Here is a 225,902-nt window from a genome sequence, read left to right as displayed (position 1 = left end):
CCCTGTTCCAGGATCAATAGTAGCCCCACGGTCTCAGTGTCACCCTCATCCTGCCTTCCATACTCACCCCAACCGCACACCACACCACAGAACCACGAACCCAGGAACCTCTCCTTGCAACAAAGCCCGTTGCCAACTGTGCCCACATATCTATTCAGGGGACACCGTCACAGGGCCTAATCACATCAGCCACATTATCAGAGGCTCGTTCACCTGCACATCCACCAATGTGATAGATGCCATCATGTGCCAGCAATGCCCCTCTGCCATGGACGTTGGTCAAACTGGACAGTCTCTACGTAAAAGAATAAATGGACACAAATCAGACGTCAAGAATTATAACATTCACAAACCAGTCGGAGAACACTTCAATCTCTTTGGTCACTTGATCTCTGACCTAAAAGTCGCTTTATTACAACAAAAAGACTTCAAAAACAGACTCCAACGAGAGACTGCTGAATTGGAATTAATTTGCACACTGGATACAATTAACTCAGGCTTGAATAGAGATTAGGAGTGGATGTGTCATTACACAAAGTAAAACTATTTCCCCATGTTTTCTCCCCCCCACTGTTCCTCGGACATTCTTGTTAACTGCTGGAAATGGCCCACCTTAATTATCACTACAAAAGGTTTTCTTCCCCCTACCCTCTCCCCCCTCCCCCCCCCCAGCTCTCCTGCTGGTAATAGCTCATCTTAAGTGATCACTCTCCTTACAGTGTGTATGATAACACCCATTTTCTCATGTTCTGTGTGTATATAAATCTCCTCACTGTATTTTCCACTGAATGCATCCAATGAAGTGAGCTGTAGCTTGTGAAAACTTATGCTCAAATAAATTGAATAGTCTCTAAGGTGCCACAAGTACTCCTTTTCTTTTTGCGAATACAGACTAACACGGCTGCTACTCTGAAACCTGTCATTATGCAAGGAGTACTTGCGGCACCTTAGAGACTAAAAAATTTATTAGAGCATAAGCTTTCGTGAGCTACAGCTCACTTCATCGGATGGATAGAATGGAACATATAGTAAGAGATAGATAGATAGATAGATACAGATAAGTTGAAAGTTACCATACAAACTGTGAGAGGCTAATTAGTTACCAGCAGGAGAAAAAAACTTTTGTAGTGATAATCAAGATGTCCCATTTAGACAGTTGACAAGAAGGTGTGAGGATACTTAACTTAAGGAAATAGATTCAATATGTGTAATGACCCAGCCACTCCCAGTCTCTTTTCAAACCCAAGTTAATGGTATCTAGTTTGCATATTAATTCAAGCTCAGCAGTTTCTCACTGGAGACTGTTTTTGAAGCTTTCCTGTTGCAAAATTGCCACCCTTAAATCTTTTACTGAGTGGCCACAGAGGTTGAAGTGTTCTCCTACCGGTTTTTGAATGTTATGATTCCTGATGTCAGATTTGTGTCCATTTATTCTTTTGCGTAGAGACTGTCCGGTTTGGCCAATGTACATGGCAGAGGGGCATTGCTGGCACATGATGGCATCTATCACATTGGTAGATGTGCAGGTGAACAAGCCCTTGATGGCCTGGCTAATGTGATTAGGTCCTATGATGGTGTCACTTGAATAAATATGTGGACAGAGTTGGCATCGGGCTTTGTTGCAAGGATAGAAACTTAGCTTGTATGGATTTGTCTTGGACAAAGGTCTGAAGACGTTTCTGCCTGTGGTTGCAGGCCCAGGGTACACTACGTACAGGGAAATCGCCTTCCAGTGTAGAACTGATCAATGAAATTTTTTTTAATTGTTCACTTTATTAATATAACTTCATAAGTAAAGTTTTATGAATGAAACTACATTCATTCATAAAATCAGGTACCCCAATAACTGGCTATTTGAGTTTCACTTTCAATCCAATTGCTGCTTAAATCACTGAAACTTGCACTGTTTCAACATTGTAACTTCTGTTCACTGTTTGCCATTCCTTACACTTGTCCATGTTGTAAAACTCCATTTTAACTTGTCCCAAACTCCATTTTAAAATGCTCACTTCATTTTTGCAAAATCCTGCTGTAATCTGATTAGTGTAGTTTCGATGTGTGAATGAGGTATGTATGGATGATAGAATCAACCTCCAGCCCCAGCCTGTCCTGATGAAATAAAGTGTAAACACCAACCGCTGAAGATGCAGACAACAGCCCGGACAAAGCAAGAAGAGTCCACCCTCAAAAGAAAAGAACAAAGGTACAATTGAAGAAACATCAAAGCCATGTCCTAGGCTGAAAGTCATGTCTGCAATTGACGGGTGATCAATCACACCGGACCCAGAGGCAGCCTGACACAGCAAGACCGATAGACTCTGGATTCAAACTAAAGCCTACAAAAAGGATGGGTGAGATGGAAGACTTTGGAGGGTAACATTCTGCTGCCAACATGGAAGGGCTGGTAACTGTCTAGGAGCTGCAGAACATTTGATGTCTGTCTGTCTGTGTGTGTGTATAGGTATTAGATATTAGTTTTTGGTCTTAAATCAAATTGTGTTATTATAATAAATGTGACATCTTGTCTTGTCCCCTGAAATGATCCTGTGCAGTTTTGTCTGTATAACACCTCAACCAGATGAAAAAACAGGCATCTGATTTGGGGGGAATGGTTGGTCACAAAGAACTCTGCTTGATTCCACAGAGCCATCGCCCCAGTTGATGCCTACCCAAGAAAGGATGTTAATGTTTCCAGGTTGTCACATTGTGTACTCTGCTTTTATGGTCTACCTTTTTATCCTACCCTTTGTCTGTTCTGTCTATTTAGACTAAGTTCTTCAGGGCAGGAGCTATCTACATAGTGCCCAGCACAATGGGTCTCCGTTCTTGGTTGCTCCCTGTCATAAATTTCAAGGCAGAGCAGTCAAAAATATTTTAAAAATTACCTGCATTAAGAAGATATACCTGCCCTTGTGACGTATCTCTTAATTGCTCTTTGTCGTTCATATTCCTGTCACTCTTCTGCCTAACCTCCAGGCTCATAACATTCCTTGTTTGCTGCTTCATCTCTGCCTCCCTTCCCCACCCCATATTCACATTTCTCATTTTCGTCTCCTCCTTGCCCATCAACTCTCATTTTCTCACTCTACTTCCCCACTCCTCTTATGCTCTATCTTCCCACAGGCCTATCCCCACCTCCTCATCCTTCTCAGTCACTTCTCTCTCCTTTGATGATGTTTCCTCCATCCCAGGTTCTCCCTTTATCCTTCCCCTTCTCCCACCAACATGCATGACCTCTTCACTGTTCTTTTTGCTCCCATTGCAACCTGTATTTCCTCTACCATCACTGCCTGCACTGCTGCTCTATCCTGTGGTGGCCTCTCTTTCTCCCACACTTCCCCACACCCATCATCCTCAAAGCTTCTCTCCCAGTCCTGTTGCTTCCAACACCCCGTCCCCACTCTCTGTCTTTTCTTCCCTCAAAAGAAACTGCCTTCTTCTATCTCCTTCTCCTTGTTGTTATTTACTGTTTCCATTCTCCTCAAATCTTCCCCATCCTACTTCCTCTTCAATTCAAACTCCCCACTTGTCTCCTCTCATTACAATTTCCCACCTTTGGGAACCTGCTGTCCCTTCCAACCTCATAGCCTCTGACTAACAATGCTGAGCCATGGATCAACACCCATACTAACCAAAACAGCCGCTCACTCAACTTCACCTTCCCTCTCTGCTCTCTCCATCAAATTCCCCCTCTCCAATCTCCACCTCAACTCCTTTAACAATGTTTATGTATCTCCTTCACCCCATCCTGGCATTTGCTCCTTCTGTGATTTCCAATTCATTGACATTCAAGACTTCTCAACCCCTCTTCTCAACTCTGCTGACAACTCCCTCTACTTAGCACTCTCCCACCATGTGTTTCATCACTCCAACCCCAATCCTGGCCCACCCCAACAGCTGCTTCCTCCACTCCCTCCCATGCTGCTGAGCATTTCTGGTGCAAGTCCCATGATCCTGTTAAGCTCCTACACTGCACATTTGTCACCTCATTTGATTCTACCGACTTGCTGGCCAAGCAGCACTTCTTCTTCACTCTGACTCCCAAGCCCATACCAAAAAACTTTCATCATTTGGACTCCCTCCTTAAACTCCTATGAATCACACTTGACTTTTCTGGAAAAGATTGACAAGATGAGTCAGGGCCCCCCACCAAATCACTTAAACTGAGGCACTCTCATCTGCTTTCTTCGTCTACTCTCTCCACCAATCCCATGCTACCCTTCATATTGATTTCCCTTCTCCTGTTTTCACCACTTCCTCTGTCTCACTCTCACTCTCTTCAGGTTCATTTCCCTCCCAGTATAAGCACTTCTTGACTGTTCAGTCTCCTGCCAGCTGAGTGTGCTATGCAAAAGCCACTGCTTCCAGGAATTATTCCAGGATTATCTTGGAATGAGCAGAGGCCACCTTGAGAAATTCTGAATTTCTCTATTAGTGGTTGAACTCTCAACCTCAGGGTCACATTCAATTTCCCTTTTTAAAAACACACCAGTGAGTCTGTTTCAACATAATTTAAATTAAGTTCCATGTTGCCCACAGAGGTACAGCTAACTGCAGTTACCACCTCTCCTCACAGTATGTTAGAACAGTAAATTAAGGAATGCGTTTGTGTGAACATAGCAATACAGTACATGAAAGTAGAATTTAAAGTAAGGAGTGAGTGAGTCCTCGCAGCAGGTACGATGCCTGTGGTCTGGCTCTGATTGGTGGCAATCTCTCCATGCTCCACAGTGTGCATGTCTTTGCCCTTGTGTCACATACTGGCACCACATGGCAGAAGTTTTTACCACTTTGCAAGGGTGAGGAACTGTAGCGGGGTCGTATTGGAAAATGCTGGAGGTGGGCAGGCACAAGCCCACTCACTTTTAAAGGCCCTTCCCCCAGCCTAGCTGGAGGGACCACTGAACCCAGGGACCAACTGATTGCAGGGGACAACTCCTGAAAAACAGGGGTCGGAGTGAAGGTCAGAGGTTCAAAACAAGGATACCGGATGAGGACACCGAGCAGAGAACCCCGGACAGCGCCCACTGCTCCTCAAAGCTGTCAAGGGAGCCAGCGGACACTGCCCATTGGAACTCTGCCCGGATGCGTGAAACCAGGGAGGAACGGAAATAGGCCCCACAGTTGCAGATCACCCCCTCATCCAACATCCTCCTCCTGGTATTATAGATGGAAACTTTGGCCATGGCCAGGAGGAGGTTGACGAGGAGGTCTTGCGACTTCGTGGGGCCACAGATACAGAGTGCAAAGAGGAACAAGTGTGGGAAGAAGTGCAGCCAGAACCTCAACAAGAGGTTCTGGAGGAGCCGGAATAGGGGCTGCTACCTCGTGCATTCGATATAGGCATGCACCAAGTTCTCCCTCATGCCGTAGGCCTCGGGTATAGGGTGAACCGTGCCAGGTGCATGCCCTTGCTCACGGCTCCTTGAAGGAGCCGCCAACCGATGTCCCTGGTAGGCCGTGGGACCAACGTGGAATAAAGGCTGGCCCACCGGGGCTCCTCACCCTCTTTAGGTGGAAGATAGTCCTGCCATTTGGTGTCGGGGTGGGATGCGAGGGTGAGGAAGTGCAGTGTATGGAGCACAAGCGCATACAGATGGTTTCTGGTTGTGGTTCGACAGGGGCGGGCCAGATGGCTACAGAAAAGTAATAGAAGGCAGATATATTAGCCCCAGGCTAAGCAGGCTCCTTTTCCCTGGGTAAGGTAACAGGGAAGGTTCCAGAACAATCAGGAACCTTCTGGAGACAATTAAGACAGACAGGCTGATTAGAACACCTGCAGCCAATCAAGAAGCTGTTAGAATCAATTAAGGCAAGCTAATCAGGACACCTGGGTTTAAAAAGGAGCTCACTTCAGTTTGTGGTGCACGGAGCTGGGAGCAAAGTGGCGCTAGGAGCTGAGAGTGAGAACGCGGACTGTTGGAGGACTGAGGAGTACAAGCATTATCAGACACCAGGAGGAAGGTCCTATGGTGAGGATAAAGAAGGTGTTGGGAGGAGGCCATGGGGAAGTAGCCCAGGGAGTTGTAGCTGTCGCACAGCTGTTCCAGGAGGCACTCTAGATAGCTGCATTCCACAGGGCCCTGGGCTGGAACCCGTAGTAGAGGGCAGGCCTGGGTTCCCCCCAAACCTCCCAACTCCTGGTCAGACACAGGAGGAGTTGACCTGGACTGTGGGTTCATGAAAATGGCCAAACTGAGTTCTGCCGTGAAGCTCCAAGGCGAGCAAATCTGCCAATAAGTGCAAGACCCACCAAGGTAGAGGAGGAACTTTGTCACAGTATACATAGGCATTAGATATTAGTTATTGGTCTTAAATCAAATTGTGTCATTATAAGAAACGTGACATCTTGTCTTGTCCCCCGAAACGATCCTGTGTAGTTTTATCTGTGTAACATTAATGGTGGAGAATGCAGTGTGGGGAGCAAGCATAGAATCCACGATTATTATAAATAATGGTGTGCACACCGCCAGCTTTAGTAAGCCTGGCACTATAGGAAAAAGATTGGAAACTTTCAGTTAATTAACCAGAAACTCTGAAGGAAATAGGAGTTTTGGTTTGAATCTTAGTTGAATAGTAAAATTGCTATGCATTGAGAATTGTTATGATTAAAAGGTATACACACCCTCGGTCACAGCAGGGCTGAGAAAAAGGGGACAGGTTTAGCATCCTTCTCTCCACCCCGGACTGCTGGGGGGGAATAATTGGAGGTGGGTATACCCCCGGTCGTAGTATGGTCGGGCAATATGAGGAGGACTTAGAGATTCTCGCTCCAAACCGAAAAATCCAAGGTACATACACTCTCAACTGTAGTGAAACTGAGCTTAAGAGTAGAACTTGATGTTTCTCTCTCTCTGATCCTGGGAAGGATTTTTATATTTAGTGAATGAACCCTCAGTGGTAGCAGGCCGAGTGATACAGAGGGAGGCTTAGCCTCCCTTCCTCTGGCCCAGGGAGGGTTAAGTTGTAAGGTGCTCTTCCAGGAGTTAAAAAGGGAAAATTGCTCTTTCAGGAGTTGTAAGTTGCTCTTCAAGGAGTTAAAAAGGGAAATTGCTCTTTCAGGAGCAAGGAGGTTATAGTGTATGAGTTTGGTTTTGCATTGTGGTTTGTTGTTGTCCACAATTGTTGAGGAAAATGTTTAAGAAAACACAATCTAAAGATCTCCTTAAAGAAAAACAGGAAACATTGACTTTTGTACAAGGACCCACACCTTTTGAACTAATCTTGCAACAATTCAGACACAGCCCTTGGTCTGATCAAGTGTTAGCTGATGTCCATACAATTTCAGACCTAGAAGACAAATTGGCTAGGTACTTATTGATATGTAAACCCTCAACTCCAATGAAAAAGGAAGCAGCCGCAGTTTGGCTTCTATGGAAAACCTGTAATGAGGTATTTCTTCAATTGGCTGACTGTAAAAATGAAAACAAGAAACTGCACCAAGATTTACAAGCCTCTGCTCCAGAAGCAGAGAAATGGAAATGTATGTCCATTAGTTCCCAAACCCAGTTAGATGCCCTTAAGGATGGGTACAGAGAGTTAAAACAGCACTCTCAAATCTTACAGGAACATACAAAAGAAAAGGAGAAAAGAAAAAGAAAAAGAAAATCAGGAATCACAGGGAATGGTCAAAAAGTTACCTTTAGAACAGGGGAGAGCCCCCGCTGACCATAACCACTGTAAATCACTCATTAAATAACTGGAACAAAAATTGGGATTTGCAAATAGACAAATTGCAGCAGTAACTTCAGGAGAAGGGACATTCAAGACCCCAGAAGAGGCAGACTTTTGGGACCCCTCTGGAGATTGGGAAGGGGATATTTGGGTAGATTCCTCCTCCCAGGGCCAAAATGCCATTGCAACAGTAACAAAGAAAACCACCACAACCATGAGAGAGGGTGGTGAAAGTGAAATAGTAACAACAGTGCCTGTTTCTGCCTCAGATCTCCAGGCCATGGCAAAGCGGCTGGGGATTTTAAAACAGGAAAATTTTTCTAGATGGAGTGTTAATGCCCTTTTACTGGGAGAAAGGGACGATTTAAACTCACAAGAAATTCACCGCTTGATGAGCATTTGTGCAGCCCCAAATACAGGGCACACTGTGGCAGAGACCAAGCAGGGTCTGCCATGGTGGGAGCACTGTGCTAATTTGTTTCTAAGCTTCTATCTTTCAGCCTCTGAACAAGAACATCACTGGTACCAGCTGAAGAGTTATAAAACACCATGGTTATAGTGTCATGTCAAAGTCTGTGTTCAGTGTTCTGTGTTCCATGTCCTGTGTCTGTCTTTGGTGGGTGTCCTGTGCTAGCATAGAGTCCAGAGAGAGAGGGGATACTATACGAGGTAAAAGGTAAATGTCTTTTCCTCTCTCTACTTTCCCCATCTCCAACCAAATTATCAATCACTTACACCTCTGTCCAAAAGACTTTGATCCCCAATGCATCAGGTTTATTTTTTGTTAGGTTCTCTAATAATCATTTTGTTGTTTTGTTTTTTTGTTATTCATATATTTGTATTGTTAGTTACATTTGCTTGTATTGTTAATTCCACACTTTCCTCTCTGCACCCTGGTTCTACTTCCCCAAGCCCTGAAGGGTAGTTCATGGGCCCCCATAACCTGTAAGACCTTGGCCCGTGATTGTAGGGCCCCATCTTTCAGGTCCCCAGAGCCCTCTTGAGAACAACTGTTAGGAATAGGGGATTCTGCAACATTTTAGCAACTTAATGTTAGTTTAAGTCCAAATCAGCTCAACCTTGTATGACAACTGTGGTACTCGTACAAAATCTTATTTGTTTTGTGTACTGAAGGGTTAGGGTTCACTTTTATTGTTTGATGGCTATTGCAGCATCAAACTTGGGCCTCATTTTGTTTGTCAATGTACCCAATTATTGTAATGATGATGGTTTTATTGTATTCCCAATTATTATAGTTATAATTGTGTGCATCTGTGTTTATGTTATATCTGGTGTTTAGTCAATTATAATGGTTTGAGTTATATTCACCTGGTTATGATTGTTTGGTTTGTTTGCAACAGATCACCTGTGCCCTACGGCGACAACAACTACTGCAATGATCCTAGCTCAAGGGGCAGAGTGTGGTAGGAGCAGCCCACCTGGTCAGCAGTTCTAGATAGAATTTTTCATCCCGTCATTGTTCTCTTAGTAACCCTGACTGTTATGTTGGTTCTAATGCTCTGCATGTGCTGCTGGATAAAACAGATGTATTTTAAGCTGAAACCACATTTATAGCCTTCAAACAATTACATGAAATGTGACCCATTCAGTACCCCTGGATTGAAGGGTCAAAAGGGGGACAATGTAGAACTGAACAATGAAATTGTTTTTAATTGTTCACTTTATTAAGATGTAAGCAGAGTCAGGATGAGCTCCACCCTGACATCTGGTGGTGAGGTGTGGCAAGTTGTGGAAAAGAACTTCAGGGGCCAATCTCATTTGCATAGGCACACCCACCCCGCCTAGAATGAGGCCATAGCTGCCCAAATGGTCACTTTGGCTGCTGTGGGATCCCCAGTGTCTCTGTTATTGGGACAGGAAGAATAAATTGTTATTACCCTGATTATGGGAACTGTGCTTGGAACTGTACTTGGCCTTTTGTTATGATGGAGGGACTCACCATCACTATAAGGTATGTCTACACTACGGAATTAGGTCAAATTTATAGAAGTTGGTTGTTTAGAAATCGGTTTTATATATTCGAGTGTGTGTGTCCCCGCAGAAAATGCTCTAAGTGCATTAAGTGCATTAACTCGGCGGAGTGCTTCCACAGTACCGAGGCAAGCGTCGACTTCCGGAGTGTTGCACTGTGGGTAGCTATCCCACCGTTCCCGCAGTCTCCGCTGCCCATTGGAATTCGGGGTTGAGATCCCAATGCCTGATGGGGCTAAAACATTGTCGCGGGTGGTTCTGGGTACATATCATCAGGCCCCCGTTCCCTCCCTCCCTCCGTGAAAGCAGCAGCAGACAATCGTTTCGCACCTTTTTTCTTGAGTTACCTGTGCAGACGCCATACCACGGCAAGCATGGAGCCCGCTCAGGTAACCATCACCGTATGTCTCCTGGGTGCTGGCAGACGTGGTACTGCATTGCTACACAGCAGCATCAACCCCTTGCCTTGTGGCAGCAGATGGTACAGTAGGACTGGTAGCCATCATCGTCATGTCCGAGGTGCTCCTGGCCACATCAGCCAGAAGCGCCTGGGCAGACATGGGCGCAGGACTAAATTTGGAGTGACTTAACCAGGTCATTCTCTTTAGTCCTTCAGTCAGTCCTATTGAACCATCTTATGGTGAGCAGGCAGGCGATATGGATTGCTAGCAGTCCTACTGTACCATTTTCTGCCAGGCAGGTAAGAGATGAGGATGGATAGCAGTCATATTGCACCATCTTCTGCCGGGCAAACAAGAGATGAGGATGGCTAGGAGTCATATTGCACCATCTTCTGCCGAGCAGCCGTGAGATGTGGATGGCATGCAGTCCTTCTGCACTGTCTGCTGCCAGCCAAAGATGTAAAAGATAGATGGAGTGGATCAAAACAAGAAATAGACCAGATTTGTTTTGTACTCATTTGCTTCCCTGCCCCCCCCCCCCCCCGGTCTAGGCTACTCATTCCTCTAGGTCACACTGCAGTCACTCACAGAGAAGGTGCAGCGAGGTAAATCTAGCCATGTATCAATCAGAGGCCAGACTAACCTCCTTGTTCCAATAAGAACAATAACTTAGGTGCACCATTTCTTATTGGAACCCTCCGTGAAGTCCTGCCTGAAATATTCCTTGATGTAAAGCCACCCCCTTTGTTGATTTTAGCTCCCTGAAGCCAACCCTGTAAGTCATGTCATCAGTCGCCCCTCCCTCCGTCAGAGCAACGGCAGACAATCGTTCCGTGCCTTTTTTCTGTGCGGACGCCATACCAAGGCAAGCATGGAGGCCGCTCAGCTCACTTTGGCAATTAGGATCACATTAAACACCACACACATTATCCAGCAGTATATGCAGCACCAGAACCTGGCAGAGCGATACCGGGCGAGGAGGCGACGTCAGCGCGGTCACGTGAGTGATCAGGACATGGACACAGATTTCTCTCAAAGCATGGGCCCTGCCAATGCATGCATGCATTATCATGGTGATAATGGGGCAGGTTCATGCTGTGGAGCGCTGATTCTGGGCTCGGGAAACAAGCACAGACTGGTGGGACCGCATAGTGTTGCAGGTCTGGGACAATTCCCAGTGGCTGCGAAACTTTTGCATGCATAAGGGCACTTTCATGGAACTTTGTGACTTGCTTTCCCCTGCCCTGAAGAGCAAGAATACCAAGATGAGAGCAGCCCTCACAGTTGAGAAGCAAGTGGCGATAGCCCTGTGGAAGCTTGCAACGCCTGACAGCTACCGGTCAGTCAGAATCAATTTGGAGTGGGCAAATCTACTGTGGGGGCTGCTGTGATGCAAGTAGCCAACGCTATCACTGAGCTGCTGATATCAAGGGTAGTGACTCTGGGAAATGTGCAGATCATAGTGGATGGCTTTGCTGCAATGGGATTCCCTAACTGTGGTGGGGCCATAGACGGAACCCATATCCCTATCTTGGCACCGGAGCACCAAGGCAGCGAGTACATAAACCGCAAGGGGTACTTTTCAATAGTGCTGCAAGCACTGGTGGATCACAAGGGACGTTTCACCAACATCAACGTGGGATGGCCGGGAAAGGTTCATGACGCTCGCATCTTCAGGAACTCTGGTCTGTTTCAAAAGCTGCAGCAAGGGACTTACTTTCCAGACCAGAAAATAACTGTTGGGGATGTTGAAATGCCTATAGTTATCCTTGGGGACCCAGCCTACCCCTTAATGCCATGGCTCATGAAGCCATACACAGGCAGCCTGGACAGTAGTCAGGAGCTGTTCAACTACAGGCTGAGCAAGTGCAGAATGGTGGTAGAATGTGCATTTGGACGTTTAAAGGGTCACTGACGCAGTTTACTGACTCGCTTAGACCTCAGCGAAACCAGTATTCCCACTGTTATTACTGCTTGCTGTGCGCTCCACAATATCTGTGAGAGCAAGGGGGAGACGTTTATGGCAGGGTGGGAGGTTGAGGCAAATCGCCTGGCTGCTGGTTATGCGCAGCCAGACACCAGGGCGGTTAGAAGAGCACAGGAGGGCACGGTACGCATCAGAGAAGCTTTGAAAACCAGTTTCATGACTGGCCAGGCTACGGTGTGAAAGTTCTCTTTAATGAAACCCCCCGCCCCTTGGTTCACTCTACTTCCCTGCAAGCTAACCACCCTCCCCTCCTCCCTTTAATCATTACTTGCAGAGGCAATAAAGTCATTGTTGCTTCACATTCATGCATTCTTTATTCATTCATCACACAAATAGGGGGACGACTACCAAGGTAGCCCAGGAGGGGTGGTGGAAGAGGGAAGGAAAATGCCACACAGCACTTTAAAAGTTTACAACTTTAAAATTTATTGAATGCCAGCCTTCTTTTTTTTGGGCAATCCTCTGTGGCGGAGTGGCTGGTTGGCCGATGGCCCCCCCACTGCGTTCTTGGGCGTCTGGGTGTGGAGGCTGTGGAACTTGGGGAGGAGGGCGGTTGGTTACACAGGGGCTGTAGTGGCAGTCTGTGCTCCAGCTGCCTTTGCTGCAGCTCAGCTATACACTGGAGCATACTGGTTTGATCCTCCAGCAGCCTCAGCATTGAATCCTGCCTCCTCTCATCACGCTGCAGCCACATTTGAGCTTCAGCCCTGTCTTCAGCCCGCCACTTACTCTCTTCAGCCCACCACCTCTCCTCCTGGTCATTTTGTGCTTTCCTGCACTTTGACATTATTTGCCTCCACGCATTCATCTGTGCTCTGTCAGTGTGGGAGGACAGCATGAGCTCGGAGAACATTTCATCTCGAGTGCGTTTTTTTTTCTTTCTAATCTTCTCTAGCCTCTGGGAAGGAGAAGATCCTGTGATCATTGAAACACATGCAGCTGGTGGAGAAAAAAAAAGGGACAGCGGTATTTAAAAAGACACATTTTATAAAACACTGGCTACACTCTTTCAGGGTAAACCTTGCTGTTAACATTACATACATAGCACATGTGCTTTCGTTACAACGTCGCATTTTGCCTCCCCCCACCGCGTGGCTACCCCCTCAACCCTACCCCCTCCCCGTGGCTAACAGCGGGGAACATTTCTGTTCAGCCGCAGGCAAACAGCTCAGCAGGAACGGGCTCCTCTGAATGTCCCCTGAAGAAAAGCACCCTATTTCAACCAGGTGACCATGAATGATATCTCACTCTCCTGAGGATAACACAGAGAGATAAAGAACGGATGTTGTTTGAACACCAGCAAACATACACTGCAATGCTTTGTTGTACAATGATTCCCGAGTACGTGTTACTGGCCTGGAGTGGTAAAGTGTCCTACCATGGAGGACGCAATAAGGCTGCCCTCCCCAGAAACCTTTTGCAAAGGCTTTGGGAGTACATCCAGGAGAGCCACAAATGCCAGGGCAAATTAATCATTAAACATGCTTGCTTTTAAACCATGTATAGTATTTTAAAAGGTACACTCACCGGAGGTCCCTTCTCCACCTGCCGGGTCCAGGAGGCAGCCTTGGGTGGGTTCGGGGGGTACTGGCTCCAGGTCCAGGGTGAGAAACAGTTCCTGGCTGTCGGGAAAACCGGTTTCTCCGCTTGCTTGCTGTGAGCTATCTACAACCTCATCATCATCATCATTATCTTCTTCGTCCCCAAAACCTGCTTCCATGTTGCCTCCATCTCCATTGAAGGAGTCAAACAACAAGGCTGGGGTAGTGGTGGCTGAACCCCCTAAAATGGCATGCAGCTCATCATAGAAGCGGCATGTTTGGGGCTCTGACCCAGAGCGGCTGTTCGCCTCTCTGGTTTTCTGGTAGGCTTGCCTCAGCTCCTTAAGTTTCACGCGGCACTGCTTCGGATCCCTGTTATGGCCTCTGTCCTTCGTGCCCTGGGAGATTTTGACAAAGGTTTTGACATTTCGAAAACTGGAACGGAGTTCTGATAGCACGGATTCCTCTCCCCATACAGCGATCAGATCCCGTACCTCCCGTTCAGTCCATGCTGGAGCTCTTTTGCGATTCTGGGACTCCATCATGGTCACCTCTGCTGATGAGCTCTGCATGGTCACCTGCAGCTTGCCACGCTGGCCAAACAGGAAATGAGATTCAAAAGTTCGCAGTTCTTTTCCTGTCTACCTGGCCAGTGCATCTGAGTTGAGAGTGCTGTCCAGAGCGGTCACAATGGAGCACTCTGGGATAGCTCCCGGAGGCCAATACCGTCGAATTGTGTCCACAGTACCCCAACTTCGACCCAGCAAGGCCGATTTAAGCGCTAGTCCACTTGTCAGGGGTGGAGTACGGAAATCGATTTTAAGAGCCCTTTAAGTCGAAATAAAGGACTTCATCGTGTGGACGGGTGCAGGTTTACATCGATTTAATGCTGCTAAATTCAACCTAAAGTCCTAGTGTAGACCAGGGCTTTATAGCACTCGCTAGGCAAGGGTCATGGGTTCCAAAACTCTGTGAATTGAGAGAGATTGGGGATAAGTATTAATACTTGGTGGCATGGGCCCCTTGGTGAGGGCCTTACATGCTAATTGCACTTCCTCCTCTCTCCACTGTGGAATATCAGAGCTAATTTTGATTCCAGTAGGAGTCTAGTTACAGGCTGCTGAGCTCACTTTGGGCTAATGGTGCACCAGCACTGAGGCTCCCCTACTACAAGCTGAATTCACCAAAGAGCTGAAATCACTGGGCGTTGTGTTAAGTAGTGGGGGAGCCTGAAGATATATTGTGGAGCAGTTTGTGGGACGGCTGGAGTGCCTTGTGGACAGGCTGGTGGAGCAGTTCATAGGATGGTGGGAGCTGCTTGTGGGCCGCAGAGCGGAGCCGAGTGAAGCAGTTCGTGGGGTGGCTGGCGGAGCAGAGCGAAGGCCTATGGGGCTGTGGGGCGGTCAGCTTCAGATCATGTAGGGTGCCCCTTACCTCTCTCTCTCTCTCCCCCCAGCCCCCCACCTCCACCCAGGTTGGGAGGTAAAGCTCTGCAGATAAACTTTCGAACTCTGGGGCGGCCCTGACCAGGGACAGAGACTTTTGGGTCATTGGACTTTTGGGACTTTGGGTGATTTGGGGTTGCTGGACTCAAGAACCAAAGGGAAAGGGCATGCCCCAATTTGCTAGGGGTGGGTTTTTTGCTCATGGGTTGTGTTATGAATCCTGTTGGTGGTGTTTCCCCAACATAATGCCACATGGTTTCTCTCTGTTGTTAAAAGGCTTTTTGCTACACTCAGACTCTGTGCTTGCGAGAGGGGAAGTATTGCCTCTTGGAGGCGCCCAGCGGGGGTGGTATATATTTGTTCCAGGTCACTGGGTGGGGGCTCGAGCCGGTTTGCATTGTGTTATTGGAATGGATCCCCTAGATATTGAACCCGGCCCTTGTTGCTGCCAACTCTGACGGGCAGAAGGGTTACAAATATAACTTCATAAGTAAAGTTTTATGAATGAAACTACATTCATTCATAAAACCAGGTACCCCGATAACTGGCTAACTGAGTTTCACTTTCAATCCAATTGCTGCTTAAATCCCTGAAACTTGCACTGCTTCAACATTGTAACTTCTGTTCACTGTTTGCCATTCCTTACACTTGTCCATGGTGTAACCCAAACTCCATTTTAACTTGTCCCAAACTCCATTTTAAAATGCTCACTTCATTTTTGCAAAACCCTGCTGTAATCTGATTAGTGTAGTTTAGATGTGGGAATGAGGTATGGATGGATGATGGAATCAACCTCCAGCCCCAGCCTGTCCTGATGAAATAAAGTGTGAACACCAACCGCTGAAGATTCAGACAACAACCGTGACAAAGCAAGAAGAGTCCACCCTCAAAAGAAAAGAACAAAGGTACAATTGAAGAAACATCAAAGCCAGGTCCCAGGCTGAAAGTCATGTCTGCGATTGACGGGTGATCAATCACACCGAACCCAGAGGCAGCCTGACACAGCAAGACAGATAGCCTCTGGATTCAAACTAAAGCCTACAAAAAGGATGAGTGAGATGGAAGACTTTGGAGGGTAACATTCTGCTGCCAACATGGAAGGGCATCGGTGCGCGCCCAACAGAGACTCAGCCCTTCCCTGTGCACGGCTTTCCTGGCCAGTTCGCAGCCACAGGCTACAAACCCAAGCCACGAACTCAAGCTACATTCAGATTGGTAACTATCTAGCAGCTGCAGAACATTTGATGTGTGTGTGTGTGTATACGTGTGTGTGTGTATACATAGGTATTATATATTAGTTATTGGTCTTAAATCAAATTGTGTTATTATAATAAATGTGACATCTTGTATTGTCCCCTGAAACAATCCTGTGTAGTTTTATCTGCGTAACAGCATCCCAGCACGACCGCTGCTACCCCCAGCACCTTGGGCCGTAGCTCAGGGGAGAACAGGGTGGCCACCCCAGCGGAACGGGCGCCGAGGTGGCTAAAGTAAACCTCGTCCCCCCACTCCAGCCGCCAGCTAGCCTCGATGGCTGGAGCCGTGTGGGTCTCCTGCAGGAAGATCACAGAGTACCCCCCCTCCCGAAGGAAGGAGAGCACCTGGCTCCTGTGGAGACCCACACTACAGCCCCTGGTGTTCAGCGTAGCAAAGATCATATCCTTCAAAGGGAGGGCTGGAGCAAATCCTCACGGACAGGGGGGTCGACAACCTCCAGTGGGCCCCGCAACAACCCATGTTCGACCTCAAACATCGTCAGGGAGTCGCGGAACTTACGGGCCCACCGGTAGGCCACGAGGTCCTGCCTCCCGGTCTCTCTCACCTCCCCCAAAAGGCCCTTCACGGCCCGGAGGACGTGATGGAAGTCCCCCCAGCGCTGAAAGGCGAGCTGCACCTTGCCCTTTGAGCCACGGGTGTCCTGCAGGAAACAGTGCAGCTCTTCCCTCAGCACGGAGGGGGACGCAGCAGCCAACCTGCTGCCGTCCTCCGGTGAGGCCCCTAAAAGATCTTCGCGGCCTGCAGAGACGGGCAGGAATGGAGCAGAACCCCAGCTCGGTTGTGCCGGGCAGCCCGTCTCCATCCCCTGCACAGGAGGGGGCAGCGGAGGGAATAGTGCAGCCCCCATGATGTTAGGAAAAGGGGACACGAAAACCGCCCCCTGAGAATTGTCCGTAGACAGAGGACATGAGACAACCTCGGGGGCGGCAATAACATGGGCGGTGGCGGGGAAGGGGCGAGCGACTTATTGGGGACGGAAATAGGATCACGGGGCGGGGCGGGGACTGGGCCAGGGGCAAGGACAGAAGAAGGGGAGGGAGCAGGGAGAAGGGCTAATATTGGGACTGGGGCAGGAGAGGGGCCAGGAACAGGGGTAGTAACAGGAGCGGGGACCCTGATGGGTTCACGGTCCCCGGCAGCCGGGCTATCTGGGTGCGGCTCCTCTCAGCCGGGATTGGGGTACAAAGGGACCGGGGTTAGAGAGGTGCCTTCACTGAAGCCGGGCATGGGAGCTGTGAGAAACACGTCACCCGCAGTCACGGCGTCAGGCATTACGGAGACTTCAGTGGGACCCCCTCTCCGGAGGGGAAACCAACCGCTCCGTCTGGGTGGTAGAGGGCATGCCCACAGGCCCGGGGCCTGACTGCTCGGCATTGGCCGTCACCTCTGGGGGGTGGGCAGCCTCAGGTGATCCGGGGCGCTCCGAGGACCAGAATAGGGGCTACAGCTGGGAGTAAGGAGCAGGGAGAAGAAGGAGGGGGTGGTGGAACTGAGCCACAGCCCAGATCAAGGCCCGGTGGCGGGAGGGGGTCGTCCTCCCCCTGGGTGACCGGGGTCACACCCAGGGCCTCGATCTCCTCAAATATGGAAGTAAATTCAGTCCCCGCAGCCCCGAAGTCCTCCCCGCCAGTAACCGGGGCAGTAATAGCCCCGGTATTGATGGCAACAGGGGGCACAGGTGGCAAGGGGGCCAGGGAAACTCCCACAGAGGCCTCCTCAGCGGGGGACTGAACAAGGGGGGCCGTGGTGTCTCCGTCCGCTGCCATGGGTCCCGTGGCTAGTATCTCCTGCCAGCGTCCTTCCAGGTGTGCTCTATACATTGCATTTCCTCACCCTCGTGTCCCGCCCTGACACCAAATGGCGGGACTATCTTCCACCTAAAGAGGGTGAGGAGCCCCGGTGGGCCAGCCTTTATTCCACCTTGGTCCCACGGCCCACCAGGGACATTAGTTGGCGGCTCCTTCATGGAGCCATGAGCACGGGTGTGTACCTGGCACGGTTCACCCCTATACCTGAGGCCGCATGAGGGAGAACCTGGCGCACGCCTATCTCGAATGCGCCAGGTTGCAGCTCCTATTCCGGCTCCTCCAAAACCTCTTGTTGAGGTTCTGGCTGCACTTCTTCCCACACTTGTTCCTCTTTGTACTCTGTATCTGTGGCCCCACGAAGTCATGAGACCTCCTCGTCAACCTCCTCCTGGCTCTGGCCAAAGTCTCCATCTATAATACCAGGAGAAGGATGTTGGACGAGGGGGTGCTCTGAGACTGCGGGGCCTATTTCCGATACAGTCCATTCTGCCCCCTTAACATCCGAAGCCCCTGCGAGCCCCGAAGCGAGCGTCACTCCGAGAGCTGGTGGGGAGGGCCCTGGAGTGGTGGGAGGTGATCTCCCCTCCTTCTATGAGGAGATAGAGGCCCTGGGTCTGACCCCAGTCACCCAGGGGGAGGACAACCCTCTGCCAGCGGGCCTCGACCTAAGCCACCTCACCTCGGCCCCCCTTTCCCCGTGCCCCCTCCCCATGACCACTGCTTCTGCTCCTGCCTCGGAGGGTCCCCTGGACTCTTTGACCTACCTGGCCACAGGTAGCGCTCTGCTGACGGCTGCCGAGCCAGTTGAGGCGACGGCCAGTGCCTCGTGGCCGGGACCCGAGTTACCAGGGGTACCCCCCGTTGGCGTGGGGCAACCGACTTCCTTCCCAGGCGGAGTCCCCACTGAAAATTGCACACCTCCTGATGCCATGGCTGTCACATCTGCCGTTGAGCCTGAGCCCGGCATCACTGGGGACCCCCTCCCCGTCCCTCAGATCCCTGAGCCAGACCGAGGGGAGTCACCTTCCGGCAGCCCAGTTACTGGGGCCCAGGATCCTGCCTCTGCCCCTCTCCCTGATCCTACTCCTGACCCCTGCCCAGCCCCTACTTCTGACCCCGTCCCTATCCTCTCCACCTCCCACGATGCCATTGCCGCCCCTGGGGCTGTCTCCTTCCCTTCCCGGAGGGTGACCCTCAGGGAGCGGCCTTTGTGTTTCCCTGTCCTGACCCATTAGGGGCTGCTATTTCCCTCCACTGCCCCCCACTGAGCCGGGGTCTGAGGCGGGCCACGTGGCGCCGGCCCATCGGGTATCACGTCGAGGGTCCGTCCCTTGCCTGCCCGTCTCGGTGGGCCACGGGGCTGTGCCAGGGGCCCCACTGGAGGACGACCGGGAGCCAATGACCCTGCTCACCCATCGGCTGCGAGAGGAGCTGCGGAAGTTTCTAGAAGACGTCCATGGCTCCCTCAATAAGGTGCAGCTCACTCTGCAGCAATGGGGGGATTTTCATCAAGTCCTCTGGGCCGTGAGGGCCCTCATGGGGGAGGGTAAGAGGACTGGCAGGGCACCATGGCCTACCATTGAGCCCGTGGCTTCCATGACTCCTTGTTCACCTTCGGGGTAGGTCACGGTTTGCTGCGTGGACCACTGGGGGCCGTTAGTGTCCCTGCCGGCGAGGATCCCCCCTAGCCCTCCTCATGGCACCTATCACCTTTGCAACACTGAACACCCGGGGCTGTAGGATGGGTCTCCGCAGGTGCCAGGTGCTCTACTTCCTTTGGGAGGGGGGGTACTCTGTGGTTTTTCTGCAGGAGACCCATACGGATCCGGCCACCGAAGACAGCTGGCAGCTGGAGTGCGGGGGACAGGGTCTATTTCAGCCATCTCTCAGTTCGTACAGCTGGAGTGGCGACCCTGTTCTCCCCCAACCTATGGCCCGAGGTGCTGGGGGTTGCCGAGGTTGTGCTGGGCTGCCTGCTGCACCGCCGAGTCCGCATGAAGGGTCTTGTAGTCAATCTCGTTAACATCTATGCCCCGACATTGGGTCTGGAGCGGCTGCGTCTTTATCAGCAGGTGTCCGCCTTCCTCGGCTCCTTGGATCCTCGTGAGTGCCTGGTCCTGGGCGGGGACTTCAACGCCACCCTCGAGGAGCAGGACCGCTCAGGGACTGAGCAGAGCTTGGCCGCTGCAGACGTCCTCTGGGATATGGTCGAACAGTTGGCAGCCAGTATCAAGTGGAGTGCCCCAAGGGTCGGTCCTTGGGCCGGTTTTGTTCAATATCTTCATAAATGATCTGGAGGATGGTGTGGATTGCACCCTCAGCAAGTTTGCAGATGACACTAAACTGGGAGGAGAGGTAGATACGCTGGAGGGTAGGGATAGGATACAGAGGGACCTAGACAAATTAGAGGATTGGGCCAAAAGAAATCTGATGAGGTTCAACAAGGACAAGTGCAGAGTCCTGCACTTAGGACGGAAGAATCCCATGCACCGCTACAGACTAGGGACCGAATGGCTCGGCAGCAGTTCTGCAGAAAAGGACCGAGGGGTTACAGTGGACGAGAAGCTGGATATGAGTCAACAGTGTGCCCTTGTGGCCAAGAAGGCCAATGGCATTTTGGGATGTATATGTAGGGGCATTGCCATCCGATTGAGGGACGTGATCGTCCCCCTCTATTCGACATTGGTGAGGCCTCATCTGGAGTACTGTGTCCAGTTTTGGGCCCCACACTACAAGAAGGATGTGGATAAATTGGAGAGAGTCCAGCCGAGGGCAACAAAAATTATTAGGGGACTGGAACACATGACTTATGAGGAGAGGCTGAGGGAACTGGGGATGTTTAGTCTTCAGAAGAGAAGAATGAGGGGGGATTTGATAGCTGCTTTCAACTACCTGAAAGGGGGTTCCAAAGAGGATGGAGCTAGACTGTTCTCAGTGGTAGCAGATGATGGAACAAGGAGTAATGGTCTCAAGTTGCAGTGGGGGAGATTTAGGTTGGATATTAGGAAAAACTTTTTCACTAGGAGGGTGGTGAAACACTGGAATGCGTTACCTAGGGAGGTGGTGGAATCTCCTTCCTTAGATATTTTTAAGGTCAGGCTTGACAAAGCCCTGGCTGGGATGATTTAGTTGGGGATTGGTCCTGCTTTGAGCAGGAGGTTGGACTAGATGACCTCCTGAGGTCCCTTCCAACCCTGATATTCTATGATTCTATGATCACTCCCTGGTGGACGTCTGGCGGGACCATCACCTGGACGATGTCTCGATGTTTACCTATTTCCGGGTGGAGGCCCATCGGTCATGCCACTCCTGGTTGGACTGCATCTATTTGTCACACTTCCATTTTTCATGGGCCCACTCCTCCACCATTCGGCCGGCCCCTTTTTCGGATCACCATCTCACCACCATGACGGCATCTCTCCGTGCGGAGAGGCCGGCGCCAGCCTATTGGCATTTTAACAACAGCTTGCTGGAGGATGTGGGCTTCGTGGCGTCCTTCTGGGAGTTCTGGCTGGCCTGGCAAGGGCAGCAGCGTGCCTTTCCCTCGGCTCAGTGGTGGTGGGATCTGGGGAAGGTGCACGCCCGGCTCTTCTACCGTAACTGCACCTGGGGCGCCAGCCGATGGAGGGATGATGCGATAGAGCAGTTGGAACGGCAGGTCTTAGAGCTAGAGAGGTGTCTGGACGCCAGCCCTGAGGATCCATCCCTTTGTGGAGCGTGCCAGAAGAAGCGGGAGGATCTCCGGGTCCTCGACGACCATTGGGCCCGGGGTGCTTTTGATCGATCCTGCATCCGCCTCCTACAGGAGATGGATCGCGGCTCCCGCTTCATCTACGCCCTGGAGAAAAAGAGGGGGGCCAAGAAGCACGTCACCTGGCTTCTAGTGTAGGACGGCACCTCCCTCACGGATCTGGTGGAGATGTGCGAGAGGACCCGGACCTTCTATGCACACCTTTTCTCCCCGGATCCGACCGAGCCTAACGTTTGCAGAGAGCTCTGGGATGGACTCCCGACGGTCAGCGTGGGCGACCGGGACCGGCTAGAGCTGCCTCTCTGGCCAAGTTCTTGGAAGCCCTCCGCTGCATGCCCACCAACAAATCTCTGGGCATGGGCGGGCTGACCATGGAGTTTTACCGCGTGTTCTGGGACGTCCTCGGCCCAGACCTGGTCACCGTCTGGGCCGAGTCATTACAAAACAGGGTCCTCCCTCTCTCGTGCAGTGATCCGTGCTCGCCTTATTGCTGAAGACTGGGGACCTCCGCGACTTACGGAATTGGCATCCCGTCTCGCTCCTCAACACGGACTACAAAATCGTAGCAAAGGCCATCTCGCTGCGGCTGGGGTCCATGCTGGAGGACATGATCCACCCAGACCAGACCTACACCGTCCCGGGCTGTACCATCTTTGTTAACCTGTATCTGGTCTGGGATCTCTTGGAGCTTGGGTGTAGGGATGGTCTGTCGTTCACCCTCCTGTCCTTGGATCAGGAGAAGGCGTTCTACAGGGTGGACCACGGGTATCTCCTGGGCACTCTGCGAGCGTTAGGTTTCGGACCCCAGTTTGTGGGTTTTCTCCAGGTGCTGTACGCCTCCGCAGAGTGTCTGGTCAGGCTCAACTGGACCCTGACTGAGCCGGTCAGCTTCGGGTGAGAAGTATGGCAGGGGTGCCCCCTCTCGGGCCAGCTGTACACTCTGGCGATTGAGCCCTTCTTCTGTCTCCTCCGCAAGAGGTTGATAGGGTTGGTGCTTCGAGAGCCGGAGCTGCAGCTGGTCCTGTCGGTGTACGCTGACAATGTGCTCCTCATGGTCCAGGACCTGGGCGACTTGGCGCATGTGGAGGCTTGCCAGACCATGTACTAGGCGGCCTCCTCCGCCCGGGTCAATGGGGTCAAGAGCTCTGGCCTGGTGGTCGGAGATGGGTGGCAGGCGAGCTCCCTCCCACCCGCGCTTCAGGCCATCCGGTGGAGCATGGGTCCGCTGCTCTATCTCGGCCTTTACCCTTCTGCCATGCATCTGTCTCCGCTGGAGAACTGGAACAGTTTGCAGGGCACGGTGACGGAGCGGCTCCAGAGCTGGACAGGACTACTCCGGTGCCTCTGCTTTCGAGGGACGGCGCTGGTACTCAAACAACTAGTCCTGTCTGTGCTCTGGTACCGGCTCAACACCCTTGTCCCGGCCCCAGGCTTCCTGGCCGACTTCCAGATGGCGATTCTGGAGTTCTTTTGGCCAGGACTGCACTGGGTCTCTGCAGGGGTTCTCCATCTACCCCTGGAGGAGGGAGGGCAGGGTCTGAAGTGTCTACGCACTCAGGTCCATGTCTTCTGCCAACAGGCCCTGCAGAGGCTCCTTTATGGTGCAGGTAGTCCGGCGTGGAGCATACTGGTGCACGCCTTCCTGCGCCGCCTCCGAGGGGTCCGAGGGCTCCGCTATGACCGGCAGCTCCTTTATCTCCATCCGAGAGGTCTTTCGCGAGACCTCTCCCGGCTGCCGGTCTTCTACCAGGACCTCCTCCGGACCTGGAAACTGTTCTTGGCGACCAGGTCCGTGGCGGCCACCGAGGGGGCAGATCTCCTCGCGGACCCCTGCTACACAATCCCCAGCTCCGTGTGCAGGTGGCGGAGTCCCCCTCGGTGCACCAGAGGTTGGTCCTGGCAGAAGTCAACAGAGTTGGAGACCTCCAGGTTTACTACTGGGGAGACTGGCTGGATCCCCTGATGCTCGCTCAGCGCATGGGACTCTCCAGGCCTTGTACTCCCTGTCGCGTACTTCAGGAGGTGGGGGCCACTTTGCCGCCCGCTGCTCGGGTTTACCTTGACCAGGTCCTGCTCGAGGGCACGCCCCGCCCACCCTCCACCCCAGGCCCACCGGACCTTTTCATCAGACCCCTGCCTCATGGACCCAACCGGTCCCCCTGCCCCTTCTTTGTGAGCCGGCTGCACAACTTGCAGACGGTTCGATTCCAGACCGCACCAAGGACACATCTATACATGCTCGTGCTCCACACCCTTCATGCCGTCACCCTGGTGTCCCGCCCTGATACAAAATGGCGGGACCTCTTGCCACCTTCAGAGGGTGAGGAGCCCCGGTGGGCCAGCCTCTATTCCACTTTGGTCCCGAGGCCCGCTGGGGATATCAGCTGGTGGCTCCTTCATGGGGCTGTGAGCATGGGCGTGTTCTTGGCGCAGTTCACCCCTATCCCGGACACCTGCCCCTTTTGCAGCGTGAGGGAAACCCTGGCACACATATATTTGGAGTGTGCCAGGCTGCAGCCCCTATTCCGGTTCCTCATGAATATTTTATTATGTTTTTGGTTGCACTCTTCCCCTCACCTTCTTATTTATGCACTCTCTATCTGCGGCCCCACAAAGTCATGGGATCTCCTGGTCAACCTCCTCCTGGCTCTAAATAAAATGGCCATCTATAAAACCAGAGTGAGGAGGTTGGCCAGTGGAGTCTCCTGTGACTGTGGGGCCTATTTCCAATCCTCCGTCTGTTCACGTATCTGGGCAGAGTTCCTCTGGGCGGCGTCCAGTGGCTCTCTTGGTGCCTTTGAGGAGCAGTGGGCGCTGTCCGGGGTTCTCTGCTCAGTGTGCCCATCAGGCTCCCTTCATTTGACCCTTTGACCTCACTCCCGTCCCTGTTATTTCATTAGTTGTCCCCCAGAATTATTTGGTTTCCAGGTCCTGTAGATCCACCCCTTAGGCTGGGGCAGGGTCCTTAATTAGTGGGCGGGATCCTGTCTGCCCACTTCCCGGAACCCAATAGGTGTACGAGGGAGGGTCAGTCTGCTCAGGCTGCCCTGCTGGCTAGAGCTCTCTCCCTTATTGGGCTGCTGCTGCTTTTGCTGGCTGGAGTCTCCCTCCCTGCACTACTACGACTGCTGCTGAGTGTGGGGGGGGCCTTGCTGCCCTCCCCCCCACGGCCTCTGGAGGGAGAAGTCAGGACCCCACCACCATCTCTGGGTCCCTCCTGCCTGGCTGGCTGCTCGCTGCTGCTGTGTCGGGACTGCTGCTGCTGTCGAGGAGGACTCCTGGAGAGGGACATTGTGGAGGGGGTTTGTTTATAAACTGTGTGACTTTTGACATCTCTGCTCCTGGGGTGGTGGTGACCTTTATTGCTGCTGTGGGGAGCATGGGGCATAGCTGTGGAGCCCTCCCCCTTGTCCATCTTCTCCCCCCCCCACCACCCCCACCATCATCGCTGCCCCCTCCACCACCCCACATACCAACTGGACCTGCTCTTCGCCCCTCCACATGGCTGATTGTTTCCCCTCCCTTCACCACCTGGGACCGTTTGCAGCAGTGAGCAGCACTGGACTGAGCTACACAGGCGGACGTGGGTGCACGTGTCTCCCTACCTTGGACTTTCCCTCCCCGCAGCTGCCTTTTCCTGGTGGGGTCCCCTCCCTGCTGTGCCCCCCAGCCTCCTGTGCTAGTTTGCTCCCCCGCCCGCTACTTGCTTTGTTCCCCTGGAAGTTCCACTTTTGTTAGTTTTGCCTCTCCCACCCCGACCCTTCTGCCTTTGCTACATGCCCCGCCCCAGACTTTGAGATTTGGTTTGGTTGCCTGCCCCGCCCTTAGACCTGAAGCTCCTTCCTGTGCTTTGCCTGGTCCCCTTTTTCCCTTGTCCTTTTTTGCCCACCCCAAGCTCAGTCCCTCTTACCTAAGCACCCATGCCCCCTCCATAAGCGCTTGTGCCCCCTTTTCAGTTGACCCTCATCACTGTTCACAGACTCCCCAATGATATTGTAGCTCCCCCCCATCCCAGTGCAGCTGGAGGAGCCGTATCCCTACCCGGTACCTGTGCCTCCCCTTTTACTCCCCCATCCCCCACTGCTAATGCCCTCCTCCCCTGCCTGCATTCTAGTGGGGAGGAGTGTGTGCTTCCCCACCCCAGGGGCACCCTCCTTCCCTGCCTACAGCTTAACAGGGTGGAATGGTTAGCCCCCTCCCGCACATTCCCCTGCCCCTCCCACTGGAGCCTCCTCCCCTGCGCAGTGCTTAAGCAGGGAGGAACAGCTGCCCATCACGCCCCCACCCCCGTATGGAGGAGGACCCCATTCCTGCCCCTGCTCCTGCTCCTGCCCCTGCTGACCCCATGGTTCCTCCCTTGCCACCACCCCTGCCCACCCCAATGGCCTCTCGGCCACCACTAGCCCAGACTCCGCCGCTTCCATGGCCACCCCTTCCACCGGCAAAAAGGGCCAGGGGAATAAAAAGGGCAAAGGCCCTGCCCGGAAAACAAAACCTCCTGTTGGCGGGGCTGCCCTCCCTGCCATGGCCCCGACATCTGCTGTGGCCCCTTCCTCCCCAGTCGTTCCCTCCACCAGCTCTGGGGGCGCTCCATCTCTAGCCCCAGAGTGGCCGCCCCCCCGTGCCACCATGCCATCTGCCCTGACTTCTGCCTCCGGTACCATTCCTGGCAGACGGGGCCCCTTGCCCTCACTGACCAGGAGGCACGGTGTTCTGAAACGTACGTGCGGGCGTTGGCGAGGGTGGGAGGGCCCACGGCCATCGTGGCGGCCTCCAAGATGTATGGTAAGGTTGCGTTCTTCCTAGTGTCGGAGGCCGCCGCTCAGGAGGCGGTAGAGAAGGGCATGGCAGTAGGAGGTATGTTCGTTGCCCTAGAACCCCTGGAGGACTTGGGCGTATGGGTGGTATTGACCTCTGTCCTGCCCTTCCTGCCCAGCGTTGCCCTGTTGCCTGCCCTCTCCACCCTAGGGAAACCCATCTCCATCATCAGCCCTCTCCAGCTGGGCTGCAAGGACCCCGCCCTCCGCCACGTTCTGTCCTTCCGCCGGCAGGTGCAGATTCAAGTGCCGCCAGCGACGCGTGGCAGGGTGGCGCTTCAGGGGTCCTTCTTGGTGCCCTATCAGGGGGCCCATTACCGGGTCCATTATTTGACAGGGGAGGCCCGGTGCTTTCTCTGCCGGGCGACGGGCCACGTCCGGAGGGACTGCCCCCTGGCCTGGCCCGGAGGAGCGTCCAGGACCCTCGAGACGCAGGAGGGCCCCGGCCCTGCCTCTGCCAGCAACTCTGGCAGCCCGGCTGCCACTGCCCCTCCCCCCATGGAGAGGGTGGCAAGACCTTTGGTGGCTGAGGGAGAGGGCCCGCCCCAGGGGGAGGTTTCCCTTCCTCCTGTTGTCCCACCCTTGCCGCCCCAAGCCCTGAAATGATCGCCCTTGCCCCCTGACCCTGCCCCTGCTGACCGGCCCTCCACCTCCACTTCGGAGGGCTGGGTGCTCGTCCGAGGGAAAGGTAGAGCCTGTAAATCGCGGGCTCGATCCCTCCCTTCTGACGAAGAGGGAGAGGAGGCCCCCCGAAAGATGCTGCGGGGAGCTGACACTGTTCCATCTTCCGCCGCACCCCTGGATGGAGCCCAGCAGGAGACGCCGGCCATGGTAGCCATGGCAGCAGACGGAGATGCCACCGCCCCCCCTTGCCCGAGGAGGCTTCTGTAGGAGTTCCCCCGGCCGCTTTGCCATCTATGCCCCCTGCCGCTGTCGATACCGTGCTCCTGGTCAGCAAGGGGAAGGGGCCCAGTCCGCCAGGAATGGTACCAGAGGCAGCAGTCGGGGCAGATGGCGTGGCGGCATGCAGGGGGGCGGCGGCCACCTGGGTGTACGCTCTGGGGGTTAGGGATGGAGCGCCCAAAGAGCCAGTGGAGGGAACGGCTGGGGAGGAAGAGGCCACGGCCGATGTTGGGGCTGTGGCAGGGAGGGCAGCCCTGCCAACGGGAGGTTTTGTTTTCTGGGCGGGGTCTTTGCCCTTTTTATTCCCCTGGCCCTTTTTGGTGGTGGAAGGGGCAGCTATGGCAGCAGTGGAGTCTGGGCTAATGGTGGCCGAGAGGGTAGCCACTGGGATGAGCAAGGGCGGTGGCAAGGGGGAAACTATGGGAACAGTGGGGGCAGGGGCAGGGGCAGGGTCCTCCTCCATAGTGGGAAGAGGCAGGAGGAGCCCCTGAATTGGGGGTGGGACAACGGACAACTGCTCCTCCCTGCAAGACGGCACACAGAGGAGAAGGGTCCAGCAGACAGGGCAATGGGAATAGGGGAGATGGGACAGGGCCAACCACTCCTCCCTGCTAAGCTGTATGCAGGAAGGAGGGTACCAGTTTTTTTTGTGTGTGTGGGGAAATTGTAGGGGGGCACCAGGGGAAGGGAAGAAGCAACCACTCCTCCCCGCTAGGCTGCAGGCAGCGGAGGAGGGGGCTAACAACAGGAGGACACGGGGAGAACAAAGGAGAGGGGGACAGTCATGGGCGCAGGGTGGGGCGCCGGCTCCTGTGGCTGCACTCGGACGAGGAAGGACTACAATTGCATGAGGGGAGGTGCAGTGATCGGGGTAAACAACTTAAAAAGCGGGGGGGGGGACACACCAAATTGTGAGTTGGGCGGGGCAGGGGTTAGCAGGAGTCAGGGGGAACAGCAAACAACTGAGGGTGGGGTTAGTAGAGCACAAGGGAGGGGAACCAAACTCCTGGGGAAGGGCAGGGCAGGCAAAGCAACAAACTTGCAGGGGGTGGGGGGGGCACACTAACAAAGCCAGGAACCTAGGATAGGGCCAGGGTGGGACAGGCAAACAATCAGGGGAAATTCTTCCGGGGAGCTACGGGAGGAAGAGAGGAAAAAAGTGGGCTGGGGAGTAACGGGGAGGCCCCCTACCCAAATGCAACTGAGGGAGGGGGGTCAAGTCCAGAAAAAAAGAGGGGGGTGAGTGCACCCACGAGCGCTTGTGGGGCTCACTCCAGTCCTTGCTTGCTGCTGGAAACAGTCCCGGATGGTAGTGGGCAAAGAAAGAAGCAGCCCCGCCGATGGGCAAGCAGCAGGTGGTGATGGTCAGCTGGGTTGGTGGAAGGGGTGGCGGCAAAAGGGGGTGGTGGTGGTGGTGAAGGAAGATGTGGCGGGGGGGCAGCAGAACTGGGGGAGGGCTCCACGCCTCTCCCCCAGACCCCACAGCAGCAAAAGGCTACCACCACCCCAGGAGCACAGATATTAAAGTCACTCAGTCCAACAACCGACCCCCTCCACAATTCCTCGCAGCGGTCTTCCTCCTCCTCGACGGGGCAGCCAGCTCAGGAGCAGAAGCAAGCAGGTGGCGGCCAGCCAGATGAGGACCAAGACAGAAGGGGTGACAACGATGGTGGTGGGGTCCTCACTTCTCCCTCCAGAGGCGTGGGGATGGGGGGACAGGCCAGCAAGGCCCCCCTTCCCCACAGCAGCAGCAACAGCAGTGGCTCCCAAAAGGGGTCCCAGCCAGCAGCGGCCCTCCAGGGAGGGAGGCAGAGAGCTCCAGCCAGCAGTAACAGCCCAGGGATGGAGGGAGCTCCAAACAGTAACAGCAGTAGCAGCCCAGGAAGGGAGAGAGCTCCAGCCAGCAGGGCAGCCTGAACAGACTGATCTCTCCTTCCTGTAGCAGGGTCTTATTGGAAAAAAACCGGGAAGTGGGTCGGCGCAAGCCCACCCACTGCTAAAGGCCCCTCCCCCAGCCTAGCGGGAGGGACCACTGGACCCAGGGACCAACTGATTACAGGGGACAACTAATGAAAAACAGGGACCAGAGTGAGGGTCAAAGGTTCAAAATGAGGATACTGGATGAGGATACCGAGCAGAGAACCCCGGACAGTGCCCACTGCTCCTCAAAGCTGTTGAGAGAGCCAGCGGACTCTGCCCAGTGAACTCTGCCCGGATGCATGAAACTAGGGAGGAACGGAAACAGGCCCCGCAGTCGCAGAGCGCCCCTCATCCAACATCCTCCTCCTGCTATTGTAGATGGAGACTTTGGCCAGAGCCAGGAGGAGGTTGACGAGGAGGTCTCATGACTTCGTGGGGCCACGGATAGGGTGTGCGAAGAGGAACAAGTGTGGGGGAAAGTGCAGCCAGAACCTCAACAAGAGGTTCTGGAGGAGCTGGAATAGAGGCGTGCACCAGGTTCTCCCTCACACTGCAAAAGAGGCAGGCCTCAGGTATAGGGATGAACTGCGCCAGGTGCACGCCCATGCTCACGGCTCCATGAAGGAGCCGCCAACCAATAGCCCCGGCAGACTGTGGGACCAAAGTGGAATAAAGGCTGGCCCACCGGGGCTCCTCACCCTCTTTAGGTGGAAGATAGTCCCACCATTTGGTGTTGGGGCGGGACATGAGGATGAGGAAATGTAACGTATGGAGCACAAGCATGTACAGATGGTTTCTGGGCGCGGTTCAAAACCGGACTGGCTGCAGGGTAAGCAGCCGGCTCGGAGTGTAGGAGCGGGGAGGCCGGGGGGCTTGCGGTACAGGGTCACAAGAAAAATGTGCGGAGGGACAGGGGTGAGGGGTGGGTGGGGAACGCCTTCTCACAGGGCTCGCTGCAGGAAAGCGAGAGAATCGGGTGACAAGGCGGCCTTCACCTCCCGGAGTACGCACCTAGGGGTTGGAAGGGTGGAAAGCCCCATACATCGTCCAAACGCATGGGGCTCCACCCAATCCCCCCTGTCGTAGTCCAGGAGGTCTCCGACTCTGGTGGTTTCTACCAGGACCAACCTCCGACACACAGAGGGAGACTGTGCCACCTGCACACGGAGGTCGAGGTTGTGTAGCAAGGGCTCCGTGAGGAGGTCCGCTCCCTTGGTGGCCACAAGTGACCTGGTCGCCAAAAAAAGCTTCCAGGTCCGGAGGAGGTCCTGGTAGAAGACTGGCAGCTCAGAGAGGTTTCGCGGAAGGCCTCTCAGATGGAGAAAAAAGAGCTGCTGGTCATATCGGAGGTGGCGGAGGAAGGCGTGCGCCAACGTGCTTCATGCCGGACTACATGCACTATAAAGGAGCCTCTGCAGGGCCTGGAGGCGGAAGACATGGACCTGGCTGCGCAAGCAAACCAGGCCCTGTCCTCCCTCCTCCAGGGGGAGACTCAGAGCCCCTGCAGAGACCCAGTGCAGCCCTGGCCAGAAAAACTCCAGAGCCATCCTCTGGAGCCTGGCCAGGATCCTCGGGGCTGGGCTCAGGGTGTTGAGTTGGTGCCAGAGCATGGACAGGACCAGTTGGTTAAGCACCAGCGCCCTCCATCGCAGGGAGAGACACCGGAACAGTCCTGTCCATCTCCGCAGCCGCTCACCCACCATGGCCTCTAAATCCTGCCAGTTCTCCGGCGGAGAAGGATGCTTGGTGGAGAGATAAACGCCAAGATAGAGCAGCGGACCCACTGTCTACCGGATGGCTTGAAGTGAGGGTGGGAGGGAGCTCGCCTGCTACCCATCCCCGACCACCAGGCCAGAGCTCTTGACCCAGTTGACCCGGGCAGAGGAGGCCGCCGAGTAAACAGCCTGGCAGGCCTCCACCCGACCAGGTTGTCTGGGTCCTGGACCACGAGGAGCACGTCGTCGGTGTACACCGACAGGACCAGCCACAGCTCCGGTTCCTGAAGCTCCAACCCCATCAACCTCTGGCGGAGGAGGCAGAGGAAGGGCTCAATCGCCAGAGCGTACAGCTGGCCCGAGAGGGGGCACCCCTGCCGTACTCCCCGCCCGAAGCTGACCTGCTCGGTCAGGGTCCAGTTGAGCCTGACCAGACACTCCGCGTCGGTGTACAGCACCTGGAGAAAGCCCACAAACTGGAGCCCAAAGCCGAACACCTGCAGGGTGCCCAGGAGATACCCGTGGTCCACCCTGTCGAACGCTTTCTCCTGGTCCAAGGACAGGAGGGCGAACGACAGACCATCCCTACGCCCCAGCTCCAAGAGGTCCCTGACCAAATACAAGTTGTCAAAGATTGTCCGGCCCGGGACGGTATAGGTCTGGTCGGGATGGACCATGTCCGCCAGCACGGACCCTAGCCGCAGAGAGATGGCCTTCACTATGACCTTCTAGTCTGTGCTGAGGAGCGAGACGGGACGCCAATTTCATAAGTCACGGAGGTCCCCCTTCTTCGTCAACAAGGCGAGCACAGCTCACCTGCACGAGAGAGGGAGGACCCCGCTTTGCAAGGACTTGGCCCAGACGATGACAAGGTCTGGGCCAAGGACGTCCCAGAACACACGGTAGAACTCCACGGTCAGCCCGTCCATGCCCGGAGATTTATTAGTGGGCATACGACAGAGGGCTTCCGAGAGCTCGGCCAGAGAGCGAGACAGCTCCAGCTGGTCTCGGTCGCCCGCACTGACCATTGGGAGTTCGATCCAGAGCACCCTGCAGGCATCGGCGTCAGTCGGATCCGGGGAGAAAAGATTAGCGTGGAAGGCCCTAGCCCTTCCACACATCTCCTCCGGATCCATGAGGGGGGGTCCCATCCTCCGCCAAGAGGCAGGTGACGTGCTTTTTGACCCCCCCTCCTTTTCTCCAGGGCGTAGACGAAGCGGGAGCCACGATCCATCTCCCGCATGAGGCGGATGCGGGATCAAACAAAAGCGCCCCAGGCTTGATGGTCCTCCAGTGCTCGGAGCTCCTCCCGCTTCTCCCAGTATGCTGCGCTGAGGGGTGGATCCTCAGGGCCAGAGGCGAGATGCCTCTCTAGCTCTAAAACCTCCTGCTCCAACTGCCCTATCACTGCATCCCTCCGCCGGCTGGCACCCTGGGTGTAATTGCAGCAGAAGAGCCGTACGTGCACCTTTCCCACATCCCACCACTGCCTCGTCAAGGGAAAGGCACGCCGCTGCCCCCGCCAGGCCAGCCAGAACTCCCAGAAGGATGCCACAAAGCCCACGTCCTCCAGCAAGCTGTTATCAAAGTGCCAATAGGCCGGCCCCGGCCTCTCCGGACAGAGAGAGGCTGTCACGGTCACCAAGTGGTGATCTGAGAATGGGGCCGGCTGGATGCTGGAGTTGTAGGCTTGTGCCAGATGGAAACGCGAGATATAAATGCAGTCCAACAGGGAGTGGCACGACCAATCCCCCTCCACCTGGACATAAGTTAAGGTAACATCATCGTCCGGGTGGTGGTTGCGCCAGATGTCCACCAGGGAGTGATGATCCACGATCACCCTGAGGACGCCCGCGGCTGCCTGGGATGTCTCGACTCCTGAGCGGTCCCGCTCCTCGAGGGTGGTGTTGAAGTCCCCGCCCAGGACCAGGCACTCGCGAGGATCCAGGGTGCCGAGGAAGACCAACGCCTGCTGATAGAAATGCACTCATTCCGGGCCCACATTTGGGGCGTAAACGTTGACCAGGTTTAATCTCAGCCCCTCCACGCAGGCCTGGACGTGCAGAAGGTGACCCGGCAAGACTTCGGCTACCCCCAGCACCTCGGGCTGTAGCTCGGGGGAGAACAGGGTGGCCACCCCAGCAGAGCGGAACCCCGGTGCAGTTGCGCGGGGCAGCCCATCCCCATCCCCGGCACAGGAGGGAGTGGCGGAGGGAGTAGTGCAGCCCCCATGATGTTAGGAAGAGGGGACACAAAAACTGCCCCCTGAGAATTGTCCGTAGACAGAGGAAATGAGACAACCTCGGAGGCGGCAACAACATGGGCGGTGGCGGGAAAGGGGGCGAGCGACTCATTGGGGACGGAAATAGGATCGGGGGCAGGGCGGGGCGGGACTGGGCCAGGGGCAAGGACAGAAGAAGGGGCGGGAGCAGGGACGAGGGCCAACATTGGGACCGGGGCAGGAGAGGGGCCGGGAACAGGGGTAGGAACAGGAGCGGGGACACTGATGGATTCACAGTCCCCGGCAACCAGGCTATCGGGGTGCAGCTCCTCTTGGCCAGGAGTTGGGGACAATGGAACTGGGGTCAGAGAGGGGCCTGCGCTGACGCCGGGCACGGGAGCTGTGAGAAACACGTCACCTGCAGCCACGGCGTCAGGCTCTACGGAAACTTCAGTGGGGCCCCCCTCCGGAGGGGAAGCCAACTGCTCCGTCCGGGCGCTAGAGGGCACGCCCACAGGCTCGGGGCCCGACTGCTCGGCCTTGGCCGTCACCTCTAGGGGCTCAGCGGTCTTAGGTGAGGTGCCATCCGCGGCCGGGCAAATAGGGCATCAAGAAGGACTCCTCGAGCGCCATCCCGCCACGCGTCGCTGGCGGCACTTGAATCTGCACCTGCCCGTGGAAGGACAGAACGTGGTGGAGGGCGGGGTCCTTGCAGCCCAGCGGGAGAGGGCTGATGATGGAGATGGGTTTCCCCAGGGTGGAGAGGGCAGGTAACAGGGCAACGTTGGGCAGGAAGAAGGTCAGTACCACCCGTATGCCCAAGTCCTCTAGTGGTTCTAGGGCAACGAACACGCCCCCCACCGCCATACCCTTCTCTACCGCCTCCTGAGTGGCGGCCTCCGACGCAAGGAAGAACACAACCTTACCATACATCTTGGAGGCCGCCACGATGGCTGTGGGCCCTACCACCCTCGCCAAGGCCCACACGTACGTTTCAACGTGGGGCGAGACAGACACCAGGAGGCAGCGGATGCCATGCCTCCTGGTCAGCGAGGGGAAGGGGCCCCGGCCACCAGGAATGGTACCAGAGGTGGCAGTCGGGGCAGCGGCATGCGGGTGGGCGGCGCCAACCTGTGCGTACGCTCTGGGGGCAAGGAATGGAGCATCCCCAGAGCTGGTGGAGGGAACGGCTGGGGAGGAAGGAGCTGTGGCAGATGTTGGGGCCGTGGCAGGGAGGGCAGCCCCGCCAGCAGGAGGTTTTGTTTTCTGGGCGGGGCCTTTGCCCTTTTTATTCCCCTGGCCCTTTTTGCCAGTGGAAGGGGCAGCCATGGCAGCAGCAGAGTCTAGGCTAGTAGTGGCCAAGAGGGTAGCTGCTGGGGTGGGCAAGGGAGGAACTATGGGAGCAGTGAGGTCAGGAGCAGGGGCAGGGTCCTCCTCCATAGTGTAAAAAGGCAGGAGACGGCCCTAAATCGGGGGTGGGACAATGGACAACTACTCCTCCTCACTAGATGGCAGGCAGGGGAGGAGGATCCAGCAAACAGAGTATTGGGAATAGGGAAGGTGGGACAGGGCCAACCACTTCTCCCTGCTCGACTGTATGCAGGAACGAGGGTACCAGCGTGGGCAGGGGGGAACTATAGGGGGGCACCGGGGGAAGGGAAGAAGCAACCACTCCTCCCTGCTAGGCTGCAGGCAGGGGAGGAGGGTGCTAATAACAGAAGGACATGGGGACAACAAAGGAGAGGGGGACAATCACGGGCACAGGGTGGGGATCCAGCTCCTCCGGCTGCACTCGGACAGGAAAGGACTACAATTGCATCAGGGGAGGTGCAGTGATCAAGGTAAACAACTTAAAAAATGGGGGGGGACACAAGCGCTCCGAAAGGGAACATGGGCACACCAAATTACGGGTTGGGCGGGGCAGGGGTAAGCGGGAATCAGGGGGAACAGCAAACAACTGAGGTCAGGGTGAGTAGAGCACAGGGGTGGGGAACGGCAGGGCAGGCACACGAACAAACGCAGGAACCTAGGATGGGGCCAGGGTGGGACAGGCAAACAATCAGGGAAAAATTTTCCAGGAAGCTACAGGAGGAAGGGAGGAAAAAACTGGGCTGGGGGGGGGGGTTACGGGGAGGCCCTCCACCCAAATGTAACTGAAGGAGGAGGGCCAAGTCCAAACAAAAGAAGGGGGGGCAGTGCACCCATGAGCGCTTGTGGGGCTCACTCCAGTCCTTGCTCGCTGCTGGAAACAGTCCCGGATGGTGGAGGGTGAAGAAGCAAGCAGCCCCGTCGAGGGGCGAGCAGCAGGTGTTGATGGTCAGCTGGGTTGGTGGAGGGGGCAGTGGCAAAAACGGGTGGTGGTGGTGGTGGTGAAGGAAGATATGGTGGGAGGGGTAACAGGACTGGGGGAGGGCTCCACACCTCTCCCCCGGCCCCCCACAGCAGCAAAAGGCTACCACCACCCCAGGAGCACAGATGTTAAAGTCACTCAGGCCAATAACTGACCCCCTCCACAATTCCTCGCAGCGGTCTTCCTCCTCCTCGATGGGGCAGCCAGCTCAGGAGCAGCAGCAGCAGCAAGCAGGCGGCAGCCAGCCAGATGAGGACCCAGGCAGAAGAGGTGACAACAGTGGTGGTGGTGGCGGCAGGGTCCTCGCTTCTCCTCTCTCCAGAGGGGTGGGTATAGGGGGGCAGGCCGGCAAGGCCGCCCTTCCCCACAGTAGCAGTGGCTCCCAGAAGGGGTCCCAGCCAGCAGCGGCCCTCCAGGGAGGGAGGCAAAGAGCTCCAGCCAGCAGCAACAGCTCAGGGAGGGAGGGAGCTCCAAACAGCAGCAGTAGCAGCAGCCCGGGAAGGGAGAGAGCTCCAGCCAGCAGGGCAGCCCAAGCACACTGATCCTCCCTCCTGTAGTGGGGTCGTATTGGAAAAACCCAGGAAGTGGGTGGGCGCAAGCCCACCCACTGCTAAAGGCCCCTCCCCCAGCCTAGCGGGAGGGACCACTGGACCCAGGGACCAACTGATTACAGGGGACAACTAATGAAAAACAGGGGCGGGAGTAAGGGTCAGAGGTTCAAAACAAGGATACCGGATGAGGACACCGAGCAGAGAACCCCGGACAGCGCCCACTGCTCCTCAAAGCTGTCGAGGGAGCCAGCGGATACTGCCCAGTGGAACTCTGCCCGGATGCGTGAAACTAGGGAGGAATGGAAATAGGCCCCGCAGTCGCAGAGCGCCCCCTCGTCCAACATCCTCCTCCTGGTATTGTAGATGGAGACTTTGGCCAGAGCCAGGAGGAGGTTGACGAGGAGGTCTCGCGACTCCGTGGGGCCACGGATAGGGTGTGCGAAAAGGAGCAAGTGTGGGGAAAACTACAGCTTGAACCTCAACAAGAGGTTCTGGAGGAGCCGGAATAGGGGCGTGCGCCAGGTTCCCCCTCACGCCGCAAAAGGGGCAGGCCTCAGGTGTAAGGGTGAACTGCGCCAGGTGCACGCCCGTGCTCATGGCTCCATGAAGGAGCCGCCAACTAATGTCCCCGGCGGGCCGTGGGACCAGGGTGGAATAAAATCTGGCCCACCGGAGCTCCTCACCCTCTTTAAGTGTAAAATGGTCCCGCCATTTGGTGTCGGGGCAGGACACAAAGGTGAGGAAGTGTAACGTATGGAGCACGAGTGTGTACAGATGGTGTCTGGGCGCGGTTCGGAACCGGACTGGCTGCAGGGTATGCAGCCGGCTCTGAGTTGTGGCAACGGGGAGGCCGGGGGGCTCGCGGAACAGGGGCCCAAGAAAAATGTCTGGAGGGCCGGGGTGAGCGGGGAACGCCCTCTCGCAGGGCTCGCTGCAGGAAAGTGAGAGAATCGGGTGACAAGGCGGCCTTCACCTCCTGCAGTACGTGCCTAGGGGTCGGAAAGGTGGAAAGGCCCATGCATCGTCTGAGCGTGTGGGGCTCCACCCAATCTCCCCTGTCGTAGTCTAGGAGGTCTCCGACTCTGGTGGTTTCTGCCAGGACCAACCTCCGACACACAGAGGGAGACTGTGCCACCTGCACACGGAGGTCGAGGTTGTGTAGCAGGAGCTCCGCGAGGAGGTCCACTCCCTTGGTGGCCACAAATGACCTGGTCGCCGAAAAAAGCTGCCAGGTCCGGAGGAGGTCCTGGTAGAAGACCGGCAGCTCAGAGAGGTCTCGTGGAAGGCCTCTCAGATGGAGAAAAAAAGCTGCCGGTCATATTGGAGCCCTCAGAAGCGGCGCAGGAAGGCGTGCGCCAACGTGCTCCATGCCGGACTACATGCACTATAAAGGAGCCTCTGCAGGGCCTGGAGGCGGAAGACACGGACCTGGCTGCGCAAGCAAACCAGGCCCTGTCCTCCCTCCTCCAGGGGAAAACTCAAAGCCCCTGCAGAGACCCAGTGCAGCGCCGGCCAGAAGAACTCCAGAGCCATCCTCTGCAGCCTGGCCAGGATCCTCAGGGCCTGGCAGGCCTCCACCCGCACCAGGTCTCTGGGTCCTGGACCACGAGGAGCACGTCATCAGCGTACGCTGACAGGACCAGCCGCAGCTCCGGCTCCCAAAGCACCAACCCCCTCAACCTCCGGCGGAGGAGACGGAAGAAGGGGTCGATCGCCAGAGCGTACAGCTGGCCCGAGAGGGGGAGAACAGGGTGGCCACCCCAGCGGAACGGGCGCCGAGGTGGCTAAAGTAAATCTCGTCCCCCCCACTCCAGCCACCAGCTAGCCTTGACGGCTGGAGCCATGTGGGTCTCCTGCAGGAAAATCACAGAGTACCACCCCGCCCCGAAGGAAGGAGAGCACCTAGCTCCTGCGGAGACCCACGCTACAGCCCCTGGTGTTCAATGTAGCAAAGATGGTATCCTTCATAGGGAGGGCTAGGGTGAATCCTCACAGGCAGGGGAATCGACGGCCTCCAGCGGGCCCCGCAACAACCCATGTTTGGCCCCAGAGGTCATCCCGGAGTCGTGGAACTTACGGGCCCGCCGGTAGGCCGCGAGGCCCTGCCTCCCGGTCCCTCTCCCCTCTCCCAAAAGGCCCTTCACGGCCCAGAAGATGTGATGGAAGTGCCCCCGGTGCTGGAGGGCGAGCTGCACCTTGCCCTTTGAGCCATGAGTGTCCTGCAGGAAACGGCGCAGCTCTTCCCTCAGCGCGGAGGGGGACGTGGCAGCCAACCCGCCGCCGCCCTCTGGTAAGGCCCCTGAAACATCTTTGCGGCCTGTAGAGATGGGCAAGCATGGAGCGGAACCCTGGCGCAGTTGCGCCGGGCAGCCCGTCCCCATCCCCTGCACAGGAGGGGGCGGCGGAGGGAATAGTGCAGCCCCCATGATGTTTGGAAGAGGGTACACGAAAACTGCCCCCTGAGAATTGTCCGTAGACGGAGGAAACGAGACAACCTCGGGGACGGCAATAATATGGGCGGTGGCAGGGAAAGGGGCGACTCACTGGGGGTGGAAACTGGATCAGGGACGGGGGTGGGGTCAGGGACGAGGACAGAAGAAGGGGCAGGATCAGGGACGAGGGCCAACATTGGGACCGGGGCAGAAAGAGGGCTGGGAGCAGGGATAGGAACAGGAGTGGGGACACTGACAGATTCATGGTCCCCGGTAGCCGGGTTATTGGGGTGCAGCTCCTCTCGGCCGGGATTGGGGGACAACGTGACAGGGGTTAGAGAGGGGCCTTCGCTGACGCCGGGCATGGGAGCTGTGGACAGTACGTCACCACAGCCACGGCATCAGGCACTACGGAAACTTCAGTGAGGTCCCCCTCCGGAGGGGAAGCCAACCGCTCCGTCAGGGCATGCCCACAGGCTCGGGGCCCGACCGCTCGGCCTCGGCCGTCACCTCTAGGGGCTCGGCGGCCTCAGGTGAGGTGCCATCCGCGGCCGGGCAAATAGGGAGAGCCAGGGGTGCCCCCAGGACCAGAACAGGGGCTACGGTTGGGAGTGAGAGGCAGGGAGAAGGAGGAGGGGTTGGTGGAACTGAGCCACCACGCAGATCGAGGCCCGCTGACTGGGGATCGTCCTCCCCCTGGGTGACCGGGGTCAGACCCAGGGCCTCGATCTCCTTGAATATACAGTAAATCCAGTCCCCGCGGCCCCAGAGTCCTCCCCGTCAGGAGCCAGGGCAGTAATAGCCCCGGTATCGACAACAGCACGGGGCGCAGATGGCAAAGGGGCTGGGGGAACTCCTACAGAGGCCTCCTCGGGAGGGGACTCAACAAGGGGGGCAGTGATGTCTCTGGCTGCTGCCATGGCTGCTGTAGCCGGCGTCCCCTGCTGAGCTCCATCCAGAGGCGCGGCAGAAGATGTAACAGCGTCAGCCCCCCGCAGCATTTTTCGGGGGACCTCCTCTCCGTCCTCGTCGAAGGGGAGGGATCGAGCCCATGATTTACGGGCGCCGCGCTTCCCCCGGACGAGCACCCAGCCCTCCGAGGTGGAGGTGGAGGGCCGGTCAGCAGGGGCAGGGCCAGGGATGATTGTTTCAGGGCTCAGGGCGGCAAGGGTGGGGCAACAGAAGGAAGGGAAACCTCCCCCTGGGGCAGGCCCTCTCCCTCAGCCGGCAGAGGTCTCGCCGCCCTCTCCTCCACGGGAGAAGGGGCAGCGGCAGTGGCAGCTGGGCTGCCAGGGTCGCCGGTGGTGACAGGGCCGGTGCCCTCCCGGGTCTCAGGGGTCCCGGACACTCCTCCGGGCAGGGCCAAGGGGCAGTCCCTCCGGACGTGCCCCGTCACCCGGCAGAGAAAGCACCGGGCCTCCCCTGTCAAATAATGGACCCGGTAATAGGCCCCCTGATAGAGCACCAAGAAGGACTCCTCGAGTGCCACCCCGCCACGCGTCGCTGGCGGCACTTGAATCTGTACCTGCCGGCGGAAGGACAGAACGTGGCGGAGGGCGGGGTCCTTGCAGCCCAGCTGGAGTGGGCTGATGATGGAGATGGGTTTCCCCAGGGTCTAGAGGGCGGATAACAGGGCAACATTGGGCAGGAAGGGCAGGACGGAGGTCAATACCACCCGTACGCCCAAGTCCTCCAGGGGTTCTAGGGCAACGAACACGCCTCCCACCGCCATGCCCTTCTCTACCGCCTCCTGAGCGGCGGCCTCCGACGCAAGGAAGAACACAACCTTATCATACATCTTGGAGGCCACCACGATGGCCTTGGGCCCTATCACCCTCACCAAGGCCCACACATACGTTTCAAGGTGGGGCGAGGCAGACACCAGGAGGCAGCGGACGCCATGCCTCCTGGTCAGTGAGGGGAAGGGGCCCCGCCACCAGGAATGGTACCAGAGGCGGCAGTCGGGGCAGATGGTGCAGCGGCATGCGGGTGGGTGGCGCCAACCTGCGCGTACGCTCTGGGGGTTAGGGATGGAGCGCCCCCAGAGCCAGTGGAGGGAACGACTGGGGAGGAAGGGGCCACGGCAGATGTCAGGGCCGCGGCTGGGAGGGCAGCCCCGCCAACGGGAGGTTTTGTTTTCTGGGAGGGGCCTTTGCCCTTTTTATTCCCCTGGCCCTTTTTGCCAGTGGAAGGGGCAGCCATGGCAGCAGCGGAGTCTAGCCTAGTGGTGGCCGAGAGGGTAGGCGCTGGGGCGGGCAAGGGTGATGGCAGGGGAGGAACAATGGGAGCAGTGGGGGCAGGAGCAGGGGCAGGGTCGGGCCCAGGGGCAGAGGCAGGGTCCTCCGCCATGGTGGAAAGAAGCAGGAGGAGGCCCTAAATTGGGGTAGGACAATGGACAACTACTCCTCCCCACTAGACGGCAGGCAGGGGAGGAGGGTCCAACAGACAGGGTATTGGGAGTAGGAAAGGTGGGACAGGGCCAATCACTCCCCCCTGCTAGACTGTATGCAGGAGGGAGGGTACCAGCATGGGCGGGGGGGGAACTGGAGGGGGGCACCGGGGGAAGGGAAGAAGCAACCACTCCTCCCCGCTAGGCTGCAGGCAGGGGAGGACGGTGCTAACCACAGGAGGACACAGGGACAACAAAGGAGAGGGGGACAATCACTGGCGCAGGGCGGGGCACCGGCTCCTCCCGCTGCACTCAGAAGGGGAAGGACTATAATTACATCAGGGAGGTGCAGTGATCAGGATAGACAACTTAAAAGGGGGGGGGGGGGAATGGGGCACAAGCGCTCTGAAAAGGGACATGGGAACACCAAACTGTGGGTTGGGCAGGGCAGGGGGGGTCAGGGGGAACAGCAAACAACTGAGGTGGGCAAGTAAAGCACAAAGGCAGGGGGGAACCAAACTCCAGGGAAGGGCGGGGCAGGCGGAGTGACAAACTTGGAAGGGTTAGGACGGGGTAGGCACACTAACAGACCCAGGATCCTAGGATGGAGTCAGGGTGGGACAGGCAAACAACCAAGGAAAATTCTCCCGGGGAGCTATGGGAGGAAAAAAAACCCTGGGCTGTAGGGTAATGGGGAGACCCCCCCTCCCTCAGTTGCATTTGGGTGGGGGCCAAGTCCAAACAAAAGAGGGAGGGAGTGCACCCATGAGCGCTTGTGGGGCTCACTCCAGTCCTTGCTTGCTGCTGGAAACAGTCCCAGATGGTGGTGGGCAAAGAAGCAAGCTGCCCCGTCGAGGGGCGAGCAGCAGGTGTTGATTGTCAGCTGGGTTGGTGGAAGGGGCAGTGGCAAAAAGGGGTGGTGATGGTGGTGAAGGAAGATATGGCGGGTGGGGGCAACAGGACTGGGGGAGGGCTCCATGCCTCTCCCCCAGCCCCCCACAGCAGCAAAAGGCTACCACCACCCCAAGAGCACAGCTGTTAAAGTCACTCAGTCCAATAACCGACCCCCTCCACAATTCCTTGCAGCGGTCTTCCTCCTCCTCGATGGGGCAGCCAGCTCAGGAGCAGCAGCAAGTGGGCGGCCAGCCAGGTGAGGACCCAGGCAGAAGGGGTGACAATGGTGGTGGTAGTGTGGTCCTCGCTTCTCCTTCCTCCAGAGGGGTGGGGATGGGGTGGCAGGCCGGCAAGGCCCCTCTTCCCCACAGCAGCGGCTCCCAGAAGGGGTCCCAGCCAGCAGCGGTCTTCCAGGGAGGGAGAGAGCTCCAGCCAGCAGCAACAGCCCAGGGAAGGAGGGAGCTCCAAACAGCAGCAGCAGTAGCTGCAGCCTAGGAAGGAAGAGAGCTACAGCCAGCAGGGCAGCCCAAGCACACTGACCTTTCCTTTCTGTAGCAGCATGGTCACCTGCTCTTGCCTTGATGGGCTTTAAATCAGCCCTGGGAGAGGGCTGTGATGGAGCAAGCAGTTCCCAGGCTGACTGGGGGAAGCAGGCTCAGCTGTGGCCAAGCCCCATTCAGGCCTCAGCTGGCCCTTATAAGAGGGCAGTAGGCTAGGAGCAGACAGTCTCCTCTAGGTGTGGAGTGAGATAGGCCTGGTGAGTATATCAGAGGTGGAGCACGGCTGGGGGAAAGCCAAGGAAGCTCTGGCCTGGAAACCCCCCAGCCTGCAGGCCTAGTTTAAGGTCAGACAGGTACTGGGGTTGCAGGGGGAGCCCAAAGGTAGGCAGAGGCAGTAGGTCCAAACTCCCCTTGCCTATGATGATTGGCTTATATACTGCAGTCTGCCCCAGTGTGCGGGGGCTTAACAGTGACTGACAGTAGCCAAAGACTGAGGCTAGGTGGGGATAGTGAGTGGGGGTTCCCTGGGGAGGGGAGATCCAGAGACTGTAAGGGTACTGGCAGGGGGCAGCACCCTGGGTAAAAGGGGCACTGGGGTCTGGGAAGGACATGGGGGGCCAGCGGCAAGTGGGACAACAGCCTGCAGAGGGTGCTCTGGAGGCTGGAATGCTAATTCCCTGGATGAGCAGCAGGAGGCTCTGCAGGGGTGAGTCTCGCACTGTGACAGGAACCCATTAGCCAGCTTTAATTCTCCCTTGGTCCCTTCGCCCACCAGGGACATTAGTTGGCAGCTGTGAGCACAGGCATGGTTCATAGATACCCCTGATGCCTGTCCCTTCTACTAAGAGGGAGACCTGGACACATGCCTACCTCCACTGTGCCAGGTAATAGCTCCTTTTCACATCCTCCAGAACCTTCTGATGCAGTTCTAGCTGCCCTTTACCCATCTACTCCTCTATGGACTTCCTACCTATGGCTCCATAAAGTCACAAGACCTTCACATCAGCCTCCTGTTACTGGCCAAAATGATCATTTACCACACCAGGAAGACGCAGCGTGACAGGGAGGTTCACTGCAATTGTAGGGACTGTCCAGTCACTGTCTCACATCCAGAAAGAGTTCCTCTGACTTCACCTCCTTCGTGGTGCTATGGGTACTGTTCAGGGTTCTCTGCTCAGTGTCCCTATATGGTTCCCGTTTTACATCTTTGACTGAACCTCCTCCCCCCACCACCTTCCTGTTTAATCATTTGTTGTCCCCTGTCTCTGTGACCATTCTCCCATTTGAAGAAGGGGGAATTTTGTTCTGGTGGGCTCTGCCCATCCTTCCAGGACTTCAAAATGGGCTGCTACATGGAGTTTTTGAAGAAGCAGAAACTGTAACATACACCCATCTATCCCTTGCTTCCCCACCCCCGCACAAGGAGAGGATTAGGGAAATATCCCTCTCTTCTCTACAAACTTGCACAATACCATCCTTAGGGGGAACGTTTTCATTTCAGTTTTTTTTTTTTAACATAAGCAGCAAATAACTTATGAAGTCATGTATGAGACAAACTATGGTGGATGTTCACACTTTTTACCTCATACACAATGCCTCAGATGGGGTCCCCCCCATTTACTGTAATAGAGAGTTCCTCCAGTTCCATACACACCCTCAAAGTTCAATTTGTTTCTGATAATTCAGAGCTAGAATAAGCTGGTCCTTTCCTTTCAGAGTGTTTATCTATAAATGCCGTGTGTCGAGACTGAAGATGGCTTACTATCTTCTCCTCTATTTCCACGCCTTGTACTATTTCTTCATTAGAAAGTGATAATTTAGTTTCAGAGTCTTTGGTTACAAGAAGAACAGATGTTCTCCGTGAATCAAGAACATTTGCTATCACCACCTGATGACGATATGTCTCCAGAGCCTTCCGTGATTTATCAATTAAGATAGAAGGATCAGTTTCCAATTTAAAGGAAATAACGAATGCTTCAGGGGCCCATTCTTTGACTAGAGGAGACAGCATTTTTGGCACCATCTTCATTGTGATCTGCATTGGGGGAAAAAAAATTTCAGTAGACACTAGAAGTTTCAGTACACGTTAGTATGACATTTAAATATGAGAGATAAAGACAGTGAATAGGCATGTGCCAGCTTCATGTTACATTATGCCTAAGAGTTCTGGGCTGAGTTTTACACTTTGGAATGATTTCCAAAATGCCATTTTGCTAACCCTTACTAGGGAGGATCAAAGGTGTCATTAATGTACCAGCACAGTGAAACTCATTTTGGGTACCAGTTTGGATAACAAAAATGAGGATCTACTTAGACGAATCAGCACAAAGTAATAGTATCAACATGCAAGTTCCTGCTATTGAGAAGCTAAATTCATCCCTAGTCTATTACTGGGGGAGAAGTAACCACAACGTTTATAACAATAATCCTGTTTGAAACTGAATTTTCAAACCTGTAAAATATACATACATAATCAGATGTACTTGAAAATTGGTATTGCAGTTCAGGAAGTGAGATACTATCTATGGTGCAAATTATGGTAGGTCATTTGGTGAAGGAGTTCCCAAGATACAGTCCTCCAAAAAATGCTGGAGCTTCAGAGGGGATGAGCTGGACTACAGAAGCCAGCCCACAGCCATGCCTTGTTTATTTCTCGTTTAAATACCAAGCTAAATTAACAACCCCAACTATATTAATATGAAGTTATGGTTCCAGATACTCCACAAGGTCCAATGATCCTCATGCCCAAAGGCTACATGAGATGCTGATTTTCACTGCAGCAAGTCTGAAAGAGGGCTCAATTTGGAGCTGAGAGCGAGGAAGTACCAAGATGGCAAGAGACAAAGGGTTTGTGTTAAGGCAAGCCCAAGACAGGGTTCAGTAAAGCATTGAGAGTTGGTATCTATTTGAGTGATCCACACTGAAGATCCCTGGAGCTGTGGATCTTAGTAACTGCCAGGAAGACGGACTAAAGAGACTCACCTTTGGGTACTGCTTTGTGTGGACTTAGCACTGGAGTATCCTGGAAGGTATGGGAACAAATGTGACCTGTCCAGAGGGCCAAAAGAAGCTGTGGACCACCACAGGACCGAGACAGCCATCACCAGAGGGTGTTATAGGAGGAAAGCTTGCTATGCCACACCCATCCAACAGGGGGCACACTTGCAGTGAGTCCCTTCTACAGTGAATAGCCTTTGTTCAGCTAAGATCGGATGAGAGTAAATAGTTGCAAAATGTATTTTAACTGATGAGATGGCAGCATCCAAGTATTCAGATGAAGTAAATATCCCAATATTGATTGAATAGGAGCTCAAACTGGGTTTATGTTAATGTTGGTTGCCCACAAGAACCTTTTCCACTAATGATCATAACACCACCACATTGATTGTTTACTGGAGATTAATAGTTTTTTTTTTTTTTTTAAACAGGACAGTCTTGTGAAGGAGTCAGTCTGTGGTCCAAATGGCAAATCTGACCATTCTGGGTCACCAGGCCTGGAACTGTGAAGAAAAGACCAAAATTTCTTCTAATAGTTGCAGTAGATCTGAGAACTACTGTTGCCTTGCCCAGGCCAGGCCAATCACAATAACCTTGGTTTTGTCTTGTTTGATTTTCTCGAATTCTCTGAATTAGAGGAAGGGGAGGGGGGAATGCATAGAGCAGACCTACTTCCCAGTCTAGATGAAATGCATCCAAGATGGACTGATTGTCTATTCCTACCCTGGAGCAAAACCTCAGGAATTTGGAGTTGTCTTGTTGCCAAGTTTTATGTCTGGATACCCCCACCTGGAGTAGATGTTGTTTGCAGTCAAGTCTTTGAGTGCCCACTCATAATTATGGTGTAAAAGTCTCTACTCAGCTGATTTGCTAATATGTTGTCCTTGCCTGTAAAAGTGAAGAGCTATGGGATACATTTGTTGTACCTTGCAACACTCCCACAAAGCCAGGGCCTTTTTGCAGTTGGCTGGATTTGCTCCCTTGCTTCTTCACATAAACACTGTCAGTAACTGCCTGAGCCACTCTGTCCTAAAAGTGGGGAAGAAATTCAGGAATACTGAAACGTAGTGACCTCCCCTGCCTACATTAGAAGCATCAGAAGAAATTGTGATCAACAGAGCTGGGGGGTTAACTCCTTTGAGTTCACTGCAACATTCAGACTACCACTTGAGGGATACCACATGACCTCCTTGGAGAGTGTTATTCTCATAAACATATTGTCTGTATTTGGTATGCAGCGCATTCTTAATCAATGCTGTCCAAGTCTCACCTTAGGTGAGCATAAGAAGTTACGTACGTCAACAAATCCATAAGGCCCCTCAGCTTGAAAAAACATCACTGAAGCTGTCTTGCAATACATCTATTGCTGTAAGGATTGTAAAATATCTTTCTTCTGGGCAAAAAGCTCTGCCTTTTTAAGAATCCAGAATTGACTCAATAAAAGATATGATCTGGATTGGAGTTTTTTGTGAGTCTTCCAGTTTAACTTGAGCTAAAGTGTTAGGAACTCATGTTTGTGACATAGCTATTGCTACATCTTCCTGTGAGGAAACACTAATGAGCCAATCATCTAAGTAAGGGTAGATCTGGAAACCTGATCTCTCTTGCAGTAAACCCAGCATCTTTTAGTTTCTCTGGAACCTCATCTGTTCTCGAGCTAAAGAGTCCTTCCCCATCAGATGGAAAGTCTTTTACTTGGGTTCTTGTCTCTGAAGGGAGTCTGGACAACTGCAGACTCCAATGGTGCCTCAAGGTAATCACAGATGCTAATGCTCTGGATGTCATATCTGAAGAACTGAAAGATGCTCTCAACCAAGTGAACTCTGGTAATCAGTGTGCTGTCTAGTTTTGTCTCCTCTTCCAGTAGTAACTAAGCAAACTATACTCCTGGGGGAATTCTGTGCCACTGCACATGCGCAGAATTTATGTCCCCAGCAGATTTCTTTGCTTTCCCACAGTAAAATAACTTTCCGACAGGGAAGCAAAGGGAAGCCACAAGAGTGGTCAGGCGACCCACACCAGCAGTATGTTTCGGGTGCCCAGGGCAGCTGGCAGAGAGGTAAATCACTGTGGGGCAAGGGGCGAACTAAGACGTGGCTGATAGCTCCTACCCTGCGCCAGGCTCAGCTACTAGTCTTGGCTGGGCTGGATGGCACTTACTCTTTCCCCTCATGACATCCTGGGCCATGTCAGACCCCCCCCCCCCCCGATTTCTCCCCCAGCTGTAGGAAGCTCTGCAAACTCTATCCCCCTGCACTTCCTCCACCCATCGTTCCTCTGCTGCAGGGGGAGGGATCACTGTACAGGAAACTGCTCCCCCATCCGCACAACCCCCATGTGTCCAGACCCTCTCATACCCAGACCTTCCCCCTGTGCCTGGACTACTCTGACAAGCCACCCACACCTGGATCCCCACCCTACTAAGTCCCAACCAGCTGCATCTGGACCCCCTGCTGAACCCCCAAACCCAGACCCTCCTACTGAGCACAAACCACCTGCGCCCCCCCCTTCAGAGTCTCATTACCATTGCACCCAGAACCCCCCCAACAAGCCCCTGATCCTCCATACACCCAGATCACTCACTGAGCCGCCTGCACCCAGATTGCCCCACACAGAACCCTCTCAACCCACACCCGGATCCCCCCACACCAAGACCCTCCACACTTGGATCCTGCCTTGCTGAGCCTGCCTGCCCACATCTGGTGCACCTGGCACGGAGGGGCAGGGCCCTGGGGTGTTTCTGGGGAAGGCCCTGTCCTTCCGCTGTGTCAGGGCTGAGTCTGTCTTGTGGGGACCTGCACAGTGATCGCCCACTTCTGTGAAGCCAGTGGACTGTGCTCCCCAATGCCATACTGGAGCCTCCACATATATTTGACAAATAAAACTTGTGGAATTTAAAAATATTGCCAAAAAATTAAAAATTCTGCACACACAGAATGCCCTCTGGAGTAAAACTATCTTCTCCCCTAAGTGATAGATAGCTTGGACTGGCTGATAACTGGCATGTGCCAGAATACCCTTCTACATAGAGCACCTAATTTCTTACCTTTTATTTGAAAGGGTACAGCAGACTTGACTGCCCTGAGGTCTTTGCAGGGCCACTATCGCCACCAATAAATCTGCACAGGGCTGGACTAACCAGAAGCTCTGAGGCAGCTGTGTGACGTTATTGACTTGAACTGGGACCACATAGAACATTGTTGCAATCAAGATCCTGTAGTGGCACCAAATTGTGTATAAAGGGGGGGTCAAATAAGGTGTCTAAGATGAGGTTATGGTTTGCTGGTTAGGATTATGCTATCTGTTTGCATGTACCATTTTTGTATTTAAAGATATAAGTATTGGCTCTATACTGTCTGTATATCAAACTTATGCTGTGCTTCTGGGTGACACCCCAGACAAGTTGGGGTCAGCTCTGCCTAGCCTGCTTGATGGCCCATTAAGGACCATCAGCTATACAAGTGACCCACTGAGAGAGGGCAAACACGCCTTGGGACTCAGCCAGGTAGGCAGGGACCTGCCTAGGGACAGAACTCTGAGGTGTTTCCAGGCCATGTGATGGACAGTTTGTCTTTGGGACAAAGAAAGACAGACCACATGGCAAGAGAATATAAAAAGCTGCTGCAGCTCCTCCATCTTGTCTTCAATCCTGCTTCCTGCCTCTGGAGGGACTTTGCTACACTGAAGCTTTGAACCAAGGACTGAAAGACCCCTCCCAGCTGGGGATGTACTCCAGAGACTTGATTTGAACCTGCAGTTTATTCTATCACTGCTGCAAGCCTGAACCAAGAACTTTGCCATTACTGTATGTCATTGATTCCATTTAACCAATTCTAGCTCTCATCTATATATTTTTTTTCCTTTTATGAATAAACCTTTAGATTTTAGATTCTAAAGGATTGGCAACAGCGTGATTTGTGGGTAAGATCTGATTTGTATATTGACCTGGGTCTGGGGCGTGGTTCTTTGGGATCGAGAGAACCTTTTTTCTTTTACTGGGGTATTGGTTTTCATAACCATTTATCCCCATAACGAGGGGCACTGGTGGAGACACTGGGAAATTGGAGTGTCTAAGGGAATTGCTTGTGTGACTTGTGGTTAGCCAGTGGGGTGAGACCAAAGTCTGCTCCGTTTGGCTGGTTTGGTTTGCCTTAGAGGTGGAAAAACCCCAGTCTTGGGCTGTAACTACCCTGCTTGAAGCAATTTGTCCTGAATTGGCACTCTCAGTTGAGTCCTGCCAGAACCAGCATTGTTACAAGCTAGTATAACTTGTCAGCTTTTTTGGAAATTGTTGGTCCAGATGCTGGATTTAATCTAGTTTTTTTTGCTGGCTGGAACAAACTATCTAGGACTGATTTTACACCTAGTGGGTGAATAGAGAATATCAAAAACTGGGTGTGTGACTTCCTCTAATACAACAGAAGGGATGTTCAGGGTTGTAGCCATCCTTTCTATAATGTTATGCTGTCTATAAATTTGTATCTTCTGGAAGAAGTTGCTCTCACATTGTGATCCAGTGATGTCTGAACCTCCATATCCATATCCACATGTTCAGCAGGACCTTCTATTTCTTCTTCAGGGAGTATCTAGGATTAATGGAGACCTTTCCTTTGCTGTTAGCAAGGGTGGTGGAATCTTTCCACTGAATCTTGTGCGAGCAGGCTCCTTTAACAGCTGTCTGGAGGAAGGCGAAACCAGCCCCACTACCTAAGGAGATCATAATCCATGGGTGAGGGAAGGTGAACTTGAGGGCTGAAAGATCAGAACTGGAAGACTTGAACTTCTTCTAGATTCCCTGATTTGTTCCCTGGATATCAAACTGGTTTGGAGGAACAAGGGGAGACGGGCATGTGAGCACTTCAGCAGGCACTGCTATTAGAAGGTTCCATCAGTCCAAGCTTCACTGTTTGCACATCCCAACAGTGTACATGGACAGAGGCTAATCAAAGAAGAATTAATAAATACAGAAGACAGTATCTGGAAGGAAAGAGCACCCTGCTTCATTCTTCAATGACCTCTTCAGACTACATACAGGAGACAGCTACCTCCGCAGCCTGCTACTATAAGTCTAGGTCTCAGATGTCAGAGCACTGGACTAGGAATCAGAAGAACTGGGTCCTATTGCCAGCTCTATCACTGACCTGTTGTGTGATCTTAAGCAAATCACTTCCCCTCTCTGCACTTCAGTTTGCCTTCTCACCTTTTGTCTAATTTGTCCAGCTAGGCCATAAGCTATTAAGAGCAGGGACTGTCTCCTTCCTCATGTTTACAAAGAGCCTGTCACAACTGGGACCCAATCTCAGCTGGGGCTTCCAAGTGCTACCAGAATACAAATAACTAATAATGGAGAATGAGTTGTTGCCATGGAGGAATTATCTGAGAAAGGATAATTAAAAAAGGAAACTGGAGATCCCAGTAGAATAGCTACCTATCAAAAAGGAAGCCTTTCATAAAGGGAACAATAGAGAACAAAACCAGAGGAAAAACAGACAGACCTAGGCTTTCATTACTGCCAATCTAATGAATAGGGATGGCTGGTTTGGTAGTGGCGCCATAGCATACTATTTTCAAAGTACTGAGCCTTCATAAGACCTTGTAGTCCCTGTGAGAGGAGTTAATACACCCCAGGTTTGTATATGAACTCTCAGACGAACAGGAGTAAGTGACTTGCCCAAGGTAACTTAAGTCAGTTTGAGACCAGGGAATGTGGCCCAGGAGTCCTGGCTCCCCACAGAGCGCTAGTAGCACACCGAATCAATAAGCCAGGTTTTGCCCCACATCACGCTTTTGCCAAGCAAGATCCAACAAGGGACACAGAGCAAGGCCCAGTGCCCAGGAGAAGCTGCATCACCTGCAGGGGGCCCTCAGAGGACTGGATCTTGTGCTCAGGCATCTCTGATGCTGGGATGTAGAAATCTGACACGGCTGCTGCCAGGTAGAACATCACACTGGAGCCTATGGGGGAAAGGAGCCAGAATCACCGATGGCCTCAAGGGGGGCTGACCCGGCCCCAGCAATGCCAGGACCCCCCAAAAAAGAGATGACCTCTCTCCCACCCAATGCCACAATCCCTCCCCACGCCAGGACCCCCCTCAAGCAGGGCTGACTCCCTCCCACCCACAGCCAGCCCAAGGGTCCATCTGCCCCAGCAGGCCCCAGCCTTCTGGCAGTGGCCAATGTGAGCTACTAGACAGGGCTGAGCCCCGCCCCCCCACGCCTGACCCCCGCAGTGCCACGCCCCCCGGCCAGGACACCCAGGGGGCGGTCGCCCCTTCTCCCCACCCACGCCCCATACCGAAGGGCGCCAGGGCCCGGGCGGCAGCCCGCAGCAGCGCCAAGTACTCGCTGAGGCTGGTGAACTCGAGCGGCAGCAGCGCGCCTGCCTCCTTGGCGCGCTGGTACCCGAGCAGCGCGGGCACGAGCCCCGGCAGCGCGGCTGGGTCGGCGGTGACGCGAGGCCCCGTGTGTACGCGCAAAGCGTCCAAGAGGGCGGGACCCGGCGGCGGGAGCGCGCGCGCCCACGGAAAGGCGGAGCGCGCGCGGTGCAGGAAGCAGACGCCGTATCCGGCGCACACGAGGCGCTCGGCCGAGGCCGCCCCGCGCCGCCCGCTGCTGAAGTTCTCCAGGAAGCGCACAGCCCGCGCCTCCAGCGGCACCTGGGTCCCACCCGACGTCACCAGCGCCACGCGCCGCCCGCGGGCTCTCTGCGCCTCTGCCCAGGCCCGCACGCGCTGCTCCGCCTCTAGCGCGGCCGGCCCGGGGCTGTCCGCGCTGCCCGCCGCCGCCATGCCGGCCGCTTCCGCACCGGAAGTTGCGACCCGGCCGCGCCCCGGAAGCGCCCCGCGTGCTGCCCCGCCCACGCCGGAAGCCCGTGGTTGCTCGGCAACGCGCCGCTTCCCGGCAGCGTCGGCCGGGCGGGAGCTGGAGGATGAACGTGCAGCAGCTGGTGCCCCTGGCTCTGCCCCGCGGGCGGCCGCTGCGCTGCGAGCTGTGCGGGGGGCCGGCCCAGCTGCGCTGCGGGGCCTGCCGCGTCACCTGCTACTGGTGAGCGCCGGGCGCTGCGCCTGCCCCCGGCCGGTGCCCCGTCCCCGCAGAGCGCCACAGCCACCCCCGCCCCAGTCTCCTCAGCTCCCGGCCCTCCTCCCCCCCCGCCCAGTGCCAGGCCCTGGCCTGAGTGGTTTCCATGATATACGCCACAGGGTTTCCAGTCTGGGTCGATGGCGCCCAGCAAGCCTGGCCCTGGGCTATCGCCCTTCTCGTTCCCTCTCCCTGCCCCCGACCCCAATGCCCTGTGACAGCGCCGGGTGCCAGGAGCCCGGCTGTCAGGGGGAAAGTCCAGTCAGATGTGCTGACCAGACACCGAAATCCGGATGCTGCCGGCAGGGGGCGGCACTGGGCCATCAATCCGTGTCAGCCGCTGCTCAGCTGGGGCCACCTCCTGCCTGCATCTCCTGTGCAGGCAGGCTCCTGTCCCGGCCCCAGAGCAGAGGGAGCCCAGCTTGGACGGAGGGGGAGGGGGAGAGCAGTGAGCAACAAGGGAAGGAGGGAAGAGGCGCAAGCAGGGTGTAGGGCTTGGTGAAAGAGGCCTTGGGAGCAGAGGCAGAGTGGGGGTGGGGAGACAGTGCTTTGCTTCTGCTGTCTCCATTCCCCTACCCCTGTGGCCTGCCCCAGATCCCTGGTCACCCTATTCCCTGCCCACCCCGACACCCCGCCCTAGACCCTGGGCTGCCCCCATTCTCCACCGGTGCCCTGCCCCAGACCCTGCCCACCCCAATTCTCCTCCCCCCACACAGACCCTGCCCAAGCCCCCTGGCCACCTGCATCCTCGTTTTCCCCCTCTCCCAGTGCCCTGCCCCTTATCTGCATTCTGGTTCCCCAAGTCTCGCACCCTCCCACCCCCGCCAATGCCTTGTGACAGCCCCTAGGCCATCTCCATCCTCATTCCCTTCCCCCTCAATGCCCTGCCCTAGCTCCCTGGGCCATCTCAGCCCTTTGTTCCCCTCCTCCCCCTTCCAAATGCCCTGCCCCAGCCCACAGGACCCCTCCATCCTCGTTCCCCAACCCCAATGCCCTTCCTCCATCGCCCCCAGACACCTCCATCCTCATTGCACTTTCCATTGTTCCCAGCCCCACAGTCACCCTGTCTTTCTCTGCATCTCCAGGAACCTACTCTTTCCTTGGGGACTTTTTCATCCCTGAATCCCCATCCCATTATCCTGGCACCCCTGTTCAACCCGACCCTTCAGGTACCCTGATCTCATCCGTTAGAACAGTCTTCAGCCCTTCTCATCTTGGAGATACCTATGTGTAATTGCACATCTCACCCTAGGAGTGCCCTTTTTTTACACTACTGAGGACAGTTCCAGCAAATCTCTGTCTCTCCCCGGAAAGCCAAGTTCGACACAGATACAGCATACCTGATTCCGTGGGTGCTCGGGTGCTTAGCACCCACCGGCAGCCAGCTCCCCCATCCCACTAGTGTTTACCCTTGCCGGCAGCCCTGCTGATCAATTTCTCCTCCTTCTTACCAGCGCCTCCTGCCCGCCACGGATCAGTTGTTCCATGGCATGCAGGAGGTGCTGGGAGGAGCAGGGATGGGACGCGTTCCAGGAAGGGTGTGGAAAGAAGCGGGGTAGGGACAGGAAGAGGTGGGGTGGTGGTGTGGCCGTGGAGGAAGGTGTAGAGTGGTGGGGTGGGGGGGCAGAGCAAGGGCGGGAAGAGGTAGGGGGAACTTGGGGGAAGTGGTAGAGTGGGGGTTGAGAACCCCCCTCCCCCCGGGTAGACTGGAAGTAGACCTGCCAATATCCAGTGGCTGGAAGCTGAAGTTAGATAAATTCAGACTATGGTGTAAATTTTTAGCCATGAGTGTAATTAATAGTTGGGACAATTTACCAAGGGTTGTGATGGATTCTCCATCACTGGAAATGTTTAAATCAAAATTGGATGTTTTTCTGAAAGATATGATCACTTCAAACAAGAGGTCAGACTAGTTAAGCATAATTGTTCTTTCTGGCCTTATAGTCTATGAATTAAAATTATAATTTAAAGTCCTGAGCTAGACCTACAAACTCCTTAATAGACTGTACTCAGGCTGCCTCAGTAACCATTTCTGTGACTTTTCAAGATGGCTGTACTACACAGGAGCGGTTCAGTAGGAGGAATGTCCATTGAAACTAGGGTCCCCAAACTTTTCTCGTCATGCTCCCCCTTACCCTTATCTGCCCTCCCCTTGGGAACTGGGGCCAGGAGTGGGGCTGGGGGGAGCACAGATGGGCAAGGGGGCCACAGATGGGGGCGGTGCTGGGGCCAGGAGTTGAGCCAGGGGCTGGGGCAGAGCGGGGCTGGGTGCCGCTCCCTCCCCACTCCCCCATGGGGGCTGACCTGGGCCCTGCCGTGCCCCCCTGAACATTCCACCATGTCGCCTAGGGGTGTGCCAGACTTGGTAGGCAGAGCATTCCTAGTGGCAAGACCACAGCTATGGAACTCTGCCAAAATGACACTTAAATTCACACACCTCTGTGTGGAGGTGTATGGCGCAGGGTGGATTGATTTAACTCACTGATTTTAATCATGATTTAAGGCAGCAATCAGGAAACTTTGATTTAAATAATTGAACATAATAGTGTACTGCATTTGTATTTTTTAGTTATTTTTCTAAAGAAAAGTTGTTTCTCATTGGTTGATAATCATTGCAACATGCTGATTTCTGATTAAATATTGCCTAGGATGATTTAGTTGGGGATTGGTCCTACTTTGAGCAGGGGGTTGGACTAGATGACCTCCTGAGGTCCCTTCCAACCCTGAGATTCTACGATTCTGTGCATTAACTGTGGTGTGCTTTTTGTTGTTGTTGTTGCTAATCACTGTATCTATACGCATTTATTTAATATTAACTTAAGATACTCAGATTTTTAATTTTTACATTTTTATTTTGTTTGAAAATGGTGACTGATCTATTTCTTATTTATTAGATGATTAATTTTTACTCGTGATTTATATAAAGCTCTATTTGAATAGAAATTCAATAAAAATACATAGCGTTGGTTTTTTTAGTCAAATAAAACTACTTAAAAGTGCTGGGGAAAATTATCAAAAAGTTTATCAAAAATGTTTTGCATTTAAAACTGATTTATCAAACAAAGGTACAGTTATGTGTAGATAATGAATTGACCTGATTTTAGAATTAGTAGATCCTCTTACACCTAGATTTTATTCATAGATTGAAAGAAGAAAAGTTTTTTCTGGTTTTTCAGCTCTCAATCACTGTCTCAACTTTTAATGAACTAGTCATTGAACTGAGCTAGCTGAGTAGACTGAAATGAAGCAGGTATTCTCTCTGCATCCTCAGAAGAGGTTACTGCTTTCAGAAGGTTTCAGAGTACCCTCTGCCCACCCCCACCGAGAGGCCCCAGGCTGCCCGCCCCTCAGACGTAGTTCTTGCTGGAGTAGTCGCTGCGGGGCTGGAAGGTGGCGGCCGTGTAATGGGTGCTGTAGTTGGTGTTCTTCTCGGGACAGGTGCAGCAGAGGAGGGGGCCCCCCAGAACTCTTTCAGAAGCTGGTTTAGCACTTCAACAAACTCTGGTTCCACATGCTTAGTGACTTCCACCAGTTCAGTGATTTGACTTTCTTTAAAACTTGGTAGTAAACATGTAGTGCTTAATACTATTGTTTACATTTAATTAAAATGATTTTCATTGACTATAATAAATTTAGGCTTATAATTTAAATTTAAAAATAAATATATTTAACTTAAAAAAAATCTGATTTGAATAAAAACTGGTTTTCAGTTTTTTTAAATCACTAATTTTTATCCGCCCCGATATGGTGAGAAAATACCATTTTTGTTGAACTCTGATACTTCAGAAAAAAAAAATCAGCACCAAGATCCTGATCCTACAAATACTTAAGTGCATGCTTGACTTCAAGCATCTGAAGTTTCATCGACTTCAGTAACGTACAAGTTAAAGGTAATCATATGAATAAGTATTTGAAGGCTTGGTGCCTTAATATAATAGAAATATACAAAAGAGGAGTAACTGTTGTTATGGCCATTTATTGGGTGGGATAATGTGCTCACAGAAAGTTGAAGCAATTTGCCTGAGGACAGTGTGACCTAATGGATAAGCCATGAATTTGTAAAACATTATACAAAATGGACCAGTAACATAATATGTTGATCTCTATATTAAAATAAAAGTTTAGAAGCTTATAGCCAAATGCAGATACCAAGCAGTGCTCTTGGCCAATGAGGCTAACTGGGTGTCCAGAAACAGTGGGGGTTTGAACAGAATTCTTAGTTTTTGAAGCTACATTACAAATGACGGGCAAACTGTCTTAATCAGAAGGATCTGAAGTTACCTCTGCCAATTCTTGTTGCTTACTCCAACCAATAAGCATCATCTTTGTCCAGTCCTCTCCCTTAGATGCTGAATAGGTCATTCCGCTTCACCAACTAATTTGGATGAGATGGAGTCTGTGGGTGGATGTCATTACATACTGGAAACGTCAGAGCCCCTATTTTTCCACTAATCCTAAAACATAAGAATGACTATACTGGGTCAGACCAAACATCCATCCAGCCCAGTATCCTGTCTACTGACCGTGGCGAATGCCAGGTGCCCCAGAGGGAGTGAACTTAACAGGTAATGATCAAGTTATCTCTCTCCTGTCATCCATCTCCACCCTCTGACAAACAGAGGCTAGGGACACCATTCCTTACCCATCCTGGCTAATAGCCATTAATGGACTTAACCTCCATGAATTTATCCAGTTCTCTTTTAAACCCTATTATAGTCCTAGCCTTCACAACCTCCTCAGGCAAGGAGTTCCACAGGTTGACAGTGCGCTGAGTGAAGAAGAACTTCCTTTTATTTGTTTTAAACCTGCTACCCATTAATTTAATTTGGTGGTCCCTAGTTCTTATATTATGGGAACTAGTAAATAACTTTTCCTTATTCCCTTTCTCCACACCACTCATGATTTTAGATACCTCTATCATATCCCCACTTAGTCTCCTCTTTTCCAAGATGAAAAGTCCTAGCCTCTTTAATATCTCCTCATATGGGACCCGTTCCAAACCCCTAAGCATTTTAGTTGCCCTTTTCTGAACCTTTTCTAATGCCAGTATATCTTTTCTGAGATGAGGGGACCACATCTGTATGCACTATTCAAGATGTGGGCGTACCATGGATTTATATAAGGGCAATAAGATATTCTCTATCCCCTTTTTAATGATTCCTAACATCCCGTTTGCTTTTTTGACTGCCGCTGCACACTGCGTGGATGACTTCAGAGAACTATTCACGATGACTCCAAGATCTTTCTCCTGATTAGTAGTAGCTAAATTGTTATACCAATAAAATAAAAACCAGCAGGATCTTATTAAAGGGGAAAAGGCAAAATGCCACATTTATTGTGAATACAGAAAGAATCCTAGTAAGCAGTTAGTTATAGCTATAACATTCCATTCAATTTCATATTTATTCACACATACATTCATTCATACACACACACAGGTTCTGCAAGGTTGTTATCATAGTTACCAGCCTTAGAGTTGCTCATGCCAAGCCACTGGCTAGGTGGCCTGGACATGAGGAGGGAGCAGGGCCTTGTCAGATGTTCATCTGATGCTCCTGGAAGTTGGTTTGCAGAATCAGACCCCAAAGTTCTCACTTTCTAGAGTCCATTTTTATAGGAATTTCTTCCTATGCCAGTCTATGGGAATTGCTTCATCATGCTGTTGCTGAATCAGTCAGCAGATGGCACATTCCTGACGGCTCTGTGCTGCCAGATGTTATCTTGTTCTTTGGTTCTCCCATCCTTGAGGCTGTTGGGTGGATTCCAGTCTGCCCTCTGGGGGTCCTCTGGTTATTTCCACTTGACGCCTTCTTCAGCCGATGGATACTGGATTCTTAGGCTGGCACCTCCCTGATCATTCAGTTATTATCCACACCAAGCACCCATCCACATTCATCCTCCATCTCTATTTTAATCACAGTTGTTAACAGAGCGAGATGAATACAAGAAAAGGGCGGGGAGTCTCTGGGTGCTGTTTCTGTTGTTACAGAGTATTGCTTTGAGTCTCTCTCTCTGTGAGTAGTTGTTGTTACAAAGAATTGCTTTGAGAACAGACTCTGTCTGAATGTACTAACACAATTAGCAGCTTGCAAGTTTCACACAGAGAGGGAGAGAAACAGTACCAAAACCCAAGAGACCTCTTAATTAGTAATACCCTGGAATTTAAACTATGGGGAATCAAACTCATTTGTGATTTTAATACAGAACTTCTTTAATATGATCCAACAAAATTACGCCCCATCATATTGTATGTATAGTTGGGGTTATTTTTTCCAATATGCATTACTTTACATTTATTCACATTAAATTTCATTTGCCATTTTGTTGCCCAATCTCTTAGTTTTGAGATATCTTTTTGAAGTTCTTCACAGTCTGCTTTGGTCTTAACCATCTTGAGCAGTTTAGTATCATCTGCAAACTTTGCCACCTCACTGTTTACCGCTTTCTCCAGATCATTTATGAATAGGTTGAATAGGATTGGTCCTAGGACTGACCCTTGGGGAATACAACTAGTTACCCCTCTCCATTCTGAAAATTTACCATTTATTCCTACCCTTTGTTCCCTGTCTTTTAACCAGTTCTCAATCCATAAAAGGACCTTCCCTCTTATCCCATGACAACTTAATTTACGTAAGAGCTTTTGGTGAGGGACCTTGTCAAAGGCTTTCTGGAAATCTAAGTACACTATGTCCACTGGATCCCCCTTGTCCACATGTTTGTTGACCTCCTCAAAGAATTCTAATAGATTAGTAAGACATGATCTCCCTTTACAGAAACGATGTTGACTTTTGCGCAACAATTTATGTTCTTCTATGTGTCTCACAATTTTATTCTTTACTATTGTTTCAACTAATTTGCCTGGTATTGACATTAGACTTACCGGTCTCTTATTGCCAGGATCACTTCTAGAGCCCTTCTTAAATATTGGCGTTACATTAGCTATCTTCCAGTCATTGGGTACAGCAGCTGATTTAAAGGACAGGTTACAAACCGTAGTTAATAGTTCCGCAATTTCACATTTGAGTTCTTTCAGAACTCTTAGAATCAGAATCATAGAATATAAGGGTTGGAAGGGACCTCAGGAGGTCATCTAGTCCAACCCCCTGCTCAAAGCAGGACCAATCCCCAACTAAATCATCCCAGCCAGGGCTTTGTCAAGCCTGACCTTAAAAACTTCTAAGGAAGGAGATTCCACCACCTTTTGGGTGAATGCCATCTGGTCCCGGTGACTTGTTACTGTTAAGTTTCTCAATTAATTCCAAAACCTCCTCTAGTGTCACTTCAATCTGTGACAATTCCTCAGATTTGACACCTACAGAAGATGGCTCAGGTTTGGGAATCTCCCTAACGTCCTCAGCCATGAAGACTGAAGCAAAGAATTCATTTAGTTTCACCACAATGACTTTATCGTCTTTAGGTGCTCCTTTTCTATCTCAATTGGCCCCACTGGTTGTTTATCAGGCTTCCTGCTTCTGATGTACTTAAAAACATTTTGTTATTACCTTTTGAGTTTTTGGCTAGCTGTTCTTCAAACTCCTTTTTGGCTTTTCTTATTACATTTTTACCTTTAATTTGGCAGTGTTTATGCTCCTTTCTATTTACTTCACTAGGATTTTACTTCCACTTTTTAAAAGATGCCTTTTTATCTCTCACTGCTTCTTTTACCTGGTTGTTAAGCCACAGTGGCTCTTTTTTAGTTCTTTTACTGTGTTTTTTAATTTGGGATGTACATTTAAGTTGAGCCTCTATTATGGTGTCTTTGAAAAGTGTCCATGCAGCTTGCAGGGATTTCACTCTAGTCACTGTACCTTTTAATTTCTGTTTAACTAACCTCGTCGTTTTTGCATAGTTCCCCTTTCTGAAATTAAATGCCACAGTGTTGGGCTGTTGAGGTGTTCTTCCCACCACAGGAATGTTAAATGTTATTATATTATGGTCACTATTTCCAAGCAGTCCTGTTATAGTTACCTCTTGGACCAGATCCTGCGCTCCACTCTGGACTAGATCGAGAGTTGCCTCTCCCCTTGTGGGTTCCTGTACCAGCTGCTCCAAGAAGCAGTCATTTAAAGTATCGAGAAATTTTGTCTCTGCATTTCGTCCTGAGGTGACATGTACCCAGGCAATATGGGGATAATTGAAATCCCCCACTGTTATTGAGTTTTTTATTTTGATAGACTCTCTAATCTCCCTTAGCATTTCATTGTCACTATCACTGTCCTGGGCAGGTGGTCGATAATAGATCCCTACTGTTACATTCTTATTAGAGCATGGAATTACTATCCATAGAGATTCTATGGAACATGTGGATTCATTTAAGATTTTTATTTCATTTGATTCTACAAATGAAATAAAAATTTCATTCAATTTCATTTCCTTCTAATGGCTTCCTTCTTCTGCCCCATGTTATCAATATGCCATGGTGAAGTGTGGGTTTGAAAGTGGGGAAGGAGGTACAAATTAGTCAATAAATCATAGTTATGAACAAGGAATGATAATATCTCACCCGGCCATATATAGCATGGTTAGTCTGCTGCACAGCATTCTTTCTCTATATTCTTCCACAGGTTCCAACTACTTCCAGAGGCAAACCAATAACACGTCTTTTTCCCTAATGAGAGAGGTGTTTCCTAACAATAAATCAAAGGAGGTAATGGGCAGTCCGTGACAAGTCTCTTTATTTCTAATTCCAGCCCAAAGACTCGATCTAGAATTCACTTACTCATTTTTTTTTGCTGAAGTGGAGTTAAGGTTGCTGCTGCATAACAGGGTCTTCTGCTCCCAATACCTTTCTGGACGTGGGATTTTAAAGCCCCAAACTCAAACATTAGAAAACAGTTAAGCTTTCCCCACATACTCCCAAAAAGAGCATTACTGTTAAAAATCAGGACATGCCCAGTTAAGAATTATAGAATAATAAGGTTAGAAGGAACTGCAAGAGTCATGTAATCTAACCTCCTGCCAATATGCTGGATTTGTTGTGTCTAAACCATCCAAGACAGACGGCTATTCAGCCTCCTTTTGAAAGCCTCCAGTGAAGGAGCTTCCACAATCTTCCGAGGAGTCTGTTCCATTGTCCTGCTGTTCTTACAGTTAGGAAGATTTTTCTGAGATTTAATCAAAACGTGCTCTGCTGGAGTTTGAACCCATTGCCTCTTATCTTGCCTTCTGAGGCAAAAGAGAAAAATTTTTCTACATCTCCTTTTGTGGCAGCCTTTCAAGTTTATGAAGATTGCTATAATATATTCTCTCCCCCCCCCCATCTCCTCTTTTTCAAACTAAACATACCCAGTTCCTTTAGCCTTTGCTTGTATGTTTTGCATTCCATCCATTTGATCATCTTTGTCACTTGCCTCTGGATCCTTTCCAGTTTCTCTACATCATTTCTATACATTTGGTGATCAAAACTGGACATAGAACTCCAGCTGAGGCCTAACCAGCGCTGAGTAGAGCGGTACTATCACCTCCCATTACTTGCATGCTATGCCTCTGTTAATGCAACCTACAATTGCATTTGCTTTTTTTGCAATAGCATTGCAATGCTGACTTATGTTGTGGTTGTGATGCACCACAACTCACAGATCTTTCTCACCAGTGGTGCTGCTGAGCTAGTTTTCTCCCATTCTATATGTGTCCATTTGGTTTTTCTTCCCTAAGTGTAGCACCTTACATTTGTCTTTGTTGAATTTCATTTTATAGTCTATTGCTCAGTTCTCCAATTTGTCAAGATCCCTCTGAATTTTAGCTCTATCCTCCAAAGTATTGGCAACCCCCTCTCGCTTTTCACACTTGATCAGTGTGCTCTGTATACCTACATCCAGGTCATTAATAAAAATGTTAAACAACACTGAACACAGAACAGATCCCTGTGAAACCCCACTTGAGGCTTCCCTCCAATCTGACTTGATTTCATTAATAGTTACTCTTTGTTTTCAGTTATTTGACCAATTGTGTATCCACTTAATGGTAGTTCTGTCAAGCTTGCATTTCTTCATACACGACATAACCTTTCTCTGCCCCTGTAGGGATGATAAAAACACATACATAAAACATGAATATACAGCATATGAAAAGATGGGAGTTGCCTTACCAAGTGGGGGGTCAGTGCTAACGAGGCCGATTCAATTAGGGTGGATGTGGCCCATTTCCAACAGTTAACAAGAAGGGGCTGAATATCAACAGAGGGAAAATTTCTTTTCATGTGCTGTATATTTATACCTGCCTACTGTATTTTCCACTCCATGCATCTGATGAAGTGGGTTATAGCCCATGAAAGCTTAGGCCCAAATCAATGTGTTAGTCTCTAAGGTGCCACAAGGACTCCTCGTTGTTTTTGCTGTTACAGACTAACACAACTACCCCTCTGAAACCTGTAGGGATGATCACAGAATCATAGAATATCAGGGATGGAAGGGACCTCAGGAGGTCAAAGCAGGACCAATCCCCAACTAAATCATCCCAGCCAGGGCTTTGTCAAGCCTGATCTTAAAAATATCTAAGGAAGAAGATTCCACCACCTCCCTAGGTAACGCATTCCAGTGTTTCACCACCCTCCTAGTGAAAAACTTTTTCCTAATATCCAACCTAAACCTCCCCCACTGCAACTTGAGACCATTACTCCTTGTTCTGTCATCAGCTACCACTGAGAACAGTCTAGATCCATCCTCTTTGGAACCCCCTTTCAGGTAGTTGAAAGCAGCTATCAAATCCCCCCTCATTCTTCTCTTCCGCAGACTAAACAATCCCAGTTCCCTCAGTCTCTCCTCATAAGTCATGTGTTCCAGTCCCCTAATCATTTTTGTTGCCCTCCGCTGGACTCTTTCCAATTTTTCCACATCCTTCTTGTAGTGTGGGGCCCAAAACTGGACACAGTACTCCAGATGAGGCCTCACCAATGTCGAATAGAGGGGAACGATCACGTCCCTCGATCTGCTGGCAATGCCCCTACATATACATCCCAAAATGCCATTGGCCTTCTTGGCCACAAGGGCACACTCTTAACTCATATCCAGCTTCTCGTCCACTGTAACCCCTCTGTCCTTTTCGGCAGAACTGCTGCCTAGCCATTCGGTCCCTAGTCTGTAGCGGTGCATGGGGTTCTTCCGTCCTAAGTGCAGGACTCTGCACTTGTCCTTGTTGAACCTCATCAGATTTCTTTTGGCCCAATCCTTCAATTTGTCTAGGTCCCTCTGTATCTTATCCCTACCCTCCAGCGTATCTACCTCGCCTCCCAGTTTAGTGTTATCTGCAAACTTGCTGAGGGTGCAATCCGCACCATCCTCCAGATCATTTATGAAGATATTGAACAAAACTGGCCCCAGGACCAACCCTTGGGGCACTCCACTTGATACCGGCTGCCAACTAGACATGGAGCCATTGATCACTACCCGTTGAGCCCGACAATCTAGCCAACATTCTATCCACCTTATAGTCCACGATGATAGGCACTAGGAACATCACAGTACCATATCTTTTCCTAACAAGAAATGACATTCTCTCTGCATCCACGAGAACTCCAGATCGGGACTCCTATTCATGCAGTGCAACAGAACCATCAGCGTGTTCGCTATAGTAATACTATTATGGGAATAATCACTGCTGATTGACAGAGATCACACTAGAGCTGTTGAGCTGCTTTTCCTTGTTCCCAATTGTATAATCACTATTAAGGATGCTAACAATGCAGTGAGGGGATTGCTTGCAGGTTTGGTGGTGAATATTTTCTGCTCACTTTACCGGGTGTTCACATGGAAAGCAGAGTAGAAACTGTGCCATGGGAATCAGCACCTTAGCTGTGTTTTTCCTACATTTCTTAAGTTGGGGTGTGTGGGGGAGGGTGTTCTCTCAAACTAATTTTTTTCTTTGGTGATATGCGGGGAGACTTTAACTTAGCAGTTCCCAGTTTTCCAACATTTGAGATTGGGGTTTTGAAGTTCCACGTTACAAAAGTGTACACAGATCATGAGGCCCTGTTGCAAGCAGCAGCTTTAACTCCACCTTAACAAAGGTTTTGTAAGTGATTTCTATGGAGGGTTCTAACATCTTATGTTAAGTTGATTTGGCAGAAGAGCACTGCCTTCCTATTTTGGAATCCTGCTGGGAAACTAGATCCTGCCACTGCTACAGACTATTTGTTATGAAAAAAGAAAAGGAGTACTTGTGGCACCTTAGAGACTAACAAATTTATTAGAGCATAAGCTTTCGTGAGCTACAGCTCACTTCATTCGATGCATTCAGTGGAAAATACAGTGGGGAGATTTATATACATAGAGAACATGAAACAATGGGTGTTACCATAAACACTGTAACCAGAGAGATCACTTAAGGTGAAGTATTACCAGCAGGAGAGCGGGGGGTGGAAAAAACGTTTTGTAGTGATAATCAAGGTGGGCCATTTCCAGCAGTTAACAAGAACGTCTGAGGAACAGTGGGGGGAGGGAGGGGGATAAACATGGGGAAATAGTTTTACTTTGTGTAATGAACCATCCACTCCCAGTCTCTATTCAAGCCTAAGTTAATTGTATCCATAGAATCATAGAATATCAGGGTTGGAAGGGACCTCAGGAGGTCATCTAGTCCAACCCCCTGCTCAAAGCAGGACTGATCCCCGACTAAATCATCCCAGCCAGGGCTTTGTCAAGCCTTACCTTAAAAACTTCTAGGGAAGGAGATTCCACCACCTCCCTAGGTAACGCATTCCAGTGTTTCACCACCCTCCTAGTGAAAATTTTTTTCCTAATATCCAACCTAAATCTCCCCCACTGCAACTTGAGACCATTACTCCTTGTTCTGTCATCTGCTACCACTGAGAACAGTCTAGATCCATCCTCTTTGGAACCCCCTTTCAGGTAGTTGAAAGCAGCTCTCAAATCCCCCCTCATTCTTCTCTTCCGAAGACTAAACATCCCCAGTTCCCTCAGTCTCTCCTCATAAGTCATGTGTTCCAGTCCCCTAATAATTTTTGTTGCCCTCCGCTGGACTCTTTCCAATTTTTCCACATCCTTCTTGTAGTGTGGGGCCCAAAACTGGACACAGTACTCCAGATGAGGCCTCATCAATGTCGAATAGAGGGGAACGATCACGTCCCTCGATCTGCTGGCAATGCCCCTCCTTATACATCCCAAAATGCCATTGGCCTTCTTGGCCACAAGGGCATGCTGTTGACTCATATCCAGCTTCTCGTCCACTGTAACCCCTCGGTCCTTTTCGGCAGAACTGCTGCCTAGCCATTCGGTCCCTAGTCTGTAGCGGTGCATTGGATTCTTCCGTCCTAAGTGCAGGACTCTGCACTTGTCCTTGTTGAACCTCATCAGATTTCTTTAGGCCCAATCCTCCAATTTGTCTAGGTCCCTCTGTATCCTATCCCTACCCTCCAGTGTATCTACCACTCCTCCCAGTTTAGTGTCATCTACAAACTTGCTGAGGGTGCAATCCACACCATCCTCCAGATCATTTATGAAGATATTGAACAAAACCGGCCCCAGAACCGACCCTTGGGGCACTCCACTTGATACCGGCTGCCAATTAGACATGGAGCCATTGATCACTACCCGTTGAGCCCGACAAGCTAGCCAGCTTTCTATCCACCTTATAGTCCATTCATCCAGCCCATACTTCTTTAACTTGCTGGTAAGAATACTGTGGGAGACCATGTCAAAAGCTTTGCTAAAGTCGAGGAACAACACGTCCACTGCTTTCCCTTCATCCACAGAGCCAGTTATCTCGTCATAGAAGGCAATTAGATTAGTCAGGCATGACTTGCCCTTGGTGAATCCATGCTGACTGTTCCTGATCGCTTTCCTCTCCTCTAAGTGCTTCAGAATTGATTCCTTGAGGACTTGCTCCATGATTTTTCCAGGGACTGAGGTGCAGCTGACTGGCCTGTAGTTCCCAGGGTCCTCCTCCTTCCCTTTTTTAAAGATGGGCACTACATTAGCCTTTTTCCAGTCATCTGGGACCTCCCCCGATCGCCATGAGTTTTCAAAGATAATGCCCAATGGCTCTGCAATCACATCCGCCAACTCCTTTAGCACTCTCAGATGCAACGCATCCGGCCCCATGGACTTGTGCAAGTCCAGCTTTTCTAAATAGTCCCGAACCACTTCTTTCTCCACAGAGGGCTGGTCACCTCCTCCCCATGCTGTGCTGCCCAGTGCAGCAGTCTCGGAGCTGACCTTGTTCGTGAAGACAGAGGCAAAAAAAGCATTGAGTACATTAGCTTTTTCCACATCCTCTGTCACGAGGTTGCCTCCCTCATTCAGTAAGGGTCCCACACTTTCCTTGACTTTCTTCTTGTTGCTAACATATCTGAAGAAACCCTTCTTGTTACTCTTAACATCTCTTGGTAGCTGCAACTCCAGGTGTGATTTGCCCTTCCTGATTTCACTCCTGCAAGCCCGAGCAATATTTTTATACTCATCCCTGGTCATTTGTCCAACCTTCCACTTCTTTTAAGCTTCTTTTTTGTGTTTAAGAGCAGCAAGGATTTCACTGTTAAGCCAAGCCAGTCGCCTGCCATATTTACTATTCTTTCTGCACATCGGGATGGTTTGTCCCTCTAACCTCAATAAGGATTCTTTAAAATACAGCCAGCTCTCCTGGACTCCTTTCCCCCTCATGTTATTCTCCCAGGGGATCTTCCCCATCAGTTCCCTGAGGGAGTCAAAGTCTGCTTTTCTGAAGTCCAGGGTCTGTATTCTGCTGCTCTCCTTTCTTCCTTGTGTTAGGATCCTGAACTCGACCATTTCATGGTCACTGTCTCCCTGGTTCCCATCCACTTTTGCTTCCCATACTAATTCTTCCCGGTTTGTGAGCAGCAAGTCAAGAAGAGCTCTGCCCCTAGTTGGTTCCTCCAGCACTTGCACCAGGAAATTGTCCCCTACATTTTCCAAAAACTTCCTGGATTGCCTGTGCACTGCTGTATTGCTCTCCCAGCAGATATCAGGGTGATTGAAGTCTCCCATGAGAACCAGGGCCTGCGATCTAGTAACTTCCGTGAGTTGCCGGAAGAAAGCCTCGTCCACCTCATCCCGCTGGTCCAGTGGTCTATAGTAGACTCCCACCACGACATCACCCTTGTTGCTCACAGTTCTAAACTGAATCCAGAGACTCTCAGGTTTTTCTGCAGTTTCATACTTGAGCTCTGAGCAGTCATACTGCTCTCTTACATACAGTGCAACTCCCCCACCTTTTCTGCCTTTCCTGTCCTTCCTGAACAGCTTATATCCATCCATGACAGTACTCCAGTCATGTGAGTTATCCCACCAAGTCTCTGTTATTCCAATCACATCATAATTCCTTGACTGTGCCAGGACTTCCAGTTCTCCCTGGTTGTTTCCCAGGCTTCGTGCATTTGTATATAGGCACTTGAGGTAACCTGCTGATCGCCCCTCTTTCTCAGTATGAGGCAGGAGCCCTCCCCTCTCACGTGCTCCTGCTCGTGCCTCCTCCTGGTATCCCACTTCCCCACTTACTTCAGGGCTTTGGTCTCCTTCCCCCGGTGAACCTAGTTTAAAGCCCTCCTCACTAGGTTAGCCAGCCTGCTTGCGAAGATGCTCTTCCTTCTCTTCGTTAGGTGGAGCCCGTCTCTGCCTAGCACTCCTTCTTGGAACACCATCCCATGGCCAAAGAATCCAAAGCCTTCTCTCCGACACCACCTGCATAGCCATTCGTTGACTTCCACGATTCGACGGTCTCTACCCAGGCCTTTTCCTTCCACGGGGAGGATGGACGAGAACACCACTTGCACCTCAAACTCCTTTATCCTTCTTCCCAGAGCCATGTAGTCCGCAGTGATCCATTCAAGGTCATTCTTGGCAGTATCATTGGTGCCCGTGTGGAGAAGCAGGAAGGGGTAGCGATCCGAGGGCTTGATGAGTCTTGGCAGTCTCTCCGTCGCATCGCGAATCTTAGCTCCTGGCAACCAGCAGACTTCTCGGTTTTCCCGGTCGGGGCGGCAGATAGATGACTCAGTCCTCCTGAGGAGAGAGTCTCCGACCACCACCACCTGCCTCCTTCTCCTGGGAGCGGTGGTCGTGGAACCCCCAACCCTAGGACAGTGCATCCCATACCTTCCAATCGGTGGAGTCTCTTTCTGCTCCCTTCCCTCAGACGTATCATCTGGTCCACTCTCCGCATTAGTAACTGTGGAGAGAACGTGAAAACGGTTACTTACCTGTATCTGCCCTGTTGGTACATGGACGTTCCCTTTTTTTCTTCTGGAGGTCACATGATGCCAAATTTCTTCACCATCCTTCTTTCCCTGATGTGCAGCCTGCTCTGAATCTTCAGAACCTTTAGCCCGTAGAAGCCTATCCTGACATCCGTCCAGGAAATCTTCAGTTTCTCTTATGCAACGCAGGGTCGATACCTGTTGCTCCAGACCTTGAACCTTCTCTTCCAGTATGGAGACCAGCTTGCACTTTGTACAGACAAAGTCGCATCTTGCAAATTAATTCCAATTCAGCAGTCTTTCGTTAGAGTCTGTTTTTGAAGTTTTTTTGTCGAAGTATTGCCACTTTTAGGTCTGTAATTGAGTGACCAGAGAGATTGAAGTGTTCTCCAACTGGTTTTTGAATGTTATAATTCTTGATGTCTGATTTGTGTCCATTTATTCTTTTACGTAGAGACTGTCCAGTTTGACCAATGTATATGGCAGAGGGGTATTGCTGGCACATGATGGCATATATCACATTGATAGATGTGCAGGTGAACGAGCCTCTGATAGTGTGGCTGGTGTGATTAGGCTCTGTGATGGTGTCCCCTGAATAGATATGTGGACACAGTTGGCAACGGGCTTTGTTGCAAGGATAGGTTCCTGGGTTAGTGGTTCTGTTGTGTGGTATGTGGTTGCTGGTGAGTATTTGCTTCAGGTTGGGGGGCTGTCTGTAAGCAAGGACTGGCCTGTCTCCCAAGATCTGTGAGAGTGATGGGTCGTCCTTCAGGATAGGTTATAGATCCTTGATGATGCGTTGGAGAGGTTTTAGTTGGGGGCTGAAGGTGATGGCTAGTGGCGTTCTGTTATTTTCTTTGTTGGACCTGTCCTGTAGTAGGTGACTTCTGGGTACTCTTCTGGCTCTGTCAGTCTGTTTCTTCACTTCAGCAGGTGGGTATTGTAATTGTAAGAATGCTTGATAGAGATCTTGTAGGTGTTTGTCTCTGTCTGAGGGGTTGGAGCAAATGCTGTTGTATGATAGAGCTTGGCTGTAGACAATGGAACGTGTAGTGTGGTCTGGGTGAAAGCTGGAGGCATGTAGGTAGGAATAGCGGTCAGTAGGTTTCCGGTATAGGGTGGTGTTTATGTGACCATCACTTATTAGCACCATAGTGTCCAGGAAGTGGATCTCTTGCGTGGACTGGTCCAGGCTGAGGTTGATGGTGTGATGGAAATTGTTGAAATCATGGTGGAATTCCTCAAGGGCTTCTTTTCCATGGGTCCAGATGATGAAGATGTCATCAATGTAGCGCAAGTAGAGTAGGGGCATTAGGGGACGAGAGCTGAGGAAGCGCTGTTCTAGGTCAGCCATAAAAATGTTGGCATACTGTGGGGTCATGCGGGGACCCATAGCAGTGCCGCTGATTTGAAAGTATGCATTGTCCCCAAATGTGACATAGTTATGAGTGAGGACAAAGTCACAAAGTTCAGCCACCAAGTTTGCCGTGACATTATCGGGGATGCTGTTCCTGACGGCTTGTAGTCCATCTTTGTGTGGAATGTTGGTGTAGAGGGCTTCTACATCCATAGTGGCCAGGATGGTGTTTTCTGGAAGATCACCGATGGATTGTAGTTTCCTCAGGAAGTCAGTGGTGTCTCGAAGATAGCTGGGAGTGCTGGTAGCATAGGGCCTGAGGAGGGAGTCTGCATAGCCAGACAGTTCTGCTGTCAGGGTGCCAATGCCTGAGAGGATGGGGCATCCAGGATTTCCAGGTTTATGGCTCTTGGGTATCAGATAGAATACCCCAGGTCGGGGTTCCAGGGGTGTATCTGTGTGGATTTGTTCTTGTGCTTTTTCAGGGAGTTTCTTGAGCAAGTGCTGTAGTTTCTTTTGGTAACCCTCAGTGGGATCAGAAGGTAATGGCTTGTAGAAAGTGGTGTTGGAGAGCTGCCGAGCAGCCTCTTGTTCATATTCCGACCTATTCATGATGACGACAGCACCTCCTTTGTCAGCCTTTTTGATGATGATGTCAGAGTTGTTTCTGAGGCTGTGGATGGCATTGTGTTCTGCACGGCTGCGGTTATGGGGCAAGTGATGCTGCTTTTCCACAATTTCAGCCCGTGCACGTCGGTGGAAGCGCTCTATGTAGAAGTCCAGTCTGCTGTTTCGACCTTCGGGAGGAGTCCACCCAGAGTCCTTGTTTTTGTAGTGTTGGTAGGAAGGTCTCTGTGGGTTGGTATGTTGTTCAGAGGTGTGTTGGAAATATTCTTTGAGTCGGAGGCATCGAAAATAGGATTCTAGGTCACCACAGAACTGTATCATGTTTGTGGGGGTGGAGGGGCAGAAGGAGAGGCCCCGAGATAGGACAGATTCTTCTGCTGGGCTGAGAGTATAGCTGGATCGATTAACAATATTGCTGGGTGGGTTAAGGGAACCACTGTTGTGGCCCCTTGTGGCATGTAGTAGTTTAGATAGTTTAGCGTCCTTTTTCTTTTGTAGAGAAGCAAAGTGTGTGTTGTAAATGGCTTGTCTAGTTTTTGTAAAGTCCAGCCATGAGGAAGTTAGTGTGGAAGGTTGGTTTTTAATGAGAGTATCCATTTTTTGAGAGCTCACTCTTAATCTTTCCCTGTTTGCTGTAGAGGATGTTGATCAGGTGGTTCCGCAGTTTCTTTGAGAGCGTGTGGCATTGTTTCATGTTCTCTATGTATATAGATCTTCCCACTGTATTTTCCACTGAATGCATCTGATGAAGTGAGCTGTAGCTCACAAAAGCTTATGCTCTAATAAATTTGTTAGTCTCTCAAGTGCCAGAAGTACTCCTTTTCTTTTTGCGAATACAGACTAACACGGCTGCTACTCTGAAACCTATTTGTTATGAGTAAGTATTCATTGCTGGTGGAAAATTCAGTAGAAACTACAGCAGGAATTGACAGAATATACAACTAGAAATGCAATAAAGATAAACAGAGCTTTAAAAAAAGTATTTTCCTCTTATTTTACCAGTGATGTAGATCATCAAAAAGCTGACTGGGTTAGCATCCATGAGAAAATATGCCAATTGTTGATTCCAATACGTACATCTTTTCCATTTTTCAATTCCGAAAAAGAAAGAAAACATGGCATGGAACAGCTTCTTCACAGGCAGGTATGTAAAAGAAAAAGAGACTATTACTTGAGAGAGCTGTGAAAATAATTAGAATTTTCCTCCTATCTGTATATGTGTTTAAGGTATGGAAAACATCTGACTGACATTTAATTAGGTGGGGGTTTTTGTTTTTTTGTTTTTTCCATTTTTAGTTGTTCTAACTGAGGCATTTGGGTTCTTTAACAAAATTTAATAACAAAAATTACAACATTGATTAAGTAGAACAACGCATCCTAATCATGTCATACTACTAGAGTGACCAATTAGATAAAAAAAAAAGCCTTCCACCCGCCTTTCCCTCAAATCCATAAAATATTAAGATGATAGAATGACTCAAAAATAAGATATTATTCTGAACATTGCTAATGCGCCAATCACTAATATCTAGGTGGATAGCCGATTACCATAACCCTTGCTAATATGCAGAGAGGGTTGTTCTAAACAGTGTGGGCTCTCAATAGAAAAACCACTGCCTTTTCAAAATTATGGCTGATATTTTCAAAGCCTCTTAAAAGACTTGAGTGCCTAACTCCTATTGATTTTTAATGGGACTTGGGAACCTGAAAATCCCCATCTGTATCTCAGAATGGTCAACAATTCCAGTTCTCCTGATCTGTGTTACCATAGGGAGACACAGAACAGTCAGGTACTCTGTCAGGTATTGTGAACTAGACCTACATGATGTAGCTTTTCTGTGATTAAAGTAATAACTTGAAGTGCACTTACTGACATGGTATACCGAAGGTAGCCTCATCTGTGGAACATGTGCTATCATGTTCACCTGTAGCTGTTATCTGCCTGTGGTTTTGAAAGGTAATGCCGAATTGCATTACAATAGTACATCCTAGAAATCCTGATGGCAGGGGTCACTATTACAAAGTCAGTGACTTTATATATATTTTTAAAAGAGGTTTTCAACTTATGAATATTTTGGAGATGGAAAAAGGCACTCCTGAACATTGTCAAAATGTGAGTTTTAAAGTTTAGCTTGTGATTAAAAACTAACCCCTAAGTTGTGCATTGTATGTATACCCTTTGGGCAGACTCCATCAAAGCACTGAAATGTCATGGAAAAGCAAGACAAGGTGAGTGAAGTAATATCAAGATTCTCTGCACATTTCCTCAGCTCATCCAGCAATCCACAATTATATGTGGAATGAATTGAACCAGAGTTTTTATAAAATCTACAGTACAGCCAAGATATAATTCATATTATTGGGTGCAATGATCATATGAATTTGCATACTCATCATAACTTAGTCCTAGCCTTTTTTCTAAAGTGACTTCACATACGCATTATGCAACAACTTTGAAAGTATTTCTTATTTATTGCTTTTATAGCAATCAAAATTGTGCTGGGTGCTTTATAAAAAGCACAGACAGACACATTCTCTGACCCCTTACTTTTCTGACAGGCCTACAGTGAGGTTCAACTGCTTCCTAGGAAGAGGAGGCAGACCAGATATTTGACTCTGAGCCAGGGTTTGGATTGCATGGGGTTTAAAAGCTTTTAAATTATATTTCTCTAATTTTCCTCATGGGCTTTGAGGCTTTTGTCAAAACTAAAACACAAATATTTTCTCAGGAATGGTATAGTTTCCTACCCTCTTTCCTCAGAAATGACAGTCAGGCAGTGAGGAGAAGCAGAAGGCCAAGTAAATATTCCCCTTGCTCTTGACTTCCCCCCTAGGGAAAAAGTTGAAACTCCTTGATGGCACATAGGCGAGGTCTGCACTTGCCTGATTTAGCAGTGCAGGAAAGCTCCACTGCCTGCCAGCGGATGCTTAGACAAGGTCTATACGAAGTCAGTTGAGCAGTCTGCAAGGAAGGCTCCATCACTGAAATAAATCTCAGAAGAACAGCCTGAATCCAGGGATAATTTGTGTGGGTTTTTTTTAAATGCCTGACCTTCCTGAGCACAGGTTTCCCTAGTCCCACTTCTAGATTACAACTAACATTACAATCACTTTTTGACATGAGTGGCTAGTCAAAAGTTTGGAGCCCTGGAGATGTTCCATTTGGAAGTAGAAATTGATGGAGTCTCGTATTTTCTTTCATGCAGTCTTATTTATTTACAAGGAATGTAAAGCAGAAGGAACAAAGAACAAAAGGAGTAGTTTCTTAACTTACAGCCCCCAAACCTCTTTAACCAACACCAGATCCAAAAATGTGCTCTTTAGCTTTTCCAAGGGTCACCATGTGTTTACAGTCTCATGCTTGGCTTTTTTGCTCCTCCCTTTTTCTTTCATAGAATCATAGAAGATTAGGGTTGGAAGAGACCTCAGAAGGTCATCTAGTCCAATCCCCTGCTCAAAGCAGGACCAACCCCAACTAAATCATCCCAGCCAAGGCTTTGTCAAGCCGGGCCTTAAAAACTTCTAAGGATGGAGATTCTACCACCTCCCAAGGTAACCCATTCTAGTGCTTCACCACCCTGCTAGTGAAATAGTGTTTCCTAATATTCAACCTAAACCTCCCCCACTGCAACTTGAGACCATTGCTCCTTGTTTTCTCATCTGCCACCACTGAGAACAGCTGAGCTCCATCCTCTTTGGAATCCCCTGTTCAGGTAGTTGAAGGCTGCTATCAAATCCCCCCTCACTCTTCTCTTCTGCAGACTAAATAACCCCAGTTCCCTCAGCCTCTCCTTGTAAGTCATGTGCCCCAGCCCCCCCATCATTTTTGTTGCCCTCCGCTGGATTCTCTCCAATTTGTCCACATCCCTTCTGTAGTGGGGGGGACCAAAACGACGCAATACTCCAGATGTGGCCTCACCAGTGCCAAATAGAGGGGAATAATCACTTCCCTCGATCTGCTGGCAATGCTCCTACTAATACAGCCCAATATGCCATTGGCCTTCTGGCAACAAGGGCACACTGCTGAGTCATATCCAGCTTCTCGTCCACTGTAATCCCCAGGTCCTTTTCTGCAGAACTGCTGCTTAGCCAGTCGGTCTCCAGCCTGTAGCGGTGCATGGGATTCTGCCTTCCTACGAGCAGAACTGTGCACTTGTCGTTGTTGAACCTCCTCAGATTTCTTTTGGTCCAATCCTCCAATTTGTCTAAATCACTCTTGACCCTATCCCTACCCTCCATTGTATATACCTCTCCCCCCACCTTAGTGTAATCTGCGAACTTGCTGAGGGTGCAATTAATCCCATCATCCAGATCATTAATAAAGATGTTGAACAAAACCAGCCCCAGGACCAACCTCTGGGGCACTCTGCTGCCAACTAGACTTAGAGCCGTTGATCACTACCCGTTGAGCCCAACAATCTAGCCAGCTTTCTATCCACCTTATAGTCCATTCATCCAAACCATACTTTTTTAACTTGCTGGCAAGAATACTGTGGGAGACCGTATCAGAAGCTTTGCTAAAGTAAAGATATATCACATCCACCACTTTCCCCATATCTACAGAGCCAGTTATCTCATCATAGAAGGCAATCAGGTTGGTCAGGCATGACTTGCCCTTGGTAAATTCATGTTGACTGTTCCTGATCACCTTCCTCTCCTCCAAGTACTTCAAAACGGATTCCTTGAAGACCTGCTCCATGATTTTGCTGGGGACTGAAGTAAGGCTGACTGGTCTGTAGTTCCCCGGGTTCTCTTTTTTTCCCTTTTTAAAATATGGGCTCTATATTTGCCTTTTTCCAATAGTCCTGGACCTCCTCCGATCACCACCAATTTTCACGAATTTTGTTCTTGTCTGTTCTCAGTTTCTGTGTGATCTTTCTTTTCACACAGGTGCACACACCAAACAGTGCTTAGCCAGAAGCTCCTGAGCAGGTTCACACACCCCTTTTGTCTTAGGCGGGGTGTTATGCTTACAGTAATGTTAACTGAAGGGTGAGTTTACACCTGTCAATCTCAATGGGTTTTAACTCAACCCATAACAGGGTTTCCCATTTGTAACAGTTTATGTAGCAATTGGTTGTAAAGGTAGATGGTGTTTCCAATTGTATACATTGATACAATATTTTCATTCTAGAAATAAGCATTAATCCTTTGCTCACTCCCATTCCATTGTTAATTTTTCCCCTATAGAAACACTTAGTTGACCTTACTCACAAAGTGGCCCAGAAGTTTGTGTTTGAAGGAAAACATGAAGAAGCAATTCCTGCAGCTTTACATTCACTGCGTTTCAGCATTGATACCTGTGGCCCAGATTCTATGGAATTAGTTCCTGCTTATCTCATTTTAGCTGAGGCTAGCACTGGTAAGTTTTGCTGAAGCAAATAATATCAATGGTAAATCTAAAACCATAATGTTGGTATGTCACAGATCCACAGGTTTGATGCTATACCCCAAGCTTTGGAACAGTCTCTTGGAGGAACCCTTTCAGTCTCACTCTTCCTTCAGGGTAGACCATGTGGCCTCACTGTCTCCTAATACTGAACCTCCGAGACTTCAGCACTCCTGCTTCACACCGTGAGCTCTGTTCAGCGAGTCCAACTGAGGTAGACTCCTGATAGAGACTTGTATGCTCGTCAGGGATTAATGCACCTCAGCATTTGCAGTGATACTCAAACAGTGTTGTCAAAACAGTTGGGTTTATTTATCAGCTGGAACACAGCATAGGAAGTCCCCAGGTTAGCACAGATAAATGAAGGTTAAAACATAAAAAGAAAAGGAGTACTTGTGGCACCTTAGAGACTAACAAATTTATTTGAGCATAAGCTTTCGTGAGTGAGCTGTAGCTCACGAAAGCTTATGCTCAAATAAATTTGTTAGTCTCTAAGGTGCCACAAGTACTCCTTTTCTTTTTGCGAATACAGACTAACACGGCTACTACTCTGAAACTGGTTAAAACATAGTTCAAGTACATTCTATTTAGCCCAGAGAGCCCAGCTAGGTTGTAGCAAACTCCATATTCAGGCTTTCTCGCTCTCTCTGTCTGACCTCCTTGGTCAGTTCTCAGGTGATAGCCCCCCAACTCCTTGCAGCAGCCAGCTCTTATCTCCTACCTTACACTTTCCAGTCCTTTGTTTTTGAACTGGGGTCTTTGCTTTGCTTCACTGCTGAGAGGTAGGGAAATCCATCTCCCTTTCTGTCACTGATTGGTAGGTGTCAATGTCCTGGTGATTGTCTTTTCCATACTCCATTGATATGGGGTTGGCCTCGGACAGTTTTTTTTAATGACCCATTCAGACTCAGACAGTTAGGTGACATTCATGCCTATGGGCATGTCTTCACTAGCAACGTTAAAGTGCTGCGGTCGCGGCATCCTAGTCCAACTGTTTGAATGGCACAAAGAGCTATAAGAAAAGGAGGACTTGTGGCACCTTAGAGACTAACAAATTTATTTGAGTGTAAGCTTTCGTGAGCTTCATCCGATGAAGTGAGCTGTAGCTCACAAAAGCTTATGGTCAAATAAATTTGTTAGTCTCTAAGGTGCCACAAGTACTCCTTTTCTTTTTGAGAATACAGACTAACACGGTTGCTACTCTGAAACAAAGAGCTATATTCTCTAAGCTTCTAAAAATTTGCTGACATTTGCCCTCTTTTTTCTTGAAATATAATTTCAGGTCTTGGCCATCTTACCCAGGCAGAGGAATACCTCTCACAAGCTCAATGGATTGTCCTCAAAACTTCTGACTGCAGTAATGGCATTCAGTCTAAATTGCATCGTAACCTGGGTCTCCTCTATGCTGCTAAAGGAAATTTTGAAGAGTCTTTATACCACCTGGCTACTGATGTACGTAGAATAAAATACAGAAGTAGAAGAAAAATTCCTTATAATTGTACACAGTCCATGTAGCAATTGTTAGGAAAGCCCAACAGACACTTAGATTCTAGTACAGATTTTAGATACCATGCTAAGAATCACCTTTGAAAAACCTGTGCTAGATAGATACAACAGACAACACATAAGTACTTATCCAAAATTGTGTTCTAGTAATTATTCTTATTTCTGTGAATTGTGTATTTCCTCTGTTCTTTATAGTATTATTAAATAATATTCATCAGCCTTTCTATTCAGTTGAGGTATACGTTCAACCTTGTGTAGTTGCCTATCATTAAACAAATAGTCCATTTTATACTTACAGCTATCTTATTTCTTGATCATTTTTGTTAGACAACAGTTACACTATTTATTCCATTATTTAAACAACTGCTTCTATAATATTTTCTCCAGAATTTTTTTGCCATATGATCATTTGGGAGAGTAGTCGTGCAAACTTTGTTCTCAGATGCACCTCCTTAGGAGATGTTGCTGCTATTTAATCTCTCAAAAGTGGGCTTTGCCGTCAGTACTAGGAGAAAGATTACTTTCCTAATAATTGTATTTCCTTGAGTAAATTGTCAGTACAGATCTGCCCTCACCCACCTGCCTTGTTCCTTCAGAGTATACAGAGGGGATTCTGATTGAGTAGAAAGTAACTGGAACAAGGTCAGGGCTGCTGCTCTTATATAGTTCCTTCTAAATGCTCTCAATAGGCCTTAATGGAAGATGTATTAAGTCCATAGTCTCTGGTCCAAACTTTCAGTGTTGCAAGGGAGAATGCACACAGCCCTAATGGCCATTGCTTTGCATGGGTTATCACTTAGGTACTCCCATGGGTGTGGATCAGTGGTGTCAGTCCAGTTGAGTGACTATTGTTAGGAGTGCTAGTGCCAATATAGGATTCAGGTCTGTATTTTTGCCTGAGATAGTATTTTGGGTTTTGCTTGCCTGTTTGGTTTTATGATACACATACATTCTTACTAATATGTGTGAACAAAGGACAAAGACACTGTATGTGTTCCTTTTGCCCAAGCCAGAGGGTTTGTTAGTATAATGGGAACAAATAAGAGCAGTTAAAGTGTTGTTGGGCATGGTGAGAGTATAATATATGAGCACACACTTGAAGACTGCCTCCACTCCTATCTCAAGGCAAGGTCAAGCAACCAGTTGGGAGGGGTGAGGGAAGATTGAGGGGAAGATAAAACACTAAAAGGTCAAAGAAATGCCTGCCCGTGACTGGTAGCATACCTCACTCCTTACCCCTCCCTTGGGGTACAAAAGGGGTGGGATGGAGACCCCAGACTCACAGCCACCCAAAACAGAACATGACCGTAAGTTATAAGGGGTGGCACTGTGGGCGTGCATTTCAGGTATAAATATGCCTACTGAAGAGGAGGGAGACGGGACACTGGGAAACAAGGCTCTGCAGCGTCAAAGTTATGGTATACATGCTTGCTGGAAACTAACCCCAATAAACATAGCATTGCCTGCACTTCGGACTTCTGGTCTTTTGCTTTCTGTCTGCGTGACAAGAACCAGGGGAGAGGGTGAAGGGAAAGCCCTCTAACTACTATAGTTACTAAGTAATCTTTCTTTCTCTCCATCCAATAGTTTTGTTCTTATTAATTTCAGGGATATTGACTCAGATTTACCAGGTTTCAGAGTAGCAGCCATGTTAGTCTGTATCAGCAAAAAGAACAGCAGTACTTGTGTTACCTTAGAGATTAACAAATTTATCTGAGCATAAGCTTTCATGGGCTACAGCCCACTTCATTGGATGCATAGAATGGAACATATAGTAAGAAGATATTTATACATACAGAGAACATGAAAAGGTGGAAGTACCCATACCAATCAATCCTGAAGCACTTACATGAGAGGAAAGTGATCAGGAACAGTCAGCATGGATTCACCAAGGGAAGGTCATGCCTGACTAATCTAATCGCCTTTTATGATGAGATTACTGGTTCTGTGGATGAAGGGAAAGCAGTGGATGTATTGTTTCTTGACTTTAGCAAAGCTTTTGACACGGTCTCCCACAGTATTCTTGTCAGCAAGTTAAGGAAGTATGGGCTAGATGAATGCACTATAAGGTGGGTAGAAAGCTGGCTAGATTGTCGGGCTCAACGGGTAGTGATCAATGGCTCCATGTCTAGTTGGCAGCCGGTGTCAAGTGGAGTGCCCCAGGGGTTGGTCCTGGGGCCGGTTTTGTTCAATATCTTCATAAATGATCTGGAGGATGGTGTGGATTGCACTCTCAGCAAATTTGCAGATGATACTAAACTGGGAGGAGTGGTAGATACGCTGGAGGGGAGGGATAGGATACAGAAGGACCTAGACAAATTGGAGGATTGGGCCAAAAGAAATCTGATGAGGTTCAATAAGGATAAGTGCAGGGTCCTTCACTTAGGATGGAAGAATCCAATGCACCGCTACAGACTAGGGACCGAATGGCTAGGCAGCAGTTCTGCGGAAAAGGACCTAGGGGTGACAGTGGACGAGAAGCTGGATATGAGTCAACAGTGTGCCCTTGTTGCCAAGAAGGCCAATGGCATTTTGGGATGTATAAGTAGGGGCATAGCGAGCAGATCGAGGGACGTGATCGTTCCCCTCTATTCGACACTGGTGAGGCCTCATCTGGAGTACTGTGTCCAGTTTTGGGCCCCACACTACAAGAAGGATGTGGATAAATTGGAGAGAGTCCAGCGAAGGGCAACAAAAATGATTAGGGGTCTAGAGCACATGACTTATGAGGAGAGGCTGAGGGAGCTGGGATTGTTTAGTCTGCAGAAGAGAAGAATGAGGGGGGATTTGATAGCTGCTTTCAACTACCTGAAAGGGGGTTCCAAAGAGGATGGCTCTAGACTGTTCTCAATGGTAGCAGATGACAGAACGAGGAGTAATGGTCTCAAGTTGCAATGGGGGAGGTTTAGATTGGATATTAGGAAAAACTTTTTCACTAAGAGGGTGGTGAAACACTGGAATGCGTTACCTAGGGAGGTGGTAGAATCTCCTTCCTTAGAGGTTTTTAAGGTCAGGCTTGACAAAGCCCTGGCTGGGATGATTTAACTGGGAATTGGTCCTGCTTCGAGCAGGGGGTTGGACTAGATGACCTTCTGGGGTCCCTTCCAACCCTGATATTCTATGATTCTATGATTCTATGATTCATACCAACTGTAAGAGGCTAATTAATTAAGAAAAGCTGTTATCAGCAGGGGGAAAAAAACTTTTGAAGTGATAATCAAGATGGCCCATTTCAGACAGTTGACACGAAGGTGTGAGGATACTTAACATGGGGAAATAGATTCAATTCGTGTAATGGCTCAGTCCCCATGTTAAGTATCTTCACACCTTCACTTCACTGTAGCTCATGAAAGCTTATGCTCAAATAAATTTAGTCTCTAAGGTGCCACGAGTACTCCTTTTCTTTTTGCGAATACAGACTAACACGGCTGCTACTCTGAAATTTGCCATCTCTGTGCCTCTGGACCAGGAGTATTCCTAGCTAGGGACGTGAGGGAGGTTTTCAGTCCTTTGTGGAAAAAGGGAGAATCTGCATGGTTTTGGTGCAACATTTTAAACTTGGATTTAAATATAATTAATTTTGCATCTAATATTAGGTGGAAATAGAAGAAATAAATAAAATATTGCTAATCTTCAAGTTAATAAACTTATCCCCAAACGTATTTTGTTGTGAATATTAAGTTTATATAATTACATTTTTATATATATATTTCAGATTTATTTTGCCAGTTGTGCATTTGGAACTCATGACATTAGTACATCTGGAGGTTATTTCCACATGGCTAATGTGTTCTTTCGTCAGAACAAAATGGACATTGCAGACTCACTATACACTGAGGTTAGTAGCACCAGTAAATTTTTCTGATATTTACAAGTTTTCTTGAGGTTATTCTCAATGTTTGTGTGTTACTGACTCCCCTTAGTGTTATAATGACCCTGGGCCAAGTGTGAAAGTGCCACTTCAGCACCCGATCCTGCACACACTTTTAATGTGTGTTTAACTTTGCTTTTGTAAATTGTCCCATTGGAGCTAATGGGACTGATCACGTGCTAAAGTTATGTACGTGCTTCAGTGCTCTGCTGGGATGGGGCTTAAAATAAAACATTATTATTAGCATGAAAGTAAGCTACTACTTATTCAAATATTTCTCTGAGTTACAACTAGGATAGAGAAAGATAAATTTAAAAAAATCAGATTTTAAAAAACATGTAAACATAGACCTCTTAAAAATTTATATTTGAATTTGCAGTCATTTTTCTTACGGAGAAAGGTTATTATTCACTTTTATAATAATTTAAATACATTTTAAAATGTACAGTTTAGTCCCACAGTATTCTTGTCAGCAAGTTAAGGAAGTATGGGCTGGATGAATGCACTATAAGGTGGGTAGAAAGCTGGCTAGATTGTCGGGCTCAACGGGTAGTGATCAATGGCTCCATGTCTAGTTGGCAGCCGGTGTCAAGTGGTGTGCCCCAGGGGTCGGTCCTGGGGCCGGTTTTGTTCAATATCTTCATAAATGATCTGGAGGATGGTGTGGATTGCACTCTCAGCAAATTTGCGGATGATACTAAACTGGGAGGAGTGGTAGATACGCTGGAGGGGAGGGATAGGATACAGAAGGACCTAGACAAATTGGAGGATTGGGCCAAAAGAAATCTGATGAGGTTCAATAAGGATAAGTGCAGGGTCCTGCACTTAGGATGGAAGAATCCAATGCACCGCTACAAACTAGGGACCGAATGGCTAGGCAGCAGTTCTGCAGAAAAGGACCTAGGGGTGACAGTGGACGAGAAGCTGGATATGAGTCAACAGTGTGCCCTTGTTGCCAAGAAGGCCAATGGCATTTTGGGATGTATAAGTAGGGGCATAGCGAGCAGATCGAGGGACGTGATCGTTCCCCTCTATTCGACACTGGTGAGGCCTCATCTGGAGTACTGTGTCCAGTTTTGGGCCCCACACTACAAGAAGGATGTGGATAAATTGGAGAGAGTCCAGCGAAGGGCAACAAAAATGATTAGGGGTCTAGAGCACATGACTTATGAGGAGAGGCTGAGGGAGCTGGGATTGTTTAGTCTGCAGAAGAGAAGAATGAGGGGGGATTTGATAGCTGCTTTCAACTACCTGAAAGGGGGTTCCAAAGAGGATGGCTCTAGACTGTTCTCAATGGTAGCAGATGACAGAACGAGGAGTAATGGTCTCAAGTTGCAATGGGGGAGGTTTAGATTGGATATTAGGAAAAACTTTTTCACTAAGAGGGTGGTGAAACACTGGAATGCGTTACCTAGGGAGGTGGTAGAATCTCCTTCCTTAGAGGTTTTTAAGGTCAGGCTTGACAAAGCCCTGGCTGGGATGATTTAACTGGGAATTGGTCCTGCTTCGAGCAGGGGGTTGGACTAGATGACCTTCTGGGGTCCCTTCCAACCCTGATATTCTATGATTCTATGATTCTATGTTGAGTCAGTATATCTTGCATTGAGAATCTATGCAATTGTGATCCCAGAATCATATCCCATATATTGTTCAGTACAGTAACCTACTTTATTAAACAGTAAAAACAAAACTCAATGAAGACATTTTATAGCCCAAGCTTTAGAGCAACATTGAGGGTTGTACTGGTAACTTGCTGGGTAATAGATGCTGCCTGTTCCCTAGGACTGGATCCTGCAAGCTTGCTTCCTTCCAGGAGTGCAGATGTAGCGCTAACAAGCCCCAAACTCTAGCTGATTATGAGATGGTGAAGGCTTCTTAGTGAATTTTTTCACAGCTTTACCATAGACATCAAGGACAAGAATCATTTAGATTGCTCCAGTCTTCACTGGCTTTAGAACTGTCTTTAAAAATGGCTTTAAATGTGGTTCAAACAGTCAAAGCAAAGCAAATTGCTAACAATTTTACCTTTTTATGGGGCCAAATCATGTTAATCCTGTATTTAAAATATATTCTTGAGATCACCTAGCCACAAACATTATTTTAAACATGGAGTTAACACTGTTTGTTCCCCACCTGTCTATATAGCTCAGCCAAACCCTGCTATAAAAATCAATTTTGCTACTAATACATTTGCATTGTGGTTAAACAGTCCCACGGCTAGGGAAGATGGGTCTCATGAGCACCTTGGCCAGGGAAGATGGACTTAGGAGTAATAGAAAGGAACAAAGTTTCAGCTGAACCTTTGAAAAAAATTCGTAATGATGAGAGCTGGTAGAACATGGAATAATCACAAAAGGAAGATGGTGGTGGCCCAGTCACCTGAATCATTTAAGACTGTACTGTGCAATGTTCTGGAAAATGAGCAAAAGGAAAGGGCAAAACACATGCCCTTTTTAAATATTGTGTAATAATTTTGTATGTTAATTCTTTTTCCTTCTCAATAGGTAACCGATATCTGGCATGCCCATTTCAGTCGACTGATTCAAGTCCAATCACAAACTCTCACTTCTCCAGCAGAAATTAATATATTGTCTGAAGAAGTGGAAATCAGTGAAGAACCTCTGAGTAAATCCAATTTTCAGTATTATTATTATTCATAGAACACAGAAGAGTTAGAAGGGAAGGAGCCATAGAATGTTCTCTAGTCCTTTCCACTGTTTATTTTTGTATGAGTCTTGGGAGTCTGACATTTCTATACACCAAATCCTGTGGGGTCTCTTTGAGCCATTAGCTTTAAGAATTGAGATTTTGATGTCACTATCTTTCAGAAATTAGTGTCCATTGAAACATTTTCAGTTATTTACATTTTTCTTATTTAAGTTGAAACCCACTAAAGTGAAGTTTCAGCCTGTTGAGGTATGTGTATGGCCCCTTATCTCTTTAACCAGTAGAACCCCATATTCTGGAAGTGGGACATATTAATCTGTATAGTAGTCTCAGACCAGGGGTTGTGGAAGCCCCATCATATAAGTGAAGTGCTAGGAAATGTACTGCTTTATATGGAACAGTCCTGCACTGATGGGAGACAAGACAGAGTAGATGCTCTGTCTTGTCTTTTCCATCTACAATGGCTATGATTCTGTGACTGTTCTCAGAGAGGACAGGATGATGTTTCAGTGTACATTTGTGTGACATTACTTCCATTTATAAAACTATTATAAACTATAAACATAAACTATTGCAAAAATCTCACACTAAGAAGTTGCTGCATGTTGCCAGCTTCAATAATCACAGTAATGTAAGACTTGCTGTTTCAGGACAGACAGTACAATGATGTGCAGTCGTATAAATCACTTCTATAGTGCAACCTTCTTCAGAAGCTGAAACATGTCTATTGACTTCTCATGGTATCTGCTGTGGATAGCAAAAGTGAAACAAAAGCAGACAAAATGCAGAACACAGGTTTGCATTTTAAGTGACAATCAGCCCTAAAGAGCCATCCTCCGACGGGGCCCCTTTCAAGGCCAGCACCGCAAACCCTATTCCAGGGTCACTTCTCAAGGTGCTGCATTTTACAGACCTTGAAGGCACATGTCATCTTGCTTCAGGAGATGCACTCCACCACCAGTGTTCCACCACAACCATCTATTGTGCCAGCTTCAGTTCTTGCCATGTCAATTGGGGATATCCTGGCAACAACAGAGAGAGAGAGAGAGAGTCTAATGGAGTGGGCCTCAGTCACTGACCTACAACTTCTCTAAAACCCAAACCAAACCTCCATATTTCACTTAGCAGATGGGCAACAGTCTCTTCACCCAGCATCATCTTTTCATCTTCCACGCAACTGCCGCTAGTGGTCGTAGAGTGGAAGATGCTTGAAGCTTTTCCAAAGTCTTAGCCTTGGCCATCCTTGATCACCCCAGGCCTGTGGAGGTCAGTAACAAACAGCCTACAGAAGGCTGAGTGGTATTTTCTGAATGCCTGGTAGGAGGCCTTTCAAGCAGAACAAGAGGCATCTATTAGTGAGCTGGCTGAATTGGACTTGTAATGTCCAGCCAATATAAATGACTCCTACCAAATTTTCTCATTTAACTGCTGGATCAAACTAGGCACAATCGACGGAGAGAGACAGGCACAAAGATGGACCATAAAAAGACTTTTTGGAGATTCCAGTCACAGCAAAAAGGAGTTTTCAGTCACTGCAAATGCTGTTGTATTCCAGCTAGTAGCTAATGACCACGCACAGAATTTGAATAAATCTTTTAGCTATGTGCTCAGAACTGAGGTTACAGAGAGATGACAGGCTCCTAGTGTAGATTCAAACCTGATGGCTCCTTTTTCACACAAAGAGCCAGGTCATTAAGCTTATGAAAACAGGAAAGGCTCCAGGCCTGGATTATAATTTATATCCATATCAAGTTCCTACTTCACCAAGGACTGAAAGAAAAAAGCCTGCTGCTTTAGTTCCTCAACTGATGTTTTCCAAGACAACTGCATTCCAAAAATCTGGCCCAGAGCAAAGGTCGTAGCCACTCTGAAATGAGGAAAACCACTGGAAGATCCCTAGAGCTATTGACCCATCTCTCTCCTCTGTGTCAGATACATGCTTATAAAGAGACTGATTCTGATGCACATCAGCAAGGTTATCAAACCACAATTACCCTTTGTTCAGGCTGGTTTCAGATCAGGATGATGTACCCAAGATCAAGTCATTCGCCTAACACTAGACATCGAAGATGATTTCAAGAAAGTTGGTGCCGTTATGGTTGACCTGTCAGCTGCATGTGACAATGTCTGGCATGTGGGGCTGTCAGGTTGTTGCAGACTGTTCTCTGTAAGCCCTTGGTGCGGTTCATCATGGAAATGATAACGAATCAGAGCTTCACCTTGCAAACTGGAAACAGTCAGTTGGCTTAGGCATCTCTGTAACAGACTCCCACAAGGTTCCATTCTACCTTGTTTCCTTTTCAACATACATACTTATGACTTATCAACAGCTAAGACCAATAAGTATGTATATGCGGATGACATCTGTCTTGCTGATGTGGCATCTACATGGTATCGAAGGGTCACTCAGCCAAGAAATAAATGCACTGGCCATTTACCATTGTTAGTGGAGACTTTAAGTGAGTCTAATATGGTGGCTGCAACTTTCCTTTTGAACGGTTGTCTGGCCAATCAACCCCTTACAGTCTGTGCTGAGGATTTTCAACTTCCTTTCAGCCAGTTGTCACTTATTTAGGAGTCAAACTGGACCGTAGTCTGACATATAGGTCTCATCTAGAACACTTAGGCCTGGTCTACACTATGAGTTGAGGTTGAATTTAGCAGTGTTATCTCGATTTAACCCTGCACCTGTCCACATGATGAAGCCCTTTTTTTCAACTTAAAGGGCTCGTAAATTCGATTTCTTTACTCCACCCCTGATGAGGGGATTAACGCTGAAATGGACCTTGCCAGGTCGAATTTGGGGTACTGTGGACGCAATTTGACGGTATTGGCCTCTGGGAGCTATCCCGGAGTGCTCAGTTGTGACCGCTCTGGACAGCGCTTTCAACTCAGATGCACTGGCCAGGTAGACAGGAAAAGGCCCACGAACTTTTGAATTTCATTTCCTGTTTGGCCAGCGTGGCGAGCTCACCTGCACAGGTCACCATGCAGCGGTCATCATCACAGGAGACCATGCAGTCCCAGAATCGCCAAAGAGCTCCAGCATGGACCAAACAGGAAGTACAGGATCTGATCGCTGTATGGGGAGACGAATCCGTGCTATCAGAACTCCATTCGAAAAGACGAAATGCCAAAATATTTGAAAAAATCTCCAATGGCATGAAGGACAGAGGCTATAACAGGGACCCGTAGCAGTGCTGTGTGAAAATTAAGGAGCTCAGGCAAGCCTACCAAAAAAACAGAGAGGCAAACGGCCGCTCTGATTCAGAGCCCCAGACATGCCGCTTCTATGATGAGCTGCATGCCATTCTAGGGGGTGCAGCCACCACTACCCCAACCCTGTGCTTTGACTCCATTCAAGGAGTGGCAGGCAACATGGAAGCGGGTTTTGGGGGCGAGGAAGATGATGATGATGAGGAGGCTGTAGATAGCTCACAGCAAGGAAGCGGAGAAACCAGTTTCCTCAACAGCCAGGATCTGTTTCTCACCCTGGACCTGGAGCCAGTACCCCGCAAACCCACCCAAGGCGGGCTCCCAGACCCTGAAGGTGGAGAAGGGACCTCTGGTGAGTGTACCTTTGTAAATATTATACATAGTTTAAAAGCAAGCTTGTTTAATGATTAATTTGCCCTGGCATTTGCAGCCAGTATAGCTACTGGAAAAGTCTGTTAACGTGTCTGGGGATGGAGCAGAAATCCTCTAGGGACATCTCCATAAAGCTCTCCTGGATGTACTCCCAAAGCCTTTGCAAAAGGTTTCTGAGGAGGGCAGCCTTATTCCGTCCTCCATGGTAGGACACTTTACCATGCCAGGCCAATAGCACATAGTCGGGAATCATTGTGGAACAAAGCATTGCAGCATATGGTCCTGGTGTTTGCTGGCATTCAAACAACAGCTGTTCTTTATCTCTCTGTGTTACCCTCAGGAGAGTGATATCATTCATGGTCACCTGGTTGAAATAGGGTGGTTTTAGTAAGTGGACATTCAGAGGTGTCTGTTCCTGTTGGGCTGTTTGCCTGTGGCTGCACAGAAATCTTCCCTGCTGTTAGCCATGCGGTGGGGGGAGGGGTGAAGCCATCATCCTAGAGAATTGGGTGTGTGTGGGTGGGGGGGTTATTTGGCTTTCTGCTGCACGTGAACCCGGAAACCGCAGCCCCTCCTCTTAAATTGCAAACCCATTTTTAACGGGCAACCCAATGGCTGCTTCGTGTGGGAAATGAGGGTGCTGCTGTTTGAAGCCATTCCCACATGTTGTGAAGGTTAAAGAAGCCAAGACACTGTGTCTTACCATGGCTGCCTGCAAGCCGAATTCTGCTGCCTGGCCCTGCATGAGTGGTCTCTCACACCTCAATAAGAGGCAAAATGTGACCTTGTAATGAAAGCACATGTGCTATCTAATGTTAACAGCAAGTTTTACCGTGAAAGAGTGTACCCATTGTTCTATAAAATGTGTCTTTTTAACTACCACTCTCCCTTTTTTCCCCCTCCACCAGCTGGATATGTTTCTCCTTCCCAGAGGCTAGCAAAGATTAGAAGGCGAAAAAAATGCACTCGTGATGAAATGTTCTCTGACTTCATGCTGTCCTCCCACACTGACCGAGCCCAGCAAAATACGTGGAGGCAGACAATCTCAGAGTGCAGGAAAACACAATATGACCGTGAGGAGAGGTGGCGGGCTGAAGATGGCAGGTGGCGTCAGCTTGCTGAAAGAATGCAGGAGTCAATGCTCAGGCTGCTGGAGGATCAAACTCATATGCTCCAGCGTATGGTTCAGCTGCAGGAAAAGCAGCAGGAGAACAGACCACTGCTACAGCCCCTGTGTAACCAACCGCCCTCCTCCCCAAGTTCCATAGCCTCCTCACACAGACACCCAAGAACGCGATGGAGGGGCCTCCGGCCACTCAGAGGATTGCCCAAGCAACAGAAGGCTGGCATTCAATAAGTTTTAAAGTTTTAAAGTGCTGTGTGGGCTTGTCCTTCCCTCCTCCATCACCCCACCCGGGCTACCTTGGCAGTTATCCCCCTATTTGTGTGATGAATAAATAAAGAATGCATGAATGTGAAATAAGTGACTTTATTTCTCTGCAAGCGGTGATCAAAGGGGGGAGGGGAGAGTGCCTAGCTTACAGGAAAGTAGAGTGAAACCAGTGGGGGTTCCAATGAGCAGAAACAAACAGAACTTTCACACTGTAGCGTAGCCATTCCTGAAGCTGGTTTTCAAAGCTTCTCTGATGTGCACCGCGCCCTCCTGTACTCTTCTAACTGCCCTGGTGTCTGGCTGCGTGTAATCAGCGGCCAGGCGATTTGCCTCAACCTCCCACCCCGTCATAAACGTCTCCCCCTTGCTCTCACAGATATTGTGGAGCTCACAGCAAGCAGTAATAACAATGGGAATATTGGTTTCGCTGAGGTCTAACTGAGTCAGTAAACTGCGCCTGCGCGCTTTTAAACGCCCAAATGCACATTCTACCACCATTCTGCACTTGCTCAGCCTATAGTTGAACAGCTCCTGACTACTGTCCAGGGTGCCTGTGTATGGCTTCATGAGCCATGGCATTAAGGGGTAGGCTGAGTACCCAAGGATAACTATAGGCATTTCAACATCCCCAACAGTAATTTTCTGGTCTGGAAAGTAAGTCCCTTGCTGCAGCTTTTGAAACTGACCAGAGTTCCTGAAGATGCGAGCGTCATGTACCTTTTCCGGCCATCCCACGTTGATATTGGTGAAACGTCCCTTGTGATCCACCAGTGCTTGCAGCACTATTGAAAAGTACCCCTTGCGGTTTATGTACTCGCTGCCTTGGTGCTCCGGTGCCAAGATAGGGATATGGGTTCCGTCTATGGCCCCACCACAGTTAGGGAATCCCATTGCAGCAAAGCCATCCACTATGATCTGCACATTTCCCAGAGTCACTACCCTTGATATCAGCAGCTCAGTGATAACGTTGGCTACTTGCATCACAGCAGCCCCCACAGTAGATTTGCCCACTCCAAATTGATTCTGACTGACCGGTAGCTGTCAGGCGTTGCAAGCTTCCACAGGGCTATCGCCACTCGTTTCTCAACTGCGCGGGCTGCTCTCATCTTGGTATTCTTGCTCTTCAGAGCAGGGGAAAGCAAGTCACAAAGTTTCATGAAAGTGCCCTTACACATGCGAAAGTTTCGCAGCCACTGGGAATCATCCCCGATATGCAACACTATGCAGTCCCACCACTTTGTGCTTGTTTCCTGGGCCCAAAATCAGTGTTCCACACCATGAACCTGCCCAATTGACACCATGATGTGCACATTGCAGGGGCAGGGCTGGTGTAAGGATATTTTGTGCCCTAGGTGAAAATTCTGCCTTGCACCTGCCCCTCCCCCTCCCCCCAGAGCATCGCTTCTTATAAACTTTCAAAAATGAATACTGCATAATGTGGCATTGTTCATTAGAATTAATACATGTTTGGCTTGAAAATTTTATTAATTTCATTATTTAGTCTACATATCTATCTGCCATGAGGCTGCATCAACTGAAAACGAAAAAAATGAAATTTTGTTCATATCAGTTTTTTTTCTTGTTCACTATTAAAAGTAAAGGATAGAGAATACATGTCACTTACTAACTATGAGTCACTATTTGAATTTCATCAACTGTTTGACGTAAACATTGATTAAGAGATCAAGATGACTTTTCCTCAAAATTAAGCAATGTTGATTGTAATTGGAAATACACCCTTTTTAGTCACGTATACTTCCTGCCTTCATTCTTTCATATCAAAATCTACTACATTTTATTATACCTTTAGAATATCCAATTATTGTTATTAATAAAATTTATAAAATTAGAATGGCGGATACTCTGTCAAATAACAACAATTGACAATATCAATATGACAAATTTCAACTACCTACACACGCATATTCGCACATGATAAACATATACACTCAAATAATTAACATAAACACACAATTGACACAAAGTATTAGCGAAATGATGCAGCAGCAATTGCCAGAGTCTTAGATCTGAAACAATTCAACAAAAATAGTTACCCTCAGTCGTCAACCTCCAAAAACTAGTAAACGTAGCATTATAAACAGCCTGTCAGAACGGGTAACGGCTGTGCGCGACAAAAAAAATGATGTCATTGCCACTTTGTACTGTAGTGAAGCAGTATGCTTGGGCCTGCAATGCAGAGCTGGCATAGATAGGGTTACCTGCCGGCCCGCTTCCCCGGAGGAGGGGAGTGGAAGGACCCAGCCCCCAGACCCAGCCGCTTGCTGTTTGTATGCGGACCCGTCTCCGGCTGAGAGAATTTTTTATCATCGGCTCCAGCATCCCTGGAATGCGAAAAAGAAAGCCCGGAACAGACAGAGAAACAGCCGTCTACTGGAGGAACACCGCCCAGGGAATCTACAAATCGCTGTGGAGGGGGCCCAAGACTGAGTAACTTTCGAACTGTGGTCTCGTATTGGGGGAGGCCTTGACTGTGTCGTGACTGTGTTTGAAGGGACACAGGGGGTGTGGCACAGAGCTGCCCCCCGATCCATCTGTGTCCTCCCAACCCCCACACTACTATTCTCATTACTGCCCCCTCCATCGTCATTGCTGGCTGTTTAACATCTGCTCTGGACTTAGCTGCTCGCCCTGATTCCACCGTGTGGGCCAGAAGCACCAGCCAGCCAAACAGGACACTCTGGACAAGCGTACGGTAGTTCATGTGCCCCCCCCCGAACTGCCCATCCCACAGCCTGTCTCTTTTTACCTGACCCCAACTCCTGTTAACCACCTGCCACCGCCCCCGCTGGGGCATTGGCAATGGAGGGCACCGGGGTGACCTCCGCCGCTGCCTGCCCACCGCCTCCCCAGACTTTAGGGGAGCCCCCCAGCCGGTGGGAAAGGCCAGGGCAAGAAGAAGGGGAAGGGCCCCATTAAAACCACCAGGCTCTCCGTGGCAGGGGCCACCCCCACTGCTGCGGCCCCGCTACAGACCACGGCGTCCCTCCCTGCTGCCCCCTCCACCAGCTCTGCGGGTGTCCCTCCCTCACCCCCAAGGACGTATGCCCGGGCGGTGGCAGCCCCCCCGCCTGCCGCCCCGTCATCTCTCCCGCCCACTGCCTCCGCCACCATCAACAGCAGCCAGGGCCCCTTCCCCACCATGACCAGGAAGCACAGTGTCCGATGCCTCCTGGTGCCTGCCTCGCCCCACGTGGAGACCTACGTGCGGGCGTTGGCGAGGGTGGTGGGGCCCTCGGCCATTGTGGCGGCCTCCAAAATGTATGGGAAGGTCGTCTTCTTCTTAGCATCGGAGGCTGCCGCCCAGAAGGCGGTGAAGAGGGGCCTGGCTGTGGGGGGGGTGTTTGTCCCTCTAGAGGACCTGGGCATCCGCCTGGTCCTGATCTCTGTCTCTCCCTTTCTCCCCAATGCTGCACTGTTACCCTCCCTTTCCACCCTGGGGAAATCTGTTTCTGTCATCAGCCCTCTCCCGTTGGGCTGCAAGGACCCCACTCTCCGTCACATCTTTTCCTTCCACCGGCAAGTACAGCTTCTACTGCCGTCGGCGGCGCGTGACAGAGATGCGCTTGAGGGGTCCTTCCTAGTCCCCCACCAGGGGGCCCGTTACCGGGTGTATTTCTCCATGGGGGAAGCCCGGTGCTACCTCTGCCAGGCGTCAGGGCATGTCCGGAGGGACTGCCCCTTAGCCCAGCAAGGAGGGGCATCTGGAATCTCCGAGACCCGGCAAGACATTGGCCCTGTCATTGCCGACGCCCCTGGCCGCCCGATACCCGAACCAGCCCCCCCTCCTCTTCGGACCACCACTTCTCCCGCTCAGGCCCAAGGGGCACCTCCCCTACAATGCCCAGACGAGCGGGAGAGCCTGCCCTTGCTGCTGACAATCTGGCGGGGCCAATGGAGGAGGGTGTGGCAGAGATACCACCAGACATGGGAGAGAGCCTGCCCCAGGGAGAATCCTCCCTCCCTTATGCCGCCCCACCGTCCCCCAGCCAAGTCCCTGAGCCATCGCCTTTACCCCCTGATACGACCCCTGCTAACCAGCCCCCAGATGATGCCATGGAGGGCTGGGCCCTAGTCCAGGGGAAGTGAGGCAAGCGGAAGGCTCAAGCTCCACCTCATCTACCCAAGGTGGAGGCCCCCGGAAGACCAGGAAGGGGGGCACCGATGCCAAACCTTCCACTTTGCCCATGAGTGCGTCCCATCCACAGGTGTCAGCCAGGAAAGACGTGGTTGCACTGGAAGGTAGTGTCTCCCCTCCACGGGAGACCCTCCCCTCCGAGACCCGCGAGGAAGCCCCTTCTGTCCTGACACTACCCGAAGCCACCATGAACCCCGAGGCAACCGTCGTGGCGGGTGCCAGCGGGGAGAACCCCGGGGCGACGGAAAGTGTCCTCTCCTCCATGTTCGAGGAGATTGAGGCCCTAGATCTGATCCCGGTTGCCCAGGGGGAGGATGACCTTTTGCCAAACCTCGATTTGGGCGACCTCACTCCACCCCTCTTTTCCCCATGCTCCCTCCCCCTAACTGCTGCTTCTGCTCCCACCTCCGAGGAGCCCCTGGACTCCTCCATCGACCCGGCCGCTGATGGCACCCCGCTGACGACCACCGAGCCTACTCAGGTGACAGCTGGTGCCACGCGGCCGGGACAGGAGCCGCCAGGGTTCCCCCCCCCCGGCCCCCGCGTTGGTGCGGAGCAATCGATTTCCTTCCCAGACGGGGGCCTAACAGAAGATAATCCACCTCCTGATGCTGTGGCCGCTAAATCCACCATAGAGTCCGTGCCCGGTATTACTGAGAGCTCCCTCCCGACCCCCTTAACCCTCAAGCCTGATCGGGAGGCGCCACCATCCAGCTGCTTGCCTCCCGAAACCCAGAACCCCGCCTCTGCCCATGCCCCAGCCCCTACCCCTATCCAGTCTACCTCCTGCGATGTTATCGCCGCCCCCGGAGCTGTCTCCTTCCCTTTTCCAACCGATGACCCCCAGGGAGTGGCCTTTGCATTCTCCTGCCCTGACCCATTAGGGGCTGCTCTTTTCCCTCCACCGCCCCCTATCGCCCAAGGGCTTGAGGCGGGCCTAGAAGCTCCAGCCCACCAGGCACCCCATCGTGGGTCCACACCCTGCTTCCCCATTTTAGTGGGCCACGGGGCTGCACCAAGGGCCCCGCCGGGGAATAACCCGTAAACCGTAACCCCACCACCCCATTAGCTGCGAGGAGAGCTGCGGAAGATCTTAGAGAATGTCCGTGGCTCCCGCAACAAGGTACAGCTTGCTCTCCAGCGATGGGGGGATTTTTTTCAAATCCTCCGGGCCACAAGGGCCCTCATGGGGGAAGGTAAAGGGACGGGGAAGCAGGATGCCGCGGCCTACTGGCGGGTCCGCGTCTTCCGTGACCAATTACTCACCTACGGGACAGGTCAAGGACTGTTGCGCGGCCCGCTGAGGAATGCGAGCATCCCTGCCAGTGAGCATCCCCCCCGGCCCTCCCCATGAGGGCCCTCCCCTTCTCAGAGAGAAGGCTTTGGATTCTTCGACCATGGGATGGTGATCCAAGAAGGAGGAGTGCTAGGCAGAGATGGGCTCCACCTAATGAAGAGAGGGAAGAGCATCTTCGCAAGCAGGCTGGCTAACCTAGTGAGGAGGGCTTTAAATTAGGTTCACCGGGGGAAGGAGACCAAAGCCCTGAGGTAAGTGGGGACGTGGGATACCGGGAGGAAGCACGAGCAGAAGTGCGTGAGAGGGGAGGGCTCCTGCCTCATACTGAGAAAGAGGGGCGATCAGCAGGTTACCTCAAGTGCCTATATACAAATGCACGAAGCCTGGGAAACAACCAGGGAGAACTGGAAGTCCTGGCAAAGTCAAGGAATTATGATGTGATTGGAATAACAGAGACTTGGTGAGATAACTCACATGAGTGGAGTACTGTCATGGATGGATATAAGCAGTTCAGGAAGGACAGGCAGGGCAGAAAAGGTGGAGGAGTTCCACGGTATGTAAGAGAGCAGTATGACTGCTCAGAGCTCAAGTATGAAACTGCAGAAAAAACGGAGAGTCTCTGGATTAAGTTTAGAAGTGTGAGCAACAAGGGTGATTTCGTGGTGGGAGTCGGCTAGAGACCACCGGACCAGGGGGATGAGGTGCACGAGGCTTTCTTCCAGCAACTCGCAGAAATTACTAGATGGCAGGCCCTGGTTCTCATGGGAGACTTCAATCACCCTGATATCTGCTGGGAGAGCAATAGAGCGGTGCACAGGCAATCCAGGAAGTTTTTGGAAAATGTAGGGGACAATTTCCTGGTGCAAGTGCTGGAGGAACCAACTAGGGGCAGAGCTCTTCCTGACCTGCTGCTCACAAACCGGGAAGAATTAGTAGGGGAAGCAAAAGTGGATGGGAACCTGGGAGGTAGTGACCATGAGATGGTCGAGTTCAGGATCCTGACACAAGGAAGAAAGGAAAGCAGCAGAATACGGACCCTGGACTTCAGAAAAGCAGACTCCCTCAGGGAGCTGATGGGTAAGATCCCCTGGGAGAATAACATGAGAGGGAAAGGAGTCCAGGAGAGCTGGCTGTATTTTAAAGAATGCTTATTGAGGTTACAGGGATAAACCATCCCGATGTGTAGAAAGAATAGTAAATATGGCAGGCGACCGGCTTGGCGTAACACTGAAATCCTTGCTGATCTTAAATACAAAAAAGAAGCTTACAAGAAGTGGAAGATTGGACAAATGACCACGAATGAGTATAAAAATATTGCTCGGGCATGCAGGAGTGAAATCAGGAAGGCCAAATCCCACCTGGAGTTGCAGCTACCAAGATATCATGGAGCAGGTCCTCAAAGAATCAATCCTGAAGCACTTACATGAGAGGAAAGTGATCAGGAACAGTCAGCATGGATTCACCAAGGGAAGGTCATGCCTGACTAATCTAATCGCCTTTTATGATGAGATTACTGGTTCTGTGGATGAAGGGAAAGCAGTGGATGTATTGTTTCTTGACTTTAGCAAAGCTTTTGACACGGTCTCCCACAGTATTCTTGTCAGCAAGTTAAGGAAGTATGGGCTGGATGAATGCACTATAAGGTGGGTAGAAAGCTGGCTAGATTGTCGGGCTCAACGGGTAGTGATCAATGGCTCCATGTCTAGTTGGCAGCCGGTGTCAAGTGGAGTGCCCCAGGGGTCGGTCCTGGGGCCGGTTTTGTTCAATATCTTCATAAATGATCTGGAGGATGGTGTGGATTGCACTCTCAGCAAATTTGCGGATGATACTAAACTGGGAGGAGTGGTAGATACGCTGGAGGGGAGGGATAGGATACAGAAGGACCTAGACAAATTGGAGGATTGGGCCAAAAGAAATCTGATGAGGTTCAATAAGGATAAGTGCAGGGTCCTACACTTAGGATGGAAGAATCCAATGCACCGCTACAGACTAGGGACCGAATGGCTAGGCAGCAGTTCTGCGGAAAAGGACCTAGGGGTGACAGTGGACGAGAAGCTGGATATGAGTCAGCAGTGTGCCCTTGTTGCCAAGAAGGCCAATGGCATTTTGGGATGTATAAGTAGGGGCATAGCGAGCAGATCGAGGGACGTGATCGTTCCCCTCTATTCGACACTGGTGAGGCCTCATCTGGAGTACTGTGTCCAGTTTTGGGCCCCACACTACAAGAAGGATGTGGATAAATTGGAGAGAGTCCAGCGAAGGGCAACAAAAATGATTAGGGATCTAGAGCACATGACTTATGAGGAGAGGCTGAGGGAGCTGGGATTGTTTAGTCTGCAGAAGAGAAGAATGAGGGGGGATTTGATAGCTGCTTTCAACTACCTGAAAGGGGGTTCCAAAGAGGATGGCTCTAGACTGTTCTCAATGGTAGCAGATGACAGAACGAGGAGTAATGGTCTCAAGTTGCAATGGGGGAGGTTTAGATTGGATATTAGGAAAAACTTTTTCACTAAGAGGGTGGTGAAACACTGGAATGCGTTACCTAGGGAGGTGGTAGAATCTCCTTCCTTAGAGGTTTTTAAGGTCAGGCTTGACAAAGCCCTGGCTGGGATGATTTAACTGGGAATTGGTCCTGCTTCGAGCAGGGGGTTGGACTAGATGACCTTCTGGGGTCCCTTCCAACCCTGATATTCTATGATTCTATGATATGTTAAGAGTAACAAGAAGGGTTTCTTCAGATATGTTAGCAACAAGAAGAAAGTCAAGGAAAGTGTGGGCCCCTTACTGAATGAGGGAGGCAACCTCGTGACAGAGGATGTGGAAAAAGCTAATGTACTCAATGCTTTTTTTGCCTCTGTCTTCACAAACAAGGTCAGCTCCCAGACTACTGCACTGGGCAGCACAGCATGGGAAGGAGGTGACCAGCCCTCTAAGGAGAAAGAAGTGGTTTGGGACTATTTAGAAAAGCTGGATGAGTACAAGTCCGTGGGGCCGGATGCGCTGCATCCGAGAGTGCTAAAGGACCTGGCGGATGTGATTGCAGAGCCATTGGCCATTATCTTTGAAAATGCATGGCGATCCGGTGAAGTCCCGGACGACTGGAAAAAGGCTAATGTAGTGCCCATCTTTAAAAAAGGGAAGAAGGAGGATCCTGGGAACTACAGGCCAGTAAGCCTCACCTCTGTCCCTAGAAAAATCATGGAGCAGGTCCTCAAGGAATCAATTCTGAAGCACTTAGAGGAGAGGAAAGTGATCAGGAACAGTCAGCATGGATTCACCAAGGGCAAGTCATGCCTGACTAATCTAATTGCCTTCTATGATGAGATAACTGGCTCTGTGGATGAAGGGAAAGCGGTGGACATGTTGTTCCTTGACTTTAGCAAAGCTTTTGACACGGTCTCCCACAGTATTCTTGCCAGCAAGTTAAAAAAGTATGGGCTGGATGAATGGACTATAAGGTGGATAGAAAGCTGGCTAGCTTGTCGGGCTCAACGGGTAGTGATCAATGGCTCTATGTCTAGTTGGCAGCCGGTATCAAGTGGAGTGCCCCAAGGGTTGGTCCTTGGGCCGGTTTTGTTCAATATCTTCATAAATGATCTGGAGGATGGTGCGGATTGCACCCTCAGCAAGTTTGCAGATGACACTAAACTAGGAGAGGTAGATATGCTGGAGGGTAGGGATAGGATACAGAGGGACCTAGACAAATTAGAGGATTGGGCCAAAAGAAATCTGATGAGGTTCAACAAGGACAAGTGCAGAGTCCTGCACTTAGGATGGAAGAATCCAATGCACCGCTACAGACTAGGGACCGAATGGCTCGGCAGCAGTTCTACAGAAAAGGACCGAGGGGTTACAGTGGATGAGAAGCTGGATATGAGTCAACAGTGTGCCCTTGTTGCCAAGAAGGCCAATGGCATTTTGGGATGTATAAGGAGGGGCATTGCCAGCAGATCGAGGGACGTGATCGTTCCCCTCTATTCGACACTGGTGAGGCCTCAATCTGGAGTACTGTGTCCAGTTTTGGGCCCCACACTACAAGAAGGATGTGGAAAAATTGGAAAGAGTCCAGCGGAGGGCAACAAAAATGATTAGGGGCCTGGAACACATGACTTATGAGGAGAGACTGAGGGAACTGGGGATGTTTAGTCTTCGGAAGAGAAGAATGAGGGGGGATTTGATAGCTGCTTTCAACTACCTGAAAGGGGGTTTCAAAGAGGATGGCTCTAGACTGTTCTCAGCGGTAGCAGATCACAGAACAAGGAGTAATGGTCTCAAGTTGCAGTGGGGGAGATTTAGGTTGGATATTAGGAAAAACTTTTTCACTAGGAGGGTGGTGAAACACTGGAATGCGTTATCTAGGGAGGTGGTGGAATCTCCTTCCTTAGCAGTTTTTAAGGTCAGGCTTGACAAAGCCCTGGCTGGGATGATTTAATTGGGGATTGGTTCTGCTTTGAGCAGGGGGTTGGACTAGATGACCTCCTGAGGTCCCTTCCAACCCTGATATTCTATGATTCTATGACACCTCTCACCATCGCAACGTTGAACACCCAGGGTTGTAGGATTGCTCTCCGCAGGTCCCAGGTGCTCTCCTTCCTTCGGGAGGGAGGGTACTCTGTGATTTTCCTGCAGGAGACCCATACGGATCCGACCGCCAAAGATAGTTGGCGGCTGGAGTGGGGGGACAGGGTGTACTTTAGCCATTCCATGATTCGGCAGGCTGGAGTGGCGACCCTCTTCTCCCCCGACCTATGGCCTGAGGTGCTAGGGGTCACCGAGGCCGTGCAGGGTCGCCTGCTGCATCTCCGGGTCCGTATAGAGGGGTTCGTGGTTAACCTCGTTAACGTCTGTGCCCCGACATCAGGCCCGGAGTGGCTGCAATTCTATCAGCAGGCATCCGCCTTCCTCGGCACCTTAGATTCTCACGAGTGCCTGGTCCTGGGAGGAGACTTTAATACCTCCCTCGAGAAGCGAGACCACTCGGGGACCGAGCAGTGCCCGGCCGCTGCGGACACCCTCCGGGAGATAGTTGAACATCACTCCCTAGTGGACATCTCGCGTGACCACCACCCGGATGACACTTCCACGTTCACCTTTGTCCGGGTGGAAGCCCATCGGTCGAGCCACTCCCGGTTGGACCGCATTTATTTATCATGCTTCCATCTCTCACGAGCCCACTCCTCCAGCATTCGGCTGGCCCCATTTTCTGACCATCACCTAGCCACCGCGACAGCCTCCCTCTGTGCGGAGAGGCCGGGGCCGGCCTATTGGCACTTTCAGAACAGCCTGTTGGAGGATGAGGGTTTCGTGACATCCTTCCGGGAATTCTGGCTGGCCTGGTGAGGGCAGCGGCGTGCCTTTCCCTTGGCGCGGCAATGGTGGGACCTGGGGAAGGTGCGCGCCCTGCTTTTCTGCCGCGACTACACCTGAGGCGCCAGCCGACGGAGAAATGCGGCGATAGAGCAGTTGGAACGGGAGGTCTTAGAGCTGGAGAGGCATCTGGCCGCCAGCCCCGAAGACCCGCTTCTCTGCGGAGCGCGCCAGGAGAAGCGGGAGGAGCTCCAGGCCCTTGAGAACCATCGGGCCCGGGGCGCCTTTGTTCAATCCCGCATCCGTCTCCTTCGGGAGATGGATCGCAGCTCCCGCTTCTTCTATGACCTGGAGAAAAGGAGGGGGGCCAAGAAACACGTCACCTGCCTCCTGGCAGAAGACGGCACCCCCCTCACGGAACTGGTGGAGATGTGCGGGAGGGCCCGAGCCTTCTATGCAAGTCTTTTCTCCCCAGATCCGACCGACCCTGGCGCTTGCAGAGTGCTCTGGGAGGAGTTCCCTATGGTCAGTGCGAGCGACCGAGACCGGCTAGAGTTGCCTCTCACTCTGGCCGAGTTCTCAGAAGCCCTCCGTCGTATGCCCACTAATAAGTCTCTAGGCATGGACAGGCTGACCGTGGAGTTCTACCGCGTGTTCTGGGATGTTCTCGGCCCAGACCTAGTCACCGTCTGGGCCAAGTCTCTGGAGAGCGGGGTCCTCCCTCTTTCGTACAGGCGAGCTGTGCTCGCCTTACTGCCGAAGAAGTGGGACCGCCACGATTTACGAAATTGGCGTCCCGTCTCGCTCCTCAGCATGGACTACAAAATCATAGCGAAAGCAATCTCGCTGCGGCTAGGGTCTGTGCTGGCGGACGTGATCCACCCAGACCAGACCTACACTGTCCTGGACCGCAGTATCTTTGATAACCTATTTCTGGTTTGGGACCTTTTGGAACTTGGGCGTAGAGATGGTCTGTCGTTCGCCCTCCTGTCGCTAGATCAGGAGAAGGCTTTCAATAGGGTGGACTACGGGTACCTCCTGAGCACTCTGCGGGCGTTTGGCTTTGGACCCCAGTTTGTGGGTTTTCTCCGGGTGCTGTACGCTTCCGCAGAGTGTCTGGTTCAGCTCAATTGGACCCTGACCGAACCGGTCAACTTCGGGCGAGGAGTACGGCAGGGGTGCCCCCTCTCAGGCCAGCTGTACGCTCTGACGATCGAGCCTTTCCTCTGTCTCCTCCAAAGGAGGTTGACAGGGTTGGTGCTGTGGGAGCTGAAGCTGCGGCTGGTCCTGTCAGCGTACGCCGATGATGTGCTCCTCGTGGTCCAGGACCCAGGCGACTTGGCGCGGGTGGAGGCTTGCCAGGCCATTTATTTGGCAGCCTCCTCTGCCTGGGTCAACTGGGTCAAGAGCTCTTTCTTGGCGGTAGGAGACTGGCGGCAGGCGAGCTCCCTCCCTCTCGCACTTCAGACCGTCCGGTGGAGCACGGGTCCGCTGCTCTACCTCGGTGTTTACCTTTCTGCCACGCATCCCTCTCCACTGGAGAACTGGGAAAACTTAGAGGGTGGGGTGATAGACCAGCTCTGGAAATGGACGGGACTACTCCGATGTCTCTCCCTCCGAGGGAGAGAGCTGGTACTTAATCAACTAGTCCTGTCCACGCTCTGGTACTGGCTCAACCCCCTGGTCCCAGCCCCGGGTTTCCTGGCCAACCTCCGGACATCAATTCTGGTGTTCTTTTGGTCAGGACTGCACTGGGTCCCTGCAGGGGTTCTTCATCTACCCCTGAAGGAAGAAGGACAGGGCCTCAAGTGTCTGCACACTAAGGTCCATGTCTTCTTCCTCCAGGCCCTGCAGAGGCTCCTTTACGGTGCAGGTAATGCGGTGTGGACCATACTGGCGCACGCCTTCCTGCGCCGCTTCCAAGGGCTCTGATACGACCGACAGCTCCTTTATCTGCATCCGAGAGGTCTTCCGCGAGACCTCTCCAGGCTACCGGTTTTCTACCAGGACCTCCTCCGGACCTGGAAACTGTTTTCAAAGACCAGGTCCGTGGCGGCCACCGAGGGGGCAGATCTCCTCACGGAGCTCCTGCTACACAACCCCCAGCTCTGTGTGCAGGTGGCGGAGTCCTCCTCAGTGCGCCAGAGGTTGGTCCTGGCAGAAGTCACAAGAGTCGGAGACCTCCTGGACTACGACCGGGGAGACTGGCTGGATCCCCTGACGCTTGCACAGCGCATGGGGCTCTCCAGACCTTGTACTCCCCAGTGCGTACTTCAGGAAGTGAAGGCTGCTTTGCTGCCCGCTGCACGGGTTTACCTCGACCGGGTCCTGCACGAGGGTGCGCCCCACCCACCCTCTACCCCAGGCCCGCTGGCCCTTTTAATTGGGCCCCTGCCCCGTGGACACAACCGACCCCCTCATCCCTTCACCGTGAGCCGGCTGTACAAGATGCAGCTGGTCTGCTTCCAAACTGCGCCAAGGAAACATCTATACTCGCTCGTGCTCCACTCCCTTCACACCGTCACCCTCGTGTCCCGCCCGATACAAAATGGCGGGACCTTCTGCCACCTTTGGAGGGTGAGGAGCCCCGGTGGGCCAGCCTATATTCCACCTTGGTCCCGAGGCCCAACGGGGATATCAGTTGGTGGCTCCTTCATGGAGCTGTGAGCACTGGCGTGTTCTTGGCGTGGTTCACCTCTATCCCAGACACCTGCCCCTTTTGCAGCGTGAGGGAAACCCTGGCACACATATATCTGGAGTGTGCCAGGCTGCAGCCCCTATTCCAGCTCCTCACCAGTATTTTATTACATTTTTGGTTGCACTTTTCCCCTCACCTTCTTATTTATGCACTCCCTATCCGTTGCCCCACAAAGTCACGGGACTTCCTGGTCAACCTCCTCCTGGTCCTAGCTAAAATGGCCATCTATAAAACCAGAGTGAGGAGGTTGGCCGATGGAGTTTCCTGTGACTGTGGGGCATATTTCCGATCCTCGGTCCATTCACATATCCGGGCAGAGTTCCTCTGGGCGGCGTCCACTGACTCCCTTGACGCCTTTGAGAAGCAGTGGGCGCTGTCCAGGGTTCTCTGCTCGGTGTCCCCATCCGGTTCCCTTCGTTTGACCCTTTGACCACACTCCTGTCCCTGTTATTTCATTAGTTGTCCCCCGTATTTATTTGGTGTCCAGGTCCTGTGGATCCCCCTCTTCGGCTCGGGGGGGATCCTTTAGCACTTCCCGGATCCCAATAAGATTACTCTCCTGTAGCCATCTGGCCCGACCTTGTCACATATCCCCCCCTGTGCTCAACACTATGGTTTTGGGCAACTTGGGACATCAGGCAGTGTACTTGTGACAAGCCATCTGCATTGCCATGATGGCTTCCAGCCCGGTGTTGTATGGTGAATTGGAAAGGTTGTAGGGACAGGAACCATCTGGTCACCCTTGCTTTCTTCTCTTTATTTCGCTGCATCCACTGGAGGGGTGCATGTTCGGTCACAAGGGTAATCCGTCGTCCCAGAAGGTAATAATGTAGTGTTTCCATGGTCCATTTCACAGCTAGGCACTCTCTTTCAGCCACGACATACTTCTGCTCTCTCAGGAGGAGTTTCCTGCTGAGGTAGAGGATTGGGTTTTCTTCATCTCCAAACATCTGCGATAGGACAGCTCTCAATCCTAATTCAGATGCATCTGTTTGTAAAATGAATTCTTTGTTGAAGTCTGGGGCTATAAGCACAGGGTTACTGCAGAGGGCTGTCCGTAGATCCATGAATGCTTTCTCTGCAGCATCTGTCCACTTCACCATGTCTGGACCCCGGACTTTTATCAGGTCTGTCAGGGGACTCGCTCTGGTAGCAAAATGGGGAATAAATCGTCGGTAGTACCCCACCACACCTAGGAATGGCTGGACTTTTCCCGATTTGGCCGGGGCCAATTTTGGATAGCCTCTAGTTTGTTTAGATGGGGCTTGACCATGCCCCTTCCTACAATGTAGCCAAGGTATTTCGCCTCGGCTAGCCCTATAGCACACTTGGCTGGGTTGGCTGTGAGGCCAGCCCATCTTAGCGTGTCCAGAACCGCTTCCACCTTTCCTAAGTGGGTTTCCCAGTTGGGGGTGTGAATAATCACATCATCCAGGTATGCCTCTGCATAACTGGTATGGGGCCGTAGGAGTTTGTCCATAAGATGCTGGAAGGTGGCAGGTGCCCCATGCAGTCCAAAAGGAAGAACAGTATATTGAAACAGACCCTCTGGTGTACAGAATGCCATCTTTTCTTTCGCATCTTTGGCAAGGGGAATCTGCCAGTATCCCTTTGTTAGATCAAGGGTGGTCAAAAATCGGGCATTGCCCAGGCGGTCAACTAACTCATTGATATGGGGTGTGCATCAAATTTGGATATCTCATTCAGCCGGTGAAAGTCATTACAAAAACTAGTGGTGCCATCGGGTTTGGGCACCAACACAATCGGGCTTGACCACTGACTGTGGGACTCTTCGATGACTCCCAGCTCCAACATCCTTTTTACCTCTGCCTTGATCTCCTCCCTTTTTGCTGCTGGGACCTGATAGGGCCTTAAAGTTACCTTTGCCCCAGGGTCTGTGATAATGTTGTGTTATGCTTTGGTGGTCTGGCCTGGTTTGGTTGAAAACACGTCCTGGTATCGGTTGATCATCTCAGTTACCTCCTTCTTCTGGTTTGGTGTCAGATCAGTGGATATCCTGATCTGCTCCTGCATGTTATTTCCCTGGATCGGGGTCTCTTGGGCCACTATACACGCCTCTCATTGGTGCCAAGGCTTTAAGAGGTTAATGTGATAAATTTGTTCTTGTTTCCGGCATCCTGGCTGCCGCACCTTGTAGGTTACTTCCCCCACGGGTTCAACCACCTCACAGGGCCCCTGCCATCGGGCCAAAAGCTTGCTTTCTGCCGTGGGTACCAACACCATCACCTGATCCCCTGGTTGGAACTGTTGGACTTTTGCCTGGAGATTGTAATGGGTTCGCTGGGCCTCCTGCGCCTTTTCCAAATGTTCTCATACAATAGGGGTGACCCGGGCTATCTGTTATCGCATCTGCAACACATGGTCAATTATATTTCTCCCCTCATTGGGTTCCTCTTCGCAGATTTCTTTTGCAATATCTAGTATGCCACGGGGGTGGCGTCCGTATAATAATTCAAAGGGGGAAAATCCAGTTGAGGCCTGAGGTACCTCCTGGATTGCAAACATAAGGAAGGGTAGGTAGTAGGGTGTCCCAATCCTTCCCGTCCTGACTTACCACTTTCCTTATCATTGCCTTGAGGGTTTGGTTAAACCTTTCTACCAGCCCATCGGTCTGCGGATGATAGACTGAAGTTCTCAGGGTATGTATATGGAGCAGCGTACAGAGGTTCTTCATTAGCTTCTACATAAATTGGGTAGCTTGGTCTGTTAATATCTCCTTTGGTAGCCCCACTCGGGCAAAGATCCCCACCAACTCTTTAGCTATCGTTTTAGAGGCCCTGTACTGCAGGGGGACGGCTTCTGGGTAGCGAGTAGCATAATCCAGAACGACAAGTATATATTGGTGGCCCCAGGCTGTCTTCCCCAGTGATCCCACTGGGTCCATGGCTCTTCGCTCGAAGAGGATCTCTATGATGGAAGGGGTACTAAACGTGCTCTCAAGTGGGGACAGGGACTGTGCAGCTGACACTCCGGGCAGGACGCACAGTACCTCCGCACTTCTTCATGTACTCCGGGCCAGAAGAATCGTCACAGGCCCCGTGCCAGGGTCTTCTCTACCCCCAAATGCCCCCCAAAAAGATGACTATGGGCCAGACTTAATACGGCATTCTGGTGTTTTTGAGGTACTAGGATCTGCTATACCTTCTGTCCCTGTACTGGTGCAACCTGGGTATAAGAGATTCTTCTTCATTATGAAGTAGGGTCCTGGTCCCTGGGTTTTCCCTTCCATGGGGACCCCATCTATTTTGGTCACCTCCTTCCTAATGTTGTCGTACCTTGGGTCTTCAGCCTGGTCCCGTCCAAAATTTCCTTTCCCGGGGCTAATCTGTCTGAGATCTAGGGGGCCAGTCTCTGTTGCCTCTACTGGTTCAGAGGCGTTAGGGTGTGGGTCAGACTCAGGTGCTTCTCCCTCCTGGGTGGCCTCCTTTTCAGCTGCTCGGGTCCACCTACCTACGAGAGCGACCCTCTGGGTTTGGGCCACTGTTTGGGTTCCCAAGGTCTTAGCTGCCCTTCTTTCCCTTTTCATCTTTCTACGCTGTCTGGGAGTGGAGAACAAACCTGGGGATATTTCAGAGAAGGTTGGGGGTTGACAGTCTACTGTGGATGCCTCACTACTTTCAGGGTTTCTCCCTTTCTCCAATTCCCCTACCGGGAGTAAGTCTCCAAACCCTGGGAAGTCCCTCCCTATGAGCACCGGGTATGGGAGTTTAGGGACTACACCTGCTGCTACCTCAGTAGTGTTCCCCTGAATCTCGATTTTTACTGGGATGGTGAAGTAATAACTAACTGTCCCATGGTCGCATGTTATCCCCATATGCTTAGCCCACAGCAGCTGACTACACTTCACGAGCTTCCCCGAGACAAGTATGATAGCACTCCCCGAATCAACTGGTGCTGTGGTCTCTACCCCATTTAGCTTCATTGGTCTGGTGTACATATGTGGGGTTAGTTAGAACCCCCACAAGGTGGATTAGGGAGCATGGGTCTGCCCAGTTCCCCAGGTTACACTGCATAGGCTCCTCGGCATAGGGACACTGTACAGCTATGTGTCCCCACTCCCCGCAGGCGTAACATCTGTATGGAGCCCTCGGCGTTCCCCGGTCTTTTGGTTTGGGCAGTCTAACATCATGATCCTCTTCACTCTCAGTGCTCCGACTCTTTGTGGCTTCTGGTGGGCCTTCAGCCCTTCTCTTTTTCCACCTGGGCTCTCCTGGTGGCCCAGTCACGCGAGCTCTAGGGCTTGGTGTTGGTAGTTTAACCCAGGGTGCTTCTTCCTTAACTGGTCGGGTCAGGTCCCTCGCAGTCCTTCGCCTTGTTACCAGCGTGACGACCTCGTCATAGGTGGAGGGTTCTTTCTGGCTTACCCAGGCATGACGGTCTGGTGGTAGTCCTCTCATGTACCGGTCGATGACAAGAACCTCTAGTATCTCCTCCGGACTCAGTTCGTAACCACTTTCGTGCGAGATGGATGAGGTCATATAATTGGGACCGCGGGGTTTTGTTTTCCTGGTACCTCCACTCATGATATCGCTGGGCCCGCGCTGCGGTTGTTACCCCAGATCGTGCCAGGATCTCTGCTTTCATCTGGGGGTAGTCTGCCGCAGCCTCTTCAGGCAAATCATAGTAGGCCTTCTGGGCCTCCCCACACAGGAATGGAGTGAGGATGCCAGACCACTGTTCTCAGGGCCAAGCCTCCCACAGGGCTGTCCTCTCAAAGGCCAGGAAGTATGCCTCCACATCATCCTCCCGCATCATTTTCTGCAGCCAATTGCTGGCCCGCATGATCTGCGTCCCATCATGGCTGCGGTTCAGCTCTGTAAGGGCCTTTACCTGGTTTACCAGTTCCCGCAACATAGCCCGGTCTTGAGCAGCCTGGTCCATCAGCAGGCGATTAGTCTCTTGCTGCAGCCGCACTGCCTCCTGTTGGGCGGCTGCCTGGACACGGGTAACCTCCCGCTGGGCAGCCGTGGCTTGTATCAGTGCCCGCACTACCTCCTCCATTGTGGTGAAAAAAAAAATAGACCCTCTTCCCTTTTTTTTCCCCTCCCAACACCCTCCTTCTTCCGCCACACTGTGCACACCAGATCCCACTCCTGACACTAGTTGTGACAAAGTTCCTCCTCTACCTTGGTGGGTCTTGCACTTATTGGCAGATTTGCTCACCTTGGAGCTTCACGGCAGCCCTCAGCTTGGCCATTTTTCTGAACCCACAGTGCAGGTCAACTCCTCCTGTGTCTGACCAGGAGTTGGGAGGATTTGGCGGGAACCCCCGGGCCCGCCCTCTACTCCGGGTTCCAGGCCAGGGCCCTGTGGAGTACAGCTGTCTAGAGTACCTCCTGGAACAGCTGTGCGACAGCTACAACTCCCTGGGCTACTTCCCCATGGCCTCCTCCCAACACCTTCTTTATCCTCACCATAGGACCTTCCTTCTGGTATCTGATAATGCTTGTACACCTCAGTCCTCCAACAGTCCGCTTTCTCACTCTCAGCTCCTTGCGCCTCTTGCTCCCAGCTCCTCACACGCACACCACAAACTGAAGTGAGCTCCTTTTTAAAACCCAGGTGCCCTGATTAGCCTGCCTTAATTGATTCTAGCAGCTTCTTGATTGGCTGCAGGTGTTCTTATCAGCCTGTCTGTCTTAATTGTCTCCAGAAGGTTCCTGATTGTTCTGGAACCTTCCCTGTTACCTTACCCAGGGAAAAGGGACCTGCTTAGCCTGGGGCTAATATATCTGCCTTCTATTACTCTCCTGTAACCATCTGTCACAGCTGTGACACTGTTAGTACCTTTTCAGACCTGAAGAAGAACTCTGTGTAGCTCGGAAACTTGTCCCTCTGACTAACAGAAGTTGGTCCAATAAAAGGTATCACCTCATCCACTTTGTCTCTTTTAAATAATGTTGCAGCACAAGGGATTGTATAAAATCATGTGTCCCTGTAGCTAAACCCCATCACCCTGGTCCTTTTCAAGTGTTTATAGTAATAAGTTCAATAACAGATTTGTAGACCTTTGACATCTCTACTTAAAAATGACCTGACAACTTTGCAATAACTGCTGAAAAATGCTTTTTTGAAATGTTCTTTATATAATAGGCCCCTCCCATATGATTTCATATTGTAAAGTTTCTTTAAGTTTAAACTAATATTTTCTGACACTTCTGTTTCTGTTTGACATTGACTCCGCTTATGCATAATATATGCTTCTTTCTTTACTAATCACTTCCTTACGTGGGAAGTGTGAAACCAACAGTCTTGGCATGATTTTCCTCGTTTTGTGGCTGTGTTTTATAATCAGTTGAATTACTTGTTAAAATGACAGGTTTCGGAGTAACAGCCGTGTTAGTCTGTATTCGCAAAAAGAAAAGGAGTACTTGTGGCACCTTAGAGACTAACCAATTTATTTGAGCATGAGCTTTCGTGAGCTACAGCTCACTTCATCCGATGAAGTGAGCTGTAGCTCACGAAAGCTCGTGCTCAAATAAATTGGTTAGTCTCTAAGGTGCCACAAGTACTCCTTTTCTTTTTACTTGTTAAAATGTTAGCTACATTAATGTCTTTGTATGCTGTGGCTTTCTGAACAGTTTAAAAAGCAGGATACATCATTGCAGCTGGAATTGTTTTCTTGATTTAAACACTGCAAATAAAAAAAGTTGGGGCTTATTTTTGAAAGTTAGGTTAATGCAAATATCAAGTATTTAATCATGTAACTTTTTAAATAGGTTGTTTTCTCATAGATATCCCAGATTAATCCATACAGGGAAATACAACTAGAAAGTCCAGGGGGCTTTTTCAGCTGTGGAGGCTTGGCCCGTGCGACATGAGGGGAAGGGGACCCCGAGTGGCTGCAATTTACAACTCCCAGGTTCAGGTCATCGGCCGTAGGGGTTGGTGCCGCAAAGGTTTCCGGCCAAACCAGCCAGATGGCAATGGTCAGGAACATTTCCCAGGAACCCCACTCTGCCTGGTGGCCCCGGTCTACAGCAGCATCCCTCCTAGTTCTGCACCGCCTCCCGCTGCCGCTCCCAGGGCAGGAGCCAATGCCGGGCTCCGGCGATCTGCGGGGGACAGCAGTGGCGGACAGCATCCGAGCATACAGCTGCCTCCTCCTGGGGCTCCAACTTTCCCAGCCCCTGAACTGCGGGGCCCGAAGCAACTTCCCCTGCGCAGCAGCAGCCGGAGCTGGGGGGGGGGCGGGAAGCGCCCGGCCAGGGGCGCACGGGCTGGAGAGCGGCGGGAGCCGGGAAAGTTGGAGCCCCGGGAGGAGGTGGCTGCGCGCTCGGATGCTGCCTGCTGCCTCTGTCCCCCACAGATCGCCAGAGCCTTCTGGGGGGGGCGGTGGTGGCTCACACACCCCGGAGCCGCAGAACCCGAGCGCGGAGAGGGAGGTGCACGTGCCTGGGCTGCAGCCCGGTGCCCCCTGTCTACTGGAGCGGATGCATGCGGGTGGTGGCCCCTGTGTGCCCCCCAGCTCCCCCCTCACTGCACTCAGGCTCTGCGACTCCCGGGACTGTGAGCCGCCCGGGAGCCGCAGAGCCCAAGCGCGGCAAGGGGGGAGCCGCCCGCATGCATCCGCTGCAGCCAGAAGGAGCCCCCCGGGGGAGGAGGGTGCCGGGCCGCAGCCTAGGCAGGAGGGGTGGGGAGTGTGGCTGCTTCCCGCTAGCGGCGCCACCACCTTTGCAGGGCTGCTTGCCCCGCGCGCTGCGCTGCGCCGGCTCCTCCATGGCTGGGGCTTGCTGCCCCCGCAAGCCGACACTCTGGCTCTCCGGTGCCTCTGGAAGGCGGCTCCTCCCTGCCGAGCCAGGGCACTGCTTTTCGGCACCCCCAACCACTTGGTGCCCTAGGCGACTGCCTAGTTCGCCTAGTGGTTGCACCGGCCCTGTGCAGGGGCCTGTACTTTGTGAGAAATCTATGTCCATATCCTCATCACTCTCGTCACCATGCTGCAGTCGCCTCCTCCTCATCTGGTTTCGCTTTTCTTGCAGGTTATAGTTCTGCATATCCTGCTGGATAACGTGTGCGGTGTTTATCGTGCTCATAATTGCTGCGGTGATCTGAGTGGGCTCCGTGTTCCCAGTGCTATGGCATCTGCACTGAAAAAAGGCGCAAAACGATTGTCTGCCATTGCTCTGACGGAGGGAGGGGCGACTGACAACATGGCTTACAGGGTTGGCATACAGGGAATTAAAATGAACAAAGGGGGTGGCTTTGCAACAAGGATGGCCCCCTCAAGGGTAGAATGGCCCCCTCAAGGATAGAACTCAAACAGAATGGCCCCCTCAAGGATAGAACTCAAAACCCTGGGTTTAGCAGGCCGTTGATTTCACGGAGGGAGGGAGGAGAAAATGAATACAAAACAAATCTGGTCTATTTCTTGTTTTGATCCACTTCATCTATCTTTATACATCTTGCTGGCAGCAGACTGTGCAGTATGACTGCTGGCCATCATCGTCTCCTGGCTGCTCATTAAAAGATGGTGCAGTAGGACTGCATCGCTATGAGATGAAACTTAAAAAGGTAATGACCTGGCTGAGTCACTCCCATGTTTGCCCAGGCGCCCCTGACCTCACCGAGATCGGTTAAAAGAGCACCCTAGAGTACGTTGACGATGGCTACCAGTCATACCACACTGTCTGCTGCCAAAAGGCAATGAGCGGCTGCTGTGTAGCAATGCAGTACTGCGTCTGCCAGCACCCAGGAGACATACGGTGACGGTGAGCTGAGCGGGCTCCATGCTTGTCGTGGTATGGCGTCTGCACGGGTAACCCAGGAAAAGAGGCTCGAAACGATTGTCTGCCGTTGCTTTCACGGAGGGAGTGAGGGAGGGAGGGAAGGGGGGCCTGATGATATGTACCCAGAACCACCCACGACAATGTTTTTGCCCCATCAGGCATTGGGATTTCTGCCCAGAATTCAAATGGGTGGCGGAGACTGTGGGAACTGTGGGATAGCTACCCATAGTGCAACGCTCCGGAAGTCGACGGTTACCTTGGTACAGTGGACACACTCTGCTGACTAACTGCTGGATAATGCACTAAGACCATTTGTGTGCGGGGACACACAATCGACCGTATAAAAACGCTTTCTACAAAACTGACTTCTATAAATTCAACCTAATTTCGTAGTGTAGACATACCCTTAAAGAAAAAGATCACCTCTTGCACTACCTTGATCCAGAAGCTAGCAGGAGCCTCCTGGGGAGCTGAGGCAGACGTTTTATGAACCTCAGTCCTGGTGCTGGTATTTGCTCTAGCAGAATATTGTGCTGAGGTTTGGGGCAGAAGTTGGTATGTACGTCTCATTGATTCAGAGCTGAATACAGCCACCTGTATTCTTAGTGGTTGCCTTAGCCACACATTAACATCTAATTTATATGTGTTGGCTCAAATAGCTCCCTCAAAACTTTGACCCAATGTTATTACCCTTAAAACTGCCTGGGGGGCTACGATAGATTGAAAACAGCCTCCTAAACACAAGACTCACAATGATTCCAATAAGTATCAATAAACAACACAGACTTCCTATAAAAAGATTGGCCCACTTGCAGAAGAAAACCCCTGCACCTGCAGTTCCTGCTGACTTGCCACAACTAACTTGGTCAAAATCCTTTTCATAGAATCATAGAATATCAGGGTTGGAAGGGACCTCAGGAGGTCATCTAGTCCAACCCCCTGCCCAAAGCAGGACCAATCCCCAACTAAATCATCCCAGCCAGGGCTTTGTCAAGCCTGACCTTAAAAATATCTAAGGAAGGAGATTCCACCACCTCCCTAGGTAATGCATTCCAGTGTTTCACCACCCTCCTAGTGAAAAAGTTTTTCCTAATATCCAACCTAAACCTCCCCCACTGCAACTTGAGACCATTACTCCTTGTTCTGTCATCAGCTATCACTGAGAACAGTCTAGATCCATCCTCTTTGGAACCCCCTTTCAGTTAGTTGAAAGCAGCTATCAAATCCCCCCTCATTCTTCTCTTCCGCAGACTAAACAATCCCAGTTCCCTCAGCCTCTCCTCATAAGTCGTGTGTTCCAGTCCCCTAATCATTTTTCCCCTCCGCTGGACTCTTTCCAATTTTTCCACATCCTTCTTGTAGTGTGGGGCCCAAAACTGGACACAGTACTCCAGATGAGGCCTCATCAATGTCGAATAGAGGGGAACGATCATGTCCCTCAATCTGCTGGCAATGCCCCTCCTTATACATCCCAAAATGCCATTGGCCTTCTTGGCAACAGGGGCACACTGTTGACTCATATCCAGCTTCTCGTCCACTGTAACCCCTCGGTCCCTTTCTGCAGAACTGCTGCCGAGCCATTCGGTCCCTAGTCTGTAGCGGTGCATTGGATTCTTCCGTCCTAAGTGCGGGACTCTGCACTTGTCCTTGTTGAACCTCATCAGATTTCTTTTGGCCCAATCCTCTAATTTGTCTAGGGCCCTCTGTATCCTATCCCTACCCTCCAGCGTATCTACCTCTCCTCCCAGTTTAGTGTCATCTGCAAACTTGCTGAGGGTGCAATCCACACCATCCTCCAGATCATTTATGAAGATATTGAACAAAGCCCGCCCGAGGACCGACCCTTGGGGCACTCCACTTGATACCGGCTGCCAACTAGACATAGAGCCATTGATCACTACCCGTTGAGCCCGACAAGCTAGCCAGCTTTCTATCCACCTTATAGTGCATTCATGCAGCCCATACTTCTTTAACTTGCTGGCAAGAATACTGTGGGAGACCATGTCAAAAGCTTTGCTAAAGTCAAGGAACAACATGTCCACTGCTTTCCCCTCATCCACAGAGCCAGTTATGTCGTCATAGAAGGGAATTAGATTAGACAGGCATGACTTGCCCTTGGTGAATCCATGCTGACTGTTCCTGATCACTTTCCTCTCCTCTAAGTGCTTCAGAATTGATTCCTTGAGGACCTGCTCCATGATTTTTCCAGGGACTGAGGTGAGGCTGACTGGCCTGTAGTTCCCGGGATCCTCCTTCTTCCCTTTTTTAAAGATGGGCACTACATTAGCCTTTTTCCAGTCGTCCGGGACTTCACCGGATCGCCATGAGTTTTCAAAGATAATGGCCAATGGCTCTGCAATCACATCCGCCAGGTCCTTTAGCACTCTCGGAGTGTCCGTTCATGTATTCATGTCCAGTGGTGCCGGCCCAGTGCCAATATTGGTACAACAGCACATCAGGGTGACAGTTATGTTCTTATAGAGTGGCAGCAACTTTGGGATAGAGAGACAGACATGCACAAATTTCAGAAGCTGTAATTTTCACCCACCCTTTGCAACCTGGTATGTAGATCTTGAACTAGGCTTAACAAGCTGCTGACTGGAATGGCCAGAATGACTGCCACAGTGCAGAAATTTAACATAGCCCAGTCTTCACAGCATGACTGCAGGGCAGCGATGCAGATGGTCAAACATGTGGAGGAGTGCACAATTAGAAGATTAGAGGGTAGATTGCAGCATCTTGCTATCCTTGATGATGCAGCAGTTAAATGGCTGAATAATCTAGATATTGACTTGTGACGCACGTCAGAGAAGAGGCTGAAACAGCAAACTTGCCATTTGCAGGTGAAAAGATAGAGATTTTAATATGCTTACTTTTAGAATTTGTATGGAAATCAGATATCAGTGTGATGTGAGGTATAAATGCCTAAATAGAACAGATAGTTAGCTTGTTTTAGTAATATATTATCTTGTATGCTATCCATCCATCTTAAATGTTTCATTCTCAATGTAGATGAAGCTCAGCAAGCCGAAGCAAGTCAAGTACTGAATGCAATATCAGATATCAGAGAACAGGCACCAAAGCAACAACCTGCTAAAACTGCCAATGTTGTACATGCTCTTGCAATGCTTCATTACTTGATCTTGGATTTACCAAAGGCAAGTTTGACCTAGTGATTGTTTTCGTTTTTAATTAAACCACTCTATTTTTGATTCACACTATAACATTAAATGCAGGAGCGCTTGCCTCAGAGAATGCATAATTCATGGGAAACAGTATTCTACTGCTTTCTAGCAAATAGAGCCACATTCCAGTATTTATTTATTTATTTTAAATACCTAGGAAATTAAATTTAAAAATACTATGTTAATGTTAAAGTTACAAAGCAAAGTACTCAAAATCAGGTAATAGCAAGTTAAAGTTCCTTATACAGCTTAGACTCTGTGCCTTTGTGCATATGCATTTCAATACAGTCTTAATTGCATGATTACATACCACTTTTTGTCATTCAGCACGCAGGTTGGATGTTGTGCAGTGAATGAGACAAGGGTTCTATATATGAATGCCTGATTTTGGACCTTTTTGCAGTTATCATGATGTAAATATGGATTCATTCAGTCTGCTGAAGTCAATGGGTTTAATTTTGAATTTGCACTAGTGTATTTGAGAGCAAAGGGTTAATATTTTCAAATGTGTCAAGGTGCCTCTATTTTGGGGCATCCATATTTTAAAGGGGATTGATTTTTGGAAAGTGCTGAGCACTGCCCATTTGAAAATCAGACCCCTTTAATTTGTCTCAAGTTGGGCATCCAAAATCATCAATCACTTGTGAAAGTCGTGGCTTTTGTGCATGAGTGAGGCTGGGGTGTATACTGATAAGGTTGGTGTGTTTTGTGCATCAGGATGAGGTCATGTCGCAGTAACAGTATGTGATCCTGTTATTCAAGACTGTATCATAATGTTTACAAACAAGGGGGCAGAGTTAAGGTTGCACAAGTTGAAAATTATTAGAGATGGGTACGACTTCCTTATGAACAGAGATGGAAACAACTGGGAATGTTTAGTTTGGAGAGGAAGCCAGATGGTAGAGTTATGCAAAATAACAAATAGAGACTGTAAATACATGAACAAAGACTTTTTAAGATGTTTGAATTAGCACTGCATGACATTTTGATTTAAAAACTTGCATAATACAATATAAATGAAGCAAATGTTAAATGGATTGAGAACTGACTAACTGATAGATCCAGAAAAGTAGTTGTATTTGAAAAACCATAAAATGTGATTATGACACAGAGATTGATGGAATGGTAAACGATGAGGACATGGTGTGGGGGTAGGCTTTTATATTTGTATTAAAAAGTCATAAAGTCATAGAACAATCTTGGTGAGCTGGGCCCATTAAAACAAAATGTGTTTTAATACAGCCAAGTGTGAGGTCATACAACTGGTTACAAAGAATGTAGGATATATGTACAGAATAGGGGACTGTATCTTAGAAAGTAGTGACTCTGAAAAGGACTTAGGGGTCATAGTGGACAAACAAATGAACATGAGCTCCCAGTGCAATGCTGTGGGAAAAAGGGTCAATGCAATCTTTGGATGTAGCAGTAGGGTTTGCCTTGCATACAGCATTAACGAGCTGGGTACGGTTCTGATATGTCAAATCCTTAAAAAAAGTGGAGCGAGTGCAGAAAAGAGCCACAGAAATTATTTGAGAGCTGGGGAAAATGCCTTTAAAGAGCTCAGTCAGTATAGATTGACAAGTGACTTGATTACTGTATAAGTACCTTCACGGGGAGAAAATACCAGGTACCGGTGGGCTCTTCGGTCTAGCAGAGAAAGGCAGAACAAGAAGCAATAGCCAGCAATTAGAGTCACACACATTCAAATTAGATATAAGGCACAATTTTTTAACAGTGAGGGAGATTAACCATTGGAACAAACTGTCAGAGGAAATGCTGGATTCTCCATCTTGCTTGATGTCTTCAGATCAAGACGGGATGCCTTTCTGGAAGCTACGTTAGCCAAACACAAGTTATTGGGCTCAGTGCAGGGGTGAAATTCTCTGGGCTGTGTTATGTAGAAGGTCAGACTAGATGATTTGTTGGTTTTCTGGCCTTAAAATTTATAATTCTATGAAACAAAGGCACACTCAATGAAATTGAAAGGCCACATGTTTAAAGCTTAAAAAAAGGGGGGGGGAAATTACACAATCCAAAATTAGCCTGTGGAACTCATTGCCCTATGATAGCCTATGATAGAGGCCAAGAGTTCTGCAGAAATCAAATATTGGATATTGATAAAGATAATGAGACTATCTACAGTTACATTGGATGGGATTAATAATGTTAATACATAATAATATAAAAACTACATTGTCTGCTGATGAAAAGCAGCTCAGCTTCATTGAAGTTGATGTAGATTTCCCAGTTTACCTCAGCAGAGAGTTTGGCCCTCTGATTTTAGAAGGGATAAAAACCCTCCTGTTTCATAGCATAAGCCATCCATTAACTGATGGCATATTATTCAGTAGTTGCCCACTAGGAGATTTCTTACAACTTTCTCCAAAGCAGCTTGTGCTGGCTGCTCTCTGAAACAGGATAATGGACTAGAAGAGCCTTGGCTCTGATCCAGTATGGCAATTCCTTTGATCCTGTCTGTATATTTTTCCTACCCTAGTGAGAAAAGACTGTGTAACTATTTCATGGCAATTATTTTGTATCTTTTTTTAAATGTCGTTTCAGGCTCATGATCTTGGGATGAAAGCTTTTCTAATAACCAAACAATTGCCAAACCAAGATGCATCAGAAGCTATTCATCATCTATTAAAATTGATTAAATCCAAGCCTTTCTTCGCAAAATAGGGTGCAGTTTCTTCACCTCTTTATCTTTTCAACTAGGTTGCATTACGAGTGTTGTACTTTTGCCTGCTATCACCTGTCTAGAAACATTATCTGTATATTTGTTTGCTTTTATTAAAATTATACTTTAAGCCAGTTTTAGTTTATCATAGCTGATTCGATTTTATATGGATGGTGGTAATATATAACAATGTAGCAGGGTAGGAAATGAGAATATGATCAAAACAAGATTAACAACTTTAAAACAAATGCGTAGCCAATACGATGAACAAGCAAAATATGCAACAATTTCTCCATGCTGTCCCTTTGAAAAGTTCTCTTAGTACAGTATATTTCAGTGGTGGAGATGAATGTTGTGTCCTTGTTCTTTTCTTCAAATGTCTCAGTTTATAGCTTTCAAATATGGTCAAGCAGACAGCTTTGAGGAGGAAATGTTTTAGATCTCCTGGGCAGAAAATCCTATTCATCTGCTACCCTCCAATTTTGAACATCCAACTATGAGGCCCTTATGGCCAAATACGATTATAAAAGTTATTCTAAGTTGGAGGAACTTTGCTAGGATCTGCCAGAGGAAAAAAGGGAACAATTCCTGCCCCTCATTTTGGAAGGTCACTTAATAGCCCTCAAGGCCCTGCAAGCCTCCCTGGACTGCGCTAACACAACTGCCCGGTCCATTGCTACTGTGGTAGTAACGCGACGTTCCTCATGGTTGCACCTTTTTGGATTCCCTAAGGAGGTGCAAAATATGGTTGAGGATCTCCCGTTCGAGGGACAAAAACTCTTTTCTGAGCGCATGAACAGCTCCTTACACTCATTGAAAGACTCCCAAGCCACTCTAAAATCCCTCGGTGTGTACACACCACAGCCAAAACGGAGACCGGGGAAATATCAGCTCCCTCCATGATCTTGCCCTCAGCCATACTACCCACAGTGGCTGTTTGACAACCAACAGCATCATCACTGGCTTCCCAACAGGTGCAGACAATCGCCTGCATGAGGGACACCGTCCCAAACACCCTCTCATAAGCAACAAATTTAAAGGTGGGTCGAGCTCCAGAGACTCTCCTGCCTGCTCCAGTTGCCCCTATCATCTGTAACACCATCTACACACCAACAGTTTGGCAATTGCCTAGCTCCATTTTTAGCATCTTCGATGCTCATTACCTCGGACAGATGTGTCTTAGAAATACTAAAGGAAGGTTACTCCATCCCCTTCCTGGCTATACCATCCCACCAACCCCCCTCCCTGTCCCTCTTCAGGGACCCTCTCATGAGCCCATACTGGAGGGGGAGGTGAGACATCTTCTTCAACTGGGAGCCATAGAACCAGTTCCTCCACAACACAGAGGATGCAGTTACTACTCTCATTACTTCTGGCACAAAAGAAGTATGGCAGTTGGTACCCCATCCTAGACCTTTGCAATCTCAACAAGTTTGTCAAACTACAACGTTTCAAGATGGTCACCCTATCCACCATCATCCTTGGAACAGGGGGATTGGTTCTGGGCCTTTGACCTACAGCACTTTCATATTGCAGTATGTGACAGGTTGAATCCCCCCACCATCCGAGATGCCACCTGATGCACTGGGGTCCCATTGCGTCTACCCGTTCCACCAGCCTGGGCTTCCTCACCTTGTCCTTGCTGTGCCAGGCCCTCAAGCCTTCTCTAGCACACACACAAGTAAGGCCATACCCAGCTGCAGACACAGACTGAAATCTATGTGGGAAATCTGTGTGGGAAGATTCAGTTGGGGATTTACTCAGCACTCATGTGTGCACCTCCCTTGGGGTGTAAATCCAAAATAATATTGTCTTGTGCTGTATAGAGAGATCTGCCCTCTCCCTCAATGTGGAGAGAGAAATGCACAGCTTTTTGTGCCCCCCCCAGATATGAATGGCATAAACTGGGTTTTAAAATAAACAAGAAATAAGTTTATTAACTACAAAAGGTAAATTTTAAGTGATTATAAGGCAGGGGTGGGCAGGCTATGGCCCGCCGGCCACATCCAGCCTGCCAACTGATTTAATTCGGCCCTCGAGCTCCTGCTAGGGAGTGGGGTCGGGGGCTGCTCTGCATGCGTGTGCCGCAGCTCTGCGTGGCTCCCGGAAGCAGCGGCGTGTCCCCCCTCCAGCTCCTATGCAATAGGGCAGCCAGGGGGCTCTGCGCGCTGCCCCCGCCCCAAGTGCCCCTCCTGCAGTTCCCATCAGCCAGGAACTGCAGCCAATGGGAGCTGCAGGGTGGCACCTGCAGACAGGGCAGCGTGCAGAGCTGCTTGGCCATGCTTCTGTGTAAGAGCTGGAGAGGAGACATGCCACTACTTCTGGGAGCTGCTTGAGGTAAGCACTGCCTGGAGCCTGCACCCCTGAGCCCCCCTGCCCCAGCCCGGAGGCCCCTTCCACACCCTGAACTCCTCATTTCTGGCCCCACTCCAGAACCCGCACCCCCAGCCAGAGCCCTTACCCCCTCCTGCACCCCAATCCCAATTTAGTGAGCATTCATGGCCTGCCATACAATTTCCATAACCAGATGTGGGCCTTGGGCCAAAAAGTTTGCCCACCGTTGTTATAAGGGAAAGCAAACAGCACAAAGCAGATTACTGAGCAAATAAAACAAAACATGCAAACTAAGCTTAAGAAACAGGTTACAAAATGTAATTTCTCACCCTAAATGTTGTTGTAGGCAGGTTACAGGGTTTTTGTACCTTAGAGTTCCAGTTATTTCTCTTTACAGACTGGACTTCTATCTCAGTCTGGACTCAGCCCCTGCCTTTCCCTTCAGGTGTTTTTAGCCATCTTCCTTCTTGGATGTGAAGGCAATGGAGAAGAGTCTTGATTGATTTACTCCCCAGCCTTAAATAGAATTTACATAAGGCTGGAGACTTTTGTTTTCAGTGGAAAAATACCAGCAGTGTCCAAGGTGGTACTCAGTACCAGGTGACATCATAAATGACCCTGCAGTGTCAAAGCAACATCCCAGGAAGCTCCTCAGGAAGGTGGGAGATTAGTATCTCCAAAGTTCTATTGTCCTTCTTAAATGGCTCATTCAGGCTGATTGCCTGCTGTCTGGTAGGCATTTCCCCAAGTACACACACAGTTGTAATGGTTACATAGTCAATATTCCTAACTTCAGATGCAGAAATGATACATACATAAAAACTAGATAAACACATTCAGTAGATCATAGCCTTTTCAATGATACCTCACATGACCCATCTTGCATAAAATGTATCTTGGGGATTAGGTCCTGCTTTGAGCGGGGGGTTAGACTAGACGACCTCCTGAGGTTAGAATCATAGAATATCAAGGTTGGAAGGGATATCAGAAGGTCATCTAGTCCAACCCCCTGCTCAAAGCAGGACCAATCCCCAATTTTTGGCGCAGATCCCTAAATGGCTCCCTCAAGGATTGAACTCACAACCCTGGGGTTTAGCAGGCTAATGCTCAAACCACTGAGCTATACCTCCCCCCAATTCCCTGATATTCTATGATTATGTCCCTTCCAACCCTGATATTCTATGATTCTGTCTTAGTTATGCCATATTTGTATAATAATAATATTTCTATGAAGAATATGGGGTGTAACGTTACACAGTACACCCTGCTCAGAAATGTTTCCTACAATTCATCATCAGCCATGGTCACTACCAGTACAGGGTACTACCCTTCAGACTATCCACAGCTCTGCAAGTTTTTTCCAAAGTACTCACAGTGGTCACAGCCTTCCTCTGCAAACAAAGCATCACCATTTTCCCATAGCTAGACGACTGTCTTCTCAAAGTACCACTGTCTGAGACCGAAGTGCTCCAAGCAGTCCACACTACAATGACCCTCTTTACAAAACTAGGCCTCCGTATCAATTTTGCAAAGTCCACACTAACCTCAGTGCAAACGCTGCAATTCATTGGCCATCTACTCGATGCCAAGCAGGCAAGAGTGTTTTTACCACCTCACAGGTTCACAGCGATAACACAACTACTCTCAACCAACTGAGCATGTCCCCAAATCCCAGCACATACATGCCTCCAACTTCTGCAGCTATATTTGAGGTCAAACACGTGAGGCTGCACATGCCATGTCTTCAGGGCTGGCTCCGTACACTACATCTTCCTCACCAGCACAGCATGCAAAAACTCCTGTCCATGCCAACCCAGGCCAAGGACTCACTACTGTGGTGGATGTACCCTGACAATGTTTGTGCCAGAGTCCCCTTTCTTCAACTTCCTGCTACCGTGATACTTACCACTGATGCCTCTTCCTCGGCTGGGGAACGTAACTATTCAAACACACTATACAGGGAAGATGGATGCCCACTGAGTCACCTTACACATCAACCTCCTGGAACTGAGGGTGGTCCACAATGCCTGCCAACATTTTCTACCACTCCTCAGAAACCAAACTGTTCGAGTAATGATGGACAACCTTGCTTGCATGTATTACATCAACAGACAAGGAGGTGCCAGGTCTCATTCCTATGCTCAGAAGCAATCAAGCTATGGAATTGGTGTATGTACAACGACATTTCCATATCTGCTGTGTATCTCCCTGGACATCAAACCACGACAGTGGATATGCTGAGCAGAACCTTCTCGCACAAGCACGAATGGCAGCTGGACATGAGAGCACTCTGACGCATCTTCCGCCAATGGGGTCACCCCACTAGACCTTTTTGCCACTCACGAGGCCACCCACTGTCCTCAGTTTTGTTCCAGAGCAGGCCTGGGATGCAGTTCACTAGGGGATACATTCCTTATGAACTGGAACGTGCCACTTCTCTAACCCTTCCCTCCCTTTCCCCTCCTGTTCCGAGTCTTATACAAGATACAGAAAGATTGAGCTCTGGTTATACTAATAGCACTGACATGCCCATGACAAGTCTGGTACATGTACCTGCTTCAGATGATACTCTCTCCAGCTATAAACCTTCCCCCAGCATCGTGGCTCCTCTCTCAGGACATGGGATACATTCACCATCCCAATCGGCAGATGGTCCACCTGAAATCATAGAATCATAGAAGATCAGGGTTGGAAGGGACCTCAGGAGATCATCTAGTCCAACCCCCTGCTCAAAGCAGGACCAACACCAACTAAATCATCCCAGTCATGGCTTTGTCAAACTAGGCCTTAAAAATCTCTAAGGATGGAGATTCCACCACATCCATAGGGAACCCATTCCAGTGCTTTGCCACCCTCCTAGTGAAAAAGTTTTTCCTAATATCCAACCGAGATCTCCCTCACTGCAACTTGAGACCATTGCTCTTTGCTCTGTCATCTGCCATCCCTGAGAACAGTCTAGATCCATCCTCTTTGGAACCCCCTTTCAGGTAGTTGAAAGCAGCTATCAAATCCCCACTCATTCTTCTTTTCTGCAGACTAAACAATCCCGGTTCCCTCAGCCTCTCCTTGTAAGTCATGTGTTCCAGTTCACTAATCATTTTTGTTGCCCTCCACTGGACTCTTTCCAATTTTTCCACATCCTTCTTGTAGTGTGGGGCCCAAAACTGGACACAGTACTCCAGATGAGGCCTCACCAATGTCGAATAGAGGGGAATGATCACTTCCCTCGATCTACTGGCAATGCCCCTACTTATACAGCCCAAAATGCCATTGGCCTTCTTGACTACAAGGGCACACTGTTGACTCATATCCAGCTTCTCGTCCACTGTAACCCCTCGGTCCTTTTCTGCCGAACTGCTGCCGAACCATTCGGTCCCTAGTCTGTAGCGGTGCATGGGATTCTTCTGTCCTAAGTGCAGGACTCTGCACTTGTCCTTGTTGAACCTCATCAGATTTCTTTTGGCCCAATCCTCTAATTTGTCTAGGGCCCTCTGTATCCTATCCCTACCCTCCAGCGTATCTACCTTTTCTCCCAGTTTAGTATCATCTGCAAACTTGCTGAGGGTGCAATCCACACCATCCTCCAGATCATTTATGAAGATATTGAACAAAACCCGCCCGAGGACCGACCCTTGGGGCACTCCACTTGATACCGGCTGCCAACTAGACACGGAGCCATTGATCACTACCTGTTGAGCCCCACGATCTAGCCAGCTTTCTATCCACCTTATAGTCCATTCATCCAGCCCATACTTCTTTAACCTGCTGGCAAGAATACTGTGGGAGACCGTGTCAAAAGCTTTGCTAAAGACCAGGAATAACACATCCACTGCTTTCCCCTCATCCACAGAACCAGTTATCTTGTCATAGAAGGCAATTAGATTAGTCAGGCATGACTTGCCCTTGGTGAATCCATGCTGACTGTTCCTGATCACTTTCCTCTCCTCTAAGTGCTTCAGAAGTGATTCCTTGAGGATCTGCTCCATGATTTTTCCATGAACTGAGGTGAGGCTGACTGGCCTGTAGTTCCCCAGATCCTCCTTCTTCCCTTTTTTAAAGATGGGCACTACATTAGCCTTTTTCCAGTGGTCTGGGACCTCCCCTGATCGCCATGAGTTTTCAGAGATAATGGCCAATGGCTCTGCAATCACATCCGCCAACTCCTTTAGCACTCTCGGATGCAGCGCATCCGGCCCCATGGACTTGTGCTCGTCCAGCTTTTCTAAATAGTCCTGAACCACTTCTTCTTCCACAGAGGGCTGGTCACCTCCTCCCCATGCTGTGCTGCCCAGTGCAGTAGTCTGGGAGCTGGCCTTGTTTGTGAAGACAGAGGCAAAAAAAGCATTGAGTACATTAGCTTTTTCCACATCCTCTGTCACGAGGTTGCCTCCCTCATTCAGTAAGGGTCCCACACTTTCCTTGACTTTCTTCTTGTTGCTAACATACCTGAAGAAACCCTTCTTGTTACTCTTAACATCTCTTGCTAGCTGCAACTCCAGGTGTGATTTGGCCTTCCTCATTTCACTCCTCCATGCCTGAGCAATATTTTTATACTCCTCCCTGGTCATTTGTCCAATCTTCCACTTCTTGTAAGCTTCTTTTTTGTGTTTAAGATCAGCAAGGATTTCACTGTTAAGCCAAGCTGGTTGCCTGCCATATTTACTGTTCTTTCTACACATCGGGATGGTTTGTTCCTGTAATCTCAATCAGGATTCTTTAAAATATAGCCAGCTCTCCTGGACTCCTTTCCCCCTCATGTTGTTCTTCCAGGAGATCCTGCCCATCCGTGCCCACAGTCTGCTTTTCTGAAGTCCAGGGTCCGTATTCTGCTGCTCTCCTTTCTTCCTTGTGTCAGGATCCTGAACTCGACCATCTCATGGTCACTGCCTCCCAGGTTCCCATCCACTTTTGCTTCCCCTACTAATTCTTCCCGGTTTGTGAGCAGCAGGTCAAGAAGAGATCTGCCCCTAGTTGGTTCCTCCAGCACTTGAACCAGGAAATTGTCCCCTCCACTTTCCAAAAACTTCTTGGATTGTCTGTGCACCGCTGTATTGCTCTCTCAGCAGATATCAGGGTGATTGAAGTCTCCCATGAGAACCAGGGCCTGCAATCTAGTAACTTCCGTTAGTTGCCAGAAGAAAGCCTCGTCCACCTCATCCCCCTGGTCCGGTGGTCTATAGCAGACTCCCACCACGACATCACCCTTGTTGCTCACACTTCTAAACTTAATCCAGAGACTCTCAGGTTTTTCTGCAGTTTCATACCGGAGCTCTGAGCAGTCATACAATGCAACTCCTCCACCTTTTCTGCCCTGCCTGTCCTTCCTGACCAGTTTATATCCGTCCATGACAGTACTCCAGTCATGTGAGTTATCCCACCAAGTCTCTGTAATTCCAATCACATCATAATTCTTTGACTGTGCCAGGACTTCCAGTTCTCCCTCCTTGTTTCCCAGGCTTCTTGCATTTGTGTATAGGTACTTAAGATAACTCACTGATTGTCCCACTTTTTCTTGCGCTTTCCTGCTCGTGCTTTCTCCCGGTATCCCACTTCCCCACTTACCTCAGGGCTTTGGTCTCCTTCCCCCGTTGAACCTAGTTTAAAGCTGTCCTCACTAGGTTAGCCAGCCTGCTTGTGAAGATGCTCTTCCCTCTCTTCGTTAGGTGGAGCCCGTCTCTGCCTAGTACTCCTCCTTCTTGGAACACCATCCCATGGTCAAAGAATCCAAAGCCTTCTCTCTGACACCACCTGCGTAGCCATTCGTTGACTTCCACGATTCCACGGTCTCTACCCGGGCCTTTTCCTTCCACAGGGAGGATGGACAAGAACACCACTTGCACCTCAAACTCCTTTATCCTTCTTCCCAGAGCCACGTAGTCTGCAGTGATCCACTCAAGGTCATTCTTGGCAGTATCATTGGTGCCCACGTGGAGAAGCAGGGAGGGGTAGCGATCCAAGGGCTTGATTCCCCCAATGCAAACTCATGCACACTCTCCTTCCAAACCCATAAAAATTGTACACAGATCCACACAACCTGCTGTCATGACTCTCCCTTCTGCTCACAAAGTCACACACACAAACCCTCCTGCCACCTCTTTCCACGACATGAGATCTCTTTCATACGTGCACAGTAGGACAGAGCCTCAGCTGGTGGAACTGGTCGTTGCTCCATTGAGTTTACACTGGTTCAGTCTGCCCCAGCGGGATGCCTGATATTTATTTACAAACAAAACAAACCCAAGAATTTAAATAATTCAGAGCCATTGAGTTTTGTGCCCAACGAGTCTATTGAAAGGCACATGCTACACCTGTCACTCTCCTGTCTCCTCTTTCCTCTTAGTGTTAGTTACACTCATCACCTCCTCTTAAATTAGGTAGTGAGCTCTTCAGGGCAGGGATCATATCTTGGGTTTGTACAAGGCAGAGTCCAGGTGTACACATACAGACTCCCCTCACCCTAATCCAAATCCGTGATTCCATGTATCTTACACACAGATTTCTCTGTCCCCAGTCCGTACATATCAGACATGCTCTCCTCCCTAACGCAAGCAGCTTCCCCTCCTCTACTCTCAAAGACTTTAAGGCCACAAGGGACCATCATGATCATCTAGTCTGACCTGCACATTGCAGGTCACAGAACCTCACCCACCCACTCCTGTAATAGACCCCTAAGCTCTAGCTGAGTTACTGAAGTCCTCAGATCATGAATTAAAGACTTCAAGTTACAGAGAATCCACCATTTACACTAGTTTAAACCAGCAATTGACCTGTGCCTCACGCTACAGAGGAAGGGGGAAAAAACCCAGGGTCTTTGCCAGTCTGACCTGGGGAAAATTCCTTCCCGACCCCAAATATGGTGACAAGTTAAATCCTGAGCATGTGGGCAAGACCCACCAGCCAGACACATGAGAAAGAATTCTCTATAGAACTCAGAGCCCTCCCCTTCTAGTTTCCCATCACCGGCCATTGGAGACATTTGCTGCTAGCAATAACTGATGGACTACATGCCATTGTAGGCAGTCTCATCATACCATCCCCTTCATAAACTTATCACGCTCAGTCTTGAAGCCAGTTCGGTTTTTTGCTTCCACTGCTCCCCTTGGAAGGCTGTTCCAGAACTTCACTCCTCTGATGGTTAGAGATCTCTGTCTAATTTCAAGGCTAAACTTGTTGATGGCCACTTCATATCCATTTGTTTTGGTGTCCACATTGGTATTTAACTTAAATAACGTTCCCTCTCCCTGGTATTTATCCCTCTGATTTATTTATAGAGTGCAATCATATCTCCCCTCAGCCTTCGTTTGGTTAGGCTAAACAGGCCAAGCTCTTTGAGTCTCCTCTCATAAGGTAGGTTTTCCATTCTTCAGATCATCCTAGTAGCCCTTCTGTGTACCTGTTCCAGTTTGAATTCATCTTTCTTAAACATGGGAGACCAGGATTGCACACAATACTCCAGATGAGGTCTCACTAGAGCCTTGTATGATGGTACTAACACTTCCCTGTTTCTACTGGAAATAGCTCGCCTGATACATCCTAGGACTGCATTAGCTTTTTTCACGGTCACGTCACATTGGTGGCTCATAGTCATCCTGTGATCAACCAATACACCCAGGTCTTTTTCCTCCTCTGTCTCTTCCAAATGACATGTCCCCAGCTTATAGCAAAAACTCTTGTTAGTAGTCCCTAAATGCATGACTATGCACTATTAAATTTCATCCCATTTCTATTACTCCAGTTTTCAAAGTCATCCAGATTTTGTATAATATTCCAGCCCTTCTCTGTATTGGCAGTACCTCCCATCTTTGTGTCCTCTGTGAATATTTTTAGCATGTTCCCACTTTTTGTGCCAAGGTCATTAATACAACTGTTAAATAAGATAGATCCCATGACCAATCCCTGCAGAACTCCACCAGTAACCTCTCTCCAGCCTCACAGTTTATCTTTCAGTATGACCCATTGCAGTCTCCCCTTTAGCCCATTCCTTGTCCACCTTTCAATTCTCATATTAATCATCATCTTCTCCAATTTAACTAATAATTTCCACTATGGAACTGTATCAAATGCCTTATTGAAATCCAGGTAGGTGAGATCTATTGCATTTCCTTTGTCTAAAAAAATCAGTTATCTTCTCAAAGAAGGAAATTAGGTTGGTCTGGCACAATCTACCTATTGTAAAATCATGTTGTATTAATCTTTATGTCCTTAACTATTTCTCTTTCAAAATTTGTTCCAAGACCTTGCATACAATTGAAGTCAAACTGACAAGCCTGTAGTTTCCCCAATCACATTTTTCCCTTTCTTGAAAATAGGAACTATATTCGCAATTCTCCAGTCATGGGGTATGACCCAGATGCATTAAAAATCCTTACTGTTGGGCTTGCAATTTCATGTGCTACTTTCTTTAATGTTCTTGGATGGAGATTATCCAGGCCCCCGGATTTAGTCCCATTGGGCTGTTTGAGTTTGACTTCCACCTGGAATTTGGTAATTTCTACTTCCATATCCTCATTCCCATTGGCCACCCTGCCACTACCCCTAAGCTCTTCATTAGCTTTATTAAAAACTGAGACAAAGTATTTGTTTAGGCGTTGGGCCAGGCCTAGATTGTCTTTAATCTCCACCCCATCCTCAGTGCTTAGCAGTCCCACTTCTTCTTTCCTTGTTTTCTTTTTATTTATGTGGCTATATAGAACCTTTTACTCTTGGTTTTAATTTCCTTTGCAAGGTCCAAATCTGCTTGGCTTTCGGCAGTTCTTATTTTTCCGCTACACTGTCTGACCTCTGAGAGGTAGCTTTCCTTGCTGATCCATCCCATCTTCCATTCCTGGTAGGCTTTCTGCTTTCTCTTAATCACCTGTTTGAGATGCTTGCTCATCCAGCTTGGTCTGCAACCCTGCCCTATGCGTTTATTCCCCTTGCTTGGGATGCAGGCTTCAGATAGTTTCTGCAACTTTGACTTAATGTAATTCCCAGTCTCCTCCACATTCAGATCCTTGAATTCTTCAGTCCAGTCCACGTCCCTCACCAATTCCCTTCTTTTTTTCAAATTTGCCCTTTTGAAATCAAGGCCCCTAGTTGCAGACCTATTTTTGTTTGTCCTTCCATTTAGTTTAAACTGAATTAGCTCATGATCACTCGAACCAAGGTTGCCCCTACAACGAGTTCTTCTGTGAGATCCTCACTGCTCACCAATACCAAATCCAAAATGGCATCAACCTCTTGTTGGTTCAGTGAGTATTTGGTGAAGAAATTTGTCATCCAGGAAAATCTGGACCCTACTATTGTGTGTAGCACTTGTCCTCCAAACTATATCTGGGACGTTAAAGTCTCCCATAATCCCACAGTTCCCACAAGTTATTTAATTAAAAACATTAAAGAGGTCTCTATCCATAGCCAAATCAGATCCTCACGGTCTGTAGCAAACCCCAGTCACTATCATAGGGGAGCCTCTGTTAGCTTTCTTCCTCAGAGTTTAGCCTTGAAATTAAACAGAGATCTCTAACCATCAGAGGAGTCAAGTTCTGGAACAGCCTTCCAAGGGGAGCAGTGGGAGCAAAAAACCTAACTGGCTTCAAGACTGAGAGTGATAAGTTTATGGAGGGAATGGTATGATGAGACATGGCATGTAGTCCATCGGTGTGGTCCCCCAATGATTAGGGGGACTGGGGCACATGACTTATGAGGAGAGGCTGAGGGAACTGGGCTTATTTAGTCTGCAGAAGAGAAGAATGAGGGGGGATTTGATAGCAACCTTCAACTACCTGAAGAGGGGTTCCAAAGAGGATGGAGCTCGGCTGTTCTCAGTGGTGGCAGATGACAGAACAAGGAGCAATGGTCTCCAGTTGCAGTGGGGGAGGTCTAGGCTGGATATTAGGAAAAACTATTTCACTAGGAGGGTGGTGAAGCCAGGGCCGTCCCTACCCATACACAAAGTATGCAGCTGCATAGGGCACCAGGAAATTTGAGGCACCACATTTCCTGGTGCCCTGTGGAGCTGCGTGCTGCTCCAGCCCTTGCTCCGCCTCGTTCCCATAGTCCCAATACAGAGTGAAAAGATTGCTGATCAGGGACAGGGAGAAATCACTCACTCACTCACGCTTACACACACCCCATATACACACTTACACACCCCCCACACACAAAGTATCATTGCGCAAGAGACCAGATGCATGTTGGGGATTTTTCACATTTCTCTTACATATCTGATATGTGCCCCTGTGGGAGGCTGGGTATTGGAGTAGATGGAACATTGGTTTGTCCCAGTGAAAGAGGAGAAGGGCATAGCAGACTAACCAAACCATTGAGCAGGAAGTGGGGACAGCAGACTAGCTGAGCCATCGATTCTTTCCAAGAGGACAATTTCTATTATTAGAGCTGCTGTGTTCACAGGGATTTGTATGGAGTCTGTGTGCAGAATTTCAGCAGCCAGCAGGTGGCAGCAGGGTTTAACCCTGCCTGAGATGTTGTTTAGGAAGAGAGGTTTGTTAATCACGAGGTTGTTTTTCTTAGCCATGAAGCACTTCAAGGAAAGCGATTTGTTGATTAGACAGAGGACTTGCTAATCTGACCTTTTGCTGAGAGGATCATGTTAAAATAGGGTTAGGAATCTCCTTAGCTAAAGTCCTTAATTGGAACCTGCACTGATTTCCTTCTTTGTGGGGCAAGGCACAGATAGGTGCAACATGGCAGCATGGTGTATGGCCTGGGGCCTGGCTTGAAAAGACTGTCCAGGATGAGTAGGAATCTTTCCCAGGTGGGAACCAGCAACTTCTGCATAATATGATCTCTAATTAAAAACAAGTTTTTGCCCCTTGTGATCACAGGGAAAAACATCTAAATGTGAATTGAATGTATCCAATTCCCCTGGTTTGCCTGAGTCTGCAGACAGACACCTCAGCAGCTGCTCAGGTTCCTCTACTGCTGCTCAGAGCTGTGCCAAGCTACAGTAAAATGAAAACTGACTGAACACTTTGTCAGTTTCACTGCTGCTCTTCAGAACCCTGTAGACTGAAGAACTCAAAAACTGAGAGGCGGGGGGGTGGGGGGGGAAGGGGCAGTAAAATAGGGGAGACACCTACATACATTTTTGGCAGCCAAACAGTGACAGGAGGGTTAGAATACCAGATACCCACCACCCATCCGAAACTGTTGCAACGTTCACCAGACATGGATGGAAATGAACCATCCTGGACTTTGTTCCTGTCTGATTATTTCTGTTCCCAGCTCAGTCACTGGCTATGGAGTAACCTTGGGTAAGTCAGTGCCTGTGATGCCCATGAGGCAGCATGGCCTGTGCCTCCTGGGAACAGCTTCCTGAACCCGCCGGTCTCTTTAGCACCAGCGCGGGCTTCCAGGCCTCCACAGGCCTCGCTCTGTCTGCACAAGTAACGACTGGCACCCACCATCCCCTGAGTCCTCCCTACAGGGTCCAGCCCCTTATCTACTGAACACTCCCAGAATTACCAGGCCTGGCTTTTCCCAAGGGACCATCTTTTGAGATTCAGCTCAGGCCCAGCACTTTGTCCTTTTGCTTCCTCAGTGAAGGGCACCAGGGCATCTTCTCTGCTCCCCCCTCAAATATAGTCGAGCAAACGTTTGAAGTGGACCTCCAGATAAGGATCTTCTTCTCACCACTGTTTTACTCTCTCTGTTAGTTCCTCTCTCCAAAGTTCTTATTAGCCTTCATTTGCATTCCGTTCACACTGGTGATGAGAAGCCTATTGTGAATTAGACAATACTCAATTTACATGTCAACAGATAGATGAAGAAACATCTCCTGTCTGACAAAAAAACCTAGTTTTCACCTCTACTGGTGCCCAGTCCCTACAGACTTTAAGAACATATGTTCAGTATATAGACAAAACTCCTGACACAGGATCTGTACATACCTCTCACAATGAGTTGATGACCAGAGTGACACAGGCCTTATTCAAGACCTCACATGATACTCTTTGGTGAACTAGACGCAACACACCCAAACTCATCCGATGTCTGTGTCTCCGCTGCACTCTCTTGCAAGCTGGCATTAAGAGGTTCTTGGGTCTCACGTCCCTTCACTGTGCTTCAGTGTCCCCATCTGTAAAATGCTAATGCTGCTGACTCCCTTTGTAATGCACTTTGAGAGCTGCTGGTGAAAAGGGCTGTGTAAGAGCTGGGTGTTTTTATTATTATGAAATTAGTTCTGCTTCTGTTCAGTGGGAGCAACTAGACAACCCACAAGAGATTCCCCCTACATCCCATTATGTTCACAAGCCCTTTGAACTAGACACCTTGCCTTGTCAAGGAGAGAAAGGAAACCTGGAAGTATGGGAACTGCGTCTCTGAGCCCTGAGGCAAGGCTGGGTGAATGAGGCACAGCCGGTACCACTGAGCCCTAAGCACCCAAGCAAAAACATAAATCACACAAAAAAACTGAAAGTGACATCCTCAGAGTGGCAGGGTTCAGCCATTCCTGCTGTCTTCATTCTGGGTCTAACATTGCAGCACCCTGGATCCTTGTTTGCTCCTGACTCACAGACCCCAATTCTGTTGTAACTTCCAGTGGCCACATTCCTCTGAGACACTCCAGAGCACAGGGCTGTAACAGGGGAGAAGAAAGTGATGTGACTGGGCTGGGAAAGCAGATTCAGGATGTTCTGATAAGCTGCAGAGAAGTGGCTGGGCTCGTCCATCTCAGTTCTCCTGGATCGTTGAGGCTTGCCAGCTTTACAAGAGACAGGAGGGAATTTCCTTGAACTTGCTTAGATCACATGTAGAATCCCATACACAGATCGCAAACTCCCAGGCAACTGGGATGTGAGGGTCTCTAGTGGGAAAGCAGGACAGTGCCCAAGGCAGCCGCACATTGTGAAGCTCAGGTGAGATGAGTCCAAGCACCAAGAGCAAACATTATTTAGATTCCCTTTCCTTTCTCCATTCTCACAGTCATAGACTCATAGCAATGGGGGACCGAGCAGGACCTCAAGAGGTCATCTAGTCCAGTCCCCTGCACTGAGGCAGGACTAAGTATTATCTAGACCATCCCAGACAGGTGTTTGTCCAACCTGCTCTTAAAAATCTCCATTCTACAACCTCCCTAGGTATTTGTTCCATTGCTCAACTACCTGTATAGTTTAACCTAAATATCCCTTTCTGCAAGTTAAGCCCACAGCTTTTTGTCCTGACCTCTGTGGATAAGGAAAACGATTTATCCCCCTCCTCTTTAGACCAACCTGTTACATGGTGACTGGTATTACGTGCCCCTCAATCTTCTAAACAAATCCAATTTTTTCAGTATTTTCTTGTAGGTCATGTCTTCTAGACCTCTACTCGTTTTTGTTGCGCTCCTCTGGACTTTCTCCAATTTGTCCATGTCTTTCCTGAAGTGTGGTGCCCAGAACTGGACCCAATACTCCAGTTCAGGCCTTTTCAGTCCTGAGTAGCATAGAAGAATTACTTCTCATGTCTTGTTTACAACCCTTCTGCTAATACAACCCAGAATGCTGTTTGCTTTTTTTGTAAGAGTGTTACATTGTCAACTCTCATTTAGTTTATGATCCACTATAACCCCCGGAGCCTTTTCTGCAGTACGCCATCTTAGGCAGTCATTGCCCATTTTGTATTTGTGCAATTGATTGTTCCTCCCTAAGTGTAGTATATTGTATTTCTCCTTATTGAATTTCATCCTATTTATTTCTGACCATTTTGTCAAGATCATTTTGAATTCTAATCCTGTCGTCCAAAGCTAGGAAACTTGCAACCCCTCCCAGCTTGCTGGTGTTTGCAAAATTTATGAGTGTACTCTCTGTGCCATTAGCCTATTCTATATGCCCTTCCAGCTTGACTATGAAACATTGATAACTACTCTCTGAGTACGATTTTCCAGACGTTTGTGCACCAGCTTCTAGTGGGTTCATCTGGGCTATATTTCCCTAGTTTCTTTATGAGAAGGCCACGTAAGACAGTATCAAAAGCCTTACTAAAGTCAAGATAAAGCACGTCTACTGCTTCCCTCCATCCACAAGGCTTGATACCCTGTCAAAGAAGGATACTGGGTTGGTTTGATGTGATTTATTTCTGACAAATACCTGCTTAGCACCTTATTATCTTCTAGGTACTTACAAATTGATTGATTGATTTTTGTTCCATTATCTTTCTGGGTACCAAAGTTAAGACAACTGTCTATAATTCTCTGGGCTGTTCTTTTTATAGCTAGGTACTATATTTGCCCTTTTCCAGTCCTCCTGTCCGCCATGAGTTCTGAAAGATAATCGCTAGTGGCTCAGAGATCTCTTCAGCCAGTTACTTAAGTATTCTAGGATGTATTTCATGAGGCCCTGCCAGCGTGAAGACATCTAACTTGTCTAAGTAACTTTTTATTTGTTCTTTCCCTATTTTAGCCTCAGATCCTACCCCATTTACACTAACATTCACTATATTAGTCATTTGATCACAACTCTCCTTTTTGGTGAAAACTGAAACAAACAGGGCATTCAACACTGCAGTCATGGCTGGGTTTTCTGTTATTGTCTCCTTGTTGAGTAATGGGCCTGCCCTGTCCTGGGCATTCCTCTCGCTTCTAATGTATTTGTAGAATGTTTTCTTGTTACCCTTTATGTCCCTAGCTAGTTTAATCTTATTTTTGTGCCTTGGCCTTTCTACTTTTGTCCCTACATGTGTGTTGTTGTTTTTTAACATTCTTATATATAATTTGACTTAGGTGCCACTTTTTGTATGGCTCTTTTTTTTAGATTCAAGTGACTTAAGATCTCCTGGTTAAACGGGGTGTGTGTGTGTGTGTGTGTGTCTCTTACCAGGCTTCCTTTCTTATGCATTGGGATAGTTTGCTCTTGTGCCCTAAAATACTGCCAATAACAAACAAACAAAAAGAAACCTGCCAATGGCCAATAACGTTGCACCATTTCCAGAGAGGTAAAATGAAAACCAAATCACACTTGCTCTCCTTTATTTCCCCTCTTATCTGCCAGCCGGGCCTCTTCCACTGAGCTGAAAGAATGTGACATTGGCCTGCAAGGTCAAACTGTCCTGGGAAGCGGGGTGCTGAGTGCTGGGATAGGTCCAGGTCAGGGGCGTGTTCTCAGCATAGCTGAATGAGTGACAGGCTGAGTTCTTTCTTACAGACTGAAAGGCTGTGACTGAGGATGCGGTCCAGTGAGGGGCAGGCCCTTGGATTACAGAAATAGGCAAAGATCAGAGGTGTGTATGGTTGTGCGATGGAAACAGTGTGCGCTGAGTCACAAGGGCTGGCATGAAAGCTATAAATACAACTCCAGTGCTGCCAAACCCAAGCATTCAAAAAGTGGTGTGTCAGGCCCCCAAAAGCATAAGCTAGGCCTAGAAAGCATAAGGTTTTTTAAAATAATAAATGTGTGGGTCTTTTTATAACTTCTGAGTTCTGAGCTCCTAGGCTCCATTCAGGTCGTGTTTTCAGGCTTTTTTCCAGCACCACGAGGGCTAGGAACTTACCTTAAAAATAAAAACACCTAAACTGAGAGTCTCACCTAATCCCATGACTCCAGGAGCTGGGGCTTTAACATAAACTCACAAGAACCGGCAATGCGGCAACTTTTAGGAAAGCTCCTGAGAAGTGGCTTTTGCAGCATGGAGCGACGTGGTAACATCTCCTGCTTCCTGTTTGCTGCTAGCTGGCTCCGGTGTTTCTGTCAGATGGTGACTGGTCACCTCATTCTATCAACACATTCAGCATGAAGGAGCGCTCGATGGCAAGATGAGGGAGTGGGATGTACAACATTCTGGGGCCCTGCAGCCTTTTTAACATGCCAATGCCTGAATGGTGAGACTCAGGGAGGGATGAAACGGTGTGAGCTGCAGAGCTCTTGCAGAAGGTTCTGCAAGGCTGTGTTTGCCTTTTCCCTGAAAGCTGAGGGGATCCAGCATTAACAGGCTCACAGGTACTTAGCATTCAGGCCTGTAGGGAATCCAGAAATGTAATTGTCCGAGGCAGCAAATGCCTAGTGTAGGGCATGGTGCTGTGATTCTGTTCTCTGCAGCCTGCACCTTTAAATGTGAGCTGTGTGCCTGCTTGCCTGGCTGTCCGAGGGACAGGGCTGGGAGGGTTTGCGTATGGAGGATTTTTATAGTGCAAGAGATGCACTGTGCAGCTTTCTCAGGGAGAGTTTATATTTGTTCTTTATTGTTTTTCCTCACTTTCATCTGGCGTGGAAGATGTTTGCACACAGCACCTTCCACAAGGAGGCCCCAGCTTCAGAGGTGGATTTACCAGGAAACAAATTGTGCGGTGGCACGGGGCCCCCAGTGACAGGGAGACCCCCCGCAAAATGCAGGACAAAGCTCACCTCACAACCTGCCCCCGAGTCCCAGCCGGCGGCGCAGCCGGCTGCCTGCATGCCGTGGCCAGTGGCCCCACGCAGCTCCAGGAAGCGGCTGGCTGCTGGCACATCCCTACATGCCTCTGGGGGAGGGGGAGGTAGCTCCGTGCACTGCCCCTGTCCCAGGCAGTGCACGGAGACCCGCGGTCCCCCTGCCCCCAAGGGGTGCGCAGAGATGGGCCAGCAGCAGCGCACCAGGGCCAAGGTGGTTCCCTGCCCGCGCTGCCTCCCTCCCTCCGTGCCGCACCGCTCCCAGAAGCGGCCAGCATGCCCCTGCGCCCCCTGGCGGGCGTCTCCACACCTTGCTCCCGCCCTGAGCACCAACGCCGCAGCTCCCATTGGCTGGGAACCGTGGCCAATGGGTGCTGTGGGGGTGGTGCCCGCAGATTCCCTGCCCCCCCCCTGCCGCCAAGGAGCCGCTGCCAGCGGGGTGTGCTGGTCGCTATGGGAGCCTCACCGCCCAAGGTAAATGCTACCCCACCCCCCACACCCCAGCCCGCACCCAAACATCCACCCAGAGCCTGCACCCCTCACATACCCCAACCCCCTGCCCCAGCCCCGAGCCCATACCCTTCTCTCCCTTCCACACCCCAGCCCCCTGCCCCAGCCCCAAGCCCACACCCCTCATATACCCCAACCCCCTGCCCCAGCCCAGAGCCCGCACCCAAACATCCTCCCAGATCCTGCACCCCTCACAGACCCCAACCCCTGCCCCAGCCCAGAGCCCACCCCATCTCCCCCCCCCACACCCCAAACCCCTGCCCAAAGCCTGCACCCAAACTTGTTCCCAGAGCCCAACCCCCACACCCCTTCCTGCACCCTAACCAAGGTACCTCCCTTTATTTTCACTTACTTTGTATTACTTACAATATAGGAGGAAGAAGAAAGAATGAGAAACAGGCAGAGGGGAGATGAGAATGTTTTTTCTTGGCTGGATCCCCAGGGGGCCTCCCCCAAAAATGAAGCTGCACCCAAGGCCCCACTAACTCTAAATCTGCCATTGCCCAGTTTGTTAAAAATTAATGGACAGAATGGGGCTAGGGGCCCAGGAGATTAGAACAACAGTTGCACTAGGCCCTGTATTTAGCAGCAAAAAAGGAGCGATTGCTCTGTGCCCTCCTCAGCTAGCACCGAGCTGGGAGTGAGGAATGGGCACTCCTACCCTTTGCCAGAAAAGCTCAAGGATGAAATGGCAGATGTCTTCTCATGCCCCAGCAGGCAGAGCCAAGTTATCCCAGTCTGTGCACAGTCATGTCTACGAGTCCAGATGGCCACTCTGGAGAATCCCACAATGCACCTTGGGCTCGCTCTGCCCCCATGCTCCACATCTGCTTTTGCATAATACTTCAACCCCAGCCCAAAGTAGCTTTGGGGTCACAGAGGGGCTGTGGAAGAGGAGCCCTTGTGGTCCAGCTGGGCTAGCACTGGGCACCCAGTAGAGTCAATCAGCCCCTTTGGCAGAAATAATTCTCTTCCTAACAGCCTCCCATCACTCCCTCCCCAACCCTGCCAAGCACAGAGTTTAGGACTCTCCCTCAGGCTCCATAGGAGAGGTCTCACCCAGGGGCCAAAACTGACCCACTTTATGGACAGCCTCCTTTTGAATGGAGGTGCCTGAGCATGGTTCAAAATGAGATCTGTGGAGCCTGGCCAGTATAGCTGCTTCTGTGATCATTTTCATCCCAGAAGAAGTTAATTTTTTTGAAAAACAAAACAAATTTTTGAAGAAGATTCATGCTTCCTCATTTCCTTCATGCTAGAGGGGAATGAGGGAAGTGGGAGTACCCTAAAAACACAGTGTGAGTTTGAGTTTCATTTAAAAAAAATCTAAAAAATTTGTAAACCAGTCTTCCTCACCAGAACGCTCATTTTTGACAATGAGTCCATTTTGTCCCCCCCCCCCAAAAAAAGTTTTTAAAACTAGCTCTAGGAGACACAGCATATTTAAATCCTGGGATGGGGGACAGAGCTCACCTGAACACAAGGCCCTCCCCTTGGAGGAGGGGATGGCTACAGCACCCAGAACTATGGGGGCAAAAACAGGAGCTGGGCACAGTGGTCCAGACAAAACTTTTCTCCACACCCAAAAAAAAGTGCATATTTAGGTCAACCAGAGTATTTTGCAAATTTTTGGAGGGTTTTTTTGTGATCAAAACAGTCTAAATATTTCAATTGACTTTTCAATTCAAATTTCATTTTCCAAAGTCTTATGTTTGATCCAAAACTTTTTTTGTTTTTAATTTTTAGTTTGCTGAAAATGTCCAACCTTTTTATTGTAGATCAAAAATAATATAATTTTAGATTCCATTTTTTGGTTTGGCCACTGACCTAATAAAATAAAAATAAAAAATAAATCCACTTATTTCCACAGCTCTAACAGAATGAAAAACTGGGACAGGGATGTAGGTCTTGGGGTCAAAAGAAAGGACCCTCAGCAGAGCGCTCTGGACAATGCTGAATCACCTGTAGAATCATCCTCTGGTAAATTGCCCCTGACACCCTAAGCTGGCCAAAGTCTGACCACCACCCCCTAATGGAACAAATTCACACAACACTGCACATCTTGTCCTATGTACTTTTTTTTTTTTTTAATTGTTTCCACACCACACAAGTATCTCTTCCTTCTCTTGGCACTTATTTTTATTTATTTTTTTAAAAAACAGTTAGTCTTTCGGACTTTGCGCTGTACACAGAGAGATGATTTTTTTCTAAGTTTATTTTCTTTCAAGTGTGGTCATGTAGCCACTTTAAAAACAAATAAATAAAAAATATTATTAAATAGCTGCAGGTGGCTTTGGAAACGTGCCATGAGCCTCTAAAAGGACAGGGTGTTTGTTTGTAATATGCTAAGACTAAAATTCAGTGCAACAGATGCAACTACAGTGCAGGTAAGTTAACTATACAAAAGTAATTCATTCTATTGAACAAGCATTTCATTACAGTTGCTATAGAAACTATACCTTTGTATCTATACTTTGTTTACATTGTACAATGTGAATATAGTTCAAGAATATTTACAGTACTTTGCTTGTCAATCAATCAGAAACACTATAACTTAATGTCTACTATTAACACCATTGAACAAATATATATCTTCCAGTCTATACACAAAGCAGGAAATGTATGTCTCCATTCAACTGATTAATTTCTCAAAAAGAAAGGGAGGACTTGTGGCACCTTAGAGACTAACATTTATTTGAGCATAAGCTTTCGTGAGCTTATGCTCAAATTGGTTAGTCTCTAAGGTGCCACAAGTCCTCCTTTTCTTTTTGCAAATACAGATGAACACTGCTGCTACTCTGAAACCTGTGATTAATTTCTGAGAGTCTCGGACTTACAAGGTAGTGACTGGGCTAGTGTGTGTGTTGTGTCACCCAGTTTATTTTGCCCCAAACTGGCTTTTGCGGCCTGTAAACATACCACTACTGCTTCTTAAATATACCTTCAACACAAGGGTTGCTTGTGGTGGGAGCAAAGCAAGACTGGATTTCAATTCTGGTGTGTTGGTTTGTTTTTAACAATGAGCCAAGGGGGCAGGTTGCTGGTTTTTCAGTAGTGAGGCTTCCCTGTCCATATTCACGGCAATTGACCTATAAGGCAAATATTGCCCGACTAAAAAAAAAAGAAAACACAGTAGTTTTTAATTCCCTTCCCCCCACCAACAAAAATCTCACCCCACCCAAACTATACCCATCTGACTCAGAGGAAATGATTCATTCACGTGAGGGAAGTATATTCAGCTGGGGACAGGTTCAGAAGGACTGAGAAGCTGCCACTGGAGACTCTAAATGCTGGGAGATGTGGTGATGAGCCCAGAAGGCAGGTCCCCCTAGGACTGTCCATGTATCACTACAGTCCTACAGCCCTTTCAGAGTTTCTCCTGGGGCACAGTTCAGCTGTAGCTACTGCTCAGACCTGTAGAGGATCAGAATGAATCCATTAACATTACAGTCCTTGGCCCCTCCCCCGTGGTCCCTGGTGGGTAGAATCCTGCTCCCCCAGCCCACTGGGGGGTTTGAAATTTTAGACTGTTTGAGACATTAAAAATCTGCTTTTTTAAATACTTAATAAAACAACAGGCTTTCTTCAGTGATTAAAACCTTTAAAAGTATTGACCTTTAAAACCTTCTAATTAAAAAAATCTGTCGCTTCATTAATAAGGGAGCCGCCTCCGGCTCACAAAGCTGGAGGTGGTTGGTTGGTTTAAAACGTTAGTAGTTGTTTCTGAATCTATCATATTTGAAATCCTGGACATGAAACCAGCTAAAATTGTTCCTAGCAAATGTGTGTCAGTATATTGCTGGGGGACTCTAGAGATGGAACAAATGCGCCCGCCACCCCCTCTCCCCGCTCATCCCTCCTGCCTGGTTTCTGCACCAGTGTTAAAACCCCTGGGAGTGAAGTTCCGTGGTTGGAGCAGAGGGACGAGCAGCTGGCTCGTTAGACCTGGGAGTCTGCTCCCAAGCTGTGGAACTCGTCAGGCGTCTTGTCACTCTGGCTGGCACCGCCCTGGCGGAACCCGGAGGCGATCTCGTCGAAGGTCCGGCCCCTTGTCTCGGGCACCTTGAAGTAGGTGAAGATGAAGAAGAGGATCAGCAGCACCGTGAAGATGATGAAGACATACGGGCCGCAGAGTTGCTGGAAAGGAACAGCCAGGGAATCGGTGAGTATGTTTCCTGGAGGTGCCAATGGGCATTGGCACAGGGCTTGCCTGGTTTGGGGCGCTCAGAGGCACCACAGAGCTTGCCAGGCATTATGCTACCAATTCCTGAGCAACATCCACTGCCTCCTTATCTGTTTCTATACAGACAGCTATCGAACACACCTGAACCCAACCCCAGGTGACCTTTCACCAAAAGGATGTGCCCTAGCTCTGCCTTTGTGATGGCGCAACCTGGCCCATGACTTTGCTAGGCAGTTTTGTACCTAGAGGGTCATGTACAGAGCTGATCCTGGGGTTAGAAAGGCACCAGCAGCAGACTGAGCTCAGTCTCAGTTGCTTACTCACATAAGAAGAGCTGCAAACCTGCATCTCCTCCGCCTGAGTAGCTTGGGGAGCTGCCTCATTCAGACCAAAGTCCTACGCCACGCTGAGCATGAGCCTCATGCTCTCACAGGGCCCTGAGCAGCCAGGGGCAACCTGGCCAGACCCATTCGTGTGGGAAGCAAGAGATTTTCCTGGCTGAGCAATGCTGAGCTGTTTGGGTTGGGTGTGCCCTTTCAGCAGGGCAGATCCTCACAAGGTGACCTGGCCTGTGTCTTTGTACCATTCACTGCAAGTGAAACTCCGCTCCGGGGGTGGAGCCAGCACACGGCTCAGGCACCACTGAAGCCTTTGAGGCACTGGCAGAGGCAGAGCGGTGGCAGGCCCCCACTGGGGAAATACACATGGGTCTTTCTGGTTAGCTTGCATAGGAGGCAGCAGGGTGGTGTGGTGGGCACTGCTGGGGGCTCCGAAGTGCTGGGTGCTATCCCTGGCTCCACTACAAGTCATTTAGCCTCACTGGGCCATACAACAGGGATACTGATATGGACTTTCCTTTGCTCAGGGCTTGCAAGAGATGAGGCAGTTAAACTTCGCTAGCATCATCCAGCGTGCAGCTGCGCATTTGGTCTTTACAGAAAGCCAGGGAACCAAACGCAGCCAGGACGTAAGCAGCTGGACGCTCTCTAGAATACTCGGGGGGTAGAACCCACGGACACCTCTTGGATGCTAATCAGTCTCTGTCCTACTCGGGTATCCCTGCACTGCCCCAGTAGGTGGCTGCATCCATTAGAGCATCCCTTCTCTAACACCATTTGCCAGCCTATCTGGCTGCAGAGAGAAATGGGCCCAAACCACAAGCCCAGATCAAACTGGGGGGAAGCCCCAATCCAGGCGTGGATGCAGGCTGCATTGCTCAGTCCCACCTACAGCTCCAGTCCCAGCCCCTCTCGGGAAAGTGAAATTCTGCCAGAGTGGCTCACAGCAGCCTTATGTCCTCAGCACTCACAGAGCTGGGGGAGAATCAGGGCAGGGGAATTACCTCCACATACTGGAAGCCCATGCCCACGATGAAGTTGGAGGTCCAATTGGACAAGCCGGCAACGGCGAAGGCAGCAGGGCGAGGGCCTTGGCTGAACAATTCTGCCACGATAAACCAAGGGATGGGGCCTGGGCCAATCTCAAAGAAAGCCACAAACCCAAAGATGGCAATGATGCTGATGTAGGACATCCAGGCCATTTGGTCCTAGCACAGGGAAAGAGAGAAGAGCATTAATTTGTTCCAAACATACGTGGACCCTGCATCTCTGGTACAACTGTGTTCCGGAGCACCGGAATGGGGGTGGGGTGTGAGGGGCAGGAGGCCAGGGCCCCCCCCACTTTCAGGAAGCTGAAATACCCCGTTGTATTCCTTTGACAAATGATCTCAAGGTGCTTCCAGTGGGCTGGGGATTAACTTTGGTGCTGGACAAGCCTGGAGGCAGGTGTCTTGCCTCTGAAGCAATGAGCACTGCCATCCCAGGAGCCAGCATTCTCCAGAATTACGACCCCATGGAGGAAGGGTTTCTTGAAATGACATCAGGGATTCAGGCAGCGTTGATTGGCCAACAATGTGACATCATCCCTGCAAGGTCTCCCTTTCGACCAGCCTCCCGAGTTACTACCACCACCTGAGTGCTCAGTGCCTCACCCCTTCCTTCCCTTGTATTACTCAGTGGGTGTATCTCCAGGTGGCACCCAACCCCGAAACCGGTTACTCTGAACTCAGAACAATCACTCACCAGCAGCACCAGGGCAATGGTCATGAGTACTGCACAGCCTGCCATCCCAGCCAGGCCGATGAGGTGCAGAGTCCTGCGCCCGGCTCGCTCCACCACAAAGAGCTGTCAGACAGAGGGAGGGGAGCACTGTTCAGCACATCTACAACCAGGGGACAGACCCATGTCCGGCCCCACCAATACCCCTCTCTGGGGAACACGCTCATCCTTTCTAACCCATGGCCGGTGGCTGAAGCCCAAGCCCCACCGCCCGGAGCAGCGGGGCTCAGGCTTCAGTTTCGGTCCCCACACCTGGGGTGGTGGGGCTCAGGCAGGCTCAGGCTCCTGGGGTTGTGTAGTAATTTTTGTTGGAGAGAAGGGAGTCGCAGTGCAATGAAGTTTGAGAACCCCTGGTCTAAAATGTTCTAATCCCAGCGCTGCTGCAGTTTCATTCCATGGCCTTGGGTAAGTCACTTGTGGCACAGTTTTCAGAGGCACTAATGCCAGTGGGACCTGCAGGGCTCGACACCTCTAACAAGGCTGCCATTAGCTACACTAGCTTCAGTTTCTCCAGCTGTGAAATGCGGGACATTTCTCACCACGTTTGGCAAAGAGCTCTGAGATCAACGGAGGGGGAGCGCTAGAGCAGTGTGAAGTACACCTCTACCCCGATAGAACGCGGTCCTCTGAGGACAAAAAAAATCTCACCACGTTATAGGGGAGACCGCTTTGTATCGAACTTGCTTTGGCCCCCCCGTTCCTTGTTCCCTGACTGCCCCCTCCAGAGACCCCTGTCCCTAATCACCCCCAGGACCCCAACCCCTACCCAACCCCTCTGCTCCCTGTCCCCTGACTGCTCCGACCCCTATCCACACCCACACCCCCGCCCCCTGACAGGCACTCACTGGCAGCGGTGGGACGCAGAGCGACGCAGCCCCATCCCGCTCTGCTTTCCTTGCCCTGGCCCCAGCCATGTCGCTCTGTGCGTGTGTGCGGCGGGGGGGGGAAGGTCCCTCACTCACCTGTGGCAGGAAGCGGAGCGCCGCGGCTGGGAGCTGGCAGAGTGGAGCGGGCTGGGGCCAGGCTGCTCTGCTTCCACCGCTGCCGGTGAGTGCCGGGGGGAATCCCTTCCCCCAAGTGACACGGCTGGGGCCAGGGCAAGGGAATTGGAACGGGCTGCTCCTGGCCCCCTGCTAATCCCCCAGGCCACTCTGGGACTGTGGGGCCCCCAAAAGTGCCCCCCTCCCCCACAGCTCCTGCCTCCCAGATCCGGGCAGGGGTGGGGGGGAAGCCCCTGACCACCCCTGAGACCCTCTGCCCCTTATCCAACCCCTCGGCCCCGGCCTGGCCCGACACCCTTAACACGCTGCTCAGAGCAGCGTGTCGGAGGTTTATCGCATTGTATGTGAACCCGCATTATATCGGGGTAGAGGTATAGCATCACATTTGGGTAGGTGTTTATCTAATGGGGCCTTGCTCACAGCCATATCCACACACACCAGCACTGGCCTCAATCCTGCAAGGACTTACGGACAGGCAGTGGGAAGGAAGACTCTTCAGCAGACACTCACCGAGACAACCGTGAAAGCAGTGTTCACCACCCCGGAGCCAATGGTGGCATAGACTGGCTGCTCCACGCCTGACTTTTCAAAGATGCTGGTAGAATAGTAGAAGACCTACAGAACAAAGCAACACGCCATGAACAAGCTTTGCAGGTCCCAGCCTGAGGCCTCTGAGCATCTACAGGCAGAGCATGACTTCAAACCGTCTGACCAATGCCATTCACGTGGGGGTGTGTATATAGAGTAAGAGAGGGCTGGGTTGTGGTGCTCAGCACAGCCCTGTGTGGAGGGGTGTGCAAAGCTGCACCAATGGGAGGCACTGTGGCCAAGTGGGCAGGGCACTGGCCCAAGGGTTCCACTCGGAGCGTTTGACCCTGGATGTGGCACTGCAGGATGGAGAGCTCACTGCCCCCCTCCTGGTACAGCCCTGTGAGATCCACCCGCGGCCAGGCCTCAGCACAGCTGACCCAGCAGCGCTGCACTCACCGCATTGATCCCCGAGAGCTGCTGAGATAGCTGCAACACAATGGCAATGAGGATCGGCTGTTGATACAAAGGGGAGCGGAAGAGCTCCAGTATTGTGACCTTCTTCTCCCTCATCATCTGCCGGCTCTCTTCCTTCATCTCCTGCAGGTCGCTGCTGACGTCTGTCGTCCCTCTGAGCTTCTTCAGGACTGGGGGGAAGGAGGTGGAGAGGTGAGGAATGCTGAAGGGAGCAGGCCCCCTAGGGCCTTTCCCCGGGCGGGGGAGGCCAACTCACCACTCTTGGCTTTGTTCTCCTCATTGCGATTGATAAGGAGGAACCGGGGGCTCTCAGGGGCGAAGGGCAGGATGATACATTGCAGCAGGGAAGGGACAAAGGTGAAGCCCAGCAGGAGGGGCCAGAGCGACTCGTTCCCCATGATTAAGTCCATCCCAAACACCTGTAGAGAGACAACAAGCTTAGCCCTTCCTGCAAACGCCATGGTAACAGACAGCGCGTAAGGCCAGATTCTCTAGTCCAGCCTCCAGTGTATCACAGGCCACCCCGCACCTACACACTAAACCCAACCACCGATGGGCCCCAGTGGGGTCAGCGGCAGGGACTGAACCTGGCATGTCTGAATCTGAAACTGTGCGCTTCTACTGCCTGAGCGAAAGGAGCAGGCCTAGGTTTGGAGGCAGCAGCAGACTCAAACCTCATCAGGTAGGCCAGCAGGGAGAGAAGCCACATTGCGTTAGAGACAATACTGTCCCACCAGCTCCCGCTCCTTCCACCTGAGCAATGCTACGAATGCAGGAACCAGATAAGGGATAAGGTAGATCACATGAGACTGCAGGGCCAGCATGAGAACCAGGGAACTACAGCACCAGAATCGCAGCCCTAGGTCTAGATCTCTCGCCCTCTGTGCACAGCCACTAGAGATCATCACATGCAAAGCCAGCACACCGGCACCAGATCCCCGTCTCTCTCTAGAGGAGCCAGAGATAATTGAGCATCTTCAGTCCCCATGGATACCAGGCCACAATTAGATGACATTTACAGTGGACCTCATGAGCACCAAACCTAGATCTGCCCATTATACATTAGCACCTCAAGAACAGGGCCCCATCGTATTAGATGCTGCACAGACACCCCCCAATGAGCGCACAATCAACGGTCACAGGGAGAGTCATTATAACCATTCTACAGGTGAGGAACAAGCACACAGAGATTACAAGGCTTGCCCAAGTCACACAGCAAGTCACTAGCAGAGCTCAGAACGGAACCCAGAGCTCCTCAATCCCAATCCAGTGCCCTGGCCCCAGTCCACCCTTTGTCTCTCAAAGCACCTCAAACATCTCCAATCAGCGTTGATAAAAACTCACCAACTGGTCAATGCAACATTAAAAACAAAGGCAGGAAACCAGATGAATTCTTGGGAAACCGACCATTTGTCAGCGTACCATGGACTGGCCAGTGCAGCAGCAGGTGCCTTGGAGAACTCACCTGTGCGATGAGGATGCCCACAACTATGCCAAGCTGGTGGAATGTTCCAAGAGCCCCTCTCAGCGCTGTCGGAGACACCTCACCCACATACATGGGCACGAAGCCAGTGGTGAGGCCAGAATACAACCCGACGATGAAGCGGCCCAGGATCAGCATCTCGAAGGAATAAGCCACCTTGGAGAACCCCATCAGGATGGCCGCCAGGAAGGCGAGACTGTTTGACATCAGCATGGAGTTACGTCTGGGGAGGCAAAGACATGGAGTTCAGGACCAGCAGCAGGACAGCTGTCCCAATGCTGCATCCAAGGGGTACTGGGAAAATCACAAAAAGCCCAAATTTTAGTTCTTGGTAGAAAGAAAAGAGGAAGGTTTCCAAAGCCTAATTGTGGAAAGAGAATCAGTGGCAAAGACAATAGGTGCAGAACATGTGAACGAGAAATGAAGTGGAATGAAGAAGTAGAAAATTAAACACAAAGCAGTTTCCAGTGTCCAAGCTGCATGAAATACAAAAAATTGTTAAAGCAAGGATGGGCGAAAACTCTACTTGGTTTTCAAATACTTTGTTGCAATGATCTAAGGCTAGGGTTGCCAACTTTCTACTCGCACAAAACTGAACACCCTTGCCCAGCCCCGCCCCTGAGGCCCTGCCCATAGCCCGCCTCATCTCTGAGGCCCCACCCCCTGTTCACTCTATCCCCCTCCCCCGCTCTCCCACCCTCACTCACCAGGCTGGCTCAGGGGGCTGGGACATTGGGGAAGGGGTGGGGCCAGAAATGAGTTCAGAGTGCAGGAGGGGGCCCCAAGCTGAGGCAGTGGGTTGGGATGCAAGAGGGGTGAGGGTTCTGGCTGGGGGTGTGGGCTCTGGGGTGGGGCCAGGGATGAGAGGTTTGTGGTGCACAAGGGGCTCCGGGCTGACGGGTGGAGCCGAGGGGTTTGGAGTATGGGGGGGAGGGGTGGGGGCTCCATGGCCAGGTGGCTCTGCATGCTGCCCCATCCACAGGCGCTGCCCCTGTAGCTCCCATTAGTCGCAGTGCCTGGCCAATGGGAGCTGAGGGGGTGGTGCTTGGCCAGAGCCCCTTGGCTGCCCCTACGGGTAGGAGCCGCTGCTTCCGGGAGCCCCACTGTGCAGTGCCGCCAACTGGACGGTCACTGGCCCAGTCAGCGGTGCTGACCGGAGCCGCCAGGATCTCTTTTCGACCAGGTGTTCAGGGCGAAAACCAGACACCTGGTCACCCTATCTGAGGCCAGAGCCACCCACCAAACAAGGCCTAACACCAGTGTGGGGTAATGATTACACTCATGAGCCTTCACACAAAGTATGAGCAAAGCTCTCCAAGCAGCTGTGATGGAGACACTGGGTCTAGTCATGAAGGGAGAGATGAAATTCTCCTTTGACAGCAAAAGGCAACCTGAGGACCCAAGCACAATAAGAACATAAGAACAGCCACACTGGGTCAGATCAATGGTCCATCTCGTCTCGTATCCTGTCTACTGACAGTGGCCAGTGCCAGGTGCCCCAGAGGGAATGAACAGAAAAGGCAATCAAGTGATCCATCCCCTGCTGCTTGTTCCCAGCTTCTGCCAAACAGAGGCTAGGGACACCATCCCTCCCCATCCTGGCTAATAGCCATTGATGGCCCTATCCTCCATGAATTTATCTAGTTTTTTTGAACCCTGGTATGGTCTTGGCCTTCACAACATCCTCAGGCAAGGAGTTCCACAGGTTGACTGTGTGTTGTGTGAAGAACTACTTCCTTTTATTTGTTTTAAACCTGCTGCCCATTAATTTCATTTGGTGACCCTAGTTCTTGCGTTATGAGAAGTAGTAACCAACACTTCCTTATTTACTTTCTCAATGCAGCTTTGTTTGACAGGAGTGTGCACGCAAAGCTGGAGAGGCCAATAGAGAAACTCTACTGGACATGGAGATTACACACATTTGGCCTGTGTGGAGGGGATTCTGCACTAAGCAGTCCTGGCTCCAGGTTCCCATTTTCTCAGAAGAGAGTGGGGTCGCACTGCCTGAGTACAGCTCAGTGGTTTTATAGGTAAAGCCGTGGCTTAGGACTCAAGAGCTCTGTGCTCTGTTCCTGCCTCTCTGAGGCTGTGGGTAAGTCAATGAATTCTGCTGTCGCTCAGGACCCGTTCTGTAGTGCCCACTGTCTGCTGGGCATTTTCCAGACATCAAAGAAGGGCGGCCCTTGCTCTGGAGATAGAGGAAAGGGAACAGCCACAGGCAGCTGATACACAAGTCATCTCAGTTCACGGTAGGGAGCACAGCCAAAGAGGGGCTGAAACACAGCAGAGCAGGGGCCTTGTGGATAAGCTCATGGAGTTGGTGCCATGCATGGTGGGGCATGACAGAAAAGGCACAGACAGGCCTGGGGAGGAGCTGACAGAGGTGAGCAAGCCTGGGAATGCTGGTGGAGTAGGAGGAGGGAGGATGAGGAGGCAGGGGCAGAGTTATGCAGTGACAAGAAGCTTAGATCTGATGAGGAGCCAGTGGAGGGATTTCAAGAGGATTCCAATGTGATGAAATTAACAGACAAGGAAGAGGATTTAAGAGGCTGCCTTTTATACAGCCTGATGGAGGTGATGGTGTGTGTGCTTGGGAGGCCAGAAGAGGATGGTATGGGAGGCATTCAGGGGGATAACAGTATTGCCCTACCACTTGCGGGAGCTGATTGTGATGTACCCAGATACTAAGGTGATGAGCCCCCACCAGCCCCAGGATGGACAGAGCAGTTCCAGCACGCACAGTACTTACCGGCCAAAGCGATTGACGAACAGCCCAACAGAGAAAGATCCAACCATTCCCCCAACAGAGAATATGGCAACAGAGAGGGACCACAGGGTGGTAAGGGTGCCAGTGGTGATTGGTTCCTCATAGCGAGTTAGCCACGTCTGGTTGTAGAACTCTTCAATCACCTGCACCAGGAGCAGAAGGAAATCCAGTCAGTTGGGGACAGACCCAGGCTCATGCCGAACGACATTCACCCTGCTCACAGGCCCTGCACGAAGCCTAGAAAACAATGAAGTCTCACTCCTCACCCATTATCTGCACAGATCCACCCATGCTCTGTGCTGTAACTTTAGAGATTTTACATATTAAGCTCCCGCCCCAAACTAATATGGGATAGTCCAGCTGGAATTAGCCAGACATTTATCTACCTATGGTTCTTATCCGGATCTCCTCTGTAGCAGCTAAGGATCTCACAATCCTTAATGTATTTATCCTCACACACCCCTGAGGCAGGGCAGGGATATTATCTCCACTGATCAGTGGGGAAACTGAGGCACATAATACAAGCAACTTGCCCAAGGTCACATATGAAGGCTGTGGCAGAGCAGGGAATTGAACTGGAGTCTCCTAAGTCAGTGTTTCTCAAGCTCTCTGATGTGGGGGACCAGCAATTTTTTTTTTCCAATGTGCGCGCAGACCGGCAGCCAATGGCTCACGGACCGGCACCCATCCGCAGACCACCACTTTGAGTAGCACTGTCCTAAGTCCCAGGCTAATGTCCATAAGCACTCAACCATCCAGCCTCTCACAAGCTCGGAGAGTTCCCAGACCTGGCAGCCAGACAGGGCTGTTCTTAGGCATATGCAGTTGCCCTTAGGCATACACAGCTGCGTAGGACACCTGAAAATTTGGGGCACCCCTGGGTCTTAGTGTCTACCCTCCCACCTCTTCCTATCTGTGTTCTGACCCTTCCTGCAGGCTCCAACAGCTAACAGCTGCAGCCTGTTGCATCTGATGAAGTGAGCTGTAGCTCACGAAAGCTCATGCTCAAATAAATTGGTTAGTCTCTAAGGTGCCACAAGTACTCCTTTTCTTTTTGCGAATACAGACTAACACGGCTGTTACTCTGAAAGCTGCAGCCTGGTGAGTCTTCCTCCGGAGGGGATCTAGTTAAAGGTGAAAAAGCCTTCCAGCCTGCCAGACCTATTAGCACAACATTGAAAGGGTTAAGAGCCATTCAGGTGGTAATGAAGCCATTTAACAGGCATTTGCCAACCCCCAGGTTTCTGAATTTACTGACAAAAACAGTTATGCATTGCTGTAATATTTACTCAGAACATGTTAGTCTACAGGACCTTAGTTTAAAATTTGCTTTAAAAATATTTCAATAGTGTGTTGCTGAAGATTATAAACTCATATCTCTAAAAAAAATCCTTGCATAGATTTTTAGATGTGCAATCTGAGTATTCATCTTTAGCCTTAAATGCTTGGATCTTCAGACAGTTTTTTAAATAAATCATTCAAAAGACCACGCTTATCTAAAATACACATTTTAATTTTAATGACTATAGTATAAAAAAAAACTTGCTTCCAAAGTCTTCCTGTCCATCCCTTTCTCCCTTCACCCCCTGTTGAAGAGAGCCCTTAAAGGGACTCTTTCCTTTCCTTAAAGGGACTCTATTTGATGAACTAGTTTTAAGAGAACCCTCCAGAAAAATCAGTACCTCAGTAAGGTATAAAACCCTTGTTATGCCTAAAATCTTTGGAAACATTTCTTAAAGTTGGTGAAATTTCATAAACATGTCTATTATTACAGAGATCACACAAAGTAAATTAGTGTTCCCTTTTTCTAAAAGCAATGAACATTGTTTTGAACACACTAAACCTCTGTGACTGATTAATTTAAAATAATGTCTTTGCTTCAGTGAGTTAAATATGTAGTAATCTGGAATGGATTACTTTATGAAGGCTAAAGAGTACATTTTAAATATAAAATCAGCTTAGAAATACTGATTAAGAAAATGTAAAACAGAAGAGCTGTTCTTTTATGTATTCCATAATATTTAATGTTGTATTCAGCAGGACAGCTGACTTGCCCTTACTATAAAGTTCTTGCAAATAAATCTCTGACAAACTTCAGGGTATATCAAAAAACCTGTGACTGACATTTTTTATTCCCAAAGTTAGTGCTTTTTAATTAGGTACCTTCTGCGTGTCCAGACTTCACCATCTGACATGCAGTGGAAAACATGCTCCATTTTCTTTAGAAAGAAATTGCAGAACAGTGGTTTTTTCAAATGTAATTTGCTTCATTTGGGTTCAGGGATTTGGCTGGAGGGAGGGAAGAGATGAGGGAGACAGTGGGGAGAGGGCAGGGCCTGGGGCAGAGCAGGGGTGGAGTATGAGTGGGGCCACGGGCAGAAGAGGTGGGCTGGGGAGCTAGCCTCTCCAAGCGGCAGCTTCACCCTCTGCCCATGACAGCAGGTAAGAGCGGGTTGGCTCCCGCACACCCAGCAGTCTCCTTAGGCAGGAGCCGTATCCACAGAGCCGAATGCTCTGTGCCGTGCATTCTGCGTGAGGAAGAGGGTATGGGGGTCTCTGTAGGGAACTGTACCTCTCTGCCGCCGTGAGGCGGGCCTGGTGGCTCGGTATCCTTAGTTGCCTCCTCCCCTCCCCACCCCCCCGGAGCTGCGAGCCCGGGCTGCTGTTGGGGATAGGGGCACCAGTTTAATACTGTGTAGGACCCCAGAAATCCTAAGGACGGCCCTGCAGCCAGACCCAGGAATATGCCAAAGCCAAGTGCAGTGTTTTCCAAATGGAGTGAATAACTTAGCTCCCTTATTATCTCCAACACGTGCTGCATGTCAGATGAGACATAAAAGCCAGGCTCTAACCACATGGCATTTTTCACAAGAGTGGTGAACCTGGCAGCCCCTTTTTGGGTAACTGTCTTCTGCCTCTTTAAATTCCCCCTCCCATTTCAACTGGAGACAAGATTCTCCTTGCCATATTGCCTTACTGGGCGCTGTTACCATGTTCCTCCCCACAACAGGTTGCATCTCAGTGGAGAGTGAAGCGACCACAGCACACAGTGTGTACAGATACTCTGGTAATACATGCCAGTGCAGGAACCTCAGAGGCACAGGCCAGATACGACGTGCTGCAATCCTCTGGGAACACGCGATAGCACTGCCAAGTATCATCACCCCCCTTACTTAGGTGAACCACTGCCTACCCTTCGGCCTACTCCTGCTCAACAACAGAACCAAGGAGCTCTCCCTGGCTATTAATTTACTGTCCAGTCACTAGGGCTGTCCCTTTCCTTCCATCCCCACGGACACTCTGTTCCGGTTTGGATTTCATCTGCAGTGATAAATGCCAAAAATTCCCAGGCCTCACCTACAGGCTATTTCGCTTGAGCCCAGACTTGGACCATATGCCTCAGTCACAAGCTGCTCCGTCACAAAGCACACACCCCTGAGCAGGCCCGAGGCTGGACTCTCTTTAGACCAGTGACACTTTTCCTCACTAGATGGGAGTCACCAAACCAGTTCTCCGCAGGTCAGGCTGGCAGCAAGTCGATAACTTTGCCATAGCACCACTGGGAGGAAACTGCCTGCAAAGAAACGTGGCCAGACAAGTTGTGATCTCACCCTAGTGACAGTCAACAAAACCACAAGACCTCTGAAATGACCTCCTTGCTGTGCCTGAGGGAAAGGACAGCCTCATCCCCAGGCCACAGCAGACAGGCAGGAATGTGAATGCAGAGAAAGGAGAGGTTTACTGATGGGAAGGTGAATTGCGCAGGGTCTGCATGGCAGAATGTGAAATCTCAGGGAGTCTCTTGGGTGGGTGGAGCTGGGATCCTCCAGAGGGGGGAGAGAAGGGAGAGGTGCCTAACACACTTGGCAGAACGGTAGCAGGTCAATCAATTACATCCCTGATCCCGAGGAGGATTAAACAGGGCAGACAGTCACTGTCCCAGGTCGGGGTGGGGGGGGGGGGAGGAGGGGGGAGAAAAGCCCTCTCTAGGTTTGGCTAAACACCTTGAGTTGCTTTGCTGGTTCTCCCCATCATTTTATTTTTTAAATGTATGTTTGCTGTACCGAGGCTGGGGCCTTGCTTGGTTTGATGGAGGATAAAAACCACGATTAAAAATTTTTTTTTGAAAAAGTACAAATTGATTTTTAAATCTAAATCATGACAGTGCGGGTGCCTGCTGCCAGTGCTTTACTTTCGCTCCATTTTATACTCTTAGGCACCGCCACACTTTTGCAGGCCTGGGCCTCTATTATTACTACTTTTCACAGCTTCCCCCCCGCCCGGTCCCCAGTCAGTTCCCCTAGGGGGGGTTCCACACTGCAACAGGGAAGAGAAAAACTTTTTATAAGAAAATGTGTTTGTGTAACTACAAAGATTGCCAGCAAGACTCTGAGGCAGGCACAGCAAATGTAACTACGGGTCATTTTTGAAGTAGACTAGATTACAAGTTGACAGCATCCCTTTAAAAATCAGACAGTGAAAATGTCAGAAACTGTGGATTTACTGCTCTTCTCAAACAGAGGGAAAGAAAGTACCCCCCAAAAGGAACAAATTTGATTCCAATTATAAGACTTTGGATCCTCCACTAGATTTCAGCTTATAAAGATATTTCTTCTCAAAGTGCCAGACCAGCTGAACAGGGTTCTAATGGAAGTACAGGTGCAGATCTATGTGCTGGAGCCTGTTTCATTATCACATGTTCACAATTTTCCCTTCCATGGATATAATTGTACTTATCCATTATGGACCTGATCCAATGCTCCCATTGACTTCAATGGGCTGTGTAATTACAAATAGATTGCAAAAGGCCAGTTTGGACAGTTTCCTTCTCTCCTGCCTCTGGCAAGGTCTGAGTTCAGGTTTTGCACTTCTTTTCCTGCAGCAGCCAAGGTGGCTAATTCACAAACAGCTTAAAGCAGGGGGGGAACGCGTGTGCTGTTCTATTTCAGAGGGGCTGCTCAGATCCAGCAGGACAAACATTATAAATACTTTGGAGAGAGAATTTAGGGGAAAACTGATGGAATTTGAGATCCCAGTGACCTCTGAGCTGCATCCGTGCTTGGTCTATTCCAAACCCTGTTATCTTAGGAGGAAGAGCTAAGCTAACAGCAGAAGACTCTGACTGATCTATTAAAGGGGGAAAGCCCCTACTCCATGCAGCATGATACTTCACAAAAACATGGGGAAACATACTGCAGTGGCAATTCTGCACTCACTGCTGGGAGATTGGGGGTGGGCTATGAACTGGTTGAAGTTTGGCAGAAAATACTGCTGGGGGTGGCGGTAGGGAGGGATGGAGTTTGGTGCAGCAGGTGAGAACACAAGGTGGGTCCTTGCTGTATCAAGGAAGGGAAAGGGGTTCCTAGAGCTTGCTGCAGGAAGGGGGAGGATTATTTGGGAGCTGGGGTGACTGCTGCTAAGGATGGGGGAGCAGGAGAGTCACTGGGGAGGAGGAGCCAGGTGAGCAGGGCGGTGCTGGGGCAGTGGTAACCTGGCTGAGGCATGTGTTTGGGGGGGGAAGAAGTGTCTGGCCCTACTGGGATGTAAACAGACCAGGGATGAATTACACAAAAATTAAAATACAGGAAGCTGATTTCAGTGTCAGCAACATAAAGGCCAGGAGAAAAGAAAAGGAGGACTTGTGGCATCTTAGAGACTAACCAATTTATTTGAGCATAAGCTTTCATGAGCTACAGCTCACCTGTAGCTCACGAAAGCTTATGCTCAAATAAATTGGTTAGTCTCTAAGGTGTCACAAGTACTCCTTTTCTTTTTGTGAATACAGACTAGCATGGCTGTTACTCTGAAACCTGTCATAAAGGCCAGGGTGTCTGGCAATTGGCCTCCATTTACATACAGCAAGAAGAAAAGAAAGTCAAGTTTTGCTGGAGAGAAACCAAGCCAGTCCAGGCAGGGGCATCAGGGTTACCCTGTTATCGGCTATGAAGGCAGGGAAATTAATACATCTCTCTAGTAAACTGTCAGGCTCCTTCCTTGGTCGCAAAAGGGCTGCAGGTGGGAGAGGAGATGCTCCTCAATTGGAAAGAGGGATACACTAGGCCAGAGGGGAGTGGTGCCCCATTCAGCTTTCCCGCTGCCTGCCTAAAGCTTTGACTCCACAGGTCCCATTTGCCATAGGGGCTCTGCAATTTCAGGGGGACAAGTGAAGCTGTGATCTGGTGAACTTCACCCCCAGGCATCCAGTGAGCAATGGAAAGAGCGGGGGGGGAGAGGAGAAGAGAATTGACTTGGATCTCTGCACTCCCCTCTCCCTCCTTCAGTCCACATGAGCTGAATGGCTCACTCGCACTGATTGTGAGAGCAGGATCAGCCACTTTGATTGTGCAATGTCCAGGGCAGAGACATTCCCCTACATATTTCTCAAATACCTAGTCCAGCCTGTATTGACACCCCTTCTCCCCCAACACCCCAAGGAATTAAGTAGAAGCTGTTTCAGCAATTGAAGGGGGGGGGCAGCGCAGGAAAGAGGAGGGGGCTCTTAAGTGACAGCACAGCAGATATTCATCCCCCAGTGTTTGCCTTGAAGATCTGCAAGGATGTGGGTTTTGTTGCTCTCCTCCAGCACAAAGTTAGTTTTGGGAAGTCTGAGGGCCAGATCCTCAGCTGGGGTAAGTCAACATTGCTCCATTTATACCACTAAAGCCACCCCATGAAATGCAGCCAATTCCAGCTGTTGGAGCAACACTGATTTACACTAGTTGAGGATCCAGTTTATAAGATCTCACCTAACTGTCTTTGCTGCTGGAGCTCTGCCACCTGACGGGGTCTAGCTGTAGATCAGCATTTCACTCCCTCATCCTCATTGTACTCAGACTATTAGCTACAATACCAGTGATGCCAGGCTGGGGCCCCTGGAGAGCAGGGACAATGCTTCAGTTTGCCAAGTTCCTGGGCTATCCCTAAATACAGAGGGTGATTTTAAAGAGCAGCAGTTCTCATTGAGTCTCCCTGTTTCTAGCACTTGCCCTACCCTTGCAGGCTGCCTAGTGACCAGCCATGCTTTGCTCCTGCGCGGCTGAAGCATGCAGGTGTGTTTATGGGCACAGCAGTGCCAGGAATCCAAATTGCTGCAGCCATTGTCATCTTGACCATTGTTCTATGGTCAAAACAAGCTCATCAGGAGCCTGGGCAACACTGTGTGCAGGGTGGCCTGGAGGCTGAAATCTGAACATAGCTTGGTGAATTAGGAGCTGATGGAAGGGGGTGGCCCAAGGGCCCTGCAAACCAGCACCAGCAGGCAGCACAAGTGTAACTACCACATGGCCCGTTGGAGGCTTTGAAACCTAAGACCTTCAGCACTGATCTCTACCTCTTGAGCCAACAAAGCAACTCCATTGGTTGGCAGCTGTCATAGGTTATTATCCTCTAGCAGCTCAGCCACTGGGGCAGCAGTGGGCACGACCCACACTTTGCCAGTAAGTTACATAAGCTTGCGCCATGCTCTGTCCATGGCGCATGCTCTGTCCAGTCTCTTCAGGTGAGAGGGGGCTTTGGCCTCAATAGCCCATTAAACTCTTGGCCAGCAATGATGCAGGGTGTGCACTGGGAGTATTTGTCCATTAGGAATTTGCTCATTCACTCCCCACCAGTCACCAACAACTCTACTCTACTAGGAGCCCAGACAACATTCACACCGACTGGCTCTGTATCCCAAACCCAAACTGCCCAATATCTCAACCTCGCTGCCGACGGGGACTCAGGCTGGCCAGCGCTGTGCAGTGGTTTACTGGTACTCCTCCCCCTGCAAACACACACTGTGAACGGCATCAAGGCCGGCCAAGTGGAAGAAAAGCTGACAAAGTTCATGCCCCCCCATCTCATCCCTGGAGTGCCAAGTGCAATGGAATGGCATGGCACAGAACAGCCCCCATCTGTGCCCACCAAAGGGGGGGGCAGTAGAGACCCCCATCCCATGCCTAGGGAAGAAGAGTGAGCCCAGTTGCACCTGGGCCCCTGTGCGCTGGCGCCAGGGAACAGCCAGGGCCAGGCCACTCACAGGGAAATAGCTACTGAGAGCCCAAGCAGCTGGGAGGCCCCACAGCAAACTGCTGCTGCTCCACATCCCCCCTCTCCCTGACACAGCCCTGACCTCTCCTCTCCCCCTCCCCAGTGCTCCCTGCTCTCCTAGCAACAGGAGATTAACCCTCACTCCCATCCCAGCTCCTCCTCTCAGGTATAAAATACAGGCCCCAAGTCCACTTGCCAGGCGAAGGGCCCTGGCCCCCATCTCCCAGGCACTGGACCCCAGCTATCCTGCCTCCCCACACCCCAGCACTCAAGCAGGCCTGTGAAGTCTCCAGCTCCATGATGCGCCCACATGACTGAGCTCCTGAGCCCAGCTTGTGGGGCCAGTGCAAAGCTGGCTAAACGGGGAGTGTCTGGGACACTGGCTCCACAAAGGATTTTATAGGGTCAGGACACAAAGAAACCCAGGGAGGGTAATTAACATCCATGGGTTTGGTTAAGTCCTGCTTCCCTCCTTCCCCATGGGGCAGAATTTAACCCCCCAAATGCATCATTTAAATAAAAAACAGCCAAACCCTCTTCATAAGGAATGTATTACTCAGACTTCCCTTGGCCCTTTGTGCACACCTCCATGGGATTAGTACACATGGCCTGTCAGGGATGCACCCCACACCCCCTCTGCAAAGTAGCATGGATGGGCTATGGGGAATGTTCCTAATATAACCTCACTGTATGCCCTGCCCAAGGTCATGGGTAACCTATTGGGAATTAACTTCTCAAATACATCCCATTTTGTGTAAGTGCTTTTACTTTAATCTTTGCAGGGTCAAAGCACAATCCCATGAGCTGCCTGGCTCACCAATGACCTGGAAGAAAACAGAACCACCACCAATAAAGTTTGCAGATGACAAATTAGAGGAGTGATAAATAATGAAGAGGACTGGTCACTTAAGCAATCTAGATCACTCTGAATCAGCTGGGTGCAAGCCAAATGTGTTTTGATGTGGCTAAATGTGAATTTCTACATCTAGGAACAAAGAATTCAGGCCCTACTTACATGATGGGGAACTCTATCCTGCGAAGCAATGACTTGGAGGTTATGGGGAATAAACCCCTGCTGAGACTCTGGGTTTCTACAGTCCATCCTAGGCTTCCACCTCACACTTTCCCCTGTGCAAAGTACCAGATATGATTGCTTCTAACCGTCTGGATGCAGGTGCCTTTGCCAATGCCCTCCAGCTGGGAGGAGTGAAGGCCTCCTGGGGGCAGGGTGGGATAGCATCAAAAACTTACTTTCTTAGTAGGAATGTTACAGGATCTCTTCAGCTGTAAGCACAAGCTCTTATACCCCTGCCATGGCCATGCACAACAGCCTTTCAGCACAGGCATGTTGGCTGGACTGCAGGGCTGGGTTAGAGCCCAGGTTCCACTTCCACTCAGGCTAGTATTCTGCCCTCTTTGCAATGAGTCTGCCAGAGCCTTCCCACAACTCCTCTCATGTGCCCAGCAGAACAAAAGTTCTCCATCACAGAGCAGCTCAGCTCGCTGCAGCATGGAGAACCATGAGGTGCACCCCGAAAGTCCTAGTGAGGCACATAGGGAGGACTCTTATCTCAGGTAGGACTCTGCAGCCGGGCTGCTCTAGATCTCTCCTTCACAGCCATGCCCTCCCTCTACTGTGGCTCTGCAGGACAGGGGAGGCTGCTCCTCTGCTCTCAGTTGGGATGGATCTGCAGCCAACATAGAAGCTGCCATCAGTTAGTCTCTGGTGGGTCCCAGAACACTAGCCATAAACGACTAATGAAAATGCCAGTGAAAGGCAGGGCCAGCCTGTCCCTGTAACAACTGGCCCTGAGGAAAGAGGTGCTGGGCTCAAGCAATATTTTTTACATTCATAACTGACACAGCAAATGCAGAGGTGCTGGGGCTATGAACTGTCAAGCTCAGAGATGCCAGGGCTCAGCCCTGGAACAAATTAAGCACTGTGTCCATCTAAACGTTGCAGAACACACAGCTCCTCCAATGCAGGCCCAGCCCAGCAGGGCTGCCTGGATTTCCCAAGCTTCAGACCCATAATCCCTTTAACAAGAGCTCATTTTGCAGAGCAATGTCTCATGAGCCCCTTTCCCCCAACAAAGTGTCCAGGCCAGGAGAGAACTAGAAGGCAGACTGGAATTCTACCAGGGGCCCCAGTTTTGGTTTCACACTGGTTTGACACCAAGATGACATCAGCTGAGTTAGTTCAGATTTACAGAGGCAAGAGAAAGGAGACTCAGTAGCAAGACATGCATCACACAGACTGTCAGTGAACACTGAGCCACTGACTTCACTGGGAATAGCCAGCTCTTCAGCATCTCACAGGATTAAATCCCTCGTGTAGAGTCACACTCTGTATGTTTAGCTGCAACATGGAATAGTAATTTAGCACATAGCCAGTGCTTTTGCCTCTTCAGAGAATTGTTCAAAACACTAGTTCTGCTCTTGCAAGACTATAGCCTAGACCTTGGTGTGAAAGGGGTTAAACTCCCCCCAAAATGAGTTTCCTAGCTCAACTGTACTTTGCATGTTGCAATAAAAAACATTCTTGCAGTCTCCTAATTAGCTAGATGATCCATATTAATTTGAGGTGAAAATGGATTAAGTCATTACAAATTTCAATACTGTTTACAAGTATTAGAAAGTTTCTAAAAGGAGCTTTTTTGTTAACCTCTGAGCTGTTTCAGAGTAACAGGGCCTTGTTTGTAATTCAAATCATGCCACTGTGCAGCTGGCCTGCTGATCCCTCCTGCAATAGGCTTAATATTCCTACAGCACAAATTCTACCTCTGTATTTTTAATTATTTGGAATTGTACACAGATGCTTTGATGTTTTAATTCTCTCCATGGCCCTGGAATGCCTGGTCCTTTTCAAGCTGACCAGCAGCAGTCAGTTCAAGGCTTGTCTTTTGTCTGCCTTTGGGCAGCAGGTGTGATCATCAGGGTGGGGGTGGATTGTCCTTCATGGCAGACACAGATGTTTCAGATTGAGACATTGGGGCCCTGAAAACAGCTGAGTCTGGCATGTGGGAGAAACATGTCAGAGCTTTTTTTAAAAAGTTTCTTGAATCTCCAGTGTGCACATTAGATACCAGAATGAAAGTGATCGGTAGGATTTTCACAGTCACCTAAGTAAATTAGTTCTCAGCTCCTATTGACTGTCAATAGGGCTTTGTCACTGGACACCAAACACACAAAGGTGTCAGAACTCCACCCCACCCTTGGGTGATGATCCACTCAGAGCAGGACCCCATCCTGGTTTCTTTGGCATTACTTCCCTCCCCCCACTTCAGGGCACTCTCCCCGGTCTCCCCATCTGTCTCCTAGGCATCTTCTCCCAGGCTCCAGTCCCCAACACTTGTAGTGTCCTGCACTGTAGGATACAAAAAGGAGTACTTGTGGCATCTTAGAGACTAACCAATTTATTTGAGCATAAGCTTTCGTGAGCTACAGCTCACTTCATCGGATGCATACTGTGGAAAATACAGGAGATGTTTTTATACACACAAACCATGAAAAAATGGGTGTTTATCACTACAGAAGGTTCTCTCTCCCCCCACCCTACTCTCCTGCTGGTAATAGCTTATCTAAAGTGATCACTCTCCTTACAATGTGTATGATAATCAAGGTGGGCCATTTCCAGCACAAATCCAGGGTTTAACAAGAATGTCTGAGGAACAGTGCGGGGGGGGGGGGGGGGGGGGAGGAATAAACAAGGGGAAATAAGTTACTTTTTATAATGACTCAACCATTCCCAGTCTCTATTACCAGCAGGAGAGTAGGGTGGGGGGAGAGAAAACCTTTTGTAGTGATAAACACCCATTTTTTCATGGTTTGTGTGTATATAATGTCTTCTGCAGTTTCCACAGTATGCATCTGATGAAGTGAGCTGTAGCTCACGAAAGCTCATGCTCAAATAAATTGGTTAGTCTCTACGGTGCCACAAGTACTCCTTTTCTTTTTGCGAATACAGACTAACACGGCCGTTACTCTGAAACCTGTAGGATACAAGTAACCCTGCGGACGCTATTGGGATTTAGTTGTATTCTGCTAGGAGATAATGGGGTACCTTGGTGCCATACTTCCTGACGGATTCCATCCTTACTCACATCAGTAAAAATCAGGAGTGTGAGTGAAAGTTCAGTATTTCTGAAACTGGTATCAATACCCTGCCCCTGCAAGCTAGCTAGCTAGGAAGGAAGGTTGGGCAACATGTCATCCCCAGCCCTCAAGGACAGCAGATTTAATGGAATCTGGCTTTAGAGCAGGGGTAGTATGATTTTTGTCAAGGTCCAGACTCCAGAGAAACATTTTTCACACCTCAATAACAATAAGTAAATAAGATTAAGATTTTGGGGTCCATTCAAAAGCATCTCTGGATTTGGCTTGGGGTCTGCCTATTGACTACCCCTGCTTTAGAGGATCCCTTTTCACAGGGAGTCTCTTCCCATCCTTGTTTTAATAGTCTCAGCATGAGGATGCATATCTGGTATGACTCAGCTGACCAAATACGCAGACAGCTGATCTAAAAGGGCAGCGCAGGAGGGCAGGGGTGTTTGCTAAGCAGCAGACAAGAAGGAACACATACAAGGGTAAGAGACACCAATAAAGTGTAGGTAATCCCCATCATCAGCACCTGTGCAGCTGGAGAGATCAGGTTCCCTGAGGGCTGAACCAAAGGCTGTCAAACTCACCCTGCTTCAAAGCAACTATTTGGTGGTTTGTTTTTTTTTTTTAAACAGATTCTTTATCCCAGCCCAAAGGCATCACACTACCAAGGCAGCTCAACCAGTGGGACCTATCTAGGCAATGCTCAGTGTTGTCCAGACCTGCTCTGAGCTGGCTCTAAGAACTCCTGAATCCCATCTACATTACAGGCTCCTCCATCACTTTCCCTAGTGGAGGTGGGAGGGTCCCAGAATCCAAATGTCAAATTGAACAGCCCCTTAGCCCAAGCACCATGAGCAGAGGAAATGTGTGTGGGGGGGAGGGGGGGACGACAATGACAGCACAACACATGCAGATTTGCTGTTTGGTTTGTACTGAGCATGCTCAGTAACACTGCTGACACCAGCTGCCCTCACTCTGCCCCCCCAACCCTCACTATCCACAGGCATGGGTCCTCTCTGCCCACGAACCCAAGTCAGCTGGCATGGACCAGCTCCAGGTGTCTAACTGCAATGTAAACATACCCTTAGAAAAGGGTCCCAAATCCAAGCCCCGAGTCTGAACTAATTTGGGAAGGCTCGGATGCTGGTCTGATCTGCATTGCTGGGGCCTCTCTCATTAGTCATGAGAAGAGGTCAGTTTATGTAATAACTTTCCCAGAATTCTTTAACAAAATAGTAAACAAAGAGGAAACTTTAATGCTCCTGGCAACAGCCAAATAACTGCTTAATAAATCTCATTAGAGTCAGTAAGCTGTTTAACAGGATGTGCTATTTTAGCGGAGCTTGGAGTAGGGGTAGTATGTGTAGGTGTGTGCTTTCATGTGTGGAGTTGTTTTGGAGTGTGCAAGTATTCACATTGTGTTGCAGCATGCAAGTGTTGTGTTACAATGATGGATGCGTCACTCTCCATGTGTACACGTGCGTGGCAGTTTGTTTCCATGTGTGGTGGTGTGCTGCAGTTTGAGAGGTTTCATGTTGTGGGGTGTGCAATGGATGTGTGCTGTGTGTATGTCTGCCTGTGTGAGGACAGGCCGCAAAGCACAAACACAGGGGACAGCATGAGTACAGCAGAGAATGTTTGTACTTACACCAAGCCTTTCACCCTTACCTTCTGAGGGGCGTTGATGACTCCAGTGTTATAGCCAAACTGCAGGGAGCCCAGCACTGCTCCTCCCACCGCCAGCATCAAGCGAGCTGTCATCTGCTTCAAGAGAAACATGCGGTCAGGTTGGGAAATGCTCCTCTCTCCAATGTAGGACTGTGGGGGCAGCCCCCGGTCCAGGTCACCCACCTGGCTCCTGACCTGAACCATTTTAGGATCCAGTACTCTGGATCTCAACTGGGCAGCGGCTGTGCACGTACAAGACTTGTACACCCTTCCCTGCCCCCTTCCCATCTGCAACGAGCCAGGAGATTTAGGGCTCATCTTCTCCTGGCTTCCAGCGTATCCACTACTGAGCAAGAGACTGAACAGAGCAGAGCAGTCGTCCCTCAGCTTTCTCCCTACTCAGAAAAGTAGCCCCTAGTAGAGAAGCTTGCAGATTGGGGCATGGATAGTGAATAAAAAAATCCAAAGTCCACCCATGCAAGCTCACAACTTGCAGTGGAGTTGCACTGATTGACATGAAGACAGATTTGGCCCACTGTGTTAGTATCCCATAAAGGGTATCCCTTGTTAGCATTTCATTACTTGTTCCATCAATGCAATTATAGATTAAATCCACCCATTTTCTAAAGCAAAGTGTCTGACCAGATCTTTCAGGGGTTAATATATACGTGTGTATGTATCATATCAATGAGGTTACCATCTCCATCTGCATAAAAGCAGTTTCCTGGGAAAGATGGGGAGCCTGAATCTCCTCTCACTTAAAAGGATACAGGCCTGAACTAAACAATCCAGGACCCTTGGCACACCTCAGATGGGAGCCCCGATCACCATACTGTGGCTGTGGTGCCTTCTTCAGAGTTAAGATGGCTGGGGCTACTGTTTCAGGCTGTCTGCAGACTCAGGCAGGCGTTAGTCATTTATTAATTGCAGTTGCACCAAGAAGCCCTGGTGGTGGACCAGAATCCCACTGTGCTAGGCGCTGTACTAACAGAAGAGACAGCCCCTGCCCCAAAGACCTTACAGTCTAAGGAAACTCAGGTCAAGTTTTCAAACTTTTCTTTCAATCCAGAGGTTGAACTTTTTTTTTTTTTTTTAAGCAAATGCTGAAATTGTGGGATTCCAGGCACTGGGCCATAGGCATGGGCCTGCCCTCTAACCTGGGCGTGCAGGGCAAGGTCCCCGTGCAGGCAGTATTGCCGGGGTTTTCGTGACAGCCCTTTGTTGCATGATGCACATTGTTGATGAATGCCTGACAATTCGGTTCAGTGGTAGCCTAGAAGAACTGCATCAGGCCTCTGAAGATGCCATCGCCTGGCTAGTCTATGCATATGCTAAATAAATAATAGTGATACTGTATTGACCTCCATGGAGTTACTCTGGCTTTAAGCTTGTGTAGGTAAGATAAGTATCAGGTATTGGCGTTCACTAGTTTAAATCTCTGCAGAGCTGAGTACCAGAAACCTACTGTTCATGAACTGGGGCTGGGACAAACAGTACATCCATTCCAGGGAGCAGTACCCATCCTCCAGAGTCAAGGTCCTCTCTCCTCCCAGCTGATATGCATCAGAAGGCCCCATCACTTGAGAAGGGGTAATGCCATGGCATCAGGGCTGAAGTTTGAAAGGAAAGCAAACGCAGGGTTGCACTTGCAGCCTGGTTCAGCCGAGGCAAACAATCTGTCAGTATAGTTCAGTTACTCAGCAAAATCCCTGCATTTATGCAACGCTCAATGCCTACAGCTACTTGGCAAGTCCTCTCCCACTACCTCTCCCCTGCCTAGGGTTAGAGCAACAATTGGCAGTTTGTTTGGAGGAAGTGGGAGGGTGGGGGTAGGGAGTGTCTGCGCAGGCTGGTAATTGGACACCTCCATGAATGGCCCATTGATCCAGGCAGGAAAGTCACCAGTAGCTCAGCCTGGTGGCTGTACCCAGAAAACTGGGATCCACTTTTCACAGGCTGGGCTGATGAGCTTTGGAATAGCCATGTGAAATTAAAGCCCTTTCTTTGATTTCTTCACACCCGCTCTCTGAAGCGATGTTGGTTTGGTGGAGGGCAGAGTTTGCTGAAACAGCCGTGCAGGTTTGCCAGATCTCAGTGTGCCCTTGTTAGAGATCCCAAACCTTTAACCTAGGCCATGTGCATTTGCCGGGGGCGTAGTAGAGTGATGATCCAGCTCCAGCTCCACCCCAACCCCTGTATTGTACAGAGCCAGGACCCAGAGCCTGGTCACATGGGAGATTCATTCTGAGAGCCACAATTTAGTCTAAGGTGCCACAAGTACTCCTTTTCTTTTTACAATTAACTGCAATTACTTCTTTGCTCAGGAAGGACCTGCAGGGGTCAGACCATGACTGAGGCCTGTGTCCAAGACACCTGCTCCTCCTCTGCTCTACAGCATCTGCCAATCTTGGCTCCCCAGACACTAGCCTATGCCCTCTGCCTGCTTACATCACCCTTGCAGCCCTAGAACGACCCCTCTGGGCCCTTACTCATGTCAAAATCCTCCTTGAAACTGCCTTCCTCATTAATCCGCCCATAGACTGATTCACAAGCCACAGCTCAGGTCCCTCATCCTTTCCCCTCTGCAGCCCAGCTTCAAGAGCCCTCTCCTGCGCAGCTCTTGGCTTAGCCACCTGTCTTGTCTCTGTCCCTCTGACTCTGCACCTCTCCTCACAGCTCAGTTGGAAGCAGAGCCTCCTTCCATGGCCTGGTCCCCTTCATTTCCCCGCCCTCTGTTCAGAGAGGGCTGCTGAACCCACTTTTTAATTGCCTGACTTTAATTACCAGTGGCTGATTTCATTGGGTAGCAAGTATGAGCCTGGATAGCCAATGAGGTTACCATCTCAAGTTACCCAGCAACAGTTAAGGAGATGCCTCAATTAAGTCATGAGATCTGCATCCACCAGCAAACAGGAATGATGGAACATGAGAGGCAGCTCAGCATTTAAAGCTTTCCCAGAACCTTCCCAAAGCAGGTAAAATGGAAGTCTCCCAGTCCTCCCTTGTCTAATCATATGGGCACTTGTGTTGATTTCAGAGCAGGGGGTTGTACTGGTTTTATGAAATGCAAACAGCAGCAATGTTTCCACTGGAATAGTCCTCTGCTGTGTTTGCAGCCCAATGAGAACCTGGGTGCAAAAATGAACGGCAACAGATCTGCTCTAGTTCAGTCACAAGTGGTCATCCAATTGCTGCATGAAGTCCTCTGGCCTGTATTACGCAGGAGGTCCAACTAGGCTATCCTAACAGTCCCTTCTAGCTGTGCCATCTGTGAGCCTATGTAAAGAGAAACTGACTAGGCTGAGTAAAATGCAAAAGACAAACAAAGGGCATGAATGGTGAAAAGTATGTTCAAGGCCAGTCACTGGTAGCTTTGCACTGCTCAAGTGACAGAGCAGCTGGAGCATACCAGCACATCTGGCCCTGCATCTGTAGGGTGCACTCAGTTGTGATGCAACAGATGGGGAGAGGGGGATTTGTTCTATTTTAAGACTCAGGCCCTCCTCTGCCAGGGCAGCTTCTCTTGGATTTCAAAGGGGCTTTGGGCTAAGAAAGGAAACACTGCATGATTGTTGCAGAGCTCCAAGCACCACTTTTTGAAACAGGGCCAGTTTCTCCATCTGCATAAAAGAAGCCAGGCTCTGGGTGTGAGTGGCCAGCCGAGAATTCCCCTGGGAGCAGGGGTATCAGCTAGTGTAAAGATATCAGAGCTGGGTTCTGTGCCAATCACTCTGCCCCCAGCCTGGCACAAGGGGCACATCAAAGAGTAATTCAGTGGGGAAGGACAGGCCTGAGTTCCACCCTGCTACCCCAGTCTACAGCTGATACAAGGTCCATATGCTGCTGGCATAAATTAGAGCAGCCCCTAAGCTGCTCTAACTCATACCAGATTCAGTGCCTTCTGGCTTGCAAAAATCAAGGAGCAGAAGCTGGTATCAAGAGGATCAGTACAAGTTCTAAGGCACAAAAGTCCATAAGATAGACATCCCCAGTGGTGCACAATCTGCACAGGGGTGAATTTTACCCTGTGGAAGTATCGGTAATGGTTACTGTATCCCTTCCAGTTCAGAGATGCCAGGCCTTAAGAGGAGCAGGTCCTAGTGCCTTTTGACACCACAAAGACCAGAGATACTGGGCACAGTGAGAAGTGAGTAGCTCTGGGTACAGCTAGTTCTCTCAAGCCCAGCTGACCAGGGCTGGGAGCCATCATCTGCAGCCCAAGCCCATCTCCCCAAACACAGAGGGACAAGGACATACACCCAAAGGGCTGGGAGGATGGGGATGAAGAGGACACTGAGCCTACATAGGAAGTCAACCTTTGGGGGCTCTGGACAAAGGTCTCACTTGAGTTTGGTGAAGGGCTGCAGGCAGCTGGTGGCCTGAGACTGACAAGGAAGGGGTGGAGCATGTGAGCACATGCACACACCATTCATGATGCACAGGGCACATATCGCATGGGATTCAGGCAGAAGCTGAGGTTTTCAGACAGGTTTATAATGATTCCTTTAACTGATCACTGTTCCTTTTTCTCACAGGCACTTCTTTCCCTGTGTTGCTGAGCTTATGTAGAAAGGGGCCACATCCTGTCCGTACAGGTTCAGAGAGGAAAGAAATCCCCTTCCCCAGCAATACATGCTTCCCCTTCTCACCTCGCACTCCTGAGTGCCAGGCATGGCATCCAGCTACCACGCCTGCTGACACCCCATGCTCCTGCAGCATGTTCTGATGTACAGCCGGTGCTAGTGCTAGGCACCGAAATGGTGTGTCTCTTTAAGGGCACCGTACCAACGTAACCCGAGAATACCAGCAGGCAGAGGCTGAGCACCCATGCTGTTACCCACTGCCTCTCTGCTAACAAGAGAGCATTGAACAGATGGCTGTGTGCGCGTGACTGCATTTACTTTCTACTATGTAATACATTCCCCTTTAAAGGAGGCACAAGGTGGGGCTCACTGTGGTTAATACAACTGCACCCAGTAATGATCTGGCCCCATTATGCTGGGTACGGCACAAACCACCATGTGCTCCCACCCACACTGAAAATATCATGTGGCAGGATGGCTCTGGACCTAGCATTGCCACCTGGCCTGGCTAGTTTTTGTACTGCCTTGCTCATGGCCAGTCAAAAGATGTAATGTGCCAGGTTTTTTGGGTGATGCCAGTAGTGATCATGAAACTACTGGCTATGCATATCATGGCTGGGAACACAGCTCGCACCCCGGTCCCTTCCCTCTATGGGCCAGGCCCTCACCTGCAGAAACCATGGGTGGCTCCTCTTGGTGCCAGGGACCAGCAAGCAGAATGGACAAAGAGTGGGGTGAGGGAGGCGGTGGCTCCTCCGAGGAGGGGACAATAGGTATTCCCTTGAGGGCTCCAGGAAGTGGTATGGACCCCAAGAAGGCTCTCTGGTAGGGTTGGCAATAGGACCCTTTTTGTTTGGGGTGGCCTGTGACAGGGTTTTCTGCATCTTGTAGGTGGCAAACCTACCTGGGCCCCCAGAGATTCAGTACCATTCCTAAACCTCTCCCCTCCCTTCCCCTGATTCTAGGAAGCAAGCACAGAAGGAGATCTTGGCTCCTTCCACACAGAGCAAAACTATTTTACAGCTAAAGCCATTTATATGCTGTGGTGGCTGAACTAGATTAAATACAGTTTGGCTGTCGCAGATCGGAGCCTGCAGGCCTGGAGCCAATGGGAGTTTTGACACTGACTTAAATGTAAGTAGGACCAAGCCCTACAGTGGATGGAGCCAGACTGGGCTAATCAAAAGATAAGCCATTCACACTGGCCAGCCCCACAGCATTTCAGCCTTTTTTGGCCATAACTGGGTTTTAATGCAGCTCTTAGACACACTTATTTGTCCCGTGCGCATGAAGCCTATGACTTCACTCCTGAAAGCTGCTCTCTGTGAATGGATTGTAGTGGTCCCTGCCAGCCTGAGCTGTATGGCAGGATCAGGGCCCTGTCTTTACAACCTGTGGCAGGTTTGGAAGAAGCAGAAAACATGGGTTGCCCTATATGCCTTAGACAGGTCTGGAGGTGGCTGGACAGCTGTGGAGCCGCTCCCTCGCCTTATCAGTGGTTCCATCCAACTCCCAGTTAATCCAATGGGAATCTTTTCCAGCAAACTGGAACTGGATGGAGCTGGACCAGACTTGTGCTGCAGAGCTTGGCACTTTCCAGCCACAGATCTCAAAAGCAGCACTGAATGAAGCCCCTCAATACCTGGGGCATGGATCAGTATCAGCACAGCACACAGTGGATCTGCAGCACAGGAAGGCTAACTTGCTCAAGGTCACAGGAAGCAAGTGGCAGGATGTCAATGCATGGCCTCCTCCCAGGGGCCCCACTGGCTTCAGGGCAGCCCCGAAAGCAGCCCCACTGTTCACCCTCTTGAACCCCTCAGTCACCCAGCGGCTTTGTGATCAAAAATACCCCTCCTTCTGTCAGGTTTATCATCAAATCATCTAACAAAAAACCCCTAAAAGTTTCTCTTCCAATGCCAGCCTTCCTGCCTGGGGCCATTCCTGCTTTTGCATGCCACGGCCAGACCAGACTCTTTTCCTTCTGACGCCTGTGGAGTCCGCTGTCTCTGGCTTCCAGGCTCAAACCCTTCCCTGGTCAAGGGTCTCCCACAGAAGCTGCTCACTGCCAGCCACAGCCTCCTCTAGTTTTCTTTCTGAAGATTGCATCATCCCCTTTCCGCAGCTTCCTGCTGCTCCTTATAGGGTAATCACCTAATCCCTGGCACAGGTGTGTCTTCTTCCTAACTAGGATTGGCTGGCCCCAGGCTTCTAGCCCTTAAAGGGTCAAGCCATCCTGTTACACAAACCAGGAACAGATCCCAGTAGTTAAGACCCTGTCCCATACTCTAACAGGCAGCACTCCTTTCTGCACAGCTGATCTCCTTCAGTCCAAAGGCTATTTTGCATAAATCATTGCCGCACCATGACCACACAAGACAGCTTCCCCCTACGAAAGCAACAGTGTGTCATCACTGTGGACATGAAAAGCAGCTTGCATTTGAACATGCCCTAACACCACTGTTATAAAATGATTCTTAATTTTTTAAAAGGCCAGTAGTCGCAGCTTTATGTAAAGCACACAAGTCATCCCCCACCCCTCCAAATAAAGAAAGGTCCAAGAGGCAGACTCCTCTCCCCTGCTCTCATGGAATCAGCTCCTACCAAACAGAAAAAGACTTTCCTTCTGCCCCATGCTGGAGCAGAGCAGTTCACACCAGCCTGAAAGTCTAAGAATATTTCTAATTAGTCATCATGATTTGCACACCTTGAATGACGAGGCAACAATAAATGCAATAAACAGATCTTCAGAATATTGTACTATGAAGCATTACGTCAATAAGAACTGTTTGCATAGAACTAATTATTGTACAGTGAGCTTTTATAGAAGGAGACTGTAGCACAGGTCCTTGAGGGGTTTGGATGTCTGGTACAGTCAGGTGCTGTACTAGTTCTCATTTAAAAGGAATTTGATCCATGCATACTACTATAAATTCACCTTTCAATGTGCTTTCTCCAATTACATTTGGAATCACACTGATCTGCCTTCTCTTCAGCCAGATGTGCCTTTCCTCTTGCAGGACTGTTTAAATTATCAGTGGGTGAACATCTAACAGTCATCTTACACCATGGCCAAGATTTTCAAAAGTGACTAGCTATCTTAGAGCACCATAAAGGGGCATAGTTTATAGAAAGTGTGTGCTCAGCACTTTGAAAATCAGGTCCCCTTAAGTTATTTCAAGATGGGCATCCAAAAATCACTAGCCACTTTAATTGGCCCATAGCTTAAATAAATAATTTTACATACTGCATGTATTAACACCTTCAATTGTTAAACCTGAAAATTTTAAAGATCAATTTACTCTTCACTATTTATGTTGTATGTTGTTTTTACTTTTTGGATTTCTATCTTCTTGTACAGTGAAAGTTATCCAGTCAGTGTCACTTTTGTTTAGAAGCAGTTTCCATTCAATTCCATTCTCAGGTTTTCATGCAGGATTTTGAATTAGTTTAGGTTGCAGTCAAGGCAGAAGAATATTTGCTTTTTTTAAACTTTCCATTAGAATTAAAAAATTTCTATTAGTTGCCTCTTATGGAAGTCTTGTAGAAGTGAACAGAAAATTAACTTTTCTACAGGGTTTTTTTTTTAAATCCATCATATAGATCATATAAAATGATAGCTTTGTTACAGAATTCTAAAGGATGGTTCAAAACTCATATGAAGAAGATTTTGTGCTTTATTAAATTCTGCAGGTATTGAGACTAATTTTTAATAGAACCAAATTAAGTTTCTACCTAAACTTCTATTGTTTTTGTCCCCAGAAAATTCTTATAGCATTTCCTATTATTGAGTCTCCACCAATAAATTTTACAAAACCTAAATTTTGGGTTAAATTTATCTCTTTAAAAGGTTTAATGGTCAGATCAGGCACCCTAAAGGTTATAAGTTTGGATAAGCTTTGGCTAGCCATCTGGAGTCTGGAAAATTGGGAATGAAATTCCATAAGCACAGCCTCTCCCATGATATTTTGCCACTTCCTACTTCATGGACTAGCCTGAACCAGGAAGTGTAGAGACTCACAAAGATGATACTTGTAAAGGTGTTATTTGTAGCCTTTTTGACTCTCACAAAAGGTTCAGTTAGGGCTAAAATTAGTTGAGTCTGAATGGACTCTTATTTTATCCTAACTGGATCATCCATTATCTAAAATTTAGAGACACCCAACAAAATCTTCTACCACTGAGTTAAGACTTAAGTTTGTCTAGTTGATAAACAGGAGTTGATAAACAGCTGATTGTCTCTTTCTACTGTGTTTTTTATTTGCTTTGTCTTTTCCCTCCATCCTTACACCTATTAATTCCTCTCAACTTCATTTAAAAGGGCTCAGTCTGCAATTAGGAACAGGAAACAGGAAATAAGGAACTCTTAGTCCTAGAAGGGAATTACAGGACTTTCCACCTTTGTAATGATGGAGGATAAAGAGTGTAATGCAATCTGCTACATAACATGACCCAGTCAGTTGCAGCATATCCTGTAACATGTTACAAAAGTAGCAGGGCTCTGTCTGAAGGCTACTGGTAGCAGGGCTGGAGGGAAGGAGATTACAGCATTTTGCAAGCAAAGCTGTGGGCTGTGCCTTGGCATCAGAAGGGGCTGTATTGCAGCTGTACAGTGGAGGGTGCAGTCAGATATTCATTAGATCAAAACAGTGGTTTAATAAGACTTGGTCTTGTGATGTACATTAGAAATACAGTTGGAGCTGCAACCCCTACTCAGGTAAGTAATCCTTCCTCCCAAGTGGTCCCGCAAGTTCCTGTGAGTCAGGGTTGCATGGTCCTGTGCAGATCATGCTATCTGAGGCAGGTTTCATTGCCAAAGTTATTATGTTTGGGATGTGACCCAGGGATTTCCCTCCCCTATCTCCGCCCAGAAAGCATGGGAGCTACTACACATAAAAAAAGCAATGGCTGGATCTTAACACAGAGAATGGAGATTGAGAGATCCGGCTGGGCGCACCCTGGCAGGAATGAACGCCCGGTGCCTAGAGCCTTGCAACAAGCCTCGGTAAGTTACAGATGGGGGGAGCCACGGGAACCTCCCCAGCGCCGCACTGCCCGGCTCTCCCCCAGCTGTGCCCCTGGATCCCTGCCGCCGCCCCCCGCGCCGGCAGCTGCTGACGCAGGCTCGAAGCTCGGCTCCCCCAGCCCGCTGAGAGGGGCTCGCCGCCGGCCGCCAATGGGCGGCGAGCTCCGGCGGGCCCCGCCCGGGGATGTTGGGCTCGCTTTCCCCTTTGGCCTACCTCGCAGGGGCTGGCGCGACACCGCCCCCTGGCGCCGGGGACATGCCGGCAGCTCCACCCCTAACGGAGCCGGGGCAGCGGCCGCTGCCAGCCCCGGGACTGTGCGAGCCCAACCCGGGGAAATCCCAGCCCAGCCCGGCGTACTGCTCAATACCCGGGAGCCACGGAGCCAGCCCCGGCCCGGGCAGCGGGGAAACGCGGGCTCCCCTAAGACAGGCGCCGGGCCCGGCTGGATGGAGGCCGCGGGTAACCGGCTCCCTGCCTGGCTCCCACGGGGTGCCAGGCTTAGCCGGTGCTTGCCCAGCGCTCTGGTCTCTGCTCGCCCCGGGACCTTTATGATTAAACGGTCTCCACTCGAACAGCTTGAAGGGACACCCCCCGACCCCCCAGAAATGAAGGCAGCATCGAGAGGTTGAAAAGACCCGCTAAAGAGAGACTAGGAAATACCCTTTAAGCACAGAGCCGACAGAAACCAGCCAGTTCTCGGTTTATGGTGAACCGGCCCCTTGTCCTCCTTTGGGGCTTCTACAGCCAAATGCAAGCTACTGCGGATTTACACCACTGTACCCGAGATCAGAATCTGGCCCAGCGTTGGATTTCTATGTTCAACCGGGCAAAATTCCCTCAGTCCCAGCCGCTCGCCTCCTCCCCCTCCGGAGCGAGCTGTGCCTGTGAGGTGCTCCTGGCTGTCACGTCCCAGAGCTCCGGTTCCAAACCCACAGCCGGGAGCACAGGAACGCTCCGCTCCGGGAGCTGCCAGCCAGCTCCCCACCCAGCCATCAGCACTCCTGAAAATGCACAAGAGCGCAGCGAACTAAATACAGTAACGCGCTGATCCCAAAACACATTCCAAAGCTAGGGAGACAGGAGGGAATCTGGAGACAGTGTTGCACAAATAAACTTTGTAAGCATCTTGACCCAGAAAACACAGACTGGCGGAACAGCATGCTTCTCCTGTGCCCTCCCTGCATGGTCACAAGACCGGTTATTATTTTAAAAGAGACGGGTCTCTTGAACAGAGAGGGAAGGAGCCTGCTGGACTGAATTCCCCGCCCTGAACTCTGGTATCCCCTTTCATTGCACCTTGGGCCTAAAATCTGCTTTAGGGACCGTCAAGTATGCAACTTGAATTAATTGATTGTCAATTGACTCAAGTTTCCTAATATGATTGTAAGTGCTAGTCTACACATTTATCTTCACACAAGAGCTGCCAGTTTAAGGAACATCCTTATTTTAAATCAATTTGGTTAAACTGGTTCAACCCCCTCTGTGGACACTCTTAATTCAATTTAACCCAGTCACAGTGATTTAGTTTAAATTAGCAAGAAATCATTTTAAACTAAATCGATGTAAGCCAGGTTTATACCAAAAGAGAGGCTACATAGGGGTTTGCGTGGATACTCAGTTTTTAAATATACAACCATTATAAACTCGCCTAGTGCAGCTAGCCCAGCACAGCCAGACTACAAACGTTTGTTCCATGGCCATGGTTTAGCAGCTGTAATCTGAGTACCACCACCCAAATCAGTTATACCAGTGCAAGGCAACAGATGAGCCTGTGAAGTGGAAGGTAATCAGGGAAGATGTGAGCAACTGGGGAACAATTTACTCATTCGGATGATCTGAGACCCATAGGAAATCAGATCAGAAAAGACCACTTTGGAGTCTCAGTCTGAACCCTTCTGTTGTGTGGAGTTGGGCAGGGATGGGATTTTTCTGTTTTTTGCTTTGGATCCCCCACCCTCTTTTCTTCATTATAAAACCTATTCCTTTACCATGAGCACCAATGTAATCGTCACATACCAGTACTCTGTAAAACAAGGTGACTGCTGTGGATTGGAGCCTGAGGGAGGAGGGAAGAAAAACAAAAGCTAAAGGGTTAATTAATCCGTTTAGTGTTTAAGAGCTCCAGGTCCGGACCAGCATTAGATGGTCCTAGGTATGGTCCAAGCACAGAACAAAGAAGCTCTTCAGGGCAGGGACTACTAGGGGGCTCTTCCACCACGCAAATAAAAACAAGAAAAAAAATCCTTTTAACACAGTCCTGCAAATGTACCAAAAAGAGGGAAAGTCAAGCCTGTGTGGGGATTAGATTATAGGGGATTTGAACCTGATGCGAGGCCCAACTCAAGGGAAGAATTATTAGAAATACATACACTATTTTCCCCCTTAAGGCCTTACTGTGATTGTATAATTTGTAAGAGGGTATCCTTGGTTACTCTCTCTGGGATTACATCCCTGCTCCAGTTCCATGCAAGGAATCCAAGAAACAAGTTCCATGCAGGAATCACCACCTGGTGAAATTCTCGGCCAGACTAGACGGTCATAATGGTCCGACCCATTACGTAAGGGGACAAAGTAGACCGAGAGAGCAGGACTGCCAACCCCACATGTTCAAAAATCCCGAGTCAGGGCCCCATCGCTTAAAAATCAGGACGCTCCCCCAATAAGAGATTCGGGTTTTTTATTTGTCTTCTGGTTTCTGAACCTTTGGAGGGAACCTGGCCTCATTCCCACGCTTTTCTCCATAACAAGCCGTGCTCGGAAAATATGTCAAACGGAAGGGGAGATTCTTATTGAAACCCTCGATTCCAGACGGTAGGGCTTGAAAAAAACCGTCAGGTATCAAGAAAAAAATCCCAGGAATTGGCAACACGGGAAACCCTCCAGCTTTCCGAAGCACCGCATCCCCTCGGCCCTTGGCTCGCTGGGAAAACGGGGGGACTTTGCTGCGAACGCGGGACATCGAGCCCCGTCCCGACCCGTAAGGCTACGGCCCTTCCCTCCTGTGCCACTAGGAGCTTTGGGGTCACCAGTGTCGGCCAGGCAAGGCTAAAGCGCACACAGGAAGGCTGGGGTACTTTAAGCAGCTGAATACAGACCGGGTACAGGGGCGGGCATCCTTCCCACCAAACCTCAGCACAAAGTTTCAACGAACTCTCCCCCCCGGTCCAGCCCCAAAGGCTGTGGAGCGGAACCCCCCAGTCCTAAGCCTGCAAACTTGCCCTTTTACCGAACACCTCGGCGATGGCTTGATTAGCTTGCATCTGGGACTCCGCAGGGGACCTCCCCCCCCCCGCATCAGTCACTTGTCTTGGGGTTTAATTTGTTTAGTTATTTTAAACACACGATCGCAGCTCGAGGCTGAAAATTTTCCACTCCGCACGCTGCTGGGACTGGGATGCGCTACGCAGTACCCCTGCCCCCCAGGTTCCGCCGCCCCCGCCCGGCAACGCAGGATGGGGCGTCCCCGGAGGGAGCCGTGGGGCAACAGCTGCCAGCGGGGCACTGGCTAAGGGAGCCCAAAGCAGGTGGCGGCTCAAGCCCACAGGGCGCCAAGGCGGGGGAAGGTTGAAAACAGCCGCCCGGACTCGCGCCCCCGGGGATGCTCCATAAGGGGCAGGCGGTTCCTAGGGTTTTCAGCCCCGCCTCGCTCCCCAGAGGAGTCCGGCCCGAAGGACGTGGAGCCCCCACCCAGGCCGGCGGCCAAGCGGACTTGCTGCACCCGCGAGAGCCGCCTTCTCTCTGCGATGGGGGGGGGGGCCGCAGACCAGCCACCCTGCCCCGAACGCCCCCGCCACGGGGCTCGCCCGGGACGCGCCGCCTCGCCGGGGCCAGGCAGGAGGCTGCTTGGGGCAGAAAGACTGGGAAGCAGCGACCCCCCGCAGGCCGCTCTCCCCTCCCCCAAGCCCCGCATGCACACGCCGCCCCCGCCGGAAGGTCCCGGGGAGCCTCCCCCACGCCGGGCCCACGGTCACCTTGCTCCCCGACTCCATGGTGCTGCGCCCGCGCGCTCTCTGCAAGGGACGCTGCCCCGGGCCAGGGCGCCGAGCCGCGCGGGGGGGTCCCGGCGAGCCCACGCGAGTCCTCGGGCGCGCTGCTGCGGTGCCCCGGCGCTGCCCGTGCCGCGCGCTGCGCTCCCAACGCGCCGTATAAGACCTGGCGCCGCCGCCGCGCCTTGACCCGGCTTAAGTGTGCGCGTGTGTCGCGAGCGCCCCGCCTGATTGGCTGGCCGCGCGCGCACGGGGGTGTGTCGGGGGTGTGCCGTTGGAGGGCTCGAGGGTCCGGGCGCTGGGCCCTGAGTGGCTGGCCCGTCCGTCCGTCACGGGCCCTGGCTCCCGCGCGCCGCGCACGGCGGGGGGGACGTGGGTCTCATTGTCAATGCTCCGGCGGAGCCGAGGGCGGGCTCGCTGCGCCAGCGCTCAGCAGCTCGCTGCAGAGGCGAGCCCGGACACACGAGGACAGCATTGCAATCCCCGTACCCTCCCGGCTGGGCCCTTCCCCCGCTAGTCACCGCAGAGGGGGCTCCTGCTTGGCATTTCTCGGGTAGGGCCGCAGCCCTAGAGAATCTTCGTGCCTGGCCTGCCCGGCCCGAGACAGAGAGATTTCAAGATGCTACGCTCCTCCCATGGACGCTTTCTCTCTCCCATACACGCACCCACGGTACAACCACCTCATTTATAAAAGGGGCCGGGGGAAAGGAACAGAGCCTGCAATTCATTCCTTGCTCGGAACCAAACTCCTCCCTTTGCAATTCACGCAGGCCTTGGCGATGGTGGGGTGGAGCAGAGGGGGGAAGGGGAGGGATAGGATTGCCAACTTTAAATGGTGTTTTCACACTAGAGTTTCTCCTGTTGTGTTTTCATCCCTCGGTGACTTCGCTGTTCTGAATTTTCGGCCTCTCACTGCACCTGCTGAGCTTAAAGGTGGAGCCGGCTCCTCTGCTGAAAGGAGATTGTTGCTCCGTCTGCTGGAGGCTGTAAGGCAGGACTGACTCTATTCCACACTTCGCAAAGAAAACAAAACAAAACATATTTTCCCTACCCCCTTGCTCCAAGCAGCCGGGTCCCTTCCCCAGCAGAGTGATAAGAACGGAGTAAAATCACCCATTACTGAATAACAATCAATCTTGCCAGGACTACAGGTTAAATAATTTTATTAAGATAATGTTGAAATAAAAAGAAAATGGTACAGAGCTCAAGCATAGAAGTTTCTGGTTATCAGGGAATAAGATAACAGATTATCAAGGGGTGCGAAATTCGGTTTAGGAGCTGGTGGCGTAAGGAATACATAATCTGTAATCTCCCCCATTGGGGGTAAAAGTTTAACCGGTCAAAGTACAGACATTGAGCTATGGGGGTATGTTGTCCATATAATGGCTATGTTCAGGTGTGGAGTATAATGAGCGGATACGATGATGGGGATGGATCTACCCTCATTTGGTGGGATTTAATGTTCAGTGGGTTTATGGTTGCAGTTCATATGGTCCAATGGAAAAAGCCTCTCAGTCCCTTTCCCATAGTGGATGCACAATGTCGTACCGGCTCACACCTCCTGGTGCTGTCGGTGGCCGGTGATGTGTTCGATGTAGATGTCCCTGGACCATCGGATGGTGTCCGAGACCATGAGGCACCGCATGAGCCGTGCGTAGAAAGAGAGAGACAGCAAACGAGCTCTTGGGCCTGTAGTTTTGATTGGCATTTTGAAATCTGCTACGGTCAGCAGCCTGTGCATGACTAGGATCACTGAGTACACATGAGAAATGAATTTTAATTTCCTGTGAAAATGTTTTAGCACTGTAAAAAGTTCATACTATTATATATAGTATGTCAATATAAATTGACAAATGCTAGGACACCAGAAACTGTAAAGCATTAAAAAACAAACAAGAAACAACAGGAATCTATAGTTGTGACCATGGATAAAAGGTGGCAGTGAATTGCCAGATCTCATCAGATCCGGTCTCTGACTGCAGTCAGAACCAGATAGGGGCAAAAAACACCGTAGTGGGCAATTTCTTCCTAATTCTAACCCCTATCATACAAAAAATCCTAGGCCCGGTAGCACAAGGATTTATCCTTTCTAAACATTGTGTGTGTTTTTAAACCTCACTAATATAAATCTGGAGACATTCTACTACCCCTCATCCCTTTCAATGGAGAGAGATCATCTCCCCCTATCTGTTCCCCCACTGGATTGCTTACTACATGCTGAATCTGTACATCAGGGGCAGAGAAGACTAAAATCCAGAATTTCCGGTTCCCAGGAATTTTTGTCATTTTGAAATTTTGTTTCAGGTGGATTCATGCAGAAAACAGATTTTTCTAAACTTCTCAGAACTGGGGATTCCAAAGATTTCATTTAAGAAACATGATGTTTCCAAAACACTTTTGCATCCCAGAACCCCAGCAGCTAAGTGATCTTGACATGATTGATGTCAGTGTTTCACTGCTGCTCATCTCTAAATAGAAGCCATGAAACTGACAAGAATCATGTCAATTTCACTCAGGGGCTCCAAGAGATTCCTGGATCCTTGGCAGCTCTGCCATGCAGACTGCCCCAGCACTGGGGACCTCAGAGCTTCCAAATTCCCTGGCCAGACAGCTCCCTACTCTGCCCAGCTCCCGCCTCCTGCGGGAGAAAGACCACATGGTGGAGCTGCCCGGGAGCAGAGGACCTGGGACTGACTGCACTGTGGCAGTCTGGAAGCCATGGATCCTTGAAAGCCCTGAGGTCTCCAGCAGCCCACTAGGTGCCCTGGCTCAGAACCATGCAGATTTCCATCCAAACCCTGCCTGCGGGTTGACTAAATATTTTTGTGAAATATTTCAGGTTTGACAAATCAGCATTTTCTACTGAAAATATTTCTGACCACTTCTATGCAGGGGCCTGTTCTCCATGGTAATCAATCAGATCTTTGCCATTGTCTGCAATGGGTGTAGGCTCAGCCCCTTGGAGAGCCTTCTATCTGATCAGGCCACACTGAGATGCAGACTCTGCAATATCTGCCTTTTACATCTGGGCATCTTGGTCCAGATTACTTTAAAATCTTGGGCCAACAAATCTTTGTGAAACACAAGGAAGGGAGGGAGGAAGGGAGAGCAAACCCTTTCACAGTGTATATGTGACAGGATGCATGGTCACTGACTCCTCCGTCTTCAACAATCCACCAACCTGCCTGTTTCTTGCAGGGACATAAAAGGTGAGGGTGTGGAGTACTGATCTGGGGATTACTCTCATGGCACAAAGATGACAATCTTTGTTTGTTTCCTTAGGAAACCCTGCATTTCTTCCCTTTAAAGGAAGGTGGTAGGAGATAATCTTACTAGGGAAAAATCATGAAGAAGTGCTGATGGAGGGGAAATTATAAGGGCTTTGTAAATACAGAGGCAATAATCCCCCTTTGTGCTGAGTAAGGCTGGTCAATCAGTGTTTACAGGGGGATTTAAGGGATATTTGCTAGTCCAGTCCTTTGAGTGGGTGGGTAGACAAGCTATTCATAATTATGTAGAATGCATACCTTTCTAACTAAGTTAGTCCAGGTGTGCAAAGACACCATCCAATTTTTTCAGTGTCAGTTGATATATGTGCAATATGGGAGGGATTCGATAGTATATTCGACAAAGCAAAATCTGGCCTTTTCCCTTATTATTAAATTATTATTATTACTATTATTAAGCTCATGCTCAGAGTTAAACACATGCATATGTGATTAGATAAACTGGGGCCAGCATCTGCAATTTATTTCATATATGCAATATAAAAGCTTTCAGATTTCAGCCTCTAAAGTTGAACTATGAGCCTGGGTCATTTTTCAATCACTGACCTAGAAGTGGAAGGCTCAGTCTGCCAATAGCAGTCCTGTGACCCATCCAGTGCCCTGAGTCTAACCATCTCTAATGAATTACCAGCTAACATTTATATGGTACACTGCTTATAAAGATATACACCAGACAGGACCCAGCAGAGCAGGGGACTTTGGTCACCAGATGTACATCCTCTTGCAGACAGACTGGTTATTCATGCTCCCATGTAGTGACTTTTAGTTGATACAAACATATGTAAATAAGAAAGAATGAATCATTAACTCTTATCAGAATGTGTCTGGACTCATCATCTTGTGAGCAATATGTAAACTCAAAGGGATACGTATGGAAATTCGACATTGGCATGTCTTGCCCAAAAGAGGACTGGTCACAGGACTGACAGTCAGGCTTTGTATAGATCGATCTCTACCAGCATTCCAGGAAGTCGGCTTCATTCTATTTCCATAGAAGCAACACCTTGGCATTGCAAAACAAAGTCAGTCTCTGGCTACATATTCCAGACACACCTGACACTTTCCACTTCCCTCTGCCATAAGTATTCCCACCACAGTCTTTCCTGCCTGTTAACAAATATTTTGAAACACAATGAGAGAATAAATATCTTGTGAAAGTTTTTATGATATTATATTGTTAGTAACCCTGGGGAGCACTCAGACAGCTTTTGTCTGGCCAGAGCTCCAGGAAGACATTAATTAAACAATTCTCCCTTGAAAGGTAGGCAAGGCAATTTAGTACTGGTGAAAGAGATCAGATTGACAGGCCTGGTGACTGACACTGTTCATCCACAGGGGGTTTGTAGTCCTCAAGTGATTGCCAACAGACTTGAGGTAATGAACACGATTATAGCTAATAGTCTGGACACTGACTTTGGTTCACTCGCATTCAAACAGGATCACAACTCTAGTCCAAACATACCCAGGAAAAAAAAGTGGCAGTAAAGCTTCCCCTACCTGAACCCTGATCTGGACACAACTCCTCCATGAAGATGGGCACTTCCATCTCTGTGGTACTGCCGATCCACCAGGGCTGGAACAAAAATCCACCTAAATATTTATATATATAAATAAGGTGACAGGGTTGGGGCAGATGGCTACAGGAGAGTGATCCTATTGGGATCTGGGAAGTGGGTTGGCAAAGCCCGCCCACTGCTAAAGGATCCCCCGCCCCAGCCTAAGAGGGAGATCCAGAGGACCTGGACACCAAATAAATATGGGGGACAACTAATGAAATAACAGGGACGGGAGTGAGGTCAAAGGGTCAAATGAAGGGAACTGGATGGGGACACCGAGCAGAGACCCCCGGACAGCGCCCACTGCTCCTCAAAGGCATCAAGGGAGTCAGTGGATGCCGCCCAGAGGAACTCTGCCCCGATACGTGAACAGACCCAGGATCGGAAATAGGCCCCACAGTCACAGGAGACTCCATAGGCCAACCTCCTCACTCTGGTTTTATAGATGGCCATTTTAGCTAGGGCCAGGAGATCCCATGACTTTGTGGGACCACGGATAGGGAGTGCATAAATAAGAAGGTGAGGGGAGAAGTGCAACCAAAAACATAATAAAATATTGGTGAGGAGCCGGAATAGGGGCTGCAGCCTGGTACACTCCAGATGTGTGTGCGCCAGGGTTTCCCTCACGCCGCAAGAGGGGCAGGTGTCTGGGATAGAGGTGAACCGCGCCAAGAACACGCCCGTGCTCATGGCTCCGTGAAGGAGCCGCCAACCGATATCCCCGTTGGGCCTCAGGACCAAGGTGGAACATAGGCTGGCCCTCCGGGGATCCTGACCCTCCAAAGGTGGCAGAAGGTCCCGCCATTTTTTATTGGGGTGGGACACGAGGGTGAGGGCACGAAGGGTGTGGAGAACGAGCGTGTACAGATGTTTGCTTGGCACGGTCTGGAAGCAGACTGGCTGCATCTCTTGCAGCCGGCTCACAGTGAAGGGGCCTGATGAAAAGGTCCGGCAGGCCTGGGGTGGAGGGTAGGCAGGGCGTGCCCTTGTGCAGGACCCGGTCGAGATAAACCCAAGCAATGGGTGGCAAAACGGGCCTCACCTCCTAAAGTACGCACCAGGGAGTACGAGGTCTGGAGAGCCCCATGCACTGAGCGAGTGTCAGGGGATCCAGTCAGTCTCCCCGGTCGTAGTCCAGGAGGTCTCTGACTCTTGTGACTTCTGCCAGGACCAACCTCTGGCACACAGAGGGGGACTCCGTCACCTGCACACAAAGCTGGGGGTTGTGTAGTAGGGGTCCGCGAGGAGATCTGCCCCCTCGATGGCTGCCACGGACCTGGTCATTGAAAGCAGTTTCCAGGTCCGGAGGAGGTCCTGGTAAAAGACTGGCAGTCCGGAGAGGAAGACCTCTCGGATGAAGATAAAGGAGCTGCCGGTCGTATCGGAGCACTTGGAAGAGGCACAAGAAGGCGTGCGCCAGTACGCTCCACACCAGACTACCTGCACCATAAAGGAGCCTCTGCAGGGCCTGGAGGCGGAAGACATGGACCTGAGTGTGCAGACATTTCAGGCCCTGCCCTCCCTCCTCCAGGGGTAGATGGAGAACCCCTGCAGGGACCCATCGGTGGAGAGGAGCAGAGCTCGAGCCTTCCGCTTGCCCCGCTTCCCCTGGACTAGGCCCCAGCCCTCCATGGCATCATCTGGGGGCCGGGGCGATGGCTCAGGAACTGTGGGAGGCAGCAGTGGGGCAGCATGAGGGAGGGAAGATTCCCCTGGGGCAGGCCCCCTCCCATGCTCGGCGGTATCCCTGCCGCACCCTCCTCTAGGGGCCCCACCGGATTGCAGGCAGCAGAGGCGGGGCTCTCCCGCTTGTCTGGGCGCGCTGCATGAAGTACCCCTTGAGCCCGAGCGAGAGCACTGGTGGACTGACGAGGAGGAGGGGCGGCTCCGGGCACCGAACAGCCAGGGTCGCCACTCCAGCCGTACGAACTGTGAGATGGCTGAAGTAGACCCTGTCCCCCCAATCCAGCTGCCAGCTGTCTTCGGCGGTCGGATCCGCATGGGTCTCCTGCAGGAAAACCACAGAGTACCCACCCTCCTGAAAGAAGGGGAGCACCTGGGACCTGCAGAGACCCATCCTACAGCCCCAAAGTGTTCAATGTTGCGATGGTGAGAGGTGCCAAGAGGAGGGCTGGGGGGGGGGGATCCTCGCCAGCAGGGACGCTCGTGGCTCCTGACGGGCCGCGCAACAGTCCGTGACCTACCCCATAAGTGAGTAAGGAGTCACGGAAGATACGGACCCGCCAGTAGGCCGCGGCATCCTGCTTCCCCGTTCCTTTACCTTCCCCCATGAGGGCCCTTGTGGCCCGGAGGATTTGAAAAAAATCCCCCCATCGCTGGAGAGCAAGCTGTGCCTTGTTGCGGGAGCCACGGACGTCTTCTAAAAACTCCTGCAACTCCTCTCAGCGCATGGGGGGGTGGGGTTACGGTCTCCTGCTTATCCCCTGACAGGGCCCTTGGTACAGCCCCATGGCCCATTGAGACAGGCAGACATGATGCAGATCCCCGACGGGGCGCCTGATGGATTGGCGCCATTTGGCCTGCTTTGAACCTTGGGGCATTAAGGGGCGGCGGAGGGAGGATAGCAGCCCCTAGTGGGTCGGGACAGGGAAACACAAAGGCCGCTCCCTGGGGGTCACCTATTGGAAAAGGGAAGGAGACAGCCCCAGGGGCGGCAATAACATCGCGGGAGGTGGACGGGATAGGGACAGGGTCAGGGTCAGAGACGAGATTCTGGGCTTCGGGAGCCAAATAGCTGGATGGTGGCACCTCCCAATCAGGCTCAAGGGTTAAGGGGGTGGGGAGGGGGCTCTCAGCGATACCGGGTGTAGGCTCTATGGTGGATTTGGCAGCCACGGCATCAGGAGGTGGACTGTTTTCTGTAAGGCACCAGCCCGGGAAGGAGGTTGATTGCTCCACACCAACGAGGGGTGCCCCTGGTGGCTCGGGTCCCGGCCGCGTGGCTCTGGCCGTCGCCTCAACAGGCTCGGTGGCCGTCAGCAGGGTGACATCTGCGGCCGGGTTGATGGAGGAGTCCAGGGGCTCCTCGGAGGTGGAAGTGGAAGCAACGGTTAGGAGGGAGTGAGCATGGGAAAAGGGGGGCTGGAGTGAGGTTGCCCAGATCGAGGCCCACTGGCATAGAGTCGTCCTCCCCCTGGGTGACTGGGGTCAGACCCAGGGCCTCGATTTCCTTGTATAGGGAGGGGAGATCGCTGTCTGCCACCCCGGGTTTCTCCCCGCTGGCAATGCGACGGTTGCCTCGGGGCTCAAAGGGGCTTCGGATAGTACCAGGGCAGGAGGGGCTCTGTCGGGGGCCTCGGAGCGGCTCTGTCGGGGGCCTCGGAGCGGAGGGACTCCCGTGGAGGGGAGATACTGCCTTCCGGTGCTGCCACGTCTTCCCCAGCCAGCACCGGTGGATGAAATACACCCGTGGGCAAAGCGGAAGGCTCGGCATCGGTGCCCCCCTTCCTGGTCTTCTGGGGGGCCTCCTCATTGGATGGGAGGAGCGGAGCTCGAGCTTTCCGCTTGCCCTGCTTCCCCTGGACTAGGGCCCAGCCCTCCATGGCATCATCCAGGGGCTGGCTAGCAGGGGTCGTGTCAGGGGGCGGAGGCGATGGCTCAGGGAATCGGGGGGGGGGGGGGTAACGGTGGGGCAGCATGAGGGAGGGAGGATTCCCCCTGGGGCGGGCCCTCTCCCATGCCCGGCGGCGTTCCTGCCACACCCTCCTCCACAGGCCCCGCCAGATTGCAGACAACAGAGGCAATCTCTCCCGCTCGTCGGGGCATAGTGGGGGAGCTGCCCCTTGGGCCCGAGCGGGAGCAGTGGTGGACTGGGAAGGAGGAGGGGTGGCTCCGGGCGTTGGGCAGCTAGGGGGGCGAGGCGGGCACCAGGAGGCAACGGACGCCGTGCTTCCCGGTCATGGTGGGAAAGGGGCCCCAGCTGCTATAGATGGTAGCAGAGGCGGTGGGTGGGAGAGATGACGGAGCGGCAGGCGGGGGGGCTGCCGCCACCTGGGCATAGGCCCTGGGGGCCGGGGGAGGGGCACCCGCAGATCTGGTGGAGGGAACAGCGGGGAGAGTCACCGTGGCTGGTGGTGGGGCTGTGGCAGTGGGGGCAGCCCCTGCCATGGAGGGCCTGGTCTTTTTAGCGGGGCCCTTCCCCTTCTTCTTCCTCTGGCCTTTCCCGCTGGCTGGGGAGGCTCCCCCCGAATCTGAGGGGGGGAGGGACGTGGCAGCAGTGGAGGTCACCACGGATGCGGTGGCAGGTGGTTTGGCAGCAGAGGTAGAGGCTTGGGGGGGTGATGGAGGGGCAGGCCGGGGAGGGGCAGCTGGGACTGCTGGAGGGGCCCCACCCATCTCGTCCCCCGCCATCATGGGGAGGGAAGGGGAGACACCAGAAGGAGGAGGGGAAAGGGGAAGCAGGTCGACCACTCCTCCCCTGCCCGCAGCCTAGCGGGGAGGAGGGCGCCAAAAGGGTGGGCTGGGCGCGGGGACAAAACAGGGGTTAAGGGTCAGTCGCCGACATGGGGTGGAATTCCAGCTCCTCTAGCTGCACTGGGGGTGGGGGGGGGATACAACAGCACTGGGGGTGCAGTGAAGAGGTTTGAAACTAAAATGGGGAGTGGCACAAGCGCATGGGAGGGGGCATGGGCGCACAGAGCAAGGGGCTAGGCGGGCCGGAGTTAGGGCAGGGAAACTGAGGGGCTAGCTTCAGAGGCTGGGGCGGGGCAAACAAACAAAGGCTGCAGAGGGAAAACGGGCAGGGCAGGCAAACAAACTGAAGCTAGTAAGGGGGGGCTGGGGCAAAAGGGGGGGGCAAAAGGTGCAAAGGGCAAATGGGGCAGGTAGCAAGGGGCAAAGCTGTGAGGTGGGTAGTCCAGGGGAGGGGCACGTGCACCCACGTGCGCTTGCACAAAGTCAATTTGGCTGGCTGCTGCTTCTGGCCCAAGGGTGGAATCGGGGCATGGCAAGCCAAGCAAGCAGCTGAGTCCAGAGGCAGGAGCTGAGGCAGATGGTAAACAGCCAGTGGGGGTGGTGGAGGGGGCAGTGGTGGGGGACCCACAGATAGATCGGGGGCAGCTCCACACCACACCCCCTGTGTCCCTACAAATACAATCAAGACCCCCACCACAACAGCACAGTTTGAAAGTTACTCAGTCTTAAGGCCCCCTCCACGGTGGTCTGCAGAGTCTCTAGGTGCTCCCCCAGTGGTAGATGGTCCTCTTCTTCTCCTCCTCGGGGCTTCAGCAGCTCCAGGCAGCAGACTCTGCAGCAGCAGCAGCTCCAGGTAGGCAGAAAGGACCCCTCTCAGGTGGTGGTGGTGGTGGTGTCCACAGCGGCTGGGACTGGGGCCCCTCACTCCCCCCCTCTGGGAAGCAGGCTAGCAGGCTCCCCTCCCCCCAAGGGGCTGCAGTTGGAGTAGTAGCAGCACCCAAGGGTGGGGGGGCCAGCAACCAGGTAGCAGCAGAGAAGGGAGTGGGGTGGTGTCTGGCTGAGGAGCTGGAGCAGCAGCCCTCTCCCTCCTCCTTCCTCCAGGTTAAAGAGCTACAGAAGATTGATTGAAGGGAAAGCTCTTGGTCCCCAATTAACCAGGTCCCTTTTCCCGGGTAAGGTAACAGGGAAGGTTTTAGAACAATCAGGAACCTTCTGGAGACAATTAAGACAGACAGGCTGATTAGAACAACTGCAGCCAATCAAGAAGCTGCTAGAATCAATTCAGGCAGGCTAATGAGGGCACCTGGGCTTAAAAAGGATCTCACCTCAATTTGTGGTGCACATGTGAGGAGCTGAGAGCAAGAGGTACTAGGAGTTGAGAGTGAGAACGTGGATTGTTGGAGGACTGAGGTGTACAAGCATTATCAGACACCAGGAGGAAGGTCCTAGGGTGAGGATAAAGAAGGTGTTGAAAGAAGGCCATGGGGAAGTAGCCCAGGGAGTTGTGGCTGTCACACAGCTGTTCCAGGAGGCACTCTAGACAGCTGCATTCCACAGGGCCCTGGGCTGGAACCCGGAGTAGAGGGCGGGCCCGCGTTCCCCCCCAAATCCTCCCAACTCCTGGTCAAACACAGGAGGAGTTGACCTGGATTGTGAATTCAGAAAAACAGCTAAGCTGAGGGCTGCTGTGAAGCTCCAAGGTGAACAAATCTGCCAATAAGCGCAAGATCCACCAAGGTAGAGCAGGAACTTTGTCACAATATATATATATATCTCCCAGGAATGGCCATTACTAGTATAGACTGAATTAGAACCAGTGGCTCTTAAGTGAAAACCCATCACATCCCATTATCAACCCCTCAATTCACACCCCTTCTAATAAACAGTTTGTTTAAAACAAGTATGTTTTCTTTTAATGAATGGATCTGACCTCTATTAAGTGTTTGTTGCTTTGTTTAACTTGTTTAAAGCTATAGTCAGATGCTTTAGTTCCATTTGAGCTGATATAAAGCCTAGCAGAGACTTGTGGTGGCAGCCTTCACAGACAAGGTCTGCTCCCAGATTGCTGCACTGGGCAGCACAGTATGGAGAGGAGGTGAGCAGCCCTCTGTGGTGAAAGAACAGGCTAAGGACTATTTAGAAAAGCTGGACATGCACAAGTCCATGGGGCTGGATGCAATGTGTGGAGGGAGTTGGTGGATGTGATTGCAGAACCAATGGCCATTATCTTTGAAAACTCATGGTGATTGGGGGAGTTCCCGGACGACTGGAAAAAGGCTAATATAGTGCCCATCTTTAAAAAAGGGAAGAAGGAGAATCTGTGGAACTACAGACTGGTCAGCCTCACTTCAGTCCCCAGAAATATCATGAAGCAGGTCCTCAAAGAATCCATTTTGAAGCACTTGGAGGAGAGGAAGCTGATCAGGAGCAGTCAACATGGATTCACCAAGGGCAAGTCATGCCTGACCAACCTGATTGCCTTCTATGATGAGATAACTGTCTCTGTGGATATGGGGAAAGCGATGGCTGTGATATATCTTTACTTTAGCAAAGCTTTTGATACAGTCTCCCACAGTATTCTTGACAGCAAGTTAAAGAAGTATGGATGGACTATAAGGTGGATAGAAAGCTGGCTAGATCGTTGGGCTCAATGGGTAGTGATCAACGGCTCAATGTCTAGTTGGCAGCCAGTATCAAGTCAAATGCCCCAGAGGTTGGTCCTGGGGCTGGTTTTGTTCAACATCTTCATTAATGATCTGGATGATGGAATGGATTGCACCCTCAGCAAGTTCACAGATTACACTAAACTGGAGGAAGAGGTAGATATGCTGGAGGGTAGGGATAGGGTCCAGAGTGACCTAGACAAATTGGAGGATTGGGCCAAAAGAAATCTGGTGAGGTTCAACAAGGACAAGTGCAGAGTCCTGCACTTAGGACAGAAGAATTCCACGCACTGCTACAGGCTGGGGACCGACTGGCTAAGTGGCAGTTCTGCAGAAAAGGACCGGGGGATTGCAGTGGATGAGAAGTTGGATATGAGTCAACAGTGTGCCCTTGTTGCCAAGAAGGCTAACGGGGCATATTGGGCTGCATTAGTAGAAGCATTGTCAGCAGATCAAGAGAAGTGATTATTCCTCTCTATTCGGCACTGGTGAGGCCATATCTGGAGTATTGCGTCCAGTTTTGGGCCCTCCACTGCAGAAAGGATGTGGACAAATTGGAGACAGTCCAGCGGAGGGCAACAAAAATGATTAGGGGGCTGGGGCACATGATTTATGAGAAGAGGCTGAGGGAACTGAGCTTATTTAGTCTGCAGAAGAGAAGAGTGAGGGGTGATTTGATAGCAGCCTTCAACTACTTGAAGGGTGGTTCCAAAGAGGATGGAGGTAGGCTGTTCTCAGTGGTGGCAGATGACAGAACAAGGAGCAATGGTCTCAAGTTGCAGTGGGGGTGGTCTAGGTTGGATATTAGGAAAAAACTATTTTTCACTAGGAGGGTGGTGAAGCACTGGAATGGGTTCCCTAGGGAGGTGGTGGAATCTCCATCCTTAGAGGTTTTAAAGGCCTGACTTGACAAAGCCCTGGCTAGGATGATTTAGTTGGGGTTGGTCTTGCTTTGAGCAGGGGGTTGGACTAGATGACCTCCTGAGGTCTCTTCCAACCCTAATCTTCTATGATTCTATGATCCCCACATACAGATCAGCTTGCAGTGGTGGCCTCAAGTGCACTAATATGTTTGGAGGTGCCCATCTAGTAACAGGCTTCAAAGTAGCAGCTGTGTTAGTCTGTTTTCGCAAAAAGAAAAGGAGTACTTGTGGCACCTTGGAGACTAACAAATTTATTTGCGCATAATAAGTTTATGCTCAAATAAATTTGTTAGTCTCTAAGGTGCATCTAGTAACAGTAGACCTGGGAGTCAATGGACACTGAGCCCTTTTAGGTAACAAGGCTATTAAATTTTTAATGCTGCCTCAGGTCAGATGACTTTCACCATTCTGGCTTACTTTGGTTTCAAAAGCATGGGTGCTACTCGCATTTTACACCAATACCAGACATCTACATTGGGAGATTGCACTAGTGCAGCTATATCAACGAAACAATCCCAAGTGTGAGCAGACTCTTAGAAACCACAGCACAACAAGAACTGAAGGATAGCTAGCTCGCTAGAAATATTGTGGGTGAAGTAATAGACAAGCCAACTCTATGTCTCCATAATGGATGATATTCTTAACAACCAAAGTAGAAACACACCCGGGCATTATTATTTTGGTGATATTATAATGTGCAGGGGGGAGGCATTTCTCCCTCATTTTGGAGCAAATATATTTTGACCAGCACAAGTAGAGTTAGTTCTGTAATGCCAAGCTCACATCCCATATAGTTTGTATAGCAGGAGTCATCTATTCCATGTCTAGAGTTAAAGTCCTTGCATACACCGCTATGTTGCACCCGCACTGCCTCTGAAAAGTTTGTCAGTTGCATGATTGCCTTTGGCAGGCAGAGAGCTATGTTGGAACTCCTTGTTTCTGTGAAGAGGGCAATAAAGAGAGTTAAGAACAGTCTCTAGTGGAACGAATTCTTGTTTTTTGCCCTGCTTATTGGTTCTAGCATGCTTCTCCAGAAGACTAGTAATGGACAATCCCTCCCTTTAAAGAGCAAGTACTAAAACAAAAATCATGAAAGAGCTTATCTGGTGCATTTCACATCTGCTCCCCTCTGACTCCTTAATAATTCGCCAGTGTGTAACTGAAGATGTTCCCTTGAATAAGGAGGAAAAGGGGTTAATTAACAGCTACTTGTCGCCAATGTCTGCCATTTCCTTCCCATCAATTCAAATCCACATCCCTCCAGCTATGTCATCCACCCCCCACAAAGCCTCTGAATCAGCCACCAAACCTCTCCAGACCTCATCAAAGAAGATGTATGCTCCTGTTGTAAGCACTAAGGGCTTGTCTAGGCTTAAAATGACACAGTGGCACCAGTGCAGTGGCACCGCTGTTGTGCTTAAGTGTAGACACTCTAAGGCCAAGGAGAGGGGTGCTCCTGTCTCACAGGAAGAGGTCATCCAGTGGTTAGGTTGCCGGACACTGCCTACAGCGGGTGTTACATCTCTGAGGGGTGTGGATTTTTCATAACCCTGAGAGACACAGCTATACTGATGTAAATTCCTAAGCAGGCTTCTGATAGGGCAGGATAGCTGGTCCTGAGCAGTGGTCAGTCATGTGACCGGGGTGTGACATCGATATAGTGATCTTACCCACAAAGAGGGCCTCTTCACCTCCATAATGAAAATGCATCAGCTCCCAGTAGAGAGAGCCTGTAGCTGGAGCAGCACAAGCCAAATTCTGCTCTGACTTACACAGTGTCTGTCTGGAGTAAGTCCCCTGAAGTCAGTGGGGTTACTTTCTATTTGCACTGCTGAGACTGACAGTGGGGTCTGACCTCATCGCTGCAAGGACAGGAGAAGGACAGAACCCTGTGTGTGTGCAGGAGGGGACTCTCCTGTCTATGTGGCCCACTTGCTAAATCTGCACTTATCAGATGTGACCACTAGGTAACTCTGCCACGCATCAGGAGAGAGGACTAGAACTCTCATCCTTCAGCTCCACAAACAGTCCCCTGAACTAAAGGAGATCTCCCCTGGCAGCACTAGCAGAGCTTCTAAGCTCTCTTCCACCGCTACCTCACCAATACACACAAAGCCAGTGCATTACACGTACACTGCAGCAGGCGCCCCTCAGCCCTCCCTGCTCTTGCTCCCTTTCTCGGTCTCTCTCTCACCTGAGTCTAACAGAGCCCCTTCAATCTCACTAGCCCATCCGGGTGCCCTCCAGTGGTGCCTGCAGCTGTATGCACGTTACACACCGTGCATACTATTGGCAGCGGTGAGGTCCCACGGCCCACTCACATGTGGCCCCCCTGGTGACCTACATTTTAAATGTTGACCAGTCCTACCTAGCCAGTAACACTTTCCCCGGTAGTCAAGGCCTTTGTTGCTCCTGCTTAATGTGTAAAACACCTGAGGATCTACCAGCGTCCAAAGCATTACACTGTCCTGGGGAAAAGGCCTAAACTTTCGGTGACTAGTGATTTGGGTGCCTTCATCCTTTCAGGCCTAACCCGGAAACACTTTAAGAAGCCTGATTTTCAAACAGTGCTTGGCACTCACCCTCTACAAACCAGGCCCCTTTATGAAGCCTCTCACTGGGCAGCCAAAATCACTCGTCACTTGGGAAATATTAGGCCTTGGACTTGGTGCTTTGAACGGGTTATTTGACTTCAGGGGGGTAATAGGCACCTATATAAGAAAAAGTCCCCAAAAACGGGACTGTCCCTATAAAAATGGGGCATCTGGTCACCCTACCCTGGTAAATATGCACTGACTTAAAAGGGAAGGGAAGGGAAATCAGCTCTGCCCAAGTCTGACTTGTAAAGCAAACAAAACAGACTTAGGGCACCTGTGACACACTCAGACCTTCCCATTTGCTTCCTGGAGTGCAGAGGTCAGTGAGGCTGGGATATATGTGAACAATCCTGAATAGACTCTAAAATTAACGTCTCAGTGAGGTAGGGGTGTGTAGGGGAGGACAGTATGGGGATTGGTTTCACAGCACCTTTGCTGCTACTGTTGTGTACTGGGACAGCTTTTTGGCAGGCTGGGCAAACTGTATGTTCATTAGTTTCTGGCCTCTCACCCATAAGTGAGAGGTTTCTTGGGTTTGATGGTCCATTGGTTGCATGCCTGGGAAGTGCTGAGTTCCGGACAGTGGACCCTGGGGTAAGGATCAGTTTGGAAAATCCCGGTTTGATCTTTATATGCACCTGATCCTAACAGTGATAAACCTGGGTCTGGAGCCAAGCCAAAAAGTCCCCAGCTTGCGAGGACGGAGTGAGCAGGCGTCTGAGTACCATGCCAGGTCAGTCTAATTGTTACTGGCTTTACTGATGTATTGAATTGATTTGATTTAAATGTACTTGTTAGTGTGTAAGGACAAGCTACAGCTCATGAAAGCTTATGCTCAAATAAATTGGTTAGTCTCTAAGGTGCCACAAGTACTCCTTTTCTTTTTGCGAATACAGACTAACACGGCTGTTACTCTGAAACATATTAAATCAAATAGATTAGATTAAAAAATACAAATATAAGAATGTCCATACTGGGTCAGACCAATGGTCCAACTAGCCCAGTATCCTGCCTTCTGACAGCAACTGGTGCCAGATGCTCCAGAGGGAGTGAACAGAACAGGGCAATTATTGAGTGACCCATCCCCTGTCATCCAGTCCCAGCTTCTGGCAGTCAGAGGCTTAGGTTTTGCAACAGTGCAACACTGTTGTAAAAAAAGCAAACATAATTCTGGGATGTATTAGCAGGAGTGTTGTAAGCAAGACATGAGAAGTAATTCTTCGACTCTCCTTGCTGATCAGACCTCAACTGGAGTATTGTATCCAGTTCTGGGCACCACATTTCAGGAAAGACGTGGACAAATTGGAGAAAGTTCAGAAAAGAGCAATAAAAATGATTAAAGGTCTAGAAAACATGACCTATGAGGGAAGGTTGAAAAAATTGGGTTTGTTTAGTCTGCAGAAGAGAAGACCGAGAGGGGATATGATAACAGTTTTCAAGTACATAAAAGGTTGTTACAAGGAGGAGGGAGAAAAATTGTTCTCCTTAACGGCTGAGGATAGGACAAGAAGCAATGGGCTTAAATTGCAGCAAGGGAGGTTTAGGTTGGACATTAGGAAAAACTTCCTAACTGTCAGGGTGGTTAAGCACTGGAATAAATTGCCTAGGGAGGTTGTGGAATCTCCATCATTGGAGATTTTTAAGAGCAGGTTAGACAAGCACCTGTCAGGGATGGTCTAGATGATAGCTTCTCAAGGTCCCTTCCAGTCCTATGATTCTAAGACACATTGAACAGCCTCTGCAGTGTGTCCTGAAGGTCAGAGAACTTGGGCTTAGATAGACAGAAGGCACATCTGTTCCAGAGCTGGAAGGTGAAATCCCCAGCTCGAGGACACATACCTGTGTAGCTCTCATTGAGTCAGTGTGCTACAAACAGAAGTGTAGCAGCAGTGTTGTGAGTGCTGGAGGGGTAACCGCCCTGAGTATAAGAACATAAGAATGGCCATACTGGGTCAGACCAGTGGGCCATCTAGCCCAGTATCCTGTCTTCCGACAGTAGCCGATGCCAGGTGCTTCAGAAGGAATGAACAGAACAGGGCAATTTATCGAGTGACCCATCTCCTGTCATCCAGTCACAGCTTCTGACGCTGGTATGTACCCGTCTGAGATCAGAGGTATGTAGTGGAGCGGCTTGCCTCTCCCGCCACTGGGTCAGAGCTAGTTGTCTCCTGGAGCTGGAAATTACACCTTCCAGTTCCACTGCAGTCACACCCTAAGAGGGGAGTGAGACAATGCCAGTGTTGAGGACCCTTCACTGAAAGCACTGGGCAAGAGTCCCTGTTCCTGCTGGTCTCTCCTCAGCTGCTCCACGGCTGGCTGCAATGGCCTCAAGGCACAGGTCTCATCCCAGCAACTGGGGATTGCTCTTGCTTGGCCACATCCCTCTTCTTGGCTCCACCCCAGCAGCCTGCTATGCTTACACCAGGAAAGAGGGATGCAGGTTGGCTACATCAGCTTTACACCATGTAGCGATGCCTCTTCACCAGAAGAATCCCCAACTGTCCAATTAAACCAGGTTTGTGCTGCCAGGGCACAGCAAAGCAGACTAGGGGTTCTCAAACTTCATTGCTCTGTAACCCCCTTCTGACAACAAAAACATGACTCCAGGAGGGGGGACCAGAGCCTGAGCCTGAGCCTGCCTGAGCCCCACCGCTCCGGGCAGGGGGGCCAAAGCCAAAGACCAAGGGCTTCTGCCCCAGGCGGGTGGCTTGTAACCTGAGCCCTGCTGCCCAGGGACAAAGCCCTTGGGTTTCAGCTTCAGCCCTGGGCTGTGGGGCTTGGGCATTGGCTTCAGCCTGGGGCCCCAGCAAGTCTAAAGCCAGCCCTGGTGACCCTATTAGAACAGGGTCGTGACCCACTTTGGGGTCCTGACCCACAGTTTGAGAACCGCTGAGATAGGCCAATGATAGGGAAGCACCTTGGCAAAGTCAGGTTTCACCTCTAGAGACAAAAGAAAACAGAAACCAAACTCTCCTGGAAATGAATGTGCATTTCTACACACAGACGTGCGCGGGGTTCATTAAACTGGTTTAGTTAAACAGGCGCAAACCTCCATGTAAACACACATCTATTGGTTTACAACCAGGTTATATCGAGTTGGCTTGCTGATTGCACTGAGTCCTCAGCAAGGCTAAAGTGGTTGTAGAGGGTGATGTGTGAACAATCAGGGCAATGAATTGCATCAATGCAGAAAATCTTGCCATCTGCAGCAAGCAAAGAGGAATTCCAGAAAACAGGTCAAACGTTGTTATTCTGTATTGGGCGCACTGCACACCACTCAGTCTCAACAGTTCAATCTCATCCAGCCTTAGTATATAACCACATGCAGGGGCAAATTCTGAGCTGGGTTACACCCCTGCAATCCCACTGACTTCAACAGGGTGGGCATGAGTATAACTGAGATCAGAGTTGGACCCATTTTTACAAACTTGCATCTCACAATGTTATTACACACAGCAAACTATATTCAGAGAACATGGAGATTGCAAAGCCAAGCTCTCAGAAGTTAGGAAATGCCAGAATGAAGGTTGCCCGTGCGGAACCCTAACCAGAACCTTCCCACTGGGAGAGTCTCTGCACCAAGAGATCTGCAAAACAGAGAATCAGTGCTCGCAGTCTGGAAGAAGAAAATGGGAGACAGCAAGCTCAGTGACAGCCCAGAGATAAAGAACTGTGCAACTAAGGTCGAGTGGTCTACACGGCAGATGGACATCGGTATGACTGCATTGCTCAGGGAGTGTGAAAAATCCACCCCCCCGAGTGATGTAGTTATATTGACCTAACCCCTGGTGTAGACAGCGCTACGCTGGCGGGAGGGCGTCGTGGAGAAGGCCCTGGGAACAGGTGAGTTCTTTGTGTGAGGAACAGGCTGTGCATGTGTGTGTGCACGTGGGTGAACTCAGTGGTGAGGGTGCAAACGGGAACACGCTCAGGGAAATTAGTGGGGCTATGAAGATGTGTCCCATGGCTGAGAGCTGGGGAGAAGGTGCTAGCAGCTCCCTGGATCTGGGATTTTTCTCATGCTGGGAAGGGTGGTTCTGGGATTGTTTCTAATTGTGCTGGGAGGCCAGAAAAACAAGAGACTAAAGGATTCTAAAGAACATTGACAAGGGGTGTGGCTGCTCTGGTTCCCAGGGAGAAGTGGGGCTTTGGGGCCTTAGGGTGTTTGGCTGGGAGGGATGGCAGCAGAGACACTAGGGGATGAGAGTGCGACTAGGACTTTGAGCTTGAGGGACTGGTGCACAGGGAGCAGGGGGATTCCTGGGTCCCAACAAATTCAGTGTAGGGATGGCTCCTGCAGGCTGAGCCTCTGCCTCTCCCAGCCACTCTGGCTATTGTTCCTTTTCTGCCATGAAAGAGGAGTGACGCGAGGGCCCTTCCAACCTGCAGGGAGCACTTTTCTCCCCTGGAGGAGTGTGGAGGCTGGATCCTAGGGGAGCCCAGGCCCAACTGAGCACTCAGGCAAAACAAACGGGGAGAGAAATTAACATGAGCTGAAAACAACCACCACCAAACCCTGACTGGACTGAGGCAGGCTGTCAGAACTGCACTGAATCCCCCTGCCGCCCCCCATGCTTTCTCTATGCAGAAGAGAGACTGCCAGTTAGTCTAGAGCAGGGGTGGCCAACCCATGGCTCCAGAGCCCCACGCGGCTCTTCAGAGGTTAATATGCGGCTCCTTGTCTAGGCACCGACTCCGGGGCTGGAGCTACAGGCGCCAACTTTCCAATGTGCCGGGGGTGCTCGCTGCTCAACCCCTGGCTCTGCCACAGGCCCTGCCCCCACTCCACCCCTTCCCGCCCCCTCCCCTGAGCCTGCTGTGCCCTTGCTCCTCCCTCTTCCCCCCCCCCCCCCCGCCCAGAGCCTTTTGCAAGCCATGAAACATGATCGAGAGGTGTGGGGAGGGAGGGGGAGGCGCTGATCAGCCGGTGGGTGGAAGGCGCTGGGAGTGGGGTGGGGAAGCTGATGGGGGCCCACTGACGTATTCTTGTGGCTCTTTGGCACTGTACATTGGTAAATTCTGGCTCCTTCTCAGGCTCAGGTTGGCTACCCCTAGTCTAGAGGGTAAGGGCTGAATTCAAGGGGTGTAAACCGCCCTCTCATTCCCCATGGACCAACAGCTGGAGGCTTCTCACTGGGGCAAGTTGCTGTGTTGGATCTAGACAGCTGGGTTCAGTTCTGGGGACTGTCCAATCTGTACCACCATGTCAACTGTTGGGGTGTGCGGGGGGAGAGGAAACCCCCGGTGAAGGATAGACAGCAGTGCTCCCTGCAGCCGGGGAAAGGCCACACTGCAAAGGACTTAGCCCTGCACAGTCCAGGACACAGGAGGAAGGCACAAGCTAGTTATGTTAAGGGTACCTCAGCTGAATGCGACTGCACCCTGTGGAGGAGGAGTGAAGGGGTGGGGGAAGAATCCCTGAGATATTTGCCAGTGAAAGGGGATCCATGTGCATCCTTAGAAATGCCTCCATGCTTCACCCACGTTTTCACCCAGCAGCTCTGGGGGGAAGGAACAAAGAGCTCTCTAATCTACCAGACCTGCTCTTCAGGGAAGCTGAGATGGGAAACACAGAGGCTTCTCAGAGTGTCACCCATTGAGGCCTTGGAGATTTTGCCCATTGCTGAGCTTGGTGCATTAATGTGCTGGATGCCAAATCCTACTATTCTAATACCAAAAGTTCAGTCCCAGCCCCGCCCCACAAAATGAGGGCTTGTCTACATGGGGACATCCAGGACAGTTAATCCAAATTAACTGAAGGTGTAAATTTGAAGTGGATTAGTTAAATTGCATTAAATCCCTTTGTGGACACTATTATTTTGTTTTAAAGTGGCCTTAATTCAGTTTAGTGTAATTCACTTACGAATTAAACTAAACTGAACTAAGGCCATTTAAAGTCTGAATAACAGTATCCACACAGAGATTTAATGCAGTTTAACTAATCAACTTCAAATTCACACCTTCAGTTAATTCGGATTAATTTTCCTGGATGCCTCCACATAGACAAGCTTTGAGACTAGTTTAGAAATCAACTGGCTAACAGTTTAAGAAATCACACTGTTGCTTTCTACATTCCAGTGAAATCACTCATGAGAGCAGGTTTCTGCCTTCAGCCTTCAGCATTCTCAGCAGGGTGGGTGGCAAGTTCCTGAGTGGGATCTGTGCTGGCTGGATTCCCAGGAGGTTGCGTGTGAAAAGTTTCAGCGTTTCAATGTAAAGTCCATGCTGAGCTCCTGGTCCCCTGAATAGCTTGGGCAGGTGGATGGTGAAAGAGAACGAGCAAGGGTTTGAGGTGGCTGGGGACTATTATATCTCCAGGGTGCTGCAGGGCATGTGGAGGCCAGGAATGGTGCCCACTTGTCCTGGGTGGATGGTACATGAAAGGCAAGGCTACTCTGTGTGTCCAGAGGCCATTGCATCCCCAGGGTGCTGAGGGGTATGTGGAGACAAGGATGAGTGCCTGCTGAAGGCGTGTGAAAGGCAGGGCCCCTCCAGGTTTCTGGGGGCTATCTGAAGATTCATGCCCACCGCCTGATCCCCTGGGCTAGGCTGGCTAGGTTGATACAGGCTGGTAACCCTGCAAAGCACCCAGCCATCTGCTCTGGGACACCAGAGGCTGCAGCTGTCTAAGAAAGCACCCTAAGAACCCACAAAAAAGTAAAAGTCACAAAGGTGTTTCTGCATAGGAACCTGAAGGATCACGATGGGGAGGCGTACCAGGTCATGTCCCCTGGCGGTGGGGATGGACAGCTGCACTCCTGCAGACTCAGATGCCTCTCTCCATGCAGGATGGGATCCAAGTTGCAGAGCAGGTCAGATAACCCTCTTCCCAACTCCATGCGTCCTCCCATGCCCTGGAGGGAAAGGTGAGGCCATCAGAGGGGGTTTCTTCCAGTGCTGCTGGGCTCGCTCATCCTGCCTCCCTGTGTACTGTCATGAGGACACTCCTCAAGGCCAGCCAAGTTCGCTTCTGGTTCCTGACCAGCTGCCAAGCCAGGTGCCTGGGCAGCCCCTCTACATGACGCCCGAGGGAGCGAGCTTTGAGGGGCACCAGGAGGGAGGCCGAAGTGAGAGCCAGATGGTATATGCACAGCCCCAGACCGAAGCACCCTGGGGAACCTGGCCTACAGATGGCAGGAACCCTTCAGTGAGGAAAGCCTGTGGGTGGCAACACTACTCTTGCCTTCTTCATGGTGAGAGCTGCCAACTGGCTGGTGCTGCCTTCATATGTGGGGAATGGGAAGGAGAGGGTGGCTCCAATATCCATCCCCCTGGAGAGGGTTACCCTGCCCCTGGCACAGCTAGACCTGCAGGCATGTTTTCTAATCTTCATGGAGAGGGATGGCCATGGGGAAATCTTTTCATTCACCAGAGAGTGTAATTATAAAGCATCCTGGAAAGTGGATGAGTCACACAACCCACTATTCCTGCCTGCAATGCCTCAGTGGAGTTTGCAAAACATTCAGGGATGTCTCCAGCCTCAATGAAGGCTCCATGCTGCGCTGGGAAAGGGAAGGAACTCCCCCTGGAGCTCCTGCAGGAGAGGAGCTGCAGGTGAGAGTTGGACAGGGAGCCAGACCCCCCTGGTTTTCCCCACAGCCATTTTGCAAGAGCAGGCAGGGCTGTTCTGAGCTCCATCTTCTCTCTCAAGGAGCCAGATCCCCTTAGAGACCTTTGTCCAAACCTGTTTAAAAATAGCCATTACCCTTTGGTCTGACTCTGAAGTGTCTGTCCCATTGTTCTATCCCCATTCCCTTGCACTGGCTGTCAGGGGTCTTTAAGACCCACAGTTGGGCAGAGGGGACAAATGTATTGTGACAAAGTTCCTCCTCTATCTTGGTGGGTCTTGCGCCTATTGGCAGATTTGCTCGCCTTGGAGCTTCACGGCAGCTCTCAGCTTGGCCGTTTTTGTGAACCCACAGTCCAGGTCAACTCCTCCTGTGTCTGATCAGGAGTGGGGAGGTTTGGGGGGAACCCGGGCCCGTCCTCTACTCCGGGTTCTAGCCCAGGGCCCTGTGGAATGCAGCTGTCTAGAGTGCCTCCTGGAACAGCTGTGCGACAGCTACAACTCCCTGGGCTACTTCCCCATGGCCTCCTCCCAACACCTTCTTTATCCTCTCCATAGGACCTTCCTCCTGGTGTCTGATAATGCTTGTACTCCTCAGTCCTCCAACAGTCCGCGTTCTCACTCTCAGCTCCTCGCGCCTCTTGCTCCCAGCTCCTTACACGCACACCACAAACTGAAAGGGACCTAGGGGTTACAGTGGACGAGAAGCTGGATATGAGTCAACAGTGTGCCCTTGTTGCCAAGAAGGCCAATGTCATTTTGGGATGTATATGTAGGGGCATTGCCAGCAGATTGAGGGACGTGATCGTTCCCCTCTATTCGACATTGGTGAGGCCTCATCTGGAGTACTGTGTCCAGTTTTGGGCCCCACACTACAAGAAGGATGTGGAAAAATTGGAAAGAGTCCAGCGAAGGGCAACAAAAATGATTAGGGGTCTGGAACACATGACTTATGAGGAGAGGCTGAGGGAACTGGGATTGTTTAGTCTGCGGAAGAGAAGAATGAAGGGGGATTTGTTAGCTGCTTTCAACTACCTGAAAGAGGGTTCCAAAGAGGATGGATCTAGATTGTTCTCAGTGGTACCAGATGACAGAACAAGGAGTAATGGTCTGAAGTTGCAGTGGGGGAGGTTTAGGTTGGATATTAGGAAAAACTTTTTCACTAGGAGGGTGGTGAAACACTGGAATGCATTGACTAGGGAGGTGGTGGAATCTCCTTCCTTAGAGGTTTTTAAGGTCAGGCTTGACAAAGCCCTGGCTGGGATGATTTAGTTGGGGATTGGTCCTGCTTTGAGCAGGGGGTTGGGCTAGATGACCTCCTGAGGTCCCTTCCAACCCTGATATTCTATGATTATAAGTGATCTCCCTTTTAAACCCAGGTGCCCTGATTAGCCTGCCTTAATTTATTCTAGCAGCTTCTTGATTGGCTGCAGGTGCTCTAATCAGCCTGGCTGTCTTAATTATCTCCAGAAGGTTCCTGATTGTTCTGGAACCTTCCCTGTTACCTTACCCAGGGAAAAGGGACCTACTTAACCTGGGGCTAATATATCTGCCTTTTGTTAGTCTCCTGTAGCCATCTGGCCCGACCCTGTCACAGAATTCACGTTAGTCACAAACATCAGTCTAGTAGGAGGTTGTGCAGAATGTGGGGGTAAAAAAGACCATACCACTGTACAACACGGGCAACCTGAATTCTGGAATCTCCTACCTTCTGAGGCCTCGACTTTGTACCCCAACATTATTTGAACATAATTGTTTTTAAATGTCATTTCCTACATTTTTTTAAACTTAAGAGTACAAAAATGTCAACCTGCAGAATCACACTGACCCTCCACTGGGTTGGGATCACTGTCCTCTGCCACTTTTGCTCATGGAGTGACCTGCAGCAGTAGAAGGCTTTATCTTCTAGGTGGGTGAGCTGCTGGGGAGGGAGGGGGGAAGACACGCCCCATGTCAGTGGGTTTCACAGCTATTTGCTGAGGACAGCAGTGGAATGGTGACGCTCAGGACTTCTGGGTTCTGTTCCAGGCTCAGAGGGCAGTGTTCTCTAGTGGGTATAAGTACCTACCTGGGGAACAAATATTTAATAATAGGCTCTCCAATTTAGCAGAGAAAGGTATGACATGATCCACTGCCTGGAAGATTTCAGAGTAGCAGTCGTGTTAGTCTGTATCTGCAAAAAGAAAAGGAGTACTAGTGGCACCTTAGAGACTCACCAATTTATTTGAGCATAAGCTTTCGTGAGTTACAGCTCACTTCATCGGATGCATTCCGTGGAAAATACAGTGAGGAGATTTATATACACACAGAACATGAAAAACTGGGTGTTATCATACACACTGTAAGGAGAGTGATCACTTACTTACTTGGCTGGAAGATGAAGCTAATCAAATTCAGAGGGAAATAAGACATACATTTTTGATAGTGAGGGTAATTAACCAGTGGAACAATTTACCAAGGGTTGTGGTGGATTCCCCATCAGTGACAATTTTTAAATCAAGTTTGGGTGTTTTTCGAAAAGCTCTGCTCTAGGAATCATTGTGGGGCAGGTCTCTGGCCTGTGTCACACAGGAGGTCAGACTATGTGATCACAGTGGTCCCTTCTGGCTTGGGAATCTATGAATCTCTGACATGTCACACCCTATGCCCTGGACAAGAACTCTCATGAGTGAGAGTCACTCAGTTATCCAGTTTGACTCTTTGAAGAGACCCACCAGAGGTAATCAGCCAAACAATGAGTCTCTGCTCAAAGTGCAGCTTCAAAAGGATGGATTCCAGGTGGGTTATTTGCATTCCCCTCACCCACAACTATTTCCTAGGGAATCCACCTCACATGTACTGTCCCAAAAAGTCTTTTGAAGTTCTTAGTATCTCCCAGAGATTGCATTAATCCTGCCTGCCTCCTAAAGAAATTCTGTATAATCCCACGATAGTACGCAAACCTTTGCATTTTCAATACTATGGACCCCAACGATATTAAAGTTAATTCAATACGGTTTATCTTATTTCCGTAAGGTGTGTCCAGGAAATTGCAGGATGTCATCGCAGTATTGCTCTTTGTACTTTACTAACTCACTGTGGTACCTTACATTGATTCGATCTTTCCTCACTGTGTCACTCAGAGGCAACCAGTCATTGTTCTGTGACTCTAAACAGGGCTTGTGTCTGTTCAGGGACTGATTTTCGGAGTCAGTCAGCACAGCTCCATCAGCTTCAAATGAAATTACTCCAGTTTACCCCAGCTGCGGGTCTGGCCTTGTGTCTATAATTATACACCCTGTTTCTTAGTCTGTTTTCCCTGGGACACTCTGAGATAAAACGATTTAAAAAAAATTGATCAGTGCTTCATTGCTTCGCAACTGCCTTTTGAACAATGAGAGACGCATACTTTGAGTCATTCTCTTTATTGCCTCTCTGAGATGTCAGCCTGAAGACTTCTCTGTCCTGCTAGAGACTTTTTTAACCCCAAATGAGCATAGTTAAAGTTTTCTTTCCCAGTCACATCCTGAGCGTCTGGCTTGTGTCTGTGCTGGCTGTGTGACCGACTAAATATGCGCCCCTTGTGAAGCTTCCTGTAGGAATCTGAAAAGGCAGATGCTGCTGGCTTGGCTTCCACTTTCTGGTGGGAAAATGCTGTAACTTTAGCCCCTTTTCTCCAAGCATGTAAAAACAAATCCCTGGGAGAGGCCCCTCTGCCTTTGTCCTTAGGCAGCCAAGTTACCCCTTTGCAAAAGGAAATGAGCACAGTAGCTCATATGAGTCTGTGTGCAGAGCCTGATTCTCATTTCACACTAGGCTGATACCAGTCCATTTCACTGACCTCACTGGGTTCCTGGCACTGTACGTTGGGAAGAGCGAAAGGAGAATCAGGGCTTGTCTACTCAGCAAAGGTTTTTGGATTAACTTTAGTTTTTTCAACCTAGACTACCTTGCATCCACACATGAAGTTCTGTATTCAAATTATCAGGCGTCTCATTCTGCATTAATTAATCCACCTTGGAAGCAGGTTAGCTCCATTTCAGAATGAGTTATCCCAGAGTAAGGTTCATGTACATCCATCCCCATTAGCTATTCAGCGTCCATCAGTCCTCCCACTGCTATCCCACACTGACTTGCTGCATACCTGGTTGGGCTGGTGGTTTATCTGTGTGCCGCCTTCTGCTCCAGGCCATCTCTGGGCCTTGCCCATTTAATATTTTACCTAGCAATGCAATATGGTCCCAGTCTTGCACTCAGCTCTGTGTGGATTCACGGATCCAGCTGTGCACATGCCAGTGCAGGATACAGGTGCATATTTTTACTTTTATTAAAAAGGACTTTTTTATGGCAATATTATTTGTAGTGGAATAGGTCCAGCTAAGATCCGGCTCCCATAGTGCCGGGTGCTGTACAAACACACAGTGAGCGACAGTCCCTGCCTCAACTAATAATACCTAGCTCTTTCTAGGGCTGTTCAAAAGTAGATCTCGAAGCTCTTTACAACAGAGGTCAGGGTCATTATTCCCAATGTACAGATGGGGAAACTGAGGCACAATGAGATTAAAATGACTTGCCCACGGTCACCCAGCGGGCTAGTGGAAGAGCCAGAAATTGAACACACATCTCCTGAGTCCTAGTCCAGTGCCCTATCCATTACACCACACTGCTCACATTTTAAATTGACACGATAGACAAAGGGTGCAGGGGGAAACAGACAGCAAGAAGGGGAGTGATGCAAACACAATCCAGCAGGTTCTCCTGGGAAGCCTTTCCCATGACAGATTTGAGGTGGCTCTCAGAAGCCAAGTGGAGAGCAGATGATGCAGAGCAGAGGAAAGCCTCATCCAACCAAGGTTTAGCTGGTGTCATTCCCCAGGCGGGGAAGCCCAGCTGACATTGCAGAGCCGTGGGCTGAGGTGAAGACCCTTGTGCAATACATGAGAAGGCAAACCACAACGGCAGGGAGCTGTGGAGAACCACAGTCCCCGGCTGGGGAGTGAATGAGCATTCAGAGCCAAGGGATGACTAGTTTAGAGGCGGGTAGGTGGGATTTCCATAGCTTCCCCCCACAAATACATAAATCACTGCATAGAAAAGCCAGCTACCACTTCAGCTGTCCTAGTAATTCTGGGCAGACACTTCAGGAGAAGCTGATGGGGAAAAAGAAAAGGCTCCATCCTCTGCTTTATGAAGAGCAGCTTGTCTGAGGAGGAGAGAACATGGGGTGTAGCCACCTCACAAGCAGGACTAGGGGGTCGCTGGCCCCGATTCCCAGCTGGCGTGTGCCTGTCATCACTGGGGCCTGCGTGGAATGCAGGCCAGCCCGTCCTCGAAGCAGTGACCGCAGTGTGAGGGCTAATTATTTGCACCTTTGAGGCTCTTATACCCGTGGTTGCTACCCACCGTGGTGAGGGCATGGTGCTTCCCAGAAGGCCAGTAGCTGGTATCAATTCCCAGCTTTGCTATACACCTCCGGTGTGGATTTAGGCAAGTCCAGTGGTCTGTCTGTGCCTTAGTTCCTAATGGGGACACTAGCCCTGCCCCTGCCACTGTGGGGGCTGTGAGGATAAATTCATTTCCTGCTGGGGGCGTGCTCAGATATTGTGGTGATGGGGGTGGCAGAAGTGCCTGAGGTGGACACTACCCCTCTGCCAACTGATCCAATGCTCTAGTTCATCCCCTGCATCTACTGGCAACCCCAAAGGGGCTCTTCTCCCTCTCCCTGGTGCAGCCGATCGCCTCCCTGCATAGCCCAGAGGGACAGGCACATGTTGCTTTGTTCATGGGGCAGGGAGGGCAGACAGTGTCTCCACCCGGCACGTGGCTGGTAGGTCAGGATCAGCACACAGTAGGGCCATCTTGCTTCTCTCAGCTGTTGTGCAGGGAACCCCTGCTGCAGAGCTGATGGCTCTGACGGGGAAGGGGGAGCGGCATATCTGTGACGCTCAAACATGCCTGAGTTGCTTCATGCTTCTTGACTGTGCCCAAATGGATGGGTCCTGGCTCACCCAGCTGTACCTATTCCTGATAGCACACTCAGTCCCGCCACTTTCCTGGTGCCGGCACTGTCAGCAGCAGCAACTAGCCAGCACCTACCCTTCTCCTCTGCTCCCATCGCTTGCCACTCCATGTGGTGCCATAACAAGCACTTAGCAGCTGTGGCCAATTTACAGATGGGGAAACTGAGGCACACAGTGGTTAAGTGACTTTGAGTCATAGCAAGAGATGGGAAAGGAACCCAGGAGTTCTGACTCCCATGGCCAGGTTCTCACCCCTAGATAAATCTCCTTCTTTAATTATTGTCAACATCATTCCAATTGAGAACCAAAGTCAGAAGCCATCTGGGCTGGTGAGCTCAGTTACCTAGTGAATCTTGCTCTAACCAAGAACATTTTCCACCGTTGCATAAACTCAGCTTTCTAGCCTCACTGAATGTGGAGTGTGCAGCCTTTGGGCTAATGCAGAGCACTAGACATGACTCCACTCTCAGCTGCAGGCACTGCCCGCTTCCTGGCTCCAAAAGCCTGATTGTGCTTTTGTTGCTGAGACTAAACTCATGCAAAAAACCCACTGGAAGCTGATCATTGTCGGATGGGAATTAATGCCGGGGCCCGGAGCAGCGACTGGTGCTCAGAATGATTAAGGTGACGTGCACATAACTCGCTCACCGGGTCTGCACAGCCTAGGACACTGGGAGGGGGGAAGCACTGCTCTTGGCTTTGCACTGTCTGGCTGTCGTCAGTTTGATTTTCTCTGTACAACAGCTGGCAGCTGCTCATCAAGTTTGCAGCCATGGCAGCTTGAAACATGCTTTGTGTGGGCACATAGCATGTGAACACCCAGTAACCGTGGCAACGATGTTGCATTCTTGCCAGGAGACTTGACTGGTGCAGGGTTGAGCCATGCCTGTGTACCCACTTGGCCAGTTCTCCCTCCTCTGTGCAGGAGGATATCCCAGAATGCATTATACCCCAGGCTGCTGGTGCTCACCCTTGAGGGGCTCTGTCCCCCTACTGAGGCATTATGGGGTAGCCACTCAGATTTTCCCAGAATGAACCAGCACAAATGCAGTCAGGCTGCATGACCAGTGCAGCCACACAAAGTCGGGTTGGCAGCTTCTGCACGGACACTGTTGCAGATGAGTCAGATAAGAAGGTACCAGATTGGTCTACATGTAGTGTATTGAGCTGGGAGTCCTGGTGCCGCAGATCAGGTCTGAGGACAACACCATTGTCACCCTGAGCGTCAGGGGCATGCTGGAGAGGACCCTGAAGGTAGCCATCCACTCGCTGTACATAGAAGCCCTGAAGCGTAAGCCGGACCAGGGAAAAGCCTTCGAACTGACCAGCAAGTGGGACGCCAGCAACCACTTTCTCGCCGGGGCCGGCTTCACCTGCTTTGCTGACTGGCGGCTCGTCCACCGCGCCCGGCTCAACTGCGTCCTGCTCAACGGAGCCGTCCGCCACGGGAACCGAGACAAGCATTGCAGGAAGTGCGGCTACTCCAACGAGACCCTGCCCCACGTCCTGTGCAGCTGCAAGCCCCACTCCAGAGCCTGGCAGCTGCACCACAATGCCATCCAGAACCGCCTGGTGAAAGCCATCGCACCGCGCCTGGGAGAGGTCGCTGTGAACTGCGCCATCCCCGGCACTGACAGCCAGCTGCGACCCAACGTGGTCGTCACCGACGAGGCCCAGAAAAAGATCATCCTCATCGACATCACGGTCCCCTTCGAGAACAGGACCCCGGCCTTCCGAGAAGCCTGAGCTCGGAAACTGGAAAAATACGCCCATCTGGCCGACACCCTGAGAGCGAAGGGCTACGAGGTGCAGCTGCACGCCCTGATCGTCGGAGCCCTGGGCGCTTGGGACCCCTGCAACGAGCGTGTGCTGCGGACCTGCGGGATCGGTCGATGCTACGCACGGCTCATGCGGTGCCTCATGGTCTCGGACACCATCCGATGGTCCAGGGACATCTACATCAAGCACATCACCGGCCACCGACAGCACCAGGATGAGTGAGCCGGTATGACATTGTGCACCCACTGTGGGAAAGGGATTGAGAGGCTTTCCCCATTGGACCGTAAGAACTGGAACCATAAACCCACTGAACATTAAATCCCACCAAATGAGGGTAGACCCATCCCCATCATCGTATCCACTCACTATACTCCACACCTGAACATAGCCATTATATGGATAACTTACCCCCATATCTCAATGTCTGTACTCTGACTGGTTAAACTTTTACCCCCGGGGAGATTGCAGATTATTATGTAATCCTTACTTCACCAGCTCCTAAATCGAATTTCGCACCCCTTGATAATCTGTACCTTATTCCCTGACAACCAGAAACTTCTCTGCTTGAACTCTGTACCGTTTTTTATTTCAACATTATCTTAATAAAATTTTTAGTGTCATTGCCATGAGGTGCAGATGTCCCACATCCAACACCCCAGGTTCTTTAAATGGGGGTGGCATGGGAGTCCTGTGGGCTACTCTGAGGAAAAAGGAATGTTTTTTGCAGGCATTTATCCCTGGGGTGTTGCTGAATTGGCATAGCGGGGAGCAGCATTTCCTTTCCATTGTGCTAAGAACTGCTGTCTCTAGAAGAAGCCATCAGTAGTTAATGGGTCATGGGATAATGGACAATAAACTGTCCCAGTGTGGTGGGGAAGGGGTATTAGGAATCCAAGCAAATAAGACTTCAGTCCAAGAGTTACCAGAGGGGAGTGGAGGCAGAGTATGGGGGGAGCAGAGGAAGCAGGGAGTAGGTGTGACCGGCTCTGTCAGTCAGCCCACAGCTGGGGAGAAGGAGAGAAGGAAAGTAAGAAGTGACAGATGAAAGATGGGAAGCAGCTGCTTCTCCCAATCCCTCCCCCTCCATGGGCCCTTGACAGCATTACCAACCCCAAATGCTCAAAAATTACGAGTCTGCCCCCCCCAAACTCATGAGATTTAAAAAAAAATCAACCTGGGATTATTTTTATTTACCTTTTGGTTTGGGGGCTGTCATAACCATACAGCTAAGGGTAGCCTAGAATTCCTCCTTACCTGTAAGGGGTTAAGAAGCTCCCTAAGAAGAAGTTAACCTGGTTGGCACCTGACCAAAAGGACCAATGGGGAAAGAAGATACTTTCAAATCTTGGGGAGAGGGGGGAGAGGCTTTGTTTTGTGTGTTCTCTTGGGAAGCAGAGAAGCATCAGGTCAGAAAGCTCCTTCTCCTATAAACCATCCTAAAAGTCTCTCATGTTACAAAAATTGTAAGTAAAAGCCAGGCAAGGCATGTTAGGTTATCTTTTGTTCTGCTTGTGAATTTTTCCTTTGCTGGGGGGAGGTTTATTTCTGTTTTTTGTAACTTTGAAACTAAGCCTAGAAGAAGTTCTGCTGTGTTTTTGAATCTTTTGTTACTCTGTAAAGTTATTTTCCATCCTGATTTTACAGAGGTGATTTTTACCTTTAAAACAAAAAATCCTTCTTTTAAGAACCTGACTGATTTCTCTATTGTCCTAAGACCCAGGGGTTTGGGTCTGTGATCACTTTGTAACCAATTGGTTAGGATATTATTCTCCAGCTTCCCCAGGAAAGGGGGTGTAAGGGCTTGATGGGATATTTTGGGGGAATAGGAACTCCAAGTGGTCCTTTCCCTGATTCTTTGTTAAATCACTTGGTGGTGGCAGCGTACCCTCCAAAGACAAAGAATTTGTGCCTGGGGGAAGTTTTAACCTAAGCTGGTAGAAATAAGCTTAGGGGGTCTGTGACTTATTGACTTGAACTGGGACCATATAGATCATTGTTGCAACCAAGGTCCTGTAGTGGTACCAAATCTTATATAAAGGGGGTCAAATGAGGTCTCTAAGACAAGGTTATGGTTGGCTGGCTATGATTATGCTATCTGTATATGTGTATCATTTTTATAGTTGAAGTTATGAATATTGGCTCTGTACTGTCTGTAGTTCAAACTTGTGCTATGTTTCTGGGTGACACCCCAGACAAGTTGGTGTCAGCTCTGCCTAGCCTGCTGGGTGGCCCATTAAGGACCATCAGCGATACAACTGACCCACTGAGGGAAGGCAGACACACCTGGGAACTCAGCCAGGTAGGCAGGGACCTGCCTAGGGACAGAACGCTGAGGTGTTTCCAGGCCATGGGATGGACAGCGTGTCTTTGGGACAAAGAAAGACAGAGACCACATGGCAAGAGACTATAAAAAGCTGCTGCAGCTCCTCCATCTGCTCTTCAATCCTGCTTCCTGCCTCTGGAGGGACTTTGCTACACTGACGCTTTGAACCAAGGACTGAACGACCCCTCCCAGCTGGGGATGTACTCCAGAGACCTGATTTGAACCTGCAGTTTATTCTATCACTGCTGCAAGCCTGAACCAAGAACTTGGCCATCGCTGTGTGTCATCGATTCCACTGAACCCGTTCCAGCTCTCGTCTCTGTCCTTTTCCTTTTATGAATAAACCTTTAGATTTTAGATTCTAAAGGATTGGCAACAGCGTGATTTGTGGGTAAGATCTGATTTGTATATTGACCTGGGTCTGGGGCGTGGTTCTTTGGGATCGAGAGAACCTTTTTTCTTTTCCTGGGGTATTGGTTTTCATAACCATTTGTCCCCATAACGAGTGGCCCTGGTGGTGATACTGGGAAACTGGAGTGTCTAAGGGAATTGCTCGTGTGACTTGTGGTTAGCCAGTGGGGTGAGACCAAAGTCCTCTCTGGCTGGCTGGTTTGGTTTGCCTTAGAGATGGAGAAACCCCAGCCTTGGGCTGTCACGGCCCTGCTTGAAGCAATTTGTCCTGAATTGGCACTCTCCATTGGGTCCCGCCAGAACCAGCCTCGCTACAGGGTCTTTCATGCGGGTCCCCACATCTGTACCCTAGAGTTCAGAGTGGGGAGGGAACCCTGACAGAGGCCTTAGGTCGTACTTGGTTCACATTTTCAAGCTTTTCTCTGAAACCATGAAGGCTAAAACCACATGAGATTCTCATGTAATCGCAGGATTCTAGGAGAAACACCAAATATCACCAGCCTGGCAATAAAACTGCAACATTGCCTCGGCTCTGTAGTACATGAAACTGTGATGCTGTCTGTTTTCTGGATTCTCCATCTGCGTTTTACAGCAGACACACACATTGTGCTCTCTCCTGGAGAACCTTATTTTTGTTCTTTCTTGCTGTTGTTTTCCTCAATTACTAATCAAAGCCAGTCAAGCGAAAAGTTTTGTTGCTCTTTGCGTATGGGCAAACATAAAATTTTCTGGCTAACATGGGACTCAGACACAACAGGTCTGATGAATTTCTTGGTGCTGTTGATTTCAGGACCCATAGCTGGGAACTAGGAAGCTTGGACGTTCCAGAGAAGTCGTCCCTACAAAAGAGAATGGACATTTGTTTCCAGAATCTGCTCTCTCTGGCTGGTATGACGCCACTTGGTTTATTGTTTAGTTCAGTGTTTGTGTTTGGCAAGCCTTTTCCTGGCAGAGTCCGTGGCTGACATTCACAAGCCACAGACCCATTTCCCATGAGCATGGCGAGTGGATTTTTTCAAGACAGCATCAAATTGTTCTTTGTTCCCAAACATTTTCCAAGCAGCCATGCTCCTGTCACTCCTAGATGGGCAGTGTTGAGCCTCTGAGGAGCGCTCCAGAGAAAAGCTTGTTGTGGCTTGTGAGATCTTTCAGGCCCTGCTCAGGGTGGAGAAAGCTGGAGATGCTGTTTGGATCAAGATGCAGCAGTGCATGCTGGGACATAAAGCCTCCATGTTCACATGCCTCTATTAAAGAGGATGGGAGTGAGGAGGGGCCTGTTCTGTAGACTAATGCGGGCTGCAGCATTCTCTGCCCTGGAAAAGGACCAGGACTGACAGTGGACCTCAGGTTTCCTGCAGGGGATGCAGAGCAGTGATGCGAAGCAGCAAGCTATCTCCTGGCTGTTCCCTCTCTTCCTCTCTGCACTGTGGCAGAGCAAGCTGTCTCCTCCAAGAGTGCCATGAATCATTTCCCAAGGAATGCCATGAAAACAATGCAGCCAGAAACATCCCTGTCAGCAGGAAGGATGCTCTGCTTCTAGGGCTTAAAGTGGTCTAAAAAAAGGGTGGTGGGGTCTGTTACAGTCCCAGCCAAAGTAAGTTTTCATGCACTGGATACAGACAATTCACAGATTTGTATACATGTGAATACATACGAAAAGCATCCAATTTTCATCTCATAAAACTATACCTAGTTATTGTGTTTTTTTTCCAATGAGGCAAATGGCTTCATACGAATTAATAAACTAAAACACATCTTGGGAGATTGGCATCAGGCAGATGCAGTGAGATTCAGTGGGGTTGGGGTCTCTTGGGGAAGGGGGTTGGGAGTGCAGTGACAGGCTGTATGGCTGAGGGAGTCTCTTGGGGTTGTGGTGTTCTAGGGCTGGATGGCTGGAGATGCACTGACAGGCAGTGGGGTTGAGGTCTCCCTGGGGCTGGGGGTGCAGTGACAGTGGGAGTCTCCTGGGGATAGGGGTGTCTCTCTGAGGGTGCAGTGAGTCTCAGGGGCCCCTGATGGGGATGCTGCCCTTCCCAGAGTGCTACCTGTGCTCTCCTGTCCCTGCTGTTCCCTGCCCCATCCCTCCTGACTGGCCTGGTCCTGAGCCTGTCCCTACAAGGCACTGGGCATGTGGCTGGGGGAGGGTCTGTGCCTCCGTGACTTCTCCCAGCCGATCCCCAACTGGCAGGGGCCAGAGGCACCAGGTGAGGCGGTGGCAGGAGCCTGGGGCTCCGGGTGAGGCGTCGGCAGGAGCACCCACCTGGACCGAAACTCCCTCCTAGACCCCACACCCCCTGCCCTAGATCGGAACCCCCTCCTGCACTCCAACCCCCTTGGCCCCACCCCTGAGCCTGCACCCCCACAGCCAGAGCCCTCACCCCCATCGCCATGCCCCAACTCCCTGCCCCTGCTCGGAGCCCTCTCCTGCATCCTGAACCCCACATTTCTGGCCCCACCCCAGAGCCCGCAACCCCAGCTGGAGCCCTCAACCCCTCTCACACCCCAACCCCCCCAACCAGTGCCCCAGAGGCCTTAGAAACATACAATGAGCACACTGCTCAAACTCGGAATCACACATGGCGGGGACCATTTCTGGGAAGCGGAAGAGAAGATGATCTGTAATGCAATTTCTGATTGGAAATCCAGAGACACAAGCATGTTCCATCATTGCCCAGGAATGCTCTGGAAATTAGTCTAATTAGTAGAATTCTAATAGTGATTTATTATTTCTTAACTAGGCTTGGTGCTTGACAGAGGTGTAAAACGATAGTTCGCTGCCCCACAGAGCTTAGTCTGACCAGACGGGCCAGATCCTCTGCTGGCGTAAATCAGGACACAGGGATTTCAGGGGAGCTCTGCTGATTCACCTCAGCTGAGGGTCTGGCGAAGGATGGATAAGGAGCGGGGTGTGGGAGGCTGCAGCACTAGGTTATTTCAAAGCTTTTCCCTGCTGAGGTGATTGCTTTACCGAGCCATCTGACACACTGGGCCTCTCAGCTGGTTGGTCCAGTTTACACCTATTGAAATTCCAGGAGCAGGCACGTGCAAGCTCACCTGTCCCAGTTTACAGCTGGGCAGGCAGTTAGTTGGCGGCTGTAAGGGAGGGTGAATCAAGGGCCTGGCAACCCATGAGTTAAACCCTGTTCTAGCCTTCAGCCCAATAGCTGCTGTCAGCCTACAGGCTTGTCAAATTAACCTGCTGGACCTGCTTGTAATCACAGCCACTGAGCATGGCTCGTCCTTGGCTATCACAGGTCCTCCATGTTCGACACTGGGTCAGAGCTGCAGCTCTTGCTAACACCTCAGCTGAGGTTCTGGCTCCCAGTCTCCAAAGGACTGATCAAGAGCAGAGTTTGGGCAGCATCAGCTATGAATGTTTTTTCTAGCATAGGCAAGATCTGCTCAAGCCTAAAGACCACAGGTACCTTATTCCCTTTGGGATGGAGGTAGGGGATACAGATCAGCTGCAGGGAGAGAGCATGGCTGGAGTTTAAGGAGACCCCAGCTATCCACCCTCATTTGAGTTCTCTCTTGGCTGCAAGAGGGAGGCATCTTGTGCTTTGGAACTCTCTCCCCTGCCCTGTCCGATTTTTTTGACAGGCTGCAAAGTCCATCATCTGGGGAGGACCGAGGTGTTGAGAGGGGTCTTTAGATTGCTGATGGGTGGGGATGTTTTGCTCTTTTCTTTCCAGATGGTTGGGTGAGATCTGCTCCTCTTTTCTGACTGCTTTTTTTAAAGATTGCTCTGGACTGTGTCCTTAATGATTGAAGGACATAAATTCACACCATGTAGAGGTTAAGCACAGGAGTTTATTACGTACAGCGCTGACAGAGTGTCACCTGGCTTATTAGGCTCAGAGACACCGTCAATTAATTGATTACAATGGAATATATGGATTTTCCATGGGCGGGGGAAAGTGACGGGGGTAGGCAGTCCCACTTCCCCGGATAGGTCGAGCAGCAAGACATGATAACACAGTAGCCAATAGTTAAAGGTTACATAGTGTCTTCGGCCATGGTTTTAAGTTGACAAGTTAACATTTAATTAGTACTTTAATAAATGTATTAGTATAAAATATATTTGTTGAATTTTGATTTGGGGTTTAGAGGAATGAAGTAGCTTCTTTGATTGTTTAACAGATACATATTTAGGGGTAAAAGCAAAGAAACAGTGAAAGTATATGGCAATAAAGATTGTTTTTTAAGTTGTTTATTTGTGTTTTAAGGCAGGCATTGGTTCCTGGGAAAGGGAGATGGGAAGAGGCCGTATTTTATACTGACATGCTTGAACCTTTCATAAACTCAAGGTTGGATGTGTGGGAAGAACATCTCCCTACAGAAGAAACTATCACAACAGAAAGAGAGCATTCTTGTTTTATTTGCAACTTTGAATAAGACAAAATTATTGCCCCCAACATCTGGCGTTTTGCTGACCAGGTATATCTTAGCAAAAGCAAGGTTATCTTTGGTTATTCTACTTTCTCTTAGCTATTTATAGGCCTCTGACCTCTTGACCAAACTCTGGACTTTGGACCTGTACACAAATCCATATACCAGGTTATTACATCAGCAATGAATTTTAACCCTTCAATGACTGCCAGGGGACCTAGAGTCTGGGAATAGTATCTATCTCTCTATCCTGTAGAATACCCATCACTGTAATGTCTAAGCTGTTTGAATATGTTAAATTGAAAGGAGTAAAAATAAACAAAATTTAAACAAATCAAAATGATGAGGGAAGAGCCCAAGGAGGTGGGAGAGAGGGGAAGATAATACATTTAGCACCAACAGGGTCAGATTAATATTCACAGATTACGGGGGAAATGTTCTTTATAAACTCAGAGAAGGCAGGCCTGAGATGGCTGGGAAGGGGGGTGTCAGTGCCATATGGTAGGGGCCACTATAGCAGACCTGACCTGCCACAGGTAGATGCTGAGTCAGGATCTCTAGTTAGTGGGAGGTCTCTAAGAAACGTAATCTTTCTTGCCACATTGACTAACTATATTGAAAATAGAAGGGTCAGATTCTGATCTCTGCCACTCCAGCATTTCAGCAGTTTTACTCAATATTGAAACCAGCACACTGAGATCAGAATCTGGTCCTTAGTCTTCAGCATCTCTCCTTCCCAGCTTCCCTACGGTATCCTGCAAGGGGTCATAATGCCAAGTGTATGATGTCAGAGTCACTTCCATGCCAACAGATTGTGATGTCACGAACATGTAACTTGGCTTCATGGCGAAAAGGAAGGGGAGTCCAGGCAGGGGGAGGAAACACATCCCAGACACAACAGCTGAGGAAGCACAGGGAGATTTTGGGCAAGCACGGCTCTGTATTTATGTCATGCGTATTCTCCATCTCCTAGTTTGTTTCTATACGGAAATGGCCCTGCAAGGCTACTGCACAGAGCTGTGGGGAGAATTTCACTGCAGGGAGGCTGACATGTCCCACGAAGGTCCATGAGAGGCAGACCATGTTCCTGGAGACGCTCACATGATTGAGTCACTCAGGATAATACATCAGAGCAGTAGCTGTGTTAGTCTGGATCTGTAAAAGCAGCACAGAGTCCTGTGGCACCTTATAGACTAACAGACGTTTTGGAGCATAAGCTTTCGTGGGTGAAAACCCACTTCGTCGGCTGCATGTAGTGGAAATTTCCAGAGGCAGGTATAAATATGCAAGCAAGAATCAGGCTAGGGATAACGAGGTTAGTGCAATCAGGGAGGATGAGGCCCTCTTCTAGCAGCTGAGGTGTGAACACCAAGGGAGGAGAAACGGCTTTTGTCGTTGACGAGCCAGTCACAGTCTGTGTTTAATCCTGAGCTGATGGGGTCAAATTTGCAAATGAACTGAAGCTCAGCAGTTTCTCTTTGAAGTCTGGTCCTGAAGTTTTTTTGCAACAGGATGGCTGCCTTTACATCTGCTATTGTGTGTCCAGGGAGGTTGCAGTGTTCTCCTACAGGTTTTTGTATATTGCCATTCCTAATATCTGATTTGTGTCCATTTATCCTTTTACGTAGGGACTATCCAGTTTGGCTGATGTACATAGCAGAGGGGCATTGCTGGCACATGATGGCGTAGATTACATTGGTGGATGTGCAGGTGAATGAACCGGTGATGGTGTGGCTGATCTGGTTAGGTCCTGTGATGGTGTTGCTGGTGTAGATATGTAGGTGCCACAGGACTCTTTGCCGCTTCAGGATAATACGGTGAGGAGTCCAGCACTAAAGCACATGTTAATCCTTTGCGAACTAAGGATGAGTACACTTGCCTGGAGTGCTGGTCTCTGAGGGTCTGGAGCCAAGAAAACGGATGAGTGATAGGGAACATGGGCTAGTGGTTAAAGAACATGGCTGAGAGCGGGAGCTCTGGGATTTTCCATTCCCCACTCCGCCACCAACTCACTGTAGGAGTCTGGGTAAGCGCCTTCTCCTCTCCATACCTCACTTCCCCCAGTTATAGTATAAGGACAATGAAACAGACCCGTCTCCCAGAGATATCTTTCCTAAACAAATTCTCTTTGCCACTGGAAACATCCCAAACATTAGTGAATGAGACCAGGAGCCTGCGTCAGCCCATCCAGTGGAAAAAATACCAATAATTACCTCTTTCATTTGTGGGAGAGCTCTCCTTTCCTCCCTCTCTGTCTCTGTCTATCCTTAATTATTTGGTTGACCCAAGAGACTAAGGAAACAAGAGCTGCACGAGGGGGGACAGTCCTCTTTATTGTACATTTATTTTAACTCCCCTGGAGTCTGACTCCCCACTCTGCTCCACCCATGTCACTCCCGAGTGGCTCTGATGTGGGCTGGGAGTTACATTCATGACCACAGGCAAAGCACTTTGAGACCCTCTGTTGGAAGGGGCCAGTGAGGTGTACAAGATTATTATCAGTTTGGCTCCAGAATAGATCTGGGTGAAATATTTTGGCCAAAACTTTTTGTTCAATGAAAACTACAGATTCAGTGATGTCAAAACATTTCACAAATTTGTGCAGGTTTTGCTTAATTGTTTCCATTGCAAAATGCCCCCCAAAACCAACCCCCCCTCCAAAAAACCCCACATTGGGAAAAAATCAGTTTCATCTGGACATTTTCAGAACGAAAGCATGGACGTTTGGGTTGGGAATGGCCTTTCCTATCAAAACTCCCTCTCATTCCATTAAAAACACAGCCAGGGTTTCAAATGGCCAACACTGAGATGTTTCTTTTGGCTGGAAAGGATTATTTTTTTTACTTTTAAATTCACTGAAAATTTCAAAAAAATTCAGTTTTGGTTTGGCCCTAAACGATTTCCTCCAATTTTTCAGAATTGCCAGTGAACCAACAAATCTGTGATTTGCACAGCTCTGCTCCCGACCCTCTTCACCCCACCCCACAGCCAAAGTGCTCCCTTCCCCACTCTTGATCCCTCCTGTCCACCTCCCCACCACTCCTCCAGAATGCTCCTGGCCTTCTGGGACCCCTGCTGCCTGTCCACCTCCTCAGCTTCCAGTCCCACCTCCACACCCAGCTCCCTGGTGACACAATCACGCTGCCACTTGTTGGTTTGAAGGAGGTGTCTACAGACAGCAATGCGGAAAAGAAGGTCACATCAGGAGAGTTGGATGTAGGGTCGGAAACATTCCTGGAAGGGTGGGAGAATGGGTGGGTGAGGACGGGCTCCTCCCGAGTGTCCCAACCTTCTCTCCCAGCAACCAGAAGCCACTGCAGAGCACCATACTGCCCAGCTGAACCCCTGGGAAATGTATCAGTCCCTAAGGATTAACCTGGGTCTACTGGTTTAGGAGTTAAACATGCTTGCTACACTTTGGAGGATTGGCATGCAGGAGGCATCTGGGTAAAACCACCTTCAAGGTTCTCCTAGCGGGTCTCCAGGGTAATCTCAGCCAGGCAGCACTGTCTCCATCCCCTATCAATTGTTCATCATGAAGCCATCGCTCATGTCAGGGCCTGCTGCTCGCTTCCTCCCATTACAACTCCTCGAATGTGCTGCTCAAGTGCTACCCAGTCAAGTGTCGGAGCTGCTGGCCTGTATCTTCGTCCCAGAAACTGTGTAACAATGCCAGCTTTGACTCCCACGCGGCCATGCCAGCCTGCCCCAGCTGAATGGCACCAGTGCTGCTCATCAGCTCTCCTGCTGGGCTTCAGACTTCATGAGAAACAAAAAGCTGGGTGAACATAAGGACCCACTGAGGGCTTGGCAAGTGGGCAGGAAGTTGCGCCAAGCACACACAGGGACAGGGACCAGGCCTGTGCGTAGAAACAATATGAACCTTGTCCGCAAAAAGATGCTCAGAAAGGGATGCGCCTCTTACCTAAGGCTCATAGATTCCAAGGCCAGAAGGGACCACTGTGATAGTCTGACCTGTTATGCAGACAGAACTACACAGGATTGTTTTAGGGGACAAGGCAAAGATGCCACATTTATTATGATAACAATTTGATCTATAACCACTAGCTAATACCTAATACTTATATACACACACACACAAATGTTCTGCAGCTGCTAGATAGTTCCCAGTCCTGAATGTAGCTTGAGTTCGTGGCTTGGGTTCGTAGCTTGTGGCGGCTCACTGGCCAGGAAAGCCGGGCACAAGGAAGGGCTGGGTGTCTGATGGGCGTGCACTGATGCCCTTCCATGTTGGCAGCAGAATGTTACCCTCCAAAGTCTTCCATCTCACCCATCCTTTTTGTAGGCTTCAGTTTGAATCCAGAGGCTATCGGTCTTGCTGTGTCACGCGGCCTCTGGGTCCGGTGTGATTGATCACCCGTCAATTGCAGACATGACTTTCAGCCTAGGACCTGGCTTTGATGTTCCTTCAGTTGTACCTTTGTTCTCTTCTTTTGAGGGTGGACTCTTCTTGCTTTGTCAGGGCTGTTGTCTGCATCTTCAGCCATCGGTGTTTACACTTTATTTCATCAGGACAGGCTGGGGCTGGAGGTTGATTCCATCACCCATCCATACCTCATTCACACATCGAAACTACATGAATCAGATTACATCAGCGTTTTGCAAAAATGAAGGTTGCAGCAAAATGGAGTGAGCATTTTAAAATGGAGTTTGGGACAAGTTAAAATGGAGTTTGAATTACATATGGACAAATGTGAGGAATGGCAAACAGTGAGCAGAAGTTACAATGTTGAAGCAGTGTAAGTTTCAGTGATTTAAGCAGCAATTGGATTGAAAGTGAAATTTACAAGAGCAGCTGGCTGAACAGCTATGGTTCTTAATAAGCATCTTAATTGTCAATTAGCTAGTTATTGGGGTGACCGGTTTTATGAATGAATGTTGTTTCATTCATAAAACTTTACTTATGAACAATTTCATTGATCAGTTCTATCCCTCCGGGTTAACATAGGCCAGAGAACTGCCCCACGATAATCCCTAGAGCAGATCTGGGAGAAAGACACACATTTTGAATTAAAAATAGCAAGTGATGGAGAATCCACCACGACCCTTAGTACATTGTTCCAATGGTATATGAAAGACTTTAACAGAAAGCACCCAGAAATGATGGGCAGGTTTTTCCCAGAGAAATGGGTGCCAATCACAGGCAGGTTATTCCATAAATGTCTTTCCCAGGGTTTGAGCACCTTCCTCCAAAGCAGCTGGTCCTGGTCACTACTGGCCAAGAGGAGCCTGCTCTGGCTGGGTATGGCAATTCCTCTGTTTGTGTGTTTAAAGGGCAGCACTCTGAATGGTAATTATATCTTTGGGGTGGGGGCAGTGTTTGTGCTGACATTGGAGAACAGCTTTCTGCTGAGCCGCAGTGGGGACAGGGCTTTCTTGCTAGCTTTGAGTATTTTCCCATCAGGGTCTCACAGAGGCCTCTCATTGTAACATCTCTCCCCTGCCTTTCTGGATGGAACTGGAGTTGATGCAGCCGTTCCTGAGAGCACAGAGCACCCTCCAGAAAGCTCTTTCTCCCATCCCTGCTCTTCCGACTTGGTCTGGCCAGACTCTAGAGAGGCGACCAGCCACCTAGGAGCTAGTCATTCCATGATATCAGCATGGCTGAGGCTTGCACTGGGGTGATCAGGTCTTGGCTGTGATGACATGCAGGTGGCCGACCGGGAGCCTATACTGCATGAGTCTCCCCTCCCCCTGGAGAGCAGAAGCCACGCTGAGCTTGACTAAACTACAGGCACATCTGCAGGGGACCTTCAGGTTGATTTGCAGCTTGGCCAAACACGGCGCACTAGATTTGACTGAGCTTGTGTGCTAACAATAGCAGTGTAGCTGCGGTGGCTAGGTCAGTCGGACGGGTAGCTGCCCCGAGCATGAGCCTGTATGAGACACTGGACACTTGGGTGGCTAGCCGATCCCACAGCCCATGCCACCATGGCTGCACTGCTAGCTCAACCAGAGCTAGTGTGTATGTCTACCCAAGCAGAGTTTATACCTCCAGGTCAGGTATCTCCTCCTCTTGGCCACCCTGAGCAGCTGTCCGCTGGGAGTCACCTCCTCCAGATAAGTAGGATGAGCCCTGCTGAGCTGGTTTCAGCTGGAAGGCTCTCTTGGCCGTACTCCATTTGGAATATCTGTCTGTCTTTGGGTTTCCTTTAGCACCCATCACTATAGCATCAAGCACAGAGAGATTAGTGCCCATTGCCTAAACAATGCCCTGAACAGTAATTAGTCAAGTGCTATCAATCTGCAGTCATGGTTAACCATTAGAAGCAGTTCTGTAGAGACAAGTTTAAAACGGGGCCCTAGACATCAAACACACAGACACATTCTTCTGCTGACTCAGGGAAGAGTAAAAAATTCCCCCAGGCTGGAAAGACTCACCCTTGACCTGCCCCAGCATGACAGCTTCAGTACAGGTGCTTACCCACAACTGGAGAGAGAACAATGAAGACAATGGCTTTCCACTGCCCCAGGCTTGGGGTTCAGAGCTGGCCTTTTTTAGGGTGAACTTCTTGCTAAGGAAAGCTCATTTCTGCAGCTAAACTCCTTCCTGAAAGCGATCCTTCTGAGATGGTGCACTGACTGATTTCATAGGTGCTTTAAAAGGCTCCTTACGTGGCCAGTCATTAGAGAGTATTGGTTACACTGCAATCCATAACCAAATATCACAGATTGTTGGGTATTTATTACCAGATAACCCTTTGGTAATTGTCCTGGGGTGAGCTAGTGGAAAAGGTCACATAAAAGGAAATGAAAAATGAATCTTTCTTCTGCTGGGAGCTGCTCAGCTATTGGTAAACTGTCATTGGAAAAAAGAAACAGAACCCAGTCATTGAGGAATGGTTCCAAAAATATGGGAAGTTGTAGTTGTGGAAAAATTGACACACCAGTTACATACACAGTAAAATAGACAGAGGACAGATAGCTACTTAGATAATTGCTTACCTTTTATTTAGTACTCAGACAAAGTACGTTCACCAGCAAAAAAGCCAGAACACCGATCCAATTTTTTGAAGAGTAACATTTGATAGACATACCTGGTCTGTTAAATATGCATAAATAGAGATGTCTCTCAGTTCAATAAAATCACTCCAAATAACATAGGTGCTGTAATGAGGCTCACTCTATGGTAACACCTTCTTAAATGGAAAGATCTGATGACTATTTCCCTGTATAGTGTCTCTTTAAAAAAAAGGGTTCCAGAGTAGCAGCCGTGTTAGTCTGTATTCACAAAAAGAAAAGGAGGACTTGTGGCACCTTGGAGACTAACCAATTTATTCGAGCATAAGCTTTCGTGAGCTACAGCATCTGATGAAGTGAGCTGGAGCTCACGAAAGCTTATGCTCAAATAAATGGGTTAGTCTCCAAGGTGCCACAAGTCCTCCTGTTCTTTTTTCTTTAAAAAAAAGCTACTTGTTTGTTTGTTTCTGATATTTGCATAGAAGGGATTTGTAAACTTGTTAAAACTTTCTAAATAAATAGCTTTAAAAAAAGCATCCTAAGTCTCCCTTCTCCATGGCGGGGGTCTAATAATAATTCCATGGAGCTGCCTAGGTCCTCGTGTTGCATTATGACTATGTACTTGCTGGCTGGGTACTGGCTGCTCTCTTTCTGTGTGATGCACTTGGCCTGAGGTACCTTCCTCTCCCATTGCATACTGTGGGCCTGACTCCTCCCCCCAGTTACTCCCTTGTCATGCAGGAGATACTACACTGATTTTGGAGAATCGCAGCTGAACGGGGGTTTGCCGCGGCCCTGTTTTCACAGATTTGCAGGAGGCCTTCAATGGGTTAATGTGAATTGATATGACTATATGGGGGGGACTAGGAGACAGAACTCCTGGGCTCTCTTCTTGACTTTGCCACTGCTCGCTGTGTGAACGTAGCCAAGTCACTAACCCCTCTGTGACTCAGGTTACTCCTTGGCCAGCCCCAAGATCAAACCTAAAAAATCATGAGATTTGTGATTTTTAAGCCAGATTTAAAATAATTTTTAAAATGTATCTTCCTCTGGTTTTGGAGCCTTTTGGGATCACATTTTCAAGCTTTTCTATACAACCAAGAGAGCTAGAAGCTCACTTGTGAAGAATTAAATTGAGATTCTCAGGTAAGGACAGGACTCGAAGGGCTGGGGCTTTAAGAGAAAAACCAACTGTTGTGAGATTTGCAATAGAACTGAGAACTGTCAACATGGCATTGGTAAAATGTACCTGCTTGACTTGGGAGTTGATGCTTAATTAATGTTTGTAAAAGTTCTTGGATAAAAAGGGCTGTGGAAATGTTAAATATTTTATGTTTATCTTAATCCAGTTATTTAGGGATGGGTGAACAATTATGGAGAGATTAAAAACTCCATCTATTCTTGGCTTTTTACTCAAGGGGGATCATTTCTGAGGTTCAAGATAAATGTGATTGGCTTCCTTCTCAGCATTGTTTATCCTTTTCAGACTTCTCAGTGCTTGCCACCCTGCAGTGGAGATGGCAAAATATAAGTGAAATGCATGAGCAAGGCTGTCTGGATGGGATTTATATCTTGATGGGAAGCAGGAAGTACAAGAAATCTCCTGACAAAGGTTGTTCTCATACCATCCTCAGGCTCCTTTTGCTGTCTCCATAGATTCAGCTGAGATTTGGAGAAAGTTGGGGTGTTTGCTTGTCCAAACGAATCCAACCTCTGGATTTAATAAAGTTTGTCTTTTATCGTAATTGTGCAGGTGAACTTCAAAGGAAAAGCAGAAACTGATTTAAGCCCACATTTCCATGCTGAATGTCCCCACTAATGGAGCTTGTGGAGGGTGCTGAGCAGAGAGATGAGCGTAACCCTTTTTAATATAATTGTTTCCCATCTATGCAGTCCCGGTTCTCTGGAACCGTCCCAAAAGGTGCTTTCCCAAATGCCAGAAGTATGCAGACTACACACAGTATTTGTGATTAGGGCTCCCACCTCTGAGGTACAAAAAACCAGGACATCCTGGATGATCCTGAGCCCACAAGAGTGACCAGCTGGCCAAGCGCACCTGGACAGATTTCCCGGGTTAGCTCTTTCTGAAATGGATGATCCTGGGACCTGGACAAGCTGGCAACTCTATTTGTGATGTCACAGAATGATGTAATCTGGGATTCTGTCAGGGAACCAGGAAGTACCAAGAAGGTGGGGAAATGATAAATCAATAAAAAACTTACCCAGAGCCTGGGTAGTGGGGTTGTACATGCGGAGCATAAACCTGGGCTGAACTCAGTTTGAACAGGACAGGCTGAGTTCATTCCTCCTGTAACATGAGCTCCTTGCTCTTGTGTGTAACTACCATGGTTTAGGACAGGGATGGGCAAACTTTTTGGCCTGAGGGCCACATTGGGGTTCTGCAACTGTATGGAGGGCTGGGTAGGGAAGGCTATGCCTCCCCAAACAGCCTGGCCCCCGCCCCCTATCTTCCCCCTCCCACTTCCCGCCCCCTGACTGCCCCCCTCAGAACCCCCGACCCATCCAACCCCCCTGCTCCTTGTCCCCTGACCGCTCCCTCCTGGGACACCCTGCCCCTAACCGTCCCCCCGAGACCCGACCCCCTATCCAACCCCCCCGCTCCCTGTCCCCTGACTGCCCCGACCCCTATCTACACCCCCACCCCCTGACAGGTCCCCCGGGACTCTCACACCTATCCAACCCCCCCTGTTCCCCCTCCCATGACTGCCCCCCACCCCCAAACCTCCACCCCATCCAACCACCACCTGCTCCCTGTCCTGAAGGCCCCCCAGGTCCTCCTGCCCCCTTACCATGCCACTCAGAGCACCAGGACGGGCAGCCGTGCCGCCCGGCCGGAGCCAGCCATGCTGCCACGTGGTCTAGAGCACCGGGTCAGGCCAGCGGCTCTGCCTGGCAGGAGCTCGCAGCCCCACTGCCCAGAGCGCCGGCAGCACAGCCAGTTGGGGCTGCGGGGGATGAGGGACAGCGCGGGAGGGCCGGGGGCTAGCCTCCCCAGCCGGGAGCTCAAGGGCCAGGCAGGATGGTCCCGCAGGCCAGATGTGGCCCGCGGGCTGTAGTTTGCCAACCTCTGGTTTAGGAGCATATGTGTGTGGGGGTGTGTGTCTCTAACTGCAGCATAGTGTAAACCACACTTTAATACCCATGCTGTTGTCTCAGGACGCCTACCCTCCAATCCTCCATTGCCCGGCCCCCATCTCTCCTCCCGTTCCCCATTACCAGGCCCCAACCTCCCTGCTCCTTAGCAACGGTGCAGTCCCCCTCCCCGTGCCATTTGCGATGACATCCCATTCCTGTGTCTAACTTCAGTGACCGCACACGTGGGAAGATGACACCAGGGATGTGTGCATTTGAACTGTTCTTTAAGTGTAATTTATGAGCTGGAGATAATTAGAAGCCAGCGCCACGTGACCAGCCAGATCTCCGGGGACCCCGGCATCCCACCAGTGAACCACGGAGCACAACTCAAGAGCCTCTGTGGTTATGCAGAGCTTCATGTGTGCCAGGGTTTGCCAGGTCTCAGCCCTGGCTCCCTGTTTCATGCTGGGGCAGAGCCCTGGCACCTCTTCTGCCAGTGGCGTTTAGTACCGCATGCAGTTCTATACTTGCATGCAAGGTGTGACCTGGCACGTATGGAGCATGCAAGGTTTTGCTGTGCGGAGGATGCCATTTTGAGCACAAAATTAAGTTACAAATTAAGCACTGGATCAGTTATTCTCAGACTGAGGCTTGCGAGCTGCAAGTGATTCTTGCATCCGATGAAGTGAGCTGTAGCTCACGAAAGCTCATGCTCAAATAAATTGGTTAGTCTCTAAGGTGCCACAAGTACTCCTTTTCTTTTTGATTCTTTACTGTGTCTCCTGCGGCTCTTTGCAGCACATGGTATTAAAACACCGGGTGATTTAACTATTAACCAATCAGGAGGCTGTTACTCTGTCATCAACCAATTGCAGTTGATAAAATAATACTGTTGGGTCAGTCATTTTGCTGTGAGAATGAGATCGATATGATTTCCCGTCACACTGTTTAAATATGAAGCTATAGCGCTATAGTAAATGAACCACTGAATTCACACGACTGTGGCTCTTTGGGTAATGCTGATTACTACTTTGGCTCCTAAACCACTGAGGTCTGACTATCACTGCACTGGACTCTTATGTACTATGGGCATGATCTTCTCCAGAACTCATTGAAGTCAGTGGGAGCCTTTCCCTTGAAGTCAGTGGGTATTGGCTCAGGCCTTAAGACACAAAAATAAACAGCAGCATCCCCATTCTCTAGCCTTCCCTGGCTCTGTGTCTGTTGCATGAATGTTTTCCCCACTTGGCTGCAGAGACACATGATCTCAGCCTGGCTAAGGTCCTTTTGGTCTAACCCGTTCTTCAGGCTAGTGGGTGCACAGGCTCGGGGAGATTCCCATCCCTGCTGCCTGATTCCTGTCACAAACCATACAAGGCAGGCTGTACAACAACAAACCTCCTGCCCTCAAGGTGCAGGGCTTTCACACCAGGCCCGTCCCTTGGGCAAAGGGGAATGTACAAGTTCCTGTTGTTTCCA

At 50.2% G+C, this 225,902-nt stretch overlaps 3 protein-coding genes across 4 annotated transcripts; 1 reads left to right on the top strand and 2 right to left on the bottom strand.

The window, feature by feature from the left end:
• Positions 1-43,779: 43,779 nt before the first annotated feature.
• Positions 43,780-52,329, bottom strand: PPCS (phosphopantothenoylcysteine synthetase). 2 transcript variants are annotated; one of them, XM_074975357.1, is made up of 3 exons: positions 52,223-52,329; positions 51,418-51,521; positions 43,780-44,604 (listed from the first exon to the last, which is right to left on the bottom strand). In XM_074975357.1, the coding sequence occupies exons 2-3, from the start codon at positions 51,508-51,510 to the stop codon at positions 44,233-44,235; spliced, it is 465 nt and encodes a 154-aa protein (XP_074831458.1). In that variant the 5' UTR covers positions 51,511-51,521; positions 52,223-52,329; the 3' UTR covers positions 43,780-44,232. The 2 variants fall into 2 exon arrangements, with proteins under 2 accessions (XP_074831458.1, XP_074831457.1); XM_074975356.1 differs by lacking the exon at positions 52,223-52,329 and adding an exon at positions 51,862-51,994 and having other exon boundaries at positions 43,795-44,604.
• Positions 52,330-52,430: 101 nt separating this feature from the next.
• Positions 52,431-117,409, top strand: ZMYND12 (zinc finger MYND-type containing 12). Its single transcript, XM_074975354.1, has 8 exons — positions 52,431-52,610; positions 71,798-71,939; positions 75,986-76,157; positions 77,467-77,636; positions 81,406-81,528; positions 84,066-84,186; positions 114,430-114,575; positions 117,165-117,409. Exons 1-8 carry the CDS (start codon positions 52,495-52,497, stop codon positions 117,282-117,284), a joined length of 1,110 nt encoding a protein of 369 aa, XP_074831455.1. The 5' UTR covers positions 52,431-52,494; the 3' UTR covers positions 117,285-117,409.
• Positions 117,410-139,198: 21,789 nt separating this feature from the next.
• On the bottom strand, positions 139,199-176,517 carry SLC2A1 (solute carrier family 2 member 1). Its single transcript, XM_074975085.1, has 10 exons — positions 176,404-176,517; positions 162,823-162,915; positions 149,005-149,165; positions 146,238-146,478; positions 145,029-145,191; positions 144,755-144,942; positions 144,278-144,382; positions 142,731-142,832; positions 141,992-142,195; positions 139,199-140,603 (listed from the first exon to the last, which is right to left on the bottom strand). Exons 1-10 carry the CDS (start codon positions 176,419-176,421, stop codon positions 140,406-140,408), a joined length of 1,473 nt encoding a protein of 490 aa, XP_074831186.1. The 5' UTR covers positions 176,422-176,517; the 3' UTR covers positions 139,199-140,405.
• Positions 176,518-225,902: the final 49,385 nt, after the last annotated feature.

The sequence above is a fragment of the Natator depressus genome, chromosome 18 (genome assembly GCF_965152275.1).
Source record: "Natator depressus isolate rNatDep1 chromosome 18, rNatDep2.hap1, whole genome shotgun sequence".
NCBI lineage: Eukaryota > Metazoa > Chordata > Testudines > Cheloniidae > Natator > Natator depressus.
The sequence above is the reverse complement of the archived record's forward strand: the minus strand, read 5'-3'. Positions and strand labels throughout refer to the sequence as shown.

What these genes read in the sequence shown, in the direction of transcription:
- ZMYND12 (XM_074975354.1), top strand. Translation starts at nt 52,495, where the DNA reads ATGAACGTGCAGCAGCTGGTGCCCCTGGCTCTGCCCCGCGGGCGGCCG. An exon ending in AACAGCTTCTTCACAGGCAG is followed by an intron (nt 71,940 to 75,985) that starts GTATGTAAAAGA and finishes TTTCCCCTATAG; the next exon opens with AAACACTTAGTTGACCTTAC. An exon ending in CAGACTCACTATACACTGAG is followed by an intron (nt 81,529 to 84,065) that starts GTTAGTAGCACC and finishes CCTTCTCAATAG; the next exon opens with GTAACCGATATCTGGCATGC.
- PPCS (XM_074975357.1), bottom strand. Translation starts at nt 51,510, where the DNA reads ATGTTCTACCTGGCAGCAGCCGTGTCAGATTTCTACATCCCAGCATCA. An exon ending in CCTCTGAGGGCCCCCTGCAG is followed by an intron (nt 44,605 to 51,417) that starts GTGATGCAGCTT and finishes CCCCCAATGCAG; the next exon opens with ATCACAATGAAGATGGTGCC.
- SLC2A1 (XM_074975085.1), bottom strand. An exon ending in TTCGTCAATCGCTTTGGCCG is followed by an intron (nt 146,479 to 149,004) that starts GTAAGTACTGTG and finishes TTGCCTCCCCAG; the next exon opens with ACGTAACTCCATGCTGATGT. An exon ending in CCATTGCCCTGGTGCTGCTG is followed by an intron (nt 142,196 to 142,730) that starts GTGAGTGATTGT and finishes TCCCTGTGCTAG; the next exon opens with GACCAAATGGCCTGGATGTC.